The 288,358-nt window shown below is 39.2% G+C and overlaps 5 protein-coding genes and 1 long non-coding RNA gene across 7 annotated transcripts; 5 read left to right on the top strand and 1 right to left on the bottom strand.

Annotated features, from left to right (window-relative positions):
* The first annotated feature begins 1,229 nt into the window (after positions 1-1,229).
* LOC139692120 (uncharacterized) lies at positions 1,230-1,568 on the top strand. Its single transcript, XM_071590156.1, has one exon. The coding sequence runs from the start codon at positions 1,230-1,232 to the stop codon at positions 1,566-1,568; it is 339 nt and encodes a 112-aa protein (XP_071446257.1).
* Positions 1,569-3,617: 2,049 nt separating this feature from the next.
* LOC139692043 (DDB1- and CUL4-associated factor 17-like) lies at positions 3,618-14,704 on the bottom strand. 2 transcript variants are annotated; one of them, XM_071590057.1, is made up of 8 exons: positions 13,015-14,703; positions 12,659-12,778; positions 10,610-10,854; positions 9,155-9,274; positions 7,778-7,987; positions 5,635-5,765; positions 5,319-5,565; positions 3,618-4,085 (listed from the first exon to the last, which is right to left on the bottom strand). In XM_071590057.1, exons 1-8 carry the CDS (start codon positions 13,229-13,231, stop codon positions 3,852-3,854), a joined length of 1,524 nt encoding a protein of 507 aa, XP_071446158.1. In that variant the 5' UTR covers positions 13,232-14,703; the 3' UTR covers positions 3,618-3,851. The 2 variants fall into 2 exon arrangements, with proteins under 2 accessions (XP_071446158.1, XP_071446159.1); XM_071590058.1 differs by lacking the exon at positions 7,778-7,987 and having other exon boundaries at positions 13,015-14,704.
* Positions 14,705-17,546: 2,842 nt separating this feature from the next.
* LOC139692122 (adenylate cyclase type 10-like) lies at positions 17,547-59,182 on the top strand. Its single transcript, XM_071590157.1, has 23 exons — positions 17,547-17,562; positions 17,629-17,766; positions 17,868-18,005; positions 21,182-21,396; positions 22,502-22,571; positions 23,146-23,231; positions 26,059-26,195; positions 28,628-28,824; positions 29,046-29,283; positions 32,313-32,745; positions 32,838-32,930; positions 36,776-37,119; positions 37,621-37,915; positions 38,106-38,211; positions 39,983-40,123; positions 40,338-40,487; positions 40,817-41,028; positions 45,292-45,529; positions 45,814-45,926; positions 53,019-53,095; positions 53,189-53,474; positions 53,748-54,038; positions 59,039-59,182. Exons 1-23 carry the CDS (start codon positions 17,547-17,549, stop codon positions 59,180-59,182), a joined length of 4,158 nt encoding a protein of 1,385 aa, XP_071446258.1.
* Positions 59,183-63,783: 4,601 nt separating this feature from the next.
* LOC139691977 (FGGY carbohydrate kinase domain-containing protein) lies at positions 63,784-100,195 on the top strand. The gene is made up of 10 exons (XM_071589959.1): positions 63,784-64,141; positions 64,233-64,344; positions 65,062-65,302; positions 68,853-68,980; positions 71,849-72,037; positions 79,902-80,112; positions 93,888-94,038; positions 94,149-94,223; positions 95,584-95,864; positions 99,831-100,195. The coding sequence occupies exons 1-10, from the start codon at positions 63,947-63,949 to the stop codon at positions 99,907-99,909; spliced, it is 1,662 nt and encodes a 553-aa protein (XP_071446060.1). The 5' UTR covers positions 63,784-63,946; the 3' UTR covers positions 99,910-100,195.
* Positions 100,196-104,291: 4,096 nt separating this feature from the next.
* LOC139692548 (uncharacterized) lies at positions 104,292-210,464 on the top strand. The gene is made up of 2 exons (XR_011701765.1): positions 104,292-104,462; positions 210,339-210,464. It is a non-coding gene; the product is annotated as an uncharacterized lncRNA (long non-coding RNA).
* Positions 210,465-257,755: 47,291 nt separating this feature from the next.
* On the top strand, positions 257,756-275,521 carry Ypel (Yippee-like). The gene is made up of 4 exons (XM_071590780.1): positions 257,756-258,471; positions 266,279-266,322; positions 270,004-270,112; positions 270,790-275,521. Exons 1-4 carry the CDS (start codon positions 258,370-258,372, stop codon positions 270,877-270,879), a joined length of 345 nt encoding a protein of 114 aa, XP_071446881.1. The 5' UTR covers positions 257,756-258,369; the 3' UTR covers positions 270,880-275,521.
* Positions 275,522-288,358: the final 12,837 nt, after the last annotated feature.

Consider the following 288,358-nt stretch of genomic DNA (forward strand, 5'->3'; position numbering starts at 1 on the left):
TTAAGTGAAGATTGGTATGGGTTTAAAAAGAGGAAGGGGGGCATGATTGCACTGAGGTGATGAGAACATGGATAGAAAGTAATATGGGGAATAATCAGAATGCATTTGTGCTTCATGGATGGATTATGAGAAGGAATAACATAGAATGGGTTTTTGGATAGAGAGGAAGGCAAAAATTGAGGTCCTGAATAGGGTGAGCAATGAGAGTCCCTGGGTGAAAACTGAAAAAGGCAGAGAAAATACTGAAAGTTATAGGATACTGAAGGCTTGGATGAGAAGGGTAATGGGGGTAGAGAAATGAAGAGAGTAAGTAGGCTTTCTAGACAGAATGAAGGCAGGTGGAAGTTACTTAGACATGAAGAAAGATATCATGTAAGAGAGAAAGAGGAAATTCTTATTAAGATGTATAATTAAATATTCATTGTGGACTGTCCAAAATTAACCTTAAATTGACAGCATGCCTTGAATGAATCTCCCTTGGAAAACAGGTGACATGGGGAAAGAAACTGTCCTCCTGCCCAGATGAGGGTAAAAAAGAAACTTTACTCTTCCACCATAAAGGTTCAATATTTCACGACCATGGTTTTGATGCTACATATCATCATCGGGTAACATACATCAACATTCTTCCAACTTATATAGTCTGGCTTCAAGAGTGGGGGTAAGGTAGGGGAAGTAGGGGAGAGGGGTATGTTGAGTGCAGGTGCAGTGACCTATTAGTGGGCTAGGGGAGGGGGAGGGTATGTATTGGAAGGTTACAAGCTCAAATTTGTGAAACTTAATGTTGATTAAATGATCATTAAATGAAGAACACAATGTAACACTCCGTCGTTCTTAGAAACAGCAGTGGAAAAAAACACATTGTGTTCTACATTTAAATAGGGGGGGTGTTTGTTTGCAATGGTTTGACCTTTATTAAGGGAGGGTCGATGATCATCACTGCCTTGGTGGGTGTCCGGTTGGTGCGGAAAGATATTGGAGTCTTTTAAGAATTTTAGGAGGGGGAACGGGAGAGGTGTAGTTCACCTTTGGCAACAATGGAGGTAACATGTGTGACAATGCATTGAATTGTGTCACTATTAACCAACGTGCCTATCCAAGACTCTGTAGAGATTGTCAGTGGACTCACTACATCGGGCATACATGGAGACTTTCCGGAATTGGAACATTTTCTAAGGAATACTTTCTTCCTGTGGAATGGTGATTACTACGAAAAGGCAGGAGCAGCAATGGGATCGCCAGTGGTAGCCAACTTGTACATGGAGCGATTTGAGATGAACGTGCTTAACACTCATGACAAGAAACCAATGCTTTGGCTTAGATACATAGATGACACCTTGGTCATTTGGCAAAGAATTACACAGGTTTCTAGAACACCTAAATGCACAACACAGAAGCATCCAGTTCACAATGGATATGAAAAAGGAGGACTAGTACCATTTCTTGACGTCATCATAAAGAGAAAAAGCAATGGGAAATTGGGACATGCCGTCTACAGGAAGTCCACCCGCACAGACCAGTACCTAAATGCCAACTGGCATCACCATCCATCTCAAAAGGCCACTTAGATGTCCATTCTCATCGGGCGTACACCTTACCCGACACTGACTTCTAAGAGACAGAATTGAAGCACATGACGACTGCACTATGCAGGAATAGATACATGACCGATATGAACCTACAAAGGACCACAAAAGTGGAAAAGAAATTTTATCACCTGACTACCCTTGACAATGGAGAGGAAGCAGCATCACAACCAAGGGCATGGGGGATCGAGTTGGTGCGGGGGCTATCGTACTGGCTTCCCACCGAGGGCCTGGGTTCAAATCCCGGCGGTGTTGAATATATTTCAGAGGTATCTCGATCCCTACTTGAGGTGCTTTGTGGAGGGCACTTTGAGTGAGTATGTCGTCCATCGGATGTGACGTTAAGCTGCGGACCCCTTGGCACCTTTCGTAAAGAGTAGGCTAATGCCGATGCCGGGTTTCTCTCCACCCTTCATCCTTTCCTATCCATCCCCTATGGCACAAATGACCTCAGCTGTCGGTCGCCTCCCCTAAATACTACTACCAAGGGCGTGAGTCACCATTCCATGCCTTGCGGGGACCTCCGAAAGTATACCCAGGATTCTCAACAAACATAACGTGGTGACCAGGTTCAACAACGAGACCAAAATAAACAGCCTCTTGGATGGACCAAAAGACAACATCCCTAAGGAGTTTTCAGAAGGCATATACCCAGTGCCATGCTCCTGCGGCAGATCTGACATCAGAGAAACCTACAGATCACTCATAACAAGGACTAAAGAAAATCGCAGGGCGACGGAAAAGAAACAATTTAACTGATCAGCCATTGCCGAGCATGCTTGGAGTGGGCCGGGACATTGCATCAATTTTGAGGGGGCAAAAGTAATTGCGAAGGACAAACGCCATTTCTCCACAAGGCACTTGAAATCCTATAAAGACCACAAAATATCAACAGGGACAGTGGATATCCATTAAACAGTGCGTTTCAAAGGACTATCCAATCAGAGCACAGTACTTGACTACCAGCCATATATAAGGCATACAAGAAAGCTTCGAAAAATACCTTTGACTTGGAGACACAGGCAGTATGGCCAGCAAAACTGTTGTCACCCAAAGACAACCAACACAGAAACGCCGCAGAAACCTTCCTCCAAATCAGGTATGACAATGTTGCCGATGCATTAAAATTGGTGGTATTATAGTTTTTATGTGTGAAAAAATACTTTTATTCACACATTTATTTATTCAATAGGTTTGAGAAGGTTTTTGAATGTACAATTAAAATGCATTGTTGTTTGATAGGGTAATTTCCCTGGACATTTATTGCTTTCCCTGAATAAATGAGGCACCAATGATAAAAATGAAGCCATTCCACTCAAAGACTTTTTTTTTAGAATTTATTGAAAATGGGAAAATGTTTCTTTGGTAGACATGGTAGGAAACTGACAATGGCGGGAGGTAGACTGTATGACATCGCAGGGCTGAAAACTTCCATATGGTGCTAAGTTTCAGCCTCTAAATTCAGTAAAATATACGACAATATATAGATAGATATGATCTTTACAGAGTGAAATGACACCTTATTTATTTAACACAAGGTGTTGTATTGCTTTGATTTTTCAAGGAAAGCTATTTTGAAAATACAATCATAGTTTATCATACCCAATCCATAATCCAATGTTTAAGTTTTCCTCAGTTTTAATCATATGCTGTTATGCATTTGACATTCTCAGTATTTTTCCACCAACCATTTCACACCATTTTTCTACTGACCATGTTCTCTGTCATGTAATTGACCAACAGAACAATAAAGTATTATTATAATTATTAAGTTAGAGTTAACAAATTATTTAAACCAAACCTTCACTCGGAAAAAACTGGTTTTCTGCAAGAGTTGTGACATTGAATGTTAAATGATGTGCTCGGCAGTGGTAGAATTAATGTTTGCTAGAAGTCCAGATTCAAGGTCTTAATATTATCCTAAATTAAATAAAATTGCAATGTACTTTTTCCTTTTACTTATGCACTTTGCTTTTGATTGTGGAAAAGTTCAATTACACAATTCAGATTTGAATGCACTCGTAGATACTTGATTTTTTGATTGAATGGTGTAGGAGATGTAGTGCAACAGGCCCTACTTTGTGATGGTCTGTATCAACTAAACAGGAATCTTATTGTAGTTAACATCACTCATTATTTTTCTCAAGAAGAACATCTTGAACTGTGATGATATCATGAAAACAGAAGAATCCACAATGGACACATTTTTCAATTGAGTCCACATTCTAAATTCTGGGGACAGCAAATATCATGAATGCACACAATTCAGAAATTCATGATGGCTTTATTTTTTATATTTTCATAAAATGCTTGTTCACTATCTTCCAACAAGAAAACATACATTGTGCTTTTCATATTTTCATACTTTTTTGTGGTCACTATTAGTAATGGTCCATCAATTTCAAATGCATATTGGCAGTCATAAACCATTGGCCACGAACAATCTGGCAAGTCACGTGCTCCAATGATTTCTCCAGATGAGGAATCAGTATAGATGACCTAAAATAAGGTGTTATCAGATAGCAACATAAATATGTACATTCATACATGAATATTCAAGATGGTGTATTCACATAATTTCAAATGAAATAGAAATACCTCATATATGTATCAAGATTTTCAAAAATGTGCTAGTCTGTCATTGACAAAAGAAACTCAAAATTCAGAATAAGTGGTCGTCAAACAGCTAAACAATTATAGCAAGAAGGGTTATATGAAACCAGGCGTGAAATAAAAAGGAAGAATGCTATACTATGAAATATAAAGGAAGAATGTTGCTCTTTTTTGGAGTGGTATGAGGGCAAGACAAATCCACCTGTTCGGCAGTATCAATTCCATCACTTTTTCTGATATTTTTTTTCATTGTAGCCTTTCTTTCTCCAGTGTTCAATCTTGAGTCAGTGATTTCCCAAATGATAGCAGCATATTCAATGTGGGGACATATGAGAAATTTTAATCCCTATATCCCTCACAGAAATGTACAAGTTAGTGGCTATGCTTCTAAAAAGTGCCTTTAAAGGTTTCTTAATGGCAATGCACTCATGAATTTTCCCCAAGTTGGATACCATTGCTTGAGAAGGTTTAGATGTGGCATTTAGCTTATTAATTTATTTCCCAAGACTGAAAATGCATTCATTTAAATTGAATATTTTGCAACCTAAGATATAAATAACTTCCCCAGGTTCCCCTGATGAATTAATCTTTAAAGGGAATATTTCGAAACCTATTTTAAGAAGAGATCAAGTTAATACACACACACAGTAAAATCCCTGAACATGGGTATAAAACTTATTTTTTAAATATGAATTCACAAATAGAAAAGGCTGTACTCATTCTAGCAGTCAGAAGTAGAAGTTTTTGAGATAATGTGGACCATTATACTAGGCATTTAAGTGGCTGGTCTCATGTGTAGAGCTTTCAGTTTCTAGACAGGAGGTCTTGATGATGTCTCTGATTGCAATCATGTACTTTTCTAGGAAAACAGCACAAGAAAAGGAATTGGCTTGCCTACCCTGAATTCATGAATTTCATATACAATAGGGCTAGTACCAGAGAGGACTTGATTGTCACCAATCAAAACAAACTTTGTGTTGAAGATTGTGGAGTTCAGGGAGAGGGAATGAGCTAGAAAAAAATTATGGGTTACTTCCATTTTAAGAAATAGGGAAGGGCACAGAAACATTTAAATGAATCAGTATCATTGACTATTGATGAGTAAGCAACTATTTTTACCTCTAGAGTTGGTCCTTCAAACAGAACAGCCTGCTTCACTCTCAGTATAGCAAAAATGTCAAGTTCATCTTCATAATCAAATAACATTAAAGACATTACATCATTAATATAATTGTTCTGAGACAATTTTCTGCCATATGAACTTCTTTTAGGCCTTGAATTTTCTTCTCTAATTTGCTGCTCAAATGCATTGAGAGAGAAGAAAGTTTCCAGTTTTGGATATGGGCCTCGTGTAATTTTATAGATCCTGAAAGAAAGTATTTTTTTAAAGAGAAGGATTTAATTGATTAATGATCATAGGATGAATATCTCTTACAAGATTTTTGATGAAGAAGCATGTACTATCTTCAGTGATTCATCTGGATGGAACACTATGACATCTGGTTCAACTTCATTTGATTCTTCTAAAACGCCTTCCACTGCTTGCTTATTCTTTAAACTAAATACCTAATAGTTTGAAGAAAAACTTAAAAATTAAATCATACTGAAATCTGTTTAAATAGCCTCTTCCACTAATCAGCCACTGTTTTCCAGGACAAAACATATTTCCCATAAAAATGATGTAAATTTTCCTTCCTTTCAGCAGATATCAACAGCCATTCCATTTTATGTCAGCAGTCACAACTCCCTTCATCAACAAAAACTTTAGTGTTATGGTTTCAAAAATTTATTCACAAGAGAGGCCATTCTCATCACATGGTCAATACCAAGTGTACCTGAAGGGTGTTTTTTTTTAATTTTGCTAGAAAATTACAGGGAAAATGAACTTCAAGTTTCTATGTCAGTCTAAAAAAATCCAATTTTCTTAATGTGAAATGGTAGAGAACCTGAGGTTGTCATCAGCCCGGCAGGAAAGAACCACATGGCCACCCTAGCAGAATACTGAGTGTAGCAACCATCTAGGTACTTCTATTAATTCTTGATACACTGATTTGCAAAAATTGCGCATCTTAAGTTATAGCAGTTGGATCTGGATATACCACAGTGTATCTACTGATTCACAATAATCATATATAATGATATAACAGAAAAGGCATCTGACCCCAGAATCATTATCAAGGAAGAAATAAAACACTATCAAGGAAGGCTACCACAATTGCCTCAGCCTAATAAATCCCATGTTTTTTATGATGGACAGTAGAGAGAAAATAAGTCCAGGCAACTAAGGGACTCAGCCCAATCAGCCATGTTTTGAGCCCAGCAGTGGGAGAGGCAAGGTGTTAGTGGTCGTCATCTCACAACACCCTTGCAAAGCAAAACTGACTGAGGCAGCGCAGAAGGGAAGGACTGAATTAGTTAGAATAAGAACTTTTTCATTCCACATCTAACAGCCGAGCTTCAACAGATTCAAAAAGTATTCAACTTGTTTATTTTACAAAATGAACATAGCTTCGCATTAAATGATGTAACTCCCATCCCACGTCCCATATCTTCAATTCATTTACAGCAGTAATTCCACCCTAATCATATTTCAGTGTGAGATTCAACTCCTAGTTTACATGCCTAGGAGAACAGCTAACATTGAGGATTGCAGGAGCAAGTGGCTCATGAAACTAACCTTCATAACCGTGGGTGAAGACATAAAATACACCTTTTAGTGATACTAACTGCTATGGAAAAAGAATATGAAATACAACTTATGAAAATCTTCCATTTTGAAAAAAGATGCAGACACACTAGGTCAGGAGAAAATAAACCACAAAAGGACTGTAGTAGAAATAAGGGATTTCAGTGATTAACTTGAAAAAAGACCAAAAGCAAAAAGTGGCTTGTTCCAAAGCCTGTGATAATATTCCCACAATTAAATATAGCTTGATGGGACCTAAATTTTCAAATTTACATATGGGATTATATGGCCGTTTTTTAGTAATATATTCAAAGAATAATGATAATAAAACTAAAATTAGGAGGACACTAGCTCTTGAAGAAGTTTCAAAAATGGTGGGTGAAGAAAAACTTTGCAATGACCATTAAGAAATGACCCCTTGAAGCAAATAGTTACAGAGACAATACAGAAAACTATTTTGCACAATACAGAGGATCTCTTTGGATACAAGAATTCAGTATCATTGGATTGCGTGCATTGCTTGACAAAGAGCACATTCATCGGTGGTTGTGGCCTGTATCACAAAATAAAAATTTATCTCCAATGCTGCAAGCTTCATATCTTGTGAAAACATCGATACAAAGAGGTACTCATTCTGTTTTAGATGCTGCAGATTTTGATACAGCTAACGTTGGCTGGAAGTTAAAGAAATGGCGAGCAAAAAAAAAAAAGAAACAGCTTGTAATCAATTCTATCTGCCAAAGAACATGGCTCCACAAATCAGGACGACAATAAAAAAACTAAGGCCATCAATACAAAAAATAAGAGCTACAAATAAATGTAGTCAGCATCCTAAAATTGTCAGTCTTTGGAAAAAAATTTTGCACACCAATTATCTTCATATTTCATTTACCTGGAATTTTCCAGCTGTGGGACAAGTGATGTAATGCCATGGATGACCGCCAATTTGGAGGCTATGGCCAGCACTTTTCATTTCAAGTAAGACTGGTGGAGTGCCAGTTATCAGCACATTTACCGGTAAACCAAGAGGATATTTGCCAACACAGCAAGCCAAATTGTTTTCATTCAATGTCTCTCCCAATTTATAAGAACGTACTAAGAACTAAAAATAAAGAATACATTTATAATTATTACATACATCCTTTTGGAATGGCCATTTAAATATATTTAACCTTAATCTTTGAACAGTTTCCTACACAAACATTTCAATTCCATATTAAACATGATTAAAAGAACAACTTAAAACTCCAGCTTCAAAAGACTTCCAACATTCATAAAGTGGAATCTTCATGGTACACAATGTCCTAATAATAGATACCAGAATTTTCTCATCATTTCTAACTGACACAGTACCAGATCCATCTTACCTGACTGCAGACAACAGGGTCCTTATTCTAACAAAGGGAGAATGGCCTGATGAAAGGCTGTCTACCCAAAAAGAGAATGTTATGAATGGCTAGCATGTCTTTTATACTCTGACTCGTTTTACAATATCAGCCCCATACATTTTCAATTATAGTTACTATGGCTGCTATTTCGATAATTTACGATAGTGAAGTGGTGACCACTATTGCCATACTTGCATGGAATCATTTCAGTTTCTTTCAGAATTGAGTTGCAAATTTAGACCAAAGAAAGGGATAGAGTTAGCTGTAATATTGCTTTGGTTCATAGAGATTGACAATGTTTTTACACAATGATAGGCTTCTTTCTTTGGCAAAATGGCCCAGATGCAGATATATTAGTCATAAGGTCATTGGAACCTAAATTATGCATTAATATTTTTAAATCCATAACATGGGAGTATGATGCCAAATTTTTAAAATGAGACACTTGGTCCTTTTTTGGATTTTCTACATGAGAATTTATGGCCTAAGAACAGTCTTGTATGGTACCACTGAAACAAAGTTCTCGTAGTAAAATTGGATAAGCAGATCTAATATTACAGCACATATGATTCTTCTTTTGCAATTACACAATATCCAATCACCCAAAACCACACATTTTGCACAAAATAACCAACTCTTACATCATACATTTGATGAATGTAATCAGATACCACAGCTTATTTACATTAACCTATTGAACTTTCCTATTTCTGAGAGGAAAGGCATGGCTGGAAAAGATTATGTTTGTGATGGCAAGTGCAGAATGGATAATTGAAGCTAGAATTTAGCAATGAGTAGATATTTCTATTGCTCTAAAATAAGAACACTATAGTAATATAAAAAATATGTCACCTTCTTTCAGATAATGCTCATTTACATACCTTAGAAAGGATATCTTTAAGGCTGTACAACTTAATGGTCTTGTTTGAATGAAGTACCAGTAGTGTCCCTTGAGAGATTTCAGTTTTCAAAGCAGTTTTCCCAAAAACAGATTTTTTTACCTGAAAAATCAAACCACAAATAAAATACTGCACACCTCACTTCATCATATTTGAGTAGATTTTTAGCTCCCTAATATATTAATATGACATACATGAATACATATTTTTTGTAGGTAAAAATAACATATTTAAGAAATCTCATTAAGTGCCATGAAACATCAGATTTAAAAACCTTTCAGGCAGGCTGATAATCCAAGTATAAACTGAAATTTCAGTTTATATTTAATTTATACATGGGTGTTTTCAATGAACTCAAAATTATAACAAACAGTAAGACCTCATAGATACTACCAGGTAATTGCAAGAGCAAAATCTTAGAAAAATAATTATGCCATCACTTATCATATTCTTCTCACTGAATCAAATAAAGCATTCACAAAAATGATAGCCCAGATGACTAAAACATTTGAGTACCAACAAGGACAGAGGAATTTAATTTTTCAATCAGCCATTGCAGAAATCATTATTGGGTCAACTTGAGGAGTAATGTGTTAAATTGTGTGAAAAAGAAATCAATGAAATTCTCAAGGAATAGAAAAGCTAAGTTTTAAGTGAAGAAAATAAAGCAATTAAAAGTAAGAAGGTACAAATAGAGCAGGTGGAAACATTTTTTCTCCCACAAGTTAAGCAGTGACCTTTGTGCTTATCACAATTTTCTCTTTATACATTTTTAGGAATACCAAGAAAAGTATTAGTTTTGAAGGAAAGATGTGCATTATAAATAATGTTCAGCCTGTCTCACTTTCCTATATCTCCCAACACATTTCAATACATGAAAATAAAGGTCGCTCTAACATTTTTTGAGTGCTACCCTATATGTGTATGTAGATAGTTAAAAACTGCCATTTTTCTTTTATCATTTGCCATTTAGAGTGGTGACAATTTTAGTTTTACATGACTCACAGATTTGGTTTATTGGGATTTTTCAAAGCCAATGTTAATAACTAAGATCTGTTTTGTGCAAAGTTCTCAAAAAAAACCACCATTTTTTTTAATTTTGCCCTATCATCTTTTCCATGAATATTTTTGCTAATGTTTCCCATCATGAAACTGCAAAGTTCATTACAGTGAATGAAAAACGCGGACACATTAGGGTATTAATTCATCCCTTCCTCATTCCCCCCCTCATTAATGGAAAAATGCATAACTAAACAGTTATTTTGAACTACACACAAATAAGGGCAGCAAAACACAAAAAAATCAAATCAATCATTTATAAATTGCTCAAGCAACCACTGTTTGGCCACTAGAAATGGACTAAGCTAATACATAAATAATCAACCATTTCCATGCACCTCAAAGGAATTATTCAATTAGTTGTGCAACAGTCCTTACCTCCAAAAATCCAGAAAATTCTAGATGAGGAAAAGAAAATAAGATAATTGCCGACAATACATCTTCATTGGGTTTGGCATAAATTTTAGACTTTAGGTATAAACATCCAACTTCTCTATCTTCTATTATTTCCACAAACTTGTACTTTGGTGACAAGTAAACTTCTTCCAATAGATATCCAGTTCTTAAGTCTCTTCGCAATAAATAACCATTTCTCTGGAGTAAAAATATAGAAGCCCGATGACCTAAGAAGGAAGTTCATTCTTTAAGTCCATGCAATTATTTAAATTGGATACCAAATATCAACAGCTTTTCTATGACAAAATTGATTTATATGTTCCCACCCTTCTGGCTTGAAAAGTAATGATACACCAAAATTATCAAATAGGATTTGATTGATAAAATCTTAAAAACTAGGCAGCTTTACTAAATAGCTTCATTCTATTTCACATCATGCTCTAATTGCATTGGCTACAGCTGTCTGCTCTAAGCCCACCAAAACAAACAGATACATCTCAGAGATGTACTTGAGATATCTCAAATTCTTTTTAAAATGTCCCGGAAACATTTGTACATACACCTCTATGAAATATTAGTGATATTTCAGAGGGGTTGATATGCTTGGAAATGGGGCCTCATTTTGAGACCACTCTCACTCACTTTATTAATTACTCTCTTGAAATCTAGGAAACAGACAAATACATCCTGATTGTATTCAGTGTTTTTTTCTATTCCTGACCTCATGACTGCAATGGCATCATGCGTGCCTCTCCCCTTCCTGAACCCCAACTGATCATCTCCTAGGTAATCATTTGCCCTGCTCTACATCCTCTTATTAATGATCCTCAGGATCGCTTTAGTTGGGGGCAAAATCAAACTTATTGTTTTTTAGTCCTCACATATTGCTGCCTTTCTATTTTTTTTAATTGGAACGAACACGTATCTCATTAAGTCTTCCAGCTAAATCCCTCCCTCATAGATACTATGAATTAGGTCATTAAAACTTTTTCCCACAGTTTCTTAGACGTTTAAATTGTTCCGTGGGAATGTCTACCCCCACAGCCTTCCTTAATTTCAATTCCCGTAATGCCCTTTCTACCTCAGTATCCAGTAAACCTGGATCTAAGTTATCCTCATCTACGTAATAATATTTCTCTATGTCTAACCTTGCAGGCCAAATACCTATCCCATACAGTTCCTCTATAAATTCCTTCCAACTCTCTTGGATCTTCCCTGGTTGAAATAATGTTTTTTTTGAATTGTCTGATTGTTTGAAACAATTTTCCCTTCTCACTTCCTGTCAGGGTTTTAACCTTACTGCATAGAATGCCAATTCCACCCTTACTCTGCAAACTTTCCATATCTTTGCACTACATCTTCCACCACACTTCTTTTGCTCCTTTTGTTTCCCACATTAATTTATTATTTAACCCTTTATACTTCATTCTACCTAACTCCGTACTTGTATTCTTCCATTCCCTTTATTTTAGGTTTTTGTTATGATTAATCTCTGTCTCATGCAGAAACCTATTTCTTCCTCCCAGCGGTCATTCTTTGTTCCTACACAGTAGTCCCCCACCTCTCTACCATCTCTTCCTTCGTCTACTGGTATGTGCCAATCTCCCATCATTATCATATGTTTCCCTCCAGGAACACCCGCAATTATGTCCTCTAACTGATCATATACCCTATCGACTACTTCCTCCCTATAATTATCTGTACTACAGGGAGACAGAAATCCCTTTCTGTCTCCTCGTATCCTTTCATTCCTAATCCCTTAGGCACTCTAACCACCTTTATGTGATAATATTTACCCCTCTTAATCAGCTCTCTTTCCCACACCTTGATTCAAGATTGGTAAATAGACACCAAATATTTTATCCCCAGTCTTCCTCCCACCACTGCAGCTATCAGTACAGCTGGCTAGTCTTTTCTCAGGTACCAGGAAAAAATGTTAAGTCCGTAAATTCACCATCAAAGTTTGTTTCATTTGTATTTTTCTGTGCTCTTAGGTACGCAATATACATTATATATTTTCCAAAATCTTACCTTTGTTCGAATATATTCGGTGAGTGCTCTCTTGCCATACTTCAACATCATAACACTGACTTAATGGAACTGAGTACGCTGTCTTGCCACCTCTCCAATCAAAAGCATGGTGACATTTCACTGAAATAAAATAATATTAATGTTAAATTCAGTTGGGAATATTTATATAATATTGGACAGGCAAGTCTATCCGATGCAGCACTTCTGAATCCAGTATGTCATTCATAATCGCGAACACCTAAGTACATATTGTGAAACGTTGAGACTGATTTCTGCCGAAGTCAAGTTCAAATTAAAGCCATAAACAAAGCAATGTTCATTAATATCTTCAGGATAACAGACCATAAAAAAATTACTTCTCCTATTCCGCGGGGCAGAATTAAAAATTAAGCCAGTTCCAGCTTCATAAGAAACCTTTCCTTCTCTCTTAGAAAACACATGCATTCCTCGGTATTGTCTATTCGGACTTAAAACCAATTTCTTCAGCATGCATTGTTTATGCCTGTAGCTACTCCTCCTCCCAATACCAATTTCTAACTGAAATCTCTCCTGGATAATCGATTTACACTTCATCGTTCATAAGTCAGAGGAATCTTTCACGAAAACTACCAGTGATATTATAATATTGCTTTAACTTGAATTGTGCTGTCTTGAGCATTTACTTCACGAAGAGCTCGGCGATGATAAGGGGGGTGCTGATGCTTTAAATTAACACATCCAAATAATTTAGCCACAGGCAATTTTATGTAATGTCCACTAACACACCACGAATAATCGTTTAAAGGACCAAATGAAAAGTAATAACTGTTGTGAAAGTCGATTTCATACAATATGAATAACATGGCATCCTGTTTTAAGTACACAGCACACAAATGGCACACATAAATATTATTCTATTTTCGCGGGGTTGTTTTTCTAACACTTGCGCATCTGTAGTATCATTTCTTTCACTATTTTGACTTTCAGACTTGTCGTTTGATATACTTACTGTTAGATGTCTCTGTAGTTACTTGGCAAAGAAGATTTGAATGGTAAACACATGTTGAAAATATGTATTACTGTAATTAATTAATTAAAAATTTTCCTGTCATAGTTACCAATTAAACTGCTTTTTGATTGAGAAAGTATAGATGAGAATTTTCTATTTCCGACCGGTGGAAGCATCTCGTTAGCGTTCTATGGAAGCGAAGGCAATGGACGATGATATTCTATTAATTTTGGTACCCTGTAAGCCAATGCTATGGCTGACGGCAGGGGATGAATACACCAAATTAAGTTTGACCCGGAAATGACCCTAACGCGGTCGGACAATCTTATTCTGATCCCTTGTCGTTCGTGGAAAAAATGACATCTTAAATCTATATGTTATACACTTCATCTCCCTGATTTAATGGACATGACTCTCCTACCGTAGTGCGGTGGGGGTAATAATACATTTGCAAGATCACTGCTGAAGAGACGTCCTTCCAATTTATGCTAGAGATTTAATCTCTAATGAGACCTATCCGTGGCCCCAGCATAGCTGCTCTAATATTTTGGATACGCTACTGAGTGTACCACAACAACGTTTCACAAATCTAGTTCCTCTACGCCGTACACGAGACCATTCGGCAATTTATCCAACTTCTTAAGGATCCCATTTACTAGCCGCATATTCTAAATCAGGCCGAACCAGCGAAAGATAACATTTCTCTTTTATCTTTCCATCCCATTTACCCAGTACTCTCCTAATAAATCCTAACTTTTTGTTAGCTTGTCCACAAATTCCCCTAATGTGTTTCACCCAGAAGTGAGTGAAGGTAACGCCTAGGCACTTAATCGAATCTGCACCTTCCATTTCGGTGTCCCCGAAGCAGTAGGCGTTCGGGAGGGAATTGCTCTTTTTCCAAAAATTCATCACTATGTACTTCTTTAAGTTAAATTCTAATGGCCAAGTGTCGCACCAGCGTTAAGGTCATCTGATAAAGCTACCGTGTCCTCGCGATCACGGATATCGCAGGAACTTAAGCCAGACCTCATAGTAAATATAGACAAAAATGTTAGAGAAGGATGCAACATTTTAAAATTAATTCAGAAGTTTAAAGAAATTTGTCTCTTCAAATGGAAGGCCTGTGTGCCTTCAAAGAACTTTGAAAAATTCGACAACAGTCACTTCAGTGACATTTTCATATAATGTGGATGCAATTGCAAGAATTTCATAGTGAAAAATATCTGCTTATACCAGAATTCGAGCCCTATGCTGAAAAGAAAATGGTTTAGCAAGTTAAGCTGCTCAGGCGTCCTCTATCTTTTAACTCTGAAGCACTTAAATGGACCAAAATATACTAAAAAAATTATCGTCCATATAATTTCGCCAAGGATTCATAGTCATGGAGATTGTGATGGTTTGGAGACTAATGCGCTGGCTTCACACCCCTGTGGGAACCCCGTGTTAGAATCCTGCGAGTGGCAGGGTTTGTCGGAGGTTACCCGATCCTCCCTTGTGGTGGTATGTGCAGAGCTCTGAAGGTGGAGTAAGCTGTCCGTTGGATCAGGAATTGAGTTATGGGCCCCATGATTGCTGATGCTGGGTCATAAGGAAATGGTGATTTTATGTAACATCTTTAATTCTTCCATAAATAGCTGTTTGCCTTTCTTCCAATCATCCCTAAACTCTCCACAGCGTTTATACACTGTGCTCAAGGTCATCTCAGAATGCACACCAATTGAATTTCTGTGGGTTTAGGATGAAAATTATGCCAATTTTCGTTGCTTTTAAGGGCTTTAATTGTGTCGATGGAATAGCCCATTCTGGCACAGTGAAATGACGGAACAATAGCGCATTGGAATTGTTAAACTCGCGCATCTTTCGAACAATACACGAGAAATCTTCTCTCTCTTTCATTGGAAGAATATTTTATTGCATCATGTTATGAGAATATTATTTCCAAAAAGGATACAATATATCTATCACGGGCAGTATTTACTGATAGGTAAGAGCTATCCAGTAGCTGGCCGTTCTCACTTAACATAGCTGGTTTAAATTATTTTAAATTACGGAATTTTCTTTGTTCAAGAAAACAACGTCAATGGATTTGAGCTCGCATTCGGAGACTCCAGTCGGGCATCGCGGTAGTCCTGCATTCTCTGAATGCAATAAAACTGCGATATTAGCTACTCTCCTTCCGGATGAAATCCTCTTGAATTCTTGCACGGTTGGAAAGGAAAGAAGGAGGTTTGAATGCGTACTCCTGTTGGGTGACGTTTCAGGTTATTTTAAATGAGTTATTTCAATTGTATTTCGTTTACGTAAATTTTAAAAATGCACACCATAAAAAGTTTCTTGTTTAATTCTCGGCTATGTTGTCTAGAAGTTCAAAGGTTGCTGATTTGTTTGTTGTCTTTCCAATTATTAAGCGATTTTGTTAATGATTCAATACTTTTTGGTGACTTTAAATAGCCACAAACCTGAGAATGAAATTGTTTTCCAATATGTATTTTGGAAAACAGTTATGACTTTGAGTGGTCTTGTGTTATCAGCTGCGTTGTGAAGGCTCTTTTTTGGGGCTGGGATTTTGCATTTGTGTTTTAGTGATAAAGATAAAGTGCCACTGGTGAAAGAGGGATTGACTATCTCAGCCAAAAGTGAAGTAATACAGAGAGAGGATACTTCTATATAGAGAGAGGCTGCTTCTTACTATAAGCATAATGATACCATCAAGCCATGAGCTGAGTTTTTTTGAAAAACTTCGCTTTTGTACGTAATCTGCTGGATATTTTGGAAAAATAAACATCGAGTGGACCCAATGGATATTGATAACATTGGATGGTGCTTTGGTTGGGTTAAATTTTGAAGAAGCGTTGCAGGTTTGGCAATCAAACTTCAGCAAATTCATTTATGAACAAAAAAAATGTGAGTTATACTTGATCATAACAATATTTTATTGAAAAATGGGTAGTGCAATAAAGAATTATTTACATAAATGAATACAATGTTCACCCAATTGATTTCCACGAAGTGCGGGCCAAGTCAATTTCACTGTATTAAGTAGTGAAAATACTGTCTCAATGCTTGTTTTTTGTGCTATTGATGAGGGATAGGTGTCAGTTTTCCAGAAAGTTCTCTGGGGCCCAATGCGTACTGTAAATAACCTTTATCCTATCTATCAGATTGTGAAGAGCAACTTATAGCTCTCCATGGCCCTTTTATTTAAACATATAATGGAATATAGCCCCTCCATAGGTTCAGGTCAATCTAATCAGGCCAAAAATCTTAAAGAAGAAGTTCAAGTCCACTAAGTTAACAAAAGGATAGTGGAAGATGTTTTATGTCTAATAATATTTATTCATACAATACATAGAAATCCTATGTAAATGTGAAGGAAACACAGTTGAAATGGTCGGTGGCTGTGTGACTGATTAGGAGTCTTCATGCTTAAATTAGTACCAATTAGGGAAACTTAGTTTTGCTTGATCAGAAAGCACTGTGTGCAGCTGAGTAAAGTTAGCAAAATAAAGGCAATACATTTATGTATGTCACTTTGCAAGATTGTGTTGCCGTTGCATATAGGCATTCTCTTTTGGGAAAATGTGTGTTTCTATAAAAGAGACAGTAAAATCCATTGTCAGTTAAGTTCATATTATGATGTTTTTCCCATGCATCACAACTATCTATACCTCTTGACCATATAATGAATTAGATTGAGATATATCATTGCCAATTTGGTAATATTAACTTAATTTTAATAGAACACTGCATATCTAATTTTTTCATGTAAAAACATTAATAGAACCTTATTTTTTATGCATTACAAAATTCTGAGTGAATTACTTAGCTGATAGAACGTCTGTTGTAGCTTTAGGTAGGGGATTTTAACTTGTATGTAGTATTTATCAGAAAGAATCAGAGATGGAATTGAGAATAAGTTGGTCAGTCTTTTGAGAATTATTAGATTCGATTGATCTATAAATTTAACCTTTAATTTTGGCAGGTTTCACCGCCCTAACTGAGAAATACACTCTAACTGGAAAGGGAGGAACATATCGTATGACAAAGACCCTTAATGCATACATTGGGAAGATGGTAGAAGAAATTATGAATTATGGGGGTGATATTCTCAAATTTTCTGGTAATAATTATTTGTTGCCATGTTTATATTTTGCCAACTATTTATTTACAAATGATTTAAATTTAAATCAAGTTATGCTTATTTAAACCTATAATTTCCAGGAGATGCTTTCTTGTGCTGTTGGAAGGTTGAGTCTGATGATTTAATGATATTTACTGTAAATCAAGTGGTGAGGTGTGCCCTTTTCATTCAACAAACAATGGGAGAATATGAGACTGATGTGAAAATTTCTCTAAGAGGTAAAAATTTATCTAGTTCTTCGTTTAATAAATGGGTAATTTTGTTCAGGCACAGCCAAGGTTTTTTACAGCACTACTAATAATAGTTAACAGTAAATGAGTGAGCTGTATTATATTTAGAGTTGTATATAATAATATAAAGCTGATTTAAAACTCCTCCACAATTCCTTAAACTCAAATATTGATTATCTTGAACTGCTCTCTCAGGATACCAACTCGATCCAGCCACCCTCTACTCCATCTGCCTATTTCTAGGATATCTCTCACTTAGCGCTCACCTTATTTTGCTTCTCCTCCCTTCTAAATTCACACCCTCTCACTGTCGATCCCTTTTATTTTTTCATGCAACAATTTCACCACCCAAGCTTTATCCCATTTGTTAAAAAATTAAATATTACCCCTGTCCATGTTTGTTTCTCATTGTTTATTGTTATGCTGTTATTATATTTTGTCCTCTTTTATGGTATACTAATCGCTGTAAATTGGCGCTGCTGCTGTTTGTGAATAATGTTTTAAATAAATAAATACAGGGATAGCGGTAGTTCAGGGGTAGAGCATTGGACTACTGACCCGGGTTCGATTCTCGGGCAAGCCTCTGTGGGTACCCACCCTTGCTTTGTGATTTTGCGGGTACCAGATCTTCCTGGGAAACCATAATCAGCATAGGGAGAGGCACCACCCTGATGCGTGAATTTCACATGCCATTGGGCTTAGTACTGGGTGAACTCTACCATCACCTACAAAACCGATCTTGGGGTTTATTACTGTATTTATGGTTCATAATAATATAGTACCTATTTTCTTGAATGTGTGATTTAAAAATATAAAACCCCTCAAAAAGTTTGAACCCTACCATAGACCTTAAATTTAATATTTTAAAGAGGTTACCTGTCATTTAATCAAGCAAAACTTTCATGGCTGCTATTTCCTTTCTGGTGTAACTTAGAAAAAAATTGTCCCGAAAATTTACTGATTTTATTTTTTAAAAGCATCTGACTTAAACTGCTTGGATTTGAAAAAAATTCCATCTGAAATCATCTGGAGTGGTTGATTATTAATTATGATAAATTGGCATTTTAAAATGATATCCACTCATACATAAATTATATGTTACAAATTGAGAGAGTGCGATACATTTAATTAAACTTACTGGGAGAAAGATATTAAATAACAGCATGGAATAAATTTATCTTGAAACTTTTAGTAGCTTTTCTTTCAATTTCACATCAGCAATAATGCCTCATAAATACCTAGATATGAGTAACTATAAAATGCAGAAGTAGTGATAATTTCCATCATCTATAAGAGGTTTTACAAGTATTCGTTCATTAGATGATACAAAATGTTGCAACATGAAATAAAAATATTTTTGCCATGTACATTTGCCATTCATGAAAAACATTTCACAATCTGGGACAAAATATATATTTACATACTTATGAACACTTGGGTTGAAGAAGAAGTGGAGAAAAGGGATAGAGAAACAAAGGGCAAACACAAGGCCAGTGGGCAAGATAGAAGGGTGCACATTTCAAGCATAAAAGTCTCTTAGATTAGGACTATGGACCTTCACCTTGGCGGGTTGATACTCTACCATTAAGGTAGTGAGGAAATGAATTTACCACTTAAATCCAAAGGGATTTATGCCACCAAATACCCCAATTCTTGGGGAGCAGCAATGAGTATGATCTAATCTAGTAGAAAATAGGAGTAGATTTTAGGGATAGGAGACTTACCAGAAACCTGTGCAGGTCTCACACTCCTGAGATGTAAGTGGTGAGTGGAGATTCCATATGGGCGGTGCTAGGAAGAGGGGAAAGACAGGGGTGTCCATTATCACCTCTGCTGTTCTGTGTAAATGTGGAGGATATGGTAAAAGAGACATGGGAAGAACTGGAGGTAAGAATGAAAATCGGTGAGGTATTCATGAAATTAGTTAGGTTTGCTGATGATCAAGCTTTAGTTTGCCAGTTAGCTAAGGGCCTGTAAGTATTGGTGAGGTAATTGGAATTCCAGTGCTATAGATATGGGATGAGAATAAAAGTAAACAAAACAAAGGTTATGCTTATTGAAATGAAGGAAGTAACTTTGTAATTCCATGCACTCTTTATTTAAAAAATGACCTAGATTTCAACATTGGACGTCATCATCAGGCCACCTGATGATCACGTCCAACATTGAAACCTAGGTCATATTTTAAATTAAGTGTATGTGGAATTATCAAGTTACTTCCTTCATTTCAATATGTTGTGTTAATTCCATAAAGTAAAGTTAAAGACCACAATAAAAAAGTAAGGTTAATTTCAAAAAAGAAAAAAGCTTAAGTTTAATGCTAAGATAGGAGCTCATAAATTGTAGCTGTTTACCTATATCATAAGTGTTTTATACCAAAATAGTAAAAGTATTTGGATCATCAGAAGAGGGATTGTTACAGGCAAAAAGGTTGTAACAAGGAGGGGGGAACTGAAGTAAGGATGTTAAAAAAAGACATTAAAACTATAATGTGGAGCATGGTTTTGCTTGACATGGAAACATGGTCATTGAAGCAAGGTGATCGGCATAGAATGGAGGCTTCTCAAATGTGGTTGTGGAGAAAGATGGAAAAGATGAAATGAATGAAAAAGGAAACAAATGAAGTCCCAGGCATGGTGTGCAAGGAAAGGGAATTGTTGGAAGAAAGTCAAAGGAGACAGGAAAGATGAATATGGAGCGTTTCAATTGGGAATGGAATGTTGATGACCAATATTTTGGGAAATAAGATGTAGGATATATGCAGTGATATAGGGTAATTAATATACATATCGCTTTTCTACCAAGTAAGATATTTTGGTGTTAGGTAGAGACAAAATAATGCTTTGGACTTCTAATGCAATACCACCTCCTGTCAATATTCTCGTTTTATAATTTATTTTTTTATTGAACAATTGCAACTCAGAAGAGAAATTGGATAGTGAATATTCCTTTTATAATCTAAAGTTAATCAAAAAGGAGAAAAGATGATAGGTATTAGGCTTGTAATATGTGATCCATTCAGTATTGCTATTCATATCTTATAATACCCCGAAATGTTTATGCTGATAATTTAACATTCCCTTTTCACACAGACTGGTCTGTACATGATTGAATTTTTGATAGCTATAAATTTTTATGTGATTCTCTTTAATTTCTTTTCTTAGTCAAGTTGGCAATATCTGCTGGCACTGGCACTTTTGCTGTGATTGGTACTGAGGAAACTAAGAATTATGTGCTGATTGGTGACCCTATTGCCCAAGTTAAATTGGCAGAACACATCTGTGTTTCAGGAGATATAGTACTGGCACCATCAGCATGGAAATTTTGTGATCCTGAACAATATTTATATACTACCAAAGGAGATCTGGGGCATATTAAGGTTCAGTTTCTTATTTTATAATGATGAGTCCATTGCTTGTGCTTATCTGAATGTGTTCACTCATTAATGAAGATGCTATTTTTTATCGAAATTGATCAAAAACATTGAAATATTATTTTAAAGTCAAAGAATAGATCAAAATGTATTTACTGAAAAGTAGTATTTCTTGGGTAACTGATGTATTCAAAGTAAACTTCTGTATGTGAATACAGATTTTGATAGGCATCTTGGATGGATAAGGGATTTCAAGGCAAAAATCTGGTTGTTTTGCATTGCTTTTCATGGGTGTGTGAAAGCAATAGGAGGATCATGACAGTAAAAACAAAAATAAAGGTACTGGATGAAAAGGATTTAATAAAAGAGGGTCTTGAGATAAGGTCATATATGAACTTAGGGCACTCTGCATAACCAAATAGAAAAATAAAAATTCATGAAGTCTTATTGAAAATTCTTTAACTTTTCCATTTTGGATTTGGAACTTATTGTGTAATAGTGCAGGAATTTACCATCATTCAATCAAGGTTAAGTTGAACAAGAAACAATTAAAAAACTTTTTTGGAAATATCATTACATAGCTTACCCAAATGTATGCAAAGTTCATCATTTTGTAAAAAAAAATATTTTTACAAAGCAATTTGCTTCAGAATATTCACATATTTCAATAATTACTTTTATTATCTGGTGAAAAAATTTTTGGATGGGAAAAAGAATCTTATGGATACTTTTCAGAATTATGTGAAGGTAAAAGGAAGTTTTGGTTGGGAAATGAATATACTCTGATGAAGGATGGAGTACACCAGATTTCCAATACTTCCCCTTTATCTTATTCCCCTTACCATTCGGAAAGGTAGTTATTTGCTTGAAGTTCCTGAAATTGTTTCACCATATATATTGAATAATACTCATGAAAACTAATTGTGTTTTGAAATGTAAATTTTAATGGGGAAAATTAGATTGTTTTTACTCACCAACATTATCTTTTTCTGCCTAGATTATGACCTCCTTAGTGTGTCTTAAATAAACTTACAAACACTACCAAACATAAATGATTCTGTTTTAAGTCTGGCATTTGACATATGGATGTTTCTTAATTAATTATCTGTAGGTTATTTCTCTCTCAAGAAGTTCAAGTAAAAGTTTATCCACCAGTAACTCTCAGAATGCCTCTAGAAGTGGTAAGTGGTCCCAGCTATTATTTCTGTAACATAAAATTTAGTTACTTGGGAATAAGTTGTGTTTCTTATTTGAAACCATTTAGGTACATATTATTTTGGACTTATTTGCTAATTTATTAAACTGCAGTGGCCTCCTCCAATCTGTCCTTTGGTAATTCATAATTAGAAACATTTTGTGTATTATGTATGCAAAAATTTCTTAATGAAGAAGTTCACTGTGATGGCTGTTTTTCCTTGATAATGAAATTGTTTCGACTCGGCTATTTTTAATATTATTGCTCCTACTATTTCTAATATATACACCCTCCATTGGCAGATTTTAAAGGAATCTAAGATGGATTATAAAAGAACAAAATTTCAAGTATGGAGGGCATAGAGGGTTAATTTTTGAGAAAATGTTGAAACACACCGAGGAAATTAAATGCCTCCATTTGAATGTTTTTTAAATGCCTTGAATATAGTTTACAAAAAATGGAAGCCAAGCTTAGTATATATTGATGTTGTATATCCATAATTAATACCAGATTACTTTCATATGGAATAATCTTTTATCTCTTGTAATCTATCCTGTCAGATTGGACTTCCTTTGTTTTTGATGTGGCTGTTAATAAAGATGCATCATTCCTACGGTCTTTCATCATTGCCCCTGTACTAATGCAAGTAAGATTTGACCTTTGTAGTGTTGTCTTATGAAGCATTTGAGAAATCCTCTGTTAAATGAAAGTAATTTGATACAAGTAGAGGATATTAACTTTGTTTTAATGCATATCATAATTTTGAGTGGGGCTACATATCATGGCTTTCTAATATTTCATGGCACACTTATCTTTTAAAATATGAATTTATAATTACATTGTAGAAAATAAGGAAGTAGGCAATAAATAAACTTGGTTAGGTCTACTTGCCACCAAGCAATTATGGGTCAGCAGGACATAATTGTGGGTATTTCTTGGAAGAAATATTTGATAGTGATGGGGAGTTGGAACGTGGTAGGCATAGGCAGTGATGGTAGTGGCATGGATAACTGTCCCTTAAAAACAAGGAATGACCTCAGGAAGAAAATAAAGTTCTGCAAGAGACACAGATCAATCATAATGAACTTTTGGTTTAAACATAGTATTGGGCACAAGCATACCTAAAAATACCCGTTGAATCAGAAAATTATCAGTTAGACTATATTATGGGTAGGGGCAGATTTAGGAACAGCATGACTAATTTTCTCTTGTTCCTGGGAGTGAATGAGGAATCAGACTCCAATTTACTGTTATTGAGGGGTAACATCAGATTTAAATGGATAAAACAGGGAAGACAGTTGAGGAAATGGAATGTAGAAGTATTGACTGGAACGATGAGAAAGGAATACCAGGAGGCAGTAAAGAAAATTATGATTGACAGCAAGAAGATGGGTACATTAGAAAATAAATGAGAATCTATCAGAAAAGGGAAATTGAAAGCTTCAAATCAAATTTTAGGAAGAAGACAAGGAAACCATGATTTATAAAAGAGATGATTAGGAAGATGTACGAGAGAAGGAAATTAAAGAATATGAACACAGAGTTAGGTAGAAGGGCATATGAAGAGTTAAATAATAAATTGAGGTGAGAAACTAACAGGGTAAAAGAAGCATGGTAGAAAAAACAGTGCAAGGGTATGGAAAGTTTACCAAGGGTGTAATTTAATTGGTTCACTGCACAGGAAGGTGAAAGCACCAGTAGGAATTAAAAAGGGAATATTGTTGCAAACAATCAAAAATAAGTTAGGAAAAGTATTGTTTGAACCCTGGAAGGTTCAAGATATATGGAAGGAATATATAGAGCAACAATATGGTAAAGACTTAAGGTCAGCAGGCTTAGACATAGAAAGAGAATGTGACGTAGATAAGGATAGCCTAGGTCCAGGCATACGAAATGGCAAGATCCCTTAAGTATGCCTGGATCTAGGCTATCAGGGCATTAAGGGAATTGAAATCAATGAAGGCCATGGGGGTAAACAAAATTCAAGGAAAAATACTTAAAGTTATAGTAAAAGGTGGGAGAAGGAGATTTTATGAGCTAATTCAAGACTTAATAAGGGAGGAATTAGGCTGGAAGTTTTCAATAGATCATCGCTGGTTACCATCCTAAAATAAGGGAAAAGTAGCCCTTAAACAAGTTGTTTTTATTAAGTTGTACTGTGAATCATCAATTAGGGGATGAAGATGAGAGCAAATAATAACATAGGGAATAATCAAGTTTTGCTCAAGAAGGGCAGAGGCACAAATGATGCCATGGTGGTCATGAGATACTTATAGAGAGGAACATTGAATACAATCAGGACGTACTTGTTTAGTACATTTTGAGAAAGCAATCAATAAAGTAAACTGGGTAGAGTTAGTGAATATATTGCTGAAAATAGGAGGAATGGATGGTGTATCCATAACCTGTACATGTTCCAGGCTGCTGAGGTGTGAGGGGTAAGACAGGACTGCCTATTATCACCCATGCTTTTCAATATATACTTGGGGGAAATGGTAAAAGTGGTAAGGGAAAACTGGAGAATGTATTGAAATTCAGTGAAATCCATTTAATCAGTCTGGTTCTGCAGGTGTTGAAGCCTTAGTTAGCCAGCCTGACAAGTATTTACAATCACTATAGAGCGAATTAGGAAATCAATGTGATAGGAATGGATGAGAAACAGTGTGTAAAAATATAAAGATTATGAAGTTTTTGAGGAACAAGAAGGCTAAATTAAGTATTAAAATGTTAGGTCTAAGTCTAGAGCAGGTAGAACAGTAAACATAATATGGAAGTGTTTTGGACAAAAATGGTTAAAGTAGTCAGTACTTAAGAAGAAGAAAAAATGCATTGGGCAAAGAGTCTTTTACAATGAGGTGGGAATTAATGACAGGGATGTTGAGTAAGGATTTTACAAAAAGACCCATTTAAAGTTTGATATGAAGTGTGGGTCCATATTCAGAAGACACAGAATCATGGCCATTGAAGCAAAATAATAGGCATAGATTAATTTTTTAAATGCATGTGCGAAGAAGGATGGAAAAGGTGCAAGGGGCAGAAAGGAAAACAAATGAGGAAGTGCTAGGCATTTGGAGGGGGGGGAGAGAGAGGATTGTTGGTAAAAATCCAATGGAGACAGGAAAGATGGATGGAGAGCATTTTAATCGATAATGGGTTGTTTTAGACTGTGGTGGAGGGGAGAGTGAGGAAGGGTTAGGAATAGGATAGGTATGTTGGATAGGACAATGGAGGGAAGGAAAATTGAGGATAGAAGTGTTTATTGCAGTGCTGGATGTCAGGTTGTGTTTTGTTGAGGCAAGGGAATGTATTGTTGTATAATTTGTATCCATTCATAACCTACATTAATCAGTTGAACATCAATCATGTTAATATAATTCCTACTCTTTCACTGAGAATGTTGCTGTAGTGTTCTCTGTATGTACCCTTCACAATCTTGTGAAATGTTTGTTTTCATGCATCTTTATTTTCTTTAGGTGGATCATCAGCAACCTTTAGAATACCTAACTGAAATGAGGAATGTTGTTACTATGTTTGTAAACATTCTCTCATCTCCTGTATCTAGTGATCACTTTATCTCCTTGATCGATGATATCTTCTGCATTATCTGCAAGTAAGAATTTTATACCCCTAATTTTAAATTAATATGTCCTAAACTAAAATGATAAAATTCTCAAATATGCACCTCAATTATAATAAGAATGTTTTTGACATGAAATCGTTAAAACTACTTGGGTATTAAAATTTCTAAAATGGGTATGTTAGTCAGGACATTAAATGATGAATTGCTTTTTGAAAGAAGCATTTATAAAGAAGAATGATCTACCGATAGGTGTGTAAATTGAAGACATAAAACAAATGAAAGATGTAAATATGGCATGTAGCACTGTATGGCTTCAGAATGATCACACAAAAAGAGTGGTTGGAAAAGATAACGTGGTAAAGTAAAACAAAGGGTTGTAATAGAAGAGAGAAAGAATGCTAGCTAGATCAGGAAGAAAGAGGGAGAGAATAACCTATTTGAATGTAATGAAAGGATGAAGTAAGTTTGAGGAATTAAAGAAAGAGTTAGAAAATGTAAGAATTTAGACTGGAAGAAAGTACGAGGTCAATCCCAAAAGTACCCGACCCAACAAAGAAAACACAAATATTTTGGAAAAAATGTATTAATTTTTCAACATAATCTTTTTTCAGCTGTATATACTTTCCTCAGCAATGTTCCATAAGTGCAATACCCTTTTTATCATAAGAACTGTCTTGCTCCTCAAAAAAGCCATTAGCTGCCGACATCACTTCTTGACCATTGAGAAATCTTTGACCACCGAGCCATTTTTTCAAGTTTGCGAACAAAAAAAAATCAGAGTGGGCTAAATATGGTGGATAGGGTGCATCAGGTAGCAATTCAAACTTTAAATCATGAATTTTGGACATTGCAATAACAGAATTGTGAGGTGGTGCATTGTCTTGATGAGAAAACACTTTCTGCTTAGCCCAATGCAGCTGCTATTGCTTGATTTCTTCGCTCAAACGTTGCTATAAGTTAGCATAATACTCGCTGTTGATAGTTTTTCCTTTTTCAAGATAGTCAATGAAAATTATTCCATGTGCATCCCAAAAAACTGACGCCAAGACCCTGCCTGCAGATGAAACAGTCTTCGCCTTCTTTGGAGGCAGTTCTCCCTTTTGAATCCGTTGTTTTGATTGTTCTTTTGTCTCAGGTGTGAAGTAATGGACCCATGTTTCATCCATGGTTACGAAACAGCGCTAACATTCTGCTTTGTTGCTGTGTAACTTTGCTAAACACTCAGTTGAAACATCTTCACGACACAGGCTTTACACAAGTTTGAGCAAACGTAGCACCCATCTTGCACACAGCTTTCTCATGTCCAAATTCTCAGTTAATATGCGATGTACCACACTTTTTGAAATTCCTACTATGTCTGCTAGCTCACGCACTTTCTGTTGATGATCATCCAGTGTCAATTTGTGGATTTTCTTCACCGTTTCTGGAGTCGTCACCTCATTTTCTGGAGTCCCTTCTTACCCTCTGGCAAAGAGCTGATGGTCCATGCCCAAGGCTTCTTGGGTTCATTTTCACCCTATGTGTGGTTCTCTTTGAACTGTAAAACCCACAAACAAGCATTCTCCACATCCATAGCACCATCACCGCATTTACACTTGATTGATGGTTGAATTTCAATGTATGGTAAACCATTCAAGTGAATAAAATGAGTCATTATACATTTTTTTTGTGTGCTAAAAATGCCATTTTATCGATTGAAAACCCTGCACACTCTAGTGGCAGCTATACAAACCCTGTGTACTGTACCGGCAGACATCTCTGTTTTGTAGTCATCAAGAGTGCACATATATTTAAAGCTTAACAACATTTTACTCTCTATTCCAGGTCCCTAGAAAATAATGGAAATACCTTAGAACTTGAAGGCACCTCATATACAGTAAAAATATGCATGTTCTGAATGGCTTTATTATGTAGCTTTTGGAATAGGTTTACAGATGTGTCCTGAGATTAAGTACTTATCTCCCATATGCCTCATTCAAAATTTGTTATTCTTATTTAGTCATAGACCATTTACACTGGTGATGAAGGGTGTTGAAGTGTAATAATTGGGAAAATGTCAAGCATCAGAGATAAAAACATATACATTCTATGTAGGTAGTCTAGAAGATTTGATTGAAGCAAATCACCAAGAACACAGTATATTGTAGTATCCAACAGTTTTATCAGGTTTTTAGGAGGTTTTTAGAAATCTTCTGTATCTTTTTATTTTTTATATCTAGATGGATATATTTTGCCAGTCTAAATTACATTTTTATCCTTCAGTGTTCAAAACCCAGCACAAAGAATTTTACTTTGTCACTGCCTCTTACTTTATGAAATATTTTTTTTTTATTTACAAAGCAGTATCATCAAACTGCTGCTTATTGAGACTAGAATTTAACTGTAGTGTATAAGCATTGTTACAATTTTTGTTTCATTGCTAATGCCTAGGGTTTAATGCAACATATTTAATTTCCATGCAGATTTACACGTGAGTCCTCAGGATGTGTGAATAAACTTTCAGTCTTTGACAAAGATCTAATGTTTTTAGTTTTGTTTGGTTTGAGAGGCTTCAAGCATGACATGCAGATAAGAAATGCATTAAGGTGTGCTGCCAATGTTCATAAATCAGTCAGTCAAATTAAAGGAGTGGACACTATTTCAATTGGAGTATCTACTGGTGAGTTAAAATCGGTGTCCTTTAACATCATTGTTTAGAACTTAACATTTAATTTGATTTACAAATTACATCTTTGGAGGCCAGCTATGCCAAGTTAAGTATTTAATGCATTTTATATTTTATTACGATAAATTTTAAATGTAGATTCATATTCATGAATCATTGATTAGTATGGGTTTAATGTTTTACCTCTTTTTACATAAGGTGCACTTTTTTAACAGGAGTGACCTACTGCGGTGTTGTCGGTCATTCTTTGAGGAGAGAGTACACAGTTATTGGTTTGCCAACCAACAAAGCAGCTCGCTTGATGGTGGCTTATCCTGGGAAAGTAACTTGTGAAAGGAATACATTCCTTCAATCCAAATTGCCAGCTGCATTTTTTCATTTACAAGAGGCAAAAACGCTGAAAGGGCTTTCTTCAGCTGGACCCATTTATGAATTCTTAGAAGAGGAGGATAAGTAGGTCTTTCAACCATTTCACCTATAAATATTTAGAGGAAGGACTCCTAATTTGGATCAAAATTTAAAGAGTTGTAGGTTTTAAATTAGATTAGGTTTGATGCTTACTGTTTATTCCAATTTTTAAATATGGAACTTTGACCAATACAAAAGGACAGGCGGAATTAAAGTGTTGGAGACAATATTGTGGCAGAAGATGTAAAAAGAATTGGAAAGAAGTGAGAGTAATATGAAGTGCTGTTTGGTACTCACAATCAATATTTATGAATAAGAGGATCGCAATAAGCTAGACGCTTAAACATGACAGTTTCAGGCTTAACTTTGTGGAATTCCTTCATAACGAGGGTAGAGAAAGAAACTTTGTACTTCCACATAAAGATTTATTACTTCACACAGCCATGGTTTTGATGCTGTGCATCATCATCAGGTGACATGCGAGGGGGGACCCAAAAGTAATGGAAATCGGGCTGCAGTGGGGAGCAAGAGTGGGGGAAGCCTTTGTTTGGCTGGTCGTACATCAGGCTCATGCCTCCTGCGTCAGTATGCGCAGCACTGTCGCTGTGACTGGATCAGTCCATCCATGAGAGCTGTTTCAGTGAAACGACTTTTTTCATTTTGGCAAAAAACGTGATTGCGAATTATCAAGAGCAACACGCTGTAGTGAAATTTTGTTTCCTGTTGGGGAAATCGCCCGTGGAAACTATTGTAATGCTCAAGACTGCTTATGGGGAAGCTGCCCTAAGCAAGACCAGAGTCGACAAGTGGTTTACATGTTTTAAAAATGGTGAAATGTCAATTGAAGACCAATCCCGTTCAGGCCGTCCTTCAACAATCAAGAACTGACAAAAATATGGACAAAATCAATGCCCTCATTCGTGAAGACCATTGCAGAACCATTGATCAACTCTGTGAGATGTCTGGTGTGTCATTGAGTTCAATTCAGAGGATTCTATCTGAAGATTTGCATATGAAAAGGGTTGCAGCCAAATGTATCCCTCGCCATCTCACTCGCTGGCTCATACCACCCTCTCCGTGATGCAGTTTTTGACAAAAAAACGGCATGACATTGATTGTCCACCCTCCCGTACTCACCAGATTCAGCTCCCTGTGACTTTTTTTTGTTCCCCAGACTCAAAAGGGACATGAAAGGAAAGCGTTTTGACACTGTGGAGGAGGTAAAACAACAAACGCTAGAAGGCCTAAAGGACATCCCGATGAATGAATTTCAGAAATGTTTCAAACTATGGAAGCATCATTTGGAAAAGTGCATTGTGGTCAATGGGGAAATACTTTGAAGGGGAACAAAATTTAATGTAAATATTTGAGAACTAATGAATCTATTACAACATTCCTATTATTTTTGGGTCCCCCCTCGTACATGAAATTTTTTCTACTTACAGTATAAAGTATGGTTCTAAGAGGGGAGGAAGGTAGTGGCAGTTATGGAGAGGGGGTAAGTTGAGTACTATTGAAGCAACCTATTGGTGGGCTAAGGGAGAGGGGGGTGTTTTTCTGCAATGGTTTTACACTCATTAAGTGATGGCTGATAGTCATCATTACCTTGGTAAGGGTGGGCTTGCTGGAGAAAGATTTTGGAGTCTTTTGGGATGGGGAACAGGAGAGGTATATTGTTTCACTGACTACCTCAAATCTGTCCGACTGAAGGGATTGCCAAATTTCCAACTCCTCCAAAGCATTCAACCTGCGTCCTTTCTTTTCTCTGTGATAAATATCTGGTATGATTCTTTTCCAAGAGGTGTTTGACAAATTGATATCTGTTGTCTATCTTTGCAAAGCTAGATCAGTATTCTTTTATCCGAATATCAAATATCCTCCCTATCAGTCCAATGTAGACGGTATTGCAGTCCATGCAATTGAGTTTATAAACCCTGCTTTGTTGCATTGCGTCAATTTTATCTTTGGGTGAATCCATTATGTTTTTCAAAGTGTGTATTGTAAAACGCTGTCTTGATTTTGTTCTTGAAGAGTATTTGTTGTATGATTTCACAGGATTATTTAAGTATGAGAATTAATTTAAAATAATTTATTCCATTGCTATAGTTTTCTACTGTGTATATTAAATCATACATGTTGCTAACCTGTGATAAAACTTAACTGTTATGGAAACCCATATCACGTAAAAAATAGTTCAAAGATATTAAATATGCCTAGTAAACAAACCTGTAAGTACTTAATTTTTACTAATGATTGTGAATTTTAATGCTGCCAGATATATTAGAAATTGAGTAGTTACTTTGATATTTGTGCAACATGTGATAAGTCATTAGCTTTTTTCAATGTCCAAGTTCTTCAGTTAAATTTTCACCAGTCATTCTACATGAACCAACAATCCTGCCATTGTCCCCAAATTTACTAATTAATTGAAAATAGCCTATAAAAATATGTCATACAGTAAGATGTCACCGCCTTATGGAAAATAAGGTTACTCTCAGTTTCAAAACAAATATACATTTTGCGGGTTTCTCTCTATCTCCAATCACTGATGTAATTATGGGTATGACTTTTTCACAGTGTGCAAAAGTATACAAAATATCAGTGATTTTGCAAAATCAATGAACTTTCGCATAATAGGTAAAAGAAATATTCTGATGAATTTTAGGGCAAATTTATAATATTAATGTTTTTAGACAATTTCACATGTATTTTAACTTGTATGTCAAAATTTTAATATAATTTCAACTACAAGGGTGCATTCCAACTTGTAACAATGTTCATCATTTAATGAACACTGATTATCTCATCAACACACTTCTAATCAGGTGTGCAATTTGAAGTAAGAATCAGAACACATCAAGTAAATCATTGATATCTCTAAAATATGTAGCTATAGACATTAATGAAATAAACGCATCCACTACCACGGAAATTGGATCATATGTGGTCTTTATAATGCGTTACATTTATGGAGAAATAGACAAACCTTTGAATTCATTTTATAGTACACTTAATTTCAGTTACCAGATATGTTTGGGAAATATTACCTGAATCCCTGTTTATAAAACTTTCAGGAAAAGAGATACATCTGGGGGACCCAAGTTTCCTATTTTGGGAAGAGAAAAAGCTATTCGCGTTTTCCTTTCTAAACTTGCTGCATTAAGGGGAGAGCAGAGAAAAGTGAGTAAATACAGAGAGGAAGGCTTATCTGAACCCTCAAGAATTCATCATTCAGGAATAGCATTCTATGGAGGGCCTAGAGTTGGGAAAACTCGTCTATTGGAGGAATTATGTGATCTATCAAAGAGGCGTGGCCTTCCATTCCATATCATCTCTTTGACTTCAGCTCATCACCACTCTCCTTTTGCTGCTGTAGCATTTCTATTCCAGCAACTTATTGGCATGAATGAGTTCTCTGTCGGTAAAGAAAGAGAAGAAACCCTCCTTTCTCATTTTGGAGACCATTTGGGTTCTGATGAACTGTGTTACCTGAATGAAATTCTCCAGGTTTGCTCTTAAGTGTTATGAACCCTTATTTTCTGCCAGAGGTATTGTTTTATCACATTACATTTTTTCTCATATTACTTTTATCTCTGAAGGTGAACTTTTTGATAACTGATGCCTGTGCTGATGAATCCCCTCATGAAAGATTGGCAACAAGACAAATTGTTGTTCAGAAGGCTTTGAAATCAGTGAGTAAATTCTTTTTTTAGAGTGATTTTTTAATTTGAATATGTTGTTTTAATCTTCAGAGACTATAGTCTCCACATAATGGAAAACTTAAAAATTGGAAAAGATAACAAACCAATAAGTGCTTGATATTGTAGAGAAGATTCTGGAGATGGTTTCAAAAAGGCAGGTAAAATGGGTTCAGGAGATATTGAGAGAAAAGAGGAATGCTGAAGACTGGTACAGAGTAAATGAGGTAGAGGGTGAAAAAAGTTGTTTTTCATGGCATTAAGATGGTAGAAAGAATGTGGAACTGAAGCATGGTTAATTGTGGTTACTATTATTATGAAACATAGTGTTTATTACTTGGCAGGAAGGGATTAGTAGTGTAGCAGTCTTCCTCTTTTGGTACATTGCTCTCCAAGAATAGTGGTGACCTATTACCTATAGTATGATTTTTATCTTTTCAACTGCTGCCCTGGATAGAGCATAGTGCATGCCATTAAAGCAGTCTTTGATCCTTACTTATGTAAAGGAATAGTTGAGTCTCTGGTAGTTAGCAATAAAAAGTTTAGATTATTGACAAGAGCTACTAATGGGAGTAATTTAATGTAAAGAGCAATTGATTACTCTGAATGGTATTGGAGTACTTGTCATAATTGACCAATCATACCTATGTATCCTCTTCTAAAGGCAGAGAAATGTCGTTGCAGCCATTGGTCTCTCTCCATTGCTGTTCTTTTCAGTTCATTGTATGTTATTACTCTCATACTACTTTTTATACCGCCTAAAAATTTCCTTCTTGGCGTTCCTCTTCCTTTTTTTTACCATTATTGTCCCCTCCATTATATTTTCCAAGGAAGATGTTATGTCTGAGAATATGTTCAACCGATTTAATTTTCCTTTTGTCAATCTCTTTTATTAGATTCCTTTCCTCATTGATTTCTCGTGATACTTTTATGTTGGTTATCTTGTCCATCCAGCTTGTTCTTGTTATCCTTCTCCAAATCCACATTTCCATTGCTTCCAACCAAGCCTTTTCTCTCTTTCCCAATGTTCAAGTTTCATATCCATGTAATAATGTGCTCCAAATTAATTTTTTTGCAAAGAATTTTCTAATTTCCAATTTCATGTGTTTATTTCCCGAAAGATTCTTTTTATTTTCATTTACCTTCTTTCCCAAGGCTATCCTTCTTTTCACTGCAGAGGTGCATCTGTTATCTCTTGCAATTACACTCCCAAGGTAGCAGAACTCTTCTACTTGGCTTATCATTGATTCCCCTATCATTAAATTTATAGAGGGTTCTGATCTGTTTCTTGAAACTATCATAGCTTTAGTTTTCTTCACATTTTTTCTGTTTCGATTATGTTAAAGCTGTGGACAGGGTTTTGAACATTCTATTTATATAGTTGGCTGATTCTGCCAGGGTCACAATATCTTTTGTAAACCTAGTGCAGTGTACCCTTCTTCCATTTATCTTTATGCCAATGGTTTTCTCCTTCATTTTCTATTTAGCCTCTTCAATATATAAGTTAAATATATATTGATAAATTGGGCATCCTTGTCGTTATCCTTTTCTAATCTCTGCTTCTTTCTCACATCCCTTTACTTCTATAAAAGTGCTTTGGTTCCGGTAGAGGTGAAATATAAGCGTCCTGTCTTTGTAGTCTATTCTTTTTCTCCTTATGCTTTCAAATATGTTTCCAATCTACAGTATTGAAGGCTTTTTCCTAATCAATGAAGGTAAGGAAAACTTTCCTGTTCATCTCTAGCCTTCTCTCTAGAATCAAGGGCAGTGCCAGGCGCCAGTGTTTCTCGTTGCTTTACCCGCCGGGAAACCAAATTGATCTTCTCCAACATTTTCCTCCACTTTCTTTTTCATTCTGTTCTTTATAGTATGTAAAAGAACCTTGGAATTATGGGCCAGAATAGCAATTGTTCTATAGTTCATGCATTCAATCGCTTTCCCTGCTTTTTCTATCAGAATAGTTTGCTTTTAATAAAGTCTTCTAATATTTTCCCATTTCCATAACATGTGTGCCCTTTTAAAAAGTCTTTTTTCGTTTAATATCCAAGTTTTATTTAATATCTAAGTTGATACATTATCCGCACCCATTGTATTTCCAGCATTTAGCCTTTGGAGGGCATGCTCATTCCCTCGTAGTGATTGGGAACCCACTTTCTGTTCCTGCTTTTTCTCTGCCTTCAATATTATTTTCTCTTAAAGCTATATTTTCACCCTGGTATAGCTCCCCTATTTATTCTTTCCATTGTGCACACACTGCTTCATTATTTACTAACAACCTTCCCTCTTTGTTATTAATCACTGTTTATCTTATACTAGGTTGATAATGTAGAGCTTTGATTTTCCAATAGGTTAGATCTTGTTTCCCTGCTTTGATATGGTCTTCTATTTCCTTCACCCATAGTTTTGTCCACCTCTCATTTTCTTCTCTACTTTTGTCTGTTATCTTATTCTTTACTTTTATGTATTCTTCCGTATCCTTCTTTGCTCTTAGTTTATTTCTCTTCTCAATTAGGTTTAGAATTTCCTCTGTTGTCCAAGGTTTCTGAGCTTCAAGTTTCTTCCTACCCAGGACCTAATCTGCCACTTCTACTATACCCTGTTCAATTTCATTCCACTTTACTCTTTCTTCCCATTTCTCAGCTATTTCATTTCACTTCTCTTCAAACCGTCTCCTTCAGTTTTCCTGTGGCCATTTATTCTTAACTACTCTTCTAATTTTCCAGAGCTTAAGGTTGCACTTTGCCACAACTAATTCATTATCATTGTCAAGATCCAGACCTGGGTAATGGTGGCTGGATTGTATTTTATTCCTGTATAATTTTAATGATGTTATAATCAATCTGATACCTTGTAATTTTTCCTGGTGCTTCCTAAGTTTACCTTCGTCTCAACAGTACTTGAAGCAATTTATTTGTGATGACCATGCTGCGTTGATCACAGAATTCAAGCTGCTATCCTCCTCTATCATTGATGTTATCTAGACCAAAGTTCCCTGTGATTTTCATGTAATTGTGAGATCCCAAAAGAGTATTAAAATCTCCCATTATAATTATGTTATCTTTGTCTTTTGTCATTCTAATCAACTCATCAATATCCTTGTACTTTCTCATAATCTCACCATCGTCTGCATTTGATTGTTGGGAAGTATAGTTGTATAATCACCAAGTCAGTAGGTATGCTTTTGATTTCAATCATAATTTGTCTATCATTTACCATATATAAGCTAAATATTTGTTTTACCCACTTAGAATTTAGATTAGTGCTATCCCATTCTTCCCCCTCCTCTAACCTCTGCTATATATTACTTAAATAGCATCACTACTGGATTCTCCATTTCCTATCCACCTGGTTTCACATATCCCCAGTACATCTATAGCATAGTCTTGAATGACTTTCTTTATTTCTTCTAATTTGCCTGCCTTCAGTTATGTTCTCACATTCCAGGTTCTTATTATCATACGTGTAGGTAGGAAGAGATGAATGCTCAACTAACCTTGAATCTGTGGAATTTAGTTTTTTCCAAAATATTCACTTACGTTAATCTTTGAAAGGTTGTTTAATGAATATTTTTCATTGTATATCTAAAAAAGTTGCATGAAAAGTATACCTAAATCTCCATTGTATTGGATTTTATGTTTAGTTAATTAATTTTGTGTACCTTGATTTTTGAGTGTTCCTCTATTTGATCATAATAGAGCTAATTTGAAATTTAGATATGTTAAGTAATCTATTTACAAATTATTTGCATCACTTTAATTGTTCTGTATCAATAATCAAATAATAAATTTGATAGACATTCCAATTCACCTTACCTTAGTTTTCCAAATGTGTGCTTACAGTACTGCTCATCAATAGCACCCATCTTTTTGATTGGTGTTGATGATATACATTATATGGATCCTCCATCTGCCATACTCTTCTCATCATTCCTGGATTGTGAAGGTGTGATGTTAATTGTAACAGTAACTGGAGACCTAACAACTTTGCAACCTTCAGATCAAAGTAGTACTCACATCAAAGAAGTTGATCTTGTCAAGATTAGTCAAACAGAAGCAGCGCTCAACTACTTTTACCGGCATAGGCGTCTTCTTCATTACCCATTGTCTGGACTTCCATTAGAGTACATCGCTGCCCTTGCCTGTCAAATTCTGGAAGTCCGAGGGATACCACTGGACCTAGAAATGTAATAATAATTAATTATTGCTTTTATTCTCATGGCAGATAAATTGACAATGTTGTTGTTTATTTTAATTTTGTTTTTGCATTCTTATCACTCTGCTACTAAGGACAGCTAATTTTTTTTAAAGTAATATCTTAGTATAATATTATGTTCAATTTTTTGGGATGTACCTACATAAGCATATCAACAAATTACTTGAACTGCATTAATTCCAACTTTTTAAACATTATTAATGTTAATCATCCCACCTGGTGCTTCTACATTTGATTGAATTCCCGGATAAGTTGGTCATGTTGTCATTTTTAAATTTTATTTTAAGATATAATTAAACTTTAAATGTACATTTCACTCTTGTTAGCAAAGAAATTATTTTTTATTTGTGAAAGAAATGGGTAATGAATGCAAATTTTGTCAAAAGATAATTGAGATTTTTGATGATATCATTTTAATATTTCATTTCAATGTAATTTTGAATATTTGAAATAATTAATGCTCTCCTGGAAGTTTTTTGCAGAATGAAAGCCAAGGTAATCCAGGATGGATAGAAAGTTATTTGCTTAGCCTCATGCAAACTGGGGCTTTGTTCATTACTACTTTGAAAAACAAACCTTCATACTTAGAAAGTATGATATTTCCCAAAGAGCATCTTGTTACACGCCAAAAGATGGAAGATTTGTCCGAATTCAGAATAAATGATCTTGAGGTGGATGATCCCCAAAAGTTTCCAGATATGGAATTAAAAATTGTGGGGAAAGGAAAGGACAGTTTATCTTACCAGCGCCAAAGGCATTGGACATTGGTTTGTTGTTAAAATCATGCAAGTTTTATGTAGGTTTTCAATGTTCTTTCATCAGCATCTTTAAAATAAATACATTTGGAAATATATTATTCTGGAGGAGTTTTAGTCGTAAAGTTGTTTTAAAAATATGAATTATAAAATCTTTAAACATTGTTTAAAATTTCCTTTTCTTCATTTATGATTGTTCCAGGATGAGAATGATGCTCAGATGATTGCAAAACTTGCTAACCAGCGTGTGTGTATACTTACTCCTAATTACAAATGTGATGATTCCAGCATCCCTAAGTCTATGTATGGTAACAAATTTTTCTTTCATCTCCGATAGTAATATATCCACTTAAGTATCAGATTAATGAAATTAAATTATTTATGTAAGTGACATTAAAGTATATGCTAATGATTTTGAATTAGGAATTACAAACTCTATACAGATGTCAGTTTTTGGCCCATTGCTGGAATCAACTACTTGTTCAAACTGCATTTTCACAATTAGCAGAATGGCATTTCGATTGTGCTATGTATTATCCATTTTTAGATGAACTGCTTGCGTTTTATAAATTCACGCATGCAAAATTAACAATGATACCAAAAAGTTGGTATGCTTGCATGTACTTTTAAAATTCATACTCGTGACCCAATTCAGAATCAGCTGAGTTCGTAAAATAGAATTAAAACAATGAGAAGAAAAATTTTAAGATACATACAACGTAGGAGAAATTTGGATAAATCCAACCACAACAATAACAAGCCCAAATTGCCAGTCTTTATTTCAAGATTAAAGGTTCCATTAGTTTGTTTATTGCAGCAAAAGAGGGTCTCACCGTGAAGGCAAAAGGGTGCGCAAGATTTTTAGAGTTTAGGGATGTGTAGGTTACAGTTCTGCTGCACAGTCAATGATCCTACCTATTGTAAGGAGAGGAAGGGGTAGGGAGAAATGAAGTTGTGAAATTAACCTAACTTGTGTGTAAATGGATTGTGTATTTTGATGTGGGTTAAGTGAGAACTCACCATTGAGAAACTATCAGATTTGAAAGTTAGCCTAAAATGTTACTTCTTGTTATCTAAAAAACATTGCAGGAATATGTATATTTCATGAGGATTGAAAAATGTTTTCATTAGAATAATATTTCATTTTAACTATTTTGTGTAATATGAAAAAAAAAAAAAAAAGGGGATCGAGATGGTGCGGGGGCTAGCGTACTGGCTTCCCACCCAGAGGGCCCGGGTTCAAATCCCGGCGGTGTTGAATATTTTTCAGAGGTATCTCGATCCCTGCTTGAGGTGCTTTGTGGAGGGCACTTTGAGTGAGTACGCCGTCCGTCGGATGGGACGTTAAGCTGCGGACCCCTTGGCGCCTTTCGTAAAGAGTAGGCTAATGCCGACGCCGGGTTTCTCTCCACCCTTCATCCTTTCCTATCCATCCCCTATGGCGCAAATGACCTCAGCTGTCGGTCGCCTCCCCTCAAAACTACTACTACCCCCCATGAAAAAAAATATCCAATAAAACCTATAGGAAGAGGAATTGTTTTTGCCTGTATTTTGTGGGCACCATATTCTGTTTGGTCCATTTTCATGTTAAGTGGTTTTCACTGCACAGAATATTTAGGTCTGCATTGTTTAACGCATTTTATCAAAATTTTTTTCATGCTAGAACCAGTTTGGAAACAAAATGTATCTGGGATCTGAGAAAACTTGATCAAAAATTTTATAATAAATAATACAAGTGGCTTATGAATGCAGTTAATGACTAATTTAATGAGACTATTTAATATTTAATAAATATAATTATAAATAAGAAATTTATATGAAGCTGTTTAAAAGAAATTTCATGATATTGCACAAATAGGTACTGTTCTCGCATATGAATAAGAACTTAATGTGAAAATTTAATTATTGAGTTATGATTTCATAAGTATTATGCTCCTAATTGTACTCTAATACACACACTTACAGCAATTATGGTCTAAAATTTGAATAGCAGTGGTAATTTTAATGTAATACCTGTAATTAGTTATTTAAATATATGGAATATATTATCAATCCCTCTTATGCTTTCCTCAATCATAGGAGTGATAATGACAGCATTTGATCGTCTTGATCCTTTTGCCCAACTTCTTGTGAAAGTAGCGGCTGTCCTAGGTAATACATGCATGAGAGTGATGCTGGTCACAATCATGGACTATCCTGTCAGCAGGAAGGTGGCTGAAGGTAAAAAATTAATTTTGTTGGCAATATAATTTATAAGATATTAGCTTTGTTCAGGCAGTGTAGGAAGTAACTTTTTTTAACCAAAGTGGGCATTATTTGGGAGCTAGAATATGCATTTGTTGACTACTATTTAATTTATTTTGAACCTAGGCTTTTTGATGTAATTTATTCCAATAGCTGAAGTATGATTTATATCAATTCCTCTATTATTTAGCTGTTAGAGATATTTTTGATGCTCAAATATTTTGCTGTGGAACACCTGATGCAAATTCAAGATTTTCAACCAACATGAACCCTGGTGTACTTAAATCTTCTGGTCTGGTTACTAAGCCTGAGTGCTTCTGTGATGAAGGATACCGATTAAGTGAGTTCATAAGTTTAATTTCAGGCAAAGAGTGGTAATGAATCAAAAAGTCAGTTTAGTGTTTGTCTAAATAGTAGACTTGTATGTAAATATGTATATACCTATTTTTGATTCAAATGTACTTTTCCTAAAGTACTAAAAGTGATGAAGTTATATGTTCTTGAAATATGTATTGTTGTAGTTTTTTCAGTCATAGATTATTCTGTAATATTTCCGATTGCACTCATGTTTTCATGGGCAAAAGATGTTAGTGTGGAGAAGAGTCATTTTTTTCGATCGCCACTGTACATAAATTGTATTTTAAGACTAAATCTCATATTTTTTATCAGATTTAGGCATAACTCTTCCTAAATATGCCTTCTGCAGTTTGCTGAAATTTCAAACATCACAGTATAGAGACACTGCTTATGGCCTCTTGATAGATGATCAAAAGAAAGATTTCCATGGACGAGCAGTCAAATATTTGGAAGGGGAAGCCCACAAATGCAGTAACTGTGGAGGAGGACCTTTTTTCAAAGTTCCACCATTGAGTGCACCTTTGGTTAGTGTTGTGCAAGATTACTTTAATAGATAATCAGTAGAACTTTGTTCTTTCTGGATATTAGAATGAGTCTGAAAAATTCTCAGAATGAGCTGGAAGGTAATTTTCTTACTCTCTTACTTCATCAGTTTAATGCCATATAAGTCATTGACTTGAAGCTTTTGGCCCGCAGTTCACCTTTCAACTAAAGTTTTTTTAAGTTGTGCTTTTTTTCTCTCGCTTAATAGTTTTCCTGGATCCAATCTATTCTCATGTATCACATTCCATTTGTATTTCTTTACATGATCAATTTTGTCAGTGTGTAAAACCTAATTATTAGGTAGTGTTTTTTGTGGTTGATGTATAACAGTCCTGCAACAACCTTGGCAAAAGCACCGTTCAGCATGAAAGTCAATAATACAGTGTGTGTCACATAAAATCTAATATTAGTATACATTTTGGACAGTCATGACATGGTCATGGGAGGAATTTATAAAGTGACTTTTGAGAACTTTAGAGAGGTAGAGGATCAGGTAAAGAGTAGGACAGTGTGTGTGACAGGGCTTGATGACTTTGTGTAGGAATATGGGAGAGGTCAGTGAAAGGAAGGACTGGAGGCTAAGACATTAGATCTTGTTGGCTGGAAAAAATATTCCATTTGGATGATTTCTGATTCCTGGGTGTTCTCATCTAAATCCTATGTACCCTGCTTGAAATGACATTATTAAATTAAAGAGGCATTGCAGTCAGTCAGTAAAAATACATCAAAAGCATATTTGTGAGGGATGATTGGCAGAGTTTGAAAACAATAACTGATGAATTCATATAAAGTGTAAGTAGAAACAGTGGTCAGAAAATTAAGAAGTGATGCCTCATCAAATAAAGAAATAAATACTGCAACTGCATAGAAAAGGTTATATGGGAAGATGATTGCAACCATAGGAGAAGGAGCTCCATTAATACGTATAGTATATGGTGCAACAATTCCAAAACGTAAAAATTATTTGCCTTGACTGGGATCCTGGTTAATTTGAATGATTTTTACACTCAGGATTTGTTGCATTTTAATGGTCATTAGCAGATACATTCACAATGTATCATCTCCTGCAGTTCTTTTAATACTATCAAAAGGTGTCTGAAAAGAGAAAAAAACTTTAATGTAAAATTTGTCAAAATATAAATCTAGGAAAGAATGTGGATGGCAGAAACAGAAAAAATGTAGAATGGCTTTGAGGGAAATAAGCTATTTAGGAATTGAGTACAAATAAAGACCACGACTAGGGGAGAAGGGGAGGGATGAGAAATGAATATGATAAAGATTTATGGTGGCATTATTGTATAAGATCAATTTTGAGTTAGGGACTGTTGGATGGATTGCATGGCTTGTATAAAAAATATCAGTAAAAATTTTGGGAAAGTGAGTTATTTCAGATATTGCTCTAATGCCTTCAAATTCTTCAAAGTACATCCCTTGAGTGTCGACATAATTCTGCCAGCAGCAACTCTAAGACTCCCTGGTCAGTGGATTCCAGGAGGTCCTTAAGGGTATGTGTGCAAGCTTCTTTGACGGCACTTAGGGTCCCATGGTGGTGTTCTTTGAGGGAGGCTTTCACTTTTGGGAATAGGAAACAGTCTGCTGGTGCCAAGTTGGGACTGAAAGGGGGTTGGGGAAACTCCGCGATGCCATTGCAGATGATCTTCATAAGCTGATACTTGACTCTGCTCTTGGTTGTTCATCAAGGCCTTTGGGACAATTTTAGCGCAGATCTTTCACATCGCCAAATTTTCAGTGGTAATGGTGTGCACTGTCATCTTATTAATGCCAATATGATCTGGGATCATGTGCACTCTGAACCAATGGTCTGAATTTAGCACTTCATGCACACTTCAGGAAAAAATTGTTACTATTACTTTTTATGCAAAACTTATATGATGTGAATTTGTATGACAGTGCTGGAGATAAAGTAAGTGAACCAAATCTATGAAATTATATCAGACAATAAATTTTGGGAAGTCGATATAAGTGATAATGAGTTTCTAATAGTGGTTACAATTTTGAAGAATGGAAAAGCTGTGCACATAAAGGGTATATTTTGTAAAATTTTCAAGTATGAGGGCAGACTATTTACTGCACATCTGTGTGGATTGTTTTACTTAAAGTTATGAATTTTAGTGATTCTGAATGATTGGATGAATGCCTTAATGTACCATCTCATAACAGAAAGGAAGTAAAATGAATGTGGAAATTCTAGAGCAATCAGCCATCTGAGTACACAGGTAAATGTTCTTCAATTTTTTTTTATGCTATGGAAAGTTGCATTAGATAAAATATGGGGAGTGCATTGTGGTTTTATGCCTAGTAAGGGATATGCGTGCATTATAAATGCATGCATATTCTGATAAAGCATTTTCAAAAAATAGTAGAAAGTATAGCTATGCTGTTGTGTAACAAAAAAATGTGTTTTCTCTAGGCAGTGAAAAAGGTAGTGTATAATATTGTACCCCTTCTCACCTTTTTATATGGAAACAGAACTATGACATTCTTGGATAACCATACATTTTGATTGGATGTGTTGGGAGGGAGTATTTTAGGAGATTTTGTGATAAAAATAAGCGAGATATGATGAGTGAATGGATTATGAAAGAACGGGGAGGGATGAATGGATAATTAAAAGACAGTACAAAAGGAGAGATCCTCCGATTTGGTCATGTTGGCAGAATAGATAGTATAGTATTTCAAAGGATTTGACTTACAGGTACCAAGAGGAATGAATGTTTTGAGAGGTAGGGGTAGATTAGACTGATATGGTTGAAGAGACTTTCAAGACAAGAATTATTAGAAGCAATTAGGAAACAGGAAACAAAAAGTTTCCCTCTCTGTAATTGAGCAGCTTGAAGGATACTTAAGTGTATACAAGAGTAAACCATTCATGCCCATAAAATATCACATTCCTCTTATTTCTCTCCCAGTCATTTTTATCCTGTATTCATCTACACAATTAGCTAGATAATATCATGTTCAGATTAAATTAATCACTAGGGCTTTAAATAAAACATTATTTGAAGCTAATGCTCGATGATTTTCTAATAATTGTCAGAGTTTATGCAAAGATTCACCTGAAAAAATATGTTTATTATTAAATGTCTATTTTTGTGATTCACTGATTTTATCATAAAAATGTGATTTAAAAATTGAAAGTTGATCATTTGGTTTAGGTAGTTAGCTTATTGAACCGTTCAACATCTGAACTCATGGTGTAGCAGGAATCAGCTGAATTTAAATGTGGAAAAGTCCCAACTACTTTACTTTGCTAATAAAAACAAAAACATGGCCACTTTTGCAATTGAATCAAGTGGAAAACTAATTCCCCAAGCGCCCCATGCAAAATTCCTAGGAATAGTTCTAGACGGGCGGTTGTCCTGGTGGGAGCATATATGTCACCTGGGCAAAAAAATGAATACCATTTGCTTCCTTATTAGAAGCATCAGGTTTACCGTAACAATGGATGTCCTCATGTCAATATATTATGCAAATATCTACTCCTGTATAGTATATAGTATCCTTTTCTGGGGTTCTTCTCCGCTTGCAGACACAATATTTAAAATTCAAAAGCGAGCCGTACGGCTAATTGTCAAAGCAGAGCATAATGCTCCTTGTCGTCCATTATTCCATAAATTGAACATTCTACCTTTGCCATGTATTTATATCTATGTATTACTGGTGTACACCTTTGTAAACCTTTCAATGTATGACACAAATTGTGGTATTCACCACTATGGGACCAGGTCTAAAAATGATCTGCACCGAACTTACGTAAGAACTAGAACCACTGCACTAGGCCCTAAATCTATGGGTCTCCTTATGTTTAATAAGCTAAACGAGGACCTGAAATCCAGCACAAACATTTATCTATTTAAAAGAAAATTGAGAGCTTTTCTTCAAGGGAATTTTTTTATTCTATTAGGAATTTCATGGAACATGAAACTTAGAATAGGCATATGTATTTACATTGTGTATTATTGTATATATTGACGTGTCCTATACTATGTACATTTTTTTTGTATGATGGTCTCTGGACAAATAAAAATTATTATTATTATTATTATTATTTGTGATAAACGGATAAATGAATGAAGGTTAGGCCAAAACTCTTTTCAATCCTTTCTTTAAAGTAGATACCTAAAATGCATGTATGATAAACTTTTTTCCTTTAATTTCATGTAGTGAGTCAAATTTTTTTTCTTATTTATTAACATTATCCCTTTTTTTTTTACTTTTTGCAGTCTGAGTGGTTATCTGCTTATGAAAGTCATAACATAGTACCTGATGATAATTCATTCAATGAAGAAGAGAAGCTGAAATCAACCTTTGTGGAAAGAGTAGTCTTAAGAGATAACTTTGGAACACCTTTGTTTGAGTATAACAAATTAATGGAAATGCCTGAAATAGACTGGAATCAAAGAAAGTCTCTGGAGTTGAGTGAAGACATCTCTATAAAGTCAAAGAATTATTTTGATATTGGTGACACTTTATTCAAGTGTTTTAGATTTAGGAATAAAATTCAGAAAACCTACATCCTCCAAAGATGTGATTCTAATAACTCTATGGGAGTATGTCTCTCAAAAGTTGATCTGCGCAACTGTGAATGTCACCTTACCTTATCAACAACCTTCATTCACTTAATCGAACATGCTAGAGCAGCAGGTAACAACTATTAAAATTCTTGAGCAAAAAGATCTGTGCAAAGTGGAGGATTTTTATTTTACGTGATGATAGGTTCAAATGCCACTTCTTTTATATTACAGGCCTGAAAAATAAATTGGTTTCCCTCTTTATTGAATTTGGAGCTGCAGCAGTCCCTTTGGGAATCAGCACTCAAGCAGCCAAATACCTTAGTGAAGCTGATCAGTTACTTCAAGTAATATTTTTAAATTTTGAATTAGTTCTATGATATTTCATCATTTATTGTGTGCTAATTTCAATTATAACTTGGCTAATTTTTTTTATTGCTGAATTATTTTATTCACAAAAAGTCATAATTGAGATTCCATAACAGTATGCTAATATGGGGCTTCACTTGCATGGTAAATTTTGAAAAATCTCTTGACCCGAAGAGCAAAAAAATGCCAATAATAAGGGTGATTTTCCCAAGAACAAAAGAGCACATGTTTGAAAATCCTACAGCAAATAAGGCATGAACTGACAACTGGCTATTAAACAAAAATTATCAAACTTGGTCATTGGAATACAGATAGGAAGCTATGGAAATGTATGAATGAAAGTGTATTCATGTAGGTAGATATCAATTTTGTCTGACAATCAAAAACTGAAATGATTAGATGAAAATCATCTTATCAGATGAGCAGATCAAGAGTACTTAATGATGTATCATTGGTGGTATATTTCACCTGATGTGTGGGCGAGACAGTGGAATTTAGGGGATAGGCTGAAAATAATAGTTCTCACTCTAGTTAAAATGTTGGAATAAAAAGTGATAAATCTTAAATTTCTTGGGCTATGATGAATTATATCATGTGAAAGTAATGGATTGCATTAAGCCATTGATCTCACATGTCAATATTCATAATCCTACACTTGTTGAAAAATTGCAATGTCATTTTTGTTTACCCATGTTCTCATTTATAAATCAATGGTTTAATCCCTTCTCATGTTCATTTTTCCCTTTAAATGATAATACACCAGCTAACTTGTACAATTAGATGATATTCGGGTACTTCCCATACGTATGAATTTTGGAGATCACCCTTAATTGTGATAAGTTATGCTAATCCAAAAGTGTATCAGTGTTAACCTTCAAAATATTTTTGGAAAAAAGGGAGGACCTCATGGAATGAGCATTAGATCTAAAAACTGTATTACATGATATGATTACTCATTTATGTCATAAGGCACTGTCATATATTGTTCATCAAATATCAAGAGGTGAAATACTCCCCCCATACATTTCTTTCAAGTGCTTTCTGTGCCATTCACTCTAGGGAATGTAGATATTGTTTTAGATATTCTTTTAAAAATAGTACAAATTTACAATACATTAATATGAAATATAGCCATTAGATTAATGATGGAAATTTACATTCCATGTGAACTGAAATTACAAACTATTCCAGAAATCTTATTTTAAATTTTAAAATTTCACTATGACTGAGTATCATCAACTGTACTGCATTGTAATGATTCCATTGCTCATATACCTTCAATGTGATACAAAATGTATGGTTTCACTCTGATACTTTATCAGTCATTGTATCATTTTTCAGGCTGTCTCCATTCAAAACTTATTTTAAATGATAGCCTGCATAGTAATTAAATCAGGCATAATTGACTGTGCATTCCATATCGCAGTAAAACTGGTAATGGATCAATATTACATTTGTAAAAAATTTGAAGTTATTTTCCATTATGGATAGTGCACTTGATACGTATGTAGTTAGTTACATGCACTTTTGGTTGATTTTTCTACTTAATTGAATGGTCCTTTTTTTCAGGAGTTAATGGAAGGAGAGAGAAAAATGGAATGTTATTGGTTTGCTCTGGGAAAAATTAGAGTTTTGCAGGGTCAAGCATTGCGAGACCTCGGTCAGGATCAGCAAGCTCTCAAACTCCTTTTGTCTGCATTAAAATCTTATGGCCACCCACTCCCTAATAGTAGATTCAGGATAAACCTGAGTCACTTCAAAGAATCATTTAATGAGTTGCTGTTTCATCATATTCCATTTGTGTTTTATAAAGGTTCACATGGCTCCAGGGCACTATCTACCGCAATGGCTGAATGTCTCTCTTTGATTTTTCAAATCAGTATGGTTAGTTTATTTTTTTAGTTTTCATTTATCTTTCTTTATTGCTGTACTCACTGGATATTCTCAGGTATTCATTGCTTCAATAATTACATACTGGGTCTGTACAATAAGTATCGGGACTGGTTCCAAAAATCAAAATTTATTGCAGATATCATTGCAATTACTAAATAATCTTCAAAATACATTCCTTCTGCATTGATACACTTAGTTTGACGTGTCTGCCACTCGTCAAAAGCCTGCTGGAAGTCGGTTTCCGGAATACTATTGAGAGCCTTTGTCGTCGCCGCTTGAACAGCCTCGATAGAATCGAACCAATATCCTTTGAGCTCCTTTTGAGCTATCCTTTGATGTAATGACATTGTCGAGAAAATCTTCATCTTCCTGGATGCAGTCCAAAATTTCTTGCAAAATTTCCACCTGAAACAGTTTTTGTTCCTCGCTCAAGACTTTTGGCACCAGCTTTATGTACACTTTTCTCATCGCAAGATCCTCTGCTACAATGGCATGGACAGTTCCGACTGAAAGGTCGGTCTCCTCACTGAGAAGGGTGATGGTTGGGTGGGCCTGTCAGAATCCAAAACTTTATTCACTTTGGCCACCTGAGCATCGGTTCAAGCAGTCGTCGGACGCCCAACGCGATGCTCATTTCTGACGAGCTCCCGGCCTTCCTTAAACACTCAAAGAGCCACTCAAAAACTCTTGTGCATCAAATCATCCAAATAAGCCTGTTTAATGAGTCTCATCATAGTGTTGCTTGGCGGTGCGCTCCATGCTGGCATGACGACACCACAAACAATCACACATCACAAAAATCCACCTCCTGTCTCGATGCATGCCTGGAGGCAACTGAACTAAAGAGTGCCTGAGTGGTGGGGAACCCCTTCACCGAGCCAACCGGTTGGACCCCCATCCACAGCTCCGTTGAGGCTACCGAGAACCAGTCCTGATACCTATTGTACGGACCCTGTATATGGCATGTTCTAATGGATCCAATCATCGAATTATGAGCATTCCAAACTTCAGTTATTAATAATAATAATACTTTATTCATTTTGATAAATGGTATAACCATATAAAATGCCTTCAATAAAAATATGACTTAATGTATAAACATAAATTCTTAAATGTGATGAAGATTGTCACAAAATAATTCATCAATTAAGTAAAGTGGGTCGGTAAGTAACCAGGTATATACCCTATTCTTGAAATTCAGGATACAGTCCGATTTCTACTGAGTAAGCAAACAGTTATACAGTCGAATATTCTTGTTATGAAATGGGTTTTAAATTGAGGACAGTCTACAATAAGTAGTATTTAGATTTGCTTTACCCCTAATGATGTGGTTATTAATGTGAGATCTTAATTGATAAGTTTCTAGATTAATTTTCACATGAATCAGAGCATTGAAGATTTCTAAACTAAATACAGTCATAATTCCAACACTAATAAAAAAAGTCTTGAGGGAGTCATATGTTGGTAAGAGAGCGAATAGCTCTCTTTTGCAGTGGCAAGATTTGTTCAACATGTGGGGAATGACTCCATGACTCAACACCATTATTCAAATGACATTGAAAGAAAGCATGGTAAAATGCTAAATGAGACTCAATTGTAATGAGAAAACTGAGCTTTCTTAACATATAAACATCTTTACTCAGTTTATTACAGATATAATTGATGTGGGTCTCCCAGTTAAGTTTTGTATCAATATAAATTCCTAGTATTTTAGCAGTTTCAATTTCAGTTATTTTTGATTAAAGAGTAAATACAATATGCTGGGTTTTTTCAGTGTCAAAATGTAAATTATTAATATGAAACTATTCCTTGGCAGTGGTAAATTATGCCTTTGCATTTTCTAGGTTTTGACATTTTTGTACCAAAGTGTTGTCATCAGCATATAAACCATTTAGATTTCATATTACAGGGTAAGTCATTGATCATCATGATAAAAAGTCCTGGGCCAAGCACAGAGCCCTATGGGACACTAAAATTTACTTTAAGAGCTGCATATCAACAACCATCAAATTGAACCAATTGGTGGCGATTATCCAAATTTGACTTCATTAGTTCCAGAGCAACTCCCTTAACACCATAATTCAAGCTTTGATTTAATATTGAGGATCAACATAGTTGACAGCCTGGCTAAGGTCGCATAATGTCACAGAGACTGATTCTCTCTCTTCACATGCATTAATGACATAATTAACTGTGTACTCTTAAGCCATTATTGTAGATTTCCCTGATCAAAAGCCATACCGTGATTTGGAAAACATTATTTGACTCAAAAAATCACATATTTGATCTTTCATTATGGCTACAAAAATTTTACCAGAAACAGGGACAATGTAAATGGGGCAGTAGTTAGTTAAATCATCTTTATCACCTTTCTTTTAGATGGGTACTGTTTTGGAATATTTTAGATCTATTGCAGAATCTCCGGTCTCAAAACCTAAGTTGAGTAACACAACTAATGGTTCTGCAATGAACACAATAATGCCCTGGATTAGGAAATTAGAGAAACCATAGTTATCCTTACTGTTGGATTTTTAAAATTTTTTGCATTCAATATAATATCAAATGGGGTAAGAAAATTCAATATAAAATGTAAATTATTTGGAGGATTATTTTGCAACATATTGCCGATTTTGGCAGCATCAACTTTTTTGGAGAACAAATTTTCTTCAACAGCTTTCAAGAAAAAATTGTTCAAAGTATCTGGGGTGAAAGGAGGATTTTCTTTTGCAATACCAATACCAACTTCTTCATTGATTACTCTCCATGCTACCTTTTGTTCAATAATGAAATAACCAGGGTTCATTTGATTGAGCGTACTCCAATAGGTCAAACTATTTTAAAGATATCTTGCGAGTTTTTCTCACAATGAACCTGCAAGAAATATGCCCCTAAATAAAATTTTCAACTTTTTACATCAACATTAACTGAAACTCTGCTGTCAGAAAAGGAAAGAAGCTGAGATTTGTCAACATTCATTTGAAAAAAAGTACTATAAAACCAGTGCTTCTGAGATTTTTGCCATGCATCACTAGGATGTCAATGGTCAGAGATGTTACCATGGCATTTGAAAGAAATTGAAAATGTTCGTAGTTTTTAAGTGAAACTTAGGGAATACCTGCAAAAGGAATGTTTTATTCTTTGAAAGAACACATAAATACTCAGACGTGTGACCTGTTGGAAATTTTTACATATTTCTGTTTTAGTACAATGCCATTTTTATATATTGCTGTGTAGTTTTTTTTACATACTTCAGTAGAGTTTGTGATTTATCTTGTGTTGATGTGCCTCATATCATGGGCAATTGACCTCTTGTTGTGTAGTATTCTGATTGCCTGGTGAGAATAAATAATAATAATTGGAAAAAAATATGGAACAAGTACCCTTAGCAAGCACTAAAGCTCTCATCCCCTTCATAACTTCTTCAGTATTTTTCTGTCCTGTCAAGAAATATTTTTTCATTTTCTCCCATACCATATTTCAAACACTTCTACATCTGGATTGTGTTCTCAGTTGCCAATGGTCCACATTTCTTACAAATGGGAAGCAACTCTTAATACTAAGGTTACCACTAACTTTTTTGAAACCTATAATTTTGGAATTTAGCAAAATTTTTCCTTATTTATAGAATTGAATATTTGAGCAAGACTACTTTTTACGTCTGATGTTCCATTACTACCTTGCTTTACTCACAAGATTGGTGAAAATCATAGTTTACTTTGGTTAGATTCTATCATTTCAAATACATATCTTTTGTTTTAATCTTTGGTGACAATTACATTAACTCACTTCTGACTTCTTTTATAAAATATTTATGAAAATAGTCCCTAGTTTTTATATGCATTTCCTGGGACTCCCGTTAAGCTTTCTTCACACTGCTATTACAGCAATATCATCAATAAAAATTTAATATATTAGCATACTGTAATTCATCTTTGCTCCTTGGGTCTTCTCTATGTTTCTCAGTTGCTTACTCATCATGTATGTAAGAAAAATAGTGATGGTAATCAATTAAAATCCTAACTAATATCCATATGTATTTGGATTGAATTTATATCACTATAATTTAATCATACTGGACAATTTATTGTTTGTTTTTAGAGTGTATAATTCATTTTTGTTCGGCACAAGATATCATTACCTTTCTATTTTATACAGATCTAAGTGTATGAAATTAATCAGTAATGTCAATAATTTTTATAAGTTTTTCCGTATTAAAGCTTATGTTAATGCAACCAAAAAACCTAACTTATCACACAAAGAAAAATTATAGAGATTGGAAACTTCTACTCTTCATAAGTTTGAATCAATACATCATGTATTTTTTATAAATTTACGAGTATATTGTGGCAAAAAAATTCTTCCATAGTGTGTTAATCGCTGTTATGATTAGCAAATTAACTACTCAATAAAAAATGATGCACACCCTCATCTTTCCTTCTTTGTTATTATCTCTTGACATTGCTCAATTTGAGTAATATTCTCCATGTAGTGAGGTCCCTTTTGAATGTGTGAATGAGTTTTTTCCTGAGTGCTCATGTGTGTCAGCTCTGTGGTTGTCCTTGGCACGGAATTTATTCCTGTTAATGGTTACAGATAATGTGCGTACAATGTTTATAAACCCAGGTATCCTTAATGGAATTCCTTTAACCCTGTGAAGGATCCCAATTGGGTTCAAGTGTTTTGGCTGTGGTTGGTCACTGGCAAGGAAGTAACATTCATGTAAACTACGGCAGAAGGGTATTCTGGTTGAGAGGCTGTGGTCGGTTGCTGTTGTGGAATTTCTTTTCTGTAGGACCATCACAACAAAACTTGTTTTCACTGCGGGATGAGTGGTGCTAACTTATTACGGCTGTAGGAGTTTTCCTTTAATTTGTCAATTTACAAGGCTGTAGAGCTCAAGTTTTTCTATATTTTACTTAAAAAAATGAATGTTTCAGTGTATTACAGTTTTTCAAAATTTAATACCTATTTGTTACTTTTCTCTGAGATAGGCACAGAATAATTGGCATCTTGCTAAGTTGGCTGAAGTAAAAGGTTTTAATGAGGCAGTAAAGACGAGACAAAATTTTTTGGCCCTTTGTGAAGCATATTGTAACAGCATGGAGTTGTCATTACAGCTTTGTAATTTAAAGCATTGTTCGCGTATTGAGTCTTTGGCATTTAAACTTTGTCGCCAGTTAAGTAGCAAGGTAACATATGATAGAAACCAGCTTCAAGTTTTGGCTCGATTGTATGTTGCTACCTTTAATGCAAGGTAAAAGTTCTGTAATTGTAATTTAAATTATGGCATCTGTGGGAGTTATGGGTTAATAAATCAACTAAATCATTTGCCCTTTACATTGCTTAGGTTAATACGAGGTGAACTTCAGTCAGCCATTAGAATTGGATTCCGAACTATTAAAATCAGTAATAAGATGCAGCAATCAGCTTCTACAAGGTTACAAGTTTTACCAATGCTAGTACAAGGTCTTATACTGTGTCGACGTCTTTCTGAAACAGTTGATATGCTTCAAGAGCTTGCTCGCACAGCGGAAGAAGAATCAGATACCTCTGGTACTACCTGGTATTATGCCCTCTGTCTTGGTCTGCTTTTGAATACTGGATTAACACTAGAGAAATATATTACATGCAAGGTAAAATCTTTGAGCATTTCTTGTTTTTTATGTAATTTATTCAGTCATTACCATGAAGTTTTCCAATTCATAGTATGCATTAATAAAATGAGTTTAGACCTAATACCACATGAAACCAAATCATTTTATCACTTTATTCATAGTGAATAGGTGATTGAGTGAAAATTAAACCATTACAAATATTAAATTCTTAAAGTAGCAGCTACCTATAACTGTCCTCTCCAAAATAGTGTACTGGAAATATTCATTTCCTTTCCATGCTGGTGTATTTAGGCATATGCAGAGGAGAGAATTGATGCCTTGGGCACTGGAAATGTCAGGGACTCAGATGCTGACAGATATCTCCTCATATGCTTGTGGCTTTGGTATGTACGCTGTGAAAGGTGGGAAGAAGCTCATGCCTTGGAAGATCAAAGAGGTGTCTCAGTTGGAATTAGCTCCATCACGGCAGCCATTAGATCTCTGGGATTGGAAGAATCTGTGCCATCCAGAAATACGCTGTTGTCATCTTTCCCAAACCTTTTAACAGCTTTGAATTATTTGGAAGGTCTGCAGCTTCTTTTGGTAGGAAAGCTGGATATGAAAGGCTTCTCTATGATTCCTGAAATCCATCACCGCATAATTCATGTTACTTCTATCCTTACCAAAATTTCACGTAATGCACCCGTTATCAAACCAAGGTATTTATGCCAATTCTTTTATATATTATGATTTTACATACTAGCACCTATCACATATACATAAGTATCCTATCACACACCAATAGAAATGTACATAGGTACCTATGGAAATATAATATTACTTATTACCATGAGAATAATTAATGGGGATTGGGATGGTGTGGTGACTAATGCACTGGCTTCCCATCCAAAAGGTCGGATAGAACATTCAACCGCAGACCCCGTGGCACTTTTTGTTAAGAGTAGGCTAATGCCAATGCCAGGTTTCTCTCCACCCTTCCTTCTTTTCCAACCATCCCCAATAGTGCAAATGACTGCAGTTGTCGGTCACCTCCCCTAAAAACTACTACTGCTACTATAATTCAGCAATCAAACCACAGAGGCTATACGCTGAGATGTTCAAAAACATAGATTTCATGGTAAAATCATTAGAAATACTAACATCATATTTCACAAAATTGTGTTAAACTTCTCTTTAAATTTGAAATTCATGATTTTCCTGGGCAAGATTCCTAGATTTGCATGATCCTCGAATGTTATCATTAGTAATGTGATTAGTAATGGAAATGCTATCCTGTTCTTCAGATATTACGCAGATTATTCAACAAAATTTTTGGTGTTACCATGAATCATTGGATGTGTTGAAAAAGCCATGATGGCAAACTCTATTCAGTGGAAAATGAGTATTGGATGACTACAACATGTGAACTAGATGCATGACCATCTCCCTTATCACTACTCAGTGGCTTAAAGTTTGTGAATGCATGTGGATTCCACAAGAAATCCATCAGAGAATGTTGTTAATTGTTGGGTTGGGAAGTATTTCTGAATTCTTTAAACAATATTTAGTGAAAATGGAAAATTCTGTGAAAATAGGGAAATTATCTTCTCTTAGAAAGGACCTACTTTATATGTGTATACATTGATTTTTCTGTGAATTGTCTTTCTCAAGAGTTGAAAACAGTTTTTCTCAGAGATATTGACCAAAATCACAAGGGATCCACAGCAAGTTTTTTACCAAATTTTCATCTGGATTTGAATACCTTGTTCTCACTGTTATGAGATTCATAAAATTTATACATTTTTGTTAATTCTATTCAGCTTTGTGTTGGCCCATAAACTTGTTGTCTAATAGACTATTAAAGCTGGTTGAAATTAGATAAATTACATTTTGAGAACCTTTATCAGCATGAAGGAATCATTTATTAAAAGTGGTTTCAGATTTAATTAAGTGGTTCTTGGTCTGATTATGAGTTCCCACATATTTACCATAAGGAAGTATGGAGAAAAATGGGTTGCCCACACTGTCATTCACCTCCAGAGAGAGATACTGAGAAACTATAATGCCAGGAAGTTAGACCACTAAGAAAGTACTTTAATTTTTCCCATGATAGGTAACCTGCATATTCAGGTAGGTAGGTTTTGAATGGTTCCAAATACTATTATGTACCGTGTGGGCCTTTCTCATTTTTCTTACATTATTTATAGTCCTCTTGAATAGGTGCAATGTTTCAAAGAGGATGGATGAGGTGAATGGCAGACTTAAGTGCCATTATGGATAAGACTGCTGGATTAAAAAGGTTTAGGTTTGCTTGCAACATTGTGATGTTAGAGGAGCATGAGGAAGCACCAAGGGGAATACTGGAAGTGATGGAGAATGTACTTTGTGCTTGGTACAGTCTGAAAATAAACTAGGACAATGTGAAGGTATTAGAAGCCAGAAAACATGGTCAAAGGTTGGTCTGGCATAGGGCAGGAACAGAACTACTCAAAAACTTAGATGACTTACAAAGCCAAAGAAACTGGAAGAAATACCACGACAATAAATTTAGCCCAGCCATCTGCTGATGAGCATATTGAGAATGCTGAGAGTCTGATAGCACCAGAGAGTTGTATGTGAGAAGATTGATTGGTTTAAGGGGAAGAGGTAAACCAAGGATGTAATCGGTGAATGTGGTTAAAGAGACTTGTAAAACAAATAATATTAGAAATATCAAGAACTGAAGAGCATACATGAAACAGTATGTGACAATGGTGAAAGAAATTTGCAAGAATAGATGGGTATAGAATAAATTACTGAAAAGAGACATGTGCCCAGAAATAATTAAAAATGAGGCTTTTTAGACCTTGCCTCCCTTGCAGGAAATGACATGGAACCTTTAATATATGTTTGTATGAAACTTACTGGAAGAGTGTGGAGTAAATACAAAATTACATTTTGAGTTCAATTCGGCTGTTTATTGGTGGACACAATCATTTAAGTATCTAAGGATTTATCCATCAGGTGTTTTTGAACCCTTTTTTCATCCCTTGCACTTTGCTTGGATATTGTAAGCATCCCTTACACCAATTATATCAATTACCTAGTTATTAAGTTTCTGATGGTTTTACCAATCAACACTTTTATTTGCTTTTAGGCCAGTGTGAACAGATACTTATATGCCAATTGTTTGAGTGACATTGTGAATATCTGCTGATGAAATGTTAATTTCAATTATCAGGCTCACCCATTTAAGTGCTCACTTTAGCATGATTAGAGCCCAAACGGCAAATGCAATGTGGTTATTAAGTGAAGCTGCCCGTTTCAGTGAAAAGCAAGGGAATTTGTTGGAGGAAGCATGGATAAAGCATAGCAAAAAGGTAGGATTATCAAGATGCATCATTATGGTATATTATTTATTGCCAAAAATGGCATTAATGCAGTAACCAAGTGATACCTTGCAGAATTGGTACTATTGATAGCTGTTTAATTTTGCATACTTGAACTCTCCCTAGTTGTTCTCCTCTCTTCCTAGTTGTTACATATTTAGATGAAAATCTCTATACTTTTGGTTATGCTCCTAAAACTGACTGAATGAGTTGCTACCAATTAGTATATAATCAGCATAATGAGTGTGAAATATTCCCAGGTCTTTTACTTCAATTTCATTGGGGTTTATTCTAGGTTAAGTTGAATTTTCATTTTTAAGTGTTTGTTGGAGGCTGTAGTTGTAATTCATGTTATTGAATGTGAATATCTCAGAGGGGCATTGATTGCACTTCAAACATAGTGGAAATTAATAATTTACAATGGTTGCAAAATTACAACGATGAAGGTAATGTGAAATTTTCCTAATATAATTGAAAGAAGCAAGAATTCAACATTTTTAATTTTTATTAATAAATATGGTATGGAATCTAAGGTTTGACGTTCCAGAGTTGAAATATTCCTAATTTGAAAAATCATTCTAGAGTTGTGAGAATTGGAGGGTCACTACATAGAAACCAATAGAATGGGTTAGGATAAGTGTATTATTATAATAATATAGCCCAAGGTTGGAGACTGGGAGTAGCAGCTATGGGATACTGGGCATACATCCTTAAATAGAAACTGTGGAATTGTATATAAGGCTTGGAAAATATCTACAAATTTATAAATCTGCAGTAATAGTGCTTAATAACTCCCCTTGTTACAGGTATGTAGTATTCACTGTCCTCCCAAATATTGTTTGCTGCTATATCTACCATATGTTGTATCTCCACACCTCTAATGAATGCCCAGTACTTATGAGTTAAGTAGGTAGTTTGTTCTTGCTGGCTCTCCTCCTTTACTTTTTTCACTTTCCTGTAATCAAAGTCAGACTATCATGCTGGTTCCTATTTCTAATGGCCGTTTTGGTATTCTCTTTTGCCTTTCCTGATACTGCTGACTAAGTTGTGTTCAAAGAAGGTTTCCATGTGATGATAAACATGAATGACTGCCCTCCCCCACTGCCAGGCCCAACATACACCTCTAAAGACTGAGTCTCTTAGTTTTCAAAGTTCCCTTTTCCCTTTTTGTCAATCATATTATCGGGGGAAAATAATAGAGTTATTTCTCTTTAGCTTCCTAAAACATGCATTCAGTATGACATCATCACTTTTAGAAACTGCGGGGATTGCCGAAACAGCAAATTTTACTGAGTCATCCATTAATATGCATTTAAATACAGCAATTTCAGAGCGTAAAAATTATTTGCCTTGACCAGGATCCTGAATGATTTTTACACTTTGTCATTGTTGCATTTAAATGGCTGAATCATTTGATTAGTTGTTCCACTTAATAGAGAAGCATTTTGTCTCTGTCTCTATGATATGCCTTTTCCTATCAAAAGTGTGAAATATTACTTAGTATTTATTTCAACTTCATGAGTGTCAATTCCTGGATTTAATAGAATATTTATTAACAATTAGCTGAAATGGGGCTGCAGGCCTAATGATGGTTCTCCTTAGGCTACTCTTAATTTAGCACCTAACCTTGAACTTTTTGGTAGTAAGTACATTCATACTGGTAGAAATAAATGACATCATTACTCCTCCCCACTATAATTAGCCTTAATTATCATAGCCCTATTACAGTATCAATAATGTAGTTGCTATATTTCAAGGGAACTATTATGATATGGGTGGGTCGCAGTAGTCGACTGGGTAGAGCATTGGACGAGTGACCAGAGGGTCTTGGGTTTGATGCCCGGGCAAGTCTCTGGGTACCTGCAGCTCCACCCAAGTTCGGTGATTTTTTGGGTTCCAGATCTTCCTGGGAAACCAGAACTGGTACTGGGAAAGGAACTGGCCCCCCTACCCTGATGTGTGAATTTCACAAACCGTGGGGCTTAGTACTGGGTCAACTCTACCATCACCTACCAAACCAACCTTCAGGTTGATTACTATGTTTATGGTTTTTTTATTATGATATGGATACATATTGCAGACATGGGTTTTATATTATCTACATTGATTTATGTTGTAGAATTAGGGTTTCTCTTTTGTAATGAATTGTGGATGAATTTAAAAGATTGATGTGGATTCATGTAATAGCACCATTTCATTGGAACTTTTCATTTTTCCTTGTTCTCATTTCCACAGGTTTGGTTGGGACTTGTTACTGCCTTTGTGAAAGACTTTTGGATAGATCACTGCCATGAAGAACCACTTGATTGGCATGAGGATGAACTCATACAGTGGTCATCTGTCATGTTTTCATTACGTGTTCCAAGGAATTTCTTGTAATATCAACTGAACAAAGGAAGTAACTAAATATTGATGTCGTTTGGCTTTATCAATTAGACTCATTTAATCAGATCATATTATTTATTATCATTATGGATTAAGTATTCATAATTGAATATTGAAATAAAATTAAAATGAGCAAAGCCTAAAGGATATTTTTCATTTGGTTTTTTATTTGGTAGTTATATTATTAACTTAATAGGAAACTTAAATTAATATGAATGGGGATCTCAAGGCTACAAAAGGTTATTGATTCACTATATTTTTATTTATTCCTACCCATGGGCTTTTAACTTGATGGGTGGCTTTATTTTCTATTGTCTCCTAGAGATAGCAGTACTGGCAGGGAAAATGATAATTGGTCCTAGTAGGGTTACCTATACCAGAGAGGCCAAAGAGTAGGAGCTAGATGAAAGGTAGCTCACCGAGCATCTTTCCCTCAATGAGGTGGCTTCAAAGGAGGTAAGAGAATCATCAGTATGAAGCAAAGGAATAACTATAGGTACTGATCATGTGATAAAAGACAGCAAATCCATTGATTGAGTACAAGAATTCTGGATATCAAGATAGAAAAACCTCTAACAATGAGGGAAATCAAACTAGGAAGAGGAATATATAATATCCCTGCAGAAGTATTGAACATTTTTAGGAAAACATGTGATCCATTGGACTAATGGGTAGTATTGATGAGGAAGAAATTTGGCCAAAATATTTCATTAGACCCATTCCAGAAAAGAATAAAGTCACAGTATGTGAGGACTGTGTAACATTTTTTGATTTTGTACGCAGCTAAGTTGATACTTATGATCATCACCAAGTGGATGGAGATGAGGGCAAATGATTACCTATGGAATAGGTAATCATTTGCCCTCATAATAGAAATCAGTTTTAGCTAAAGAAGGGGAGAGGCACATGTGATGCCATACCAGTAATGAAGGAATGAGGTCACTAATGGAGGAATACAAAGAAAATCAGGATGTATGTTTGTTTTATAGTTTTTGAGAAGGTTTTTGATAGAGTAGGTCAGTCAGTGGATAGAGTAAATTAAGCAGAGTTAGTGAATAATGCAGAAGGTTGGAGGGATAGGTGGCTTATTTGCAACCTGTATGTGTATCAGACTCCTCAGGTGCAAGTGGCAGATGGAGAGTTGGGAAGGGGTAACCCTCTTCCACTATCCATTATTATTTCCATTATCCGTTATTATAGGTGTCCAGTATCACCCATACTTTTCAATACATATGCGGAGGAAATAGTAAAAGAGGCATGGGATGAACTAGAGAAAAGAAAGAAAGTTGGTGGGCAATTCATAAAATCAATTAGACAGGGGATGATGAAGCTTAAGTCATCCAAGTGTTGAAAACCATTGCTGAATACATTAAATATCAGTTTGAATGATATAGGATGAGAACAATGTAAACTAGACAAATATTATTAGATTTTCAAGTAATTGGATGACTCAGTCAATTGTTAAAATAGGAGAGCAAAAAAAGCAGGTGGAACAGTTTGCCTACCTTGGCAGTACTTTGGGTCAAATGGTCAAAATAATACTAACGTAAGAAGAATTGTGTTAACCAAAGAAGCTTTCGTACGGAGGGCTTTGAGTTAGGATGTTAAGAAAAAATACACAAAAACGTATATGAAGCATGATTTTATATATAGCAGAGCTCTATGCGAAACAATCATTGAAGCTAGATGAAAACATAGATTAGTGGCTTTTGAAATGGTGGCGTGCAAAAGCATGGAAAAGGTCACATTGTGGATGAAAAAGAAATGAAAACAAACGAAGATGTTTTATGCATGGTTGGGGAAGGAGGAAGGATTTTTGGGAAAAATCCAAAGGAGGCAGAGCATTTTAATTGGGAATGGAATGTTGAAGACTATGTTGGAGGTAAGAATGCTGGGCGGGTGAGGTAAGGAAGGAAAGGATAGGCATGTTGAATTGATTCTAGGTTGGTATTGAAGTGTTATTGTAGTGTGAGATGTCAAGTTGTCTTGTAAGGCTAACCTAAGAGATGCAGTGATGTTAAGTCTGTGTCCAACCAAAACCTGCTGTAAAAGAGAGACTACCAGTAGTAGTATTTAGGGGAGGCGACCGACAGCTAAGGTCATTTGCTTGATAGGGATGGACAGGAAAGGATGAAGGGTGGAGAGAAACCCGGCGTCGGCATTTGCCTACTCTTTACGAAAGGCGCCAAGGGGTCCGCAGTTTAACGTCCCATCTGACGGACGGCGTACTCACTCAAAGTGCCCGCCACAAGGCACCTCAAGTAGGAATTGAGATACCTCAGAAAAATATTCAACACCGCCGGGATTTGACCCGCGCCCTCAGGGTGGGAAGCCAGTACGTTAGCCCCCGCACCATCTCGATCCCCGATAGACTACCAATGTTAATATATAAACAGAACATATTAAAACAGGCAAAAATAAAAAGGACACACTATATATGTGTGTATATATATATATATATATATATATATATATATATATATATATATATATATATATATATATATATATATATATATATATATATATATATATATATATATATATATTGCTCATGGGTTTGAAATAAATTTCCACCAAATGGAAAGACAGGTTCGAGATATTATATACCAGAAGAAGGTGTTTGAAGATAGCAAGAGACCATCTGCAGTTAATATAAAGGCATAAACGATTACGTGGATTGGAAATGTGTAGTGCTCACCCAAGATAAAGGGCAAAAAGCTTGCCAAATATTTGTGTCGGGAGAACTTCACTGCTATTTGTGTTTGGCTTTGGGTATTTAGGAGGATTATTATTTACGATAAAAGCGAAACAGGAGTGCTGATAGCGACACCGTTAAACCATTTCCGAGACTTTTGTAAGCACTGATGACAGCATAATTTACATTAATCTCAGTGCTATAATACAGATGAAATGGGTGTGTACTGAAGTGTGTGGGAGGAAATGCGCAAGATTTGCGAAGCGGGGCCAAGGTTCCCCGGACGAAAAATAGGTAAAGAAAGGGTGTCCATACTTCGTAGTGTTAATGCTGATCGAAGTCACAAGTTGAAAATTGTTGCCATGAAATAATATCGACCACCTCGAACTCTGAGGAAGGTTATGGGATGTTATGAGAATTTCTGAAAACATGAAAGTATTTAAAAAATAATTATCTGCAACAGTTGAAAATCCTAAATCATTCATTTCCATCGAAATATAACGAAAAATACCAAAAACGCTCTCGTGGCGACATTTGTTGATCGTCGGCTGATCAACTCTCTAAACAATTATTGTTACATAAACGCCTCGCTAAAATCTAATGAAATTCAAGTACCGCTAACCACACCACCGTACATCAGCTGTGCAGGAACAGTACCCAATTCTGAGTGAATTCAACGGCGGATAGTAAAATTTAATTGTACCGGAGAACACCGGCAACCGTACGTTGCGTCATTACATACGTACAACTTAAAATCATAAAACAACTCTAACTAGCTCTGTAGTTAAGTTCTTTTATTTTAATCTTTTAACCTAATCAATTAATTATCTTAATAATTGAAAAAAGTTCAACGAATGAGATAATTAAATTCAGAAATCATTACCGTTGTTTTTTCGAAGGTACTTATGATTTACTACTACTGAGTTAATTTTAAGGGAGTATCAGCGAAAAACTTAATTCAAATATGCTAAGATATTTCATATTCAAATGGGATCTTCTTGCACCGGCGGGCGCTAATGCGTTATACGGAGTCGCTAGAAATCGTCGACAATCAACATTGTTCAAGATTATATGGGGAAGATGTTCCATGGTGTAACGCGCGTCAAAACCCCGAATAGTCCGGTTAAACTGAACCCATATAATTCGGATTAGCGTCCATCTGTTTAACGTACAATGGATGCACGTTTTGGTTTCGAGTACAATGCAAACTTGGTTTTGTGATGTATTATTGTTTTAAAATCATAACATTTCTAATGAGCCTCCTGGTAATGAGCGATATGTTTAATTAATTACGGCTTTAATAAATCTATAAATCAGTAATTAGAGGAAATGTAAAACTAAAAGACGTGTTACTGAGAAAAGCGGACAAAATCATCTTTTGCAGACATTCCGACGTGAAATAGCAACGTCTTTGAGATAACGTTAACTATGCCATAATTAATTTTTAAGGCTGCGAGTGTTCTGTTCAAAGAGGGGTTTAAAGACACCATATTTCGCAGCCTGGAAAAAAGAGTGTTCAAATATTCTGTTTAACTTAAGTTCAGGGACTAAACTTTCCATGGTGGTAGTTGCAAAATCAATCCGGTCCGTGTAGACGATGAAAGCACGAGGCCTTGGATTAATGCGCAATTTGCATTTATGTATACACACACAAGAACATGTGCATTATTTGAGTAAGGCTATAATCATGATAGATTTTTTCTTGTACTTTTCATTTATTTCTTCAATGAATACGAAACTATTTTTTTGCTGTTGACCACTTATCTTTTAAATTTATGTATTCAGCTCTCAAAATTTTAAAGTCGCGGACATTTCGACCTCGAATGTTATCTTCTATCGATAGATAGCGCGACATTAGGCTTACGAATCTCAAATTTTGAATGCAAAACAACTTATGAGTCGCTCGAGTTCAGAGTTGAGAAAGGTTAGCAGGTCAAGGAGGAGATGGAGATAGTGAATTGCCAGATAATAATTGTTAGCGGGAAACTTAATCCGAAATCCACAGTTTTACGTTAATCCTCTGCTCGGAGTGTCTATATTTTCGGTGTCTTTCCTTAATAATGTCGAAAATTTTAGAGCCACGATATTTCGTGGGTGTAGACGTTGGCACTGGAAGTGTTCGTGCTGCTTTAGTTTCCGGCAATGGGAAAGTTGTGTCGACTTCAGTGCAGGATATTAACACATGGACTCCAAAACCTGGATATTTCGAACAGTCTTCGAATGACATCTGGAACGCTTGCTGCCATACAATCAAAGTAAGGTTTTGTTTTGTGAATTTACGATACTTCCCATTTCATTTAAATGTTACAAACCTAGTTTAAACTATTGTACCGTTGTATCTTGCAGTCAGTGACCAAGTCTGTGCCATCGGAATCAATTAAAGGCTTAGGTTTCGATGCTACTTGTTCTCTTGTGGTGCTGGACATAAACGGCCTTCCTGTGACAGTTAGTCCCACTGGTATGTGTAATATCAAGTGAATGTACACTTGATAGCTTTTATTAATAGATGAGCGTGTGAAATTTACGAAATTAATTGAGTACAAGTATGTTTTTATTGCATAAATAGTTCATTTTCATGGGTATGTTGCCAAGTATGTGACAAAGTTGTTTTGGTATATGGTTAGAGTACCCTGTTGATTGGCCTTATATCTATGGAAATTATTAAAAATTACATACCTTGTTTTTATAGTTTTGTCCTTGGTCATCGGGCAAAAGTTCGACATTTGTTAATATAGCGATGAAAAGAAGTTATTCGTTTCACTTTACCGTTATGTATACACACACAACACGTAGTTGACATGAGCTGTGTACAGTGCAATGTTAAAGTCTTATTTTGATTCAATTTTGTTCTGATTTATCCGAATAAATCTGTAGATCCACCTGCAGAAGAATTTATATGGGTAAAACATTTTATTTAAACACATTTTATCATAAGTATACACTAGTGATAGCTATGTTAATTGAGGACACTCCTTTTGAATAAACGTGAAGATGTTTATATTTTTTCAATTGTCCATGTGCAAAATTAAATTTATTAATATCTAAAATTTGTCTTGGGCATTGTTTTATGTTAATGGTTCTTTCATATGTTCTAATTCACAACTAGTCTCTCTGACTTATTCTTATTTTCAATTTGGTAGTTAATTTATTTGAACAATATATTTTGTTACCACAGGTATTAGAGAGCATAATGTGATTCTATGGCTAGATCATCGTGCTGAATCTGAAGCAAAATTCATTAATAATCTAAAACATCCAGTACTACACTTTGTTGGTGGTACTATTTCCCCAGAAATGGAAACCCCAAAATTACTCTGGCTGAAGAAAAATGCTAAGGAGTCATGTTGGAATCAAGCTCAGTATTTTTTTGACTTGCCAGATTTCTTAACTTGGAAAGCAACTGGCGTGCCCACAAGGTTGGTTATTATTCAATATCTCCCAAAATTTCGATTGAATTGAAGTTGACCATAAAAACTTAACTTTGGATATGGAATTTGAATGCTTTGAAGTTTAGACCTAACTTATATAATCATCATTAAAATACCATAAACTCAGTAATCAACCCAAAGGTCGGTTTCATCTACATCTACATAGTACCCTGCAAGCCCCCACAATGGGGAGTATGGTGGGGGGTGTCTGGTCACCATCTGTAATTAAGAATACGACCGCATGCAAAACCTACAAATGCATGCCAATCCTACACCCAAAGAATCGTTTTTATTCACGCAAAAACCTTTATAACTTACCCACTTACAAATGCATTTAATATCAACTGACATACTCATGCACCTACAAATATACCTTATGTCTACACAATGTTTAATCTTCTCCTGATTTGTAAATTAAATGTCTTTAATATTTTTGTTGTGCCTTCGGTTTCTCACCATTTTATTCCAGATTGTCTGGGGAAAGAATGAGTATTTATACCCATCTGTACTGGGCTCTCCCTTAATCTCTCTTATCTTAGTGGTCTGATTTGTGGTTTGGTAGGTGATGGTCGAGTTCACCGAGTACTAAGCCCAATGCAGCTAGAAATTCACACATCAAGCTAGTGGGGCCAATTCCTTTCTCTGTGGCAGTTATGGTTTCCCAGGAAGATCTGGTACCCGAAAAATCACACAGCTTGGGTGGAGCTGAGGGTGCCTAGAGAGGCTTGTCTGGGAATTAAGCCCGGGCCCTCCAGTCAGTAGTGCGATTCTCTACCTCTGGACTACTGCGACCCACATATAATCATCATGCCATGTTATTAAATTTGGTCTGCTAAATCCCTGGAGAGTCATTAATTATATACAGCGATGAAGGTAGGGAATTTCCATGGGACTGATTAGTGAAGTGCGGTTTATTGTATTATTTTTGAGTTTTGTATTCATGTCATTCAGCATGATATTAGTGAAGATATGGAAAGCAGACCACTGTAGCCTACCTGGCTATGATTTTTGCCAGCCAATGCTGGATATTTGCTTACCAGATTTAACTGCCGTAATGAATTTTCTGAGCTCAAATCAGGTAGAGCTACCCTCAGCCTATTGAATTGGATCATAGTATAGTGAGGTGTGGCAATTAAGTAAGAATGTATAAGAAGTGAGCTTGCATAGGATGAATTGAGGAAATGTAATAGATGCAAGGCAGGCAACAGGTATGTAAAATTCAGTGTTAAGGAATATTCAACATCTGGGCATTCAATCTGCCATAAGGTCTAGTGATTCAATGTGCCATCATTAGATGGTGAATAAAATATTGCTGCCCATTATTGAGCAGCACCACTTGGACTGAGTATTAGCACTGATGGAGGCAAAAAGAAACTCTTGAAAGGACTTAATACCATGTGCAAGCTGAAGGCCTTTCCAAAATCTATGTTCAAGGACTGCTTTAAGATGTGGAAGCACCGCTAAGAGTGTGTGGTTCAATCAAATGGAGACTACTTCGAAGGATGCCATGGCCTGGATGACGATGAACAGCACCAATGTGGAGATATGAATGCAGATTGGATAGTATTCAGGCACACCTTGTATGTCCCTAAAAATCTAGATAGTAGAGTGTTGGTTAGCTTAAAGTGTCTCCATGACGGAGTTACTCTGGGAACAGCATGCCAAGTGTACCAGAGCACAGAACCCCCTGGTGTGCCCAAGAACGACCACAAGAGTGCAGGAACAAAGGGGTACAAAGCTATTGCAGGCAAAAAGAGGGCAGTGAAGAAACTCGGATCCAGTTGCTGAATTCTGATTGTCTGAAACTCAAAATAAAGAGTGCATATTAAAGACCTTGCTCATAAAATCACACCAACCAGTCCATGCATGGATGTTTCTATTGAAACATGGAAAATCATTAGCTATCAAAAGAGTTGACATTCACTTTCCTGCATTCTAAATGTCCGAAGTCCAAGAGCACATAATTTCATCTTCACATGGCAGGTTGGTGTCATAAACATATGAGTGTGCTATCCCCTCATTTTTAGCGCAGCTATGATAGATGTGTGGTACAGAATGTACCAAAGCCAGCTGGAGACCTTGGGTCATTTCATGCTTGGTTATGGCTGCTATTTGAAATAAATGTCTCTAGTGGCACAACTTAACAGCATTTCCTATATCTTTTACACCATTTTGGCATTGACAAGGTACCTGTTCCGCCCTATGCCTCTTCAGATATTGAATTCATCATGGATAACGACAAGTATACCATTTGGTGGTAAGTACCATTCCTTCCTCATGAGGCAGTATTTGGCTCCAGAGCCTGAGCTTTCCGAGTTTTCAGCTGTGGCTGAAATGAACAACGTGGATATGAAAGAGATGGAAAAATGTACCTAATAACAAAATATGCTATGTGAACTGAGGCACATGTACCTAGGCTATGATAAAATGCTGATTGCGCTCATTTTAGGAATGTTTATTGGGATGGAAGGCTCTGGTCAATAACATCAAGTTCATCCCAGCATGCAAGACAAAAGGAGGTGCAATCGGCTTGCAGGCAATCTTACTCCTGGATTCCTTTTTCTTCTCCAGGCACATGACCTAACAGTTCAGTTTTTAACTTTTTGGCAGTGGCATTGGCATAAAGCTCCATCTTAATCTCCATACATTATGATGATGAAACCTGATATTTGCTAGGGACTCAGCGAACATCAAGGAATTTGGTTTTGGAAACTATTTTGAAGGAGCCATCAGTAATTTAATAAATGATATAATCACCAATTTGCTGATTATTGATCAGAGAGATTGCATAATAATGTTGAAATAGAAGAGAGTAGTAAACTTCAAGGAGCAAGGTAGATAGATAGGAAGGTTATTGATATGAAATTATATTGGTCACATTTTGGATGAAATGATAAATGGGCATACTCCAGAGAGTGTTAAATATATCTTAGTGATCATTTTTATTAAATTAAGCAGCCACCCAACACAGTAACTAATTTTGTGGAACGTTGTAACTTTTGCTTGTTTGATGTATTTTATGCTCCTATTCAAAGACCATTCCTCAACTTGACTACTGTTTAGCCAAGGATTTTCACCTATTCGATGCCTTAAAATGGGTATAATTGCTTTTTTTCCCAACTTCTACAAATTAATCCATTTCACGAGAAAAATTGTTGAACTGAAATCACATCCAATCTTAATTCTTTATTTTATAAAATAAAGTCCAAATCGGACTTTATTTTATAAAATTGTTATCCATCATGCTAATGAGGTAATTGGGATAAGAATGTGTGTACAATAAGAATTTTAACATTGGCTTATGTGACGAATTTTATAACTTCCTTTAATTTGAGTAATTGAGCTGTTTCAAGTAGTAAGAGTATTTTCAATGTAATAAGCAAATCGAGTATGATGTTAATAGTATTCTTATTATTTCTTTATTCAGTTGTATTTCTGTATCCAAAAGATTCACTTGTCACTCATGACAATATGCATGCTCACATAATCTCATTTTTGCGTAGTTTGTTTTGAAAATATGTAATATCTCCCTTTCTAGGTCCCTATGTTCTGCTGTTTGCAAATGGACTTATCAGGCTGGCCCTGATGGAAATGAAGGATGGAGCAAAGACTACTTTCAGAAAATAGGTTTGGATGATCTGATTGCAGATAATTTTGAAAAAATAGGTGAGATTCATCAGCTGAGAAATGTATTTAAAATGTTTGGTTTTAAGATACTGCTCCATTTCAAGTTTTATGGTTAGACATTCCAACATTTATCTTTTCCGTTTCCTAAGAATTGTTCTGGTGATTGAAGTGGGTACCTACTTCTGTCTGTAGAGTTGGGCAGAAGATCCCTTGGATCATTGTTTGATTCCTGTCATAAAATGGAGCAAATGTGTATCTCATATTTTTTTATAATTTAAAATTGTCTGCCTATGGTACTGAAAAGTTTTTCTTCATTATTGATTGCTATGTATTATGGTAAATGTGGTGTGTCTTATCATCCAAGTACACAATAATTGCACTATGCAAGCAACAGCAATACCAACAGCAAACAATAATATTAGATGTTTTGTACTTTACTTTCAATCAAATAAAAGAAGTCTCCATTATTTCAGAAATATACATAGTGTGTACTCAATTATGATTTCTAAACAGGATTATAACTTTCATATTTACCAGCAAAGGGAAATTCTATCAATATAACAAGGTATAAATGATCTGGTTGTGCTAAATTGTATAAATGGTGCTAATTATCTATGAGACCTCTCTAAACTGAGTCAAGCAATAAACTTTCCTGTGCAAAGTAATGGAGGTAGAGTGGTGCCACTTTCTACATTGGATAAGGATATCTTCATGCCGTCACTATGTGCATCAGTTACTGATTGGTGTGCATTCCATATGGTCCTTTTACTTTGTGTTTGTCAGATTTCTAGTTTGCTTGGGATGACGGCATGTAGAGCAGAGATGCTGCATCAAGTTTTGTTAGAAGCATGGCGATTCTGTACTCAAAAATGTTTGCTAGACTAGGCAAGTCCTTGGAGACAAAGCCGTGAGAGACAGCCAAATAAAGGAGTGGTTCAATTGTTTGAAAGATGGCTACACATCTGTAGAGAGTGACCAACGATCTGGGAGGCCACAAGCTGCCTGAAAATTGGCTTTCATCGAGAATGTGTGAAGTTTGATGCTGGAAGATCAACATTTGACAGTGTAGCAGATTGCTGATGAGTTCAGGATCAGCAAAGAATCTGTGCATATTTAATTTTACGAAAGAATTTGGATTTGCAGAGGATGGTTGTGGAATTTGCACCTAAGCTGCTGAAGCAGGAGTAGGAAGAGAAACAACCCAGTCTTTGATGTTGTACAGGACATTTTGGACCGTGGCAACACCAATTCTCAGTTTCTCTATATTTTGATAACGGAGGATGAATCATTGGTCTGGCCTGGAAACAAAAGCACAGTCATCACGATGGAAGCATTCCTCATCACCTAGGCTCAAAAATGAAGAAGGTGTGAAGCAAAGTTGGACTGATACTGACAGTCATCTTTGACGACTGTGGCATTATGCATACACACCCAGGAGTGCAAACTTTTGCTGAAGATAACTATAAAGTAGTTCTCCGCCATCTCCATAATTCAGTTTGTACTAAAAGACTGCACCCCAGTAGGTTGAAAAACTGGCACATGCACAATGCACATGAAAAAGTGCCTGGAAAGCTCATTCATTACACCTCATCCATTACACCTCATCCAGGCTTTCTTGGCAAAAAATGGAATTCTGGTTGCTGGCCTTGGGTCTTTCTCTGCTAATGTGGCTTCTTCTAATTTTTGTTATTTTTTTAAAGCTAAAGAAGCCACTGCAAGGGTCCTGATTTGAGATTAGAGAGGAGGTAATGTGAAATGCAATGGCAAGAGTTGTACATCATCCCAAAAAGATGCCCTACAGGAGTGTTTCTGGCAGTGGAAGGATTGATGGGCTTATTGTTAGTGTTGTAAGGAGTCCACTTTGAAGGAGATTAGGCCTCAGCTATGCAACATTATTTTCCTAGACAAAGGTCATTCTTCTTGGACAGACCTCTGGAGTTAGTTTATTTACCAAATGATTTTTATAGGTACTAGCCATTTCAGGTAAATTCTATGTTTCCTCATGGAAATACTAAGCCTAGCACAATTTTTCATTTTTCAATACCGAAAGAGGCTTGAGGTTGATAGTTACTGCGATAACCTCTTGGTAGCCTCTTCTTAGGAAGGACCCAGTTAATCATTTTTGTCTTCCCCATTTTGTCATTGTGTAGGATTTCACTTCATGTAAAGTGTATTAATTTAAGTAAAAACTCATATTTTTAAAACTAAATATGTTTAGCTGGAGGTGAGTTAGGCAAATAAAGCATTTTTTTGTCTTCGTTTTCACATGTGCACAACTTTAGTAAAATACCAGATTAATGGAATACTGATAGCACTTTTAATTTTCCTTGCTTTTGGAGGTGTACAAGTGGAGACAGATTTGTGTATATTTTGCAATCATTGCATTTTACAAAAAAAAGATGGAGCAAACTGAACCAAAGATGATTGGCCAACTATGCACAGTAAGACCATTAGTTGACAGTTTCATGGAACAATGGATGTAATAATAAGTTCAACTCTAAAATTGTACAGAGATGAGTAAATAATCCTGAGAAAGGGGCAATTTATGTTTAGAATAAACATAAGGAGAAAGAGGCTCTGTTACTGAATCAAACTTTATGTTCAGGGTGCGGCAGTTATTTCCGTACGGAAAATTTCAATTTGAATTTCCCACCCTATCGTTGTTCAACTGGAGGTCATGATTGGTGTTCTCCAAAGCTACATGCATCTAGTAAACAGTCATAACCTCAAAATGGTCAAGATGTTACGTACAAGTGTGGAGTACATTCGAAGAGTCGCTACTATCGAAAGTGTTTACGCTTGGCATTTGCCAAAGCATCTGCCAAGATAATTAGGGTTCTTCCATGAAAAGAATGCCAGATATGATCATTGCTTATCTCCCTCATTTATTTCTCTTTAATCTTTCAGGTTCGCATGTGGTCCCACCAGGAACACCAATTGGCTCTGGTCTTACTCAGGAAGTTGCAGGTTTATTGAATCTCATGCCAGGAACTCCTGTTGGTGCTTCCATGATAGATGCCCATGCTGGTGCTCTTGCAGCAATGGCCTGCTCTCCTCCACCTTCCATTCCACCAGTAAGAATGGAGGATCGCCTTGGTTATTATGAATTTTTCTTTCTCCAAACTCTAGTTTATTTATTTAAGTTTTTGCTTGGAAATCAACTGCATGATCTTTATTTTCAGGGTCTCATAGGCATTCAGTGTCACTTCCATGATATAGAGTAAGTGTTATTTACATCCGAAACAATGTTGACTCATTGAATTATCGTATTTTCCCATCGATAACATGCACGTTATCTGTATAAAAATGTTCAGATGATCGAAAAAATGACGATGCGCATTTTGTAATGAAAATTGAAAAAATCCAAGCATAGACGTATTTTTACACACTATATTTTATTTTTACGTGTGTGTGTGTATATATATATATATATATATATATATATATATATACATACATATGTACATGTATTTACAGATGCGTGGCCTTTATACATGTTCAAGATAACTATGAAGCCCTGGCCACACGGTATCTATACAAATTCATGATAAGTACAAATTTCTGGGTGCGCGTTATACATAAGGTGTGCATTATCAATGGGAAAATACGGTAATACCTAATTTATTTTTATTCCAGTAAAATTGAGGTGGTGTAAGTAATTCAAAGTTCTTCAAGTTTCTTCATGAAGTAATTCAAAGTTGCAAGCATTCCTCAAAGTCAAATAATTTTGCATAAATTTTTGTGTGGATTATCGGAAATATGTATTGAGTGAAAGTAATAATTTTATCCCATAACCCACAACCTGATTGATTATTTCTAAATCATTCAAATGGGTTCACTGAAAAAACTGCTTCAATATTTTTCATGGATGAAAGTTTTTATTTGCTCATGAAAAAGTAAATGTTTTTGTCATCATTTCTCACAACAGAAGACTATATTGCCTCTGATAACATTTTTTTCCTTATTTGAAAGAGTAATATTATATTGTATCAAAGGAGATAAGAATAGGAGTAGAGGATCATCTTGAATCTACAGATCTATTATGAAGTATTCATGATACTTTTCATGTATATCATGTCCCTGCAAATAGTTAGGCCTTTTACATTCAAAACATTCAACTGATTGACCGACACCTGGTAATTTTTAGAATGTCTTAGATTTTAAAAGCATTTAAAAACCTTGGAAATTACCTGGAAAATAAGAAAAAAATTCCAGAAATTATTTTATGAATGTGACAACATATTTTTGTTCATTTACCAGCAAGTTTTCTGTGATTGCAGTGCTATCACTCCACCCACTAACCTCCCATATGTCCCATTTTGTGTGTCTGTACAATCTGCTGACAGTATTCAAAGCCAGAGCTGTATGCTGCACTGCTCAGGCCTAAATGATACCCGAAGAAGTGGTATTGGCTTTTGCTATGCTCCCTGGCCCTAGTCAAAACCATCTGCTCATTCTCTTTACCTTGCTTCCTCTCCTGCCGGAGCAAAGCATGTAAACAAGTTGCAGCTTCGATGTGTGTTATTCAACAGCGTTTCCAATGTGTTTATGTGTGTTTAAAATCAATTTTGTCTACGCATGAGAATTGGCATCTCGCATAGTTTACTTATTTTACAGAGCATGTCTTCTCTCTTCGGGGTGACAAAATTAAAGCCATAAAACAAATCTTACCCATTTTCACAGATTATCATACACTCGCACAGTCTCCATTTTGTGATGTAATGCTGTTGTTATCTGGACACCTTTCAATCAGGCTATCACTTTGTCTGGCTGAAGAGTTATGATTAAAAAGTCTTAGCTTTGCCTACTCAGTGTATTACAGGTATGTTTAAGGAGAAATTTAAATTTGGTGTGTGGGAAGCCTGTACATCAGCCACCGTACCTTCTTGACCCCCTCATATTTATAAAGGGAAGTATTGTGTCATATGCTGTTTCTGAGGCAGTTGAAGCAAAATGAGATAACTTGTGTGATTTCAGATGCCTATTTAGGAAAGATAAAGATAGTATAGGTGATTTTTTCACCCATTTTCTATAAATCATTACTTTACTTTATCAACTGAATATAGTGAAATAATGGTTATAATATTAATATTATATTTACAATGTAATCAATTAAAAAAATAGTTGGGTATTGACTTTGAGTGAAATATTGAATGACAATTACTAGTGATGCAAGCTCATTCTTTGCATATTATTGAATACATATGTGAATGGATGAAAACAACTTTATTTGCATGTATAGAAGTGGTGGAAGTCCTGATTGCATACCCTTATATACACACACATGCTAATAAAAATCACCTCAGTGAATCTTATGTTTGAAAGCACAGATACTCTGGAAAAATTGCAAACTCCAATTATTGCAAACAAATTAATTGCCATCATAAAAATAGCAGTCAGTCAAAATTATTTCAGTTTCAACCAAAATTGTTGTATCCAAGGAGATGGTATAGCTTTGGGTTCCCCACTTTCTCCCCTCCTAACCGAAATATTCCTTTATTCATTGGAAGAATCTCTGTTCAATGCGGCCGATAAACACACGGAAAAAGTGGTGTGTACTGGTCCTGCTACATAGATGGCATTCTCTGCCTGTGGACAGGGTCAAACCGCCAGTTAGACTCCTTCCACAATTACCTCAATACGATCCACCCTAACATTTCCTTCTCAATGGAAAAAGATTTAAGTGTGGAATTAACTTCTTAGACCTGGCAATAACCATAAAAGAAAAAGACATGAACTCTATTCTCAGAAAACCCATGTATACGGATCATATAATTTCCAATGATTCTGCCCACCATTTTTTGCCCAAATATGCAGCCCTCCAATCAATGATACACCGCTGAACTGCTCACCCCTCTTTCCCCTACAAATTTCAATGAGGAACTAAGAACATTTACAAATATAGCCACCAGCAATGGATATGACCCAAACCTGGTTGGCAAAATAATCCAAAAAAGCAGGAAACAATGGCCATAAGTCGCATTTCCTCCTCTCAGCTCTCCAATTCCAAAGACTTCAAGTGGTGTTCGACCCCTTTCCTAGGAGATATCTCCTGTAAAATCTAAAATTGCCTTCCAACTTTACTCAAAGTGGCCTTTTACACACCCCTTACTCTCTCCAAACTCTTTGCTAATGGCAAAGACCGACAGGATATATTTAATGAATCAGGCATCTACAAACTTAAATGTGATGATAGCAACACTTTTAATGTCTGTTAAATTGGGAGGAATTTCAAAACTCATGCCCAAGAACATGCCAGGTGTCACAAAAAACAAAACTCCAACTCCCTCTATGCAAAACAACTCTTAGATTGAAACCATAACAGCAATTTTGTCCCAAAAACACTACATGTCCTCCCTAAAGGAATGAAAATGGATGCTCTAGAGCTACAGGGTCGCACCCAAAAGTGGTAGGACTGATTTTTTTTACAAGAATTTTATTGACGATATACTTACATTTAATAATCTTCCAAGTATGCTCCTTGAGCTGCTACACACTTAGTATAACGTTGCTCCCATTCCCCGTACGCCCGCTGGAAATTTTCTTTGGGGATGCCGTTGATGACCCTCGTCGAAGCCTCTGGAAACGGTCTTTATCGAGTCAAAACGTCGTCCCTTGAGCTGTCTTTTCATCATGGGGAAAAAGAAGAAGTCCGGTGGTGCCAGATTGGGAGAATAGGGCGGGTGCGGCAACGTGGCAACGCCGTATTTGGCCAGGAGCTGTCTGACGACGAGCGTGCCATGGCACAGCGCGTTGTCATGATGAAGCACGCAGCAGTTTGCGATGGCCGGTCGGACTCTTTTCACGCGTTCTCGGAGGCGGGTGAGCACCTGCAAGTAAAAGTTCGCATTCACAGTCTCCCCTGGTGGGACAAACTCCTTGTGAACCACTCCATGACGGTCGAAAAACACAATCAACATCGTTTTGATTTTTGATTTGCTCATGCGAGCCTTTGTTGGACGTGGGGACGCGGAAGTGTGCCATTCTGCGGATTGTCTTTTCGTTTCGGGGTCATATTGAAAAACCCATGTTTCATCACCAGTTATCACATTGTCCAAACAATTTTCATCTCGGTGCAAATTGACTAACACTTCTTCGGAAATGCGCACACACGTTGCCTGTTGGTCAACACTCAGAATTTTTGGCACCATCTTGGCGCACACCTTGCGCATGGCCAAATCCTGTGAAATAATGCATTGGACGTTGGATGCAGACAGACCCAACTGGTCTGCAATTTCTTCACTGGTTAAGAGTCGGTCTGTGTTCAGCAGTGTCCTCAATCTGTCCACATTCGTGTCGGTTCATGCCATCGACGGCCGTCCGGAGCGATGGTCGTCTTCAACGAGCTCCCTACCCTCTTTAAACAACTTGTGCCACTCAAATCCTGTGGAACGGCTTTAAGCAGTGTCCCCATAAGCCTGCTTGATCATATCGAGGGTCTCAGTTACAGTCTTCCCGAGTTTCGCACAAAACTTCACGGAATAACGTTGCTCTAAATTCAGATTCATTTTGTTTTTTGACACGGACAAAAAACTTGCTTCACTAAAAACGGTGTCCTCACTCAACGGCAGCCCGCAGACGACTGAGGTTGGTGTCGGTCTGTTGCTAAGAGCCCCCTCCACCTTACACTGCCAGGCAAACCCCCCTCCACCGCTCTGTTCGCGCTAGAGAAAATCAGTCCTACCACTTTTAGGTGCGACCCTGTAGTCGAGATTCGAAGGCAATTGGCAGATCCCAATACAAGACTTTGTAATGAGCAATTATACATTCATCTCTCCCCTCTCCTTTCCAAAAAATTGACCTCGATGGTAAAGGAACTCAACGGTTCAATGTACTCACTTGCATCCATGCTATGACCAGACCGTATGAAACGTCATGACCAAAACAACACCATTCTTCTGTTTTATTTTCTCTTTCCTCGACCACCAACTTTCCCTTCCGAAAAATCACCTGACCCTATACAGCCACGCCTCTCTCCAAGGGTAAACATATCCAACGGTTCTAAGTAACCATCCGCTCCTAAAAAGCTAATAATCCTGGACCATACCTAATGCTTAGTCATAACCAAGGCACCACCACATCTTCCTTTAACCCAAACAGCCACGACCACTGACTTTGAAGCCCCAGCAAACCTACCCCCCCACCTTCGATTTCCCCCCCTCTCCTCTTTCCGATGGGTATATATTCAACAGGTGCGTGTGTCACTTGTACCCGATGATGCTACAAGCCAGTGAAACGTATTGTACTGTGAAATAAAGTCTGGAAAATTACAAACTCTTTTAATATGGTCATCAAACAATTCCACGAAGTGAAGCCCAAAAGTGTGAAGTATACTTTGGAAATAGTATAAATTCTATGCTTTCCATAATTACCTAATACTTATATCTTGTGTCACCTTTTCCCTACCTGTAAACACACCTTTTTACCATTGCAATACAAATACAATAATATCTTTAGCCAGAAATGTCATCACCAATTGCCTCATTGTTTGCCCCTGTTGTACCAGATACATCCATCAATGCAGAATCTATTTTTCACTCTGAAATCCTCCATTTTGATGCTTGAGTCTTGCCGGTTTCATCTATATCTTTTAGACCATGTAATTATTGCTATCATTTTATTGAAGCAGTTATTATATTGCATAATATTGTTGAATGAATATAACTGATCCGATGAGAAAAGCAGTTATAATACTAGATATAGGTATGATGTTTTAGCAGATTATACCAATCTTCAAATGGCATGGCTAAGTTGGATTATTGTGTGATCTCTATCTCAGACAAAATGACTGTGTTTATAATATATATATAACGGTGAGTTTAGGAAAAATAGAGTGGCAGTCAGTGTTGGTGTTGTATCCTTAAACAATATGTACCAGCTATTTACTTGTTGATTGGCTACTCTTCTCAGAATTTTATGTTGCCAAACTTGGTCAATTATAGCCTGAATAGAATGTGAATGTGTTTTAATGAAAAAAAGGACTGCTTATCCATTAATTGAGAATAATATTATAATTAATCCAGGATTCAATACATCGGATAAATATCCTGCTTTACAAATCCCTACTTAATAATGTGGCAAAGCTGTGAGTCCACTTAAGTTTCTAAATTGGAATTGTTGTAATTTATACTTCTTTTTTATACTCAATATGAATTTAGCCTATGATATTTTGGTCTAATCCATTTTTAGTTAGAAATCTGTGTTTATGGTTAGTGGGAGCATTGCCAATCTGTACATATTTCATAAGTTCTCATTTAGTTCATAATTTTATTATAATTTCCTGCCTGCAATATTTTCTTTTGATGTGGTTGTTTTCTTATATTTTTCTTAACTATAGTTTTCATTTAAAAAATTTCTTTTGCTTTAAAAGATTTCATACCTCATTAACATGAAAAAGAGAAACAAAAAATGCTTCAAATATGCATTCTAATTGTGTCAGGTATGCTAAATTTGTGTTTTCAAAATTAACCTTAAATTGGATCAATATTAATTTTCAACACTTGTTTCAGAATGTAATTATTTTGAAATCTTTCCTATTCCTGAAAAATATTTTGCTAACCTAGTTATAAAATTATGTGAACCTTGAATAATTATGTTAATGTTTGAGTCCCTGAAAATAATTGACCCGTTTTTGCTCATATTGCTGCATGTTAGTAAAATAATTGGTCAATTGGCATTCCGTGTGCTTGTGAAAAGTTTGCTTCCAATGCTTTTTTTTCTCTGAAAAAAATATCAGCAAAAAGTATTGTTTTTACATGTGTCCAGATTCATTATTCCATTAAGGTCAACTGTACATAATAGAAACCAGTAATTCTCATTAATTTTCCACCCATTTTACTTTGGTACTACCAGTTTCAACAGTTGATAATCATCATCCAGCTGAATGTATATGCATTTAATGTTGATAACAGTCAGATGGAATCATGGTGTCAATATGAGTTGGTTTTCTAAAAATCAACAAATCATGATATTTTCATTAAGCATATTATTAAATCTAAAAAAATAATAACTTCCCTTCCTATTTTGGTTTTGACTGAATTAGTATATGAAGATTATTAAAAATGACACTTAAATTCAGCAGGCATTTGCTGCTTAACCAGTGATGTTGCACAGACCAAATCAGCAATTTCAAAGTGTAAACATCATTTGCATTGACTGGAATTCTTTGAAAATGTACAACCCAGTGCTTTTACAAGGATTCAGCTTTCCATTTGATGTTACATGGCCTTATTGTTGTAACAATGTCAATTTTCATAATGTGCATAGCTGAAAGCAATGGCTAATATAAACACTCGATTTTTTAGTAACTTGACAGGAAGCTTAAATAACAGGGTATTATTTTACCATTTATATGTTACCCTCCAGCACTAATGTCTCTAGCCATTGGTGTAAGCTACCATTCAAGCTACCATTATATAAGTAAGATACCAATCAAGATCAGTTGTGTTGTTTTAAAATCATGAGAAAATTTCTATGAATTGTTTTTTTTCTATATTATAGAGTGATTCCTTGAATTATAATCAATTTTTTGAACTTTTTTACTCATTCTTTTTTTCCTTGAGAGTAAATATTTTCTTTTGAATGATTTTTTAATGTATATAAGAAATGAAACTATATTTCTAAATTTTTTGTCTACTAATATCTATTCTCTTATGACATAGTCAAAGAAAAGTGCTAGTTTTAGAATAGTGCCTTATTCTTTCTCACATTTAATAATTTATCATTTGAACCTTGACACTTCTTTGATCCAAGTCGTAATTGGATTTATTATTTCTGATGAGCAGGTATTCCTCATGTTCCAAATGTTTCATTGGGTCTCTCATATTTATATTGTGGACTCTGGGGCAGCAGTGAACAATTATTTCAGCATGATTGATTTACTCCAATTATTCAGATTACTTCTACATATCTCATGATTCCAAAACAACATTTGTTTTGATTTCTTTTTTACACCTGTCAGGGCTTATTTGTGGCACATCAACATGCCACATGGCTCTTAGTTATGGGGATCCATTGTTTGTGGACGGTGTTTGGGGACCATACTGGAGTGCCTTGTTGCCTGGTGTTTGGCTGAATGAGGGGGGCCAAAGTGCTACAGGGAAGTTGATTGATCATTTGGTGTCATCGCATCCCGCCAGCAGCTCTATAATGGCCAAATTACCAGCAAATAAGTGTGTTGATTACTTTCTTTGAATCCAGAATTTTCATTAGAAAAATAGAAACTCTAACAGATGGTGGAATTGGATATATATAGGTGAAATTTAATTATAACATTTTTTTGATTGGCATTTGAGGTAAATTTTATCCAGTTAGATTTCAGGGTTAAACAATGGAGTATATGTCATGAAACAAGTATATTGTAGACTAGATGTGGGAATTCATTTACCCTACTAACATAATAGTTGTTCTTATCAAGGTATTTCTCAGAGCTTATGTAGTATTTTAATTATAATGCATGCTAAAACTTTGTGAAAGGTCTCGCTAACTTCAGTTACCAACAATATTTTACATTATTCCAAGTTTTGGAAGTTGTTAGAGTATGACAACTAATACATATCCTACAAATTTCTTGCTCCTTTACCTCATGTTTTTGATTTTAGTTTAATTTTTGCAGTTTTTTCCTTATTGTGTGGCATAAAATTTTAATGGTGTCGGTAGGAGATTATATAGAAGCCAGACAGTGAAAAAGAATAGTTCTTATAGTTTTTAGGGATAAAGGGTATGTACGAGGGTCATCCGGAAAGTAGTACCCGTTCGTGCCGCGTGAAGTGCTGACGACGCGAGTAGCCGCTGGACGAGGTCAGATAGCTTCAGTGGCTTGTCTGCCTTCTCTGAGCCAAGTTGCGTGACGCTAGCATTGCCTGTGTTGTTTCTGTGATTGTTTACAATGTTTAAAAAAATTGAGAACGCCGCCAGTTGTGAAGTGAGGGCAGTGATTAAATTCCTCAATGCAAGAAACGTTCGCCCATGTGATATTCATCGCCAATTAAAGGAGGTGTATGGAGACAATGTAATGGACGAGTCGTCTGTTCGGCGGTGGTGTCGCAACTTCAACATGGGGAGGGGGAACACACACGACGATGAGCGTTCGGGGAGACCGTCTGTCATTACAGACCAACTGGTGAGCTCAGTTGACGAATTCGTGAGGAACGATCGGCGCGTCACAATTGATGACATCTGTGAGCATTTTCCCAATGTTTCTCGAACAATTGTTCATGAAATTGTTAAACACCATCTGCATTATGCAAAAATTTGTGCAAGATGGGTCCCTCGCGTATCTCAATGAGCTGGCGGCGAAGGACTATGCAGCAGGAATACAGAAACTTGTCACACGTTATGACAAATGCCTTAATTTGCTTGGAGATTATGTTGAGAAGTAGTTTAAAGTATCCTCTTTCAAATAAAATTTTTTATGTTTGTTAATATTTACTTTTGTGTCTTTATTTCACGAACGGGTACTACTTTCCGGATGACCCTCGTATGTTCAGTAGGAGGACAAATATTATTAATATAAGCTTTCAAGATAGTCTCCACATTTTGGCATCACCCAATCTTGATATAAGTTCAAGAAATAATGACAGAATTGGCTGAAACTTTTGTTCAGTTACTCATCTGTTGCAGAAAATGTGATTTTTGCAAACTCCTTAGAAGAAATGCATCCAAAGGAAGTCTCTTAAAGTTCGTTAAACTCTCATTTTAAACCTCAAGACAGAACAAGATTACTTGCGTGACTCTTTCAATAGAACTTGATTCCTGACAGAAGATGCTGGAGCATTGCCTTTCTAGTATACATGCATTTAGGTAGCACCCATATTTTCTTCATTCATAGGGGAACTTAATGTGAGATTGTCATAGGTGTTATTGAATAAAATTTGCTTTGACCAATTTAGATATACTATACTGCCCAGTGAACTCGGATAAATTCTTGTCATGAATAAATGACACTGATGCCAGAAGTGGTTCTAAGATACACCCTTGCCCTAATATTAATTTAGACTATTGACATTATAGGAGAGCATCTTACCCTGTAGTGTGAATCATCTGGTGTGAACATTAGTGGTAATTGAAAATCCATGTCTAGGTTTATGGGCTTTGGTAATAGCACTGCAGAAATCAGCATGAAAGTTAAATTTATTGCAGACTATTTAAATTTAATTAATGCTTTTATTACAAAAGGATGTTGCATATTTGCCTTTACACTGGCAAAGGCAAAAATTATGTAAAACCTACAAAAAGTAGTTTAATTCACCGACTTGGGTTTCATCGAACTTTACCAGGTTGTCCACCCATCTTGGAATCCAGAAAATTTGTGGGAATTAGGTAGATTACCTAGGAAAAATGTGGCAATATTCCCATTGTGTTTTTCTCATTCTAAACCATTTAGGAGACAGAGTGCAGTTCATTTTGCAACCGTCCCCTGGACCTTATGTGACTTAGTTGAGGCAAACCCATGTGCTAGATTCCTGATCCTTACACCCAGTGATTACATTCATTCCTCATATAAATGCCATAGGCTGAATTTTCCCCTGAAAATGCTGTTGTGTGTGATAGTGTATTAGTTCATCAATTCTACCAAATTAAGAAATACTCAGAATGATAACAACAGTGCCAACATAAACAGTAATGATGAAGTCCATGTTAAATGAGTTTGTAATATTCCAGACTTTATTTCACAGTACAATGCGTTTCACAGACATGCAGCATTATCAGGTACAAGTTACACACACAGTTGTTGAATATATCGGACAGAGGAGAGGAGGAAATTGAAGTTGGGGATGGTGGGGTTTTCTGAGACTTCAAAGTCAGTGGTCGTGGCTTTTTCAGTTCAAGGAAGAAGAGGTGGTGGTGCCTTGGTTATGACTAAGCATTGGGTCTGTTCCGGGTTTATGGGGGGAGACTAGGAGCAGCTATGACAAAATCGTTTTTGTTTTCTTTTGACAAAATTTTCCTCTTCGTGCTATGATTTAGTGTGCATTTTTTGGCTTTCATTTTGTATTGTACAAACTGTATTATGGTAAATACCATCATTTTTATGATTTATGGAATTTTATCATCAAAAATTTACGACACTCCTAAGTCTATCAGTCTTCATGGCATAAAGGCAGCTAAACATATCATGGAAATAATAAAACTAGTTACATCTCGCATTAAGATGGCTTTAATTCCTTTGATCATCTCTCTTGTAAGGAGACAATTTGCACTTCAGCTAAATGAAAGTGTATCTTATCTCAAGAGCTTTGAGACCAGGGCAAGTGTCTCTATGTTCTGCTACTCCATCGTGTTATTACAGTCTGAAGATGGCAGAATGGATGATTGAGTCAGAGGTTAATCATGATGAAGACAGCATAAGCATGTCTGAAATTTTGAACTTGGCCATATGGCAAAATTATCTCTTAAACTTGAATCTCTTGAAGTGCTCCAACCTCAATATGTAGAATGTTGGAGTAATCTGGTAATGAATTTCAATCTTCTATAATCATTCCTACTTTGCTGTGTGAGTTTCATATTTCTCAGATGCAGTTGTAGTTGTAATTTTTAAAATAAATAAGTGCCTCTAATGTGACTTCATATCACAGTCTTCATCCCAATCATGAGGTACTAATTGTAAGCTCTATGCCGTTTGAAATGTACACATTCAAGCTGTTACTTTGAATTCAAGCACATGACCAGTTCCTTTCCCTGAACCATCTACGGTTCCTGTGCAAGTCCTGTCATCCAGAAAACAACATATAGCTCTGGGTTTGTTGGGGATGTTCAAAGGCATCCAAAATCGAACCCAGATCTCCTTGTTAGTAATCTTCCAGGCATTTTAAGATGATGGCAGCAAAGGTTCAGAATGTATGAGATCATGAACAGCTATACCAGTAATGAGTAATTCTTTTATATCTCCTCAAATCTCAGAATTAGATACAATTTAAATGTCATCAACTAATGTGTGGTGTGTTCCACCACCCACCTCTCCTAGGTAAGCTTCATCAGATCCAATTTGTTTCTATCAAGGGGATCAAGATGGTGTGGTGGCTAACATACTCGCTTCCCACCTCAGTGGACCTGGTTCCAATCCCAGCATTGGCAAGTATTTTTCAGTTGTATCCTGATTCCTACTTGAGGTGCTTTGTGGAGGGCACTTTCAGTCTGTCAGATGGGGCGTTAAGCTGCGGACCCCTTAACACCTTTCGTTTAGAGTAGGATAATGCCAATGCCAGGTTTTTTTCCACCCTTCATTCTTTTCTGTCCATTCCTAATGGCAAAATTGACCTCGGCTGTTAGTTGCCTACCCTAAAAAAACCACTACTGCTTCTATCAAATTTCATTCTGTCCTTTGCCAAGTTTCAAATACTATCCTTATGCTCACACTTTTCCTCCTTATTTTTATCCAAGTGAATGACTTTTTCAGCTAGTGCTGCAATGCTGGAAGCAGCTTCTCTTTATAGCATTATCCACCCTTGTAACGAATTTAACATAAAACACTATCCCATATTGTCAGTGGTGTGCCAATGGTGTACAGAGAAGTCAGTGTTGACTGGTATTCTCATTTCATTTCTGGGTTTTCCGTGCCAACCTGCTGTTAAACAAGTGAAGCAATTTGGTTCATGTTATGATTAGTTTTTCTTATGCCAAATTACATCATGATATTTCATTGTTTCCACACCTTTAGTGCACATTTTGTTTGCTAGCATTCAGATCTTTCACAGATGGGGATCTCATCTTTTGTTTTGATGTTGCTGTAAATTTTTTTGGGAGTCAGCTAACAAATGAGGAAACTCATGTAATGGAGAAGAAAGACTTAGTCAAAAAAGATTTAGTAAAAGAGTTTGAAAATATCCACATGTTTGAGTGATAGATAGTGAATTAAACTGACTACAGCAGACACCATGGCTTGTCATCACTGTTCACCATTTTAAACCCAAAAGAATATTAGGTGTGCTTCCATTATGAGCTTCAATGGTTAGAAATAAAGGCGACAATTTCCTCCCCGGTTCAAGGTTTCAGGAATTGAGGAATGTGGGAAAATGATATGTCATGTTCACAGCTTTAGTGCTCCTTTAATGATTACCAAAACATATGTTGAATGACTCAATCACCCATATGTTTTAATGTATATTCTGAATGTTTAACAAATTTTAATCACTCTGCTCTCATGGTTCAAACACTCGCATGCATTCTTTAATTTTGGGGTAAAGGAGGGGAATATCTTCCTTTTTTACAAGTAGAAGCCTGGATTATGTACAATGATTTTCAAGATAAAAAAATTACTGGAAAATAATTTTGTATGTAGTTGATACCTGGGTCAGTAAATTAAATACTTCGGTGTGGATTCTACTTAGTGTTTATTTTTCATTGTGTACTTTTTAAGTTTTGATCCTAACAAGATAAAATCCATGAAAATGTTAGCATGCTATTTGAATCTTATGCTGCATGCCAGTTCATAATGGGGATGCATTTTTTGTGATGCAGGATGAAGTTAATTTTTTCATCAGTTGTTTTCTTATGGCATTTTTTCTAATGACACTTGTACTCAAATTTCTCTGTGCTCATGATTCTGATGATATAGCTTTTTTTATGTTCATTGGTTTCTCTATATTCTGGAAAGGTATGCTGTGCTTTGGTGGTAGTAACTGCAGAAGTAATCCTGAAGAAGAAAAATTATATCCATCCTTATTTTGAGGGATTATTCTTTACTGTAGAGTTATTATTCAATTTTTTTGCACATACATGAATAGGTTTGCATGTTAGGCTAATGACATTGTCATTGACACTAATCCATGTGTTCAAATTTTTTTGTGGAAAAGGTACATTAAACTTACTTTCAGTTTATCTTCGATCCAATTTCTTGTAGAAAATATTTTTCAGAAACTCAGTTTTGAATTATTCAAGTAAAAGGGCAGATGCTGCTTCATTCATTGTTTTCTATGTTGACTACTAATAATCATACTCTCCTAAAAAATGATTCATTAAATTTACCTGCAAATGGTGAAGGAAGACACCTCTGTCTTGATTTTCATTAAGTTCAAATGAGGCAAGTGGGTTGGTACAAAATAATGTGATGTGAAAGTATTCTTTGTACCTTACCAATTGCTAGAAAATATTGCATACTTTAATTTTAAAAAGTTGAAAAATAATGCACACCACATATGATCTTCTAACTTTACCTTTCATCTTATCTGTAGATTTTAATGCCACAGTTAGCCACTGAAATTAAAAACATTGGTACAATTCCAATATATGACGTACCATCCAGTGACCTATTGCCATTTTGTTAGTTGTCTCTCATTTTTTTCAATATTTTTATTGAGTAACATGATACCATGAGTGCTCAATTGCCGACATATTGGTTCATGAACCATGGCTCCATGATATCGCTGATGGCTCACAGTATCATGAGCAAATTGAAACAAATTTAAAGTGGAGTAGTAGTAGTCACTCGTACAAATGGATCATAGATCCTGTTGGATGTTCTTGGTTGATGATTGGTAGATGTACATCTTTGTCACAACAGTCAACATAGAACAGTCAATAGTCAAGACCCTTGTCTTGACCAAAAACCCTCAAGCCATTTATGACTCGACTGTGATTTCTATTTATTTTTATTCCTGGGACACTATCTGTTGAATCTGAGGCCATCCTAGAGAAATCCATCTTGTTTCTATATCTCTTTCCTTACAAATCTTGCTTTGTCAATTTTGTGTTGGTTCTACTGCAAAGGAAGGGTCAAATTTTACTAATTTAAGCAAACAAATTAAACAGCTCAAGAAAACAGTTCTATAGTTATCTGATAGAAAGTTAAGGAGATAAATCATATAATGGAATGAAAAGGGTGTGGTAGAGCACATATTGGAAGAGTACCAAGGATTCTTATGGCACTTGCAATAATTATAGTTTATCAGTTTGAGTGCTCTTAACATGCCAATCACATGCAGCCTAGTATGTACACACATGATTAAGGAAATGGTTTGAGTATGCTCAAGGAATATTGATAAAAAATATTAATGTAATATGTATTTCCATTTTTGACTGTCTTTTATCATAAAATCATTACCTACGTTACTTTGGGATAATTGAAATTCGCAAATGGAACTAAATTTTCACTTTTTTCCATAAATGACTCAAATTTTATAAAATTTCAATCCTACCCCTGCAATTTTAAATATGTGTTATTTTGTGTAGCTTGGGTATAAGTGTTCCATTCTGAATGTATATTTGTGAAAAAAGGAAGTAGTTTTACTAGACTATTAAATCCCACAAATATAAAGTGCACTGAACATAGTAAACTACATGTAAAATTAACATAATGTACATAATGTTTAATTTTATAAAACAAAACTAGATGTTGTTCATGAGTTGTAATTGTGCATGACCAATAATTCTTCCTGTTGTAATCACAATCACAAAACTTTCTTAAACATTCACAGTTATGCAGTTAGGCATATATTAGATCCAAGAAATATCTTGCTGTTCTTGCACTGTCGTGATGCTTTCACAATCTCAAACTTAGCTCCAATTCAATTTTGGGTATATAAAGTAAATTATGATATCGCATGAATATTTAGTGCACTATGCAAAATTATCTATGTTTAACATATATTACTTACATGATCTTTTGACTGATAAAGGGAAGTAATATGCTGTGTATTTCCCAGGAACCGTGCATAAACATGACTATGGTATGATCATAATTGTAACATACATTATTTTGAAAATAGTAATCTACCATTTAAAGTAGGTTTTGGAGGGATGCAGAATAATTACTGCCACATTTTTAAGACAAAACAAAACAGCAAAAGGCAACCTGGCACCTTACGGTGTGATAAACTTCAATCCACATACATTCCATCTCCTTTCATTTCATTCAACACGACTATCCTTTTCCTTACCCTTCCTCTCTTGGCCAACATCCTCCCCTTTTATCAGTCTTCTTTGACAATCCATCACCAATTAAAACACTGTGCATTCACCTTTCCTGCCTTCATTGGATTTCACACAACAAACCCTTCTCCTCCCTCAACATGCCTATTACTTCTTTATTTGCTTTCCTTTATATCCATTCTACTTTTTCAATCCTTCTTCATACCTATGTTTTGAAAGACTTCAAATCTATTATCTTGCCTCAGGAACCATATTTCCATGCTATACAAAACTATGCTTCACATAAAAATTTGCAATAATATTTTCTTAACATCCTTTCTCGACATCCCTTTCATAGATTCTCCAGTCCTTGTGAAAGGCTTTCAGGTAATGATTTTTCTTATGTTTTAATGGCTTTGACCATGGTCCTTAACATTTCCTAGGTGCTCCAGTTTCTAGCCCTCCAATTTTAACGTTTAACTTGGCCTTTCTATTAATTAATTGCCTTTGTTTTGTTTGTCCTACTAGTATTTGTTTGTTTTGTTCTCAACATGTCTCTTTGATTTTCTCTATAATCATTTAATTAGTAAAGAGAAATAATATGCTGTTTATGCATTTTCATAATCATTGTTGTTGCAATTACATCCACAAAACTTTTATAGATATTCTCTGACTAATCTAATTGTGTATGGTTGATTATTAAAAGTATATCCAAGCTGTGTTGTTTTTTCCTTCAATGAAATTTCATGCATTGAAGTATAAATCAGTATTTTCTAGATAACTTATGAAAATTTTAAGAATAATTTACTTTCTCCAAAAGATGTAGTGTTTTATGTGAGATCCACAGTTCACCTGTAATGTGAAGTTGTTTTATTTGTTTCATCTATGTGCATATTATGAGTGATTTGTTATTCACTAAGTAACTAAATCTGACTGCTTGAGAAATTCACACATTAGGGTAAGGGGGCCAGATCCCTTCCCTATGCCAGCTATAGTTTCCCAGGAATATGTGGTATCCAAATAATTTCGCAGCTTGGGTGGGCTTATTGTTCCCAGAGACGTCTTCCTGGTAATCGAACCCGGGCCTCTGGTCAGTAATGTAACATATTCTATTGTTTCAGGCTTCACTTCGTGGAAGTATTTAATATCTATTACTAAAAAAGAAAGAAAGACTCGTACTTTTCCACAGATTTTAACAGTGCAGCAGCAGCACATTTTAGCAGTAATGTAACACTTTACTCCTTGACTACTACACCCCTAAATAATTTTTATTATATAATAATTATTTTAAAATAATGCCTAAATATATTGATAGCTAAAACACTTTATTGATGACTCTGTTTGAGCAATTAATATGAGAGTAATCCCAGAAGTACTCTACCCAACAAAGGACACACAAAACTTTGGAAAAAAATGTATTTATTTTCAACATAATCTCTTTTTGGCTCTATACACTTTTCCCAGCAATGTTCAACAAGTTTGATACCATTTTAATTATAAGAACTGTTTTGCTCCTCAAAATAGCCATTAACTGCCGAAATCACTTTTTCACCATTGGAAAATCTTTGACCACCGAGCCATTTTTTCAAGTTTGCGAACAGAAAATAATCTGAGGGGGCTAAATCTGGCAAATAGGAAGCATGAGGTAGCAATTCAAACTTAAATTCATGAATTTTGACCATTGCAATAATGGATTTGTGAGCTGGTGCATTGCCTTGATGAAACAACTCTTTCTTCTTTGTCAAATGCAGCCACTTTTGCTTGATTTCGTCACTCAAGCTATGCAATAAGTTTGCATAACAATTGCCGTTGATAATTTTCCTATTTCAAGAGTCAATGAAAATTATCCCACGTGCATCCCTAAAAACCGACGCCACACTTTGCCTGCTGATGAAACAGTCTTCGCCTTCTTTGGAGGCAGTTCTCCCTTTTGAATCCGTTGTTTTGATTGTTCTTTTGTCTCAGGTGTGAAGTAATGCACCCATGTTTCATCCATGGTTACGAAACAGCGCTAACATTCTGCTTTGTTGCTGTGTAACTTTGCTAAACACTCAGTTGAAACATCTTCACGACACAGGCTTTACACAAGTTTGAGCAAACATAGCACCCATCTTGCACACAGATTTCTCATGTCCAAATTCTCAGTTAATATGCGATGTACCACACTTTTTGAAATTCCTACTATGTCTGCTAGCTCACGCACTTTCTGTTGATGATCATCCAGAATCAATTTGTGGATTTTCTTCACCGTTTCTGGAGTCGTCACCTCATTTGGTCAACCAATTCGGTGCTCGTCTTGACAGCTCGTATGGCCTTGTTTAAACTCTGCTACCCAATATTTTACTTTTGTAAACAAAGGAGCAGACTCACCCAGAGTAGAATCCAGTTCAGCTTTTATATTGGTTGTGCCGAGGCCTTTCAAATTAAAGTATTGTATCACATAACGAAGACCAATTGTCTCCATTTTCACAAATTCACTGAAAACGTTCGCTATTGATGGCTGCCAAACAAATACTAAACAATGTGGCATCTTCAAACTTGAAACATATGCTTTATAGATTGCATACTTGCTAATACAGTGATATTTATCAAACAAATACCACCACCTCTGGGTCAGGCCAGGTACTTCTGGGATCACCCTTGTAACATTGATGTGCACATAATTAAATGCACTCCATTGTGAAGATTTCTTATACCTGAATATATATTTTGTTCTGTCTTGTCAGCCAACAAAGTTACACCAGCTCAGTTGACCATTGAAAACACTTTCATGTTCACAAATAACTGATGTTCTGCTTATTCCCATTGAAAATAATGTACAGTGAGGCTTCACTTAATGAGCACCTTGGATAGCAAGTAATTCACTCAACGAGTAAAAATGTTTCTCCAAAAGTTACATCCTTGATGAGCAGCTTTGCACGTAACAAATGACTTGGAGAGGAGGATTCCAATAATTATCGCGTACCTGCTGATTCAGTTTGCGTTCAGCACTTGTTTCTTTAACAGCTTGGTGTCTATAGTGATCACAAGTTTTTCCAAGCCTGTGTTGAGATGCTAAAAAGAATGATTTTACGTGTGTGGATGTGGTGGCACTGAAGGACCACAAGACACCATATCTCAGCAATGTTTTGGCCCACTTAGAAGCATTAATGAACCATATTAATTATGACAAGAAATGAAGACTTACAGCTACATAAATAGGTTTTCAGCTTGGTATGTGATTGATGCATTGCATATTGAGAGATTTTCTTTTCAAATTTATTACAAATATTTTGGAAAAAATGAATCATAAATACCTCTGGTGTCATTAGCAGTTTTCATTCTAAAACATATGAATATATTTAGTCATTTTTTACAAAAATTATTCTGCTCTTATGACTACCACCTTATGTTCACTGGTTTAGAAATTCAGTGATTTCTCAGAGAATGCTGGATTCCCCTTTTTTTCAGAATAAAAACAAGAAATCATAAATTTTGGCAAAATAAACTGTATAAGTGCAGGGTATGGTAACATAACTTCCTCTCTTCAAATGCTTTCAAAAAAGGAAGGTTTGTTGCAGCACCCTGTATAATCCTTACTCCCTCTCTGTGCACTTTGCATTCAATTTTAAATTGCCAGGAATCATATGATAGCTCCACATCAAGAATCGAGTTGGAAAGCACAACCATTATATCGAGCAATATATTAAAAATGGTAAAAAAATATTTGAAGATGCTTAAGAATTTCAGTGGTATTGTGCTCTGGCTGGTAAAAGGCTTGCATATTATTGCTTAATTGTAAATTTACTCAGGGATTGCTGTAATTTTCAAGAGTGAATGAATTCATGGTTAAAAGGTCCCTATTTATTTTGAAAGATTACAGCATTTATTCAAAATATTCCAGATTGCTAATATATCTGCAATGATATTCATTAATGAGCTTTGCTCAGTCGCAACACTGTCATGATAATATTTATTTATTATAAACTCATGGCCTCTGATGAAGAATTATCAGATATTTTTATTTGCATAATTTTTGTAAATTTAATATTATGATATATGTATTTCTAGCTTATTGTGTAATGTGTGTGTTGGATATCTTCCATTGCTTTTACACCAGTATTTCGTCAGCAGCAGTTATTGCAAATCGTATATGTTCACTTTGCCAATCCCTGTTTATGATATTCCAAAACTTTTTCCACAAAGGTGTTTCTTTACATTGGGAAGCAGGAAAAATTCACATGGCCAGGCCTAGATTATAGGAAGGATGAGGAACCCACTGCATATCAATTTGCAGAAGATAATCATGATTTTTTGAAAGATTTTGTGGAGCTAATCATGCACAAAGACATCTCATGTGGAATTTTTGTTACCAAGGTGTGAATGGCACCTAAAGAAATTTCCAATATTAGTGATGGTTTTCAGTAGTTCAATATTTAGTAGGCCAATATTTCTGGTAGTCTTGGAATATACTCTTGACTTTATTTGGTAATCTCTCATTCACAATTTCAGTGTTAATATTTACATCCATAGGAGCAGTGGCTGGAGCTCCCGATCCACCTTCATCTGAAATTTTCTCCTTTATTTAAACAATTTTCTAGCTGTACTATAGGGAAAAATTAAGACTCCTCATAAGCCTCTTGTGGCAGACATAGGCCTTGGCTGATGATATGTTCAGATGAAAGGAAAAATTTAAATGGCGTGTAACTTCCATGTTTCAACTCGCAATGACTGTTGCTAATACAATCTGGGAGTCAAACCAATGAAACGTGTACCACATGTACATTACACATCAAGCTAACTACGAGGGTCATCCGGAAAGTAGTACCCGTTCGTGCCGCATGAAGTGCTGACGACGCGAGTAGCCGCTGGACGAGGTCAGATAGCTTCAGTGGCTTGTCTGCCTTCTCTGAGCCAAGTTGCGTGACGCTAGCATTGCCTGTGTTGTTTCTGTGATTGTTTACAATGTTTAAAAAAATTGAGAACGCCGCCAGTTGTGAAGTGAGGGCAGTGATTAAATTCCTCAATGCAAGAAACGTTCGCCCATGTGATATTCATCGCCAATTAAAGGAGGTGTATGGAGACAATGTAATGGACGAGTCGTCTGTTCGGCGGTGGTGTCGCAACTTCAACATGGGGAGGGGGAACACACACGACGATGAGCGTTCGGGTAGACCGTCTGTCATTACAGACCAACTGGTGAGCTCAGTTGACGAATTCGTGAGGAACGATCGGCGCGTCACAATTGATGACATCTGTGAGCATTTTCCCAATGTTTCTCGAACAATTGTTCATGAAATTGTTAAACACCATCTGCATTATGCAAAAATTTGTGCAAGATGGGTCCCTCGCGTATCTCAATGAGCTGGCGGCGAAGGACTATGCAGCAGGAATACAGAAACTTGTCACACGTTATGACAAATGCCTTAATTTGCTTGGAGATTATGTTGAGAAGTAGTTTAAAGTATCCTCTTTCAAATAAAATTTTTTATGTTTGTTAATATTTACTTTTGTCTCTTTATTTCACGAACGGGTACTACTTTCCGGTTGACCCTCGTAGATGAGATCATTAAATTTTTTTCAGTAAATAATGAGAATGATAATTTTATGATCTCACTTATTTGTTGAACTCTTAATTTATTTGATATTTTTATTTGTTAATGTACAATGGCAATTTGTCAGCTTTAGACAAAGCTTTTTTATAAATTCAGAGTAATGGACAATTGACGTGTGAATCACCCATTAATCAAATGCTTCAAAGAATGGCAGTGAATGCTGCCATAATTACTTTACCGAAGTGCTCCTCTGATGTGCACCAAAATGGAGGAATTTCACAACGTAAAAATCATTCACTGGTCTGTGTACATTTAGGTACATGTTGGGGTGCAGGTGCAATACATGTTCACAGCCATTAAAACTTCTGTAAGCTTCCATAAATTCCTAGTTTTGTTTCAAAGGTGACTCAGTGGCCTGTTCTTGCTTTGAATCCACTGGATCCTTTGATTTTATAGACAACTTTTCGGTTGTCTTAGTTCGGGATTTGGGCATTACAATTTAAGTTAAATCAATATGTAGTAGAAAAGAGTAAAGCATTTCAGTTAATGTTTTATTTTTGTTCTAGACATATTCAGGAGTACTTGAATGAACTACTGATTAAAATGGCTGCAGCTAAGGGACTTGCATGTGTTGCTGAGCTCACGTATGACTTTCATGTGTGGCCTGACTTTCATGGAAATCGTTCTCCACTGGCTGACCCTTCACTCCTGGGAATGGTATGAGTTGATACTTCATATGCCCATTGCGTCTCCATTGTGTTACTGGAGAATAATAATGAAGGTACTCGAACCTTATAGAGTTCTAATTATCTTTCTTCATTTTTTAGATATCCGGATTGGGATTGTCAAGTGATGAAGAGAGTTTGGCCTTGTTATATTTGGCTACTGCTCAAGCCTTGGTGGTAAGATAAATTTACAAATGTGAACTCGTGTCAGTTTCTATTCTTTTCGTCTCTCATGCAAAATTATATAAGTAATATTATAAGTAAATGAGAGGGGTGTAGCATAATACATACTTAAAAATGTGGAACGTCTTGCTCAAGGGTTCCTATAAAATTTTAACTCTTTTATTTCAATGAGAAACATGACTCCAAAAAATTTCCCTTCTCTGAGGACACAGTGCAACAATTTCAGAGTGTAAAAATCATTTGCTTTGATCAGTATGATGGTGACCAATGCATTATATAACTTGAGAGTCCCAAATATTACCATACAATCTATGAACCCTCCTTAACACATCATGCTTTATGTTTGATGGACTTCTAAAACTGACAATAAAATGAAGTATTTCATGCTTTCCAAGTATTTGATGTGAGTTAGTACTTTTTTGGGAGTAAAGTGTTTTGCTAATTCACTCCACATAATTGTACAGAATTTCTTGAGAGCATTTATAGTTCACAACACTTGAATAGTCTCAACATTTTGAAACTATTCTGCCAGGTGCCGTTCTATATACCATTAGTTCAATGTTGGCTTGAATTGTGGTCGGCAAACCAGAAAGAGTAAGAGGATCCTTCTTTCATTTAGCTGATGAGAAACCAACAACAGTTATCAACCTGTAGGCTGGTTTGATAGATGAGCTCACCTAGTACTAAGCCCAATGGTGTGTTAAATTTGCCCATCAGGGTAGGGGAGTCAGTTCTTTTCCCGGTGCCGCCTTTGGTTTCCAGGAAAACCTGGTGCCCAAAAAATTACACAGGTTGGGTGAAGCTGAGGGTGACCAGAGGCATGCCCAGGAATTGAGCTTGGGCCCTCGTTTCAGTAGTCCAACTATACCTAATGGACAATCATGCTAATGAAGCTAATGAGCATTGTGTCTCTTTATGAATTTATTTTTTATCACAAAGTAATAAAAACTAATTTAGAATGCTCTATTATCACCATAAATGACTAATTAAATTACTCTACTTGCCATTGTTTTGGGCTTCTGCTGGTATCCTGGTTTAGGTCCTTGAAATCAACCATCTGTACTTATTAAATTCAAAACAATTGTTGCATGTTATGTTTAAACATAGGAAGCATAGATGTTAATCAATGTTTGATAAAAGTGGTCATTCTCTACCAATATTTTTAAGGAACTAACACAGGGCTTATTGGATAAAAATATGAGTGGTTGTTCTATTTTATTTTGAAAATGTGTTTCAATAAGTGCATGTAATTTTGATTGGGGTGCATTGTAGGATTGAGAATGGTTATTTCAATTTTTGACCGAAAGTATTCCAGAGTATAAGTACGTAATTATATTTTGACTATCCTTCTCAGTATGGCACAAGACATATCATAGAAAAGCTGGAAGGAGGAGGGCACTGTGGAATCAAAGCATTGGCAATTTGTGGTGGATTGTCTCAGAACAGCCTGATAGTCAAAACACATGCTGATGCCCTTGGCCTACCAGTTATATGCCCTGTAGAAGCTGAATCAGTTTTAGTTGGAGCGGCCATATTGGGTGCAAATGCTGATGGAGCACATTCTTCATTGGAGAAAACAGCCCAGTCAATGGGTGGAATGGCCACAGCTGTTCTACCTAGAAGTGAACTTAAAAGGTATTTCAATTCCACTTTTCTCAATCATTATAATATAATTTTACCATTTCTTGCATCCTTTTGTATTCGTATAGGCATGATCATCCCAATTAACTTTACTTTATTTAATATTGCTGACTCTTGCCAGGTTATGAAAATGATGAATAGCATACTGTATAGAAAGAAAGAAAACACATCAATTCCACATTTACACTTTAAAGTGTAAATGTAGAATTGCTGTGTTTTCTTTCTTTCTATACGATGGAAAAATTCCACAGAGTAACGGCTAAAACAGTTTCTTATAATAGCATACTGAATAGGGGAGACATAATTAGTTGAATTTACATCCCCAACCCTAAAGAATATAATACTTTAAGATGTGTACTATGAGTACTCTATAAATGTCTCATTTCATGCCAGCAAAAGTATAATGTTATAGAAATTATTAATTTGGTAATGGAATTCAGGAAAAATATCTGGTCCCATTAGGATACGCTTGCTATTGGGATATTAGATGAAGAGTTCAACTACATCAGCATAATGCCCTGTAAGCTGCCACAAGAGAATGTAGCAGGGGGTGATAGGTCACCAGCCATCCATACACAATCATTACATCTCTCCACAGATATCAGTTTGATCATGTACTTGAACAAACTCAGTCACCACGAAAGAAGATGCTTACATGGAAAAACATTCGGTGACTGGAAAATGCTCAAATAATGTGGGAACAAGGCATTAAAAAGGAGCTCTTTAAGATGCATGCCTGATATGGGCAAATAATGTACTTAACCCTCTTTGTGCTTGCAATCAAATCTATTTTCATCTCTAATGATAGGAGTAAAAAACTACATTTTAAATTTATCCAGTCTGTTATCTATCTTCCTATTCTAATTCTTCCAATAGGGTTATGACTCTGCTGCCTTGTTCATCATACCATACATTTTCACCTTGCTCTAGATGGTGTCTAACCAACCAATTAACCACTCTTTCATCCTCTCATTACATTTCCCAAGTATCCTTCCTTTTCCAAGTCCTGACTTTTTACATGCTGTGCCATAAATTTTGCATATGTTTTCTCCAGGAAATGCCTTTAGTCATTGAAACACCCAAATATTTTACTGATTCTATGGGTTTTATATTGTTTCCTGTTGGCAATAGTTGTTTTCAGGTGAAATACTCTTCTTCTAAATATCATTTCTTCAAATTTAATTCTAGCTCCCATGTCTTGCACCACTTTTGAATTGCATTTAGGCCATTAGATAATTATTCCTATCTTCCCGATTGGATATTCCCCTGTATATCACTGTATAGTCAATTAAGAGACAAAGTTTACTGGAAATTAAGGGTCACATATGCCAGTTACTTCAAAGGATAGGAACCAGACAAAAGGTAGTCTATGCAGCATACGTTCCTCAATAAGGTGGCTACAAAGGGATCTGACCCCAGTGCGTTGGTCATTTACTGATTGAAGAAGGCAATGGGGAACCACCTCGATTATCTTTCCCAGGAAATTCCAGTTGGAGTGGCTATAATAGAGTTCCAAAATAAGCCGATCAGAATAGGGACTTGGAATGTTGGGAAATGTTGAGGACAGTGAAATTATAAAATATAAACCAGTAGGGGATCAGGATAGTGTGGTGGCTAACATACTGGTTTCCCACTGAAAGGGCCCAGGTTTGAATCCTGGAGTTGACATATTTTTCAGTGGCATCCCAATCCTTACTTGTGCTTTGTAGAGGGCACTTTGAGTAAGTACGACATCTGTCGGATGGGACATTAAGCTGCAGACCCCCGGGTGTCTTTCGATAAGAATAGGCTAATACTGATGCTGGGTTCCTCTCCACCCTTCCTATCCCATCCATCCTTAATGGCACAAATGACCTTAGCTGTTTGTCGCCTCCCCTAAATACAACTATTGCTATAAACCAGGACATGGGAGAGAGGAAGTATAGATATTTTAGGTCTCTGCAGGGTGAGGTATTTTAGACTGTAGCTGTATTATTCTCTCATCCTATGAAATGCCAATTTAATGATGCAGTAATGAAGTATTTATTGATTATTCATTTGCTGTGATATTGATATTTTAGAACAAGCCATGCTTGAAACAGCAAATTAGAACACTTGTATTTATTCATTGCCATTGGTGATCTATTCAGCAAATTTTTTGAAGTTGGTATTAATCCATTATTTTTAGATGAAGAAAGAGGTAACCTAGTACTAAGTCCAACAGGATGTGAAATAAATACTTCAGGGTAGGGGGGCCAGTTCCTTTCCCTGTACCACGTTGTGTTTTCTCTGGGAAATCTGGTGCCCGAAATACCATAGCTTGGGTGAAGCTGGGTGTACACAGAGACAAACATCACTTGGAATCAAACCTAAGGTACACGACCAGTTTTTGAAATGAAAAAAATATGTAATTCTTGAGCATTAATGGAAATGGTAACTTTTTATGCAAGTAAAATCATTTATTCCAAATATGTGGTAGTGAATGATTTCTCTAGAAATTTCTTCTACCTCAAAAGCCGCCAATAAATAGCAAAATCATTGCCACATTCTGGCAATATAAGTTACTTTCTGTCGAGTTACTTAAGTTACTGACTGTCAAGTCGTAGCTATTTACATTGGTACCTATTGAGTAACCAAATTATTCTCTATCCATTTACATACAGATGACCAGTGTTCAACAATGAAATAACTGGTAGAAATTCCCTGTAAAGCTATTCTGTCACTGGTACTGAGAAGTGCAACCATGTTCCTCCTACAAATCCTTATGCAAGTCTCTGGCAGGAGTACCTTTGCAGGGGCACGTGTGCATTTGGAAGGGTTTCCTATTACTTCAGTATCTTTCATTACTTCAAGTATTTGATGTTTCGTGATAGACCGGAACTACACCTATTCATTTAGGAATTATACTGAACAATGTGCAAGTGAATAGTAATTGAATATTGTGTACTACCCAGCTCTAGCCAGAGCCAGATGTCCATGAGTAGTGGAAATTCACCCTATGATCTTATGATGTGCATTGGGGCCTGGCAGGCAGAGGGAGGGTGGACTCGTAGGACACTGTCCCTGGCTAAATTATGTGGAATTTCCCCATATTGCAAGGGAGGTAAAAAAAACGCTGCGATTCCGCGACTCAAAATTTTTTAACACACAACCGTTGTTTCGCTGCCGTGTAGCATCATCAGGTTAGTTCTAACTTTAAGTAGGCTCATCTGATGATACTGTGTGGTAATGAAATCATGATCATGTGTTAATGTATTGAAATTGTGAATTTGCTGTGTTTTTTACCTTCCTTGCTAGCAATGATTGAACTTAGCCAACCCAGGGGCTTCCAAGAATGACAGAGAGTTCAAGGAAGAGAATTGAGCTCACGTAAGATGCTCACACTCCTCTTCAGTGGCTATAATGAGGGAAAGACGGTTTGTATGGTAATTGTTTTGCATGTCAAGTGGGTTCAGATTGCACAAAGTGCTCTAAATGGGACATTACAAATTTCTCTTTCCAGTTAGTTGCAGAATTACAGCAACAGGAGCAATAAACTTTTTAACTTTCGGTAAACTCAATGAGTCAATTTGGCAGGCAGACTTTTTATTTTACTTAGGACTAATAGAATGTTCCAAATATAGCCGCATATCATCTGACTTGAAGATTACTTGCCTTTGAGATTTATTATGCCTATTTGCTTTTCCCCTCTCTGCAGAGTGCAAGTTTTTAGGGACAAGATATTGTGCTGCCTCTTATGATTTTGAGTCTGTTAAGATTCTGAGATGGTATTTAATTTCTGTGGTATTTCGACATTTTTAGAGTTAAATTTTTGTCACAATTGTTAATCAAAATGTATTTAAACTCACTTCTATTGACTCTTTCGTGCATCTAAAATAGATTTTTCTAATAACTAGCTAAATGTAAAGGTACTTAAAAAATAATACCCGTTATGTATGTTTTATGACTACATATTTACAATGTTCTGACTTATTTTTGCAGGTATCATGACAAGAAGTACAAAGTATTTTTGAGAATGGTTCAAGACCAGAAGGAGTATAGGTCAATAATGGCTACTTGAAACTGAATATGATAATGTGGATATTTCAGCAACATATATCTCTCAAACAATTTTGGATCTGATTTTTATATCACTTTTATTAGATTTTGATAATTTGACCCATTTGCTTCTCTGGGGAGTATTGGTTTATAGTTGAGCAATATATTTACTAGGGAAAAGGTTCTGTGATGAGTAATTGAGCATCTCTTTCTATTGGGGTGTGATTTTTAAATTGTTATGGTTGATGTTTGTTAGATCAATTATTTTTTTATTATTGATAAATAAAGTTATTGGTGCAATGGTTTAACATGTGTTCTACTTATTTGGAGAATATTTGGTTGGTTATGCAGCTAGGAAACATTTTAATTCATCCATATTTTCAGATGTTGGAAGGAAGTTACTGTTTAACAAATTAATGAATTTTGTGGTAATTTTGCTGCATAGTTGTGTTATGAAGACTTTCTTTTCATTGTATATCACATTGAAATTTTCATGTGTAAAAGTTTTGAAGTATTTTCTCATTGTCCCAGCATAAGATCTTAGATATCTATGTATTTTCTCCCAGTCATTCAAAGCCATAATAACTTATGTTTTTCCCTATGCATTGAGTAAGAATTGTAATTTAATTTCCTGGAGAGGATGAGAACTACTTGTGTAATCTTCACATTAAGTATAGCCAAAACCATAGTCATTAACCCAAAGGTCAGTTTGATTGGTGATGGTAGAGTTCACGCTGAACTAAGCCCAATGGTATGTGGAATTCACACATCAGGGTCACCAGTTCCTTTCCCTGTGCAGCCTATGGTTTCCTAGAAAGATATGGTTCCCCAAAAAATCATGCAACTCGGGTGAATCAAAGGGTTCCCAGAGGCATGCCCAAGAATCAAATCCAAGCCCCCTGGTCATTAGTACAATCATCTACCCCCTGGACCATCACTTCCACTAAATATAGATTAAATGGAAATTTTGTTTCTTCCATAACAAAAGTTTTTATTTCATTCCACATCCACTAAATAAACCTAATTGGTTTTATGAATTCCCCACCGACTTCCATTTAACCCCTCAAAATCCACTGAACATACATATGATACATCCTGATTGTACTTTATGTTCCTATTATTATGTTATATTTCAAGCTGATAGATATTGCTAAAATGCCTCAAAATTCTTCTTAGTATATCCTTCGAGTGTCAACACACTTTGGGCAGCAGCTTTTCCATGACTTGAAGGCTCCTGGGTAGGCGAATTCCAGAAGGTCCTTGGGGGTATGCATGCAAGCTTCTTTGACGGCACATAGGGTCAGTCCCATGGTGTTGTACTTTGAGGGAGGATTTCACTTTTGGGAACAGGAAATAGCCTGCTGGTGCCAAGTCGGGACTATAAGGGGGTTGGGCAATTGTTGTGATGCCATTGCAAGAGGTCTTCGCAAATAGACACTTGACTCTGCTCTTGGTCATCCATCAAGACCTTTGGGACGAGTTGAGCACAGATCTTTTGCATTGCCAAATTTTCAGTGATAATGGTATGCACTGTCATCTTTTTAATGCCAATGCAATCTACGATGATGCACACACTTAACCAATGTTCTGAATTAAGCCCTTCACGCACATGTCAGTCAAAATTGTTGCCGATATTTTTTATACAAACCTTTTATTGTTAACTCAAAAATTCATTACCAGTTAAAGAGTATGTACTTAACTGCTGCACATTCTATTAAAATTCTGAGTAGGTTCTGTACCTCATGTGGCATACTATAAAACACAAAATTCCTTTGACATTAATGGCAGCACCTCTGTTACAGTGATTCTTGAAACAAAAATTCAGTAGCAATATATCCTGTCATTCATCAATTGTTCACATAATTAGATTAAGTTTAATTTTTTGGCCTATACTACTGCACCTTCTATTGCTGTTACTTTATTTGGTGGTTGCCGAATGCATTAGACAAATACTTAAGTGTTTGTTTTAGTAGACAGTGAGTTGACTATGGAAATGAACTGGTGCTTCAGTCGTAAGTCATTTGAATCATTCTTTGACAAGAGTATCCTATGGTGGACTGCATATCTTTTCTAGTGAGACCTCAGTATGAGTGATGTTATTCCTGAAATAATGAAAACATTACAGTTAATGTTCAGTACATATCTGTAAAAGTTGTCTCTTTATGGCAGATTGTGCATGCATTTGCACCATTAAGGATTAGTTTCAAATGTGGAGAAGACCAAAAAGGTTATTTTTAAGTGAATCCTATGAAACCAACTGTATTACTCTGCTAACAAGTATGCAACGATTCACAGTTTTTGCCGTGAACTGATTAATGGCACATAAATTTATGTTAGTGTACATGTTCATGGTATTACTTGATGGGATCGAGCCCTTGCTGGAAAGTTGGAAAATAAGATTAATAAATATAAAATAACTTTATATTTACTTAATTTATTTTGTAGTGGCAAACCCAATTTTGTGATAGTTCTCATGTGATGAAGAATAATAAAATATTTTTCAGGAAGAAATAAAAAATTATTTGGTTTTATATCGTATAATTTTCTTGATTTTCCTTGAGTGTAAATTTCTGTTGAACTGTTTTCAACATAGTTTGTTGCGAAAGTAGTTTGACCTTTTTTTCCTGAATAGCATAGTGGCGATTTCTCTGGCATGGTCCAAGGGAAGGGAGTTCCAGGAAAGGGTAGAGGTCGGTGGCAGTTGGTTACCAGGTTCTGCGGAGTGCGGATCGTTCGTTTGCGAAACCTCTATAGCGTGACGCTCCGTCATGCACCGGCTATCGGAACGGCGCTACGTCATCAAATTTTTCGTGTAACTGGGCAAACCGGAAAAGAAACTCGGGACATCCTAAAGGCAGCTTATGGTGATAACGCCATGGGTAGATCGGGTGTTTTTGAGTGGCACAGGTTGTATCGGGAGGGTAAAGAAGATTTTGAAGACGCCGTACGTTCCGGAAGTCCTACAACCTCAAAAAGTGACGAAAATCTCGCAAGAGTTAAAGCTTTGTTGGACAGGGATCGCAGATTAATTGTTCGCATGGTGTCTGATGAACTTGGCATCCCTAAATGTGCATCGACTTGAGGCCGAAAACATGGGCATGAGAAAGGTGCGAAGTAGGTGCCGCGGGTGCTCTCTTAGTAACGGACTACCTGGCCCGACAGCGCGGCAACCGTGTCCCAGCCATCCTACAACCCTGGTGTTGTCCCACCAGACTTCCTCCTCTCCCCTCGCCTCAAATCCGCGATGAAAGGACGTAACCACGGCTCGATGGAAACGTTACAACAGGACGTGACGAGGGAGCTTAGCAGCATTCCTAGCCCTGCCTTCCAGAAGGCGTACGAGGGTGAAATACTCACTTGCAGCGGTGTATAGTCGCTCAAGAGTGCTACTTGTAAGAATTTTGAGTGAATAACTGTGGCAATTAATTTTTTTAATCGACTCAGTCCCACTATTTTTGGGACAAATCATGTATGCAATGTGAAAAGTGACAATAGAGAATATGTGACTTATATCTCTTATTCTCTGTGATGCTTGGAATAATCTGTATAAAATTAATTTAATTCAGCTTCATTTATTAGAGCAAGTATGTAAAGTAATTTTGTGCTACAAAATAGAAATGACGGCGAACGTAAGTAAGCAGGTATCGTTAAAATAAACTGTCAAACTTCGTGGAAAATTTGATTGTACAAACTATTGATTTATTAATTTCTCACAGGCTTAGAAATTAATAGTACAACTCATCAGTTGTGCTGGCAGTGTTAATGACGCGTTGTACCATTCTTTTCTGCCGGTGAAGTTAAAATCATTATAAAATGAAAGAAAATGCCAATAATAATAATTATTACTTTCATGGAATTCTTGCCCCTGTTATAATAGCAAGTTTTTTCAGTTGTTTAGGAAACAAACATGAAAATTGTGCGGAATCATTTTTAATAAAATCCAATTTTTAAAATAATGTAATTGAAAAATTTTTGCTTGATTCCCTTCAGAAATGAATTCAAACAATCTAAATACGGGGCAGATAATGTATGCTTAATGAATATCAATATTTAAGCATGGAACTCTCTTATTGAAATAAAATTATTTTTGCGTTGTCGAGCATTGTTTTAAATCGCAAGGAATAGGCGCTCCAAAAGGGATTTCTGCATCTACGCACTTTATCAACGCACCAAAGTACTTCAGGCAGTTTTGAAACCCCACTGCCATTGCTGCATATAAAAAAAGAGAACATTCGAACACTTATTTGAGAAGTATTTAGATGAGATTTCACTTCAAGTTTTAGAATTTACTAAAATATTTTCTCTATATAACTTCAAGATCTCTAGTTAGTATGTTATTTCTCCGCTCACGGCGCTCAAGTTTATCAGCTAACTGAGTGTGCTGCTCTTGCGCAGTTACTTGGAGGCAGACGATGCAAAATAAATCGAAGCAGACTGCAGTCTGAGAGGGGCCTGTGTTTGGCTTTTATTTTAGTTCCCTACGGGCATATACTAGAAGGATTGTCGGAGATTCTTGCCTCAAATGCTGGCGAAACTTCATACTATCAGCTGCATTGAAGAAACGCCCTTATGGTGGTGAGTACTTCATTATTTCATCGTACAATTTGAGGAAGCTGTGTATGTTTTGACAACGGAGAATCAGCCATCTTGGCTGTGTACATCTTATTTAATTACGGACTTAAATTAATTTATCGTTAATGAATCACAAATTAAACGAAGGTTTTTATGCGTCAGTGATTTTTTAACATATAGTTACTATTGGTATGGATCTACTTTGGTTATTTTTATCATTTTGTTTGCCGTGATCAATGCAATGCATCCGACTCTAAATTTCTTATTTTTCGGTCAAATAGTCAACATGTCTTATGCATTAGTATATTTTGAAGATTCAGAATTGAAGTGCACTTGAGAATCTTGTATAGTATTCGCTGAAAGTCTTATTTTGTGAACTGCGTTTGATAGGCAGTGTTCGCTACTCTTGGAATGGCTTTGTTTTCACTCGTCAGCTGTAGGGCCAGTGCTGCCATGTGTTACTTTGAGTGTCGCACAACAAAGCTCCAAAGGGGTTCAGCGAGATTGCGCAAACAGGGACTGTTGTCAGCATACGATATCCAGCTGATCAAGAACTAAAAATATAATTCGTGTTTGAAATTATAAAAATCTTAAGCTTGATGGGATAATATTTATTTGGTTTCGACTGCCAGCTCACGTACGTGTTGACCTTCATGCCTGGGTGTATTGATCCACCCTGGATTCATGGAATGGTTGCAATTTAGGGTATATCTTAGTTTCGAGTAATTAAAACCTTGTTACTTCTCATTTTGTAAAATGTATGTAGTTTCCAAGTGGTTGGCAGTGTTCTAATTGCAGGTTTTTAGTATTTGCGTCCCCTCGAATTAGTTTTGTCATACCTTGTTTGCCACTCTTACATCTTAATGCTACGATTATGTGACCTTTCGTGAAAATCGTTCACACAGCTGTATTATTTCTTACGAAGACATCTTCAGTCCCGAAAATTGGTCGTATTATTCGAAACATCTGGAGGGGTAATCATTCATCGAGATCAGTCCCCCATGTTTACTTTAAGTTTTGGATGTCGGTTTTTAAATTCGTATTTTTACTTCCTTTTGATGCGGAAATTCCAAATTCTTAAACGTCCCAGAGTGCTTCTCAGCTGTCGTCAACCTGGGTTTTCCTCTGAGAGCTTCCCCCCCTCTCATTCACGTCGTTCGCTGGTGCTTTCGTTTCTTATTTTCCTCCCTGATATTTTCACATCAGTGTTCTCTCTCTTTCTCACACTGCCCCTCGTGTGGTTTCTTTACCTTCCCTCTCATTCCCTCCCTCACCTTCACTCCTTTCAAAGCAAATCCACATGCCCCCACCTCCCCGAGTACCTCTTCCTCCACTTTTTTTTACCTCTCCCTTCTCACAGTCCTCTCCCACCTCATTCTGTCCCTCCCTTCCTCTCCCTCACCGTCTCTACTCGCCTGGGGTAGGAAACCGGATTCGGCCGTCGCTGAAAGACTGCAAGCAGTTGTTGGCTGCTGCCTTCAACCTCTCCTCCCTCCCATATGATACCCGCACGGTGGAACAGAGGAAATGCAACATGGGATACATAAGTCTTCCTACCTTCACTTCACGTTGCTAGGCCTCGTCCTCCTGCACAACCCTCCACCACTTCAAGTTCCCATCACCTCAACTCCTCGAGGAGCTCTGGTTTCTTTGCCCTTTCATTTACCTGTCGCTATGCACCGCAGCGTCTTTCAATCGTATGGCTTGCAATAAGCAATAGTCGAAAACAAACTTTCGTGATAGGTTTTTGGAGGGACCTTTAAGTTAAACCCCTATAACTAATATTATACAGTAAACTGTTGACTTTCAATAGGTCGTCAGTAGATGATGAAATGTTATTCGCGATAAATTGGATTAATCGGTACAACTCTGAAAAGTCAATCGGAAGTTGTGAGGATTCATTGTCATCAGTAATTTTGATGATGAATTGTACCATCTCACTATCAATTAATTGCACAACCATCTTTATTTTTCTATTTTCTCCTCAAAATGGTTTTTCGAACTGTTTTTGTTTCCTAATCAAAGAAAATTTCTCGAATGGACACCGCCGTGTACATACCAAAATAATGGGTGCCATCAATGCCTTGACGACAATAGAGCTTCATTTTTCCAAGTGCCGTCCATTAACCGAGTGAGGATATTTGTGATAGTATGTCTAGTACATTGTTACAACTCGACCAAATCAATCTTGATGGTTGTCACTTCTGTGCACTAAAGACCAGACCGATAAATCCTTGGATGTAATCAATCCTTTTGACGTAAGGTTTGAGATGATGTTTATCCTCCGGCAGGTTAGGAAGGATTCATGAGAAAAACTTGTTCTTTAGATATTGCGATATCGAATACGGTTTGAGATTTTTTCCTCATTTCCCCTAAACAGGTCGTAGCCTGTATGAATTGTCTAAATTATTGTTGGCCCGAAATTAAAATTTCCATGCCCTTCCGAAGGAAATTTCATATAATATATACTCACGCTCCACTTTCGATATTCGTACATTTTATTTCGGAAGTAAATCTACAAATTAACTCCCATACCTTACGGCTATCAGAGCGATAAATCATTTTGTGCAATTCCAATCGGGGTGCTCATTTATTGCATATTTCCTTTCTCCAGAGTGTTCTTCTTTCCATTGCGCGCTTTGGAAACGCACAGAGCTGGGACAGAAGTGCGCGAATTCTTTTGAAGTGCAGTTTGAAAAGATCGTGAGCCAGCCCCACTTATAAGAACCTAGCGGCCGTCTTGCTTATCTCTCCTATTCCTCTCCTTCCCCTCCGGCTCCTCCTTCCACCAACGAACAGCCTTTACCCCTCCACTCCGTCGCTCAGCTGTGAGCTCTCTAGGCGTCCTGCATCATCCGCTCTCCCGATCCATAAGCGATTGTTTACTTTCCGTAAATGTTATCGGATATGGAGCAGACGTCCTCGCATAGCAACAATCGACACCTGGGTTAAAAAAATCAATATATTTTCGCGGCGATGGAACATGTAGTTTTTCCGTCGCGTTGTTTCAGGAAAGGTTTTACGTATTTTCCCCACCGAACGTCTGCAGTTGAGGTATGTTTTCCTCGAGTTTTTAATGCGCAATCCCGGCTGTAGCAAATGTTTTGTCGGCAGCGTTGGTATCCTTTATCTCCCGGTGCATATTACGTCGACTCAATTACGTAAATTGCAAATGCGTAATAAATCATATGGCGGAACTTGACCGTGAGAAATCTACTTTCTCGGCATTTTGTTTTCAAAGTATTTCTAAGCGACTGTACAGATCGTTGTGAAATAGAAAAAAAACCCACCAGAAGATCGTTTACGAAGACATTGGCTTCCAAAATTCACATTTTGGGTCACAGCTGGAAAGGATGGTGTTTGATTAGTTCGCATGTCATTTTGCATCCCTGTTCGAAGCATTTTTTGTATCCATGACCGAAAGCTCAAGACTTAGGAAAAGTAGGGTCAAAGTATTCTGGGTGCGTTTCGCTCAGCCTGCTAAATGTACACAAACGAGAACGTTTTCTCCTATACTCTTCCGCGTCGACGGCTTACGGTATTTCCTCTCGGCACTCATGGTTGTCCCTCAAGTGACACTCATCTCGCCCTGCAGCCGTGGAAAAAAATGTTTCACGCCTGAAGCTGCTCTGCAGTTGATCATTCAAAAATATTGGCAACTGACCCAGGTCAGGGTCACAGCTGCTGCTCCCACTTCCGTTGCCTTGGAAAGCTGCTTGCTTGCTCACAGCGGCTTGCTGCTGCTCCCGCCCCTTCTCGTTGCCACCTTACGCCGCCACCCCCCCTTTCCCCGCCTCCTCCCCCTCAGCTCCGTTAGTCACGCCCCCACCCCCAACCTCACTCTTTTGCCTCCCGTCTACCCTCCTCTTCCTCCCCGCCTTTGCGTGTGGCCCCCAGGGCAGCGTTGTCGTCCAAGCAGTCCTTGTTTTGTTTCTCGCGTTTGCGTGCCGTTTTTAATTGCCCATCTCCGACAGAAAGAGGAGGATACCACGCTCTCTATAATTCCTCGATCGTAATGGGATATCGAAATACCGTAACCCGTCGTTATCTCTAAGAGCGCGCCTTGGGTCAATTAACAAAATATGTGAATGATCTCTCCCATAATGCTCTTAAAAATTTAAGCGTGACATTTGTTAGCTTGATGATTGATTGAGTTGTGGCAGTGCCGCCGTTTTGGAAAACTCCAGGACAGCCTTATTATTTTCCACGAATTCCTTTAAACGTGTCGTTTTAGGGTGTTAAGAATTGTTTTTAAATGAATGAACATGCAGGCGATTCCCTGGAAAACCTTGAGGAACCATGCAGCGGAAAAGTAGCTTAATATTCAACTTTTATATTGTCATCATTTTATGTTTTTTCTTCAAACCTAAGTCTAACTTGTTTCGTTTCCCTAAAGTGTCCTTGTCTTGAAGAAATAGACGATTGGTAGAGAGCATTTGGGTGTATTCAGGCATTAAGGCCTCAGGATTGGCAACTGGATGAAAAAGAATCGGCGTAAGAGCAATACCGCACTAGCCGCCGCCGCAGCCGCGGGGGCGGGTTTGACGATTTGTGGTGAATGGTTATGAATGTATTTATGCGGAGGCCATACATTCACAGCTATCAGTTCAAACGTGCATTAGAGTACATATTAGGTCATGCGAACAAACAACACATGCAAGCAAACGCCTGTGTACATAATGCAATAATTGACTAAGCCATTTAATGTTTGTCTCTAAGTAATTATTCTAAGATCATAGTGAATGTTATTATTATATAAGAATTGTATCTCGTATGTTCTTCTCGCAAGCAAACTCGCGCAAGTCCCCGGGTACTTGTTTCTGGCTTAACTCGGATTTTTTTTTCCATCGTGAGGAAAGGCAGGGGAAAAGCACTGAAATTCCATGTTTAAAATTTATGGACGACCATGATCCTTCACGGTGGCGAAAGTAATTGTAATTGTGGATTTTTCCCCCTCCCTTTCCCCGCAACTCGCTCGTCTTTCTGGTTTGATATTAAGACTATTGTAATTATGAATCACGGTTCTGAATTTGAATCTTTCATTTTCCCGGAAACCTGCCTTCGCACAATATCCTGTGTTGCCGGAGAAGGCCCTGCATATGCCCCTTTAACGCATGCGCCTACGCTTTTTCCTTTTTTTTCGTGTCGTTAAATCGTAAGTAACATATGTAATCATATTGTGCAGTGTAATAGGATGACAATGTTGCCTTTCTGGATGTTTCTGCTGACTTAAAGAGATACCTATCCACTTTCATAATTTCTATGGGAACGTCTTCATTTTTAGCAGAAAATCCTCATTCACATGGTAATTTATTTGTCGAAATATCAGCATACTGTTTTGAACCCCGTGTGACCAATTATTTCCTTGTGCACTACACTCGTGCGTCGCCTTGACGCGTGTGGTGGGTGGTGGCTTTCATCCCTGCTTGTTTTGTCAATTCGTTTGGAAGTCATTGATGAGGATAATCGCCGTTTAGTGATTTATTGACTGCCCTTAATATATGAATAGAAAGCGAACATTTTCCCGTTTCTTTGTGTGTTTATAATCGTATCAATTGATCCTTTCAGTGGTCTCTCATCACAAATATTTCTTTCAATACTCGATGTTGATGTTTTGAATGCTCAAAAATGGCGAAAAGGTGGTTAGGGCGTTCTGAAGCTGATTCGAGTTCCGTTAATTTTCATTATATATGAATCGGGACAATTTTATGCAACTTAGCAATTTTAGCCGTTGGGGGTTATTTATTTCAAAACATCATCATATTAGCCAGCACTCCCATAGAATCTTGCCATGTAGCAAAAAGGTTTTCTGTATTGTGGTGTGCGTTATAATGTCATTTATTTCTCAAACCTTGGTCCTCATAGATGTTTCAAAGGCATGGTAATTCTCTACTCTCCCCCCTCCACCGATAAGGTACCTTATGCTTATTTTTTCGATGTATTAATGCCTGTAAAATTGGTGGAAGGATAATGTTGGTGAATGTGCTGCACGTAAAATTGTTCGAGCGTATTACGACAGGAAGTGAGAACCAACCATCCTTATTTTTCGTCCGTTTCCCCCTGATACTAATCGGCCAGAATTTGTGTGCATGGATCGGCGGCGACCAATTTTTTTAATCTGCAGTGTATTTCCCTTTTCGGTCATGTCCGTGGAATATAAGCATTATTTTATGCAAAATGAAGAAGAACATGCATGCAGGATTGGCGTACAGTTACTTTACATTGATTCTCCTTAATATTCAGTTCGTGTTCCAGGGCCTGATTCAAAGCTTTTTAAACGATCCACGTTGAATTTAATTCGTCGGAGATGGGCGTTCGCCGTGAATTAATGAGTGATCTTTAGGTGACTCAAGGAATACTGGTTTGACAAATACCCGTCTATCTAGCGGGAGAATGCGTGTTTGAGAAGGTGGCAAGGTTTTTATAAAGTGAGAAGAATATTACATCCTCCAGTTCACACGCCCCCTGGACCAGTGTGGTTTCCTCCTCATGTCGTCTTTACACTGTGCTGGTATTTTTTTTGTTTTTAACCGCATCTTGTCCCGAGGAAATTTTCCACAATAGGCTCATTTTTTAAAAGTCATGTTTTTTGCTCAGGTTAACTGGCACCATCGATAGGATGTGTGGCCTGGGGTAGTTCCGCACCTGATATGCGACATCAGAATTAAATACTGCTTCAGTTAGTCTGCGTAAGTTAGTTACTAATAGAAATGTTAAATAATTCAAATAATAAAAAAAATTATCTGCATCACCTTAAGTACATTACAGGAAGGAAAACAGTTAAGTTAGAGCTGGCTTGCATAAAATAAGATATTCAAATCGCTAATAGGCGAAGTAGCTAATAGATACTGCGTGCCTGCTAAGTAGGACAAGAATGTAACGTTTTTAGGGAATGGCAGTGTCCCATTTTTTTATTCTTATTGGGAGCTTTAGTAATGCTTAATTTTTGTTATTTTTTGGCAGGAGCTCGCAGAGAGCCGTAAACATTAGGCCGCGAGGTAAATTGGGAAAGTAATAAAAGTATTGTAAAATTCTAGTCATATGTTTGATAGTTCATTCGTTTACTCGATTTTCCAGGAATATGAATTGGCTTGAGAATTTTGTTAACGATCTTCGACGGATAGAATTTAACTGCTTCACATTAATATATTACTCTTCCAGCCACCTACCTATTTTTACTAATGCTTGAAAGTTGATTCCTGAATTGACTTGCACTCTACAAATGATAACTAAGAAGTGAGGGACTGGTAGAGAAGTTCTGACGAATGAAAACAATGAAGTCCGAACGATGGAAGTATCTGTCGTTATTGATAAATGTTCATGAGTTACAGTGCGTTAGGCACTCTCTCCATGCGAGTGGAATCATTAATAGTGGGTGGCTTTTGCTCGTCAGAAAATGAGTATTATTAAAAATTCTTACAAAATAAGATAACTACTTAATTTGCATGCGCATTCAATGGCTGTCGTTTTGAACTATATTTACAACAACATTTATAAATATGTCATTTTCTTTAACCAAATCTAACAGCACTGATTTACATTCGACCTAATTCTAAAGCCATTAGAATCCTATGTGTAAGACTGCATATTTTGAGTGGGATCCGAACGATATAAAATAACTCTCTTTTAGTCATTTTTATCACCTTAACTCAAGGTTTATATATCCTGTTTTCCTCCGCATATCCCGTATAAATTGGCCCAAAAGAATTCTTAAGGGTGTAATCTCCTCCCTCTTCGGAATTAAACGGAGGTTTTATCCCTCTGGTTCGTAGTGGTATGCATATCTAGTTCCTGTTTGCATTCCCTAAATAGAAAACTAAATTTTGTCACACTCTATGTGCCTATGCCGCGCAATAACGAGACCGAACTGTCAGTGCCACACAATCTATGGGGTTGGGCGAGGTGCCAGGAATGGAACCTTGGTGACGACAGGAGGCTGATGCAGGGCAGAAAAGTTCCTCGTATACTTCTATCCGTTTATTTTTATTTATCATCATCAAGAACGAGTTTTTTTACAGTAACCATATAATGGCATGTGTGTAAGTTCTTTGTCCTTAAGGAGTTTTCATGCAAAAAAAATGAATCTATTTTTATTTTCAACCTATTACTAATGGGATTTTAATATTCTTGGTCATCATACTTTGTTGTAGGTCAGTAATCTGTTTTTATAGAAGTGTTCTTTTCTTCATTCTTTTTGTATTGAAAAAGTATTTCAATTTTTAGTTGGTATTATAAAAGTTTTTGACTTTGCATTATTTACCGAATTTCAACATTAAATAAGTTTCTTGGACATTTTTCAAAATACAGTTCGATTCCTTGCCGCTTTCACACCAGGCGAGCCTTTCGTTTCTCGGAATACCTACAAACAATGTGCCTTAATAAGCCTTGATTTGAGCAGGAACAAGTTTCTTTATCATCAAAATGAATGCCAAGGAATTGGACACTTATTGAAAGTGTCTTATTTTTTGTTTATGAAATACACAGTTGAGAATCTGAGGTCCCTTTTTTATGTAGAATTATAAACGTTTTGCTCTGAATGCTCCCAAGAAATCAGAATGAATGTATTTGGGTTATCCTTGACTTTATCATACCCGTGAGAATTTCTTTAAAATGCATCCACAAGAGGAATTCACTCTACTTGTATTTATTTATATACATTATTTATTCTATTTGCTATAGCAGTTTCTATTGTTATTTATTTTATAATTTGGATCTGTGAGTACACTTTCCGAGTGGATTAACGAAACGCGCTACAGGTTAACTTTGCCGTTTTGTTTTTCTCCCTTGGGGTTGGATTTTACGAGATTTTTGTGTACGGTTCCCGTGGGGGAGGACGAGGGGTGGGAGGGAGGATTTCGAAGGGCATGGGAGATGTTTGAAATTCTCCCCTTTTAGGTCACCTGCGATCTCTTTCCTCCGTCCCTCTCTCTCACAATCAGTCCCAGATGTTTTTGAGAGATTCCGCTTGAGCACGGGGGTCTTGCTCCTGCCTCCCTCAATTGTTTTGCTGGCCGGTGGCAAGTTTTTGATCCGCGCACAACCACAAGGACGCGCACACACCCACACGTTTGTTGATTCATGTGTTCCCTCATGTGTTCTTCCGTCTTTCTCTCTCTTTCCACCAATCCCGATATTGATTTTCCGTCCCCTCGGCGATCGCATCTGTCTCGCTCTACAACGTCGCGTTTTCAGCCCGAGAGGGAGCACCTTGACCCGCCGAAATGTTTCCTTCCCGTAATCTCCCCTACATTTCCCTTCCACCTACTCCCTGCTCTCTCATCCCACTACCCATCTATTTCTAGGTACACCGCCCTCCCCCTCCATCCTACATCTTCTCCCGCACCCCTGCGAATAAAGCCGTCTTACCCCCTTCCCCTCCCGTAGGAGGCAAGGGATGTTGCGCAGCATCGACTCTGATGTTCATCCGATATCGCGTTCGCGGTGCCCCCCCGATCGATGAGGTTAATCTTCACCGTGAGGCATTTCCGATTTTGCGTACATTTTGGAATTTCGATGTTTCGTGGACTCTCGATATTCACGATACGGATGTGGTGATGATGTTGTTCGGGTGGTTAGAGCGATGTCGTAAAGATGATCACCCACAATCTCGGAAGTCGAAATTTTACTTGTGTGTGTGTACGAGAGGGGTGTTAACGTAAATGTTCATTCTTCAAAAGTGGACGGACGGATGTGATGTGTATCCGATACAAAATTCAAAGGTGACCTCGGGATATCAGCGCTGGAGGAAAGGGAGTGATGTCCATTTTTTATGGAAATGCCATCTTGTTTGCAAAATTATCGATATTCGATTTGCATCGTGAATCTGCGACGTACAAATCGGAGGAGCATCATCATCTCATAGGCCTCCCATCGGTCAAGCTGTGTTCGGTCGCTCGCGCGCTCTCCCGCCGAAAACTCGGGAATCCTCCTCCCTCGGCGTCAGATTTCCGCGGCGGGACTTCGATCTACCAACCCAGATAGCTAGCTCTCTCTCTCGTTCTCTCCCTCCGTCCTCATCTCTCCCTTAACTCCCCGCTCCGTCTTTGACCTAGTAAGTGAATGTACCGGCTACGCGAGGGGTCGGGCCGCGGAGGTGGCAGCGGCGGGCGAAAATTTTGCGTGCGACGAGGAAGAGGCAGGCAGGTGAAGGGAGAGGGACGGGTCTCTGCTCCGAATGCTCTATATTTGGAGCACTTCGTGTGATGACCCTTTTTGGTTCGAAAATGGGTCAGCGTCGAGAGGGAGGGCAGGTAACCGTGTCAAGTGAAAAAAAGGACTGCAAATGGCTCACCGTATCAGACAAATTTAAGAAAAAACCTTGCGATTGTTTTGCGTATCGCAGGAGTTACGACGAGAAACCCTTTTTTTAAGTATAAATATATATGTGTGTGTATATATATATATATATATATATATATATATATATATATATATATATATGCTCACACATTTTTATAAATTTTGAATTTTGTATTTTTATCGCGATGGAGGAAAACGATGTCGCAAATGGAACATGTAATTATTTTGCGGGAGGATTAGTGCAGGTGCAGGCAGGACCAACCCTCAAGGTATGCAAACATATTTTTAAGTGGCCAGCATTTTTATTTTCTCTTCTCTCGAATGAAAAAGTGTGTCGTCGCAAATGAAACGGAGGATTGTATTGCGGAAAGATTCGAATAAAAGGAGCCCTTGGAAGTTCTGCATCCCTTCGAAATAGGTCGGGATCACGGAAGCGTGTGCTAAAAAAAATGAGAGGTAGTAAAAAAGTAAAACATGAGCTAAAAGTCAATATTGAAGTACGTGGTGGAAATGGGGACGTGGAGGAAGAGGAGGGGGTGGGAAATGGGATGCGACCTGTTTGGGGGAGGTACTCGCATTTTGATCCTGATGCGCGCGCTCCACTCGTCCTTGGCCTGGGAGTGTCACGGGTTCCTAGACTACACAGTTGCCCTATTTACGGGCGCATGTATTGAATTTCCCAGTTCCCAGCCGTGCACTTCCTCGTGTCCCGTCGGCGACGGACCTCGAGATGATTCTTCCGGCTTCGATTGGGGGCGCAGGTGAGACGTATTTTTGTTTCTTACTTGTCATTGAAACAAATTTCGTGGAGGTGGTTGAATTAGTTCGTCGTCACTCGTTTTTATGACTGTGCGCGTTTTCTGCGAGATAATCTCACTTTTAGCTGAAAAACTTATCCCAAGAGAATTAATCTGTTTGGGTCGTAATGATTTTCTTCTGTTCAATGTAGATTAAGTCCTCGTTTTTAACCCCGGAGTCTGCTGCAGCGAATGACTTCCTCCTTTCCCACATTTGTGTGGTTCTCAGTTAACTAACCGAAGGGTCGGCACTTGATGCCTATATGTTTTTTTAGGCGGGAATATCTCATTGGAGAGGTGAATTTAGGGGACAACTCTTCCGAGCATGCACGCTATGCATCGGAACTCAGCACGGTAGAGTTGACCATCGCTCCATGTCTTCATCTGCATCATACCATGCCAGCCGCCTCTTGTGTGAATGTCGGGTGTTGGCGATAGGGCATCGGCCTTGAATCATATCTCGCGTTGACTTGTTAATTAATGTTATGAAGTGTTAGTGAAAGTCAAGCTTCGTCGTGGTGGTTTAATTAATTGCAACTTTTAAACCTAGGATTTTGTCGTGATCGCGATTTGTGCGGGAAAAATGAGCATTCAATGTATCATTGAGAGGGACTGTATCTGAATATTTCCTGGAGATGTCATCTGCCGATATTGTGGGGCCTAAACAATATACTCGTAATTGTAAGAATTGAGACTTTAGTGCTCTGTACCAGAGTAAAATTCCGAATTTGGGGATAGTAGACCTCAAGGCTGGAAAATGCAAGAAACCCTTTACGGTACCCTTAATTGAAAACTCGATGGCTCCTCTATTTTCTCTGAAAACACGCTAACTCTTTTGAGTAAATCCTGAGTTCCTACTTGCTCATAACGGTTTTCGACAAATCTGTGTTTTTGTCTTCCTCATTTTCTTGCTTAGCACTTCAAGGGCGTTAATCGAGCGTCTTCTTTAGGCTGAAATGTCAGTATTCTCACCACACATACCTGTGATTAAGAGGTGCCGGGCATTCGGTTAATACCACTTATCTTTTTCTTCCCTAACCACCTTCCCACAATCCGTGCTTCTCACGGGCTTCTATTCCTTAATTTCTGTCTTGAAGGATGGCTTTGATGCAATGTTATTTACCCTTTGACCATTGCATTGACGATTTCTCAATGCACCAGACATCGCTCTCTAAGTGTTAATCGGAAACTTTGAAAATGGAGTAAGCCCGAAGCGGTGTCGAAAAGGATATTTAAAAAAAATATCCTTTTTTGGTCTCTGCAGCCAGGCAATCTCTTCGAAAAGGGTATTTTTCAACTATTATTTTAGCCCCCGCCGTCCACTGTGGTTTGTTTTGATAAACCCCTGTACCCATTGGTTGGGGTAATATTGACGCGAAGTTTTTCATCATTGTTATCATAACTTCTGGTTCGCTGAAGTGTTCGTGCATTCGATTTCGAGGGGCGTATTAACATATATTTTACGCGGAGTGTTGATTTGTCATATCCAACCAAATTTGCGGCCACCTTAAAATGATCTAGATGGCTAAGCTAATGGTGGGGAAATTCGTGGGGCATTCCATCAAAATGCTCTGGAAATACCCTCAGTCAACGAGATAACTGACCCGAGGCCCATTTAATCTGTTTTTTTTTTGTTTGGGGTATGTTTGGAGGTTATTTCGGGGCGCGCCTAATAATTTTAAATCGTAACAATTACGGGCAGCCTGACCCGTGTTGGTGGGTAGTAATTTGTCCCATCGGAAATTTATTTCCCGTCCGAGCTAACGATACGGCTAGGGTTAGTCTATAATTCGGTCCTTGGAAGGGTGTGATAAGTCTCCGTGAAATAGAAAATCCGCAGCGAATGAATGTTATTTACATTGCGTAAAATACCGATGAATAGATTTTCTGTTTCTAAGGATAGTACTTCAAATGAAACACACTGCGGGAATTGGATCGGAGATTGTGAATTAGATCCGTGTGTGACCTCTCATGTCAGTAACCTCTGTCCGAATCCTTGCGGTGATGAGTTTAGCATCTGCATTCGGATCCCCCATCTCAGTTGTCGGAAGATCACCAAGAAAAGTAACACTGCGTCTGATAGATAAGAAATTGAAAAAGGAAACCATGCTGCGTTTCATTAAGATTAGACTAATTCCAGCGTGAGGTTTCTTTCCATCCGTCCTTCGCTTCAAAACCATCTCACCTTTTAAGAATCAGACTATCAACGCGTATTCCTTTCGTAGCAGATGCCCGAATCCATCAGCCGTCGTCTTCCGTAGTTAAACGGAATAATCGACTTAATTATTCCCCGGAATACGTGTACGCTTGGACCTTTACGTATTGTATGGGTGGAGGGCGATACATCGGTTTTTCGTCTTTCATAGTATTTTCCGAGGACTTAGTCTCAGAATCACTCCGGACCATAAGGCTACCGTCAACCCGTACTCCTTCGTTTGTAACATGTCACGGGACTCGGAAGGAGCCTCGTGAGTACCACCCGTGACCTCGGGCAGACGGGCGTCCCCCTCTTTCTCAGCTGTTGTTGCCATGCGAGGTGGAGAAAAAAACTAGGGTGGGGGTTAAGTTTTTCTCTGGACCTTCCGGCATTGAATATTTGGTGCTTTCCTGCCAGAGACTTGTCATCTGGCGAGTTTTTGGCCGTGCAACCAACCCGACGCGCTTTTGTGTACATCGTATGGTGTTTTTCTTCGGTGCGTATTCGCGAAGCGATCCTCGGCAGGCGTGCGCATTCGATACTCGCCCGAAGCTGCTTGGTGGGGTACGTGCGCGCGCTCCTGCTGCCGCTCGGAAAATAAAACTCAATCTCTCTCTCTCTCGCTCCCTCCCTCCCAGTCAGCTGCGGCCGGTCAGATGACGTGGGGGGGGGGGGAGAACGCGATGGCGAGAATGGGGGGAGAGGGACGGGAGGGCAAAGTTCTTGCGGGAGAGGGAATGGTGGGGAGGATGGATCCAGATAATTTTCTCCTTCCCCCTCCTTTGCATCCCCGATCTCTTTCTCTTCCTTCGTCCCACCCCCCTCCCCATCACATTACACACCCACATCTTTGTCTAGGTGCGAGGGAGGGGAAAAAACAAACCCAAACGACTGCTCTTGTGTCCGCATGACACAGTTGCTATCAGGGTCCCCTCCCCCGAGCGTTCGGGTCGATAAATCCTGGGGTGAGGGGACGGGGGGGCGTGGTGGAGAGAGAGGAGGGATACTCCCCGAGTTCCCAAGTCCTCTGCTCCCTCTCGCACCCTACCCCCCTCCCTTTCTCCTCCCTCCCGCGGACAATGCATTCGCCGGACTTCGGCCTCAGAAGCGGAGCGGCAGCGGTTTGTTGACGGGCCACGGGTTCGGTGTGTCGAGAGGCAAGGGGGCGGCAGGGAATGGTGGGGGGAAGGAGGGGGATGCGGGTGTAAATCGCAATGGGTGGGCGGGCGGGTGGCATTGTTGCCATAACAAAATTGTTGAACACCAGCGGAGTGTCTCCTCCGCGATGGAGCGAGTCTCTTGGGATGCCGACGAGGGGAGCCGTCGTTGGGAGTTTTAAGGCGGAAGTTTGTGGGAAGTAGGGGAACATCCACGGGGTATTCCTTCTTGCCGTCACCATGGCAACGCGTTTGAATTTGTTGTGCTTCTTCTCTATGTGATGACGGCGGAACAAGATGGAAAAACTCGACCTCATTTAGCTGGAGGGTGGAAGGGGAAATACATTCGCACATTGGAGATCAAACAGGTACCGTTGAGTTTCTGAGTATATTTTTATTATATTTTAAATTAATCTGGTATCTCCCTGTCGACGGGGACCTTTCGAATAAGTGATTGGCAGAAGTAATTATCTGGATATATCATTTCACTTTTTCGTCCTTTTATTTTTTTGTAGGTCTTTAATTTAAATCGCTTATGTCATCTTGTCACAACGCCGTTTTGTCGCGATATATGTATGTATGGCATCTTGTCAAATTATCCTTGAGTATTCAGGGTATTTTTCGAGTAGAACAGACCTTACTATTATAGGGGTAGAGAAAATTTTCCAGGGTGCGATGGTGATATTTGCTCGTTCATTCCGTCGTCATATGAAGTTTGTGCCCAGGTAGAATGAATAAGTGGTGGTGTGAAACAGAACTTGGATCCCATTCGGCCATGACAATGATTGTCTCAGCCAGCTCTCTAAAAATTAATTTAAAACCATATCGTTGTCATTATTTTTTGATGGTTTTTGATGTAAACAGAACCTGGAAAATGTTCGCGTCGTGAGTGATTTAATTGAAATTGCTAATGCCGTTGATAAATGAATTTACGCAATTATGGAATTACTTAACACTCTGTTGTCACACTTCGACAACACAATTGTATTACTATTAAATCTCGCACATGATCGCTGATAAGAGTTGAGATTTTTATCCAATGCCTGCCGATTAACTATGCTAATAGCATGCATTAGATGCAACCATATGCTTGATAAATCGCATGGAAAATTTCCCGCTCATACGAGGGTGACGTTTGACGATGTTTGACGACAAAGAGCGTTCCTGAGGGAAGTTTATGTTATCATCGTGTGCTGTCATCTATCAAACGACGGTGAAACAAATTTCAGACTGATTTAAAGGTTAGTTTGGATTTGGCAGCCATTCGAATAAGGCGTGTTTCGTGATTTTCGCTAAGATGGAAAAAGAGCAGTACCATTCGGTAATTCGCTTTTTGTTTTTGGATGGGAAGAAATGCGAAGAGATGAAATCAGAAGTTGGATGCTGTTTATAGGGACACTTCGCCATCTATGACCACAGTTAGATATTGGTTCAACGAATTTAAACGTGGGCAAACATCTGTTTTTGATGAGGAGCGACCAGGACGCCCGGCAGAGGTGGTTACCGAGGAAATCATTCAAAAAGTTCACGCCATGATTCTTGCTGATCGAGGAACGAAAGTGCGCGAAGTAGCAGAGGCCGTGGGTGTGTCGACCGGAACGGCAATTAATATTTTACATGATAAGCTGGCGATGAAAAAATTGTCGACTCGATGGGTGCCGCGATTGCTTACGGTGGACAACAAGCTGATCCGGAGTTGTCGCCGCCAAACTGCATGAACTACGTTATGAATTGCTGCCGCACCCCCCGTATTCACCCGATCTTGCTCCCTGCGACTTTTTCCTATTCCCTAACATGAAGAAATGGCTCGCAGGAAAAAATTTAGCTCAAACGAGGAAGTTATCGGCGAGACAGGCGTCTTTTGGAGAGTTCGACAAATCCTATTTTTTGGAGGGGTAAAAAAAATGGCCGGAATGTTAGGAGAAGTGTATCTATATGAAAGGGGACTATGTTGAAAAATAAAAAAAATGTTTTTGAAAAATGGTTTTTTCATTTTTGACACGGGTCTTAATTGAACATCCCTCATATTATGCAGGGAATGTGATAAAATGAGTAGTTAATAATTGTGGCTCCCGAGTTGATGTGGTATGAATCTGACCCACCGCAGTTATTCGGATGTTTACAGGTAATATCACGTGTAACGAGTTCTTATTTTTAAAATCGGCTGCTGTAGGGGGCTTGTGCATCGCCCCCGTGCCTGAGCCATTGTGTATGACAAGGTGATTGACGGTATTTGGGACGCTGGCAAAATTTTGAATGCATTTACTGCTAAGGATCACCTTACATTTTTCAGCCTTGAGCTTCTGGTATTCCCAAAATCATAAGCGAATCCTTGATATTTCTATGTGGTTTTAGCGCGAGCTGGCCTATTTACGAATTTACTGCTATGTGGCAATTTCTTTACTTCTTTCTCCCCCTAGTAACTCTCCTGGAATGGTAAGGTTTTATCCGTAATTTTCTTTTGTTGTTGGTTCGTTGCTACCCATAAACCCTCCTGTCCCTCCCATGTTTATTACTACTGCTTGTGAACCCACGATGACTTCCAGGTAGGTTCCCTCCCATCCATTAAAGTCGAGTTTTTTTGGAAACTTTTTATCGCGATCCGTTCACTTCCTTCAAACTCGCCCAATGCGGTGCCAAGTGCTGGTGTCGGTCTTTTCACTGCGGGCATTTCTTTGATCGTCGCAAACCCCGATGGGCTTGCTAGAACGTTATATCGCTAGGTCCCGAAGATGGTCAGCATTATTTTTTTCTTTCGCACAACACACGAGTTTTGGTTGAGTGGACGTAAACCCGCGCATAGCCCCGCCGAAGATATCTAACCGTCCAAATCCTCTTCCACGATTTTCTCTTCCTCCTTCCGCAAAGCCGTTTGGTCTCCTCGTTTGATCAAAATATTTTCATACTCCAGGACGGAGGGATGAGGCACGTCAGCTGTAATGGAATCCTCGTTGGCCAAAGGGGGGGGGCAGCGGGGAAACTGGCCGGTCACGTGGAAAGAGTTGAGAGCCTGGTAAAAACCAAGCGCCACGGTCGTCGCCATGGCAACACTGTCCGGACGGGGGTTGTGTTGTGGGGGGAGAGTGGGAGTGAGGTTTGTTGCTGGAGGGTGTGTGCTGTGGTAGGGGGAGGGGTGTGGATGGGAGAAGAAGGGGAGATGAGGGAAGAGATTGGAGGGATAACAGTGGCTCTCCTCTATATTGTATCTTATTCCCCCCAGGGCACCAGCCCATCGCTCCGTCCCCCCCCCCGCCAGCTCCCTACTCTCTGCCCTCGCTCTCTCTCTCTCTCTCCCGAACTCCTCACCTCCTCGACTCCACCCGCTATTCCCAGAGAGAGATGAGACGAAGGGGCGGGGGGAGAGGAGGGAAGAGAGTGGGTTGGAAGGGAGTGTGGCGGAGGTTGGGGGTGGTGCATGGTAACATGGCAACAAAAGCGGTCGAAGATCATCCACACCCCCTCCCGTAGTCGGCAGCACGGCACAACAGGTGCACTCTCCTCTCCACACTAATATACGTTGACGAGTTTCCCTTGATCCATCATCCTCTTTTATAATAGTATCCACACGTACTACCCCTATCCTCCCCCGGTGGATCTCTTTTTTTCCCCCTTACCAAATTCTCGCCAGCGCTCAGCTTCCTTCTTTCCTCCTAATGAAACCTGCTCCATTTTCTGCATGCGCCGCTGGGGTAAATGAGCGCCTGAGTGGAAATAGGTTATAGGTGCGCGCGCCACCCCCTGTAAACTCCCTCCTCTCGCCGTTTCGACTGTACCCCCCCCCCCACTCTCTTCCCCGAATCCAGTCATCTGCGATTCGTTTACTTCGCCCTTTTTCCTCGGATCGAAATAAAAGGGGGAAGAAGGGAAGACATTTGTCTTCGGACAAAAGGTTCTCTCTCTCTTTTGCCTCGTAAGAAGATAGGTATGTGCATATTTTTCTCTTTTTCGAAATGAAGGAAAATGTATTTTTTTTCCCTCCGCGCTCGTCGTTTTGATTTGGAGGACCGCACCTACCAAGTGATACTTTCCACTTCTCTTTGTCCCTTCTTCACAACCCCCCCCCCACCCTCCTCCCCCCGACGGATACATCCCTTCTCTACACTGCCACTCCATCCGCTATCCCTTCGGAGCGAAGTTATTGATTTTGGATCCGATGGACGGTGAATGAAAACAAAAAACAAGTAGTCGATGTTTGTCAAGTCACTCTTTTTTTCCCTGTTCCACCCAACCCTCTCCACCTACCTCCACTCTCCCCCCCCCCCCACCTCCTCCTCTCTCTATCCAACCCACCCTGGCCGACAAGATTTTTTTTCCGCGAGGATACTAAAGATTTCGCGTGCATTCCCTCCTTTTGTATACCCGGAGAGCGTCAAGGGGAGACAGCGCGGACGGGGGGAGTGATGGATGGGCGGGTGTTAGAGGGGGCGGGGGAGGGAAGCCGCGAACGGAACACGGAAGGCAACCATCCCTCTAGGTCCCGCGCGAGGCTGCGATTTGAAGCGACGCGTACGCGCTATTGGGCCGCAAAATTTGTGCCGAGTGCTCATTATCGATTGCGTAGAGACGTAAATACGCTTAGAAACTAGGTTAAGCTCGGGCGTCTCTCTCTCCCTCGGCTCCAGCGCCGTCCACACCCACTAGCCGCTCCGTGGATGTGTGGTGGGTGATGGGGAGGAAGGGGCTATGCTGATGTGGATACTGTTGGTTTAGACTTAGCGCCGGTTCATATCTCCGCCGCTTCCTGTATCCTTTTTTTCCCTCTTCCCTTTTCGCTTTGGTGTGGGGCTTCTGCTTGTCGATCATAAAAGGGAGCAAATTTAGTTCCCGCTCGTGCTGACTTCCGCATCAGCTGGGCTTCTAAATTCGACTTGCTTATTGCTCTACTTCAGGGGTGGCTTGCTTGAGATTTTCATCGTTTGCACGGTTATCGTCAACGGCGCCTTCTTCCATTTAGGAGCAAATTCCTTTTTTACTGAAATGCAAATTAAACTAAGAGAGAAAACATTTTATTTTGTTCTCTTCGAAATCGTTTTTCTTATCTTTCTCTTCCTCTCTCTCTCTGTTCCTTGGGGTGAAATATGACTGGCAGAGTGGTTGCAGAATTTTCGGAGATTTTGATACCTTGTGCTCTTGTGACCTCTTGACCTCAATACTATTATCGGCATGGAGCTCATTGAACGCAGCAGTACACGTTTGCCTCTGTTATTTTTCATAATATTCCTTTTACGGTCTTGGGGAGAATATGTCATAGGAATCGAGTTTTTACGAGTGTGACCTCATTTTCGTCTTAATTATACTTCCATAGAGCACCCGGTGAATGATAGACGTCGTTTCCCTTGTACTATCATTGCTAAATCTTCACTTTTAAGGCGTCTGGTTTTCTCTCGTTCTCGAGTTTAATTTTATGCTAAGACGGTAAGTGATTTCGTGGAATGGTTATCTTACAAGCACAGCGTTCAGGACCTTGGGCAAGATATTGGTGTCCCAAGTAACGGTGATCTAGTTAATTGTAGGTAAATTATTTCGTGACTTTAACTTGCATCAACACGCTCGCTGCACTGGTTGGGATTTGTAACCGTTGTTCGTGACCACCTCGCTGCATGAGTGTGGTAAACCAACGTTTAGTAAGCACTATTTAATGGGAGAACGTTTTAGGCGCTTGCATGCTGTGTTGTGCAAATATTTCGAGAAAAAGAGTTGGTTCCTATCTTCTTTGGCGTGTCTTTCAGAGATATCCTCTTGAAATTGTAAAGGAGGTGGCAAACAATCATATGGTTTTATCTTGTTTATACTCTCTTACCTATATCTCATTCCTAATCACAAGTTAAGGGCTTGGTTCGAATATCTATCTTTAAGTAAACTGCTTCAAATGGAAGATCAATTGAGAAATCGTTAAAACATTAAAAGAGCGTGGTTTGTCGGACGTATAAGGACGGAGAAAAAGAGTGTGATCTATGGTGGATCGCATGCTAGCTATCTCGGTGAGTTTGTGCTAAGCAAATTGTTTCATGGTTTGCATTGCCTTGGAGGCCAGCGTTCGACCACGGTGCCCTCCCAATGACTCTCACCGTACATTTGTGTTCGGATAAACATTACTAGATACCTCCCCGCGGTCACCCCTTCTCTGTGGCCGAGATCGCGTAGAATTTCGTGTTGATGGTGGGGAGGTTCTCTGTCTGCATTTCTCTCAGGTAGCCAGCCCCGGGATGACAAATGAACGACGTCCGAATATCGATCTCGGTTTAACGAGGGTAGTTGGGTACGTGACCCATGAAGTGACCCAATTTTTCCTACAAGGGTGCGCATGTTTTAATTGTGTTGTCCGCGTTAAACAGCCGCATTCACTCGCTCGCTCTGCATCTGCTTATGGCGTTTGTTTCTCCGAGCATCGCAGAGAGTGAGTGAGTGATCTCTGTAGCGGAGCAATCACAGCATGAAAAACGCTGACCTACTTTCTTCAGCCTCTGCACGTCGTGTGTATGCGCTTTAAAGCTTCGTCGAATTATTTCTCTCGAGAAAATTGAGCGCGTTTTGGTTCCTGGAGATGTGAAGGAGGGTGCGTCCCCTCAGTGAAGAGGTGTCATAATCCTTTCAGGAATATCTGCCCTCCATAGTTAATGTATATTCCTATTCCTCCTATGCCCTAGTCGTCCGTCGTCCCTTGTTTCCTTCCTCCCCCTTCCGTCTTATTTTCCTCGACAGAATGCTTAGAATTCCTTGGCATGATCACTTAATTTTTAGCATAATAGTTTTAGTTAACTGTCCGTTTAGCTCTAAATAAGATATTGTTAACTTTCTTTTGAAGTTGCTTCGCGGCAAGCTTAACGGAAATTTCTGGCATAATGAGGAAATTCTATTAGCTATCACTCCCAACCATATTATTCACTGTAGTTTTTGAATCATTTTCTATTCATGCGGCATTTCTTAAGTAGGCGGTAACGGATATATGCTCCATGTGCATCAGCGAAATGGAGATTTGATCCAACCGTAATATCATTGAATTTTTTAAGGCATTATATATAATTGTGCTCTCCCCATGGACTACAACCTTGACGTAGCAGAAGACAGATACAGATATAAGATACTATTCCTATCATATCATTGTTTTTTTGTGTTGTAATTTGGGTTGAATTAATGAATGCATTGCAGCAAATAGGGGTAGACTGGAGGGATAAGAGACTTATCCGCAACCTGTCTCAGGCAGCTCAAGTACGAGTCCGGAGGTGGAGTCCGGATTGGCAGTGTTAGGAAGACGAGTAAGAAGGGTGTCCATTATTATCTGCACCGTTCAATACCGTATATATGGAGGATATTGTTGAAGAGGCATGGGAAGAACTGGAAATTGGGGTGAAAGTCGATGGGAAATTCACATAATCAGGTTTGCGGATGATGAAGCTTTAGTTTGTCAGTCAGCCAAGGAATTGCAAATTCTACTGAATGCATTGAAAAATCAGTGCGATACGTGATAAAGGTAAATAAAACAAAGGCTATGTAGTTTTCTAGGAAAAGAAAAGCTAAGCTATATGTTAAAAGAAAGAGGGCAAGAACTAGAGCAGGTGAAACAGTTTATCATCTATCATTGAAGTGTTTTGGACCAAAATGGTCGAAGTACTGGGGTCATAAAGAGAAGAATTGCGTTAGATAAAGAAGCAATCACACGGAAGAGGGATTGATGACTGGGAATTGGAGGAGTAATTTTAAGAAAAGACGGGATCGAGATGGTGCGGGGGCTAACGTACTGGCTTCCCACCCTGAGGGCGCGGGTTCAAATCCCGGCGGTGTTGAATATTTTTCAGAGGTATCTCGATCCCTACTTGAGGTGCTTTGTGGAGGGCACTTTGAGTGAGTACGCCGTCCGTCGGATGGGACGTTAAGCCGCGGACCCCTTGGCGCCTTTCGTAAAGAGTAGGCTAATGCCGACGCCGGGTTTCTCTCCACCCTTCATCCTTTCCTGTCCTTCCCCTATGGCGCAAATGACCTTAGCTGTCGGTCGCCTCCCCTCAAAACTACTACTACTAAGAAAAGACTCGTGAAAACCTTGATGGGAGCGTAGTCTTGTGCGGCGCGGAAACGTGCTTTGCTAAGAGAGACAAGAGAATTGTGGCTGTGCCGTTAGGTAGCTTGTGTCCATCAATGAGCCTACCTTAGACGGTAGATTATCGAAGATAATAATGTATTTTTGATTGATAGTAAATATTTATTTCTTATACTTGCCCTGTAACCTTTCCTGACGTGAATTGATGATTCACTTGAATTTCAAGTTTGTCGTTCATAATGCTGTTTACGACTTTTGCCTTTAGATAGAATTTTTAGCGCCACTTTTAGCATTGTCTTTAAATTGCATTGGTTACTCCCATGAAACGGCTGGCATGACACCACCGATATAAATCTCATTATACGTTCTCCGTAGCGAGTAGTTGCAAGTCATACACACGCCAGACCATGGGCGCCATCATATCACGAATGCTTAGTAATACGTATTCGCATGAGTCGTATCGGAAATCCAATAGTGTGTGCAAGTTAGCTTGTCCGTTTCGAAATGTTATGCAAATTCTGACTCATTCCTACCCCTCCGTTCACTTTAACTGGTCGTTTTTGTCAGCCGTTCGGGTAGCACTCTCGCGTGGCATGTTGCCCTCTCCGCGAAAGAACCGCCTATTGCGTCGATTCAGGGATACACACACACACACACGTGGTGCGAGTATATCAGCTTGACCTTTTGAGTCTGTTTACCTGCCGGGAAGCCAGTTTTCCACCACAATCCATCCCTCGGGTCACACACTGGGTGCTTTGCTGCGACTTTATGCGTTCGCCTCCCACGTTCCGCGCACGTTTATGTCGTAGATTCCATGTTTTTTCATCGACCTCGACTACGAAATACATAAATGTTAAATATGTAATGTTCGTGTGGCCGTTTGGTTGGTAGTATTATCTTTTACAGCTGGCTTTCTTCCTCATATGTCAGCTATGCTCGGCGCGGGTACTGGCATGCCAATAAAAGAGTTAAGTTGGTGGAACATTGTTTGTCTAGCGAGTTAAATAATAATGGATGAAAAGGACGTGGACACGATTGGGTTGAAATCTTTAAAATTACTAAACTTCTGGGTTCTTATTTTTTAAATATATACATCCGGGGTGCTCAAGTAAAACTCCCAACATGTGAAAGGAACTTAAATATCCGATGGTAGGTAATGATACCTTCTGTCCCACTCATTTCTAGTCTAAGCCAGTAGGGGTTACTCATCGGACACTCCTTGATCCTCGACAAACAATGAATTAGGATTAATAACTTTTTCCTTGATCAGAAAGACAATAATAACAATATATGAAACATAACGAAGCATTTTCAGTAGAAATAAATTGTTCAAATATTTCGGGGTATCGAGGCTCAGGATGGTCGCTGGGACGTTGGATGCTCAGACGGCATTGCGGGGTTCGATCGTTGGATGCACTTTTCGAAGCGGCCTACGCATGCATGCTTGTAAACACATACCCATTCGACTCCTCTCGGGTCCTTCGATGTGTGCCATGGTTCACCTGGCGCAGTCCCTATAGGAGCGGACCTAGACGTTTTTCGATCGACGTCACTGTGATCTCTTAATTGCGTCGCGGGTTTTTTTTTCAAGTGGTGGCGCCCCGTCTGTAATACGAGGGTCATCCGGAAAGTAGTACCCGTTCGTGAAATAAAGACACAAAAGTAAATATTAACAAACATAAAAAATTTTATTTGAAAGAGGATACTTTAAACTACTTCTCAACATAATCTCCAAGCAAATTAAGGCATTTGTCATAACGTGTGACAAGTTTCTGTATTCCTGCTGCATAGTCCTTCGCCGCCAGCTCATTGAGATACGCGAGGGACCCATCTTGCACAAATTTTTGCATAATGCAGATGGTGTTTAACAATTTCATGAACAATTGTTCGAGAAACATTGGGAAAATGCTCACAGATGTCATCAATTGTGACGCGCCGATCGTTCCTCACGAATTCGTCAACTGAGCTCACCAGTTGGTCTGTAATGACAGACGGTCTACCCGAACGCTCATCGTCGTGTGTGTTCCCCCTCCCCATGTTGAAGTTGCGACACCACCGCCGAACAGACGACTCGTCCATTACATTGTCTCCATACACCTCCTTTAATTGGCGATGAATATCACATGGGCGAACGTTTCTTGCATTGAGGAATTTAATCACTGCCCTCACTTCACAACTGGCGGCGTTCTCAATTTTTTTAAACATTGTAAACAATCACAGAAACAACACAGGCAATGCTAGCGTCACGCAACTTGGCTCAGAGAAGGCAGACAAGCCACTGAAGCTATCTGACCTCGTCCAGCGGCTACTCGCGTCGTCAGCACTTCATGCGGCACGAACGGGTACTACTTTCCGGATGACCCTCGTAGATTGAAGAGCGTCCTAGGTCGCGGAGGGAACGGAATATCGGCGGGTGGGGCAGCTAGTGACGCACGGCGTGGCGCGGCACGCGTTGAGGAGCTCTTTTTGTTGTTTTATTTTTTCATTTTATCCCCGGACAAATATTGCGAGGGTTGATCGCGACTTCGCGTGCATTACCTTTCTGGAATGATTAAACTCCTCACTCATATTCGGTCGGTGTCCTTCCTAGGGGCACCGAGTTGCAATTTTTTTCGCTAATCCACATCCATCCCCCCCCCTGGACGTGCGACGCCCCTTAGCCCAAGTACCGCAACGACCGTCGGAAATGTAATTGGGGGTATTTTGCGGAGCGCCGAGGGATAAATAAATGTGAAAGTTAACATTTTAACATTATATTCCATTATATTCGTGTGTACTAGTCATCCACGCATCAGGTTAATATATTTTGACGAGTGTAATAATAGTTCGTAAGACATGCTATCTAATCATTTGGTCATATTCTAATAGGTTCCGTACACATTCTTAGAAGCCTAACTAATTACGAATATTCCAATGACGTTCTGTAAGGCATGGAGAGTATAAAATGAGATTATTTATTTGATCCACAGGATCCTCATGGTATCCTGCAATGCACTGCTAGGATGTGTGGCAGGGGTAGAGTGAACATCAGACTTGCAATATTAAACATTCTTTCCTCAACTGTTAATGTCTATAATCATCATCAGTATTTCAATCCTAGGATTGGCTTGCTGCTGCCCTCCATTCTTCTCTATTTATTGTTAATTTTCTCACCCTCTGGTAGGTTCCCTGTTTTATGTCCTTATTTTGCTCAATGTACTTGTCTCTTGGCCTTCCTTGCGGGATCCTTCCTTCAATTTTACAATACAATTGCAATATATTCGTGTAAAACAATTCAAGTCATGATAACCGAGGTGCATGCAACGTGGTGTCTAAATGTGAAATACTTCTCAGCGCATAAATGGCGAATTGCCAGTTGTAAGAAGCGTGGTAAACTAAGGTTTCCTTAAGGAATATATATTTGTTCATTTGTTTGATGCATCCCATCCGTAAATATCTAGTATGTAGGTGCTTGTAAAAAGCATCGGTGGACTTGTCGATGTGATGTTTGAGTGTGTGTGTGTGTGTATATATATATATAGGTCGCGGTAGTCCAGGGGGTAGAGCGTTGGACTACTGACTGGAGGGTCCCGGGCTCGATTCCCGGGCAAGCCTCTCTGGGTACCTGCAGCTCCACCCAAGCTAAAGTGATTTTTCGGGTATCAGGTCTTCCTGGGAAACCATGCCCGGCATAGGGAAAGGAACTGGGCCCACTACCCTGAAGTGTGAATTTCACACGCCGTCGGACTTACTGCTGGGTGAACTCTATCATCACCTACTAAACCGACCTTCGGGTTGATCACTGTGTTTATGTTAATATATATATTTTTCTTGCCATGAAGAAAGGTTCTCGACTCGTCCATCGAATGAATCAACCAGTTTGGCGGAGCTGAAGGTTGATTTTGAGGTGCGGAGGCCAGATTTCCTTGGCTCTTATCGAGGTCTTATAAAGCCTCTCTGCCTGGTCATCCAAAACCACGTAGCACACCTAAACCAGACAAAGGCGTGAGTATTAGGCGGGATGTCAAGTTGCTACAGAGTACATTTTAAGGAAATAGCGAACTCGGGGTTTAAGGGAGTTAAATGGAAGTTAGTGAGTGAAAATTCTTTCAGCTACTTTGAATCCCATGGATTAAATTATATTCAATGGGGCAATAGGCAGTACAGAAACGAATAAAGTTTATATTGATTCAACTATAATTATAATCCAATTTTTACGATGGACAGTTAAACGGAAGCACATAGTTCGTTCACAGGTGCTATCAGATGGCAACTCATACGGTCAGATTAATGTCTCTTGGGGCCTACTTGTCGTTTTATTTTCATTGATTAGTAGATATTGAAAAGCGTCACGTGAAAATGGAGATGCTTATCAATGTTAACTGCGGTGAATAACCTGGCCAAACGAGTATACTGTTTGCGGGGGAATGCATGTCAGTGGCTAATTACGAATTAATCGTCCGACCGTTGTAGGTTTCCCTGAATGCAATTACCGAAGTCGACGAAAAGTAAGTTCTACGCCAAATTAAGACAATCAAACATGAGTGATTTTTAAATTCTGGCTGCCGAGTCTTTCCCCAGCCATCACGTTGAGGTATTAAAAGGAAACGGCACATTCTGTGACCAACTGCAAATTCGGTTGTGGCTTCAGAATATTTGTTGAATTGTAATAAAGTTTAACTGGGTCATCAGACATTGATCCATTGTTTAAATATAGACGTGGGTAGCTCGTCCAGCAGTAAGTCGATATGGATTCGGAAATTAAATCCTCACAATTATTATTAGTTCGACGGTAAGATTCTCACTGTGAATCCAAGTGGTTTCTGTCTGTCGTCAACCATGGCTGCGTCTCTTGATTGGCCGTCACGTGACTGATATTCTTTCTGACTGCCCAACAACCCTCTCGTGCTTGTCCGTCGCAGGTCAACGTCAACGGTCATTCATGCTTGTACACGTAGTTTTTCTGTAGTTCAAAACGGGTGACGTGTACGTCGAATCGTTTGGCCTTACTTAAATATATCTCGTCTTCCCTCATCTTCCTAGCCACTGACGTCTTACTATATATCGGGCCGGGATAGATCTACGGCGTAGATACATTCGCGATAATGTTTGCCGCGCAATACTATATGCTGGTTTTACTAATCAACGATTTATGATCCCTGGTGGACACGATGGTGTTTTTGTCGTACGAGTCGTCACTCGTAATTTTTTAAGACTCAGCGAACTAAGATAACGGTTGCATTGTATTTCGCTTTCGTCGAACTTGTTTCTTTTTTACCTTCCAACCGTAAAACAATGTCTCTCTCTCTTCCTTGCGCTCCGTGGATCTCTCTCACCTCGCATCAATGTGTTTTGCAAAGTGTATTTGTTGTAGGTGAGGGTCACGTCAAACGTAGAGCTCTGGTAATGACCATTTGGAAATCCATTTCGGCCTGTTACAAGAAAGGCACCTTAAATTTGCAGTGATACAAGGGGACAGACGAATTTGACGAGCTTTAGGATCTTTAGATATAATGAACGGAAGTGTAATAATTTTCCTTTGGTAAATTATTCACACAAAACCACACTTATTCTCACTCATACAAGCACAATACACACACATAGGTGTATAGAGTCTCACTTGAAAAAGGCCTCTGAGAGGGCCGAAAGCTCGAACAATTTACCGTGTGAGTGTCCTTTTAAATTTTGCTCTTCTATTTGTGTTCTATTGTGCCGTGCCATTATATCATTATATATATATATATTTATTTATTTATATTTATATATGTTTATATATATATATATATATATATGTATATATATATATGTATATGTATATATATGTATATGTATATATATATATATATATATATATATATATATATATATATATATATATATATATATATATATATATATATATATACACACACACACACACACAGGGTGTGGGAGCATAACTTCCTTGTTTGAAAAAAGGAAATTATGTTACCGCACCTTGTGTGTGTATTTTTCGAAAATGATCGCTCTCTATTTGTTTAGCATATAATCCGAGAACTTCCTTTTTTGCCTATACATCGGATTTTCACCTCGTAAATGACATATAAGACATTCACACACCCCAACCCTAGATGGGGAAAAACTCACCTAGGCGGGAATCGAACCCGCCACCTTTAGGGGGACACGAAAGCATAGAGGTGAGAACAAGCGAGAATGGCTCAAATATTGATACTTACAGCTTTAGAACCTATAGGACTAAATATATCCCGCTAAAATCATACAATTGCCGCCATCCCTTCATCTCTTTGTCCCTTTTTCGCATTCTTATCCCTCCCCACCCGCTGTACATATCTTCTCCGATCCTTCCCCGAGAACTGCATTCTGAGGATGACCGTTTAACCGTCGAAACATCAGTCATCTTCGTGTGTGTAATTTCTTTTTGTTAAAGTTTTACACCCGTTATATATTATTAAACACTCTTCCCTCATCCCTTATCCTTTCCACCCGGTCGGTCCTTTCGCCTCCTGCCATTCCGCAGTTCCCGTAATGAAGTGATTCATGAATACAGTTAAATTTAATTACTCGCCTAGTTTTTGGTTATGTGATCCCGATTATTAGTGTCAGAAGGGTATTGTAAAATTGTATTCAGACATCATTCGAGGTAGGAAGATGATGTTTATGAAGACGACCCAGGGTAAGTTGATGACAAATAGTTATTAGGATGCTAGCGTTACCCGCGTAATTTTCATCGCGGGCAGAGGAGGGGGCCATGAGCTATAAACGAACACAATTCCTGTTTATATTCGTATTTTTGGTCCCAAGTGCCGCATGCATCATGGGAGGGAACCTTCACAAGCCGTCGCACATGGTAATTTTCGAATTGCGTCCGAAATGGGTACGATGGTGCTTGGGATGGAAGGAGCGGCTCCAGGTGTAACGGGCGGTGGTTCATTATGACGCTCGCACCTTCGTGACATCGACGGAAGCTGCAGATGGGGGTTGTAAACGACCGCTAGGGTGCGAAATGTGTACTCATTTTACCTCTTTCTCTCCTACTCGTGTTATCGTAGTCCTAATGAAGTATTATGTTCTATAATTAGGCCCACCATTTCTCATCATTGTACAGACCCTTGTGTGGACGATTATACTTTAATAATCATTGAGTTCATTTATCAAGGAGTTTCGGTTCATATATATATATATATATATATATATATATATATATATATATAACTACATGAATTAATTTTCGAGAATCGTAATTAATTTTTCATTCCGAAGATTGGTTAGCCTCAGCCCCCTAGTCGTACACATATTGTGCTACTTTTCTATGCAAGAACTTTATAGTTTTCCGGTTCTCTCTCAAGTCAGGTCAGGCAGCAGAATCGCGAGTCACAAATTTTTTACCCGCAAAATAAAGAAATTTTAAGAAGTTTCCCCGTAATTTGGCACGGCCTTTCTGGCGTCGCATGTGAAAGAAAGGCCGTAGAATGGGTTAGAGAAACCGGGGATCTGGAAAGAGAGAGAAAGAGATACAGCGGCGAGCGCTCCATGTCGCTCGAGTGAGAGGCTGTTGTTGTTGTTGCATTTTCAAGGAAATCGGACTCTCCTCCTCTATCTGCCTCTCTCCTTCCCTCCTCCTACGCGGCAGGAACCCCCTCTCCGCCCATCCCCCAACCGAACGCCTCGGAGCAAAGCACCAGGAAGTTAAGTGAAGCTCTCCTCTCTCTCTCTCTAGCGCGCTCGCGTCTTTAGTCGAGGAAGGGATCTGCGAAGAGCGAACGAAGCGCGTAGGAGGTGAAGCTAGGGGCGGGGAGGGGAAGGGTAAAGGCGAGAGCGAAGGAGGGGATGTAGGGTGGTCCGGGAGGTAGCGGGGAACGATGCTTAGGAGCCTCCGGGAGTGGCGCGGAGAAAGAGCGGGCGGGGGGGAGTTGGCTGGAAAAATGTTTCTCCGCTGTTTCGGACGGCAGGGCGAGATGTCCAAGGACGTTTTGCATCAGTCACCCCCAAGGTTGAAAGGTCTTTTTTGTGTTTTGTGACACGGTTTGATTAGTGACATAGCGATCGAACGACATTTTATCAACCGGGGGCCAAGCGCTCGGATAAATATTGTCGTCGCTAATGCTTGCGTTGAATGTTTCGCAATAATTTACGCGTGTATATCTCATGAGAGCTTCGTTATTTTCAGTTTTATTCCGCGCCCTGTCGGCAAACCTGCCGCTCTTGCAATTATGCGAATTGCTCCCCGGTGGAAAAGATGTTGCTGTGTCGGCGAACGCTTTTATTTCGTCTAAATTAGTGTTCGCTCAGGAATGTGCTTGTTCAGCCGAGCTTTTATGATAATTATTTTTTTAATACAGTATTTCTGATAGTAACACCGCCTTGGTCTGCAGGTCATTCATTCTCTGGTACCATATTTTGTTACGACGTTGCATTATGTTCATTTGTACATATTTAAGGCCAGTGTTGTGTTAAAATCTTTCAAAAATCCCCTTCTTGTGCTTAGTGCAAGAAGGCAGTTCTGTTTCATCCCTGAATTTGATGTTTGCTATTCACTTTGTCCCGTGAAATTGTGAAAGCAATTTTCCACGTTGTGGTTCATATTTTTTTCGCTTTTCCAAATTAAACCGAAATAGTTTGTATTTCCAGGATTCATGTACTCCTCTTGCTTCGAATCCAAAGTGATGTTTTGCTGAGAAATGGTTTTTTGAGTGTCGAATGAAGAATACTAATAGAAAAGATGTATCAATAATTACGTGTAATCCATGAAATCCTGTTGCTAGAAAAAAAATGATAATTCATATACTGCTCCTCCCGGTCAATCACACAATTTTCACTCAGAAATCACTAGCACGTACTTGCTAGAAATGGTTATATTCAACTTAGGGTAAACGCTGAAGTATACATATAACGCCGTTATTAACGATTTTCAACGATGGTCTCCTTTTCCACGTAATGCTCAAATGTGTTAGATGAGTAGTGGACTGGCTTGCCCACCAAGGGGAACTGATGCAAAGTGAGGAGTGGGTAGAGAATTTTTACAGTAATTACTCCGCTTCTTGCTCGCCTGTTCCGAGAACTGTCCAAATGAATAAGACCTTCCGCCGGGAAGGGTTGATGCACTGTCTCGCCTCACTCATGCCGTACCGTCTTCAGTGAACCAAGGACGGTGCATATCTCTTCGTTTCATCACTTCCATTTTCCCCGTCCCTTCAAACACACACGTCCCTATGCCGTCCATTGGCGCTAATGACCTTAACTGTTGACGCACCTAGAAACAATGCATTTCCTCCCGCTCGTGATGTGCGATTTCTTTTTTAAGGATGGAAGCGTAGGAGAAACCATGGCTAAGTAACAGGATTCATTTGTTTTTACGCCAGAGAACTCGCGAGATTGACGGCGTCTTAGAATCTTTTGTGTATTGAGCGCGATGCCTCTTCACTCGAGGCGATGCATGCTCGCTCATAAGGAAGGAAACGGTAAAGTTTCCTCGGAGAATGAATAAGCAAGCTCACGGAAGCGAATGGGGACGAAGACGATGAATCCTCGGTTCCGACCTGTTTGTAAACTTGCGTGCTCGTGATTCTCCCGTTTTTTTCTTTACATTACCTGCCTTGGCGAGAACGAATCCACTTATCACCTCGTTTTTTTTAACCTTTGGAAGTGTTATCATCTCGTTCTAAGAAGCGTATCTTGCTTCTGTTTGTGGGGGGGGGGGGCGGGAATGTGGGAGGGAGGGAGTCTAGACTGCCCGTCTACTAGCTGCTGCGGGCGATCGCGTATATAGAGGGTATTCTTTTTTTTGCATAGAAATTGTCTCATTCCACGTCTTTCGGTCGGAATCGATCCTTAATTCGGTCTTCGGCTGTCCTTGAGGTAATATTCAGCTGTGAATAGACGGGGCTAACGTTTGGTTCTCCGGAAATTCAAGACATGAACTCGGCCAACGACGGCTTAAGCACCTTTGAACTATGCTAGCCTGTCGTTGTGGTAAGAGGGGATGTCCGGGGAGTATTTTTGCGCCTCATAATGCCCGGAATTTAGATTATCGTTTATAAAAATAACATTTACGATATCTGTCTCGCCTTCGACTTTCGCATTTGATACAATCCGTAGTTTCTTGTTGGCTTTTTTGTGTGTCATAGTGAGTAGTCAACATTTTTTTCCAGTGAGATTTACCTTCATGTAACGTAAAAGTATTCTTGCGTGAATTTGACCACCCAGATGATCTCGAACGTCTAACCTGCCTCCGTCAGCTCAATTAAACTTGAACTACTGGATCTCGGTGAAAAGAGGTGAGTTAACCTGAGATTGGTTCCCTGACGGGTGGAGCAATCCTGTTGTATTTGATCGGAGAACTGACGTTTAGTAGACTTTTTCAATTATTTAAGTACTTTGTTATTCCTTGATAATTTTAAAAAATCTGCAGAAGTTTGGATGGAGCCTTGATGCATGGGCGTCGTACTTTAGAATAGTATCGAAAAAATATCGTGAGTAAGGTTGTTAATCAAATACTTGTGGCATATTTAGCCGTGCCAAGTGAATACGAAACGACGGAAGCGAAGGTCGTAATTTTAAAATCTCGGGAGTCCTCAAAGGCGGTGATAAGGTTTTTGAAATTGCGTAGTTATTATGCATGTTTCGTATCGGTCTTTTCGAATATCACGGCTAGGTCTCATGCGTTAGAAAGAAGGAGTAGCTGATTCTCCAGGGTACGTGCTCAACTGCGCACCTTTGAGATTTTCCGAGGCAAGATGGCCTCGACGTCGGTTCTTCGAATTCACGTCGTTTTAACCTTCGAGTTGCACGGAGATGCTTCCGCTAAGGCGCCCGTCGCTCTGCCAGGGTTCGTGAGCTGTCGGGCAGACTTCCATCATCTCAATCCCATCTTGTTTCATTCCCACCTGGAAAATTATTGTATTTACTTTATTCCCACCGAGAAGGCCTCTACCGTTTATCTTTGGCATCGTATTAAGATTATCAAATCTGCTATCTTCACTGACTTAAAAAGTTTCCTGCGCACTTCAGCATCCCGTATTTTACTTAAGTTGGCTAATAATCCTAGGAACATTTGTGTGCGCAATACGGGGGAGGTTGTCTTTCTTGTCGAAACACGTTATTGGTCTTCATTCATCACGCTTAAAAAAAGTGTCTTTTAAATTCATTCCCCGTGAGTAGTTAAAGCCAACTCTATATAGAGGTTGAAAGTTCGTTTCGAATCCCGCCGCGGCATGGATGCCATGTGCTTTATAATAGATTTAATAAGGTTTACCCTAATATATGGCCCTAGCTGACGGAACCAAGTACTGATAAACATGATTATTGTATGTTTTTTACTTTTAAATCGCGAGCTTTGCTGATCGTGTTATTTTATGAGTGGAGCGCTCTCCGAAGCTGTTATCTCAATCGGTGGCGTAGTAAATACTTCCTGTCCCGTATATATTCTCTTCTATACTTCAGCGGCAGGGCACAGTTGGTGCAACTCGAAGGGTAACTGGGTACACATACGATAACGTTTGGACCGGGCGCTTCTCGGGAATACGCCGTTATTGGGCGGTCGATGATAGGAGTCGGAATTGTTAGCGTTTTGTTCTCCGTTTCATCGTTGTGTTTAAGAGGGAAGGGCGCGTCCATGGTCATGGCCTTGTCTTTTCGCCTCCCTTTAGATCTCGTTCGTAGTCCCGAGGCGTCTTTGGACGTCCGTGGACGGGTGGGAGCAGCGTGGGGGCATAGGCACTTACACGCCACCGGGTCGCACCCTCACCCCGATGCGTCGCGGGCCATCAGATCTCACTGCATAGGACGGTTGGATTGACGTCATTTCCTGGTTTATAGAAAGTCTGTTGATATTTTTTTTGCAAGGAGCCGTTTCCAAGATCATTTGCGTCCTCGACGCGAAGTTGCGGTACTCGAGTCGCTTTTGAAAGTGTTTATTCTAGTATACGTAGTCCGAAGGGCAGACGGATGCTTCGAACAGGAAAAAAATATTTTCAATTCACTCCTTCCTTGGATCATGGATGTTTAACATTCATATGTTCATTTTCATCACTGGGCGTAATTCTCTTAGGATGGATTCGAATTAGTGTTGGCGAAGAAATTGATTATGGTGGATTTTCAAGAGAGGACGACACAATAATCGGTGGTTGTTGAACCTTTCTTAGAAACGTAGCTCATTCCTTAATTTCTCAACTCTGGTTTTCAATATTTTCGAAATAATTCTTAGTAATTAATTTATCAATCAATTTGAGGCCGCAGAACGTTTATTATCTGAAGTATAATGCGTTGAATGTGGACTACGAATGGAGTTTTTATTTAGGATGAAAGCAGTGCCGTCGCCGTACAGATTCGTATGAGTACCATGGTGGTGGAACCAGTTGGTACATAATTTTTTTTTCCTGAAAGCTTTTTTTATTTTTGTTCTCCATATCGACTTTTTTACCTTTTAATTAATGTTTGAGAAAAATCCGAACTTAATCTATATTTTCAAGTGCATTTTTGACAGAGGAGCTGGTTCAGAGGCCACTTAGCTGGTCGCTGAAGACCTATTTTCTGAGTTACGGTAGAATGGAGCAGACTCGAGTAAATAATTAATTAAAAAATTAAGTAAAATTAATAGCAAGTCAAGTACTACGTAGAAAAACTCTGGGTTAAGTGTATCGAGCTAAAAATAGATTGTTGAAAAATAACAAAAATTACTCAAACTAATTTCTTTCTATTTTTCTGGAATTATTGAACGACCCACTTATATCCGAAGTTTGGTTTGATAGGAGAGGCTGGAGTTCATCTAATGCTTAGCCTCCGTACGCCGTTTGAAATCTACAGAGCAGAGGGTAGGGGGTGCAAATTCATTTCACCGTGCAGTCTGTGGTTTCCCGGGAAGATCCGGCACCGGAAACATTTGGCAGTTTGGATGAAGTAGTGGCTGCTCAGAGGTGTGTTACCCGGAGTCAAACCCGGATCTTCTGGTAATAATCCTAGCCCGCTATTGAATGAACTACCACATATTTAAGCGTTAATTTATTTATTTTGTTTCACATTATTCCGAAAACATCACTTCGGCCTTTATATAGGACTTTTAACAATAATATGACAATAGGCAGTTACAAACACGCCAAGTCGTAGATGGAGAAAAACCCACTTAGGTGGCAATCGAACCCGCGAGGTTGGGTTGGCAGGCGAGGACGTTACCTCGCCGCCACTGGGGGCGGAATCCGCTCATTGAAAAAGTTCTTTTATCGGGTAACCTTCAACTCGTAAATTTATGTTTCTTTCAACTTTTTAAATTGACGTGTTTATTTTGTTATTAAAAATAGCATTGAAATTCACGCGTGAAAAGTTAATTTGTTAAACGAAAGGTGATATTAATAAGAATAGCTTTAGGTTTGTACTTCTGCGGGGTAAAAGGAAAGCGAACAAGAAGACTAAAATATCGTCGAGGCAGTTCTGTATAATTTACTTAACTGAAATAAATTTTGTTGATATTTAGCATCCAACTTAAATCGGAAAAAATATTTGCATTTAGCTTAGCTGGGTCAACTTTTAGGGTTAACTTTCTCGAATCTAGTGGAGAAATTATAACTTAGGTAACGTCATATACGTACATTATTGTGTGATATTGTCCAAAGTCTGAGAAAGATTGTTTCCACTTTCGTTTTAAAATTAAATTCGTCCGAATAATGAGGCATTTCTTTTGTGTACTCAAGAGAAATGTTGTAACCCGCTTCTCATGTAGCCGAACACCAGTTTTTTCCTCTAGATACATTTTGAATAATTATTTTGAATTAGAATGTCTGCTGACCGACCAACCCCTGCCCTACATCCTTGCAACGGCTCGCGGGGTATTGTGTGGATGTGGATGATGATCATTTTGACAGCGCGAATACAAATTGGTCTAGGGGCACATTGAATTCTAGAATTTGCGCTAAGTATGAAATAGTTGGAAGTAATAAAAATTATTGCGCATAGGTTCTATGCCTTTTTGACGAATGCTTCTACGCAATCATCCCACGGATCACCTAAAAGAGGTGTGGTAGTGGGTGCAATCACCGGGAGGAAAGGATGAGGGAGAGGGAGGGTGTTCAAGGGACGAAGGAAGGGGAAATAAAAACTTCCATGCAAAATCCCTAAAAAGCACGTGCAAGGTGGTTATCAGAGGGAGAGCCCACATCAATGCGCACACGTGCGTATAAACATGCGTGACTTAATACGACGTTGACCGTGCTCAACACCACATAAGCCGCTGTTACAAATTGGCCTACCCCCTGAGGTCTGAAATCGATCTATGGCTTTAGGCAAGGGTTGGTTATGCATCTAAAATCTGTATGTAGAAATGCAGTGGCCAGCGATATCCAAAATAGTCCTGATTACTTAACACTGGGCGTAAATGATTGTTTAGTTTACGTGAAAAATACTACTACAGTTCATATAGTTTAGTTGGTGGTCGTAATGCGTATTACTTTGATGACACATGGACGGGGAAATAGTGGAAAAGCTTGCTAAAATTTAGGAAGTAATAAAAGAGTATTGGGGAAATATGACGAGAAGGTTAAAGAGCTATGTTATCATTCGCTAGTTAGGCCTCATTTAGAATGTGCCTCTAGTATATGGGACCCTCGTGTAGTTCGATTAATCGAGGATCTAGATTTGTAAAACTTTGTTGTAATAAACTGAGGAGCGTACCAATGTTATTGGAAGAACTAGGTTGGGCATCACTCACAGGGGGAGGGTTAAATTACAGGGTAAATCCCCTGCGTTAATTGGAAGCAGGTCTCTTTAGCGTTTATGTTTAAGATGTATTATTAGCCCCATTATACTACGATAGGAGAACTCATGTCAATTAAATTAGAGATATGTAGTGTACGAGAGAACAGATAGATTTAAGATGTCATTTCTCCCACGAGCGATACGGGGTCAGAATAACTGTTTCCAACTGGGTTAGGGGTATTGAAAAGTATTTTTATTTTATTTTTCTTAGTAGCCAATTTTGCTGTTATCTTATATAACCTCAGTTATTGACCTTGTCATATGCGTAGAAAAGTATTTCTAATTCAGATACCGCAGTGCATTTTCAAGACAAGCTTAATTTTTTATGCTTAATACCTAGTGTTGGATGACCCCCTGCCACACGTTCTAGAAATAAAAATTACCTAGGGCGATGAGGTCACCTGAGTTAAGTTCGGTCACTGAGGGAATTGATCAATACCCACGATCGCAGTGGAAGATTAGACCATCCAGCCGAAATGTGAGAAGAAAGCCGCCGAAAAGGGTAGATTTATACTTGTAGTATTCACAATTTTTTGATACGTATGTATATTAAGGTTAACCCGCCATTGTCAGCACTCTCGGCAGTTAAACTTGTTTCCTATTTATTTCCTTGTCTCAAACGATTTTCCTTTGAAATCACTGCATGTGATAAGGTCTTACCCCCTTCGTAGTTACATTCGAGTCCGGTGTACGGATAACACTTCAGTCCACCATAGCGGCTTATGGGAGGGGCAGAATGTGGCCGGGTTAGTGGTCACGGGCGGGAGGGGGGATCCTGGATCACGTCTGTCAGTGGGGCAGTCGATGATTGCTGTTTTCACGCCGAAATGGACATTCGATCCCGAGCCGGCGTCACCGGCACCCTCCGAAGGGCTCATGGGGACATTCCCCTGCCCGCTTCGCTGCCTCATTCTCTCCGTGCACCACGCCTGTGTTTGCGTGTGTGCCGTCCGCATACGGAGGTGGGTGGTCGGGAGGGAAAGGTCTTCGTGTTCATAATATTCTCGCGCTCTTCTCTCTTTCTCTCTCGCTCCCCCAACTCCTTCCTCCTCGTTCAATTCCTGGGCGTTTCGTAACGAGGTGGGGAGGGGTCGTCTTGCTCTACAGTAAGGCCTTGCCGCGACACTGCGATGCGTGATTTTCATGCGACGTCGCTGTGTGACGTGAATGCGACGTTGCGATGCAAATTTGGGATGCGAGACAGTCCGTTTTTAAACGTGGGCGTCCTCTGACGCAAAGCCGATATCGATGCAAATCGAAGTTGTCGATTCGATTCGGTTGAAATTTCGACGGGGACATCGGACCCACACAATTACGGCATGGAGGATGCGTTGTCTTCCTTTTCGTGGGGAGCGGTCTCGGTGTATCGATACTCTTCGATGCGGTCAGTTCACATCGCACGGTTCTAAGAATGGGTTGGTACGGTAGGGATGGATGGAGCGAAAGGGTCCGCGCCCATCACGTATACTCATTTCAGGCGAAAGAAAGGAAAGCCTTCTCGTTGTGCGTGTGTACGGCGGACTTCTCTCCGCTCACGTGTTCGGTTTTGCGACGGGCAGATTAACTCTCGGGGGGGTGGGGGTGTTTGTAGGGGCCGGGGGAGGGTTGTCGGCTCCGGCTTAGTGTGGAAGGGAGGGCAAAGAGGAAGTAATGGGTTTGGCGGAGGTGCGAAATTGGGTGGTGGAGAGAGGAGCTAGAGAGAGAAGGTGGACGGAGAGAGGAGATTGATTGAGTGATTGGTTGGCTGTAGACTTCATTAATGTGAGGCGAGATTGAGGTCTTCCCTCTACCACCCCTCTCCCGGCGAATCTCCTCTGTGGGCTCCTTAGGGGTTCGGAGCGAGGTGTGGGTGGATGGCCGTGGAGGAGATGATGATGTTTAAAGGGTCTATGCTTGAGGATTGGATTGGGGAAGGACGGAGGGTCAGACAACAGATGGAATACGCTCGCCGTTGTGGTGGTCATTGTGTTATCATCGTATTCCTCGACCGGGATGCGACACGATTTTGTACGGGAAGAGTATGGGATTTGGCCGGGAGAGTGACGGGCAAATTGGATTTGACTGAGAGAGTTCGTCGTAGTTGCTTACTACACGGCAAAAGTTGTTTTTTTCAAGGTTAGGTGAGGACGAGGATAGATATGGATTTAAAAGGTCGTCGATTGCATCCAAGCTTTCAATATTGTTGGTAAGTGTCGAAGGTTATTTTAGAAATAAGTATTCGAGAGTGCATTTGTATTGACAAAATGAAAATTGGATGGATATGCCTGGCGCGTGTTGCATGGTGCTTAACGCAAGTTAACTGGGACAAATTTGAGTGGATTGTGGAAGATCTGGTTTGGGGGTAGGGTTTCCTGGGTGGTAGGAAGGTATTTGTGCGATTCTGAGCCGTCGGCGTTCCGGGAACTGTTTGACGCCTCAGCGACATCTTTCAATCCAGGTACCTGCCGTTTGCATTCATTTCCGTCGATTTAATATAGCCCCAATCTCTTGGCAGTGTTCTAGTATTTTAGTACCCTGCAAACCAACCTAAGGATGTGTGTCTGAAGGTGATTACACACCAGACTAATTTTGACCCGATATACTCTTCCCCTCCCCCCCGCCAGCGCTGTCGAGCAACGTTATTTTTAAGTTTTCATTTCACGTACGAGCTAACATTGAAAGATGAAATTGCGGTTACGAATATATCATTAAAGTGTGCCGCGGTAACCAAAGCAATGGACTCATATAAATTGTAAGGGAACCGGATCCTGAATTTTAATGCAGTGAATTCGTAACCTAATGGATTCGAGTGGAAAAGGCGCGATTTAATCACTATTGTGGGTGACAGGAGTCCAGCGTTTCACTTATGTATGTATGTGTATCAATTTTCATGAAAACATCTGTCCTAAGGCTGTTTACATTTTGAAATGCATGCTTCTCCGTAAATAATGTAGAGTTAGCTTATTTGTCACGTGTCTATCGTTGTAACATAAGATATTTTTTAAATTATTTTATGTACGTTACCTATTTTGTTTGTTACTTCTTTCTAAAATTTTCGAGATGGTGTTGACGTGCACTCATATATCGACCAGTCGGGCACCTAATTTTGATGAAACATTTTTCAGCCATTCGTGTGGAAATGTACATGTTACCATTCTGCTCTTCTATTTCGAATCTGACCTCTGGCATTCGAATAGGACTTACGATTCGATTGAAAGTCATCCCATGGGAGATAGGGGAGCTGATTTCGATTGATCCACGACGGAAACGAAGCCCACTACATTCCTCTTTGTACGGCCCGTAAAGATTTCTTTCATTTGAACGTAGAATGAAGATTTTTGTTTTTACAAGCTTTTTCAATGGAAATTTCGTCTCACAGTAGAATCAGAGAAAGGTTATGAGCTATCCACTGATGAGTTGACCTTGGGAAAGAAATTTCTTTTGAAAGAATGGATAGATAACTCAAATGAAATGTAAGAATGACATTTTCTTAAGGACAGCAACTTAAGCAGGGGTGGAGACGAGAGATGAAAGTTTATATGCTAGGTTTCATGAGAGAATCTTGATACGTTTGAAGGTTAGTTTGCTGAAGGTGGCTATCTAATCTCTTTGTATATTTTTAATATCCCTCTAATCATATTTCTCATCTGCGTAAGGTACTGCATTCATTGTCTTCTTTTCCAGACCCTCCTATTTATCGTTTGTTTAATTTCTCTCTTCAAGCGGTAGCTGTTATCACGTCCGTCTATAAGCTATACATATAGCCTCTTGATAGGTTGTGTTTCCGATAGATAATAATTTTCTGGCATATCAAGTCACCCATGTAATCTTTTTATCAATCTGCTGATAATTGATTTTTACATGTAATAAGTCCCGGTTTGCAGAAGTGACTTTCTAGGGTACCATGTAGAGGTAGATAAGACGAACAAAGGAATTGTGAGGAAGATTACAAGAACAATATATATATATATATATATATATATATATATATATATATATATATATATATATATATATATGTGTATGCAATAAGTGAAAACCAAGCCTCCTCTAAAACGATTTTCTCCACATTAATTCCCTGATGAAACGTCCATCGAAAACGTGATCAACTATTGAATTACGTCACCGGGCAACAGCTTTGACATCCTGTCAACTTAATTAGATCTGTAATTAGATTGTTCATGCATTTTTGTCGCATGATGGACCAGGGATTATGAAAGGGCTGTAACTTGTTTATTGGTGATGTGGAATCTCCTCGCGAATATTTTGAACCTTCTACTAAGCAGGGGGACTGCAAAATAAGGTGATATTCGCATCGGTGTTTAGATACAAAGCTGAGCGGACGGTTGTCCAGAGGGATTTTATCCCGTCAGAATTTCCGCTCTTGGCACAGCGGGCGCGGTATTTACAGTCGTGGATTGGGCGCGTCGGGCTTCGCCGCATTACATACATCTGCCCTCTCCCGTCGCGTCGCTGCCGCCGCCGCCTCGGAAATTCTGATCCTTACGCGAACTTGGAAGCCCGGAGATAAGACTGGCATTATTGTCACCATAATAAAATGACGTGTACGTATTGAGCGCTGAGGGAAATAGATGGGTTACGGTGGATCGAGTGTGCGCTACTGCAGTCTTGTGTGTTCGGATGATGGTTGGGGATTGATTGGGTCATGTGCATGGAAAGCCTCGTTCCTCGCGATTCCGACCCCCGCGGGGCTCGACCAAATTGATTTCTTTTCGCCCCGTTATTCTCAACACTTAGATGGAACTACGCGATTGCCTCCATTCCACTTTCTCCAGCAATCCCCGTCGCCCGCCCCACAGCCCCGCTCTTCCTCCACTTCACCACATTTCCCCCGCCCCCTCACCGCTATTGCATTCGCGGCGTTGGTCTCTTTGTGAGTCCCCCACCGCCGCCCCACCCCCGCCATATCCTCCCTGGTTTGGTTGTTTGTTCACGGGTCAAACCAAGTGCGACGTTTTCCATCATTCCTTCAAATAACCGTCGTTTCGTCGCTTGATCGATTTTTTTTATTCACGTACCGCCAATTCCATCGTGGTCTTTTCTTTTTCTCTCTGCAACGGCTGCATCTCAAGAATCCCATTTAGATTACGTTGTCACTTCCCATCCTCGCCTTCTCTACCATTTCCACGGGAAATGCACTACGGAAAATGCAACAGTCTCGCGCAGCATGAATGCCACACTTTGAATAAGCTTCCCTTCCGATGGGACCTTAGTGTATCATCCCGTGACCAGAGATCCCTCTCCGCTTCTCTTCTATACTGACGTTGTGCCATGTGATTATATCAAAGGGAAGCTTTAAATTGGAGTTCCATTCGAGTCAGATGAGCGAGTATAGCTGAATATAATGTAGATAGTGTGGAAGGTACTGTTTCTGTTTTAAGTGGCGCAACATTGAGATTTCATGATTAATGTAACCGAGTTAGTCGTGAGTGGGTGACACCGGTGAAACGTTTGCGTGTAATTATTCAAAATTATCATCTCAGAGAGGCTTTAGTGTGTTTCATGAAATAAGAATGCCGCGTTAAATATTCTGATGTATGTGAATATTATAATTGACGTAAAATGATTTCTTGTTTTGTCGTTGTATTACCCGCCCCTAAGTTGCTCTGGAGCATTCGCAGTTGTATATAATTCCCCCTTCAGTGTTCGTTGATGGCGGTTTCCATCAGCAACACCCAGAGAAAATCGTACGCATAGGAAATTTAAAGTAGGGGAGCCAGACCCATCAAACTAAGGAAACCCGAAAGCCAATGGAAGGCAGCAATTGACAATAATCGGCATGCATTCTGGTTTCGTTTTTGCTTGTCCGTATTCGCGGGGGAAGTAGTTACTCGTTCCGGGCACGCACGCTCTGGGCACACAAGCATTATGGTGTCCGTGTCTGCCCTCCATGGAGTTGTCCGATTTCTTATTACTTAATATGACACAACCCTTGTTAGGCTTCTAATAAGGTATTAGATGTGTCACTCTCCGTCGACGTATTTTTTTCTATGAATTTCTCTGCAAAATCGGAAAATGTCGTGGCTTAATCAAAATGATATTTGCCTCACGAGCGTATTCCTAAAACTGGGAACAGAAGAGGGAAACAAAAAAGATAGTAGTTCGGTTGGTAATGTCGAAGGTTAGATGTTCCCTAAGATGCCACTGGGGGGGGGGGGGGGCGAAAGTGACGTTATCATTACTCATTTCCACATTCCTTGAAAATATTTCAAAATAAATATTTGGTTACATAATTCCAATGTAATTTATATTCATTATTGCGGTTTCACGTGTATGACCGTCGTATGTTCTTCCAGAAAAATCCATTTGTTGTGTTCGCTGCCGCAACGTCTTCAATTATTATGTAACACTCTTCCACCTTGGCAGTGTTCCATAGCGCAACTTTTGAATTTTCATGACCTTTCGTAATTATTCACTTAAACCCTCACTTAAGGTACTGTGTTCTGTTAACAGACTTGTCGAATAGACGAATAATTCCTTGCCGTCACATTTTTAAGTGCACCTTAGAAGCAGAGGGTTTTTCTGGTATTTTACTTTATCAACAACTCCATAGTCAGTCAGGACATTTAAAATATCGTACGCATCCCAAGATTTTTATGTTAAAACAAACAGTACGGTAGCATTCAAAGGACGCGCAAGCAAACCAGGAAGTGCACGAGGCATGGATGTAGTGTTGTATTTGCGGCATTGATCATGCGTTACGTCCATTAAGGGTAGATAAATAATTCCAAGTCTGTCGCGCGAGTGCTTAGGTAATTAAGGCGCATGACTTCCCCCGCACCCGTCGTCTCTCCCTTCGCGTAAAACATGCTGCAATCTCATTTATGACTGCACAGGTATAATGATCCTAATTGTTTTCCAAAATATTCATCCTAGAGAAATTCACACCGCCGTTCGTTCAACCTCTTCCCAAGAGCAGCGCATAGGAAATGGTCAGAGGCATTTTAATATTGATTTTTCCAATCCATGTGGCTAAATTTGGTGTAATGTTGTCTCCCGTTGACCCACAATCGGAATCCTCCGAGCGAACCTAATGTCGCAGGCCGTGTGTAGCTCACCTTTCGTGTCCGTGTGGTTATTTTTTGTGAACATTAAATAAAACAAGATTACGTTCATATATGTTATGACGAAATTCCAAATGAATTCCAACGAACGTTAACTATACTAGACGATGATAAGTTCTGTATATCATATTATACGAGCGGTCACGCGAAAGTCTGGCAATGTGGTTAGGAGCCTATTTCATTATTCAAACTATAGGGTATTATAAAATCGTTCGATGAAGTGTGCGTGAAAAGAATATCCTATGGAAATAAGACGTTATTTAAAAAATGTAAGGCTGTTCAACATTAAGTTTCATTGTGATCTCGAACTACAAGAGGATGAAAGAAATATTTTAAATCTCTCTTGAGCCTAATTGAGTATTATGTGCCAAAGTAGCTAGCTTATCGGCTGCCTTTTACTGCTTTGATTACTTGGCACCATGTCATGACACTTCCATAATCCCGATAAGTAAAAAGCCTAACGCATTTTCATTTAATCAGTCCTTATTCCGAATTCCATTCAATGCATTTGGGTCGTTGTATTTATTAACCTTGCCTATCAAGTTGGTTTTTAAAGTGCGATCTTATTGCAAAATATATGACGAAGTGATATCAGGAACCCCTTCTCTGATGGTATATTTCGATTCGTGTGATATCGATTTCGTCTGTGCCTTAGGGGTTGATTGGCACCAGGATATTAGCGAATCCATTAGCCATTATTATGCTCAAGAGTTCGCATTGAGGGTATTTATGCAAAAGGGTATTTTTTGCACGATTACAACTCGCTCATTCCGTTTGCATTTTGTTTGGCAGTGTTTGGTGTGTTAAATCTCGAAATTTTGCTTTCTCTGACTCCCGAGCAATTCCACGTCACGCTCTAGTTGCTCATAAAGTGCGAGCAGAAATCGACTACCTGCCGCAATTCCCTCCCGTCCTCCCCTCTTCTGTCTTGCAGGAGAATAACACGTGTAGAGGCTTTTGGTTTTTCACGCCATAGCGTCTTAAGGTTCTATCGAATCGCTTGCTCAAAGCTTTAGCTCTTTAGATAATAATTCACTCCTGTTCCGACTTCAATGAGGCGATCCGACCGTGTGTGGTCACGGGTTTACTTTCCATGGTGGTCCGTAGACTGCTCGCCAACCAATCAAATTGGAGGTTGTGGTTTCAGGAGTTCAGCATTGAGCTTTAATGTTGTGTTTTTTTTCATCAAACTTGCCGTTGAATTTTTTTATGCAGGCTTAATCATAACGTAAGAGGCTTGAGTGACTTTTCAATTTTGTATAGCCTCACAGTTCACCTTCACACCTGACTGAGGAGAAGGAAATGCCTCTTCGGGTATTATTTCAAGCGACTAAAGATCAGTTTTATGGCCCCGAAATGTCTCTTTAAGAAACGAGACGGCGACCCAAAACCTTTTGTTTCTTCGGTGCGACGTAACCTGGAGGGCTGGCGACCCGGTAGCTACGATCATCGCAGCAACAACCGAGACAATATGAACGTTCTCGACCCTTCGTTCAATTGCGATCTGCGTAATTAGCCATGGCATTCTAAGTTCGTTCGTCATCCGCACTCGTGGCGTCGATCGCGGACACAAATGTCGCCTCACTCGAAAGCAATGGAGGGAAGTTCCACGAAGGGCTCAATAATTCGCTTTGGATCGTCACTGCAGCTCCCCTCAGCATTGTTGGGGTGCATTGAGGTGGATTCCGTTAAGACTCGCTCGCCTTCGATCACGGCCGTGCTATGTACTCATTGAATTTGGGTGCGGGGGATGATAGCGTGCACGAGCACGGCTAATGAGATGAAGATGTTTATCCTCCCACGCTCCACCCGGTCGGTGTGTGTACTTCTCTTCTTCTTTCTCTACCGATGGGGTGGGTCGTCGGTGTGTTGAAGTGGCGCGTGGATGCGTGCGAGTTTCGGGAGGGGATGGGAAAGTGAGGACTACCGAAGGAAAGGGCGCACTGCAGTTCTTAGGGCCACTCCATCTCTTCTTATATCTACTCTCCCCCTTCTCTCCCTCTCTCTCTTCCGTGGCCCGCCCGCTGGGGTTGGGGTGGTATAGTGTGGGTTGCCCGTTTGGGAGTGGGAGGGCGGCGGAGAAGGGGGGGAGGGAGGAGTGGGTGTCGCTGCGGAGCTCGTGTAAGGCTTCTTCTCTCTCTCTCCACCAGACTTCATGTCGGGCGCGTTTTGTTTTTGCGTTCCCGTGCGCTTGCAGTTACGTATTCCACGGGGAGTCGATTCTTTTTCTTTCTTATATTTTTTCCCTAAATGCCGAGGTAGTTAGTAGTCCGTGGATTTCGTAACATCAATTTCCTCTCTCTTTTGTTTTCCCATTGAAGCACTGTGGCATCAAATTCGCTCTAGTAGTTTTTTCTCCCGCTCCTAAACCCCCTGTTAATATATTTCTACATCCTCAACCATATATCTCTCTATTTCTCCTATGTATGCACCCTGCGTGGAGTTTATTTATTCTTTTCCCTGGGGGGAGGGGTGGGAGGTGCCAGGCGTACCGTCAAGCCTTAGGTAAGTAGTGAGAATTAAAAATGTTGGGAGTGAAAAGGAATTGTGTAAGTGCTGTCCGAGTCTATAGAGTTGAGAATCGATCGCTTTCGGCGGTCGCCCGTGGGTGTGTTCCCTCGCATCGACCGACTCGTAAATAAAATGATCCGTATCTGATATCGAAAACTCCTCTCTCTAGTGGCGGCAAAATGAGGCGTTATCTTCGGGAAGGAGGGGGGGGGGGTGGAGGCGGGATACTTTTCGACCGAAACTTATTATTTTCCTTTTTGTTCTTATAATGCCGTTACTGAAAAGTAACCGACGTTTTGTTTACGGGCACAACGCGTTCTGGGCTGCATGTTTATGTTGAGCGTTTCCGTCGGGAAAAGAAAAAAAACTCGCTCTTTGCTGTGCAATTTTTCCTCTCCCTCTCTTCTCCACTTCGATGAATGCATCGGTCGTATTAAAAACTGGTTTGAATCCGCGGCATTTGATTCGTAAAAAAATCCAATTCCTTTTGTGATGGATCAAATGGACGGGCTGGGGTTGTGAACCATGTTTGCGTGTTTACATCCACGACGTTATCCATAAAAAAGGGTCCGAGACGTCATGCCTCCCTTTGTTTATTCGCGAATTCTAAGTACTAGAATACTAAGCAAATGTCATCTTTAAAGCAAATTTGGTAACGTGAAGAGTTTTGGAAAATAATTTTACCATATTGGCGGGCAAAATTTATCGTCTACCATCATTATCATCAAGTAGTGGCAGTCACTATGCCGCGTCACGTGACTCTTATGAGTACTCTTCATTAATTAAGATCATATTTTCCCACACACACAAACTTGAGGGCATACGGCATCCCGTCATTGGGATGCATAGGAAAGGTTGATCGGCCGATGCCATTACCGTAAGAAAAGGGAGGGAATTGGAACGAAATATTGTCTTCCCGCGAAAACATTTTCGTGTCACAGTAATATTTTATTCTGCAATTTTATTCGGTTCTCCAAGTTCATGATCAATATAGCCGTATGTGATACAAAATAACGTCCAAGTCCACCTCCCTAGGAGTTCCTCACTCGTGCAGGCGTGCATTCTGACTGCTTCAATGGTCGTGGTGTCGTCTAAATTTCGGTATCATGCCATCGGGGGACGTGGAAGAAGGAAATGCACGTCTTTTGAACCAAAATCTTCACGTCCTCTTTGGGTAGGTGCGTCGCAAAATTATCCAAGTATCACACAAAGAACTCTTGCCTATAGCACCCCCAGCCATGTGTTTTGGCTCTCTTTTTAGAGAAGGCTTTTGTTTCGGCGGGGAGAGGGGAGCCATGTTCCCCCGGATTCCCCTCAATTCGTTCCCGGGTTTGGTCAAGTCTGCTCTCTCTGTTCTAAAAAAAGAGAGAGGATATCAATGCCCACTTGGACAACCTACGTATTTCTTACTTTTTTTCACTTGAAAATGTTGGGTAGAATAAGCTGCTGAAAAAGTGGTACGATAATGGATCATAGAGATATGCAGTATGCGTTTCTGCCTGGATTTGCTTGCCATTTACGTGTACTTTTAAAGGCCGGTGAGAGCCTGTTGTGAATGAAGTGTACTGTTTCATGCGGCAGCGAAAATCCATCCCCGCAATTCATGAACCCCGGGGGCTGGTTTGACTGGTGATAACACAGTTCACCTCGTGAGTTCTTTTTAATTTATCAAGCGTGAAAAATTCAGCCGTTGAGCAACTGAATTAAAAAAAGTCGCCCTGTAATTTGTTTTTGTTTTTTTAAAAGGCTTCCGCCGCCCAATATTTCGATGTCCGAATTTTTTTCGTCTCTACCGGGCGGACAAAATTTGTTGAGAATAGGTGATATTAACACCTGTCTACAACGCTATCTATCTCATCGATTGCCTTCGTTAAATATCATCAGTTACTGCGATCGTTGTAACTTAAGAAATCTTGGATGTGTGTGAGTGAGAAAGAAGAGGCAATGGCCTTTCCTCTCTCAATGATTTCGAAATCGGAGAGCGCTTCGTAACTTCGTAACCATACGTAACATGTTATCGAATTTCGATAAGATTTTAAAAACCTATCGTTGCGAAATCTGCGGTCACTTGTGTCTTTGTTATGTTTTCACAGCTGTTTTCCAATTTAGATATTTCAGAAGAAAGGAAAGCCAAACCATGTCCTGTGATCTCATAACGCTATGCACTCTAACAAACCTGACTTTATGATTCCTCCTGCCTCCCCGAGTCCGGTACATCTGTAATCATTTATGGCTTGGATTCGCACAGTAATATATCTACCGTTTTGCCAAATACATGTTTCTGAGGCGGCTTGTTTACTACCAAAAGAACGGCGACTGACGAAGTTAAGTTCCCCTTAGCGAGTGTAAGACACATTTACAGGCTCGTTGTGGTAGAATCGATATTTAAATGAATGGCAAATGTTTCGTGTTAAGGACCGCTTCCCCCGACAGCTACCAAAGCTTGATTGCCCATCATTTCACGATTTGACTGATGGCATCGTTCCAACCGATGTAAATTAGCGGTGATCCTACATCAATTTTTGATGGAACAAGTGAATCGTGGTTCGAGGAACGGTAACTTTAAAGTAATCGTCAATCATCCAAAGTTCGTTGGATTCCAGTCCCAAGCGAATCGCTCGACTATGTCAGAACATTATTTTATTTTAACGGCTCGCGGGAAACTTAAGCAAATTTCACGACGAAGAAGCAATGGAGACGTAGATGTCCCTTGTGTTATTGCCCGATTCTGGAACGATATTCGATGGAGAGAGGTTGAGTGTGCACCATTAAATTCTACGGATGTGTCTATTTTCGTGGCCGACGGGGCGACTTTATTGGAATTCCTCCCGAAATTCCTCCGTCGTGGTGTCAATGCTTCTCAACCATTTTAACTCCACGCTACACCTACACGTTCAAAAATATCGCGGCACGTGGTGGGATTCGTGTGAATTCATGCGACCATAGTTCAACGCGGCGAGCGACGCCGCATACATCTCTTCTCTCTCTCCTTTTCTGAACCGTCGTCATCAGAAGTCGTCTCCGGGTTGCTTTAATGTGTCTCCCTAATCGACTCTCTTGTATGCCGTTCCATTCACGCCGTTCGCTTTCATGCCTTTTGTTACTTGTTTCAAGTGTCGCATGCGGGGTTTTTATCTGGGTAATCCTCCCCGTTAATTTTAGCCGCAGCAGTTGTCTCCGGCAAGCTATATATGCCCCACGAGTTTGTTTAGGCCCCCTTCTTCGCCCAGTATTTTTACAGCATTTATCCCTTGGGACATTCGTGTTCACACGCACACGTAACACCTCATTTCCGTCGCTTCCGATTTTCTTTTCTCTCCCCCTCCCATTTGGCATTTAACACATTCGCAGAGAAGTTTACCGCACTTTTATATTTGGAGTGCTCTCTTATTTTTGAACTGAAGTTCATTCTTCTTGCAAAACCCATTTTGCCGTGTGCTATTCTCCCAAAAATGTCCTTGCTCTGTCTTTTCTGGCGATCCTACAACCCTGATAACAAAACAATTTCAGTATATCCAGGTTTTGGTTTAACGGTTTGAAATGTGTGTTGCTCTCTTTCCCTCTCCCTCCGACTATTATTTGGTCATTTTTTTCAATATTCGGGTTATATTCCATCCGTTTTCCAAATTAGCATAACTCCTGCAACGAGAAGTTCTTCGTTTTCTATTCATTTTTATTTGCCTATAGTGTTATGTTCCTTGAAGTTCATCTTTGGCTCAGCACGTTTCTTCAACCTATCTCTTCGAAAAGATGATTTCCTTCCGCCTGATCTCATTTCTAATATTTTTATAATGTTCTCCACATACTTAATTTCTCGAACATGATGGAACAAGTGAATCGTGGGTCAAGAATTGGTGCCTTTCAAGTAATAGTTGATTATCCAAAGTTTGTTGGATCCTAGTCCCATGCAAATCGCTTGGCTCTATCATAACATTATTTAATTAACGCCTCGCGGGAAACGTTAGAAAATTTCAAGAGGTAATGAAGACTTAGATGCTCCTTTTATTATTGCCCGATTCTGGAGCGATAAATCTTCTTCCTTTTTCAATTAGTATTACGTTCCAGATAATACGTTTGCACCTCATTTTCATGTTCTTTCTGTCTGTAGCTTCCTTCGAAATTGCCAGCATTCCACCAGCACTGACAAGCCTGCTGCAAGTCTCCGGGTAGATTCTGCAATCTCAAACCTGATTTCCGAACTACGTATAATTCAAAATATTTTAGTCGGCAACTGTTCTTGTTTGGTCTTATATTTTGCTTGTACTTTTTAATAACTGACAGTTTTCGAAGAGGATGTTTGTCATTCTTATTTACATTTCAAACTTATCCATTATTACTTCCCTCGTTTCAATTCCCAGTTGCTTTTTTTCCAGACCCTTTCTGACGATTGTATTCCAGTTTTTTGGGATAATCAAGTTTTACTCTCCATGTTAACAGGTAATGTTTCTTCATTGCCTACTCTTTGTAAGTGACTCTTACGAGTACATCTGCCCGTTAAATTTACTCCTTGGATTATTTTGGTGTTATTCCCTATCGTAATCATTCTCTAGCTCTCGAATTTATTAGCTTGGCAACCCTTTCGTCGTACCTGGGAAAGCTTTCCCCTGCCGATGGCATTCTTGCGGACCATCCATCGTCTTTATTCTTGCGCGACCATCTCCAGTTTCTGGTTGCACTATGTTCCCTGTCTTTTGTTACTCCAAAAGTTGCTAACAATATCTTATTCCTTCAATTGCTAAAATATCCTAGCCGAAGGTGCTTATTTTCTTTCAGTTTTTTTTCTGGTATTTCGAAAATCCTAGGCCATCGATTTATCCCTAGTTCCAGTTCTAAATAATTTATCCCTCTAGGCCGATTTACCAGATTCACTGTATCGTATGGAATCTCAACTGCTGTGTAACCTTATGTAAGTCATAAGTTTTGCCTGCTCTCTTCGAGAATCAAAGAGGTTCCAAGTATAATTCCTCCAGCATGCCCTCGATACTTAACCCTCAATCCTTTCGGAAACGTCAGCCCAGATATCTACTACTGCTTTTGAGACTCGGAAATAGTTCTTATGCAGATGTTGCCGGGCATTGCCGAACTGTTCCCGAAATGTCTACAAAAAAATAATTACGCACCGACCTTGTCCTGGAAATACTTACTCCGTTCCTTTCGAAATCGTGGGACGAACACCCTCACCATGTGCGGAAATCGTTTGTTTGAAGTCTCCCTTTGTCAGCACGATTCATTTCCCCTTCGATCCATAGTAAATTGCCTAATACCAGAAAAAATTTATTCTTTGAACCTAGTATGAGTGGGAGAAAAAAAAGATTACCTGAAAATCGAGAAGCCACTGTGACTTCTTTCCCTGGTAGCTTAATCAGTAAATTTAGGGAAATGGAAGTTATCCAGTCTGCTTTTCGAAGTCAAAAACTGCCGAATGGCAAGGGCTAAGTATGGGCGAGCACATCAGATAAAATAAATAAAATAATCAAGCGACTTCCAAATTCTCTGCTTTAATCATTGTCAGTGGGGCAGTGCTGGTAATCATTAAGAAATAAACTCACTTGCTCCGCAGCTGCTACTAATTATTATCAGTCTGATATGGATATTTATTTAGCGTATTGAAGGACTGATTAAGGCGGCCGAGAGCAAGGCCTGTGTATGGGTTGTTGGTAACAGATATATGTACTCTTCCGGGTGTCTTATCGATATTTAGTTACACGTAATGAGCTTGTTGCGAAATTAAAAATCGTGAGCACATGTTTCGACAGCCACAGTCATTTCAATCTTGATTTCATCTTAAGTTCCGGAGTAATGAATGATATTTAAATCGCGTGAATTGAGCATCACTTTGGCATCGTTAAGGCGTCTCGTCTCGTTCAAGCGACATATCGAAGGCATGCATGCAAATACGCCATGCTGAAAGTCTGCGCGTAGAAAGCATTGCTCATAATTTCTTCGTCCATCACGCACTGTTCTTAAAGTTTCACACACATATTTAGTTTTCTCGGACGTATTGCCCCAGAAAATGTTTTCGGAGGTGAGCGGACCATTTATTTCTTCTTGCCCAGGGGGGGGGGTGGTGTTTACGATGCTCTGTCCCCTTGTGTCAGGCGCGCCGTCTTGTCCGTCTCTTCCATTCTCTCCCTAGTTCTCTCTTTTTCTTCCCATCTTTCTTCCCCTCCTCCGAATAGTATCCCCCTCCTCTTTCGAAGCTCTCTTCCCCGCCACCGTTGCTCGTACAGTCGCCTTCATGAAAGGGAAGGAGAGAGTGGGGAGTCTTCGCTTGCACTTGCGGTCCGGGGAGGTGGTATTTAAAACAAGTCTGCGGAGTTGCACACGTGCCTCGGCTCCTGCCCTCCCTCCGCCCCGTAGAAATTTCTCTGCCTCCTCTGCCCGCCTTCCCCCGCGCCTCTCTCAGAGTCATCCCGCCTCCCCACTCTGTGCTGCCGCCGTTGTTGCTGCTGCCTACTGGAAAGACTTCCTTCCTCCTCGCGGCCGGAGGGAGAGAAGGAGGAATTGAATAGGGGAGCGGGTGGGGGGGGGGGGATGACGGGCGTTGAGGTGAGTCGACGCGGGGCGAAGACCTCGTGCCCTCCCTTTAATGTGCCCCCCTCCCTCCGACATCCCTCTGTCCCCCCCTTTCCCCTCCCCCTATTCAGTAAAATCGTTTCCTTTTCGCCTCGCGGTTTCGATGCGTGTACGGTGCTCGTCTGAGTTTATCGGAACGTTCAGTGTTTGTCCACCTCGGACTTGCGACATTAATAATTTCGTAGATTCATCGACTGCCTTTCATCACATCCATACAATGCCCTGGAATCCACCACAAGGGCATGTGGCAGGGTCCGTTAGGCCATCAGCCATTACGATAAATGGTGAATTGTGATTAATGCATTCGGGAAGTTCAGAAGTATACGTGATGTTCTCGAATATTGTGACGGAAGATGGTTTCTATCTTGCGTGGAAGGTTGGCTATAAATTTAATCGGATCTCCTTTGACTTCTCGTCGTGGTCTCGCTTACCAATGTATTGCGGTATTGAAATGATTTCCTCCTGTGCAATTTTTTAAATCTAATGATTCGTATTTATTTAGTGGCGTTCGTCGGTTACGCATTCTTCGTTGAGTGAGTACACCGTCCGTCGGATGGGACGTTAAGCTGCGGACCCCTCGGAGCCTTTTGTTAAGAGTAGGCTAACGCAGACGCCGGGTTTCTCTCCACCCTTCATCCTTTCCTGTCCATCCCTAATGGCGCAAATGACCTCAGCTGTCGGTCGCCTCCCATAAATACTACTACTACTATGCATTATTCGTGCTTCTATTGCCTACCAACCCATGTTAACCAAGGCATAATTATTCACGAAAGGCAGCATTTAAGTGTATCCTGTTTATTTCCGAAGCAGTCCTTCTCAGCAGGGTATTCGATGAGGTGATGTCTAGCCGTCGCGAAATTACACCTTTTCTCAACCTGCCCTTTCGAATATATACCCACGTTGATGGACCCTAGTTCCCTTAACCCATCTCTTCCCTACGTTCCTAGTGTACCTCTCTTACGTTGTTGTATCTGATGAAGTGTAACTCCAAGGTATTTTACTCGGTCCACTTGTTCTTACGTCTACCACCTGCGTAGCCAGTGGAAGTCTTTCCATCGAGATTTGTTTCGAGTGCTGCAGTTATTTCTCTTTGAAACTTCTCTTGAATGGGTCATACTGCCCGAGGCGAGACTCGAATCCCTAGGTTTGACGGTGGGTGCACGACCCCACGGGGGCCAATCCGACCGGCGGCGCCAAGAATAATGACGCCCCAGCTCGGAGGGCGCTCTTTTGTTTTCATCGCCTCTCCCTAGTGACCGATTTGCTAGAGAAGAAAAAAAAACCACACGGATCTAATTTTTTTCCAACTTGACTTTCGCTTTCACGAGTGAAAGGTAGATTGTGTGTGTACTTTGTTGTAATAGACCAAATTTTTTCCTCGGATTGCGCAGTATTTTCCTGGTGTGGTCGAGGTTTACGTATATAAGAGGGGGAGAGCGGGGGTGGGGGGGGGGGGTTGGATTGTCCGACCAAATTGAACAGTTTTTGGGGAAGAAATCTGATGATATATATTTTTCGATGGTCGAATTTCGAGGATTTCGTCATTCGCGGTGAACAGATTTGATCGTTCAATTACGATTATGTCAAAGCTGTGTTTATTGGTGAGTAAACGGAAAATAATCTTCTCGCGACTTTGATTCGAACGAGTTATCAAGTGCAAGACGTTGGCTGCATCGATGGTGATTGTTGTATTAAAATCTCCGTCATACTTTGCCAGCCTCTGAGGATGAGGAAGGCGTGAGACCAGCCTCTCCCTACAGCAGCTCGACCGCAACCGCAATGACTATGCATTGTGAAGATATATGATTTTGGTCTCTTGAGGTGTTGGTACAATTTTGGAGCACGTTTCGGTAGGCTCTTTTCATCGTGATCGTGTTGTTGCACGTCACCTGGGATACACATGACCCGAATTCTCCGAAGGGACAAAAAGTCAAACCGGGGCAAGAGTCCTCCAGTTCACGTATTTTATCACGGTGCCCGAAATCTGCCCGTACTGCGTGGTTAAGTGGTAATTTTCTCCCAAGAGGCGCAGGGATTAAACCAGGAACAGTACGCCTCTCCCTTATTTTGAAAGCCACTTTAAATTTCCTTTTCCTCTCTGTTCTTTACAGCACGGATATCGTTAGTTTTAGTTTCCCTCGTTACTTCGTAGAAGTGGGAGGCGTTATTGAAATAGGGACATGCATGGACTCACTCACTCCTTCCCCCCCTCCCTCCCTCGCTTCGTCTCCCAAGAGCGAATCCAGTTGATGATCGCACCCACTCTTCCCCATGGTTCTCGAATCCCAAGAATTTAGTGTGTGTTTGTCGACCCAAATTGCCCTATGGGGATTTACGGAGAGAGGTCGGTTCCCTGGAGGTGGGGGGGGAGGCCATAAAAACCGGAGACCTAGGGCGAAAGTCTCCCACTTCCCCCTTCCTCCATGAATGTTGACCGCCCTGTTTGTCGCACCCCTGCCATCCGTTTTCTTCGTAATTCATCCGTAATTTTGCACGAGTTCTCTAATTACTTCTCGGTAGTGGTATTTACACCCACGAGGAGCGTGATGAAGGGGTTTTTAGGGAAGAGGGCGACCCCTTTTACATCTTTTTTATTTGTTACCCACCCCCCGCCCCTATCTCTCCTCTCCTTGTTTTTCCCCCTGGTTGGGAGTTCTTCCTAAATTGTTCGATTCCGGAAGACCCCAGGTTTCTCGGACTACCTTAGTCATCCCTCTTCAACTCCTTAATAACTTTGGCTAATTGTTTCCTTTCTCTCCCTCTCCCTCCCTCGTCGACCTTCCCCTCTCACTTCTTTCCTCCGCTCCCCACCCCGTCCCTTGCCGCACTACTTGCAGTCTCCTTTCCACTGCCTGCGCCTCTTTCACACCCCCGCGAACCTTCCGCTCACCGCGTGGGTGTTTTCGCCTTGCCCGGCTGGGTTCTCTTTTTTTCCCCCCCTCTCTCTCCGGGAAGGCCATACCGGGCTCCTCCCAGCAACGGTCTTTTTCCCATAACCCTTATCTCCATCTTACGTTTTATATATATTTTTTTCTTTTTCCTATTCGTCCGTTTTCCCCTTTCGTTTTATTTTGTTTCAGCGCTTTAGCAGACGGTCTTTGACGGGTCGAAAGCCTGCGTCAGTTCCAGTCTGTTCATTTTTGCCGGTGGCACTCCTCTTCCTCCTCGGAGCATTCATGCCTTTTCGGAGTTTCCCTTCTCAATTAATCGAACGCTGCTAGCTCATTAACTCGTAATCGGAATATTGTCACATTGCATGAAGTTCAAAAAGATTCGTGGGCGCGGGTATTATCAACGCCTGTGATGAATGGTGCGAAATAAAATAATTTCGAAAATATAACGAATTTCCGGGACATGGAACAGTGATTGATGTTATAGTGAAAAAAAGAGAAGAAAGTGTAGCTGCCCTTTGAACTTTGCCCTGTGATTACCGTAAGAAAAGCGAACTCGGTGCCATTGTTTAACAATGTAAGCTAATGGGATGTTATTTTATTTTCTGCTGTCTATGTAATGCTTTATCGTCATATAGTTATTTGTGTTTGTACTAACGAACTCTAATTCATGGTGTACTTGGTTGCCTTGTAGTATTTTCAATATCTTATTTATTAATGCAAATTAAGGATAGGAGTATCTTCCCTGCCGCACGATATCCTGCAATCGGGGTAAGGGAAAAAACAAGTAGATGTGATTTTCATGAATTAAAAAAAAAGCCTTTGATAAAGTCCAACTCGCCAAGTTGATAACCAAGTTGCGAGGGCACGAAATACTATATAATAAAATGTAATAAACTGGATTCAGAGCTTCCTTACCGACCGCAAACAAATAGTAGTAATAACTCGATCTCCAATTAAATAACATTTCATCTACATCGACGTAATACCCTGCAAGCTGCCCCAAGGGCGTGTGGCAGGGGGTGTTAGGTCACCAGCCATAATTGCACAATACTAATCATGACACCTCCGCACATATATTAGTTTGATCATGCGCTGGAAAAAGGTTAATCACACGAATGAAGGTACTGACATTCAACTTTATTCTGTTACAGGATACGTATATTCAAATCATGCGGGAGAACTCTTAAAAAGATGGGTCTATCAAATGAGAAAATTACATCCAGCGTCCCCGAGGGTACCGCCATAGGCCCTTTACTCTTTCTTATTTACATTAATCATATTACCTCATAAATAAAAAAGCTACATAACGCTGTTTCTGACGACACGATAATCTACAGGGACATAGCGAACGACACAGGTTGTCAATAATACCTTAAACGACATTTAAAAATTGTGTGAAGAATGGGATTGGGATTTAAATACGAAAAAAATATGGCTATGCACTTCTTAACCCTTACGCAACCTACAACTTACACACTTGTAGGTGTTCAAATGAACGTTACATACCACGTAAAATACCTGGGTGTACTAGGATCTTAAATGGGGAAAACACATCCGCGCTATTTGCGGTCCCCCCCCTTTTCACGTGCCCTTTCGGTGGATCGCGGGGCGCCATGTACATGTGGAAGTAGTGGGGTAGAAGTCGAATGGCTAGTGACTTAACACCACTCCCCACACGTTCCTGCTACGTCTTGCGAGTACTGCATAGAGATGTGGATGTTTTTGCCATTTTGCTGGATAGCATTTTAATTTTGGGTCGCTTGTCGTCTCTACATCTACATAATACCCCGCAATCCGCCGCAAGGGCGTTTGGTGGGGAGTGTCAGGTGTCACCTGTAAAAGGGAACAAAACCACTTGCAAAATTTGCCCAGTGAAATTGGCGTATATGTACATTCATGCAAAAATCCTTTCATTGTTCGTGCATGCCAGTACATATACTATCATCTAACAAACAATTTCGCCTTAGGATCCATTAAGGAGTTTGTCCAATAACGTCCAAGCTAGAAGTATTACCGTTTTTCAGTTAGGCTACCGAAGATGAAGTGTCGGCCGATTCGGTAGTCATTTAAACACTCCGAATTTCTCCATTTATTTGACATACAGGTACATCCTGAATAAAGTAGGGAGCCACCTCGAAAGATCTTGTCGGATTCGTTGGACATCATTGGCCTTGGACACCTGTAAATTCCGTCGGAGAAGGAAAAAATGCGATTTTTTTTTGTTCGAATGTTCTTTTGAAATAAAATGATTTGTTTATATAATTATTATTACTAATATTAATAATGTGCATATCATGCAAGAAAAATTTATAGAGTGGCGTTATGAAAGAAATTCCTGAAGCGATGAGAGTCTAAAATCATAATGTGTCAGGCAAAATGTGACTGCGAAGTGTGTTTTCGAGTTGTCTCTAAAATCTCGTCCTGGTCGACCTCCTTTAAATGACGAATTTTGGATTAGGCTAATGGAAAATGCCTAATTCCTCGGGTCCTCAGCCCCCAAAAGTGCTCGCATGATGTTTGAAAATGCGAGAGAACGAGTGACAAGAAGTTTGGACTTGTTTTAAAATAACTTCCTGATCTTATTCGCTTTAACCCTGGCATGAGGTTCTTTTTGCGCCGATTTTTTGGTGCAAGACTTTCTCGACATTTATTTGGCCGACTTTGCTAATTGTTGTATTTTTTATAACGATTTCGTGCCTTGCTTACTTCGAAAACTTCGGTTTCGTGATTTCTGGCTCACGTGGGATCCTCAGCTCGTCCTCTTCGTGGAGGACTCCTTGCACGGAAAGGGAAACAACCAGCCTCGATTTCGACCGAGAGAAACCGTTCGTCTGCCCTTCCGTCCCACTCCACTCCTCTCCCATCTCATTCCTCTTCCCACCTCACGCCGTCCCGTCCCTCCCTGTGTCTTTCGCCTCTTCCCATTCCAAGACCACACCATCTTCCTCCCTTCGTCTCTCTCTCAGTTCCTCCCACACACCACTACCCTCATCCGCTCCGTCGTTTCGTCCCCGTCCGTCCCATCCTCACACTCACCACGCACACAGACATAGCCTTTCCTTTATTCTTCTACCTCACGGAACATCCCCTCCTCTTCCTCCTCACCTCACTCCACTTCCCCGGTCCTCCTCTCCCCGTGCTACACGATCCTCCTTTTCCCTTTCCCTCGACCCGCCCCACAATCACCTCCACCGGAAAAGCACCCTTGTGAAATGAGGGGATGGGAGCTCTCCCCGTCCGTGGGAGGCTTTCTTCCTGTGAGGACTGGAGTTCGATCGCAACGTTAGTTTTTTTCATTTATTTTTTTTATCTCATCAACTTTGGTTGCTCAAAAGAGCCACAGTTGAAGTTCCGAGCGGAATTTATCCGCGAATAATAAGTGGTGTGTGCCTTTTTGAAGTTCTTCCGTTTGGTGCTCGAGACGGCTTTGCTGCTAGCTAGCATAAGTAAGTGTCCAGATTCTGAAAAGAGATGTCTGAAAACACATCATCACCGACGTTATTCCCGTAATGTCCCCTTAAGTCCCGAAGACGAGCAGATGCAAACTTCCGTTCTCGACTGTTATGCGCACATTCCTATGCATACACTTCAAAAATTTGCTTTCATCATATTTTTCCAATGGCGTATTGGCTACCCTCTCTGTACTCCGTAGCTTTGGTGATCTTACATCAGTTCAATATCGTCACATCAGATATTTAGGTGGTCAACATGACGCGCTTATATATTATATATTGAAGTTGTGACTAGATTATAATTAATTTAGAGGTTAGTAGCAGCTTGCGTAGTACCGATAAACTAGCGAATGATAATTTAGTGAGCATTTGAATTGTATATATTTCTATTTATGCATAGTTTGACTCTTCGTTAAGTATAAATGCAAACATCCGTAAGTGAATATCGAAGATTGCTCTCTTTCGCTATGATCAAATCTTGGTATGCCTTTTCAATGTAGGATATTTTTCTTAAAAACAGTATTTGCATTTGATTTCTGGTGAAGGCATCAGGAAAAGATACGAGATTTATAAATTAATCAAAAAGAACGAGATTTTTTTGGGAAAGAAATCCCGTTTCCCGCGTTAAAGAAATGCCTAAAAATTGTAAAAGCATTGAGGGAATCTGATAAAAAATTACACACAGAAGCATTGCATTTGTCAGTTGACATGTCACTGCCTAGTTAACTTGGAATTGATGGGCATTGAAATCTCCTCGTAGAGGTTTACGTCATTCTACTTCCGGAATTACACTGTTAATGCAAGTTCATTTCCATGTTTTACATCGCTTATTAAATAATATTTATTAGCACTAAAATTCGTTGGGAATGTGATAAGGATTCGAAATTTTGTAATATTCTCTAATTCTTGCCTACTTGTATAAATTACGTGCTCATGCTCTCAAACAAGGAAGCGATTGATTAAAACGTGCATGCAGGTCGACTTTTTTCTGTGTGTGTGAAACGTGAGGTGCAGGAGAGGAAAGAAGATGGGAGATGGAAAAAATGTGATGAGGAAGAGTAATGAAAATCAATTGGATAGACAGAGTAACGGATGAAGAAACAATTAGAAAATTGGGAGAATGAGGACAAAAGAAGAAGAAAAAGGAAACTAATTGGACACATCCTGATACATGATGGTTTACTAGAAGGCCATAATTGGAGGAAAGATAGAGGGGAAGAATTCCTGAGAAAGGCCAAGGATGTGCTGTGGGAATCAGGTAATGGAAAGTAAAGGTGAAAGGAGTTTTGAAGTAATGAAGATATTGTTAGGAAACAGGTTAACTTGAGAGGAGAGCTCCTGCTAACTAATCCTCGGATTGATGAGCCGTGGCGATGATCTTCCACGTTATGCTGCGCTCTAAAATATTCTCACGAAAGCGTTGACTTCGTGTAAAATATTTTTTCCAAATCTCGCCTTCAGTTAATAATCACAGGTGAAAAAAAAATTGTTGTCTCAGGCGTAACTTTGTGGAATTTGCATAACATATTGAAATGTAATGAAATAATTGACTTAATAATCAGGTCTGATGATGACGTTCAACGTCGAAACCTGGGTCGTGTTTTTTAAATAAAGTGTGTGGAATTACAAAGTCAATTATTTCATTACATTTCAATCACAGGGAAGCTAGTTTTGATCTCAAGATTGGACATGCGGATTTAAACCAAGAATAGCAAAACCATTCCGTGTTGTATTTATTTTTTTCCCCGGTGACATATCCCACATTGCTTTATTGTTTACTTACTGTGCATTAAGATGACTTTACATTTATCACAAATACCCCGCCCTCCAACAAAAATGTGGGGGGCGGGGGGGGGGGCAAGCAGCCGGAGGAAAGATTTAGTTTAGTTGTTTTTGAATTCTTTAAGTACCGTGCCAGCCACAAATAGGGTGTGTAGCAGGGGGTGATCAAAAACAACTAATTTTCACCCGAAATACTCCCCCCCCCCGCTCTAAAGTTTAAGGGATGAGAGGGAGGGAGAGTGTTTACGGGCTAAGGGAAATGGAAAAAAAACTCTGGGTTGGCGTCACCCTCGTCTGGTCTGAATGACTAGGTCCTCTATATTTCGTATGACTACAAATCACTCACTTTGGGAAACGAAACGGAAGGGCCAAACGAAAAATGTGGAGGCATGCAGAAGAGCGGGAGAGGAGGAAGCTGAGGAGAGGGATTGAAGCAAGGGCTTGGATGGGTTACGTTGTATTCAGAGGAATAAGATGGCTGTGAAAAAGTTGTGGGAGGGGTCAAAGGACGAATACAAGTATAGTAGTGGTCCTGGGGCTAAGGAAGGCTGGGTCCATCACATCAGCCGACGGTCGCGATGAAATTGAGAGCTAGGCATCCGCGCTTTGAAATGCTGCTATTTTGGATAAACGGAAGATTCTCTAAAGGAGCAAATAACCTTGAATACGACCGGTATATAGGGTGAAGTGAAGATTTTTCCCGGTTCTCAGTCTCTACCAATTGTAAACTATAGTATTTACGCTGCAGATGGAAATTTGCCCCCACCGACTCAACATTTTGTATCATGATGTTTTTCCGTGATAAGTGCGAATCTCCCAGCTCCCGGTGAAATGACCTCTGCTCTCCTTCTCGCCCAGCCTTCTCCCGTTTCTTAACCCCCTTTTCCTTCTCCCACGGGAAAAAAAGAGTTCCTGTGGATGATCACGTGTGTGCCCGCCCCCCGCTTCCCCGCTCCTTCAATCATTCACTGTCCATCCAGCCCCCCCAGCCTTGCTCAGCCCGTCGGCCACCTCTCACTCTCTCTCGTCTCTCCTCTTCTGAAAACGTCTTCCTATCTGCTGCACACACCGAGCAGGGATTTATTTAAAGAGGAAGGTGTTTGTGTGTGGGTTGTCTATTTGGTGGTGCGAATAGTCCCAACTGTCGTGCTATCGTAGAATCTGTTACCCTGTGCGGTGGATAATAAACGGTGGTTGTACTGACAAAGTAATTAATCCTTCTTAAGTGGCATGACGGTCGACTCACTTGTGCAGGATGCCCGGGAGAATTAATTTCCTTAACCACACTTCGCATATGCTATCATCAGCGGTTCTCCTATGGGTTGGGTAACGAAAAGATGTTACTTCCCTGAAACGAAAACAAAAGAAATTTCCGAAATGGAAATATTGTCTAGCCTACATGTATTGGGAGTGAAGTTGTTCGAGCTATTCTAAAGACTCCTTAAAGAACAAGAGATTAGCGGGGCTCCAGTAGTTAAGATTCGTGTAATGATGCAGGACGTGTCTGTCAGTCTATGGCTTGCCAACATCGTGCGTTTTTGCTGCAGTGGCCATTATTTCATTCCAGGATGTTTTCTCGCCAGTATTCCCGTTATGATTAAGAGAAGCATAAACCAGATTCCATCTTCATAATTATTCTGCGCATGATAGTTCATTATGGCAAAACAGCGTGCCATTGTCTTGCCAAAGCATAGACCGTGATCAAGAGTGAACCTTTCTGAAAAAAGTAGCTGCGCTAATTATCTCATTTTGCATGCAGTGCTATCGCGATGAGCTGTTTCATTTCGTTGATCTGCCCTTCTTTTTTTATAAAACCTTGGTTAGCATGAGGGGATAAGATCAGTAAGTCCGCAGGATTGAGACGGCACTTGTCTAGTCTTGGGTAACTCCAGCAACAGAAATCTCATACGTCGCGACATTTGTTTTTTTCACTGTACATGTATTGCAAGATGTCGTATTTTGTGATTCTTAGCACTCCATTAATTTTTCTACTTTAATGTTTCACTGTCTACGTACATTTTTTTGTTATTTAGGCTTCCTCCTCGACTTCTAATCCTAATCCTGCCCCCTTCCTTGGATAATTGCATGGTTAAGAAAACTCTCTCTATTATATCGTAGTAGTAGTAGATTTAGGGGAGGCAACCGACAGCTGAGGTCATTTGCGCCATCAGGGATGGATGGGACCGGTGGAAGGGTGGAGAGAAACCCGGCGTCGGCATTAGCGTACTCTTAACAAAAACCGCACAGGGGTTCGCACTGAAACGTCCCATCCGACGGACGGCGTACTCACTTAGAGCGCTCTCCACAAAGCACCTCAAGTAGGTATCGGGATACTACTGAAAATGATATGCCGCCTCCAGGATTCCAACCCGGGGGGGGGGGGGCAGTACATAAGCCACCACCGCATCATCCCGAATCCCCTCTGTATAATTCCCGGCATAATTCACTGGTTACTTTGGTAATAATTTTTTTCGTTCAAACATTCTCTGATTCGATGAAAGAAGACACTTTGCTTTTCCACGTAGAATATTTTGATTGCGACCTTCCCAGCTGAATATGTTACACTGTAACGAAACCTAATTCGTAATAAAATATTTTATGTGGAAATGCAATGTGTCCTCTTTCATCATGAAGGATTTCCACCATTATACGCCTGAAACTGTGTCATTTATTCTCTGACTTAGTGTAGTTGCACTCGAGAGGAAGTGAGAAAGTGTTGCTTTCATGACGTTTGATTTTGTCGTCACTGTGAAGCTGACATTGAAGAATCTCTTGTAAGAAGCAGAATTGTAACTGTTGCTCTAGATGGTCAGTTCTTTAACTCTAGGAGACCTTCTCGGTTCTCTTTTTTGCACTTGATATTCAGTCAACCTTCGTAATGCAGATTACTCTAAATATAATGGTTTTAATGGCATTAAAAATAACACAGCATTAAAACAGAAGAACATTAATTAATATTATTACCTGGTTTGGAATGATGATCATGTTTTCGGCTTCAAGCGGAGTCAATTACGAATTTTCCATCGTCACCTTTCTTTTGTTCTTTTTTTGGGAAAAGATATATGCTCATATTTATTTATCTTCTCCCGTGCTTACATATTCGCGGTAAACCGGGAGCTTATGACAGTTATGGACTGCCGAATTACCGAGCCCACCCCACTTGACTCCAACGAGCTCTAACAGGCCGCGAGCAAAGAGTCGTAATAGACGGAGTATCTCGGGCACAGCAAGCGTCACATCGGGTGTCCCACAAGGAAGTGTTATCGGTCAGCTATTGTTCCTTTTATACATTAATGATGTCGGGTCTCAAGTTTTCAGTAAACAACGTCTATTTGCTAACGATGCAGTGATAGGGAAATACCCCGTCATGATGATAGGAGTGTCATTAACTAACGACCTAAATGCAAGCCAAAAGATGTGCGAGACATGGGAGGTAGAAATAAATTTGAATAAATGTTTCTATAAACTTTTGAAGGAAGAGTATTTCACCCTAAAACACATAAAATACATAGGAAACGAGCACAACAAACCTTAGAATCGGTAAAATACTTGGGTGTAACGATAACTAAGGATATGCCCTGCGGAAAAAAATCGTGTAATTTGCTGAATAGCAAATGAAAAAGTAGGATTCATGAAAAGAACATTTTTGGAATTGTAATGAGAGGCCCAAGGAACTTTGTTGTTTCACGTTGGTTAGGTTCCACCTGCAGGTACATGGGATCTTCATGTAGTTTTAATGTTGGAACCAGATCGAGAGCAAAGTAGAGTAGCCAGGTTTTCGAAAAGTTATTTTGAGCATGGTAGCAGTGTCACGACGCTATTGGAAGAATTAGAATGGTAGCCACTAGTTCACCGTAGGTTTAAATACAGGTTAAATTTACTGCGTACATTTGAGGCACGTTACTTATGTGAGGATCTCAAAGATATATTACAAGCTCCGACTTACTCTGGTAGATCAGATCTCCAACGTAAATCAGGGAGATAGATAGTGAAACGGATGGATTTAAAATGTCGTGTTTTCCTCGTACCATTAGAGATCAAAGTAGAAATGACAGTAATCGCGTACGAGATAATTAGAATTGCTAGTGTCTGCATTTTGTCGATGTATAGTATGTTCTTTCCTGCTTGTTATTTTTTTATTCAGTAGACCCATATTTTTAAAAGTTTCTCGCCATATTTGAATATGCGTATCTTGTTATCAAATATTGTTGCATGTAAGTACCTTCTTCCGTGTGCTTAACATTTTTCGATTGTTTGATCAAACTAATATTTGTGTTTAGGCGATATGATTGGGATTGTGCATGCTTGAATAATGACTTAACACCCTCCGCCTCACGCCCTTTGCAGGGTATTTTGTAGATGTAGATGAACCGAACGGATCGAACACAGTTTGTGCATTCTTTCCGCGTTAAGATGACTCAGCTCAAGAGGCAGGACGGCACGATTTTGACCTTCCAGACACGGACGACTGGTACGAGTTCAAATGCAACACAAGGAGTCTCCGTCCATCTTTGTTTCTACCACTGCCCTTCACTATCTTCCTGCCAGTAATCCGCCACTCTTAGCTGCTCACCCGTCTCGGGGTGTTCGGTGGGAAGAGTGATAGAGAGAGAGAGCGCGCCTCTGTACCACGTGACGAACACAAAGGACACCTGTGTATGTTTCGGTGAGGGAAGGCAGAGGTTGTTTGGTTGGTCGGGAGGTAGGAGGAAAGGAAGGGTTTTGGTCATGTGGGTTGGCGAGGGCAACCCCTTCCTTTGTGGCTCCCACCACCTCTCTCTCTCCTCTGCCATCCTCTTCCGAGACACGAACTCCCTCCGGGCCTTTTTTTCTCCCCCTCCCTCTTCGGATCGGGTGGTTCTGGTTGGTGAAAGAAGGGGAGGGGGTAGGGGGCAGACCGCTTCCCGTCTCCGGGGGGAAGGGGGAGGGTCGTTGTCCGCGAGAGGACCTTGACGCCTCCCTCACCCTTTCCATCTCTTCTCCTCCCTCCCTCTTTCCTCCTCGTGGTTTCCCCTCTGCCCCGCTCTTTCCCCTTTCTCCACGGGCCGCCTCATCCTTCACCCTCTTTCTCTCTCCCCCCACCCCCCCCCCCGTGTCTCACCCACTCTCTCTGCCTTCCCGCCCGCCCCCTCCCTTTTTCATTTTTCCTCCGCCCCTCCCTCCCGCATTTCCTCGCTCGACTACGTGCAAGCCTGTTGCCTGCTCCAGCACTGCCTGGCGCTCCGATCTCGAAGGTTCCTCCGTGTTCTGTCCGCGTCCTCCCTCCTGCTCTCTCTCCCATTACGCGCGGCCCGGGGGATATCCGAGAGAGTAAGGCGTTGTTGTATTTTGAGTATGTATGTATATGGCTCTGACCACACGCTCTGTGATCTCTCTATTTCTTTCTCCATTTTGGAAAGGGCTTTTACGGAGGCCTTCGAGGTGTCGTGTGCACTTGGCGGAACTAATCGTTGGGGAAAGGGGGTGGCAAATGCATTATCAACCCCCGGTGCGGTGTTTTGCATCTGTCTTACTTGAAGTCCTTGACGGGTTGTTGATGGTTTTCGGGTCGATTGAGAGGGAGGTCGATTTTGTCTCAAAGCCCGGTGCTCGTAGTTGCAATATCAATTTCCCCGTATGCCTTTCCATGGGAGGGGCTCAATTGCGCAGTTCTCTGCCATCGAGCGATTAGGTAACGTTACTCGTATCATGGATTTTCATGGACGCTTAATGTTTCAGGGCTATGAAGGAGAATGAAAGTATTAATCACAGATCTTCATCTACACACTTACCATGCAGTGCACCGTTGGGGTGGGTGGCAGGGGATGATTCCATGACATAGGACAACAGTATTGTCACACCACAGTCCTGATTATATCGCATTGGCTGGCTTCTTCCTTGCATGTGCTGGCATCACGCGACGATCCTCCACGTTGAATTTACAATTCTAGAATATTCTTCCCGGTATTCTTATCCTTTCTTGGGATCCGCTTGACGAAATGTCAGGTACACTTTATTTAGAATAAGATAAATTTGATAATTTGTCGCATGGAGTGTTCTTCGTGTTAAGAGTAGAATGTACCGACTGACAGATTTCAACTATGTGGAAACTTGAAGCATTTATTTTGAATTTCTTTGTATCTGCATTACACAATTCTCCAAAAGCCGTCCTAAGGGTATGTGGTGTTAAGACCACATGCAGAATTATTAGTTCATACTTTCACTTCAATATATGTTAGTTCCTATGCAGAAACAGACGAGTTCGAACATGCCAATATACATAATGCAATAATAGATTTTTGACTAATTCATTAAAATTTAATTACAAGTTATTTTGGGCGCATGGGTTCGATTTTGTGATTTTTCGTACCGTGCGAGCGTAGAACAAGTACTTAAATCTCCATGTAACGGTGTTTCTCTTTTACCCCAAAGAGCAAATGTATCAGTATAATTTGGTGCCATAATAAACCTCTCTGCGGCCTCATAGTTTCTCTGATAATGAATAACTACAGCCTTATGATTCCCCGGTTTTTTATTTAGATTCGACCCGGATTTCGACATTCAACGCCATTATCAGGCGTCAACTGATGATGGCTTTAAACCTCGAAACCAGAGTAGAATCTAAATGAAATGTTTTGAAATCGCAAGGTTTCAGTTTTTCATTGTAAATAGAATTGATTAGATTAGGCAATTATAGCCTCCCCTCGTCCTTAAGTTGTCTTGGTCATGAAAACGTGAATTTAATAACTATTTTAGTTAACTTCTTAAATACTAAAATTTTAAAAATCTATGAGCTATATTTAACATGTGCAATTACATCACAATGCCTCGCGAGCAACCGGAGGGGCGTGTGGCGGGGGTGGTAGGATACCAGTATTAAATTCACAACTATTAGTTCATTAACATTCCATCTATAATATTACTATGTGCTACACTACCATGTGGTAAATAAATTTAGTCAATCTTTTTAGTGAATATACCCGAGAACATTTATAGTGGGTTAAATTTACACTATAAATAAATGAAAGGACTAACTTTGTAGTTCCACACGAAATGTTTTCGTGTGGAACTACAAAGTTAGTCCTTTCATTTATTTATAATGAATCGGTTCCATAAAGTTACGCCAGAAACCATTAATTAAATTTACACGTTTGTGGTCCATATTAAAGGATTTTGTAATTTTCCACAGACTTTATTTAAAGGAACAACGCATTTCACAGACTTGCGGCGTCATCAGGTTACTGACGGGTACCTGGGAGGGTACCTGATGATGCCGCAAGTAGGTGAAACGTTTTGTACCTTGAAATAAAGTCTGTGAAAATTTGCAAACTCATTGAATATTGGCAACACACTATTCTACGAGGTGAAGCCTGAAAGTGTGAAGTATACTTGTTTGGTTGCTTGGAACTAAATTTTCCACTAGCCAGTATTGGGATTTGTGCGCTTTTCGGAGATTTTAAGCGAATGGATTTTTCCCGTTTCATAACCCTCTTAACAATCTTTCCCTCCCTTATCCCTTAACCAACCCACCTGGTGCTTGCGCACCCCGCAACACCTTTTTTGGTGGATTGCGGAGTATTTATCAAGATATAAATCAAGATGATAATGATGATAACACATACGTTAGGATGTAACTCAACTAACGCTCCACTCGTGGCATATTACGTCTCTCCAAAAGAAATCATAAATTTTCTCTGTAACATTATATTTTTACAAATGATCAAACATCATATGAGAAGTACATTTTGCCTCATTTTGAATTGACGCGTCAATTACTAACCGATGCGTAACGCCACTGATTGCGTCATCTCTCATAAAAAAGCTGCGTTTTTGTTCAAGACGCAGACAAGCGACTTTGGAGTCCAATTCGAGTGTGTTGTTTATTAGGGAAGATAGAGAAGAGAGAATTGGATTATATTTAAGTGAATTCTGGGAATCGATGCCCTCTTTGTACGACGGGAGCGATTTATCCGGAAATACGGAACATTTCTCGGAAACTAAACTTGATTTCATGACCCAGCCGTTGGTATAAAATGAGAATTCGACCCTTATGTTTTCGGAGCGATCCACGGTCATAACATCTTTCGGGCGGATTTTCGCGAATCCAGGAATCCACTACGACTGCAGCAGGTCCATTCGCCCTCCTGATGCTTCTTCTCTTGGAAGCATCAGCGAATTCTTGCGAAGCGGACGACGGTCGGTGGCATCCGTTGTCACACGCCGCCACCCCCGTCGTTCCATCCGTTCAGGCAGTCATAAATTTCGTTTTCCGCGAATTTTCATTCTCGGTGCGCCGGGTGTGTTCGTTCCCAGGCCAAGGTCCTTGGCATGGTACCACGGATGACTGAACACACGAACGCCCGCTCTCAAAGACGGTTTTTTTTGCTTCAAAGACGTTTTTGCTTTCGAGGAACCTTGGCGGGGCGCGCGCGGATTTCATGAGTGATAAGTTCCGATCGACGTCTGGAAATGGAAATACGTCTCAAATTAGTAAGGAATTGTTGTTACTTGGATTGTCCGTGTTTGCGTGTGCGCACGCGTCAAAACCGGATTTTGAAATCGGCGACCGGGATGGTGTTGTGATTATTAAGTAATTCGCTGAATGTGCGACGAGGAGGTCTCATGTAGAGTCACATGAGGTTGAGTAATTTACATATTTCAAAAGGAAAGCGCTATTTTTCCATGCCCATTCCTGAGTGACGAGATCTCGGGTGTTGACAATCCCTTTTTGCAAGGTAAAGACTTAACATTGGTTGTGAGTTCATTCTTTCATTCAGTCAGTTTCATTCGTGTGCTTAAAACACGGAGTCGAACGCAGTATAAATTACTATATTTTTATCATTATAATGTATTCCCGATTACTTTTTTTTAAGGTAATCTACCGGTCAAGGTAGGTTTTTGGATGGACGTAATTACTGATTAAATAATTTGTGGCCCCTAGCAAAACACAACATCCTACTCTACATCAGGTCCCTCTTTAGCTCTGAGTACTTTCTTCCTCCCTTCATCCCGTCCAACATCCCTATCCTGTTCCTTCCCTTTATGGACGCATTTTTATCTGTATGAAATAAAGATGTTCGTATTGGATGGCCACTGTTTTCAACCTGAAGTTTGATTTGATAAGTGAGGGTATATCTAACATAGTACTAAGCCCAACGGCGTGTGAAATCCACGCATCAGCTATCGGTACCTGTTCCTTTCTCTGTACCGCCGATAGAATCCCAGGAAGCCGTGATACCCGAAAAAATCACAGTGAAGCTGGGATAGCCATGAGGCGTCCGCGGAAATTGAACCGGGGCCTTCCAGTCAACAGCTAAACACTCGCCGACCGGTCTACCACGTCCACTCACATTAGATAATGATGATTTCATGTTTTCATTTCGGTAATAGAGTGGCTGATGACCTAACACCCTTGCCACTTTTTCTTGCAACGTGTCCATTCTGTAAACCATTTTTGAATGTTGCTTGGATAATTGTTTTATATTTGACGATCAGTGCCGGTCGCTCCTTCGCTGTTGATCAGTGTCATTGGCAAACAACTTTTTGTTGTTTTTTACTTTGCCAGCAACTCTCTAAAAATTGGGCAATAGGGAGGACCCCAGTAATTATTGATTGATTTCTTTAACATCGATATCCTGTAACATCTTAGGACATACCAATGTTTCCAATGTATTGGCCTTTTTCGACAGTAGGAATGCACTCTATCGTTATTAGTCAGGGTTTAGGGAAATCAGGTTATATGGAACACAACTGGATCTTTTTATTTACAATATCCTGAATGCCGTGCTGCTTTCTAATGATTTAGACAAGATGTCGGGGTGGTGTAAAAATTGAGGTTAGAATTAAATGTCCTAAAATATAAACCACTTAAGAATTGACAGAAAAGAAAAGATTAAAAAACCTGTCAAACACATGGGTGATGCACTGATATCAAATATTTTATGTGGCACAAACTTAAGTAGAATATGCGGGTTAGTCTGAAAGCAGCTAAGTTTCGGTGGGCAGTTTTTGGAAAATGTAATGGAAAAGTAAAGGAGTTGCTTGGGTGTTGGGGAGGAATCCAAATGAAGCAGTAAAGATGGACGCAAGAGCTTTTTGGTTGCCGATAGGATGTTTAAGAGGGAGGCAGACGAGGTAGTGGGAGGAAAAGGTAAGGCATTTTGGACGGAATGAGAGGGAGATAGGATGTATACGAAATCGAAGAACAGAAAAGAAAATTAATGTAGTTCAGGGTGTCAGGTTTAGTCTTGTAAGAAATGCAGGGGTTTACAGTTTGTGCCCATACAAAGTCTACCTAAAACGGTTGACTATAAATTAATAATAACCGGATTTTACGACTACTTTTCTTCTGTTTGAAAACAAATGTGGCTAACGTAGAAAAACATATATTACGATATGAACCTCGTTTTGACTTTTAAAAAATTGCGTTTCCATTGAATGTCTTCCGCAGCTCTATCCAATTAAATTCTTTTTGCCCCATTCATTGTTTTATGGCCAGGGTATTTGTTTTGATGAAGAATCTCGCTCCTTGTAACTTCCGAGACTGCGCGCCTTGGCTTCTATCTGCGTTATAATCTTGCTGGAAGTGACATTCCAGGTAGAAGTAATTCCGAGACATCGAGGCAGTTTGGTGTGACGGTCGTCCTCCCCTCTCCCTGCCACTCGTGACATTTATCGCCTGGCGGAAATGGCGCGGCTTAAGGGCGTAGGAGTAGTTTACGGGTGTGATCAAGTGCTCAGGCGCCTCCCAAAAATTTTAGTGGGGAAAAATATTCTCCTTTTTTTCTGAGGCACCTTTAGGGGGGGTCTTGGCTGTTGGAGCCAAGAGTTTTTCCTTTGCTTCCGAAAAGACCCATCTCACTCTGTGTACGGTGATTTTCCCCAGTTTAATTAAATTCTATTCCATGAAATCTCTGGCGTTGGATTCGACGTGTGAATGAATTGAATTCGCCTGTGAATGATTTGAGAGGTATAATTTGTTCTAAAAGGTAAACTTTAAAAGTACTGATCTCTTTGTTCGTTTCGGAAATAGTTGAGAATTGTCCTACTATGAGTGTGTCGACACTTTATTGGGGGCTTCTTTCATTGTTTCCCAATGTGAAGTGCTATCATATCTTTCGCAACTTCACGGGACCAAATCTCCATATTGTTCTAATTGTAGTCTAATGAGACTATTCATCTTTCGGACTAGCTTGCGTTCAAAGTTTGCTAATTTTAGTTCGTTTTTTTCGCAGTACCTGGATTGTTCTTATCAGCGACGTAGCCAAAAGAAAGTTTGCCAAGACTAGGAAAAACCTTTAGGTATATGAAATTTATGAAATCGCCCGGAAATGCTTCTCGAGACAGATTCTGTGAATATTATTTGAAACTTACACGTTTGTGAGCAGGAAGCCTTTGTTATTCAGTACAAAATAGTGTATTTCATTATTTTTTCCAGTAATCGAATTGGAAAGGGATATACTTTGGTTGATATCGTTGTATTGACTGAATCGAAATAACAAGTGGGAAGATCTATTAAATACTTAGGGGATACTCTTACCATTAACCCATTGGATGGATCTTTGCATGTTAACGTATAATTTATGGCTAAATTAAAAAGTACCGGAGAATTTGCGCTGTAAAGGCGATAGAGCATCATATTTTTTTATCGTTAGAATATTTTTGATTCAAGACAGAATGGACCAACAGGTTTTTTTTTCATATTGTGCGATTTAATGGTCGAGTAACATTTTTTTACGCACCATAGTGGAATTACCTCTTTTTGCGTTCGTACGAGAGTGGGGATGCTTGTTCTACGACCATGTTGCTTTCCGCGGCCGCCCCAGTGTGCGGGATTGAGAGAGTCTTGCAAGTAGCACACACTTCCGCTCCTTAAAAGAGTACGGTTACATGGGTTACGTATTCGCTCAGCGGCTCTGCGGTCGTGCGGCCTCGCACTTGCATATCTTGCGACAATCATGCAAGTATAATGGCAGTCATCGGAGGCGTTCAGTTTCCCTCCTTGGATGGTTAAGTTTCACTCGGTTGAAAGCGTTGGAAAGAGTATGTGTGAATATTTTCTACAAATGGGTAACGTACCAGTAACGCAATCGGAGACTTGAGAGTGGTATTTTTATGCCGCGTGAGATACCAGTGAGAGTAATGTATTGTTTTGTCTTTGACAGTACTCGTCGCCCTATTTTGTTTCGCCCCATACCACTCTCACCCTTCTTCGGTCTAACCTGCGGTCGCGAGTCGGTACTCGTATTTATCCGTTCTCATCACATTTCACGAGACCACCGTGATGGATCCAGCCAGTAGTAGGGCTGCCTCATTGTAGTCACTCCTCTCATTTTTATTTCAAATTGCGCTCGAGGGTCGCATATAATAATGCCGAAAGGTATTTTTCATCCTCTATGAAAACGTTTTTTTTTTTTTGGAGTTGGTGCATTGAAGGCGAGAGCGTCACCCTATTCCTTTCGCCAGGTACGTATTTTCATCGTTCTCCATTTCCATTTTCAAATCTCCTATGTGAAATCGCCTCGGAGTGGAAGGCGCTGGCTGGAAGGGGTCAATGCTTCGTAGCGCTTTCAGAGTGTATTCCTTCTATTTTTTTGTGGATTCCTCGGCATTTCAATTTGCTCTCATAAATGATTTCCGCCCGTTTCATTAGAGGGAGACGATTCCCTCACTCAGTCGTGGTTCGTTTTGTAGTCGATGGGCTGCAGATAATCAAAGTTAAAAGTTGGTTTAGCCATTTTCCAACGTGTGATAGTGCATCGAGCAAGTTCTCTTTCCGAGAATCAACCTGGGATTTCTGGTGTCCAGAAGCAAGATCACATCATTGCTTACTCCATCCTTTCTTCTCTTTCACTCTTTTTGTGACAAACATATGGAGCAAGGGGGCAGAATTTCACTATGCAACAGACCTATACGGAAAAGCATTGTACGCCAGGCCTTGCCTGTTTTCTGAATCAGTGTTACCTGTCAATTATTTACGTAGATCTTTATATGTACATCTACATCTATACACCACCCCGTCGCAAGGACTGGTGGCAGGGGGCGTTTGGTCACCAGCCAAACTGTCTAATCCAGGACTTCCACAATCACATGGCACCACGTGATTCACTTAGAGGGCGCGTGAAGGGGCGACCCGACATCATCCATGCGACATCCGTTACGTAAATTACAATTGTTATATTGTTATTAACCACTTTATTGAGTACACCAAGAGCACAGTTGAGGAATCACATTGAAAAGTGCGGGCTCACATGCAACGCAGTCACCAATTACTACAAAATGTATTTTACGGGCGTGTAAAACTTCCATGATTGTAATGTTTCATAATTATTTTGGAGGAGAACCTGAGCGTCTACTGAATAAATTCATTCAAATGATATCAACATTAAGTGATGTAGCTATAGTAATGAAGAGTTACTTCAAAATGAAGCCCCGAGTTGTTAAGAAACCCGCAGGTCATTCAACACTCGGTCAGAAGTAAGTGAATATTTTTCCGAACACCCGGCTGTGCACTCGATCCAAGACTAGGTGGAATTATGAATTCGTTGGCTTTACAATGAAGGAGTACCCTGATATGAACAGCTGTTGCTTTCATACTCCTGGTGGACGCGCATAGTCTCTCGCAAGATTACTCAATAATGCAGCCTATGACTGAGTTCCTCAGCCACCGTCTTCCCCAGCATCCTAGAGGAGTGATCTCCGCTATGACCTCGGGTTCGCCGGGTAAACTTCTCTCTTTCTTCTTTTGACGCGAATAATGTTTTTCAGATACCGCAGTGCTATTCTGCCGTCGGCGGCGTCTTTTTGTGTGAACCGCACCACAAGGCCACCGCCGCGGCATCCCTCTCCATTTGCTGAACTTTAATGAGCGGGGAATTCTCGATGTGAGAGGGTTGTATTCATCGGATCCGATCAGGTGGCTTTCGTGCAGGAAGTTGAAGGTTGAGCGATTTCCATGTCTTATCCGAGTGTGAAGGTTTTCGGGGTGAAGCGGAGTCATTCAACTCCGCTGGTGCAGAATAGCGCTCGGGAGCGTATTTGTGGTATCAGCTACCCATGATACCGCTCCTGTCGAACTCGCTGCTGTAATAGCTGCCGCGAACTCGCTGCCGCGTCTTTTTTTTTAAATTGTAATTTTAATTCTTTTTCAAGTATCTATACTTAGAACAGAGTTTAACACAAATTTATTTTAATGTATTAATTTCGTCCTAAGACAAATTATCTAAACTACAGGGGTAGTTGCGGTAGTCTCGTTAGATGTAGATTTGATACCTGGCAAATGAATGTTGTGCAAATAGTTTTCCAGGCAAACGATTATTTTTTTAACGTCATAAAACATTACATGCTACAATTTTCGCACAATCTTATTTGTCGAAAACCCTGTGCACTGAGATTTTGCCTGTTGTTGTCTTTAGATTTCGCTAAAGCAATTTCGCTGTCATATATTTCTGAAAAGGATCTTCATTTTAGTTTTGGTCATATTAAGAGCGTTGGGGTCGCGAAGTTTCGATTACAAATCAATCCCGTCCGCAATGAATCTCCTGTGGACACTACCGATTTCCCCATTATCTATGAACAGCCCTTTTAGGGAACGCAACACGTGCCTGACATAAATCCGCCCACGACCTTGGCTCTGTATAATCGGGATTTGAAATCCTTCAGATCGATCGAGACGTGCATATCACGTGCGGAATGTGTCGGGGGCTGCCCACGCTACCAGTAGCGGGAGTAATACTCATTTTAACATAAGCCGCCGTCTCCTGAAGGTCGTTTATGGCATGAACAATACTTGAAAGTCGGCGAGCCAGCCAGTGCACGCAACTGAAATTTGTACTCGACCATTTGTGCTGCGCGTGGCGAAACTGAATTTCTTGGGCTGCTCATATATAATCACTCATTCAACTCTCGATTAGGAGACCGTTTGTCTAAGCTGAAGTCAATATTGTACAAGTCCTCATAGTTTTCTCTTTGTGGAGGATCAAATAAATATAAAACAGCGCTTATCGCATCTACTTTGCGGAGAATGCGTGGATTAGAAGACGTTTCATATTGCATTTACGTACAATGGTTTTCAGAGGACTTAAAAATTAATTCGTGGCTTTGAAAAGTGAATCCCAATAGGAGGGAACTGTGCTACGTATAAGGTTGTGGCGTGGGTGTTAGTCAAAGTCTGGCATCACTCGGAAACCTCTCCACTTGTCGTATTGTAAAATTAACAAAGTGAAAATGTGCCACATTCCAGTACCAAGCTATGGCTGCTGCTCTGAATTTGGTGCATTATTTTGAAGCGGCTATGAATAGTTTCATGGATGACCTCGCCTCTATATCACACCGGCCATTATAATGTCTTAACCCATCGGCGTTACCAGATTTACTCTCTAAACGAGAGAACATGATTACGGAATGTACATGCATGTACAAGGTAGTCATGCACTACCAAAAGTTATAGGTAGGTATTTACGTAGATACATGGATTGAGATACCTCTGAAAATGGTTGCAATTCTTATTCCGGGAAGGGCAGAGGAAAGAGGAGAAAGGAGAGGATGAGGCGGGGGGTGGTTTGGGGGGGGGGGGGGGTCGGTCATCTGCCAGCACCCATACACCTGCCGATGGGTAGGGCTTGCCTTAGTGTTCATCTCACGTGAGTGCCGCTCGGCAAGGTGCGCCGCCGCGGTGCTGCGTATATCCTGAACTCCATTCCGCTCCTGCGAAGCCTAGGAAATTGCCCCCTTCGGCACAAGCCGAAGCGTGAATTCATAAGTTTTTTTAAAGCACTCTTAAAAATAACAACAGCTGTAAGGCCTACTCATTTGACGTCTCCAGGACGTTGGCGAAGAATTTTAATCGTAGCGGATTGTGCTCAGTGTAGTAGTGCGAATGTGACAAGTTACAAGCGAAGGCATTCGATTGCGTTATTACCTCAGTGTACCTCAATTACCCGGAATCGGATTTGATCTATTTTGAACGGAGATCTCTCTGGAGTTTTCTTTAATCGGGTCATGTTTAGGAGTGCTGCTTTTACCCGGTACACACTCAAGTTGGCTTGAAAAATTATATAAATGATAAGGCGGATGGCGACTTTTTTGGCAATCCCTGTTATCAATTTCAATGGGTGCATGTAACATATCCATGTAGTACCCCGCAAGCCGCCGCAAGGGCTTGTGGCGAGGGTTGTTAGGTTACCACCGGTAATTAAGAATAAAACCGCTTGCAAAACCCAAATATTCATGCCAATATAAACACAATATCTTATATATTCACGCGAAAACCTTTAAAACTCACACCAATGCGGATACATATACTATCAACTAACACTACCTGCACCTAAGCATACATCTAATTCCTGCGCTACGTTTAATCTTGCCCTGACTTGTAAATTAAATGTCTTTAATATTTTAATAGTGACTTTGGTTTCATATCATCATGATTCCTGATTGTCCGGGGAAAGAATGAGTATTTGTAACTATCTTTGCCGGAATCTATATCCCCTATCTTAACTTAATGGCCAGATCTACCTAATTACTTGTAGTGTGGTGCCATAATAATTCATTTAGTGTAATTGTTAAATTCGTTTGTTCTGAATCTTTCCAAAAGTCTCATTCTGGCTTGTTCTCTTCGCATATCGAGTGGCTCCCAGCCTACTTCCCACTAAAACGCCTGTCACACTCGTCTTCTCATTATAACAATTTTTCACGAATCTGGCGGATTTTACCTTGACTTCATCCTATTGACCTTTTGCCAAATTTTTTCCCAAGGATCCCAAGTACTTGTGGCATATTCCAAATTAGGTCTAAATAAAGCAAAATAATGCCTCTCTTTTACTTTCTCATTACATTTCTCCACCACCCGTTAAATGAAGCCGAGTTTCTTTTAAGCGGATCCGCTTATTGTCCTAAACATTTACGGAATATCAATTGGTAATCTGCCTGTTATAAGTATTTGGGCAGTATTATGTACTTCTCATTTCGGTCAACTTACCTCTAGTTTGCACTGTTTATTTCATCTACGTCTACACATAACCCGGCAAATCGCCGCTTGTGGTGCTTTGTGGAGGGCACTTCGAGTGAGTACGCCGTCCGTCGGATGGGGCGTTAAGCTGCGGACCCCATGGCGCCTTTCGTAAAGAGCTTAATGCCAAAGCCAGGTTTCTCTCCACCCTTCATCCTTTCCTGTCCATCCCCTATGGCGCAAATAATCTTAGCAGTCGGTCGCCTCCCCTGAATACTACTACTACTACGAGATGTAAGTGTATTAAGACTACTCGCATTGACCTTGTATTTAAGACGACTTCGTGAACGTCGTTTTTCACGACAAGGCCGATTTTTTCCAGTCACTGAAATTAAGTGGTCTACAGTGTCTATGGTTAAACCCTAACAAGTATGTAGTCTTGTTCTTCGTGAGGCTTCTCTCATCCTCGAGCTTATCGTTTCCGGTCAAATTAAGAGAAATGGATATCTAAAAGAAACAGTATCCCTTTCAGTACTTCAAACGGTAGTATCTGAAGCGCTCATATGTTATTGGCAGTTGGATTCAAGAATTGGACGTAAAATGTCACACCCATTCCGTTTTCAGTACTGAAAATCTAGTTCTACCCGATCATTGAAAACAATTCCCCCATCTAGCCAAATGATTCTAAGTATCCTGATTTCAATCCTGAAGTAGGCATCGTGTTGCCAGATGATTTTTAGCCTACGTGTATTAAGCTGAAGTCAGATTCTAAGATGGCTCGTTGGCAGGTTTTCCAACAAAAATGCCTTGTTTTTTATAACATGGGATGCTGAAGCCTTCATCCGGCACCGATACACATAAATGCGGGCCATTGTGCAAAATATTAGGTGCCATTACTTTTTATAGATAGTTCACGGTGGCCAGGAAACGCGCAGTTGATAACGCTTGGCAAACATTAGGACCAAATGAAGGATACTAACAGTTGAACTGAGTGAGGGACTGCACCTTGTCCTTCGGATTAATCATTGGCCCAAGCACGTGGCAAAGTGAGGTTTTGCCTGCCGCTGACCTTGGCCGACACCTCACCGAACTTTCCCGGTCCCGGAAGCCCCCCCTCCCCCCGGCACTGCATTACCATCCGAGATTATGATGGCGCCCCCGCATGGGGACGATAGACCCGACGAAGGTCATGGCGAATCTCATTTATGCGTCATAATCCTGACGGTCAGAGAAGGGTGGAGACGAATATTATAGTTCCTCACATTTAATTAATTGCCTCGTCTCATCGCATGCACTTGCTAGTCTCTTCCATGCGTCGGTAGAGTAAAATGACAAATTAGGTACACAGGACAAATTGTTGGATTATGTTCGTGTGGTTGCGGAATTAAATGTTGAGTGCTTTTTCGAAGCTCAATATCTTCATTCAATTTCGATTCAATTTATTCAAATATTTATAATGTGAAAGGCCGTTAGGTAGGGGGTAGGGGGCATTTGAGATGCGAAGAGAATAAGTATACTTGGAATTATAGAAAGGTTCGGAACAAAAGAGTTAAACAATGACACGAAAGGAATTATTCTGGCCCCACGCTATTTAGATCAGACCACAAAGATAAGGGATGTATAGGTTCCAGTGCAAATATATACAGAATACTCGTTCTTTCCTCGGAAAATCAGGAATCATAATGGTATGAAACCAAAGTCACTCCAGAAATATTGAAGACATTCCATGTACCAGACAGAACAATATAAAACTTTAGTATACACAAGGTGTAATAGTTGATGCATGTGTATGTTAGTTGATATTATATATGTATTTTCATGCATGTAAGTTAAAAACGTTTTCGCATGAATATCGCATTCACCTCCGCGGGGGTTGATTTGCATGAATTTGTTGGTTTTTCGTGTGGTTTTATTCTCTTACGGGTGGTGACCTAACACCCCCCGCCATACGCCCTTGCGGTGGCTTGCTGGGTATCGTGTAGATGTAAAAATCCTACGCAAATCGAAACTTGATAACTTGATTGTGAACTTTTGAAATGTAAATAATGTAATATCATACGATTCCGCAAATCGCCTGAAGTGATAGTACTTAGGTGAGCAATTTCAGTTGCTCTTGAAGTATGCATGCTATCGTATTTTTATCACCGGGGAACTTTGGGTATAAATTTGTCCTTAAAAGTCTTTGGGCTTAATAGGGACGCTAAAAGTTGACAAGCTTCAACTTGACTTTCTGCCGGCCCCTCAAGGCCAAGGAAACCCAAATGCATAGGTCCTTGGGGTTATTCAGAAAAGATTCGACATTGTCGAGGTTCTAAAATTACGCTGATTTGACGTCACAGCCTCATCAAATTGTGAAGTTTGCGCATAGTAATTGAAATTTGTCGAGGCTGTCACGTCAAAACCTCACCTCGCTATTGTCGAAGTTCGACGATGTGGAGTCCTTCCCGAATAATTCCTCCCAGTTCGCTCAACTCTAAGCGTTGCCATGCAAGGATCGCCCAACGTACTTCAGAGCACACAGTGAAATAAATTGTGTCGTCTATCCCGGGAGAAAACTCCCATGTGTGCAGGTGGCCCTGATTCATACAGCAATTAAAAGAAACTATATCGTTTAAATCTCGGCATCGGAAAGCCATATGATTTAATTTTCGATAATTAGCATGTCGTGAAATCAGTTACATAAGTCCAATGAAAAATGTTTAATGTAAAGAATGTAAAGATCAGCATCGCGAATGTTATTTTAGCAAATTATGGCATTCTAACTTTAAACTAAGTTGGTATTGGCTTAGCCCGGGCCATTCAAAAACCCTTTGCAACGAGAAATCTGCCAACCCCCGGTTTCTCACCTGATTTTTGCCTGTTGTTTCTGGGAGGACTTCTATTGCAGTAGTGGTGAAGCGAGTGTTAAATGGTTTTGGGCAGCGACATGTTTAACAAGATTGAGGGATCCGGGACGTATGGTGGAGTGGCGGTGATTGTTGATACGGATAGAGTGGTGGTGGTACAGTGGTGCATTCATCAATGTAGAAAAAGGAGCAGAAGTTACGGGAAAGGCGGTATATGGCATTATAAGCGGAAGTGGCCATTGAAGTTTGATCGGAAGGAAAAACTTTGGGGCGAAAGAGAGGACAGCATTTACACCATAGGCGGTTGCAGGGTAAGAATAGTGGGGGATAGAGGGGCGAAGTATCTTGTGGATTTTAGTATTTCGCACGAATTTGCGGTAGGTTTGAAAGAGACGGAAGGGCATGTTGGAAGTCGGGAGGATGTGGAGTAATTAATTTTTAGTACAGTCCTTTCAGAACCCAAAGTAGGTGGTGGGTGATAAGATTGAGACTATCAGGTTCGTTTTGGTCCGAGGAATGTATCTGGCAGTGTGGGGTAATATTTTGCTATTGAGTAATTTGTCCGGGTACCCGCCTTTGCTAAGGGAGTGGCCTGCCGTAGTAAGATACCTGTATATTGCTGTAGGGAGGAGTTATTGCTTGCGCGGTGGTTGCGAACGGAGAGGGAAAATGGTGTGAAGCGTTTAACTTGGGATAGGTGACAGGTACGGAATTTCCGTTAATTGAGGTATTGTTCATGGTTTATTGGCTCTTTGTAGATGGAAGTGGCAATTATATTATTTTGAAGGAGGAATTCGATGCCTAAGTACGTTGCAGAGGATACCAAGATGGGAGATGTGAAAGATTTGGAGGAAAAAACATTGAGATTTGCAATTAAAGTTGATAGCGTTTCATTAAATCAGTAGCGAATATGTGTGTGGAAAATACCTATAGTTCCGGAGACGATTTCAACTGTTGAGAGAGGTTTACTCATAGAATGTCAATAGAAGTTGGTTGACGGTGGCTGCTACAATGGTATTGGCACTACTGATTCATGATAACGCCCACTTCGGATCTGGATCTCTCATTAAAAGTGACTTCTTTAAAAAATTAAATGTATCATTTAAAGGGCGTGTGTTTTCTTTCTCGAGGGAGGGGCTTATTTACGGAAAGACGCACGATGTCACCAGAAGGATAACCTCTTGGCATTTTGATTTCATGCACGATGTCTTTCGCGTGAATAATTTGGAATGAGATGTGTGTTAAATAGAAGGAATGATTTATGTGCCCTCCTTTATAATGGTTAAATAGGCGCGGTATTTATGAGGTGATTCCAGTGGCTTAATCGGTTGAAAGTAACTGAAATACGTGTTGCTCATGCTTATGGGCGGTAAGGAAGGAGGATGCGAGAAGGTTTGATGTTTTCGGAGTGGTTCTGTGGAAGGAAGGAGAAAGCGAAGTGGTTAGAAAGTAAGACGAGTGGAACGTGTTGGAGTTCGTCGTAGGGACGTGAAGAGGTATTCGGTAAGCGATTAACTAAGAAGGAACCCAAGTTCTATTTGGATACTCATGGACGGGTGCTCTAATTATCGAAACTGGAAGAAGAAAGTGAAATATGATAAAGTATGCTTTATTAATATGTATATTGTCTTTCGTAGTTTAATTATGCGAGCAAGAATAGCGCTTTAATCCAGCCAAAGCTTATTGTGGAACGGTCGGGCCCATTGTTATGATTAATCAGCTCGTGCGCAGGGTAAGCCAATAGTTACCAGTATTTTCTTTTAAGGGATAACCGTTGGGGCCAACCCGCGTCTTCCTTCCTGATTTTGCAGGTAATCGTTTAGAGAAACACGCATCCGTTAAGGAGTGACGCGAATACAAATACTATTATCAGTAGCTATCAATCGAAAGATTGGCTTTTTGCAGCTCGCCGCACCATTCTCTTCTCAGTTAGATGCAATATTTTTTTCGTATTGTTTAATATTTTAATGCGTTTATATCTATCTTCCTTTAGACCTGTTCCATTCGTGTCATTCCTCTGTAATTATTCCTAAAAGTCTGCCTTCGGGGTTTTTTTTCAGGCGGATATTACTTGTTGCATCAATACCAATAAGTGTGTCCCATATTTGCAGCGTTTTCAATAAACTTCATTATTTTCTTGTCTTTTGCCGAAATTAATTGACGATTCATGTCATCCGTTAGCTATACTAGTTAGTATACGTTAGCTATCCGTTAGCTATCCGTTAGTATACGAAGTCTTTAATGTAACCGCATTCTCATTGATTCCGATTTTATTTTTTCAGCTGTTGTTAGTTTTCTAGCTTCATTGGCATAGAATTATCCACATACGTGCACATGTATGATGCATGAATGAATTGTTCACAACTTATTGTTGGGAGATGTTAATAGACTGTCATTTCTTCTTGATAAATGACTCACTTGCCTTTGCTTTTCCGTTCGCTGATCTTTGTTCCGTCACAGGTGATCTAGTTCTCTGGCAACGATATTCTCCATGTTCCAGTTTTTGCTCCATTTGGCTGCCAACGTTTTCCTCTCCCAGAAACATTTTTTAGCTTTAATATTTAAATTGTCATTACGTACATCATGTAGTTAAACATCATTGACAAATTTTTCTTTTTTTTTCAAAATTACTGTCATTAGCATAATTCTTGTATGTGAGATAATCGTTTCGCCATATCAACGAATCCTTTTTTTAATATCTTCCGCTCATTGGATTTCCTATAAAGATATCGAAGATGTTATGCATCAATTCACATGCCACTTTAGTATTGTAAAGTTTTTCCTACCAATGAATATGTCCGCCTCATGTTCAATCCTTCTGCAAAGATCCTTGTCAAAATTTTCATCAGTGGTGTTGTGATGTCAGTTGCTTTGAATTTTCCGCAATTTCTTTCAGATAATACTTTATTGCTGGGACTTCTGAAGTGACATTTGCATATTTCCCCTTGCTTAAAAAGTCATAAACCAATTTTTTATAATCTTACCGGCTGTTCAACATGATAAACTCTGCGGTAAACAACGGCGTGGCAGCACCGAAATAAAATGGGCTTCGTTTGAGCGAAGCAACAACACACGTCGAGCACTTCTGTATTGTGGGAGGGGAGGGGAGGGGGGGGGGGAGTGTCTTGGATTGAACTCTCCGTGTGGATATTTTTAATTCTGCTAGTTAGTTACAAGCTACGACGCAAGAGGTTTCTTTCCGCGCGCGTGTAATAGTGTGAAAATTCACTCTAGGAGTTCCCCCACTCTCTCTCTTTAACCTTCGCGGGATCAAGTGGCGCTGGCAGACGGGAGGACTTTTAGGGGACCTTGGGAGGGGTCGCCACCGAACCCCCGAAACCTTGAAAAGATAAAATAGTTTATCCTATTGGCTCCTATACCCTCCTCCCTCCCTACGCATCGACCCCCCCTCCTCCGCCCACAACCCGTCCTCCCTTTTCCGCCACAGCCCCTCCTCCCCACCCCCCACCGCGCGAAACGAGCGCCGTGACTGTCCTCACACGCGCCTCTTGTCTCGCGCACGCTTTTGAAACTTGGCTTTAGTTCTCTTTTCTCGCCGCGTAGGGTAGGTCAGCGCCCTTTCCCGCCATCAGGTTTTTTTTCTCTTCGTTTTTGTTTTCATTAGACACAAAGCTGTCCGCTTGCCCGCCGAGAGCAGCCCTTCGTGTGTGTGTGTGCATGAGTCGCCCTTGGCTCCCGATAGCTCTTTTCAGGGTCGTCGGGGTGTGCCTGAAATTCTGCTGCGCGTCGCTTCGCATGCACGTATTGTTTTTATGGACGATTTCCCCTCCTGGTGCAGCTATCAGGACTTGAATAAATATTGTTTAGGTATCGCGAAAACAAGCGATGCGTCAGTTCGAACCAGGTTTCGGGCGTAGTGAGTATGGTTCGAGGTAGTTGCTGTGAAACCGGTTGGTGCGTATCGAAGCTCCTTTATAATCACTCCCTCTATCCCCCACACCCTCGAACCGTGACCGTGACGATTACAGCAAATTTGGGCCGCGAATGGAGTGAGCAGGTGCGTAACATAAACAAGCGTTCCTCCGTTAAATAAATGAGATCACTCACTTTCCAGTAGTAATTCATTGTGGGAGGCGACCGGTACCCGTGGTAATTTGCACATCTGGGATAGGTGGGATGATTTGGTATTGGTAGAATTATCAGCGATGGATTGGGGGATGGAAAGAAGGAAACCCGGCGTCGCCGTTAACCTACCCTTAACCAAGGCCGCGAAGGGGTCCACAGTTTGTCTCAAGCATCTTGAAGGGCTCTTCACGTGACACCGAGTAGGGCCAGTTATGATAATTTCTGCCACCACTGGGATTCGAACCCGGACCCTATGGGTGGGAAGATATTGTAACAGCCCGATCCCCCGTGGTGGTCGGGAAACGCGTTTCTCAATTGATAAAACATTAATATAGCCAGCAGTGGTAAACGTTTAGTAACTTTTCGATAGGTAGCCCCATTTGTCTAGTATGTTCAAAAAGTAGGATGTGCACATTTTAAACTGCATAATGCCACCAGGCACTGTGCGAGGAACTTAGCATCTTCGCCTTCGACGGAGCCGGCATCGGGTTGGGGAGGTGCGCCGGATGTTCATAATACACCGTAATACACATGCAACACCAATAGTTTTCTTCATCGGTGGGAAAAGCGAGGTAATTACAAGGAATAATGACATCCTTGCCGTTCATGTGTCCGCCCGGATGAAAATTCTGTTAAGAAAGATAATTACAATAAGCCGGTCAAATCTGTAATCTTCTACGTCTACGCAAGTGCATAAATATCCCGCGATCCAGCAAAATGGTGTGTGGAAGTGGGTGAAATCTTCAGTAAGTAAAGGGTGAGGGAGGGTGTATAAGGTGTGAGAGGAAGGGTAAAAAACATCTCCTTAAAATCCCTGAAAAGGACGTGCAAGATGGTTTCACAGAAAGAACCAACTCCGATGTGTACATACATATATCTGCGCATGTTAGCCCCGAAACTTTATTTTAAACAAGTGTCAATTTTTACCCGCTGCAGACATTTTCTAGTTTTAAGTAGGAGGGGATAAAATGAATATCAACTACTTATATATCGTATGAAAGACCACACTCACACAAAGATAAGTCATGGAGAACTGGAAAAAAAGAAAGGGAAAACATTAATTAAGCTTCGTTCGAGCAACTCTCAGTTCCCCCCCCCCTCCCCAAACATTCTGGTCTTAACAACCATTTATATTTTTGTAGTTAGCGCACGTGATTTACTGATGTAATCAAATTTTAAAAAAAGGACGCGTTCTCGAACAGAAGCAAGGGTCTGTCGAAAAATATATCTTCGAAACCAAGTTGCTTATTAGAGAAAGGATATTTTTCTCTGCGTGATGAAATAAAGAGGAATATAGATTGAAAATTTCCCTGATATTTTCATCAATCCAACGAGAGTAGGAAAATAAAACTGATTTGAAATTCACAGTCATAAGCGTGTGCGCGAATGAATGCAAAATCATGGGAAAAAGTTGTAAAACAAATTGGCCCCTACTTCATTCTCTGAGAAAGAGACTTATAGTAAAGCGGATTAGGAAGAACTTGAGGGTAAATCATACCCCTTCCACGCTCCATCGTGGTATTTTCCAGGGTAGGATATAGATGTAGATCTTGTGGGAGAGGTAATGGAGAACCTAAGGTAAACCATACTTTTAAAAATGCAAACTCTACGTTTAAAGATTTGTCTTTCCATTATATATATATATATATATATATATATATATATATATATATATATATATATATATATATATATATATATATATATATATGTAAAATATACGTTATATATACATAATGCATCAAACGAAAGAAAATAATATTTGCAACCATTCCGTCATTACCGCCCTTTGTGCAACGAATCCACCACGGCACTCATGAATCCGAATAAAATGGAACGGCGAAACGAAATCTGTAAAATTAAAAGTTTTGTTCAGTTGTCACCGTGTCGGAGCAGTGTGTTCGGAAGACTGCTTTTTTTAGAATTCTCACGCCGATTTCAGTATTGTGTATTGGCTTTCGGCGTGGCGGAAGTGGGATTCGTGCAGCTTAAATAGAAGTACATGCCATATTTTATAGCCCATGAGAAGCTTAGGAACGTTTGGCGCCTTTTCATTTGGCGCACATGGTCAGGGTCGCTCCGCCGGGCCTGAATAAACACTTGAAACGCCATATCCTCGGTGGAGAAGCGCCATATCCTCAGTGCCATTCAAAACTTTGTGATGTTGCCTCGTATTAGAACGTGGCAATCGGAGTTGCGAAATATTTCCTGTGTGTGTTAAATTTGGACTCGCTGTCTTCCTACCTGTATACTGGAAGCAAAGTGCTAGTCTGTTTAGGACCGTTATTGATAACTCTGCCGGTAACTTTTCGATGGAAAATTTGCACCTGTTTGAATGCTCTAACTACAAGTATGTATACACTACTTGTATGTACATATGCCTTATACCTACGTCTATGTATTGACGTCGATAATAGTGGTAAAGGAAAGCTGGGGAAATACTATTTTAGGAAAATTCACCATGGCCGTTGTTGATACAGTAACGCGACGCCATGGTAACCTAAATATCGGGGGTTCGAATCCCACCCCCAGCATGGGTATTGTCTTCGTTATGGGATTAGTTATTTTTAATAGATGGTGGGTTACAACCTTCCTAGTAGTAAACTTTACCGTTAGAGCTTCTAACACAGATGTACGGAATATTGCAATGAAAGATGTATGATCCTGATAATGATGACGTCCAACGTCAAAACTTACAGAAATTCTTTACCAGTACCGAAATACAGATGATTGTTGTGATGACATTATGATGTACAAATGATCATTTGTTGTTAGCCATTTGTAAGTAGGCATACGGGTATTCAATATCCTACATAGAATATGTATATATTCTGAATTTTTAGGATTCGATCCCCATTTATTATTGCATTTCAACTAATCGCGTATTGCTTATTTTGCGAAGATGAGTTCGATTCCAAGATCATTAGAAACGAGTATAGCTTAGCCGCATACACCAGTGCCAAAGGTTTTCTGACTGCAATACGCGTAAGGTTTTAGATGGGTTGTGAGGCTTATGATCACGGTGAATCCCCTCGAGCTATTTTTTCTAGTTAAAAATTCTCATCCACAGTCCACCTCATTGCTTGAACAATTCATACTATTCAGTTCTCAGTGTATGGCAGGGCGATCATTTAAACTATGAATCCTAAATATTCACTGCTTAAAATTTACCCAGAAGCCAGAACCCCAATCTTCCCATAGAAATCTTCTTTATGAACATATCTCGTAATTAAGAAATAATGCGAAACTGAATTGACTGAATCAATCGGCATATGTATTTATCGCATTTTTCAAAACGGTTCGGCTCAACAAAGTGTTTTTTTCACTTCTGAGAACGCGGATTTTTAACGTGATTTTTGGCGGTAATTCTGTCGAGTTTGCGTGGGGAAAGAGAGCCCTTTATGCTTTTTTCTCTAATTATATGGAATTTTCGAGAGAAAAAGAGCAAAGCTGTGAGTTATTGCGTTGCGTGTCGGGACAAACTCAGTCTGCGTAATAGCCTAAAACTGGCTCATTTCCGCTGATTTATTCACTTTGCTTTGGCATGTTTATCATTCGATCGCCGACTACTAGCGCATTCGTTAAATCAGAAGAGACTTATTGTTTATCCTCATCCGTGCGTCCTTGACGCATCTCACATTTTGATTGGAAGCTCATTGAGAATCCATTCTGAATCGTTGGAATGTGTTGTTGAATCATTTAATTTCGCTCGAATGCCATATTACCGCGAAGAAATTCCAAACTTTTTGACGAAGAAATATTTCTGTCGTGACTGGGTATGGCCCTTTCGGTGTTTCTCGTGAGGTTATCAGGCTGTAAGAATAAAGGTGCCTTGTCCAAAACTTTGCATTATGCGAAAAAAGACTACGATCACCGCGTCCGCTTAAAATTTTTATCTTTACACGTGGTACAAGACCTGAGTATCATTCCATATTCATGAATTTGACCGGCATGACTGATTATAAATTCGGTAAATTAGTGACAAATAATGAACTCTCCTAGAAGACTTCCCAGGCGGACTCTCGGGGGTCTGCCATAGGTAGATGAACGGTTCGGACCGCCGAAAATTGTTAGAACCAAGAGCAAATGAAGTAATGCAGTTATAAGAGTCCAATGTTTTTTGCATAGCGTATCGATTATTTCATCTCAAGGATGATTTCGTCAACGATTTCGGAGTTAGATGAACTGTTTCAGCTCTATCATCACGGGGTAATTTTTTTTGTTTCCAATCATTGATTCATTACAAACCCAGGGAGTAATCTTACCCGAGAATGTTGAAAGTATGGATTAGTTATTAATAATACGTACAACACAAAGCTTTTGTGCTAAACAAAAGAAACAAATTTGAAGTCATGATGTGAGACGCAGAGGATCTCCATATTCGTGAAGAATACTCTCTACGAGTCATAAAGGCTCTGGATATACTATATACTGTATTTGCTGCCCTGATTCCTCAGAGACAAGAAAATTAAGGTTTTAACCATTTCCACGGCTAAGTGGTACATAGTCGGGTACTTAATTCGTTAACAGCTCCGAAAATATCCAAGCCCTGAATTGGTAAAAACATATAAAAGCCATCATTCTATGAACTTAATTTCTAGCCGTCAAAGGTAAATGTTTACTCTGCTGCTAGCAAGCAAAGGTTTACTCTGTTTATTTCACCAAACGAAGTAATTTTTCATTCCCACATGCCATTGATCGTTTCTCAATTCCGCCATTCATTCTCGAAACCTTCAGAATCCTCTCACTCACTTCAAGTACTTCTCCAGAAATATATTAATGTGTTTTCACTCGCCGTTATTTCCATCAGGAGACGTTTCAAATTTATGGCGTTACATAGTTTTGGCCTTGGAAATAACATCGCGGTTATTGGAGAATCGATTGTTAATACGTGCGTGAGGGTTTCGAGTTGTTGCGCAGATGTAGCGATCTTCGTAGCAAATTTGCCCTGGGAATTGGGGTCAAGAGGCAGAGCCGCCGGGGGATATACCCTGAATCTCGTGCAAATAGCACGCCATCAACACACCTCCGTTAATTATGCATGAGGCGGCTACTAAATATGCACGTTATGGGACGTGATTTTTCTACATTTCTACCGGGGTGCGTCGGTAAGATACTTGCTCGCAAAGCGAGTTCTGAATTTTTGTCGGAATATTTGACTAGTCCTGTCTGTAGAACTAAAATTCTGTACCCATAAAATAGATTTACATCTGGTTTTTATGAATCAATGTACATCGTTTACAAATTTTCTAAGCTAGTTTAATTTGCAATCCTCAGGTAATTATGATGCTTAGCCATTAGGGACTTGGAAAATTTCTGGAAAACGGGCCTTCGTAATTTGTTCTGACATTAGTTGAAAGGACTCGTTTAGGGAATTTTAAAACAGGATTGATAATTTTTGTGTTTTCTGAAGGTTCGCTTCATTGTTTGAGGTAAGTAGCTACTATTATTGAAGGTATAAGAGTTAATACATTTGAATTTTAAAACAATTTTATTTCCATAAGCAAATCGTCTCCAAATAAGAAAGCTCTTCGTTTTAATAATTTGATTCTTCCTCCGTGTGCCATTATCCAATCCTTTATTTTAATGTTTTTTCACCGTTTGATTGTCTGGGAAATCTGTAGGAGATGAAAGGAATATATCTTCTAAATTTAATCCACGAATTGTGCAAAAGCGTATGTTCTCGGCACTCATCGTCCATGCCATCGTTCCATTCTCTAGGCACTGCAGTGCAGTTTTAACCAGTTGCGGTGTTCGCGAGCATAAACTATTGGATTAATTTTTATAAAAAATATCAAACTCAACACTCGACCTGATATTTTAATAAGTGGTTTACCTTGGGTAGTGGAAGCTGTGTGCAAGTCTGTATGGTCAATTGTCTGGGTAACTCGGTAGATCGCTTTCTCTCTAAGCTTTGACGTTGCTTTCTATTATCATTCTGCAAAGTGAAAATCTTTATTTAGGAAAATAATAGGCTTGATAATTTACATATAATAAGTAAACCGAAAGGAAGATTCATGGAAAATAGTCAACTTGACAGTTTAATTTGACTAAACTGATATATCGTAAGGTACTGCCAGGAAGAATGACTGCAGGGTTAGACCACTTCTGTCTTACTGACTTCTGATGTTCCCTCTTCCTCGCTTACGACTTGATTACATCTCCCCTAGAAAACATGTCCAATTTTGCAACACTTCCCCCTCCATACATGCATGCATGGGTGTATGTAATTGTCTTCAATGAAATATCCTAGGGTTCGATGGAAGAAGGGACTACTAGTCTCAATCTCGCGCAATTTAAGTCGACAGATAAATAAATAAATAATGCAATGCGGTAAAATTGGTTAAAAATAGGTATTTAAGGTATTTGGAGGCACAGGAAAATACTCCCGTATTTTTTTTTCATTTCAATTAATTTACAGTATTGGACGCCATTCGTTGAATTATAAATGATTCATGCACCGTGTGTACATCCATTTTTCAGTATCGTGGTCGAAACTATGACGGGCATCTTTTTAATTTCCACAGGAAGAAATAATTTCTCAAAATGTAATTGTAACTTTATACAATAGAGATTCAGGCGTGATGTGGTGGAATCTTTCCACAATGACAGAAACGGAGAAAAACACAATTTTTCACTTAATAGATTCTTCAATACCGACTAGTTTCGGTGTACTACGAAGCACACCGAAACTTGTCGGCATTAAAGAATCTATTGAGTGGAAAATTGCAAGTGTTTTTCTCCGTTTCTGTCATCATGGAACTTCATAGTTTTATTTAGAAGTTATATTTAGCTTGTGGATATTGTGGAAGATCTTTGTGTGTGTCCCTTCCCCTCTCTCTCTTCCCATCCCTATCCGTTTTTGTAGTCCTTCCTCTCTCCTATTAATCTACGGAGATACTTTAACATCGACCCCTAACTGACCCTATCCTCGGACCGCCATTAGAAGCCTCTGCTGTTCCTGGCCGACCTGCTTGCCATCTTCCACCGTGCGAGTTTGCCCTTCGCGCAGCATTGAAAGTGTATTTTGGCTGACTATGGCTGGACCACTCCACTCGAAGGGCATACAATTGTCAAAGAAATTGTAAATGCCGCTTAACTGAGTCCCCTGCTTCATCAGCAATTAATTTGGCCATAACTGTTTTAATAGTGCCCCTTAAGTTTAACAGTTTTCATTCGACGACGACGCCATCTCATTTATAGACGTATATGAATTGGCCTACTCCAGAAGGGTTGGTTGATATAATAAATTAGTATGCATCTTGAACAACATCGTCGAATTTTATGAATCCTTCTGGACTCTCGAATGGATAATAACCTTTGAAAAAAATTGTCTATTACCGTACGTTCACTGCATCTGGTCAGAGGCGATGGCTTGTAAAGGTTTAGGACGCGAAAATATGAATGAGGGAGGCGAGCACATTACCAATTCCGATTTGGGAAGTTCGCGAGGCGCCAATTAACCTTCGAAGACACGCTTCAAGCAGAGAAAACCTTGAGCCCCCATAATATGCCTTGCTGCGCAGACGGCCCGAATATTTCTCCGGCCTGTATTTTCGTGTAGACTCGCATATGACCTGTTTATATTCGATGTTTGTTCTTTACATAAAACTAAAAATCGTCATTTTCCTTCGTCACACCAATATTATATACATCCTTCTTTCACACGGCGTATTGGTCTGTAGACATTGCACCATGTGCGCTAATGTTATTTTTCGTTTATTCTGGCGGAGTAAACGAGGGAATTTACGCGTGGAGTAACATAGTTGCTGAATGTGTGATTTTATTGGTGGAATGGACCGCATCACTGCATATGAAGGTTTCCTCTGATCGAGGAAGGTAATCAGGCTTAACCTTTTGGAGCTACTCGAAATCCTTTTGTTTCCTATTTCCTAAAATATGCCAGTCTCCCATGTTCTTTTGGACGCAGGCTTACCTCCGTCTTGGTTCAATACACGGCGCTAAAGTTGTTTTCAGCACGGTCTCTTTACTGCTTTAAGTCGTGCATTAAATATTCACGTGGACGAGATTGCAAAAATATCGTTCAAAAGGTATTTTTCAAATTTATTTCTATTACAATTTGATTCTCAAGTCAATATTGTTTCGAAAGGGCAGAACGTGTGCCTATTCACCCTGTAAATGAGACCTTTCTTCGCACTGGATAGCATATTTGTTTAATTACAGCAGTCTACCTAGTAGATCATTTATTAGTTTTCTGAATTACTTGACCTGGTGTAAGTATTATTTTTATTAATCTTTTATTGAGCTTAATCATATATTCGCGAAAGACCTGATACTTTTGCTATAAAAAGGAAGTATCTACTTCTGCGTCAGAATTTGTTTATTGAGATTGCAGTAAGAAATAAAAGTTTATTACTGTGGCCATAATTTATTTTCCATTATTCTCACATATTAATATTTTTTCGCGGAGTTTGTTTAGGGTGAGAGCGTATAGGCTTAAAACGTCTTTCCCACTCTTGGAATAATCGCACGGTTCGTGGAAAATGTTTCGTTGTCAAGGAGAGGAATACACTAAGGCTATGCTTTGCCGGTAGATAGCGCCACTAGTCAGCGAGAGGTTGCGACCGGCGCACACGATGAGAATGACGAGGAGGAACTGTAAATCCCATGACACCAACGAGGGAGAACCTTCGAAATATTACGAGGGTCATCCGGAAAGTAGTACCCGTTCGTGAAATAAAGACACAAAAGTAAATATTAACAAACATAAAAAATTTTATTTGAAAGAGGATACTTTAAACTACTTCTCAACATAATCTCCAAGCAAATTAAGGCATTTGTCATAACGTGTGACAAGTTTCTGTATTCCTGCTGCATAGTCCTTCGCCGTCAGCTCATTGAGATACGCGAGGGACCCATCTTGCACAAATTTTTGCATAATGCAGATGGTGTTTAACAATTTCATGAACAATTGTTCGAGAAACATTGGGAAAATGCTCACAGATGTCATCAATTGTGACGCGCCGATCGTTCCTCACGAATTCGTCAACTGAGCTCACCAGTTGGTCTGTAATGACAGACGGTCTCTCCGAACGCTCATCGTCGTGTGTGTTCCCCCTCCCCAAGTTGAAGTTGCGACACCACCGCCGAACAGACGACTCGTCCATTACATTGTCTCCATACACCTCCTTTAATTGGCGATGAATATCACATGGGCGAACGTTTCTTGCATTGAGGAATTTAATCACTGCCCTCACTTCACAACTGGCGGCGTTCTCAATTTTTTTAAACATTGTAAACAATCACAGAAACAACACAGGCAATGCTAGCGTCACGCAACTTGGCTCAGAGAAGGCAGACAAGCCACTGAAGCTATCTGACCTCGTCCAGCGGCTACTCGCGTCGTCAGCACTTCATGCGGCACGAACGGGTACTACTTTCCGGATGACCCTCGTACTTGGGAGGCTGTTTCATTTATTATCGAAAGGCCGCGATATTCGCCGGAACGTTTGTTTTTGAGAATCTCGTCAATATACTGTAGTCCGGTGATCATCCACTCCTTTGCTCATCCAAGTCCCCGCATTGGGAATCCTATTCATGTTTTTAGTCCGCGAAGGTTTATATGAGGTGATTTTTGAAAGGGAAGGTCCTTATGAGAGTATCGCCAGGTGATAAATGGATTGGAATATGAACATTTTCAAGGGCAATGAACCGATATCACGAGGTGTATCGAGGAATTAGGGATGGTGACGAGAGGCTTTCCACGCAGGATTGTGTCATCTTAAGGTGGTGTCGAAGGGAAATGTTCTCTCTGATACTTCATTCAGTTTTATTGGCCCTGCAATATTTCATGCATATTCAACGGTGGTATCAAGTGGTTGAGACTCCATTAAATCTTGGAATTAGCTGTTGAATAAATCGAATACTTCAGACGACGTAATGAACCATGTGGGCGACAAGTAATTAATCTCACATTTGGTGTAATTGAATGGCGTGGTGAATACGCTTGCAAAGATTTCAGAAGAAACGTCTATGTATCAGTGCATGTCAAAGATTTGACCGAAGTATTGATTTTCTAAAATTCGCTCTATTTACCATATATTAGGTTTTAATTCAATGTAACATGTATAAATATTATGATTATTAATTTTATATAGATCAAGTGTACTAATTGATACAGTGTTCTAGCTGCGTTGTTCCTTTTACTAAATTTTTAAATTATTTTATTCGACTTTTCCCTACCCAGATAATTTTGATTAGCGTTGTTAACGAAGGCTACTATACGGGGCACAGACTTAGGCAAAATATGTTGCTTTGGAAATTACTGAATTGAAGCATACATCACGCAAAATTAATGAGCAATGGTTGTCCCTCATTGTTTGCTGTATACTCCCGAAATATATTCGTAAAAATGGCGAGTTCAATTAAAAAGCGATGAATGAAATATTACTTGGTTCGCAAAGGAAAAAGGTTAGCAATCAGACCATGGTCGTATCCTTAACTGGCACTAAAATAAACTGAATATGGCGATGAAGACTCCCAAGGTTTATGTCAACTGCATCCGCGTCTGCTAATAGTCGTAAGTAACCAACTTTTGTGCTCTGATGAAGGCCTATAATTGTGATTTAAGTTCCGTAGAACGCTTCCGCTAAAGTGTGAAAACGAGCTAATGAGCGCAAGGTCAAGATTTACTGCCAACGCCCAAATGCGTGGGTTTCATTTGAAATGGCTCAATTTTTTTGCGAAATGTCAACTAACGGTATCATACCCCTAATGCACACTTGTCCCAGCATGGATTTTGCAATTGGTAGTTTTTTTCTAAATTTTCACGCGAAAGCTATTTTATGCCGTGAATATTATTGTATTTTTTTGTGGAAAGTAGAGAAATCAACCCTATGTTTGTTTGATTATGAAACAAGCTATTTAATTTCAGAGAACGCTTCTACGACGGGAATCTTCCATTTTCGCACATGATACATAGATTCGCGCTCTCTCTGTCATCTGGAATGATTGGTATCATGACCATTGTAAACTTCAGTTTAGGGCTGCTCGGCGAATTATATTATGTGTGCACGAATACACACATACACATATGTGTATGTATATATATTTAATATATAAATAAATAAATATATATATATATATATTTAACATATATATAAATAAATATGTGTATATATATGTTGTACATATATTTGTATATGATTTTATGTTATTGCTCGTATGCATGCAACATTCGTGAAAAGTTTGTTGCAGTGTAATTAGATCTGGTTGGCATCGACGTCCATTGCTAGCTCTGTGGCTTGCGAGACCAGAAGTCTACTGACATTCGTCAGGGATGGAAATATCCATATTTTTCGATATTTCGAAACCTAGATCTTGTGAACTCCATGTCTAAGTTTCATCTACGAGTAGGTATCATGTAATACATTTATTAAATGTCAAGAATCGACATGCAGCCTACTGCTTCAGTCCTTGCTAAATTATCGGTTTTTTGTCGTTGTACATATTCTTTATTCCCTGCTCATGTCCTGAACTAATGATTTAAAGGCACTTGTCAACATTTTTACTTTCATATAGTTCTCCAGCTCATAGTTTTCAGTCATTCACTTAAAATTTGATGTGTTCTGTAAATGATTTTATTTTATGATTGTCTTCTAAAAAGAAATATTTTCGGCAAAAGGGAGGCAAAACTTTTACGAAGGCATCCTGAATGTTTGCTTTGCTTTCCAGTCGAAGGAAAGTATTTCGTCATTACCAAATCCTATATTGCATCCTCTATAGTGTGTCCTTTGTGGGTGACGGTATTGGCAATTTTGAAAATTTTTTTTCCGAGGATATTTCCCACGAAGGTCAATTTATCCAGGAAAATTGCAATCTCAGTGCCCTATGTCTCCTCTCGATAAAAAAAATACTGCCGATTTGTACCTTCGTTTCCGGAATCGAGATTGGTGACACGTGCTTCATGGGAAGGGGGAGGGAGGAGGTGATTAGAAGGACGCTCTGAGTTCTCTCTTAATTCCACGAGGAGAAAATGCTTTCAGATTCCCTGGGATATTGGTTGACTGGATCATCGATTTATGGTTCGGGTGGTTGTGACGCTGAACAGCGATGACCCTACATGACTGACTCTCTCTCTCCACTCCTCGACTGGCAAAGGCCAGCCAGATTAAAGGCGACGATGTGTGTGCACTCTCTTCCATCTGTGTTTGTTTGGATTTCGTAGCGCACCATGGGCAGCAGCGGCCGAATGATAGGCTGGCGAGCACGTGCAGGCATTACTCACGTGAAACACGTGGCGGACGTGATTTCCTGCCCCAAAAATAGGAAGTCGAAGGGGGGGCGGGGATGGAGGGGGTTGGGTTAAGTTTGCACTTGAACACGTGATTGAAGATGATTTACTTTATGCGATCCTTACGTCAAATTTTAACTCTTTTGAGTTTTTCTCTATTGTTTCTTTTGTCATCCTATGATGAAACAAATCGTGCGACTACTTTGACGGACGACTCTTCGAACCATTAAAATATTCTGCTGTGACTATTTTTATGATGAAACTATATTTGATCCTGGTAATTAATTGGCTTTGCGTATTTAAATTTGCTCATTTGATTCCCGTGTTTGGCAGGATTTAATGATGCACGGGTTTCCATTCGGATGCTGTGTGGTGATAAACTGTCATGTTTTTGCACTGTCCGTTGGGTAAATGCTAAACGGTAGCTCCCTCTCATCCCTCACACATTGTTATTGCTATTGGTAGTCTATAATTAGAGGAAGGTTTTGGGTGGACCCTGCCAACTATTTCCAAACGTTTTGCCTCGTCGTGATGTTGCTAACTCATCGAAACCCCAAAACTTGATTTGTTCCTCATTTTGATTCATCAAAAGTTTGTAATAATAAATCAGAATTTCGTGCGTCAAAATACAACCTCACAGCGAAAGAAACTTTTGAATCATGCTCTTTGCACTTCTTCAGCTCCTCATTGTTCTGCGCTCAAGTATTTTTCATAATTCCTCCCAACTCAGGTCCCAGGTTCACCCTTTTATTCGCGGTGTTCGATATTCCATTACCTCTTCAAAATCCGCCACCGTACCCAATTTTTTTTTGCCTCCTTCCAACATTCCCCGAAAAACTTCCTCTCTACCGTATCGCACGCTTCTTCGTTTGTCTTCCTCTCAGACCAGTTTATTTCTCCATCCTTCTTCAGAGCGACGTCACAAAAGCCCTCTTATCTTCGCGCATCCTCTTTCCTCAAGTCTCGGAACCATACATCGCTACGCTCCGCATCGACGCCCACACAAATCCTTTCCTCGAGTCCCGACTCAAGGGATCCAATCATCAATTCCCCCTTTTCTTTCAAAAGGAACAATTCTTCTCTTAAAGAAAATCCGTTCCTTATTACACTGATATCATAGAAGAGTTTACGTGATGTCCGCTCTTTTGTGTGTGCCCACTTTCTTTGTTGTTTTAACGTAGCATTTCTATCGCTTGACTTTCGATTTCTCGTTGTTTAATTTCATTCCATACCATTAACACGGATCCCGTAATTTACACAGCCATTACCTTCAGACCCTGTCTCACTGAACGTTTTTCGTCCGCAAATACAAAGAATTTAAGCGGCACCTGCCTGCCCTTATTCCTTCCTAAGCCCCTTAACAAGTCATTGATGGATGAGTTAAAATGTACGATCATAAATGGAAACCCATAAAACAGAAATTTCTCTCTCATTAGCGTAAAACTATCCAAAAATTAAACTCATTCTATACTTGTACATGTACGCATAGTGCCGCCATGGGTGTACTGATATTTTTCTATTTTTTTCTCGTGGTGATGTATATTATTTTCCATTTCATGAGATCAGGAAAGCATGGAGATGTGTGAAATGAATGTCTATGTACTTATTATGATCTTAAATGCCACCTGATTGACTGATCTTGATGGGGTCTCGAGAAGAAAAAGCCATCCATGAGCATGATGTGATAGGGAAAAGTGTGAATTTTCAGTGTGAAAGCCGTGAAAGCCACCGCACCATCTCGATCCCCATTTTCATTCTGGATGCATATCATTATGCATATTTCAAAATACTACTTCGCTAATTTCAAAAAACGCCGAAGAGGTTGATAATTAATTTTTATAATTATTACCGATATGCATCGAATATAATTTGCTTTTATATATAATCGAATATTTTGCTTATTTTATCAAGTCCGCCTCTCACATTTCAATCATAATTTGCAAGAATATCAAACACATTGGATATTCCAAAGTATTTACGATTTTATTATCAGTTCTTTCAAACCAAAAACTTTGGGGTTGGACGAGGTAAATTGATTTAGAATTCTTGGATTGTGAATGAAGTTTGGAGAACCGTTGTTTTTATTCCTTCCCGCTCTTACTATTCTACGCTCTAATTTATGTTTAAATGATAACGGCAGCTTGCGTAAGGAAAGCATGTTAACACCCGAATGCGTAATGATGAGCAATATCGGTTCTCCAGCGAGCAAAGGTACGAAGGCAACGGGTCTAAGGCGGTTAAAACTCCTCCCTGTGCATCAGTCCGTTGCTCCCTGCATTTTTCGTTTTCGAATGACCTGATTTGTGTTTTCCACTTTTCCCATATCAAGCGGTTGCCTAATTCTTTTTTTTATGAAATCACATGTAGTTCCAAGGACGGAAATGTTTTCATTTCTTTATGTGGCTATAAAATAAATGTTTCCTCGGTCATAAGTGCAATCTGCAGTCCTCAGTAATGGATTAAGAAAGTTACGAGTCGATAACGTGAGAGGTTACAACTTTGTTGCTCAACGACACGCCAAATCTTAAAGATTATTTAAATCTGCCTTTTTTAGATATCTCTTATGCCGACGCTTTTTTATTTTTTTATCCAGACAGCGCAGAAGCGATTTAGCAGGGATTCCGTGCTAATAGAGCCCTGGCACGAGTCATGTTCATGCCACAACTCTGGATGAATGCCTAAATCGATATCTAATGGTTGCAAGTCTAATTTTGTGTTGTTCTTGGTTGTTACATTTTTTAGTTATTTTCTCAATGATACCCGCTGGATCAATAGTGATGAAAGAAACAAAAGGGATGTAGTCGACTGAATAGGAATGGCGGAGGTTTTTTTATCGGAAGCAGCAACTCCTACCAACGGCAAATGAGCACAAGGATAGACATAAGAAAGTGATTAGCTAAAAGTTATACTTGGGAGTTTATTGTTCTCCGGATGTGAGACTTGGCCAATAGGAGCAGCAGATAGAAGAAAATTGGAGGCGATGGAAATATGGTGCCACCGACAAATACTGAAAATGAAATGGATAGACCGAATGACAAAGGAAGAAGTACTTCGAAGAGTGGGTGAAGTGAGAAGACCATGGAGAACTTTTACAAAAAGAGGGATATTTGTTGGGTATCCAGAGGCACGATAGTGTACTGATGTTCTTAATGGAAGGAAAGTAGGGAGAAGGGGAAGAATTACTGAGAATATAATACGAGAAGCAGGTGATGTAAAAATATCAGTGCGAGGAGCTATGAGGCAATGGAGAAATTTGTTGGGGAGAGGATAGTGGAAGAGACCTGCGACGGACCGGTCCTCTTGACTGATAACCTGTGATGTTGATTACACTCTTACGCGAATTATTATATTTTAAAATTATTTTTTGCAGTGAGGAATGAATTATTTTAATGATTGATCATATGGCTAGAAAATGACGTTTTGGAAACCAGAATGGTGACAGTTTTATTTTGTATGGAATTTATTTTTAAAATAGGTTTATTAAGCTATTCCGGAATGGAATACTCCCCGGTGACTATTTTGTAAGGGCACTGAATTTCCAATACGTTAAGTCTCATATTATTGTGAATTATAGTTTACCATCACACTATTGTTCAGGTTTGCAAGTTTCTCTAATACGTTTGATGTAGTTAAAAATGTGTTTTCGAATGTGGAACTCAAATCATTTTGTATTTCTGCTTGCTTATGTTCGTGCTTTAAAGCCGTGTAGTATTTGATTTACTGATATAAAGTTATCTTCATATCGTGTTTATATTGTAGGTTATTGTTTCGCAAAGATAGAAGTGAATTTACTCAATCCTCAACCTCCCCCCCCTCTCCAACCCCGATTAATATCTGACCGTTCCGCACCCACGTATTGACAGAAGAATGAAGAAGTGTGGGGCATAGAAGCGTGGAGGAGGGGGCGGGCGGCAGGCAGGAGGGGCCTTCGAGGGACGGAGGGATTACTCTTTTGCCTCCCCGCGAGAAGTGGGGGGGGGGCTGCTGCTGCTTGATAATGGAATCACGTAGTGAGTCTGTGCAGACCGCTGCTCTTTCTAGTGTTGAGTTGCTTAGTTAAGCATTGATTCTAGGAATTGTTCGATTGCGGGGTGGCTATCCCAGCGGTCTCAGTTTTTGTGCATCACCCGGGGGATATATGCGTTCTCAAAATGTCGTGTGTACGCCCGGGGGGGGGGGGGAGAGAATATGAGGGTGCATAGGAAGGAAGAGCTTTTACGCAGTGGGTACATACGACGTCGGAAATGGATTTCATGTCTTACCAGACATTTCCATTTCGCCGTTGTTAAATGAGAACACGAACGCCCAGTGCGTTCGGTGTGCTCCCTTTCTATTTACATGTGCCTCCAAGGCGGAGAAAAAAAATCACTCTATGACTACACAGTTAATTTCAATCATTCTTCCGTGCGTTCACGTAGAAATGTTGGGGATTTGAATACTTTTCGTCTTATTAACCTCCATGCAAATTAAATTTACCTCTGGTGCCTTTTGAAGAGAAAAGAGGTTTTCCAAGTTGCCTCTAATTTTTGATGCTTGATGGAAAGTACCCGATCTGTCAGATGTTTTTGTTTCGTATGCAAGCGTGATGGGAATATCTTGTACGACATTGCTCAAAATAGCAGCCCGAAAGTTTGAGGGTTTGTGCGGTATGACTGGTGTGCTTGCTTCCCACCCCGACAGCTCAGGTTCGAATCCTGGAAGTGGCTGGATTGTTTTATTCAATTGTCTCCCGATCCATAATTGCGGTGTCAAGTGGAGAGAGCACTTAATTTGGGGCTGCACCGTCCGTCGGATGGCACTAATTCCGTTAAATTGTGGGTCACTAGGCGGCTTTTGTTAAAAGTATTCCAATGTTGACGCCAGGTATGTCTTCGCCCTTCCCTCATTCCCTGAAAAAATCCTGCCTCGAACAAGTTATCTACCTATCCCTCATAGCGCACATTACTTCAGATGTCATTTGCGTCCGTTGATTACTTCTACTATTAAGTTTGAGAAATTATCTGTTGGCAAAACTAAACAAGAACATCGATTGTATTGGGTGAAATTCCTGGTTCCGAAAAGACGTCTCTTTGGAAAGAGGACTTGAAATTTATTTGAATGAATGTAATAAAATGAATAATCAGACTGAATAATTTATGAATTTTTTTGTTAGTCTTCATGAGAATGTTTTAGAAAAAACTATGGGATGATTTTTGTCTCCATTCTCTATATCCCATCTCAAATTACAGAAAACATGGTTCGACTCCTTTCATTATGTTGGTCGAGCGAGAATATGTATGGAACCCTACAACTCTTTTACTCTGTGACAAGGTTCCCAACTTCCATCATTCGCGTACCCCTGCCATTAGAAATATCTTCGCACCCCTTGTGATATTATTTTGGTATGAACCCTTTAAATATTTTGTAAGCAAAATGCTTTAAATTTTTAAATGCATTAGTAGAAGAAATAGCTGTGTTTGTCGTTGTATGGGCATGGTGAGCGGAAGAAATGCGCTTTGAGAGTATGGCGATAAGATAAATATTTAGGTATGAGAGGCACATTTTTTACTTTAAGCCACAAGTTCCATACTAGGGACAATGTACGTATGCATGACACTCACTATTGTGCATTTATAATGTAATTTTATATAACTATTAAAATAAGAATGCTTGTGCCATTACCGCTTGAAATTGTAAGGTACAACGCACTTATGGGAACTGCTGTGTGCAACAAAATACTATAATTGACACCATAATAATGTGGATCACGTGATGCATATCATTTTATTTGACCTTAAAATGTTATCTGAAGATATGAGCTTTACTCTCACCACTCTGGCCTCACTTCCCAGTCGTCAGAAAATTGAGAAATGTGCGTTTGCCATGAGGTTTTGTCTAATCTCCTGCTCCTTCTTATTCTGGAAATAGCTGCGCGAGTTAGTGGTCGTCGCGCGGAGTCGTTCGAAGCGTGCAGGTGTACAATTTCTGGACATGACAGCTGCAGGCTAGTGTGAGGTGCGCAGCGTCGACGCTGGAATAGATCGAACTATGATTCAGGAATGAGTCAACCTCAAAAACGCGCGTGTCGATCTAAAATTCCATATCAGATGTCGTCGGATAGGATGCCGTATTCATTCGTCATTTCCATTTCTACCCATTGTCTCTGGTAGTGCTCAAAGTGTCGCATCGGACTGCGAGCAAAAACCATCACAAGAGGCGATAAGGAATGTCAACCATAATGCTTGCATCTCATCGTCCTCGATCAGTTATGGCGCGAATGGTGAGAATTTCCCGCTATTGTGCAAAACCCTTTGGCGAGCGGTCTTCGCCTATTCTCCCCTTCCCCCCACCTCTCTCCGTCATCGCGCAATACGTCTTCCCTCGCGGTGTTTATGATTCCTTTGGGGGTTAATAGCCGACGCCCCGTGATTTGTAGCGTACGCTTTTGGTTCCGGGTTGGAACTAGACTCCCCCACTACCATTAAATGTTCTTCCTCTTCGCTTGGCATCGCCAAGACGTGATCCACTAACTCATTCGTTTACTTCCATCGGAGGAGGAATGTTTCGGGCCATTGCAGTAGTTAAAAGTTGTTCTTATCGGTAATAATGAATTTATCAAGGCGTATTGTTGTATAAAACGTGTTTGTGTGTGTATATTAATATTATTTTGAACGGAGCATCCATGTGGGGATACAAATGGCGACGTAGATTTCCGAGAGAGGGTAAGATAGTTGTTTTCTGCATACGTATATTCCTCCTACTTAAACATGCTCGTATGATGGATTGACAGCGTTGCGCGACATTTTTTGAAATCATTATTTGATAATAACTGCTGCTCTAATGTTTAACTGATATAAACTTTGGAATTTACAGGCTTCCCGTCCTTCGCTCAAAATATTTTGTATCCAAAGTTTTTTGTTGCATTTGGAAATATACTCTTTACAATCATGTGCATAGATAGAATGTAGGATTTGTAGTTGACAAGAATCGAAGGAATCGGGAATCGTCATCTTCTAAGTCGGAAGTGTGTAACATATGCGTATAATTTAGCGGGAAGGATATGGCTTGAAAATGATTCGCGACCCTCTGAGAGGATCCATTTGTTTGATGTATTACGTTTTTCGGTACCACTTCGGTTTAAAGTTCATGCATGGAGCACGTTGTATATTATATATTTTTATAGATACGTCAAGTCAAGTACCTATTCACGTATGTGGAAGTTATTTATTTTATAGAAACCGCTGAAATTTCAAATTGAAAAAATGCAATATACTATTTAAGCGAGATGATGACTCTTACTGTTTACCGCAGGGCCTATTTTTCGGTTTACTTCGTTCATAATTTAGACAGCTCGGTTGCGACCGAATACGAATTAATGTTTATGATCCGAGAAGAGAATCTCTCGTTATGAAATAACCCGTTACCTATATTCGCAAGTTTTCTAATATTTTGTAACTTCCTTTTATTCATTCCGAAGGTTGGTTGTGGGAAGTTGAGTGAAATTGGCGACGTGTGGAGTTATATAACCTATTTACCACACTTGCTGCGTTTGGCCTGCGACGGCGCTACGAAGAACTCTTTTCGGCGTTTTTGAGCAATTTTCCGCCGGGAAAGTGTTTTCCCTTCCAACTCTCATGAGAGGCATATCTCCTCGACGAACGACCTTATTCGGTTGTTTTCCACGTGTTCGCTTCTCGAATGGCCCAAGGCGTTCTTCTGTTTGTATTGAAAAAGTAACCAAATCCACAGTGCCACTTGGGCTGATTATGGGTGTCTAATCTGGGCATTCAATTGTTCACTGCTTGTGGAACAATGGGAATACCGACATTTTGTTTCACTATTGGAGTAGTGATACAAGGCGAACCTTGACCGTCATCTCGTGTTTGCGACATGCTTTTATGCGGGAGGAAATCCAGCTCTCGTTACTTTAAATGGTGCTACAGTAAGACCCGGAGTTCAAAAGTATTTCGAAGTGTTTGAAAATTTGTTCGTAAAGGTGGGAGTCTATTCTCTGTGAGCCTGCCTCAGCAAAAGTTCACAGCTGTTTTTCAAGAGCATACGGAACTTAAGTTTCTTAGGAAAGAAGGTGCTAACCGTAGACTGACGGTTTAGTTCCTGTACAAGTCAACCTCTCCCCTCCCCCCCGTATGTTGATATTTCAATGGCTCCTTTGAAATTACAGATCTTCTTATATCTATTTTATGTGATGTATCATGTAGCTTTTGTTCCTGTTGCATGATTTTTGCTGTATCTGCTTTTGATGTAAAAATATTTAAATTCTCCCTTTCTTCCTCTCGCCTTAGGCCCTGTAGGCGCCTTCTCCTCAGCACAGAGAAACCAGAACTTGACCCAGGGGCGGCGTGACGGTGTCTGCAGAGTATGCTGTGCATTGGGATGATCGTGGAAAAAATTGGCAGCTCATAATGAGGTATTTCTTAATTTCGGTGTGGTTAGAGGTAAAAAAAAATAATAGATAATGTTATAAAAATAATTGTAATATCTCCTAACTATTGCTCCGCAGAATAGCAAGTAAATGAATGTTATTCCTATGATTATCAATTCTTTTGGAAATTTCGTACGTTGTTTCATTTGTAAAGAGCTTGCAAATTATAGTGTGCGACATGCGTAATAATATCCGCACTCGTCAAAATGTTTAACACATTAGGAAGCTTCCCGGAAATATGGAATAAAGAAATCAATTTCAAAAAAAGGTGTTACCCCCGTCGTCGGTGAGTGAATGATGAAAGTGATTTACGTTGAATGTTGGGAACATTGCCCAAACGTTTCGCATAAATTTTCTTGCCTTCCTTCTCTGTGAAAAATGTTACTGGAAAGCTGAAGTTTTTTCCCTCCGAAGTATGAATGTATTTTTTTCTCATGCTCGAGCAAACCGGAGTGCGATTCTAAAAAGAAAAAAAAACGCTGATCTAGATCATAAGTTGTGCAACCCGGGGGGTCTTGGAAAAGGTTCGAAGGGGGATTCGCGGGCGATAGATATCTAAATATAGGGGTCACGCGTGGGAAAAGGTTGCCCACCCCTGATTTAGAGATGCCACTGCAAAAACCTCTTGACTGTTAGAATGGGTCTTATCACCTTCGAGCAGTAGTCCTTAACAGGGACGCGGAGACCTTTTAGGGCTGTCTCAAAGATTAGGTAGGGGCTATAATCAGGGTTGACTTTATAGACGAGCCAGTGATACCACTGGCTCGAGGTGAAAAGGCTCAGGGGCGGTAAAGCAGCGTTTGGCGTGTGGCGATATCTACGAGGGTATTTAGATTGGTTAATAAACTTTGTCCTGGGACCATTACTACTTAGTTCGCCAAATGGGCCGTTGGCAGCAATCGACTTACATGTTACTAATACATGATTAAGTAAAATAGGAGTAATGATGTAATGTAAACTCCTCGGATACTAATGTTTACGACTCAGAAAACTACCAATGCATTGAATGACAAAATTAGCTATTGCTGTGCGCAATTATAGTATAATTACAATGTTCCCAGGAATCATTACCGGGGATCTGGGAACTTAAGAGGTGGTTTTCCAGGATGCTCATTGACATTTTGGTCTGAGACACCATATCCCTGAATGGATCAAGTTAGGGAATTGGGGGGGGGGGTCGATTAATCGAATGGCTTTAGCAAATCCCCGCTCCCCAAAACTGCGAATTAGATTACAGAAGTTTAACTACATGCCGATAAATGGTCCCTGCGTATAATTTGGAATTGAAATGGAATGGTGGATATAATGTCGTAGAACAAATCGTTCTTAGATTTTCAACGCGAGAGTTGCTTATCTCAGTTAAAACAATCGCCTTGGGTGTTTTTGGAATGCAATAAGAATATATTTTTGCTAAAGTAGTTCAAGAATCCTTTAAGGCCTTAACTGCATGTGTATTTTGAGTGCGTTCGAAATTTGCGACTCACGAGTGGGTAAATGCAATTCGGACTAGGAATGCCGGTTTTTTTTAAAAATTTTATTCCTCCAGTACTTTTGGTGGGTCATTGCCGCGGGAATATGAACTTAAAACCTTGAGTGGGTGTATGTTTGAGAATTTCATCTTTTCTGCCCTTATAACTGTCTCGTGCCCGATAAATGTACGGCGATTTTGAATCTTTCAAATATTATTTTGTTCCGCAGCCGTAGTAATTTTCTTAACCTTATTAGTTTTGCGGCAGCATTCTTCAGTCGACGCTGTGAAATATTTGAGATTTGTATTATAATTACCGCAGTCAATTTTTGGAAAAAGGGTAATTTCCTTCCGAAGGCCTAATTCATTCGGAACACCGAAATGGAAAGCGTAGGCTCGATTAAACACTTAGGAGTTACCCTCACTCACGACCTCTCCTAGGTGAAACATGTACGGGGAATATGTGGACAAATAAACCAAAAATGAGGATTTATGTGAAGAGTACTAGGTAAACGTGATGAAATGGTCAAGAGGAAATGCTACCTTTCGCTGGTTTCGCTGGCCTCATTTAGAATATGTAAATGGGATCCTCACGAAGTTGGATTGATTGCAGAATTGGATCGCGTAGAGGAGCTAGATTTGTAAAACATGTTAATGACCAACTGATTAGCGTATCAAAATTATTCGAGGAGCTAGGCGGGTAATCACTCACGGGGCAAAGGTTAAATTACTGATGAAATCTTGCGTAAATCGGGAGTATGTCTTTGTAGCAATGCAGAAAATGTATTATTACCCCCATCGTGCTGCGGTAGGCGGGATCATGTCAGTAAAATAAGAGAGATAAAGTGTAGAACATATAGATATATAAGATTTCATTTTTTTAACGAACGATAAGGGATCAGAAAAACCTTTTGCGACCGCGATAAGATCATATTCGAGTTAAAATTAGTCTGGTGTGTATTCACCCCCTGCCACACACCCTTGCGGTGGCTTGCAGTGTGCTGCAAAACATTAATACTATTATTGATTCTAATGCTTTTCTTGCTCTGAATTTATTTTCCAAGTTGTTTGTGTTTCCGACGGGGTGTTTTTTTCGAGCGTCCTTGGCTAAAGGGTTGCATTAAAAATTCGCCGAGGAGCCAAGGAAATACGAGTATGCTTTTCATTTGAAAGGCTATTTTCCATATTTCAACCGCTTCGAGCTAGTCCTGTAAAATAGCGAGAGAATGAAAGTCTGTAGTTGGCATTAGACATACCATGAAACATTGGGCGTGGCCCTTATTCCCCAACGTAAATCATTCTTGCTAGTTACGGGTGAATGAATGTGATTGCTTGTTCATTTAAATTCACGTTCGTACTACCGTTTTAAGCGTATTTATGTGTCTGGCTTAATTTTTTTGCCTTCGCCACTCCTGAGCATTATTTTTATTGTTTGAATCCAATTTGGCAGTTTCCCATACACATGGTTTAGACCCAGATTTCATCCAAAGTGGATTGGGAGGTAGTTTACGATTAACAAATAAACTATTTCTCACTCTCTGATTTAATTGTAATGTAATTATGGAGATAAATTGATAGCAGAATGTATTCATAGTTCATATCGAGCGTGGATGAATGGCTAAAGGATATAAATCAGTTTCATAATGGACATTGTCGTAGCATGCAATTATCCAGCCATTATAGTTTTATAGTTGTCGCATTTTATCACAATAGTTCTTAGTGCCTTCATATATTTGACTTATTTTGAGGGACGAAGCTGATGGTGAACGAACACAATTCATATGTGTGCATTGCGTTATAACTTGAACGCACTCGTCACTAGAAAATAGTTAGAAGTCTGTAATGTCCATGAATTTTCTGAGGTTTTATAGTGTGAGGTTATTACCGCCTTCGCCTCCCAACCCTCAGAATTCCATTGCAGCTGAAAAAGAGCAAGGGAACCTTGAGGAAGCGTTGCTGGTTTCAGTCCCAAGTTTCTCGGGGATGTGGCCAGGAAATCCCGAGGGTCTCCGGGGAACGGAAAATTGCCTTTGTCGCACTTGTACTTTCGGCGAGGGGTATTTCGTGCTGCGTACCGGGGATGATTAATTAATTAAACACAGTCCCTTCGCACATACCGGAGTGAGCTCTTTGGAGTCAGCGGCCGTCTGTGAGCTCAAAAGGTTGTGCTCTTGCGTGTCGCTCGTCGAGTCACGCGAGAGACGAGAACACCAAAATTGTGACTCATCTTCCGGAGGGTCGTCCACTCACCTTGGTTTGATTATTCTGTTGTTTTTTCCCCCCTCCTCCCGGATAGTGGAGTGGGTGAGCACACCACGGCGCACCCCGGTGACGATGTTTGCCTTGGGGGGGGGGGGGGGGCAGCGCGGGCGGCCTTTTTCCCTCGGATCGCGTTCAATTTGGGTCCCCTCTGTCTCTGCCCCCCCCTCCATCTCCCTCATGGGTCACTACGTCTCCTCCTCTTCCACACCTCTATCCTCCTATCCATCTCCTGGGGGGAAATCATCACTTTTGTCGATGGAGAGCGCAGCCTCCGTCGCGTCGAACAATGAAATGTTATCATTCCATTCGAATTCGTAAGGAAAAAAAATTCCTTTCGGATTGGTGAACCAAGAAGCAATTGTTCCACTTACAACCGCGTGTTTCCTTCGTTATTATCCAGTTTTTAGTTTAAGGAGTGACGGTGAACTTGTGTGAGAAGTCATAATTGTGTCTACATTTAAGTGTGATACGTTTTACCTCAATCAAGCGCTCCTTAGGATTTATATTTGAGTTGAAAATAAGAAGTTTCAACCTCTTCAGTTAAGGGAACACTACTCTACCTCGAGTGTATTATTTCGTATAAATTATTTGAAAAGTAACGATACACTTACCCTTTTACGAATGCTCTTAGTTTTATCTTTAAAAAAAACGGAATTCGTGCATTATGTGCTGGAACCGGCTTCCCCGTATCTGGTGGCCTTTAAGTTGTTTCGATGTATAGTTTTAACGTGACCAACCAGAAGGAAGCAAAATTCAGTCACCTTAAAAATGAGTCGTCGCTGTGGCAGTGTGTGTCGTTAAAAATTTTACATAATCGGTGGTTATATTCCAAATAAAGAGTACGCATATTGGAAATACCTATTAAAAAAAGGAATTTTCAATCATTTAAATGATAATGAACGCCCAATTTTCAATCTAGTGGTGCTCATTCGTTTCCTGATTTAGTAAAAACAGTATATTAGAGCTTCATTTTCCAGATTAGTTATTTTACTGCATAGAGACATCACATGATTGAAGTTGTTTCTAATTTTATTAAGTGAATTTGGCAATACTAGTGGTATTTCTGAAGTGGTTATTAACATTTTCTCATGGTAAAGTTTATTCGCTGGAGCCAATGAATGATTTCATGAGTTAAGCCTATATTTTTTTTTCAACCGAAGAGATGAACTCGCGGAACCTTCGAGGTATTTAATCCTTCCTATCTGTGACGCACCTTTCGAGTGGATACATCGATAGAGAAAAAAAATAATAAAAAACCGTCTGAAATGATCGATTCGCCGCTTGGCCAGGTGGTGGAATGGCCAGATTTCTGACGGGATGCATTTGGAGAAGCTAGCTAAACCTTCGTCATGCAGATTAATGGTGGCGAGCGGTTGGCAAATGCTGAAATTGATGGTGGAAACTGCGCAAGTTATAACACTTGCGCCCCTGCCTGTTTCTCAGTCCACACCTATCTCCCTGTTATTCCTCCTCTCCCTCGACTTAATTATTGCGTTCCCAACTCGTTCGTCTGCACACTCCTTACGCCCCACTTCTTCTCCTCCCTCCGTCAGCCACCCACCCACCTCTCCCCCCCGTTCCCCACCCGACCGCCGTCCCTTCCTCCCTCTCCGTACATCCCACATCACGTAGCTAATCTCGTTCCCTTAAAGGAGAACGGCTGAGCGGGGTGGTTTTTAAGAGCGAAAGGTTTCTACTCGAAGGCGAGGCAGCTATGTGCGAATTTCCACCTGCGAAGCGGAGCACAAGCTGTGCCAATGCTAGGTGTGTATACATATACATGCATATGTGTGTACGTGGTGAGCCTGGCAGTTGTACGGAAGTCGTCGATAAGGATTTCCTCTCTCTCTCTCGAGCCAATTTTATCGGTGGGAGTTATATGTGGAGCGTCGATCGAATTGTGTCACCCTCTCATTCCTATCGCGCGCGCCACCAAAATGATGCCGTCATTCTCAAGTGCTTTCGTCCGTCGAAGCCCGCAAAATTTATTTGCCCAATTGTCAGTTGTTTTCTGGATATGGTATGGAGTAATGCCTGGAAGGTTGCGGACGTGTTAAAAGAGCACGGAACGTGGTAATTTACGATGTAGCATTTTTTTTGTAACCGCAAGCTTGAAAATTGTTGGAAAAATCGTCGTGGAAGTGAAATAAGGAAAGTAGGGAGTTAGGGAAAATCCTGAAAAGCATTTAATGTCCGCTATTCTTGGAATATAAATGGAAAATATTTTATTTGTTCGAAAAAAAAAGAATTTGTTTTAAATTACACAATAGAAGTTGTGCGTGCCGTTAAAAGCTGGCTGTAAACACACATTCAAATCACTCATTTGATTTTTGTAATTACTGTCTTGAAGCAAACGGTCAATTCTTTTACCAGTCTGTTATTATACATTTTTTATTACCCCTTGGTGTTATGTTTTATTCCTGTATTAACTTCCGAATGCGAGTAGTATTCCGATTTGTAATTATGTATGGAGTTTTATTTTCCTCAGTCAAATACCAAACATTGTTGTTATCAACTGTAACTGATTTCAATTGCCACTTAGACCAATTGATACTTGGAGCTCACTTGAATGGCAAATAGACCTGGGTAAGCGAATTTTCGTTGAAAATATGTTCTATTGTTTAATTCAAGTCTCTAAACGCAGACTGTCATTTTCGATTTGGCTGAATTAGTGAAAGCTCATGCTATCTCTAGAAGAGTGACAGCACCATTACAGTTATTCGCTCGATGAAGTTGTTTTCCGAAGTTGTCCGTTTCCGAAGTTGTTTTCCGTATTCCTGACAGGTGTTTAACGAGGCTGGTTCAAAATTTGTGAGTGGTAAGACGGAATGTGGAAATTAGAAAGATCTTAAATATTACTGCATCACAAAGTGTGGTGCCAATATATGTAATAACTGTTAATAATTATCACTATGCCATAAGAATATTATCTTTGTTATATTAGTAACGAATAATCATCGTCAGGGGTCATACATTCTAAGGTTAGTTTGGCAAAGCTCGACTCGTATGTGTTAAAATCTTCTTGCCTTCCTTTTTCCTCGTTTTCTGGCCGGACATGCCTGTTTAACGTATCCCACACCGGCGTTTCTCTCTGTAAATTATCCTATTCCTTCATCCTTCCATTATATTCCCCAGGTCTCATTCCCCAATAGCCCCGATGAATTATTTATCCTTCGTTGTGTTGTCGTTCGTTATTTTCCTTCGCCTGCTCTTCGTAAAACTTTTGATCATTTGATACTCTTTGTTCATAAATTACTAGAAGTTTGAGAAGAACGTTGTTTAAATATTTCAAAAATGTATTCTGAAAATTCCGTTTAAAAACATTTATTCAATAATTCCGGTTTTTATTACTTGTTTGATGGATATGTGATAGGGTGTCCATACTACCTTGATCAAAAAGTTCCCGGAATAACCACCGTGTGGCGCTCCCATCGTTCCGATTTGAGTTCTGTTTTTTTTGTTAAATTGGTACATCTGTTGTTGATATTCCCTTTAAATCTTAGTGTCATAACTTGACATTTGCAAAAGTTACGTAGCCAAGAGTACATCTATCTCTGTGTGTGTTGGCGATTTTTTACAATTTCAGAAATGGATTTAAATTTGCAACAACGAACTTGTATTAAATTTTGCGTAAAAAACGGATTTAGTGGCGCGCGGACGTTGGAAATGTTGGAAAAGTGTTTCGGCAACGATTCTCTAAAAAAAAACGGTCGTTTACCAGTGGCAAGAGCGGTTCAGAAGTGGTCGTGAGTCAATCGAAGATGATGAACGCAGTGGCAGACCATCGACATCGAAAGTCGGTGAAAAAATTGATAAAGTAAAAGAAATGTTGGTCAATAACCGCAAATTAACCATCAGAGAAATAGCGGAGGACTTGAACATTGCCTATGGATCCGCCCAAGACATTGTGGTTAATGATTTGGGTTTCCGTCGTGTAGCAGCAAATTTGGTGCCAAAAGACCTCAATTTCATGCAAAAAAGAGACCGTGTTGACGTCGCAAAAGACATGATTTGCGAGGCTGAATCCGATCCCACATTCATCAAAAGGATCATTACTGGAGACGAGACGTGGGTTTATGAGTACGACACGCAATCCAGACATCAGGCAAGTGAATGGCGTTCACCAAATGAGCCGAGACCAAAAAAACCACGTCGTTTTCAGTCAAAAAAGAAGGCAATGCTGACGGTTTTCATGGATTACAACGGTGTAGTGCATCATGAATTTTTGCCAGAAGGCCAGACAGTAAACAAAGAGTATTATTTGGGCGTTATGAGACGTTTGCGTGAAGCAATTCGCCGAAAGAGACCAGAAATGTGGGCAGAAAACTCGTGGATTTTGCACCATGATAACGCACCGTCGCACAGTGCTATCATTATTCGTAATTTTTTGACGAAAAATGAAACAAATACCATCCAACAGCCACCGAATTCACCTGATTTGGCTCCCTGTGACTTCTTTCTGTTCAATCGAGTTAAAAAACCATTACGGGGAACGCGTTTTAGCAGCCGAGAGGAAGTAATGGAAAAATCGCAGGAAGCACTGATGGACATACCGAAAACCGAATATAAAAAAATGTTTCGAGGATTGGATCAAGCGCTGGCATAAGTGTGTTGCAGTCGATGGGGATTACTTTGAAGGGGACAATATAGATTTAGATGAATAAACTTGTATTTTTAATTTTCTGAATAAATTCCGGGAAATTTTTGATCAAGGTAGTATAACAGTTTCGTTTTCGTATAGTGTCAATGTTTTCAATGAAATGTTGGGGTGTGGGTGTATGTGTATATATATATACCAATTATCTTTTGATGCAAAATAAAATGTAAACATTTACAAATTTGGTCTTTTCTGAAAAGATAAATTCAAGTTACTAATCCATTAGACGCTTTGCAAGAACATAAATTGAATAGAATTTTCTTGTAAAGAATGGTATTTTAATGCATTGTATATGGAAGTACTCGCGTCTTTTGCAAAAACTCGTTTGTCCAAGGAAATTGAGTGATAAAATCAAACGACGCATATTAGATAACGTGACCTGTGTAAATGGTTGCTGCGATTTTAAATTTCAATTATTATTATCGTATTCAATTTTGCCTCACTACGATGCCATAGGCCAATTCGTGCCAATGGACAGGAAAGCAAATCAGTGGAACAAATTGGCCCCTGTGGGGAATTGAAAATTGACTTGTACGAAGGATACGCGTTAAAAATCACGTGTGTCGTTGCTGCTACGTCAAAGGCATCGATCGTTTTAACTTTCGAGGGGTTCTTTAAGAAACTTTCCACGCTTCGTAATGTAAACCATCGATGGTGCCCAGAGTAGCCAACTATGTGGATTATGGTGTTTATAGTAATGGCCTTTTTTACTGCCGCAATTCCGTGCATTGATTGCTGTCACATATGCGAATTGGGCTCGTCTAAATGGATTCTCTCTCTCTCTCTCTGTCGAGTGGGTTTTTCGGGTGCGTGCGGAGAGTTCCCTGGCGCTAAATTGCTCCCTCTTTGGCGCCGTCAATCCAGAAAGGCATTCGCGTACCTCAGAGGAGCGAATTCATGTTTTCTCGCGATTAATCTCAACGACCGTCAGCTCAAGGTGGACGGGTGCTCATGGCGTGGATGTTGTAAGTGCTAACCGTTCAAGACTCTCCTCCCGCTTCATGTTAATGTTTTTTTATAATTAATATTTGGTTGTATTTTATCGTGTCATAAATACTCATCCATTAAGTTGAGATTAGGTTGGTAGATTCGGTAAAGTGAGGGGCAAAATAAAAAAATAATATTATATTGATATAACAATCCATTTATATTTTGGAGAATCAATGTTTTTTTAAATGGAAATCATGTATTTTTTTTAAATTTTCCTTGTATTTTTATTTTTCTTATCTTTTTTGTTTTACAATAAAAATTTTATTTTCTTGTATTGAAAAACACAATATGTTCACGCATGTACTTCTCCTTTGGTTAAAGGAACATTTCGGCATCACAAAAGTAACTATTTTGGAGATTCTATGAATTAAAATTTTATTTTTTGGTAATTCTATAAAAAAATCACTAACTAATAAAAAATAAATTTCCTCTTTCTCGGCATGTTTCTCAATTTATTTGCATTCAATTCTTGTGGAACTGCTCTCCAGCTAAAAATGATTTTCATCAGAGCTCCAATCTAAGCTCTACTTATCTACATATTTTCCCCACGTGTATGAATGGTTTTTAAAGTGATACCCTAATGATTTTTCTGTCACCGTTTTAGTTTTCTCCGGGTGGAATTAGAAAAATATTAGTGAAATAAAATCGTGTCATTGTTTTCAAAGTAAAGTTTTTTCGAGAATTGTTTAAGTCCTCCGAGCACCTTGTGGCACCTTACCAAAAAATCTGTCTGTCTGTATGGCTGGTTTTGTTCGTGTTTTGCAAGTATTTTATTCATTCGTTTTCGCGAGACAACGCAAGGGCTGTGTCAATGCGAATCACACGAAATTCGGTTCGAATATTCTTATTTAATGATCGTGGAAGCGATTAGATTTTAGCTTCCGTTGAGCAACAGCTGTGCTTTGCTCTGGCCGGTTTTAATATTTTCGATTTTGGTGAATTCCCATATTTTCTCTGAATTCGTCATGAATGGTTGGGAAAACCTTTGTGGCTGGAGTGACTGGCGATGGCATTTTAGGCTGGGGAAAGAGGTAATATTATTTCCCGTTGGAGAAAAGAGACAGCCTGCGCACAGCAGTTGGGAAAAATTTTAATTCACTCTGGTAAATATATATTAAGCGATCGTTCCAAGGAATCAATACATTTAATACCGATTTGAAATGAGCTCACCACAGTATGCAATATTTAGAAAAATGACAGCAGGAGGGTATATAGTAAACCTTGGCGCTTACCGTCAAATCCATGATTCCCCTTCAGAATCTGAGAGTGAGATATTCTATTATAGTTGAGTACCCGTCAGTAAAGTTTCAATCGCGTAGAATGAAATCGTATACGCCTGTTGTAAATAAGTACATAAATATTAATTAGTTCTTCGGAACCTGAAAAAAACGCACATATGCCTACGTGGTCATTATTTAGTATTCAAGCCTAAGTTTCCTTCTTCAAGGATTTGGCTTGAGCTCACACATCTGGTTTACCCCGCAGTCTCCCGGATAAGGAGACAAGTGGGCGTCCATTACGGAACTTTATTGGCTGGGTATCCAGTGAAATGAAGTCCACTGGGTGGTCTAGAAGTGCTTACTTCTTTTGAAGACCACGACGTTGTCTTAATAGCTGTTAGGGGCCGTTGAAAACATACCTCCAACCGTTAGACTACCTATAATAATAACTCCTCAGTTCTAACATCCACGCCTCAACTTGTTTAGTAAATATCTCCTCCCGTTTTCCCTCCAAATGTGTGGGTGTGTATGTTTGCGTTCGCGGAGGAAAAATAGGTTTGCCTGGAAGATACATCTGCATAATGCCCTTCCATTAATCAAGATTGAGGCATCTTGCAGTCGGGCAGTGTTCATCAATCTCTCCTAACCCCCGAACCTCCCCCCCCCCGCACCTAACTATTCTCCACCCTCGTCGCCTAATTCCCCTTGTGTTCCTATGTGTCGTTAGGGTGAGATAGGGACTTTCCGCTGAAGCAATTGATTCCGTCATTAATTCCTTTAATCTCGTTCTTAAGAACCGTGCCGACCCATATAATCAGTGGAGTTCCAAGCAGCACCCAGATTCTCATTACCTTGATCCTCTAGCAGTCAATTTATTCGAGAGAGCCGGCGACATTTTTTTCCCCCTGGCCGGTGTTCACCTCGAGCTGTGACTGTCGCACCAATCTCTTCATCTTAACGATCATTCGTGAATCATGGATGTTTAGATCCACGTAAGATTGTAATGACTCAGGTGTAAGAAAATGCTTTCCTTATCACAACTAGCATTTGAGAGTGAGGTTTAGCCGGTGGGGGTTTGTGGAAATTCGTGCTTCAATAGTGAAGGCACGATTAATGCTCTTGATTACTCCCAAGTGCTCTCCCGAGATTATTTGACGGGCAAACTGAAATCAGTATCGCGAGTGTCGCAAAGATTTACATTTAATGGCCCATTTAACTTTGATAGGATACGATGAAAAGGTTTATCCAGTGACTTGGGATTGTGAGAAATTTTATTGTTTAAAAACATTCAGGCTCCGTAACCCGTATATATGAGCGAGACGAAAGCCATTTCAAGTTACATATTCATGCTGAACGTTTCTTCTCAGATTATTCAGTATACTGTAAAGCCAGGAATCCCACAGGAATTTCAACGTGCCTGGGGAATAAACTGGCATTTAACCAATCCGGGATTTAAAAAAAATATCTTTTCATAGGAAAGATTGTTATTCACGCATTACAAGCTCTTGTGTAAATTATACTTCAAATGAATGTGAAATGTTTAACCCTCTTAGTGCGGCGGGCCGATATATCGGCTTTCGTATCCCTGGCGAAAAGCGCGGCGGGCCGATATATCGGCTCTTGCGTAGTCTATTGTTTAAATCGCTGTAACTTATGTTTTTTTCTTTAATAATTTATGGTTGTTAACCTGGCATTATCCTGGTTGTCCACTTGATGAAACGTTTTCTCTCGTTATGACCCTTCTTAAAATTAAAGAGTGGAGTACGTTAATTATGTCTTATCCCAACTGGACTCTGGTACCATTATCAAATACATTTATCATCTGAGTTATTTTCCTTTGTTTCAGTTTGCAACTAAATATAATAAAAATTTATATTTCAACCAGTATGAAATGTATGTATATAGTACTAATATCATGTAGAGAGGTAGTGAGTACTTTGTTAGTTTGATTGTTTATGTTCGATAATATCTATAACTAGTGTACCGATATGACAGAACTCTAATTGAATGATTCTCTGTAATCTCAAGGCTACATATCATCACTATTTCTCATTAGGAGGCCGACCAGTGATATATGTTTGTCAAGTCGGGGAAAAAAAATGGAATTTGTGGATGAAATGCTGACCGTAAACTGGTGCTTTAAATCACATGCCTGATCCGAGAAAGTCTCCAATGGGTATAGATGCTTAACACGCTTTCATTTTGTTATAATTAAATACATATGTATCCATAGAATTTTATCGCAGTATGATAATGTTTCATATAAATCGGATGCCTAAACTTGTATCTTAAATCGCTATGAAAGGATGATAAATATCGATAACCGATGAAGACTTGCAGCAATTTTTAAGTGCAAAAATCATTCTCCTTGACCGGAGTACGAACGCCTTTCCCTTGATGAGCTATTGTAATTATAAGAATTCGCTGCAATAATTCTATTTACTACATGGACTATTTAGCAATAAATGGGTGATGATTTGGAATGTCGTAGAGAAGGGAAAGTGGCTTATTTTCCAGAATTAATTGAAATATGAATTGAAAGAGGTCTTTTCCAACGGTTCTACTCTTTATTCCTCGTCTTACTTCAGCCGGCGGTTGTATTAACTATTATTTAATTCCCGTAAATAAGAACCTGTTCCAGATGAGGCATATTCTATGAGTACAAATTTAAATTATCGAGGTATGTGAAATTAGTCTTTTAAAAACTACCGAAAATTTCGGTTTCTTTGTTTAAGTTATGGCATTAGAGCTGTTTCTCCATTAAGAAAACCTTTTTATGTCCTTTGTTATAATTCCTCCCGGTTATATCCATGGCAGAAACGTCAATTAGTATAGAATTTCTGATAAACAAGATGGCATGTTTCAGGAACGGCATTTTCTCTGCACTAACCTACCAACATTTATCTATTTTTTGCTCTCTGATGAGAAACTGTAATAGTGTGTAGACTAGAGGTTACAGAGAATCAATCAAGGATATTTCTGTTAAATCGGTACCCTGATTATATAGATTATCGAACATAAACAATTAAACTAACAAAGGACTCACCACCTCACTATAATCTTAGTACTGCAGATATACATTTCATGCTCAAACGAGAACAGTTGTTAAAATTTTCGTTTTTGATTTTCTTTTTAATCGTCGACGAATCCGGATTTAAAGCGTTTCCTGCGTTCCGAAAGGTGAACTTCAGCTAAGATGGCTAAGAAGATCTAGTCTTGGGCCGGAGGGAGGGGGGGAGACGAGACCTGGATGACAGAGTAACCGCTAGTAGGAATACAGAAAAACTAAAAAAAAAAAAAACAGAAATCTTGCTTAAAAATCGAGCGATTTTTGGATAATCCTTGATTTCTTCATCTCGGACTTAAAATTGATTTAACGTCTTTGAACAGCATGAAGTCCATAAATGTGAGTTTTAATTTACGGCGTGTTTTTAAAGAAATTCATCTGTGCCGGCAAGAAATCATGGCTTGACTCGCTCTTCATCGTTATAGAAAAACATGAGTGGTTGCTGACTGGAGATGTGCTCTCCAGAGTTTTATGCTCGCGAGTTACGTAAGTAACCAGTAGACGAGCCAATTTACGAGACATTAATCCACCTGCGAACCAGTCAAAGTTTAATTTCCTGAGGTCAACGTCAAATAACAGTCAAAAAAGTTACTTCTCATTTTCCCCCATCTCGTAGATGTCAACGAATGGCTCTCGAGAATAATCACGCGCTTAAATCACCTAATGGTTTCAAATGCGAGTTGGAGCGTTCATATCTTCCGCAAAGTTGTTGATTTTAGAATTTTTTTCTTCTTGATTTTAGTTTTTTCTCCAATGTTTCACGTCCTTTCCTTGGTATACCTTCCGCAAGTATTATGTTATTTTTCATCATCTCCTTTTATATAATTGGCCGTAATTGAATGATCATTGGCGGTTAGTCATTGTTACCTCTCCTTCAAATGAATAATAAATAAACGCAAAGGTATCGGAAAACATTTTATTGTGAATGAATACTGTGAAAATATTAATAAACAAGTAGAAAGATTCAAACAAATTTCGATAATTGAGTCAGATCCATGGCGAAACTGTGGTAACTCCTTCGTCGCATCCTTTGCTTGCACCCGATGAAACGGTAGTAAAAATACTTAACCACCTGGTAATTTCCGTGCTTATTTCTATCTTTGATATTGATAATAAAGTAACTACTAAAGATTGGGCCTTCTCAAAAACTAATATTGTGTTCAACATATTAATAATCCTTTCTTTATAATTTTACCTGTGATAATACTTCCGTAAACGTTAAGACTCCCCCCCGAAATATCCTCGTCTTTGCTTTCCTTTTCTTTCCCATGCACCAAAATGTGGTGGTGCAAGAGAACGGACATTTGGCGCAGATCGGTGCAGTAAAACTTTAAGCATTGGTATCGAAATTCGTCCTCCATCATTACGTGATGTTGTTAACGTAATTCGCAAGGGTGTATCTCTCTATATTCCAGCTCCCATTTATCTCCCTTCCGTACAGTTGCACCACTTGGTATTTTTTTTTCTTTTTAGCGGATTCTTCTTTTTGTTTTGTCTCCCGAAAATTCACATTCTCAGCATGCCACCAGGCTTTCTTAGGGCAGAACAATCACTGTCTGCCAAACGCCGGTGTCCGAGTCGGACAAGCCTGTCGGAATGATTAGGAAATCATTTAGGATAGAAACTCGATCGTCCTCAGTATGTATATTTTATGCTGGTGGCCACTCAATTTTTAAAAGGTTCTTAGTGTGATTGTTACGGCATAAATTAGTTCGAATGCTGAAAATATGTGGTATTTACAACCTCAGGTGAGTGAATTCGTAAAAGAATTACTCGGATTTCGATATATCCCGGTCACAATATTTTCCAAGGAAACTACAATCTTGAATCCATTTCGTGTAAAATTATCGTAGTTTTGCCATCCTCATCGGCATAATTTGTTTTGGTGTTCTTAGGAGGGTCATTTCAAAAGTGCTCTGTGTCTGCATGCTCATGGAGGATTTATGAGTTTTTAATAAACTACATTTGGACTATGGCTCTCATAAAGTATCAAGTGCAGTGATTAAATTTAGTCCATTTCTCCACAGATGACGTTTTAACGTAAAATTCGAAGGTTCAAGCGGAGTGGAGGAGGGACTCGCGCGTACGAGTTACCCCTTGAAATGTCTCGGTATCGATTGGATCCAAAAGAGTTTCCATTTGAGGAGCCTTATCCGAGGCAGCGAGTTAATTAGAGAACGTTGGAAAACCTAAAAAGTGGCGAATATCTAGGTTTGACTTTGATAGACCCCTTGGCAATTACATAAAGTCGACCCGAAAGATCCCCGTAGTGACGTTAAATTTCGATTTTTTTCTCCAGTAGAAGGCCTCGCGGCAAAGTGTCTTAGTTGCATTCGTCTTTCTCATATCCAATTAAAGTGTAGAATGATCAGCTCAAGAAGTAGGGCGGCACTTTTTATAATTTATGTAAAATTATTCATTAGAATTGGCCAAATTCAGTTTTAGTAATTGTTTCCCTCATCGACCTAAAAAATATTTATTTAGTGATTACCTCTCGGTTACGAATTTGTCTTAGCCGTAATTAAAAAAGTTCTAAAGCATGTTGGTTGAAGTATTTGTAATTGTAAAATGGGTAGGCATGCATGAAAAATAATATGAAAAATATTAAATTGTTCCGAATGATGATTGTTCGGTCATTGGCATAACTTTCTGGTAGTTCACATTGCATTATAGTGGGAAAGATCTCAGTTTTGACACCCATTTTGATCCTGGAAATGACAATGTGTGTAGACTACACAGTCTCCGCCGTTAATATATATTATTCTAATATTTTCGCTATTATTTTCGCATCTTCCGCTGTGATGTAAAATAACAAGAATTTATTTTAACTCGAAATTATTTTCATCTTTCATTACTTGTGGTCTCTGAGGAAAATTAGTTAATGCCTTTGCGGGGCATGAAAAGGCGTTGGTGAAATTATGACCGCTGGTATGTTAAATGTGATGCAACGCGAGGACTTATAGGAGCCGAATGTGACTCACCAATTGGAGGTCAATGTTTGTGTTACAAACACTCCATGTCTTCTAGCAAATGCGTAGTAATGGGATCGTATCAATGTTATTGCGCATTGGCTCGAACGGCTGTTTTAAGTACTCGTAGATTACTCGTGAACTTTCATTGCTTAGTGTTCGTATTTAGGGAAAATGTATGCAGCTTTAGACATTTCATGATTATGATTCCCATCGATTCCCGTCATGAAAGAAAGATCAATTGAGAGGGTGACCGTTCTCATATTTTTGATGGAACATTTGAAAGGATTTGTTTCTTTTGAGTGTTTAATTATAATGTGGAGAAGGGTCGAGAGCATTCAACTTCGTCGTCGGAAAATTTTCCATGGCTTTTTTCACGTAAGCGCTGTTATTTTGTAACTTCACCAAGGTGTTGCGCCGAGGGATTTTAAAACTGCCTTCCGTGCGCTGACATATCCCATCGAACTTCGCGTGACAATTTGCACTGTGGCGATAAGTGGAAATTTCTCATAATGACTCATGCGTATCTGGATAACTGCCTGTAAGAATTTGGTTTGAATCCAGAAAAAATATCCATAGAAATTGTTCTTTTCGTCCCGCAATCTGATACAATTCTTTTCTCCTAGAAAATCGCTAATATACCCATGAATTGTGCCTACTTCCTATCGTATTGTGTATTATTTTTTTCCGTTATCGGAGATTTGCCTCATGAGAATATTTTTTGATTGGACTATAAAGAATTTTCTCGTTGTAATAAACGTAAATGACGGAAAATAACCCTGAAGCGGAACGATATTCCGTAACAACGAATTAAAAAACAGTTTCTTCGACCGCATTTAATGAATACGAAATCCTGACGGTTTCCGGCAATGAGTTGCCGAGGTCATTTACGGTTTTGCGTTGCGAAAGAGTATGTGTAATTCACCTTTTCCCGAGCTACTTCAGGTGGCTAGCGTGCATGGTGTTTCTTTTCGATTACTTAACACTACTTTGATATTTTTTGTGATACGCCTAGTTCACGTAGCGTCGTTGGCGTGACGATAAATCGGGTTCCTTCACGGAATTAGTGAATCCAGCAGCTATTCCGGAATCCTTGAACCGTTACCACATGATCATGCAGCGCCTTCTGTATTGATTGAAAGAAGTTCCCCGGACGCCAATGTTACGTATTCTACCATACTCCTATCCTCCTCTCTACATTTTCCCAGGCTCTCAGAAATGTTCTCCACGTCCATTCAAGGCATGGGCTGTTTCTGAATTGTCTCAGGACTGCGGATCTTGGGAGCTATCAGCCACAAAAGGTCCCTCGATTACGTTGATTGGCAATTAAAAATCAATTAGTCATAAGAGGTGTAAGATATGTGAAATAAATAATATATTCACCCTTCGATGCTGTGCGCAATAAAGCCTATATTTTCTGGGCGAACACCGTGAGTTGTGGAGCTTTCTTGTCACCTTGTCGTGTTATCTAGTTATTTTTGGAGGTTAACTAGGCAAGTGAGTATACGATATATACTTGTTCGCAGTGTTGTTTTTTTTATCGGTAAGGTTAGTGATGATTAGCCACAATTGCCTGTTCTAAATTCTTATTGAGACAATCCTCTCGGAATTACCTCAAGATATTCTCCTGGGCAAATATTACGATGAAAAAGGAAACAGCTGGCTGCTTAGGCTTGCAGCTGTTTAAATGAAGGCCATTGCTAAGGGAGAGGCGTTCTCCTCTCTCTCTCTCTTGCGTTCTCTTTATCGGTGAAACCCATTTACGTAAACTTAAAAGGTTGCCATTATGGTAGACACTTGGCAATATTATTCCCTTCGCTCTTTTCTATGGGTTTCAGTGCAAATATTAAAGAATAAATTGAACTAAAGTCGTTAAAATAGGGACGTTTTGTGGGGCAAAATGGATGATTCGGTCTATTTGATAATAGTATTTTGGTGAGGCATTCCAGCAACTGAAATTAATTTCACGAGACTTTGACGTTGGTATATGGTTGTTGGCGAAGGGAAATTTCTCCGATGAAATTTGAACCTAATTATTCAATGTACATTATTAATATCCAAGATCTTCTTTTTGTTGGAACGTTACTTGGAAAATTAATTGGAGCAATGGTTGATAGTGGATATTTGTTTGTAAACTTAAATTAGAAGAGATTTCTCTATCTACTCGGCTTCGGCTTTCTTGCCTTTAATTACTCCTCGGTAACGACCAGTAATTTATATGTCTTTTTCCAATAAGTAATTACCCTGGGGATCTTCATTGATATAAGGCAGCGGTAGCACAGCAGTTCATCATTTCAATAGTATAGACATTATCCCTTTAGGTTTAGCACTTTATTCTGCTCATTTTTACCATATTTCAGTTGATATCCACAGTGTAGGAATGCATAATCCAAATGGTGAACGGAGCAAGGTGTTTACTAGGAATTGAAAACTATGCGATGGAAATGATAGCTTACTGTTGACCATTTTTTTACTGTTTGTGTTGTGAGAACTTTAAATGGTTGGGCAACTTTAATTCCAAAGGCTTCTCGTAAATATACAATTGCTGGCGTGTAGCATGCTTTTTATATGAGGAAATTATTATTTAAGCGGCAAGTAGGACGACTTTAAAATATAGTATATTTAATTTTTTTCGTCTCCGATCTTTAGGTCTTAATAAAAGTTTGTCATTCCGATCGAACAGGATGCCTTGGAAACAGAAGCATATTCGAACGTCCAATATTAGTTGATGCATGTTTTTAATTAAGTGATCAAATCCGTCTTCTCCGAGGCTGTCGAGCGTTTATTGCTTTCCTTCTGGCTGCACTTCGTGACTCTCAATCGGAAAGTCCGCGGTGACTTTTTCCCCAGTCCATGTGATTGGTGTAGTTCAGGTTGACTCAGGGGTTAAATATGATTCGCGAATGGTGAATGGGATTGCTTTGGCGTGATTATGATATCATGTCTTCTCCTTCTTCCTTTTTCCCCACCGCCATCCTTATGTTGAGCAGGAATTGAGTTAATACGACTGCATCTTGGTCGGAGACAGGTTCTCTTTTTGCTTACCTTTCCGTTCGATCAGTTAGTGGTACTCTTTGATTAGTTAATTAGCTTAGATTCATCGAGGTGGACTCGAACACAAGCCTTGGAGACTAGAGAACGTTTAAGTGGTTCTGTTTTACTCGATCCATTAGAACTAGGCACTCGTGGTTATACGAGTAAAATAGAATATACGAGATATTTGAACTCGTATAAAAATAGTTTTGAGACAAAATGTTCTTTTATCTGTTAAGTTTGCGAGGTCGAATCTCCGTTTACTTAACGTTGCCTTGATGATGTCAATCCATAAATTTTGACTTTAACTCAACTTTCAAACATGATGCGATATCTACCATTGACTTTTGTCAGCTCTCACATTACTGTTGATGATTATTATTTATGATAAATTTGCCTTAATTTGCCCTATTACGTCGACCCAGTTTAGTTTTTCTCTAATTAATGAGGGTTCCGATAGGTGCTATCGGTTCTTGATGAAAAAAATTGCGATTTTTTTCAAACAAAACCTTATAGAAATTGTAGCACAAAGGAAACATTTCAAATTCCTGATATTGGATTCAAAAGTAGGAATTAATTCTGCTAGAGGCATGTTTACTTCATCGCGATTGATTTCTTCTCAATCGAGTACGATCATGATAAACCTTTTCCTTAGGCTGTGGTGACTTGACAACTTAGGAAAAGCTTTTTTGCGGAAAGGCAACCGTTTCACATGCGGGTAAGCTGGCCAGTCTGAATAATACAATCGCCAATTAAGCTTTAGAATGTGTGCTTGAGTTGTGCCCAGATCATGAAGCCTGTTAAGCGATTTCACGATTTGGGTTTTCACGTTTTGGGTTTATGGCATAGTGCTGTAGAAAACAGATCACCATTTATATGCTTACACAACTAAGGACACTGCTGATGTTTGTCGAGTTCAGGGATTTTTAAGCACTAACCGATGCAAAAAGTGGAATGTACTCTCTTTTTTACCGTGACTGATGTTTTTTAAATTTCGTTTGGATTAAGAAAGTGATGGACGTGGCATTATAATTATAGTTTAGCTAGCCAAAAGTTTCGAAAAATGGAAATTCTTTCCAAAATTTTAATTCCTTACGTACGGTTCTAATGTGTTTTTCGGATCAGTTATTTTTGTTTCAATCCATTCCATGTTTTTGTTACCTTCCTTCGTTAAATAAATCGTTCCTTTTTACCCTCTCTTCACTCGTTTGTGGAAAATGTATTAGTCTCTTACGTTGCGACATTTTCAAACTTCATAACTCTCACATATGCTTTAATTACTAGCTTTAACGACTTCGTAATATTGGTTGGCTCATTTAAGTATCATTATAAATATAGATCTAATTTACTGTTTCCGTTTTTTTGCTATTTTCATCTATAGTTTTATTTGTTACTATATAATATTTCCATCGGCATTTTTCATAGATATTTCGTAGTTTTTTAGAATTAGGATTTTATTTAAATTTATTTGCGATTGTTATATCTAAAACAAAAGATATTTGTTGTGTCATTTGGTAAGTCCTATATGCAAAGGGTGTTTAATGGAATTGGCAGGCATGCAGAAATTTCCAAGTAAACGTCTCTAATGGAAATATTCTTTCGAATTTCATTGCAACTATTTTTGAACAGTTTTCTCGTTGGACATTAATATCGACGATAGGCGTCCTCGCTTATTGTTCTTATAGTTTATATAATCAATAATACCATTACCAATCATAACTCACTTGCTATAATTTTTTTCGTTCGTTACTAATGGTAACAGCCTCTAGTCTTGAGTGTTAAGATATAAAGCGATGCGCAGTTATAGCGATAAAAGTTTAATAAGAATCTCAGGCGACGTTTCATCAGTTAGATGTGCTGTGAGGAAATTGAAAGAAAGGCGCGCAGTTGTTCGGGGCAATGAACCATGGAGGGGAAAAATAAAAGAGCCCGTTAAACAATGACAATTCATTTTGTCTTTCGTTTACCCCTATTGTGTGTTGTTCTTATGCAATTATCGTCTTTGTTAAGCAATATATCCGAGAAGATGCGAGTCATCCCTTATTATATCCTTATAATACGAGTATCGTTCGTTCATGTCTTAAAAAGTAATGGTATGCCCGTCAGTAATTCTCGACTTTAAAAGGAGGAAATCCGCTATCGGAAATTTACTGAGTGATTTAGAGCATTAAAAGGTTTATCGATGGCATCGTTTTAATTGTCCTTATCTAAAGCGGTGGAGTATTTACAGATAGGCGGGATGGAGTGCCTAATTAGGCGGTAGGAAGTTATAACACTTCGGATAATCTTAGTGGAGGTATATATATACCCACGTCCTTGGGATGGGAAAGTAATAATTTTTTTCAGAATTGAGATTATTTCGTTAATTGCTTCGAATAGTCATTGCTAGACATAGATATAGTCTGTTTTGTAGTTGGTTGAGTGGAAAAGAATATTCTCTCTTTCCCTCGTTTATGCTATCGCTTGAGGATGTGACGATAACGCCTACTTGAAGCTTTCTCAAAAAGAAGTGGCCCCACTTAGGATAAAACCCGGGAAGAAGGCTCCGTCGCCGCGATAGTGGAGTGAAAATATGTATGTACAATGTTTTCCGCGTTAATGAATGTTCGGGAATTCCTGGTGCGCCGCGTTGTTTGGCCGACCTTCCGAGGATTGATTTTCCGAGAATCGCCGCCGCTGCCTCTCCCGAAACCTTTTTTGTGATTCGCCGTCCGGTGGTGCAGGGTGGAGTGTTAGGATGTGGGGAGGTGGGGTTGTGAGGGGAAATTGGGGGGGGGGATGTGTTTGACTACGTGTTCCCAGAGATTTGAATGATGCGAAAAGGGGTCGTTTTCGATTACATTACGAGTCATTGCTGCGCCCCTCTTCCTGTATTGTCGAGATTTATTTTCATCGGTGACTGCAGTGTCCCTCTATAATGCTTTTCGTTTGCGAAAGTTCCTTGGTGGCCACTACTAACGAAGTTTGAAGCGATATGAAAGCTTATTTAAAGTTTTCCTTATCAAGTTGTGCAATGTATTAATTGACGCCTTGAATTGCCGAGTATCCACGCGTCTGCGTTTTGATGTGTATTGCATGGGGAAAATTTATTTTCGCTTTTGTAAAACTCAGGCGAAAACACCGAAGTATATGCACTCACATTGGTGGCCGGAAATATCTTTTAATTAGGAGACGACAACTCGTAATATGGCACGGCGTATGCCGACTGAGCGTTATCTAATTATTGCATTGTAATGATAATATTGTTCCATTGATGTATGAACGGTAAAACAGCATGATTTATTCATTATGTGTAGGCGAGTGCTGGTCCTCGAGGCCAAGTTTTGAGAATCAAGATACTTACAGTTCACGGTGCCAATTATGTCAAGCAACAATTATTTCACGGAGTGTCCTACTGAAGGGAAGCGGTTGCATTCAGGAATATTTTGAACCAGGCTACTATGTTCGAAGAAGCGGCGTCTGGCCGTGTGGTCCATAGTTTGGCCTATTAATAGCAGTCCTATTTCTAACCATTTTCTGTTTTGTTGATGGTTAGAAATATCGTGGGTTATGCAGCGGGAGTGCCATTAAGTCTGTGATTTTTTTGTGCTAGCATTTTTGTGGTATCAAATACGGCTTCGGAGACGCCAACTAGAATCTTAACAGGGTCTTAAGTAGGTGATTTCGAACGAACAGGGTCTTAAGTACTTTTCATAAGTAAATCTTCGAGGGAGAAGGTCATGGCCCCTCTCCCCTAGTTCAGGTTGTATCGATTTTGATTTCCCAAGAGGCGCGGGAATATGTAGGTCATGCAAATGCACTTCCGAGTGTGATGACCGTCATTACTCATCGAGATAAACCGACCGTCATGAAGGGGGACCATGTGTTGCGCGGCGAATGGTGAGTTATGATTCGCCCGACGTCGTGTTTTTCACCCCCGAGGTTATCCACTGAGCAATTACGAAACCTTTTGCATTTTTCGCTTATTTTCTCCATCCTCATCTTCATCTTTCTCTCTCCCTTGGCCTTCTCTCACTCCCTTCCCCACATCCTCTCCCCGAAAAATTATCCAGACCCAGCCGCTCAAGGCTTTTCCGTGAATCTGGACAGCATGGGAATCCCCAATTGTGGTGCGCTAGTTTGATGTCGGGAGTTAAACTGCGGAGATTCGCCAGAAGTAGTTCCAAGCCTTCGGCTTAGCCTCCTCTCGGCTTCTGCGAAGGGATAAACATTTGGGGGGCGTGGGTGGTGTGCGTGTGCAACCCACGGGCGGTCGTCAAAAGCTACCCGAGATGGCGGTCGAGTGCGCGGTTAAATGGGTGGTTCATTGAAAATGCATGCCCCACTGGAAGAAGCAGTGACTGTGGGGGGGGGGGGGGGAGAGGGGGGGGAAGTACCTGGTGTGTCGCGCCGCCCGGTGTGAGCTCCGGGGCTTTCAGAAGCACTTTGAAGGGGGAAACTCCTCTCGATCCGTCGTTCTATTGCCAAGGGATTGGGGAAAAAAACTTGATTCACCTTTCGTGGAAAACGACGGGGAACGGGTTTTTTCACATTTCTTGTGTTGGAATAATGTCGAACTAATGGATGCTTGTTTATTCTTTCAAACTTTTATATGTACTTTTTTTTAAGTATGAGGAAGTAAGTAGTGAGGGAAGTGTGCAATTTTAACGTCCAGTGCACTGAAAAGTCGCTCGCTGGATTTCTTTTGATATTTTTGTAATAATTGGGATGAAAAAATAATTAAAACGCCATTTGGGTGCTACGGTTCATGCGATTTGGCGAGTAGGTTGTCCAGCAAACCACGCAGTTCTATCGACGTTTTATTAAATTAGATGCATATTCTTGCTGTAAAAATTAGGCAGCAAAAATAAGATATGATTCGAGTAATCTGAAATTGAAAGACCGATAGATACATCAAATTCTTGGAACCATGGTTGAATTTCTGTAATTGGTTTATTTGCTCGATGACTGAATAAAATTATTCGCATTCTGGAATTCGAATGCTAAAAACTATTTTGATTGAAACACGGAGTGGGAACGAAAGACAGACGAAGGTATCTCGCTAATCATTACCTTCACTCTCCTCTAGTCTTTCGACTAAGGTAATATCTCGAAGCTCAAACCCTTCAGTGCATATCATTTGCGGGTTTAAAGGGCTAGATTTAACAAACAAATCATAGTGTATCCGAAATTTATGGTTGAACCGAAAATTTCATGGAGGAGTCCCCCATTTGCCCTGCTTCATGCACCCATTTTGAAAGGTGGAAAGTATGAGTAATTTGTAGTCGTGCATTTTATGATACTTTACTTTTTTCCCCTTAAATTATTCACGATCAAAATGACTTCTCGGGGGTGACCCGTGATTGATGGTTGCGCGACAGTAATCTGCTGGCTCGAATTGAGTTTGAACATAAGGCGTAGTACATAAAGAAATTCCTTGATTCTGAAATTCTGAGAAAATAGTGCTGCATGGTGTGTCATTCCTAATTACCACGGATTCACTTTAAAGCATATTGCAAATTTTTTTTTCCGGATAGGTAATTCCAGTCGTCTATTTGCGACTCATTCTGTTTATAAATGCTATAGGCAGTCTTTCTTGAAGTAGAAGTTTCTCAAGACGATCCTTTAGAACTGTTTTACGTCCTGGAAAATCACTGAAACATCCCTATACCTTTTGGAACAATACATTCGTCAACTTTTCATTGCATCTAGCACCCTCTTGTCTCCAATGCCCAAATATTCCATATGTTCCAAAATGCCCACTCACCTCCTCCATGCTGCTTGAAAAGATGGTTCTACAAAAAATAACATGCGGGATATCGACTCTATATTAATTATCTATATACTACCTTGATCAAAAAGTTCCCGGAATAACCACCGTGTGGCGCTCCCATCGTTCCGATTTGAGTTCTGTTTTTTTTGTTAAATTGGTACATCTGTTGTTGATATTCCCTTTAAATCTTAGTGTCATAACTTGACATTTGCAAAAGTTACGTAGCCAAGAGTACATCTATCTCTGTGTGTGTTGGCGATTTTTTACAATTTCAGAAATGGATTTAAATTTGCAACAACGAACTTGTATTAAATTTTGCGTAAAAAACGGATTTAGTGGCGCGCGGACGTTGGAAATGTTGGAAAAGTGTTTCGGCAACGATTCTCTAAAAAAAACGGTCGTTTACCAGTGGCAAGAGCGGTTCAGAAGTGGTCGTGAGTCAATCGAAGATGATGAACGCAGTGGCAGACCATCGACATCGAAAGTCGGTGAAAAAATTGATAAAGTAAAAGAAATGTTGGTCAATAACCGCAAATTAACCATCAGAGAAATAGCGGAGGACTTGAACATTGCCTATGGATCCGCCCAAGACATTGTGGTTAATGATTTGGGTTTCCGTCGTGTAGCAGCAAATTTGGTGCCAAAAGACCTCAATTTCATGCAAAAAAGAGACCGTGTTGACGTCGCAAAAGACATGATTTGCGAGGCTGAATCCGATCCCACATTCATCAAAAGGATCATTACTGGAGACGAGACGTGGGTTTATGAGTACGACACGCAATCCAGACATCAGGCAAGTGAATGGCGTTCACCAAATGAGCCGAGACCAAAAAAACCACGTCGTTTTCAGTCAAAAAAGAAGGCAATGCTGACGGTTTTCATGGATTACAACGGTGTAGTGCATCATGAATTTTTGCCAGAAGGCCAGACAGTAAACAAAGAGTATTATTTGGGCGTTATGAGACGTTTGCGTGAAGCAATTCGCCGAAAGAGACCAGAAATGTGGGCAGAAAACTCGTGGATTTTGCACCATGATAACGCACCGTCGCACAGTGCTATCATTATTCGTAATTTTTTGACGAAAAATGAAACAAATACCATCCAACAGCCACCGAATTCACCTGATTTGGCTCCCTGTGACTTCTTTCTGTTCAATCGAGTTAAAAAACCATTACGGGGAACGCGTTTTAGCAGCCGAGAGGAAGTAATGGAAAAATCGCAGGAAGCACTGATGGACATACCGAAAACCGAATATAAAAAAATGTTTCGAGGATTGGATCAAGCGCTGGCATAAGTGTGTTGCAGTCGATGGGGATTACTTTGAAGGGGACAATATAGATTTAGATGAATAAACTTGTATTTTTAATTTTCTGAATAAATTCCGGGAAATTTTTGATCAAGGTAGTAATTCTAGCTCTCTCCTACTCGATTGCTGTCATATGTATTTTGATCTCTAATGGCACGAGGAAAAACGGCATTTTTAATCTATCCGATCTACATATCTACCATAGTAAGTCAGGGCTTGTAATAGGTCTGCAATCCAACCCTTATATCCTCGGTTATAAGTAGCACTTTATAAACTTCTAAAATACGAGGATTTAAAAGGGAGGGATTGGTGCGATAGACAATTCAGGCCGCGAATTGCAGCGATAGTGGACCTTTCTGTGGTTTTCCTATTAATTGTTTGGTGACATGTGAAGAATCTACATACATGGCACCTTGGAAGTCACCACTAGGGTAGAACTTCTATTGCAGGAGGCCAGAATACAAGGGGAGTAGGTTCTGTGTCCGTTGGACGAGAACACGGATTCTTGGATGGCGTTCTTAAAAAATGTGGTCTAATACCGGATCCCGCTCTATAGTCCTAAGCTCTCTGAATTTCAACATCGTTGAGGTAATTAAATGCGAGTAACGTTACGAATAGCAAACTTGACGATGAGACTATTAGTCGAATATGAGGAAGTTGAACATTTATTTATAGGGCCTTTCATTTGCCTTCACCAGTTTTGGCTGTATTTCGTAATATAATTTGGATGTACTTCATCCCTCATGATAATGACACTACTGGCTGATGTCCTACCGAACGCTCTTGTGGTGGCTTGCAGGATAATCAATAATCAGTATTTAAATCCTAGGATTGGTTTACTGTAGCCCTCCATTCTACTCTATTCAATGTCAATTCCCTCAATCCCTGATATCCTCTCTGTTTTACGTCCTTCGTAATTTGTCCTATCTACATGTCTCTTGTTCTTCCTCGTGGAATCTTCCGTTCTATTTTTCCTTCTATTATATTCCTAATCAATCCATTGTGCATCAATGTGTGCTCAATCCATCTATTTCTGTTTTGCCGTTGAGTTCTCCATATGGTCTTATCGTCTTCTGCTCTTCTAGATACTTCCTCATTCCTTACTTTGTCTGTCAATTTAATCTTCAGAATTCTCCAGCGCTGTTTCAAAGGCTTTTTTTTATTCTTCGCTGGTCCACTTTTCCAATGCTCTCGGAACCTCGGTTTCCAAAGTCTCGGAACCAGAGAGCGCCATGCTCCACAAGGAAGTCTTGACAAATTTTTCCCTTGTTTCCAGCCTTAGGTTCTTTGAATATAGTAATTGCCTCCTCTTAATGAATGCTTTCTTAGCTTGGGCTATTCTTCGCTTGATGTCGGTCGAACTTCTTCCGTCTCATGTTATGCTGCTTCCGAGGCAGATGAAGGATTCCACTTGCTCTAATTTCACCCCTCGAATTGTGATATCTGAATTCAGCTCTTCTCTTCCGCACACTAGGATTTTAGTTTTCTTCTTGTTGATGTTCATATTATATTCCCGCAGTACTTGCTCCATAGCATTGAGAGTTGCTTGCAGGTCCTCTCGCGTTTCCGCCACTAATGCGATGTCATCTGCAAACCGGAGCATGTTGATTTCTACTCCATTTACCTCGACTCCTTTGATACCCAATTCTTGTGTTTATTTTATTGCCTCTTCCAGGTATCCATTGAATATTGCTGGAGAGAGGCTGCATCCTTGTCTTACTCCTTTGTTTATTTGCCGAATCTGCCGATATAATTTGGGACCATAATTAGTCACTCGGAGTTGCAAGTGAAATCGGGTGTATAGTTGTTCCAGTCAGTGGTCGGAACGCATTGAACATAAGTTCGTAAGAACGTAGTTGGTGGAGCGTTTTGGTAGTGGAAATGGCAGATCTCGAGTGACGCCTTTATGTACGAGTACGACTGTTTCTAAACTCAATGATGTGTTTTTCCAGTTGTTATATTAGTGGTTTGTAGGGAATAGCAAGTAAAATGGGGAAAGGAGCTGCTATCTCTCCCATCTTCCCACCCCATTACTGATTATGTGAATTTACCAAATCCAATTTTTTTTAATGGCCCGTACAACTTCGCTTGTATGTTCCAAGTGTTCCTGTCAACGCTCTAATTGAACCAGATCCTCCGATGGACGACGAACTGTCCGTTGAAACCACACTCACGTTAAACGCGAGCGCTTTTTTTTTGGTGGAAAAGTTGAATTTTCGAGCGAACCGAGTCTGGGAGTTTCCCACTTGTTTGTTTGTCGATCGAAAATGTGAAACGTTCTGACGCTGGGGCGAGCCTGGCAAGAGGAGTAGGGCGTAGCGGGAAAGCGATAAGAGGGGGGCGGGGGGGGGGCATGGCACCTTTGATGACCACGTCGAAGCGGTGCGCCCCAAAAAATGGTGCAAGGGTGTCTAAAAGTCATTGTGTGAAATCAAATGAAATGATGACGCTGTTCAAAATTAGTAGTACCACGAGCTGATCAAAAGAAATCGCGAAATTGCCCCGTCCTATCAAGGATCAAACAGTAGTCCGGGATGAGGAGTGGTGCATGAAAAAAACGAGAGGAGGATAAACAGTGTGCATCTAACCGTGTCGTTTTTTTGCACCACTGGAGCGGAGCCTCGAGGGAACTGAGCTGCTGTAAAAGAATTTTTGACGATTTGATATCGAGCAGCATGTACCCCCTCCTCCAAGCCTCCCCCCTCGAAGGGAGCCCGTGGATGTTCGGGATGGCAGTGTAAAACAAATTGGAGGCGTCGGACGCACGTGGTGTAATGCGACTGATGTGGGGTTGGAAGGGGGAGATGTTGGTGAATTGGAAGGGATGGGGTGAAGAACGAGCTCTGCCCCCCAACCCTCCTCCTTCTCAATGGCCCACTTATTGCATTATGTCCTCCCCATATAACCCTCCGATTGATGAACTTTGACCTCCGGCTAACCCCCCCCCCACCCCTCCAGCGCCGCGCAGTTTGTCATTTGTCTTAGTGGGTCGTGGCTGGTTCAAATTTAGGGATATTCTTTGCGACTGTAATTGATAGATAAAAATATCAATCGTTAATGGAAGTAGAGAGAAGAGGGTTTAGGCCTCGGCTATGTCCAACAAGGGAGCATTTTTCTTCTGCCAATCCTCTGGTTTCTTAGATAAATATCTAGAGGGAATATTAATACTGAGAAGTACTGGGTCAACGGATTGAAGTTTCATTTTACATTCTTAACGGAATTTCATACGTGGTAAATATATTTTCCGTTAGAAAACTTGGCTTATCCTACCTGCTTCTTCATTGATGCCGTATTCACTCATTCTCGATATCCATTGAAGTCAATCATAATCAAAGAAATAATTTATTCGTCCATCTTCGCTTGCTTCACACTAACCCGACGATTTAGTAGTTCTTTTTCTTTCACCTTTTCGTATTATTTACTTTATCATCATGTAAGGCTCTCGGTTTCATTTGTCGTCATCGTTTTGGCGTAACGAACATATAACTTGTGCTGTCCGCAAAATCACACGTCGTTTGGCTTCTTGGAGACATTTTCTGCGAGTCTTCTCGGAATGTTTGGTCTGCAAGGCATAGTTTTCCAGGTGTGATGGATATTTGTCCACAAAAGAAATTTCGCATGGATTTCTTCTTAGTTGAGTTTCGTAATCTATTGGCGTTCTCATACGTTGAATCCGCCCCTGCGAACGTTATCTGCGAGGGTTGTTTCCTAAGGTAACGTAAATAATGAACGATTTTCCAAGACTACGCCCACTAATAGAGGCCATAAGGAACATGCCGCCGATAAGATGGCAATAAAAAATAATGACAAGGTTTAATAATGATGAAAATACACGGTCAAATCCATAAAATTCGATTTCTCTCGCTGTGGTAATATCCGTGAAACGAAATTGTCGATTGAAAATAATTTGTTAACCCTGTACCCTGCGTATTGATAATCAAGGTTAAAGCGCACGCTCGTTATCTCTGGCTCGCGAGTAGGCTCATTAAGAAGCGGGGAATGTATGGAGGCTTTCATAGTTGATAATGACTAACCTGTGTGTGTTTTTAGAAGTAATACCGGTCGGTATGGGACAAGTTATCCCTAACGTTGTGCTATTTGGGCGCAATCTACTGCTGTTACAAGTAGGTTGACTAACTTTGGATTGATTAATTTATTTCGTAATTGAAGCTAATGCGAGCTCCGCTATCAATTGACAAATCTGAAGCGACAGAGTTGAATGACGACTTCAATCGAAGGCTCATAACGTGTAAGGAGGACAATTGGTGATAGTCACTGGGTGAACAATAGCCTTTGATATGAAAGTATAAATAGTTTATGGGGACGTAAATAGTTGACGGGTAAAGTTCGAGGTCACAATGGCTCACCGGAGAGCCTTTTTTTATTGGTTGAACATAGTGCATCAGAGTTTAAGCGGTGTCTACTAGATCGTCTTCGGTATCGGGAATAAAAAACAAAGGAGGAACGTGTGAGTATGGGCACGTGTCACATGCGAAGAGCCACTTTTAATGCATCCCATCAGCGGCGCGCGGGGATTGTGGGTTTGTTTACGTATGATTAAGAGAGGCGAGTGAATGAGGATCACTTCGTTAACAGAGGAGAGATTTTGGGCCAGGAAAACGAGCCAAAAAATGAGGCCCCGAGTTGTCGTCGCTTTGAATCGACACTGACGAATATTTTCCTTAGCAGTCCCGTATTATTTGTCCTTGGGAACCCGTGCCAAATCTAAGGCAATCTTCATCAAGCATGTGGACATCGTTAAAAAAAAATGAGTGGAAAAGAGATGAAAACGAAAGGAAATAAAAACAAGATATCGTCCTCCACTTGCGTGCAACCCCGTCGAAAGGAAACTAATAATCCCCCGTGACAAGGCTTCTCTCGTGGGTGGACGCCGAAACGGCGTGGGATGGGCGAGGGAGGGAGAGAGGGAGGGGAGGAAAGGGACCGAGGAGGTCGTGTGGCGCATGTGGAGGAGTAGATTTTCGGAGGAGGTCTAGGAAAGAGACGGCCGGCTGGAGGGGCGTGGGGGGAGAGGAGGGGACCCTTTTAACGGCGCGTGGTCGCAGCACTTAAAAAAAGCTCACGGGTCGACAACCCGGTAGTTCGAGGGTCTGACCCGGAGGGCAATTTTAATCCCCATTCCCCCACTCACCCTCTTCTTTCTTTCTCCCCGCCCCTCTCCACCCTACCGAGACTAGACCATCGCTCCCCCGTGTAGTAATGCACCAAAATTTCTGCTTTTGTAATTTCGAGCCTTCGGAGTTTAGCGCGCGGGAGTCGAGCGCACTTGTCTGCAGCGCGCGCTCTCTTTTTATTACCCGCGGTGGTGTTGTGTGTGGTGGTTGGTGCAAGTGTGTTCGTGTGCCTGGTCGGGTAATGCATTCATTAAGGTGTTAACACCAATCTACGTGTGGAGGGGAGGGGAGGGATGAAACCTTTCAAAATTCCAGCCTTCCGAGGCAATAATTTGTTTTCCCAGCCTTACTTGTGTGCTTAAAATATTCCAGAAATAATGATCCACCAGGCACGACAGTATTTCATTTTTCTTTATTCCCCCAAGTTGTATGTGTATGGCGAATGGCGATTGCATTTAACCATCGGCTAGTGGATACTTGCGTGTTGAAAGAGAAAATCGTTAAACTTGGGCATGCCAGGGTAAGCATATATTCGCCTGACCGTGAAAGGGATAGGGTGCTGAGTTCTTAGGGGAGAGAAGGTGAGGAATGGGTGAATTATGAAGGAATTTGGATTGGATCCACCTGTAACATACAGGCACGGAAGAATTGTGCTACAGTGGTTTCTGATGTTGAGACAGTGGATGAGAATCCAAATTCCACGCTGATATACAGGGTTCGTCCGGAAAATAAGTGTACTGACTCCTGGGCTGGGCGTGCCGCTCCAGGCGCGCCCAGCACCGCTCTGACGGGCTGCGATTGGAGGGGGGTATGTTGGCAAGCGACGCTGAAAAAGGCAGTCGGCTCTGAGCTGTGGTGTAGTCGTGAGGAGCTCTGTTAACGCGAACCTCCACGCTTCGACCCACGTCACGGAACGCGATGCCGAAGTTTTTGGAGCAGCGTTATTCCATCAAATTTGCGGTAAAGCTTGGGAAATCGTCTACCGAAACTGTCGGTATGATTAACCAGGCTTACGGGGAGTCAGCCATGTCCAGAAACATGATCTTTCGGTGGCACAAGATGTTCGTGGAGGGCAGAGAAGAGGTCGACGACGAGTCTTCGAGAGGTTCCCGATGATGCCTTCGCGGGAGCGTTCCAGGAATGGGAACGCCGCTGGAACAAGTGTGTCGACTCACAAGGGTCCTATTTTGAGGAATATTAGCTTAAGATATGTAAAAGTGTAATAAATTTTTTTCCTGAGCTCAGTACACTTATTTTCCGGACGAACCCTGTATGAAATGAACGTCTGACTTGAGAGGAGGAGATCGAGGTACCGGAAAATTCGTCAGTGGTTATGGTCGAAAAATACAGTACGATGAGTGTAGCAAGTCTCGGGAGCGATATGAAAGAATGCATGACTGTGATAGAGGTGAATGAAGTACGCAAAGACCAGCATGTTTTGCTTTTAATGTATTGTACATGCAGTAGTTACTGCTGTCAACTTCATAGTTATATTATAATCGAGTTTGTGATTCTACTTTCTGTGTCAACATTATATGTGAAATATTAGGGGTACGAAGTAATAGTCAGAGTCTTAGGAAGGATGGAGTTTTTGCTTTTCATTTTACTGCTCGCGATTAAGTTGGGAACAATCAATCGTGGTGACTCTTGCAAATGTAGAAAATATTTTGCAAAAAAAACATGTTTATGAACGTACCTATTGCATTTCTTTGATCAGGTAACTACCAATTGATGAAAACGTAATGCGTGATGCTGCATGCATTGTGTGATATCACCCCCTGCCACATATCCTAGCGGTGTCATGCAGGGAATCATTTAGATGTTACTAGAAACAGTTGTAACTGTCAAAAATAAATCTTTCAAAAAATATAAGCCTTAATGATTGTACTAGTCGCACGTAAAAATCTTTTCCCGGTGCGAGCCTATAAAAATTCCCTGAAACAGTCGTTTTCTTTAAGCGGTTGTGCTAAAACTCCGATTGAAAAACTATCATCGTTGAGTCAAAGTTATGTGTTAACCAACCAAACTCGATTTACCATGGCAGCTGTTCAGAGATAGTTTTTATCATTGCCTTGTGTAGTGTTGGCGAATAGTCCGTAGTTCCTTTAACGGTTATACTAATGTTGCGAAGTAATTTTGAAAGAAGGTGAGAGAGTCTATGGCTGCCCGCCATGCATTCGCCACACAACGTATTTAAAAGGTATGGAGTAGGTGGTTTTTTGATAGAATTGCACACTCTTAATCTTCATCGTGAATCCATTCATAAGTTAATTGGTACTAGGCAAATGGCGGAAGCCATTGCTCGTCCATTTTCATCCATTCAGCCGAAATTGTCAACTCGGTAACGTGAGCCCGGTTCAAAGAGTGCAAACGAAACGAAGTGGTTTCGCTGATACCACTTCCGCTCTCGTGAGAAACAAAGGGTCGGGGGATTGACCTCTGTCGCTGTTGAAGTACGGTTGTTTCTCCCTCTCCCAATCATTGTGAGCGCATTCATTTCATCTATAGCTTCCCCCACAAGTCGTCGCGAGGGCGTCTGGCTGCGAGGAATGGGAGGTATTGAGAAGAACAGTATACAAGAATGAATTTTCAGGTATGCCGATGAAAATTAAACCTATGGATAGGTGAAGTTGTGATTCAGATGTTTCAATTCCCTAAGTAGTTGTGCCGACGACAGTTGATTTTTAACGTTTGATGCGTACTAGCCACACGACTAGGGTGATTTGGAGGATGCTTTGGGACACCAGCGCTAATTGTATGTTTATGGAAAGTTCTATTCATTACGTTTGTCTTCGGTGGGCAAATATTTATATATCAAACCTTCGTAGAGATTAGGGGTTGGTCATTGGACGCGGAATTCTTCATTAAAATCGAAGGAAGTATTAGAAATGACTCCCCAAGATTAGTAGGCACGTACTCGGAAAATGTGATGTGTACGTAATCTTAACGCTTGGTTGGTTTTACCCTTATGAGTTTTTAGAATTTTTTCCCTTGTAACGTTCTTTTTGACTACCTTTCTGAAGTTTATTGAATGACCCACCATTTCGACGTCAAGAATTTATAAAAGGATATCTGCATTATAAGGATTCTAAGGTACCTTCTTTGAATTCAATCGGTGGAGTTGAGATAGAAGAGAAAATCAGTGCAAAAGGGACAATTTTGTAACACCCGGTTCCTTGGAATATTTTTATTACTAAGGAGTGTAGATTCATTCGGAGGAAATATCAAGATGTGTTAGTGATGGAATATGGATGTTGCATTAAAATGACTGGCTGAATAAAATATAGCACTTTTTTGTTTTATTATTAGCGTAAAGTAATTATTGAGAGCTTAGTCTTACTTTGACTTAAAAATCTACGTATTGCGGTGTTAAAAAAAAGTATTTTTGCTGTTGCTAGAATACACATAATATCATTCACATGGATTGGAGAATGTTTGAGTCGGGTTCATAGGTTGCATAGAAATTATAAATGTGAAATAGCTTAAAATCTTCGCTTCATCTCCAATAGAAATAGAAAGGAGAGTAATTTTTATTTTGGCACGGTAGAAGATAGACCATGCCTTTATGTTACGTAGTCATTTGAAACAAAAAGAGTACCCTGGAGTACGATTTCACCTCGTTTAAGTTCGGAAACCGTGGCTTTGTGAGAAAATACAGTTAAGTTGATTGATTTTCCACGATTTTGCTGGCACTGTTTCTTCTAATTTTCCTGGAACTTTTCCCAGGCGTTTTTCTTCATAGAAGGGGTTCCTTCGTGGCGGCTATCCCTGCTGCTGCAGATGTTGGCCGAACACGAAAAGATCGAAAAGCACTCGTTTCCCAATAGTCTGTGGTAGGCATGGAGTGGTGTTCCAATTGAGTTTCTGGATGTCTGCTTGTAAGCACAATCTTGTCAACTACTACAGGGTTATGTACTCGTACCTTCGCAAGGAATCTCGGGATCAATTTGAAATTGAGGAAAGAGAGCAGCTGCAAGATAAATAGTCGCCCAATTCTTTTATTTTTTCGCTCTAGTCAAGTCTAAGAATTGAAACTTTTATTTATTTTTAGAACTCGCAGTTAATCGAAGGACATCTAATGTATATTTTCGAGAAGATTAACTTAAAATTGAGTCGTCATGGTTTAGGAGATCCTCTCTGATGTTTAATCGCGTGAGGCCCAGCGTTCCTAAATGTCATTTATTTACGAAAAGGGTTCGTACTCTTAAATGTTGTTCAAGTCTTGAATAAAACCATGCGGCGGTGGATCCCGAACGCTCGAGGTGTTTGTAGCCCTTCGTACGCCTGACCAAGGAGAAGTGACACGTTTCCCTTTCGTTTTTCGTGACAAAATTCCCAACTTCCAGCGTGTCAATGTCCTCATCGGGGGATGGGTGGGGTAGCGGAGGTTGTTCCCACCAAGGTGCTACACCAGCGTTGACACATCGAGTGCTGGTATTATTTGCGAATATTCGTGGCTGAAAGGGAGCCTTCAACCATCACTTGAGTACAGTCCGCCTTACGCTCAAAGGGCATACATTTATGAGGTAACACGCGATATCACTTTTCATGTGGAGGATCTGATTGGAGTTCCTTCGATAAGGACGTTCTCATATATTGGTTTCGTAACTAGCGACAGCCCAAATACGGTTTGGCGAGTGGGTCGATGAATGAGGATTCCCCTTTGAGGCATCTTTAAGTAAGTGTGGTGGCATGTAATGCATCTTGAGGAATTTTCTAAATCTGTATAAGGGATACGAACGATAAGGGAATACCATATTAAATATTTAAAGAACTTGGTACTTTTCCACAGATTTTTATTGTAAGGTACAACGCGTTTCATCGCCTTGCGGAATCATCAGGTACAAATATACTTAACAACAGTGCGAGAATATATACGCTTAGGACGGAGTAGGGGCGGGGAGGGGAAGGAGGGTCTGAGAGGGGAGGGGGCGATCGTGTGCGTTGAGGGGTTGGTCTGGCCAATTCCAGGCTAGTTTCTTAGAAAGGAGTGGGGAGGGGAACGGGAACAATTGCTCGTTACAAAGTGTAAAGTGGGGTTTGATAGGTGCATCCGATTCTCCATTTACCTGTATTTGCTCGAGAGCGTCCATTTTTATTCCTTTTGGGAGAATATATAATATTTCGGTAAGTGATAACATATTCCGACCGCGGTAGGGTCATATTCGGATCAAAATTAGTCTGGTGTGTATTCACTCCCTGTCACACACCCTGGCGGTGGCTTTCAGTATACTAAAATATCTATATATCTAAAATATCTCTATAAAATGGAAGAAGGGACCTTGTGGTCTCAATTTCGTCTGAATGAAGACGTTTATCTATCTGCGTCTAAATCTATTCACTACCTCGAAAGCCGTCGCAAGGACGTGTGGAAGGGGTCGATCGGACGCCATTCATTGAACGTCCCTTATAGGCATCAAGAATATTTTACTATAGGTATAATATTCGTAATGTTCGTAACAGATAACTAACACTAATAAATATAAAACGTAATGGTCACTAATAACGAGGTAGCATACTAATCATACAGATGACAATTCACAAAAACATTAGCTCTGCAATTGTATTTACCTGACACCCAAGGGCGCATGACGAGGGGCGTTAGGACGGCGCCAGCCATGATGTGAGTTGGGGGAGAATGTAACTTATATGTTCCTAACTATTTTCGGTGGTGCTCAGCCATTTCTATACTATTGTTTCCCCTTTGAGTTGTTATCGCGAACTGTAAGCGGGAAAACGAATCCTTTAATCTAACCTTTCAGCAGTCTTTATCTCTTTTATTTTATGGCAGATGTTCGTCGTGGCGATCTAATTGGGAATCGGAATGATATCTTCTGTGTCGGATACGATTCGGCTCGGTTTCGGTTTTTGGTTTCTTTCTCAACGATGGAAAAACTTCGTTCCATGTTTCGTTCACCACTTGTCCCTGATGTGGTGAACTTAATTATGGATTAGGAGCCGAGGTATCGGCGCTCGGGTCCAGTCGAATGTCTAGCCCAGTCTCGTCTCTGCTTCACCCTCCCACTCCCCGGAATCCAGCAGAAGGTTTTCCGTCTTTTAAAACGGCTTGTTGTGTTATTCGGTTGCCTATTTTTTTGCTTCTTTTTAAATCTCCGTGGGGAAAACAGAAGATAATAGGAACCGCATCATATACTTGCCACAAGTTCACACCCACTGCATGTCGTAGTAAGAGGCAAAAGGGACGCTTTGGATGAAAATAATTGGAGGATATTTTAGAATTAATCCAGTTGAATACTAAACTGGATACAGTAAAATCAAAGAATATAAAAGCCCTCCTTAGTGAATATTGTGTTGTCTTTGGGCTTGGAGTCGCCAGGATGCTCCTGTTGATTGGAAGATATTATTTATGAAGACGAGTTAACCACTTCATTGTTGCTCCGGACAGAATAAAATAAGTCAAACGACTGACCGTTTTGAGTGTGAAAGTACATGCCTACAACATCCAATTATTTGCCAATTACTGTATAAAGAGTTTAGTTCTGGAAGAGAACAAGAATTAACTCACCCATACTCCTTCCTTCTGACGCCTTGTGCGTGTTACCATTCGTAAAAGGAATGAAGCGGCACGGGTGCGGGAAGAGGTAATGCGATAACTCAGTAATGTGAAAAAATAATCCAGCTCGGGGCACAATTAGCTAACGAAGATTCCATAAATCCGAGTTTGATGAAATTACTTCTTATTAAAAATTTAACGCAAGGCCCGAGGGAATAAAAATTGAATTTTGCCATCATGGGAAATAAGATATCCAAGGAATAAGGGAACAGAACACTTTCATTTTTTTTAGGGTTGATGCGGTTGGGGTCATTGCTGTTAATGCAATAAGGCGATTTTTAGGCAATTGGGGAGAATAGATATTAATCTTTTCAAATCTTTTGCAAGCCTTTTCATTACCTTCTGCTGCGTGTAGAGAGATACCTGTATGACTACGTTATTTCACGTATGTGCTTCATTTCGTTTTAAATCACGGCTAAGTCATTATTCTTGCTTTCAGTTTCGAAATTGGTTGATCGACAGCATTTTTCAATGCAAGTTTTTTTTAGGAGCTAACCGGCTTGCGTGAAATGCCAAGTCTCAAGACATTTTACACAGAAGTACAGTTAAATGGGCATTGCGTAGTAGTTTTGGTAACTATGAAGTTATTCATTTTCAGGGTCGAATGTTTTCCACGACCTGTCTGAAGTTTCCCCGCATCGATTGATTTTGAAATGATAAGATTCTCGAAGCAAGACTTTGGAAGGCTCTGTGCACTTACCACAATAGGAGGTTGATCAGTAGACAGTGAGGAATGAAAAATCTTTTTATCAATGTGAGAAGAATAAAGAAACGTGTAGCTGAACGTTTGAAAATTTCAGGGTTACAGCTCTGACTCCACCCAAAGGACCATTTTGGATTGCCCGGATTCCAGTACTTCTTGATGCAATAAACCCCAACTTGTTAAAATAAACCTTGAGATCGTTCGTTCTGCTGTGGGCTCGTTTGCGTCTTCTGTTAGTAGGCCAACTTCGGCATCGCAGGCTTCTTTCCCTCATTACCCATGTTCTGCTTCCCTTTAATACCCCATTTCCTAAATGTGTTCAAGAACCTGGACAGTAATGCACTTCCTGCAGCAGTTAAACAAGTAAACGCGCGCACCGAATACTACTCATAACTCCTCTCAAGATATTTGCGCACCATGACGTGCTTGCCGCTAGGACACGCTCGAGTCGAGCGCAGGGATATCTCTCTGGCTGGCCACCTCAAGAATTAGCTAGCTTGCTCCTTGAAGATGCATGCAGTGATTTTCCATGTTACGGAATTCCATTAAAATTTAAATGCATCAGAAAGTTCTTCTTTTCCAATGATGTCATACATTAGTTGTTGATTGGAAATTACTCAACAATAAATACTGAAGGGGTTCCTCCCTCTATATTTTGCTGATAAGGGTATTTTGTTAAAATATATTTTAACTTAAAAATAAAGTCTGCTTATTATTTAGTGAACTACTGGAATAGTCGAGCCGTTGTCAGGCATCGCACCCGCATGATGTAAACAAGCACCTTGAAAAAAATAAAATAGTACAGCGCACCGTTTGCATCTTTGGCAAACAGCGCGTATCAGGAAATCACGAGCCACCTGCCCTCCACCGTCCCCACCCTCTCTTTCCCCTCTGTGCGATTCTTTCCCCCACCCCTATTCCTTCCCCTTCCCAATCCCACCCCTGTCCTCCCCCCTATCGCCACCACCCATTCCTCCCCCGTTCCCGCCTTCGCGCCCAAGTGTCTCTCTCGCCGGGCTCACGTGGTGCGCGGGGGGGGGGGAGATCAGGAAGGGGATGGTGAGGGGAGAAACGGGCGAGGAATGAGGAGACTCCCGATGAGCGAGCGCGCGCTCCCAGCCGCCTCTCCTGCTCCCCGCCGCTTCTATGTACGTAATTGTCGCGAGCGGTGAGCGGGGCGATGCGAGGGGAGTGAATTGGGAGGGGGGGACCCCTCCCGCGGCGACAAGACGGCGGCGCATAGCGGGAAGTTATATGGGAGAGAGAAGAGGAGCCAGGTTTCTGTGGGGAGCGAGAGATGTGGGAGGGTGGGGCAGGGGAAGGCTTCGCCGAAAGGGGAGTCGCGAAGGGACGACGAGTGGAGGTGGAGAGGCGGCACCCGATTTGTTTTCGGGCGAAATTGAAACCGGGGGAGCAGTGTTTACATCGAATGTGATCCATGGCGGCGGTTTCAATATCAAGAAGGTTCAAGGAAGGACACTAGCCACTGGATATCCGTGAGCGGCGCCGAAGTTGCCCAGAAAGGGGTACCTTCAATTTCCTCAGATTTTTTCAATAAGCATGCAATTTTCTATTCAATATGATCACGTTTCCATTGCAGTTTGCATCGAAGAATGTGTCCCCATGTTTTTGCGACTGGAAACGTACCGGTAAAATTGTTATGTCATGTTCTCATATTCCGGTCGTCGATTTCAAATTACCCGTCGGAAAGTGTTCAAGTTGTCGAAACTAAATATAGAGCCAAAGCATGTGTACTCAATTAAATAATTCGAGTGGCTCGAAAGTAGTGACGATTACCACGAAATATTTATCGAGCTCTGTTTCAATATTTCAAGTATTTCGTTGGTAAAGTATTGAGAGAGTAAAGCGTTTGTACCCGTTTACTCGACAGCATTCTTCAAAATGGAGCTGTATGGCGACCACAATGACCAATAATAGGTAATATTTCGCTTCAATCAGTTATCGTTAGTTTCCTAATTTTTTGTTTTGTTCTACAATTGCTGGAAGGGTAACATCTCAAGAGCTGTGTACGGGAAAATCCCATAGAGCTTAGCCGATAAAATAGAGATCGGCTGACGGTTCCCAACTTCGTACAGTTCAGTTTCCTCTTCCCCCCCCGACCAAAACTTGTTTCCAACCGTTCCTATCCATGAAGATTTCTCTAACCGTTAATAAAAAACATCCCGATGTTATCATTTTCAGTTGCAAAAAAGTAAACGCAGGTATGCATGTGCAATTATTTAAATTAACGGTGGTTAGCACATTAACATAAAGGCCTCAATGTTCTCAGCGGAGGCAGTACCGTTCCCGTTGAAATTGCTTTCCCTAGAAGATCTCTCAAGGATAAGCACTCTCCCGAAGATAGGCCCAAAGTCTTTTCGAAAGTTAAGTGCACGCTAATGAGTATTAGGCACGAGTACGTGTGGTAAGGCCGTTTACTGTGAAGTCATGAATTACTGTATATTGTCATTTTTTCCCTTGTTTTACGCGTGAGTCGAAATAAAACGTTGCACGTCAAATATTATGTGCTCGTGTGTGCCTGTAATTCTAATAATACATCTTCATGTCGTTGTAAGCACCTTGACAATTCATCTACATCTAAAGAATACACCGCAAGGCGATACGGCGCCATCCATGCATGCACAATATTACTTCATACGTTCACTTGAATATATGTTAGATCATATTCAAAGACTCTCGTGCACATTAATTCCTCGATGCATCATACTATAATTGTGGTATTTGATGAAATCATTAAATTTTATTATTTAATTTCATTTAATTTTGTGGGTCTCTTGGGTTTGATTTTGTTATGAATGCGAATCTTACGAGGGACAAACGAGCACTATAATCTCTCCGTGACGGTTTCTACATAAATCTTTCATCTCTGTGGTTGAATCTGTTTGGCGAAGAAAACCCAGGTGCCCTGTACTTCTCTGACATATGTAGTCAACAGTAGTTACTACTACATACGTATATAACACGTTTTTAGCTAGACATGCATACCCTCCATGCCGGTCCCTTTCGGAGCGGGTAAAGCCAAGACAATCTCATTTTAAGTCATTTTAGTAACTTCCTCCATTTTTAACAATTTCTTCCTCTTTTGCCGTGGTGTTTTCACTTATGCGTCGTGGAATCGTAGTTGTGGCATGTCATTTGCACCACCTTCCAATGACGAGGGCCGATTTCTTGCAGTCACCAAAGTTTTTACAGAATACTTCCGTGCCCTGGGAAGTACTCCCTCCATTTTAGCAACGAGTTTGTGGGCCATACTCGCTTCCCACTTGGTGTAGATTGATCTCAATGATAACCTATCCTCCCACTCCTCTCACAACCTTAAATCCCATATTCGTCTTTCATGGCACGTCCAATCTTTTTCGGCCTGGAAATTCCTAATTTATCTCCATTGGCGCTATTCGTCTCGAAGTCCGTATCTCCACTGTTTTTTAGTTTCACTTGAAAACTTTTTCGAAATCAACCATGCACCGCTGACGTAAGATGCTTTGCTTCCTATTCAAGGGAGCGAGATCCCCTTTTCGCCGGTGCGCACACACGTTGGAAGAGGTGAGCGAGAAGTTGGGACGTATCCGCCCTAGAGATGGGAGGCGATCGGCGAACCGGAACGTCCCCTTCCCCGCATTACCGGGGCGGAGGTATTCGGCGGAACATGTATTGAATAGATCTGCCTAATTGGTAGGCAGGCACGGGAAGCTTCAGCGCGACGGTAGATTTCAGTCCAGCGGGAGGGTCTTTCGTGCATATTCTCCGCCGATGATATCTCTCTGCCTGCACTCCGTATTGACAACCACCGTCAATTTTAGCCACTCATCTATGGACTATGATGGTGTGATAGAGTTTTCATTTAATCGCGAACCTATGGATGCCGCTTATTTTGACTAAGTCTACGATTTAACGACGGATGCAAGTGTCCGGACGGTGAACGGTCGCGCCCGCCGTCTACAAAAGTGCCGATGCTTCTTATCATGTCAGCCAACATTGGGAAGGGTGACATTTGCTTCCCGTGTAAATATTCGTATAAAAGAATTAAAAATTACACGCCGATACGCTTCTGTCGTTAAGGGAGTTGGTAGTTGAGTTTTGCGACCCCTGAACTCCATCTCCGATACAGCCTCAAGTCACGATCACGAGCACGAAGTCACGATGGTGGTTAAAAACCTGAGGCCCGTTTTTCTACCACTTACGAGTGTATGCGTCTTCATGAAGCTTTCTCATACAAGATTTATAATGAAAATGGCCGTTTCGATTCTTCCTACTTCTTAATTTTACGGTTTAAAATGTTTCCCCATTGCATATTTGGTCATTCTCATTATAAGCATTTTCAGGTCGACTTTTTAAATCCCCCTCTGAATGTACTTCATCTAGCAAATGAAACTACGCATTTTCTGATTTTTTTTCGACAAGTCAAACCTTAGATTCTATTCAGAAGTCATTCAGGAGAGATGAGTGTTAAGCCTGAGAAATTCATATTTTGATGCGAAGAAGGAATTCATAACCGCATAGAAAATTCAAGCGTTTTTATCCAGGCTATCTTCCTCTTTCGTAGCAGTTTGCACAAGCCATCCCATACAAACGGCCTAAATATTAATTTTTTCCATTTAAGGCCTCATTCGCCGAGTAAGACTTCATATTTAAATACCCTTGCCCCCCCCACCCTCGGAAGAATTAAGGTGAGGCGTTCGGACCTTTCTTGAATATGCTTCTTCATTTCTTGCCATCAGCGGGGTTACGAGCGTTGTAAAAGCGGTGGCACGGCCGAGATATTAATCTAGAGGACCAAATAAGGAAAAGGTGCTAAAATATCATTATTTGAAAGGGTCGAAAATCATTTGCACGTGGGCGGGGTGGAGTGTTTTGGTCTTGGGAAGTGAGTCCCTGGGTTGTAGAAGAGAAGGGGAGCACTGTTTCGCGGTGTGCATTTAGAACCCGGGAGAAGGACGGGGAGAGTGTTGTGTGTGTGGATCGTCAGACGGCAGGGAGCGTATGGAAAAAGTTTTGCTTCGAGGGAAGAACGTGGGGAACGAACGAAGTGGAAGTAGAGAGCGAGAGATGAAAGTGGGAAGAGATGGGTCGGGGGGAGGGAGGGTTGTGGAGGAGTGGGGCATGAGGGTAGCCCACCTCCCTAGACGGCCGTTCACCTCTCCCCTCCACCTTCTACCCCCTCCGCTCATCCTGTCCTTGCATCCCCCCCCACACACACTCGAACGCAGGCAAACAGGAGAAAAGGTGGGGGCGGGAGGGAGCGAGCCAGGCACCGACACATCCACGCCGCGCCGTTGGGTAGGAAGCATGCACGAGGGAGTCTGCGTGTACCCATGGTGAGATGCAAGCTTGGGGGGGGGGGGGCGGAGAAAAGGGGACAGGCAGGCACATGTCGGCCCGAAGGGTGCGGGTGGGCGGTCCCGACGGTGGGGAGTGTTGTGGGGTGCGGCACCAATGCGTATGTGTTTGTGTGTGCAGTTGTTGAAGGGACGGGCGTGGGGGGGAGACTTGTGTCTACCGGGGGGGGGAGGGTCGTCATTGTGGGGAGGAAGGTAGTCCCTCTGCCTATGCCGTCGCCGTGACTCATTGCCTCTCCTTCCTACGTGTGGACCTGTTGGTTGGTTGGCTGTTGGGTCGGTCTCATCTCTCCCTCCCTCTCTGCCCGAGTCACCCCCCCCCCCCGCATGACTCTACCCCTTCCCCCTCATAACTTGCCTCTGTCCCTCTCACCTCCCTTGGATCCCGCTCGGCGCGAACTTACAATTCGCCAGTGTTGCCAGAAACTCAGCTACGAAATCCCCCGTAGGTCTGCCGAGAGCGCCTGCTGCTTCCTGTTCTCCTGCTCCAGCCGTCGGGAGTGAAGTCTTGCACTTCATTTTCATAACGGAAACACGGGCACTGTTATCGGGCGATCGATCACTCACATTTACATAAACATAGATACAAGAAGAACGGCCCATGGGTCTTCTTCCCGCTTCGATTTTCTCATGCGAACATATTTTTAAGTTCTCTCCTCCTCCTGCGTAGGGTTGTAACGGAACGTTTTCGCTGTCGACTCTTCTCGAGTTTCTTCGTAGGTTTGGCAATCTTGCCCTGGAATACGCCAAGGTTGTGGACGAGGAAATTGCATATTTACGTCGAGTAAATACAAATGCGCTCTAATGCCTTACGACGCAAATATGGTCTTATGCGAGTTGCCTTCTCCCATTTTCTCCTTGTGGTTTAGACTCGGAAATTTACTGCAGTTCCGATGATTCATATGATATATTTCGCAAAGAAGAATTGTCAACAAGATGCTGGTTTTTTTGTCAGTATCAATAATGTTTATGCGTGCAAATTTATCATGTTTTTTTATTATTTAATTCCTTCTTAGTGACAGCGTGACGTATGGTCTGCGAATACAATATGTGCAATAATTATTCCATCATCCTCGAGCCTTAAAAGATAAACATATCTGAATTATCTGACCATTAAGTTTCCTTCCGCATGGTTGAGTCAGCGGCGGATGTAACAGGACGATACTCCCGCTCGCATCAAGGAGGGGGAAGTCGATAGGGTTTCCTGTTCGTATTTTCCACATCAAGAGCTTTATAGTTTTCGCTCTTTTTTTTCTAACGCGGTGTGAGTTTTTACTTTCATAATTCAAATTTATATGGCCGTTATGTTGTTTTCTTGAAAATCTACGTAAGAAATGATTATAATGTAAATATATAAGTCTCCATGAAAATTCGATTCTGAATAATGTTATCCAGACATAATATATGTATATATGATTTAAAAGCGGAATCCAGATTTTTATGCCTGGAGTAGGATAAACGCGTCGTTAAAAGCATGTATTTTATCCTAATTAAAATTTTGACGCGTATTACTTCGTGCTTTTCATTCCCACCCAGTATTTAAATGTTCCGGCGAGTAGTTTATCGTGAAAAATTTTTCCTTACCATTTATATCATGTGATAAAATTTTGTGCGATGAAACAATCTGTTAAAATTTCAATTGAATTACTTGGGTTGTATGCATGCTTGTGTAATTTGAAAAAAAAAGAAAGTGCTGAACATTTTATTGTCGATTGAAGTAATCTTTTGCCAGCAAAGGGAAAATACACCAGTGGCTCTCCGTCGCCGTTGAGCGCGACGACCTTTACGGGTGGTTGCCTTTTCCAGCCGTCGTCCCCCGTCTTTATTCGTGTGTTCTTCGAAAAAATAAATTCGATTTTTGAATTGGAGTACTTTTAGCGAAAGCGTATTTTCCTGAAATTCCTTATTTTCGTAATGGGCTGCGGAAATGCGGAGTCGGTTGTAGAATCGTATTTATCCATAAAAAAGATTACTGAGAATGTATTGATAATATTGTTATAAATAGTTTATTAGCTTATTTATTGCATTAATTTCATGGGAAGCTTACGTACCATTTGTTCAAGTGGGTGAAGTGTGAACTACAATCCGGTGCAGACGCGAGCACTTGCTGTTGCCGTTGCCTTGACTGTGTCGTTAAGCCAAACATAAACATTCACTCTTTTAGCGTCCCATGTTGATATGTACTAAATAAAATAGACTAGAAAATGTTTCCATATCGTGTTATTTAGGAACATGTTTCAAGAATGAAAATAAAATAACGCTTGGTTTTCTGCCTTCATTTCATTTTCATTTTTAAAATTTCAAGTGTATTCCTCAATCAAATTAGGATTAGGCACTGTATCGGTATTTAGTTAATAATATTTATTTTACGTATGTTGAACCAAAACATTTTTGTTGTTAACTCTTGTTCAGTGAATTACTTAAATAAGTTAAGTATTACAACTTTAGTTTTATCTCTACAGGAAAGAAGAAAATTAAGTCTGCCTGTGACCCCTCTTTCGCCGGATGACTGTGTGGACTCGTAAAAGTGACCCCCAATAGGCCCCTAAATGTATCCTTTGGACCTCCTGCCCATGCCGGAGGTCGTGTACTCCTTTAAACGGCTGAACACGAACATTTTTAACCCTTGACTTGTGACGGTGGTGTTCCAACAACGCACTGAATTTTGTTGGCCTCCGGAGAGTGCAACAAGTAGCCCGCACCATCGGTCGGGGACTAAACGCACGGAGGTGAGGTAGTTTTTTTAGCACACGGCTGTCTCTGGGGAAGAGGAGCCGGGGGTCCCGATTGGGAGTGCCCCAAGTGGTGTCCCCCTAAGTGGGGGGCGGGGAGGGGGGCGGGGCGGGGCAAACCCACCCCCGCCAGCCGCGACCCCGGCGGCGGCTGAGCCGCTGGGCGGACCAGTCGTGGAGGACCCACTGGAAGACTCGGGAAGGTGGGAGGAGGCGGTGCCGGCCCTAGCCGGACTTCCATCCAGGGTTCCGATCCAGGCGTCAAAAGAGGGGGGCCGTACGAAAGCCCGCCCCGGATTGCGCGAGAGGCCTCCGAGCCTCGCCTATTGTTCGCCCCCCCTGGCGACGACCGCTCCCACGAGTTCTCACGTGTCCACGGCGGGGGCCGAGGTGGAGGCAGAGAGGGAGGTGTTCCTCCTCCTGCTCCTCCTCTTCCTCCTCCACCTCCTTCCACCCACGGCTCTCTCGCTGTCGGCAGGGCTCGGGGTCCTCCTGAGGCCCCTGCACCGCTTAAGACTCTGCCTGCGGCGTCGCTTGGGACCCTGCCTGCGTCGCCAAAGGCCGGAGTCCCCAGACGTCGACCATCCACCTGGGCAAAGAGATCCCTTAGATCCTCCAGACACGGCTGATATCGCCACCCCAGCGGCCCCGTCGAGGCCCCACAACATGGTGAAGACCTTCCAGGCATACCTTCCAGCCTGCCACCGCACGTACTCCTGCATACACTGTCGGGCACATTTGGCCAACCATGATGAACTCATCTCCAAGGTATGCTCTTGGGAATCTTTCCTTTGACTGGTGTTTATTTTAAATCAAATTCATCACTTGTGTCCAGCGAATTCTAGAATATGAGAATTTGAAAAAAACTGTTAGGCTGTTAGTGAGCAGTTTCAACCCATGACCTGAAGTTATTGCTTAAGCCCAGTAGTGCCCCAATTGACATTCAACAGTTTGATGATTGTAATTTAATTTTCGCTTCAGTTATCCTATCCACAGTCCTGGTTTTATTTCCTCCTTTTGTTTCACATGTAATATTCTTACGTATGAGATACATTGATTACATAAGAAATGCCCATTCAGAAGATTGAAGTGTTATTAATTTTTCCGAAGTTAAATATTGTTTCGAATTTATACAACGTGTTGTGTAAAAAATAGAATCATAGTACTGGAATTATAATGCGCAGCTCTAATAAACTGCTACAAAATGGGTTTTTACAGTTGTTTGGTTGGCTACGACCTTAATTTATAGTGATAGGCTATTCTTCTCATGAGAGGTGTCTGAGGTCAAAACATAACTATTCTGATTAGTGAATGGTATAGAATTTAATGAAAAGCATTGACTGACATTGAAGGATTACGGCAAAAAGTGGTGACAATGATAAAAATGCGTTAAATTCTTCTGAAATATTATATGTAAGGTCCAAAATCAAGAAGCATGTCATTACTTATTTCCTAGGTATAATTCCCTATTTACTTCGATTTTATTGATCTCTATTTTTTTGCATTTCAACTTTTGATCACATTTCCATGATGAATAGATGTTAAGAATCAATTTTTAAAAGAAATTCGGAATGGAGAAATTGACAAAATGGTGATAAAAAATTACTTGTACATATGAACTCTAACTATAACTGTGGAAAATGGCATTAAATTGAATTATACATTTAAAAAACGCTAGGGACATCAAATGTGTTTCGAATAGTCCAATTCTTTCTGCCTTACATGGTCATGATGCTCCACTCAAACAGTGGGATCAGAATTTGAGAGTTTGAGGTGAAGTGCCTTTGGGTTATTGCTCCTTTGGTTCAGCTGAGGGTTGAAATTCTCACCTTGGAACTTTTAATTAAATGACTGTAATTGTAGGAGGAAATATTTATAGTTGAGGAATGATTAAGCTGTGCAGCAATATGCAACGATATGAATCATAAATTGCAAAACTAGTGCTATCAAGGAAGATGGAATAGTTTGTGATTAATTGATCGGAATGTTATCCCGCGTAGAATATCGTGTCATTGTAAACTCCATGGGTAAGCATGTTATTGTTTTAGTATCGTATCTGATCTTGCATAAATAAAAACGTTGCAGCTGCAATACACAGAAATGAAGCTGCCATAATTCAACTGGCCCTCCTCAACATATCAGTGTAAAGGCATCTGAAAAAGAAGATACATAACACTGCCCCTACTTGACAAGCAAGCTGATCACTTTCAAACTGCTATTTCGGCCTCCTTATCCTACACTCCAATGGCCATTAATCCTGTTAACCAGGGCTGTAAAACCCACATTTTGCACCCAAGAAGAGATGACATCATCGGTTGAATGTTTAGCTGTTTCTTCATTCTGTTGAAATCTCTTATAATGCTTCCTCAGGTTCAATTTTAAGTTTCTTATTGCATTTGAAATTACAATAAAAAATACAATAATCCCTTTGATACCTGTAATGTGGTGGCTTTAATTTTTGTGGAAGGAGATTAAGCATGCCTTGCAGAGGACCAGTAGGTGAAGAGGGATTTCTTCCAGTGAAAGATTTCTTTTACCTCCAATGGCCACTTCAATGCAGTGCTATGGCCAATCACAATCCAGATGATCCTCAGGATTCTAATAATACAGATGAATCTCAACGTGAAAGTAAGCGAGGATGGAAACATTCATTGAATGATTGAAGGGTTGTTACATTCATTTTGTACAGGATATAGGGTCGTTTTAGGGAAATTAAGTTGAACTAGATAAGTGTTGATGGTTAATGTGGATGTTATAATTTTATCGGTTTAAGTTTGCCATGTATGTGCCCTTTTATTTTTCAATATTTGAGGTAAATTCTGATGGTATGAATTACTGTCCTTGTCGCTTCTCTACTCCCCATCTTGAAAGAGTAATCTATGCAAATATAATTTGATCAAAATATTAGTACGCTCATAATGGCCATAACCATTGCTGCATCCTGGTTATAAATACATGGAAATCATTGGCTCTGTTGGCAGCAATGCTTTCATAAAAATTATTGGAAGTAGGGAATGATCTTTTGATTTTTTTATCTAAATGGAAATGATACGCGGGGTGATTTTTTTAGATAAATACAGTTTTGAAAAAAAGAAGTATTCTTATTGATTTTATTTTTACATGAACGTCTGTCCCTTAATCTACATTTCTACATAATTTCCACTAATATTTAGGCACTCATACACTACTGTGTCAAACTACTAAGCTTTAGAAAAATCATTTAGCATACCAACATATGTATATGTTAAGATGTAAGTCAATCCTTAAGCTGGAAATCACTCTAAATTAGCTATTTTTGTTATCGGTTCCACTGCTCCAAAGGCCATTATTCCAGTGTGAACTTAAAAACTTTCCAGTTAAAAAATTAAAGGTAAATTCAAAGAACTATGGGAAATGCTATGACAGTTACTTCACTGATTTGTGCTGAAATTTAAGGATTTCACGGCAAAATTGTGTGAAATATTTTGCATTAAGATTAAGGTAACACAATCAATATAAAGATCAGATATTAAGATAATGATCAGATGCTAAGGATCCCAAGGAACGGAACAAATTGAATTGAACTGTACCATAATAACCCACTGGTCTCAATCACCAAGTCCATGACATGCTAGTCTGACCACCCTAAGGCCAGGGTTGTTAGACTCACTGTTTGCTATTGAGTACCTGACCATGGATGTAGTTTGGGCAAAGGATTAACTATTGAAGTTAGATGGAAGGCTGTATAACCTTGGCATCTGGAATTGATTGGACTGAAATCCTCTTCGATAATCTGTACACTACCAGCATCATATTGTAGATGTGCCCTTACCAAGCTCATTTACTCGTTCTAAAAGTTTTCTAAGTGAGGGTTTGGAGATCAGGACTCCCTCATCCTCCTTTCATCATCCTTTGGTGCCTTTGAAAGATAATGATTCATGGGAGATAAATTGTTTTCCTCAAGGTGTTGTTTTCCACAGTTATTATATATGAGATTTTTTATGAAGCATATTTTAAAAATCAGTCGATTTCATGCATTATTTTATTTAGCAAAAACAGTTGGTAAAAAGTAGGATACATGACTTGCCATTCGTCTTGTTAATCATCAGTGTTCAATTTGTTCATTCTGTGAATAGCCTTTGCATATTTATGGGAAATGCATGTACTCATACTTCCCCTAGTGGGAAGTATGAGCACTGTAAAATTTAATATTTTAGTATGAATAAATGTTATTGTTGAAATACCTTTTTACTTGCCTGACTGATAAAATGCATCTTAATTTTCACTAATTACTGCCTTCTAAAATCCCATTATAAAATTTGGCCAGAGCCAGCAACTTTGATTAGCGTCGTCTATGATGTGATGATCATATTTTAAATTGCATCAGGTTTGCACAGGAATGAAAAATTGTGCACCTAATTACAAAAGTGTGTCCTAATTGTGTATCTAGTATTTAAATTACTGCATTTAATTATTGTTTATGCCTGCAATTTTACTTTTTCATTGCAATACTTGAATTACTCATTTTGGAGTTATCGCTGAGCCCCTGTAATATGCCCTGAATAGATAGATATGCTAATATGAGACATAATTGCATTTTAATTTTAATCATTTTTCAGTAAGTAATGTTAATGTTTGTGGTACTCATAAGGTTGCTTTTGTTATATCTACCTTTTAAGGTATGTAAGGAAAATTGGGGTGACGTGATTTGAGGGCTTATCTTGTTTTCTCCTTAAAAATATCTTGCATTACAAAGCATAGGGATCAGATTTAAATATGTAGGTCCTTCCACTTATCCGAATGATGTAGTTGAAGAATAATATAAAGCTGACCTTTTATGATGGAAACAGCAATTAATGGCCTAATGCACAAGTGCAGGTAATAATACTGTAACCCTGAGAGGGGATTGGGATGGTGTGATGGACACAATTGTAGTGGCCCGGGTTTGAATCCAGGAGAGAGTAGATCTTTTTCAGTGGTATCCCAATTCCTACTTAATGTGCTTCGTGGAAAGCACTTGTGAGTCACAGAGATTGTGAGTATGCCATTCGTCAGATGGGATGTTGAATTGTGTCGCATCTTGTTTCCTTTCAATAAGAGTAGGCTAATTCATAGGTCATAGGTCACCCACGTATAGGCCAAAGGGAAGGAACCAGACAAAAGGTCCACACCGTCTGTACCTCTGCGAGGTAGCTGGAAGGTGCTTGACCCCTGTAGAAGAACCGTTTCAGTGATGTTGTCATTAAACCACTAATGAGGAAGGCAAATCAGAAACCACCTCAATTGTTTATCCCAAGAAAATGTGATATGACCCCTCATTATGACATTTCAGTCATCTTTCAATAATCTGCTGTGGCTCTCTGCCACAGCGATCACTTCAACAGTAATCAATTGCTCTTAAAATTGGCCAAGTTCTCTTAAGACATGAGTTAGACTCTATATGATGATTTAGTTTTTCATACAATGTCTTTAAGTCTTACTTTTACATTTGATACGATATAAATAGTAAACATCCAGCGATTGGGGATAAGAGATTTCATAACTCCCTTCATAGGCATGTGCTCACCAATGAATTCCAACTACATGGGTAAAAAAGGTGGCCAAACTGAATTGATGGCATGGGCCCCAGGTGGCAGAGAGCTTCCACCATTAGTTACCATCATGTTCTTGCACTCTTTTAAATGCACTCTTTTTAGGCTCACGAATTTTGTTCAATACTGCTCTAGTGTGCTGATCCCTGATGAATAATGTGATTTTTCCAGCTTCAAAATAAACATTTGTTTCCACAATCACCTCCTCATTTGAATTAAATCTCCATCTCCCCAGCCATTTCTTTATATTGGAAGGATAATACTAGTTCAAGGGAGCTAAATCTGGTGAGCTACAGGGAGGGGAAACAAGTTGGAATCAATTTTTTAGATACAAACTCAAAGAAGCTGGTGCATTGTCATGATGGAAAATTACTTCCTTATTGGTCAATTGTGGATATTTTTCTTGGAATTTAATGCTCAAAAGATCTAATGACACTGCATATTATGAATGATCAATAGTTTTTCCTTTTTCCAAATAGTCAATGAAGATTATACCTTGTGAGTCCTGAAAGATCTGTGTCCATTACTGTCCCAGCTGAAGGAATGGTCCTTGCCTTCTTTGGTGCAAACCCTCATGCAGGCAACCCCTTGCTTTGACTGTTCCATAGCTTCAAAAGTGTAGTAGTGTATCCATATTTAATCTTCAGTGATAAAATGATGCCCAAGTCATGCCTATTTCAACGAAACAGGTTGCAAGCTAGTCTTAAAACAGGTCACATAATTCCATGTTTGGTCAACTGTGAGCCAAATGCCTCATATCCAAATATTGATGAAAAATATTAAATACCCATTCCTTTATGATGCCTGCAGCATTAGCAGTCTCATGCTTTTACTCTTCTATGATCCATTGCCATATCATGAATTTTATCAATGATTCCTGGGGAGTATCACACAGGGGCTGCAAAGCTCTCTCACTTGTGGTATGATAGCTCTCTCACATATGGTCACTGAAAATTTTGAAACCACTTATAAACCATTCTTATCAGTACTAACTTAACCCAAACAAGTGCTAAACATAGAATAATAGACATCTGGCTGAAAATTGATGGGATCCTTGATATGTTCTTTTGGTACAATCTCTTGACTTTGCATTGATTTTTCAAACTCCCCTTTTACAATATAATATAAAATTAGTGGTATGTTTCACCCAGCAAATAATAATTTGTCATTATATGATGTACCAGGACCTATTATGTGCTTTAATGACACACTTAATGTTAAAATATTAAATATTTGAGCCTATCGATCTTAAGATTTATGCAAAGCAAATTGTTTTTTTTTCTTGGAGAATCATCACTTCTCTCGTTCAGTAAATAAGCCTATATGATTTCAATTTAATTAGGGTTTCTGTAGTTTATATAGGAAAAAATTAATTTATTATACAGGAAAAAATTATTTTATGTCTCATTAGTTGATGAATTGTTCTAGTTTTGATTCATCAATTGGTTGTACCTCCTAGGTAGCACACAAATGTTCCCTGATATGGAGAGGGTGTTATTATTTGTTGTCAAGCAATTCTGTGGGTGTTAGAATTTCCTACAAAACAAATATTCTGGGAACATTCTCAGAATGCTCAGTGAACCTTACAAAACATATGTAGAATGTTTTCTAATTGTTTAAGGAATGAATTATGGCATTAATCACCATGCCACCCCTAACCTGCACTGTGCTAGTATTTGCCATCTGGCTAGAAGATAGGGCATTGAAGTGACGTATTCAGTGATGTGTATCTTGTGGGTTAATCTTTTTCAATGATTTTCTTTATCCTTATCCAGTAACCAAAATGATTCTCATGATGCACATTGTGAAGATTAATAAGATACCTATGGCCTGAATTAGAGTTAAACAGCTGTAAGGAGATTAAAAGTATTGCTAATTCAAACAAAACCTCAGCAAAAGTAGTTTCAACATAAAAAGAATATTTTAAATGATTTTATCTGGTTTATTAATACCCCAATAGAAGGTGTTCCCAAGTTCTATATTCCTGGTATTGTTATTAAAATTATTTCATCTATAATTTACTTTTCACTCCACCAAAAAAAAATAATTGGAAATTCCTTCACTTCTGTCAACTATGATGAATAAAATATTACTGAAAATATGACTGGATGCTGGCATGAATTGTGTAACTCTTTGAATGCCAAAAGTCAAATCATATTTACTATTTATATAAAAGAAACTGAAAAGTTCTTTTAGAAAGAATTTATTGTAAAATGTCAGGCAGTTATGGCAATTTTGACTCAGTTATAGTGATATCAATTGTGCTGATATCTATTGGTGAATATTAGCATTAGAACCATTATTGGGCCAAAATTTTCATAATTCAGCCTTACATTGACCGAAATTTAGGGAAATAATCACTGGCTGTCATTCACCCAATGTTGGAAAGCTAATCAGTCGTCTTTCAATGCTTCTTGGAAAGCCACAGATGGGTTATATTATGTGATAATAATCACCTGAATAATTCACTAATGCAGGAAAATCAGAAGTCTTATACCTTGAAGAAAGGGAATATTTTTGCATATTAACATTACATTTTAGGCCCTGTAAAAGTGCTCTCTTTTTGTAGTAATTATCTGGTGACTGATTTGTGAACACTTAGCACAATTTTAGCCAAACACAGTTAAAGTTTCACAGGAAACTTTAACCTTAGCAAGAGAATCAATTTGTCTGCGGAGTATTCTCTGAATATTGTATTATGTATGATATGGCCATTTCAAGGCTGAAGGAGCATTTGTCTCTTGAGTCCAAACAGTGTGAACACAAAATGAATATTTGCTGAATGTTTGCATACTGCCTGGTTCTATGTCATCCATGTTATGTTAGACATATTTGGTGAGTGGTGACGTATGATACAAAATGTGGTACATACATTTTTTTCATCTGTGGAATTCATTTGAATGAAACCTTGTTTCAGTAGATATCTGAGGTAAAACAATCTTAGTGGTGGTACTCTTGGATTTTTATTGATTTATTATTTTTCATTTGAAATATTTCTTTTTCAGTCATTCCAGGGGAGTCAAGGCAGGGCATATCTCTTTAACTCTGTGTAAGTATATTCAGCATATAAAATTATATGTTAGTAACCTATTGTTAAATGCTACATAGAAGAAAAATGTTTATTACCTATATTTTTATGCTCTTAATGCTATTAGTCATCGAAAACTCTGTCGCAACAGTGTAAATTTTCAGATATTCAAGTATGAGGTGGTTCAAATATAAGTTTGAGTACACATTTCGCTGAAAACAACTAATATTCTCAAACTCAATTAGTCAAAGGCAGTAAAATGATTGAAAGGTCATTTTGAAATTTAGTTTAAAAAATGAATCAACAAAAGCGCATAATAAAATAATTAATTAATTGAAAAAATAAAAATATTTATAAAGCAATCTGATGAGATTGTAAGACTTTGTTACTAGAGTTATTACTTGCACTGTACATTGCTTGTATAAAGCAGAACAATTGAGATTTTACGCGTAATTATTGGCCCAGAAAATATCACCTTATTTTAAATGAGCCACCTATGTCTAGTTTGAAGTTTGACCTGCCTTAAAAAAAGATGTATCTTTATGGGTACTTGAGTGTGCAGGGAAAAGTAAATTTTATCAATAAATTGCAAGTCACACTTCATTATATAGTTTTTCAAAACAAATTTGCTTTTACCGTTGTTGTAGCGAGATTAAGAAATATGTCTTTTTTCAGTCTGGGTACATCCAAAGCCCGTCTACCTTAAATGGTGTAATACCAATAATAATAATGATGGCAAAATTCTTTGATGCATTTTGGAAAACATTGTGAATACTGTAAAAATATGTAATTATTATGAAGTATGCCAAAACCATTATTCAGCTTCACCTGGGACGCACTGATCAAAAGTATTTTTTTTTCATTTAGTATGCATTAAATATATAGCTACCTTTGCACTGCTTTATCCCTGTTCTTTAACAGTAGTATTAGGCCTCTTAAGGCCTGGAAATGTTCAAATGTGATTCTCAAATTGACTGCAGGCAACCCACTTAAAAATTTTTATTTTTCCCATTTAGGTTTCTCTAGCTAAAATTTTCATTTTTAGTTATTTCAATGAATAATGATTAATTAATTGAAATGCAGTTGAAGATAACAGAGGTAGTATGTTGAAGTCCATATTTTTAAAATCTCTAATTTAACCTTGAATTGAAAAAAAATCACCAAGGTACTGATTCTGTCCAATGCACCACTGTTATGATTATGACATATCAAAAAGATGAATACTCTCATAAGCTTATTACGCTTTTGAATCATTATGCTAAGAGGCGTGTCATTGTAATGTTTTGTTTTCTTCGGGACTTGAGTACAGGAAAGATATTTATTAACCTTTCAAATGCTATTATAATTTTTAAAATGGGAAACTTATTAGCAATTGGTAGATAAATTTTTTGTTTTTAAATACAGAGTAGTGTCTGCATATTGATAAAGATCTTTCACTGCTGCCATATCTAATTTCAAAAATGTTATAAACTTCTGGATATCTATTAATTTTTCACTTAAACCCTTACGAAATCGCTAACCTCTGGGACATTGTTTTATTTTTATTGGAAATGGCTTTCTGTTGGTTTATAAAAGGTCATCGTTAAATTTTTATCTGATAATTTAAATGCAAAATATGACAATTTAATCTGTTGAGATTGACATAGAAAATTACTGAATGCAATTTTTAATAAATTTGTGTACATTGTCAGATATATTTTGCCAGTAGTATTGAAGGTTCTTTAAAATAAAAATGGAAAAAAGGTTTTCTGAATGGAAAAGAAGCAGAATATATCCGTGGGTAAAAACAAAATAGCTGTGGATTCATAGTCGATATGATTTAAAAATTGATAAGCATATTCTTACATGTAGGCAGCATGCAACTTTTTCATAAATATGGAAGAAATTCATTTTGTAGTCAATGATTAGAGCATATGTGGAATGGATTTTCTGCGCATTAAGTTCTTACTGAGTAAAACTTTAGGGAATATTTTTCAATCACTTGGCAAGCATTGCCAAAGCACTCAGCTATGCCTATCAGAATGTATGGGGAAGAATTTTGAGCAGTATTGTATCACCTTACACAGCCTGTGTGAGGTCTTGCAATTTGACTGGAGGAGGGTTTGATTGGTGTCCAAAAGCTGTGCCTGTTCTAATTCATTCTTGATGATTGCCATATCTTAATTGTGGTGTAAGTAAGAACATTTAGATTTTCACACTGTTAATATAGAATGATTTTTGTGGGCCAAGTAAGATCCATGTTGATAATCATCTCCTAGCTTCTGGGGTATTCTTTTCGAGCTCCCCATTCCCAAAATTGCATAGAAATTTTTTTATGCAAGACACTTAGAAGCACACTCAAGAGCTAGGAGATTACTATGTATGTAGATCTGTTTCAAGAAACAACCATTTACATGGTGGAATTGAAAAGAGCAATTTATAATTGATAGAACTTGGGCAATGGCGCCTTACATGTGGGAGTTACCATTAGTAAAGTATATCGTTGCTAAAACAGTGTCAATCATAATTCATTTAGGGCTAAAATTGAATTTGAATACAATTTTTATACAAAGTGCATGCATATTCAGAAATAGAACTTGCAAGGAACAACTTTTGATGTAGTTGATTGTTTATGCATGTTAAAATGCACAACATCATGCAATAGCATAAAAAGGAAGATATTATGAAATAAGCCCTGATGAATTGTGATGGTATTGACACCCATTAGTAGAAGCAGTGATAAAATATGGTCAGTCAACGGAAACGGTCATAAAAGTGAAAATAAAATATGGATGCAAACTGAAAGGTTTCTGTAGCTGAAACTCTGAAGTCTGCTATTGCATTGTGAGGACCTCACAGTGGAATCACAGTTAACCTTAAAAAAATATTTAAGGGCATCAATGAAAACTATTTGGAGTAAAATTACTGAATAATAAAATCAAGAGTTCTGCAAAAGGAAGAATTGAGTGTAATATGCTTACAACTTGATGGAAGGCCAGCCAAAGGTTTTTCAGGAATTATGCTAGATAGTGCTTTTGGTTATTTGATAATATGCTTTTCAACTATACCTTTGCCCTTTACGATGTACAAGTGCAGAAACCTTAGCAAAGGCTTCTGTGAAGACTTAAGGAATTTTTCATATCATAAGATGGTTTTTGAACCATTTAGTTTTGGACCATAACTGCTGTGAGATGATCACCTATTAATGATCAATACCTGCCTGGGTATGTAATACATATACCCACATTTTATTTTTAGGTGGTTCAATGAAAGACAGAGTAGGTGTCTAATGAAAATATGGGATGCTTATGTGGCTATTCTTTCAGTTCACCATGTAGTCGTGAATATAATTAAAGAATAAATCCTTAGAATCATACCTATATGTTTCTTTGAGACCCTTAATGATTCCTTTGTGCTGGTAGAATAGTCACTGTCTGCTGAGGAATAGAAATATTCAGTCCATATTTTGAGATCTATCATGGACTAACTAGTGATTGTTAATAATGTAAAATATAATTAACAGAATTTTAAAATTTTCAAGAGAAAAATTTATTAATACTGTGCACCTAATGAATCTGTACTTCTGCTCTTTTAATAAATCTGGGATAGTCTCAACAATTGTTATTATATATTTTTGACAAGTTGAAAAGATTAAGTACATAATTGTGTATATTCATTAACTTGTTCTCATATATTTGTCTTTGATTTTTTGCTTGAAAACAGAGTGAATGTTGGGTGTGGACCTGCAGAAGAGCGAGTCCTTTTGACTGGTCTCCATGCTGTGGCTGACATATACTGTGAATGCTGCAAAACCACCTTAGGCTGGAAATATGTAAGTTCTATTTATTTATTATTGCTAATGACATAATCAAGAAAGACTGGGCAAAATTTAGTCAAATGGTCAATGATTACCATTGGAAAGATTAGTTATGTTTTTAATAATGAATACATTTAAATTTGGAAATGTCTCATGTGAATTACTAAATTATTGAATTATGATGACAAATATTGAGGGAAATTGTCAGAGGACTGTCTCTGGCATTGCAAATGTCAACATACCTGACATGAAAATTTCATGTACAGAATACATGGCGACAGCCCCTGTGGAATAGCTCTGATTTTGAATGTATAATATTGATTGCATTATCCTTTAATGCCTTAAACATATGTAAAATAAACCTACAGTTGTTGTCCCATGTCTTTCATATGCAGGGATAATATTTCTTGTAAATTGGCCCACTGAATAAAGAAAAGTGCTGTAAAGTTGAGATATACCAGTTCATCTTAGACATATGATGCAGGGAAAGAAACTGCTGCCCCCTACCCCTCCTAATTTCCCTGATAATGTGTTAATTTGACACACTGTGTAGGACTTAGTGTTAGGTGATCTCTGATTCACCTGCCAAAGTAACCCTTGAGGGATTACTATGGAGGGGAGGGGATGCTTTATTGTCGAAAATAGTGGAATTTCTTCGCCATTACTAACTTGTGGTTAATGATATCTTTCAGGAGCATGCTTTTGAGTCCAGTCAGAAGTACAAGGAAGGGAAGTACATCATTGAGCTGGCCCACATGATCAAGGAGAATGGCTGGGACTGATGGGAGTGGGGGTGGCGGTGGCGAGCGCCCCGCCCCCCCGACCTCCCTCACACCTGATGTGCCACCACCGCCACCCCATGCTGCCTCCTCTCTCTCACTCGTGCAGATATTCAATCTCTTTCCTGCCTGCACTCCTTGTCTCATGACACTGCCACTGACCATCGTCACCAGTCTCCAGGAATTGAACATCTTGTGCTGGACTGGACTTGAAATGGTCATGAAAGTGATGGAAACTTAACACCAGGATTTTCTGACACAAACATTGCATTCGACTTTTGGCTGGGAGGGAGGTGGAGAGCAGGGAAGAAGGAATTACCGCAATTCGTGGCCTGCTCTGCTTGTTTTTTGAAAAGAAATCTTGACCCCCTTGATCCTCATTGCTGCATGTCCAGTTCTATGATCCCTGTTGTAATCCCGGGTGTGTCACTGATTCTGTGCCTCAAAGTAAAAAAAATATGCTGTTGAAAAGTGCTGAACAGCTACCGATGGATGGTGTTAGTAAATTTTTGAAGATCCTTAGTCTGCGAATTTTTATTACAAGTGCCATCGTTGGGCTAGCCATAGATCGGTTCATATGCTGGCTTTCATTGGCCTGTGGCAAGAGGCAGGGATTCATTGAAAATGGGCAGACATTCCGAGGCCAAATGGTTCCCCTGATGGGGTCATCTCTTGTCCCGATTTCTCATCTTATCTCTGCCAAATGGAAAGTTGTAGTGCTCACTGGCTGTTGTGCCACAGGCCTGTATTACTTAAAGATACATCACTATAATTATTTTTGTGCTCGGTACCCTGATTCCTCTTTGAAGATTTGGTGGTCTAAAGGAGGGTTGCAGTGCCGTTAACTGTTAGCTGTATCTTTTTGCAGAGGAAGGACTTGTCTCCACTGCCACTACTACTAAAATGAAGAGCCTTAAAAAGAAGAAAAGTTTTTTTCTCCAGCGAACTCAAAGAGAAAGAAAAAAAGGAGTGTGTTAAGTGGGCCGTGGATGCCATATACATACTGAGGCTGGATGCCATCTTGGTGTGTGAGGCCTGCTTTGTTTTGCTCTGGGTGTGCTTTAGTGAACTGATTGCTAATGAAGTGAGAGACATTGTTGTGAAATGGTTGAATTAGGAGAGAAAGATGGTGTTTTTTGAGAGGTACCCGCCTCTTGCTTTATTTGTTGCAATGGTTTGAGGGGCCAACCCAGTGTGGAATATGGCCCTTCATCCAGTCGTTTGCCAGAGGTTTGCATATGCAGGCAGAAAGCACTCACAAGAAGTAGAATAAATCCCCTGCGTCGGCGCTTTTTGACCTCTCCTAGTGTTTATTTATTTGAGTAAGCTTTTCATTGGGGTTTTAAATTCTTTGCTTGGCCTCCAGGCTAATGTATGGCATTTACTATAGTTTTCTAATGTCCTTGGGGGTAGAACAGATGTGGGTAGGAAATGTGATGAAAGAGGAGCCAGTTGGGAAAGGAGTGTTCCTTGCGGCTAAAACTTGTTTTCGTGAGGAGGCATACGTGATGAAACGGTGTGTCCTTGCCAGTATGCTGGGGACATTATATATTGAAACCCGTTCTAGTCTTTCAATCTGTGGATCATTTTTTTTTACACTCAAAACTGTCTCAGAGTTTTAAATGCTTTTGTCTTTTTTTTTGTTTTTATGAAAGAACAATTAACTCTCTTGTTTTGAAACATTTTAAACTAGAGTGTTCTTTTATGACACTCGAAAAATAGTCTATAGAAATTTTATTTCAAAAACAATGGGTCATGTCTACCTCTGTGACAATCTTATGTTTTCCTGCATGCAATCTTTGTGTTTCTTGTGTTTTTTCTTAAAGAAATTTGGACTGAGTTTTCATGCTGTTACCACTTCGGTTTCCATCTTTGATAATGCTATGTTTTGTAGTTGGAATCAATTAGGAGGTTTTCTTTTTTTTAAATGAATTTATATGACAAATAAAATGGTAGATGACTTTAGCATAAATGTTTACTTGTGATTGGACTGCTTAGAGAGCCTGCTTAAAAAACACTAGGGTACTGAGGACAAAAAAGCAATGTGTGTGTGGGAAAAATGGTATTAGATGTTCAATTCCTCGCCATGAATTCACTGCCTTGAGACAATGAAAGGCCTAGAGAACTGATGATTCAGTACAGATCTGGCCTCCCAAAAGCCATAAGCTGTTAGTTCTCCCAGCAAAGCTCTGGTCTTGGAGAATAGGTAAGCCTGCAGCCTATTGATTGGTGTATCTTGGCACATCATGCTACACGAATTCATTTTTAAGAGAACACATACACAATCACATATAACTCATACACATGACCACAGACTATCCACCAACATAGCTACATTTAATCTATTTTACACCAGAACAAGCAAGCTATACACACAGGACACAAATATACACAAAAATGTGAGGAGGGAGGCAATGGTCAAAAATGCAGTAGAGTAATTGGCACCAAGGGAGGTGTAAATCAGTGCATTCCTCATGTGGTTTTTTACTGCCTTGCCTTCCATACCTAATAATCTGCCTTATCACTTCTGTTCACCAATGCACCATTTCATAATTATCATTGTACCATCATCAACCACAAATATGTGATACTAAAAAAAATTAAAACTTTAGAGCATTGAGGTTAATAAACCTCTCCCAGGTGGATGCTTAGCTAGGTCCTCATGTTGCAACTTAAACTGCCCAAAGTCATCAACCGTTGAAGTTGCTGCTATATGAATCCATATCAAGTAAATTCTGCTGGAAAAGTAGATTGATTTCCCTATTCCTTGTAAGTTTTTGATACTTTTGTTGCCTGGTGACAATTTTTAGGAAATCATGTAGTCTGTGTTTTACCAATGAGCTTGTCTACATGATCTACGTTATTTTAGTAAGGAGGCAATGCTATGGTTTGAAAAGAACAAATGTAGAACCCTTTGTGTGACCCCCAAATCCAAGCGAGCATATTTGTATTACATTGTAACCTGGCTGCCTGCAGATTAAAGTTTTATTTTTAAAATTAGAAAGCTGTTGCTCAAGTAAATGTATTAGAAAGATAAAAAACATAAAATTTTATATTTCTGAAATAGACTACACACAACCTTTAAATACAATCTCTCTCTTGTGATGATTTATATTGGATGTTTATTCCTCTATAATGCTAGATTGTCATCATTTTGTCAATTCAATGTAAATACTAAAACATTGTAAAAGTTCACAACAAAAATAGTTTTTTAGATTATGAGTGTCTTTGGTATGTGTGAGGGTGTAAATGGTAGTGTGGTTGAGTGTGTATGTTTGTGTATTTGTTTGTGTATATATAAGAATACACATCTATATAAAATGTTTGTGTATGCACTAGATGCATGCATGATAACAAAAATTATTTATTCTAATACATAAAAATATTTGAAATTAAAGCATTGAAAAATGGTTCAGACCATGCCACAGTATAAGTGTAATATTGTTTCAATTGAGTTATCCAAGATTGGTGTTACTGTCTATCTTGCTGTGTCTTTACTTTAACTTGGTTTGATCACCTTGTAGCCAAGAAAAATGGATATAGACATTGTAAGCCCTTGTTAATATCTCATATTTTTAAATCTGTGGACTTCAAAGTTAGCCTGTGATAAATTATATGCTGTATTGTGGTAGCTTATAAACATTTGCAAGTAGACAAATTTCAGTTATCCTACCAGTTATTAGTGAAGATGTATCTAGGTTAAGCTTCAATCCATTGGAGTAAATGCCACTGACACCATAAGATGGTTATGAATTCATTTGTAATTACTTATTTGATTTCCATTTTAATGACAGTTTTAACCATCCTGAAAAATGGCAGAACTTATAAATAAAAGATGTGAGTTTTTACTTGGTTGATGTGATTAAAATGAGTATATTTATTTAATGCACATCATTAACAAGGGTTTACATAAATTCATGTAATATTATGGGAATTAATTCACTTTGAACGTATCTACGTTCTAATTATGAAAAATTTTCATTTTCCAAATGAATATTTTTATGTTTGAAAAGTGATATTAAAAATTACTACTGTGAAAAATTGTAATCATTGCCTAAGAACTATTCAATATTGGCTGCAGCATTAAATGGAGAAACCTTAAGATGCTTTAGTGCTGTTAATTGGGTTATTGTAAAGGTAACTTCCAAAGGTAATTTCATGAACATCAAATTTGAGAAGACTGAGAAAACTTATCTGAAATAGACATGGCTAGATTTAACAGTTTTTCATTATGACAAGAGGTATCATAATGTTTTCTCATTGGATTCATCAACCAATCATGTTTGTTGCTTATAATTTGTAGGTAAACTTGCTTACATTGAATCACATATTGGACCAATCTCTGCAGGTAAAGTCATTATATATGTGTTGGTATCTATAGATCTCTTAAATTATTAATGTATGTGTATATGTACTGAAATATGTGTATACATACATGTGCAGAAATGCATAGATCTTTGGGGATGAGAAGATATAAACATCTTGTATCCCTCACCTTAATTTAACTGAAGTGAGCCTTCGTCCAAAAGTTTGTGCTTCATAAAATGGATAAGTATGTACAGAAATTGTTAATGAAAATGATATTCAAGGAGTATGAGAAAGGAATGTAGTATTTCTGTTTATATTAAATATATATGATTAATCATTACTTGGTTCTGTTTGAGGATTTTGTTGCAGAATAGAAGTAAACATTTTCACTTAATTATAATTAATTATCAAGCTGCCCTACTTTAGAAAGGGCTGAGTTTTTAACTTGCCTTACCTGACAGGATGGTAATCTAATTAATTTGGAAGCCACAAATCCTCCAGGTGGATGCTGTTGAGGATACAGTTTCTATTGTGTACATGAAATGTTTTTCTGCTGCAGTGAAAGTACACCTTTGGCAAGTTGCTCTTTTCATTTATTGTTTCTACAGTTTTATTGAATAGATCATTACCAAAGGAAGAGCACAATATTTTATTTACCTCTTATACATGGAGAAAGAGAATCTCCTTAAATTAAAGTCGTTATATTTTTTCAATTTTTTTTTAGTCTGGTGTAAGTGCACCTCAGAACTCAACAGTAGCTGTTCCAATCATGCCAATAAAACCATTTCACCCATAATTCATTTTTTTTTTCAAATACATATTAATGTAATGGTTCATAAAGTATAATAAATAATGGCTTTCAGTGGCATTTTACTGTAGATTAATCGCAGCAGGAGAAATTTATTCGAAGAGAAAACAAATGCAGCCACCTCTCCATATTATAGGAGTTTGTAATTATCCAGAATAATGCAGAAAGTCTGTGGAAAATTAAAAACTTCTTTAGTATGGACATCACACAATTCCATGAAGTGAAGTCTGAAAGCATTTAATATAGTAATCACCTGTTTTCAGGATTTTGTATTTTCCATCTTTTTACTAATCAATATTTTATACATAAGGTGCCAAGTTCTTGTTTCCTCCACATTATATTTAGTTCGGGTACATATGGTGTGTGTCTTCGTAGAGGATTAATACTTCTAAATGCATTAATATAAGCCACTCAGAGAAGTACTGTCATCATTTAAATTTTGTGAGAGAATTCTTAAGAGACATTTATTGCTGAATACAAATTTGAATGCTTAGCTATTTTGCAGTGACTGAATAAAAATACTGGAAAATTTTAGTAAATTTCAATCTAATGCAAATTATTATTTAGTTATTTTAAGTGTTGCAGTTAGTAAAAAATAGGATGACACACTTTCTTTGAGTCTGTTTTTGTGCATATCATCCTTAGTTTCGCTCATTATCAGAAAACTGAACAAGGTTATGTTCTGGGGAGGACCCAGCAACTAGTGGGGGGGGGGGGCTTAGGGGATTGACTTTAAATTACTCGTACATGTATGAAAAATCACTTATTTCAGCTCTTGTGGAAGTAAAATATTTGTGGTGAATGAAGAGTTACTCTTATCGATTTGCTAATTCTACTAGAATGTATAGACCTGGCAACTGAAAGAAAAGCTTTTTCTTAGATAAAGCATTCTTCCATGAGAATTCCAGGGAGAAGAAAGAATTCCACAACTCTCCTCATGTATAAATAAGTAAGGGTAAGTCTATTTCTGTAAGTGGAGCTTTAATTTCTGGGCCGTGCATAGACCTACTGTTTTACAATTATTTTGCCATTATTCTGAAAGTCGGAACAATATTCCAGAACCCGCTGTTTTGGCCTGTGAATCTTAGGAACCTAAAGTAAATGGTATTCAATAGAACTTCAAGGGGAGGTGGGAGGGTAATGCATTTCATTGCTTATTTTTGTACTGGGTCCATTTTATCCCCTGTGAATGTTATTATTTATTGCATCTATTTATGTAATGAGCTACATGATGAGTGTTCTATGCATAAGACACAGATTTTTTACTGAAGTGGACAACATGTAGTGATACATAGGAAAGAAAAACAGTGTGCTACTCTATGCAAATATAGATTTATTTTCACTGGTTTCAATACATCTTCAGGCAATTTTAATAGTTTTCGTATGGTTGTACGGCACTGGTTGATGTATAACCCAATGAAACTTAGGCTGGGGCAGTGGCACATCCATATGAATCCCATGGCACCCCGATATTTTGATCTTCCCGAGGTACATAATTCCTTTGAGACCTTAGGTACCAGTACGTGTAGTTTCAATCATCTGTTGGGTGTATTCATGTGAAACTAAGTTAAATTATTATTCACAGTGTATGTTCACACTGCACAGTATTGAAGGCAGCTCTTGAAGATGTTCTGGGAAAAAGATGGTTGCAGTACAAATGCAAATGGCAATGGGGATAACTATGAATTTGAATGATTGTGCATTTGTATTTTTGTTGAACTTGTTCGAACAATACTTGCATACACAAGCATTTGTTTCAACATGTTTCTAAGTATTGAGCAAATCCTGTTTTTCACATACTGCAAGGATGTGGAACTGAGCCAGAAATAAAGATATCTTGCCAGATACCTCTTCTGACCATTGCTTCTTTGAGAGTGGATGCTTTGCAGAGGGATTTCTTGTTAGCTCTTTACATAGAGATGACAGGAAAATTTTCCCACTTTGAAATTAGGTACAGCACAGGTAAGGAAATATGTTGTTGCCACCATTTCATGTGAAAATTTTGCAAAGATTGAGAGGCAGGGAAAAAAGTCTTCACCTATGGCAGCTGAAAGAAAATAATGAACTCCTGCTGACAGAGCATCGACAGATATTGAGATAGTATGGAAGTGCCATAACTCTGATTTGGCTCCATGAATTAGGATATAGGTTTTCCGTAGTTTCATTAAAAAGTTGGGGATTAAATATACCTACTTTGCAGTAATAGATATTATCAATTTCAATAAAAATATTGCAATAACTTTCGTCATTTTCAGAAATGAAGCAAATCTTGCAGGCTTATCAGCTCTCATAGAGTCGATACAAAAGTGGAATATCAATTTAATTATTGGTGGAGAATTTGCTGCGACTGGGTGGTAAGGTGAGGAGCGAGACTCTCACATGATTTGATTTTTATATTTCTGGACCCTTTCTCAAATATTCTTATAAATATGCAGCTCCATTGCTATGATTTAAACTATATCAATAAATAATGTGAGTTATTTCTAATAATGTTTCATTAAAATACCTGCCACTAAATTATTTACTAAGCAAGCACATTATCCTAGTTTAGGCCACCCCATGTAATTGGCCTTAGTTCGCCTAATAACCTAATAGATTCTATAGAGCATAAAGTAAGTTGATAGAGGCAGTGTCCACCTCACGAGGATTACAGCAACTGTTAAACTTGATCAATCAAGATACGAGGCATGTCCAATAAATACTAGAACTGAGGCCATAAAAACTTTATTTTGCAAAATTTAGCCTACATTGATTTTGTCCCCTTCATAGTACTCTCCATTCGTTGCTACACACTTATTCCATCTTCTTTTCCTCTGTTTAAAGCACCCTTGGAAGTCCTCAGCAGTTAGGCTTTTTAGTTTTCTCGCCGTTTTTTGCTTTATTGTGTCCACATCTTCCCATTGAGGTACCCTCATCACATTTTTGCATTTTGGGAATAGGAAAAAGTCGCAGGGGACGAGATCTGGTGAATAAGGAGGATGATGAAGGATGGTGATTGAATTTTTTGTCAGAAACTGGTGAACAATCAATGCTGAATGTGCAGGTGCATTGTCATGGTGAATGATCCATACGTCATGTTTGGTTAAAATAGTGCTCACTGTTGATTTCCCTAAATTCAGTTCATCAGCTATCATTCAGACTGTTTTCGACGATCAGTAAGGACAGGGGACTGCTCAGGATCAATGTTGTCGTCAACACAGGTGGTTGAAGGTTGTCCCGGCCTTGCATCATCCATGGCATCTTGTCGGCCATCTTTAAAATGCTTAATCCACTTGAAAACAGAAGGTTTCTTCAGAGCATTATCTCCGTAAACAGCTGTCAACATTTCAGTATTTATTTATGACTTTTACCGCACTTCACCAAAAACTTAATGTTGATTCGCTGCTCTGTGATTTCGTCAATTTCCATGTTCGACAAATAGTAAAAACAAGGACAACAGAAACTAACATAACTGGCATCGTATGCACAGCTCAACGATCTGCCTAGTACAGACAGCTCATTGGGTCTCAGGCAACTAGCGCCACTAGTGGGCGGGGCTATAGTCCATGTCATGGCTGCCAGATTGCACCAGTTTGTGCATTTATTGCACGGACCACGTATATTCTTCTGGAATATTGTTAAGAGATCTCTTAGAAAAGTTATAGTAATTTATATTGTGATATTAACTTTATTTGGGGTTTGCTCATTAATAAAAAGAGGTTTAACATGTTTTTAGATTTAATAAAATAATATATTCTTCTATGACCTTAAAACTTAAATTGTCAACATGTTGCACAATTGTGGATTTATCAAAATAAGCTACATTGTCATAATGTCCAGTTTATTTCATTATTTTTAAATACATCCTGCATGGTTAGAATAGTTCATACTATGTCCAACAAAATCATAGATGACATCGACTAATTACAAAATATGTATTAATAGATTGACTGGTAAATTAAGGTTAAGTGTTTGTGGTAAAGGATATGTTAACATGGGCACTTAATCTTTGTTGTGAGGTATATGCTTGTGACATCATTAGTTTCTCTTCCAAAGGGCCCCAGACAATTCATTATCTAATTAAATCCTAACAGCCAATCATTTTAGTTATTTTCTTTTTTTGCTCTTCACTCTTCTGTTTTTTATATTTCAATCCAGTCAACACAAATAATGTAATCATAGGTCTGAGAAGGTAAAGTGTGATTGCTATAAAAATTTTTCTTCAGGAATTCAGCTGCAGAAAAGTATTTTGATACAGTGGTAATTTTAATAATCTCTCCTGCCTATAGGAGCTCCATCACCACCTTTAAGTAGAGGTCCTATTTTTGTAAGAAAAAAGTAATATTAGTATTAAAAAAGGTACTCAATAAAGCTTGAGTGTGCTATTAAGTGATCCTGACTTTTTAAACTGAGAACCATAGTGTTTTCTTATAATAAAATATATTTCATTAATTGCTTTAAATATGAATATATCTGCCATATTTTATGGCTCCATGATTTATAGGCACAAATAATCTTGCTTTTATCTTAACTTTCTCCCTATAATGATGTTATAAGAAACAAATTACATGATAATGGTCTGATGGAAATATTATTTAAGAAATAAGGTTCCTAGATGACATTTCAAAGGCAAACAACAATTGTAAGAATCACTGTATTGAAACAGTTACTATTGCTAAAGCATCTAAGCTTGATTATCAAAATAAATGCCTGCACTCACCTTTCTTTCTAATGTTATTCCTCTTTATTTTCTCATCACCTTCTATGATGAAGTTATGATTTTTTGCTTCCAGGAGGTACTGCTTCATTAGTTGATACAGCATAGCCATTTTCAATTCTTGTTCTTCCTGAAAAAATAACTTGCATTAAGTGATTTGCTGATTCTAGGTAACATTTTTGGCTTATGTTTTGGCTACTTATTAATGCATTCCAAAAATATTGGTTCTGGACTGTTTTTTTAGGTTGGTTAGATGTCTTTCAATAGAGGCTTGTCAGGCCAGTCATCATCGTGCATAATCAACCTATCAAATGTAGGTCCTGAATGGTCTTGAGCAACTGTTATAATTTTGAGGGTCTCCTAATGTTTGCCCTGTATTGATTCCTTCAGATATTCATTCTTTCTGGATGCCTTCATGCTGTCTAAAAGGCTATCTTACTTCCTCTCCCCCACATGCCCAACATTCCCTTCTCTCATGTATTTCAGAATCCCACTGCTTCTCATTATCTCCTCCCCACCTATTCTTCCTTTTTGAATTCCTTCTAGTAGTTTCCACTCTTCTCCCACCATATTTAAAACTTCATCAATAGTCTTCCTTTCTGTCCAACTAATTTTCTCAGTTCTTTCCATGCCCACTTATCAAAATCCTCCAATTAATGCCAATTCTCTTGCCTGGAAGACAAGGTTTTGATTTATTTTCTTAACTGAGTTACTAAGCATGTCTGTTGTCAATTCAATTTACTTCCTGCAGATGCTTGTCAATGCAATTCTTTCCCTTACATCCCTTTTATGAAACTCATTTCCCGCCAAAATAATGCCCAATATCTGTTTAATAGGTTGAACCCTTCTTATTATTACATGATGTCTACTACTATATAAAATCTCAAAAACATGGAATTAGTCTGGAATTTTGTTTTTGGCTGGAAAATCCTGGACATAACATGAAATTTGAAAATCTGGACTTAAAAAAATCTTGATGTTAGTTTTTTGTTGATATTGTCCCAATGATGAAAAACTAATAGTTGGTTAACTGAGAGACATTTTCCAAGTCAATTTCTTTGTAAGGTAAGCTACATATTAATGCCTAATTGCTGCAATAGCTCATTTAACTAGTATCTTTATTGGAGGTATATATAGAAGCCAATAAATTAGTCATCAATTTGTAATTTTAGTGTGCTGTTGTTCTTAAAATTTAATTTAAAAAAATCGAACTCTCAAATTTAAAATATGTTTAAAAAAGTCTATTGCTTCAAGAGTAATGTATAAATGAATTGGTACTTCAACTCATTTTCAGCATCAGTTGTCAAACTTTCAAAGCACTTTCAACAATTAATTTGAGTTATTACTTACTCCATTTTAATATGGGGTAAGGCTTCAATGCATATCAATATTATATATAGATGGTTTGTGTATTAAGTTGATAATGTTGTCATGTATAGACATTCCTTTGCAGTCTTAGTGCACATTGCTTTGAAAAAAATGTCTTCCTTTCTGATCTTCCTTAATTCTAGAACCTGAACTTCCCCACCTCTTTCTCCTTCCTTAAAAGGCCTCTCCTACTGAGGGCTAAGTCTTTTTCCCAGGATTTATATTTTAATCGCAGAAGAACTTTCCTGGATAATGGAGTTCTGGTCATTCACGGAAAGAATTCCCTCCTATTGAATGCACTTATGATGAATAGAAGTATCAATGATATTAGGCAACATTGGTTGATATTATATTACATAAAAATATATAACATTTAGTTCTTTTCATTGCTTCAAGAGTACCTGCACATTTTTCAAATGGACCTTCCTGCTAAGTAATATATGAGTTATGTGCCACAGAGCCTAGAAAAATGATTTTAGACCTGAAAAAATCTGGAATGAAAGCCATAAGCCCAGCAGGCACTGTATTACATCTGGAGAGCCATAGTTAACATGAGTGCACAAGAGGAGATACTGTTTTTAATCCTTAAACTTAATTAAGTTCGTTCGCAGGTTTCCGCGGCGATGAGTAGGTGATTTCCACATTTTTCGGGCTGCGTCCGCGTGTGTCGTTTAAATGCACAACAGTTTCGCCAGCTATCCTGCTGGTGTCCTCAGGTCAAGGATGAAAAGAAGCTTGTTGCCCCATCTTATATAGGGAAAATCCGGCGCCAATACCGGGAAATTTCTTGGCCAATCAGGGAACGTCCTCATATTTGCGCGGACTAATTCTTTTCCACTCACTGTGGAGTGGATATCCATCCTCTCTGTTAAAATTTTCTGGCCTTTTAACGATTTCAATGGCCTCTCTGATTATCCTCGGGTAGTATTTTTCTTCTTTCGCTATTATTTTAGCGTCGTCGAACAGAATAGAGTGTCCGGGTTCACTCCAGGCGTGCTCAGCGATGGCCGATGCTCTAAACTGTTTGGCCTTGGTTGCTCTCTGATGTTCACTCATGCGTGTTTTCAGCGCTCTGCATGTTTCACCGATGTACCATTTGCCACAGGAGCATGGCACTTGGTACACGCCTTCTGATAGTAACGGTGAAATTTCATCCTTGGGTCCCGGTAGGGTGTCAGCTATCTTGGTGACACAGTTGAATCTGGTCACCACATCATACTTCCTTAAAGCCCTCGCGATTCTTTCTGAAGTCCCTGCGATGAAGGGGATGGTGACCTAAGCCTTCGGTTATGGTCTGGAGTCTTCCTCCCTGTCAGGAACAGCGGTGGTTTGTCTCTTCTTTTCTTCCTTCTCGGCCCTTTTTTGGATCATATGAGCGCTGTATCCATTCCTTTCTCTTTGTCTTTGGCTACTAAACTAGACTTAGGGAAGAGAATTAAGATTTAATGGCAGTTGACAGATGAAGGAAAATGAGTCTGGAATGGATTTCCATTGGAAATTGGAAAAGAGAATAGAAAAAGGTGATTACACAGGATTGATTGAAAGAATATGTCAAGAGATGGACTGAAATTTTAGAAGCGGTGAAGCAAAATACAGAACAGTCCATATTAATACAAACATTACGATAAACAGTGGCTAGCAAGGTTGTTACCAATTATTATTTTAATGTATCTACTGTTTGCTAGATGAAAAAATAAGTATCAACCATGGTAGTATGACAATTTCATAGCTTTTAAACCTCTTCCTGAGAGATTTAGGCTTATGACAATCAACTCATGCTATGCAGTTTGTGAGATAGAAGGTCATGGGAAGTATTACAATGGCACTCCTTATTTTATTCACAAATTAATCATTTAATAGATCATAAAATTATGCTATTATAAATATTAAACACTCCTTCAAATATGCCAAAAGTGCTATGAGGCAGTTTGTTTGGTGAGCTAAAGTATTGTGTGGGGAAAGTTTCATGAATATAGTATAGACACAAATTCTCCTGAGCCTTTGAAAAAGTGTTCACAGAGGTGGTGGACTATGGTACTGGTCATCCTTCTCATATGAACACTTAAATGATGTTAGAAAGTTATTCTGTGGAAAATCTCTGTTCCACAACAAGATATCACAGTTTGAACTGTAAAGCCAAGTTTTATCAGTTGAGTCTGCACAAATATTTCTGAATTTTTAATTTCGTAAGCCATTCAGAGTTAGAACTGGTGTTGGCACTGGTTTTTACCGCTCAGGTAGTCAGTTTAGTCTCCTATTTGATCAGACATGGCTGGACTTATTATTTATTCACTATTCTACTCCTTATCCACTCTTAGAATAGTAGCTAGAATAATGACACCAGCACTGAAAACACCCAGTGTTTCCTGTGACTGCACCATTTCATAACCACTGAGAGTCTTGATGCCTATAGCCTTAGATCTTGAAGGCTATGCTATGTGGTGACTATAACCATATATCACCACCAATCATGATGTCATTTTACAGATGCAACCATAGCAAACACACAAACATATAAATGATTTAGCATTATCCTTTTTAAATATTCCTAGGGCTAAAGTAGTATTCTATGATGATAACAGCAATTTTAACTTTCTAATCCTAAATAAAGTAACATCTTAAAAACCATATTTCAGCAAATGAAAATATTAATAGTGAAGTTGTGAGATTGAACTGAATTTAAGTATGCAAATGTCACGCAGTATTCAATTTGGTTGCAACAGTAATTTTATTGAAAGCATACTAATTAAAAATTGATAAAAAGTCCATTGAGAATGGTCATTTAATAAAATTTCAAGGTATTTACATATACTTGAATATCTACTCGATAGAAATGAATCTTTGCTATCAAACTAAGCTCCATGTGATATTTCTTACACCATCTCAGAAACTCAGTTGACATAAATATCCTACTAACTGTATATGTACTTTTATTTGACAAAATGTCAATTTGTTTGTTGTAAAATCTGTTCTTTATAGATATCATACAATAAAAATGAAAAGTCTTCATTATAATTCTATAAGGAATAACAGAGTGCTCTGAGACATGAATAAAAAAGTATTCTGAGACCAATTTCTAATGGGCCCAGTCCTCCTCAGAATATATAGCAAACTTCCTCAAAATTGAAAACCAATTGAACCAAATGAGTCCTTAAAAAAAGGTGCAGTTTTTCTGCATGAAAATTATTAGTTTTCAGTGAATGAATATCTATTTGACACAACAATTCAAATATTTTTGCTAATCTACTATACAAACATTAAGCATGTATTGCTAACTTTGTATTTTGTTGTGTGTCTTTTATCTTGTTTGTAGTATTCAGAGAATGAATATCTGCTTCAAATGATAATTTTAATATTTTTGCAGGAATATCATTCTTATCGCAGATGTATTGTAGAAAATATGCATTCATGTTATCTCTTTCTTGAATTTAATATTGCAGCATTAATATTTTATTTTTGTTGACATATGATGCAAATATTCATTGAACTATTGTATTTAATGGCATGTATATATCTTTTATGCAAAGTCATTAGTCAAATAAGTCGTTATTATTATTATTATTAACATATGGAGAAATAGTTTCCGTGGTCTTTTGCACTTGTTTAATTATGCTATAGATGCCTTTTTGGGAGTGTGAAATGCAATAAAAGGTGTCAAAAATCTAGTCACTGCTTTTCCCGAAGGTTTGAACTTGTTCTATACACTATTTAAGTAGTGATTAATAGATTATTTTACTTGAAATTTGGATAACTGACTGAATATCAAAGAAAACAATGTGGTATTTTTGAATTTGCAAATTAAAAAAAGGCCACATCATTGGAATATTTGCCATGGATACACAATTCTTATGCATACAATGATGATGCAAAAAGTACCTGCAGGAGTGTAAATGATACTGCAGAATTAGAAGAGTATTACAGAACCCTACTTGATGGAAAAAGAATATAAAAGCAGACTGACTATAATGTGGTATTTAATGTTAGCCTCTTGGAGAAAAATGTTGTGAAATATTGAATGGAAAGTCATTTCCACCTATTGTTTAGCTCATGGAGGTTTATAATCACATTTTATATTCTAATTATCCAGAATTTATTTATTCCTAAATTTTGAGTCACAAGAAATATGTATTTCAGAACATGATATCAAGTATCCTTGCTGCCCCACTTCCTATCTCTAATGCTTACTTAAATTTTAATCCATTTGTTTATGATCCTTATTGGAATTTTTAAAAGTATTATCATGCCATGCTCAAACTTTAAAATCGCCCTTATACTGGAATATATCAGCACGTGCAGGAGGTGTCAGAGTTACATAGAACACAGAAAATGTGGGATCAAAGAAGATGAGGAACAATGGACACTAGAAGAAGATTAACAGTAGTGCTGATGGAAGAGATGCAAATAAAAATTGGAGTTATTTAAATGGAATTTTCTGTCATTATTACCACTACTACCCTCCCTGTGAACCACCATCTTATCGTAGTGAGGAGGTTTTTGTGTTGTTGTGACCCTGAGAATTATATTAGTGAGAGCTCTTGGTGGGCCCACCTAAGCTAGGCAGACAAATTCCAAAGAAACTGCGGGAGATGCCGCAACAGTAACTTTTAACGGAGTCATCCGCTAATGTGCATTTCAATGCAACGATTTCAGAGTGTAAAAATCATTCGCCTTGACTGGGATTCGAACCCAGATCCCTCAATATCCGGTCGAGTGCTTTAGCCACTTAAGCTACCGAGGCGTCCTCTTAAACTCTGAAATTTTGGGGCTTTTAAAGGAACAAGATGTTGTGACGAAAATTTGTTGGAAATGCACATTAGCGGATGACTCCGTTAAAAGTTACTGTTGCGGCATCTCCCGCAGTTTCTTTGGAATTTGTCAAAGTGAAAACACCATAAGTGTTTAAAGTTGGCTTTAACCTCGTGGACTGTGGCGCCTCGCGCACGACTACGAATGCCTGTGACATTGTATGTACGGTATTTCGTCACAACATCTTGTTCCTTTAAAAGCCCCAAAATTTCAGAGTTTAAGAGGACGCCTCGGTAGCTTAAGTGGCTAAAGCACTCGACCGGATATTGAGGGATCTGGGTTCGAATCCCAGTCAAGGCGAATGATTTTTACACTCTGAAATCGTTGCATTGATAAGCTAGGCAGGTCAAAAGTGTAGGAATCAGACAAGGAGTAGCCTCTGGTCCTCCAGTTTGGGGTTAGGCACGAGGTTAATCGATCTACATCGTAAAACAGAGCCCGTGATGAAACCCCACGAATCGGGAAATAATGAATGACTTTTATTGAATTGGTCTGGTAAATGTCTACTGGCCTCAGATTGTTATTATCATAACAATAATGCAGGTTTTTGTCTTGCAATGTTTTATCTCTTTAGTGACTTGGGGCAGTGGAAGTGCTCCTAGAACAACTTCTTACATATAAGACTGACTTGCAAGGAAGATTCGTATCTTCAGACTTTATGCACCAACAAGATTACAGATTCAAAGACTATGGTATCTTTAGTGTCAATGCACCAACAGAGGAAGCCCCTGATGAAGAAAATGATGCATTTTATGGTGCAATGAAAAAAGCAGTACGGAAATCTTTAAGAAATAACATTTGGGAAATCATGGGAGACATAGATGCACAAATAGGCAAAGAATGAGGCTTTGACTCATTTATAGGATGCCACAGCCTTCATAAAGAAATAAAAAAAAATATACTTAGGTTAATCTCCTTCACAATATCCAATGAGCTAATGATATATAGCACATTATTTGAGTCTAAAATAATGAATAATGCTGCATGGATATTGCCTGATAATAAAAAATCGATTCAGGTTGATAATGCCATGATCAGTGCAAGACATAGATATAACTTGATTAATGTAAGGACAAACAGAGTAGCCAATGTGAGTTCTGACCATTTCTTATTAATAGCCACTCAACATTCCAGCACATCACAGATCTGTAAGGGACAGAAAAAAGGAACATAGTATACACAATAGAATTGTATTAAACTCCAAAAACTCCAATGAGCCAAGAACCTACCAGAAGAAGTCATCACAAGAATAAAAGGAAGAAAAAATCATCTTGAAAGTAAAATCCATGAAATGTGGTTAGTTACTAAATAAAATATCAAGGATCCCTCAGAAGTGGTACTGGGCATTGAGGAAATACCAGCAAGAGCCTCTTGGGTTAATGATGAATGTAAGAAGGTAGCTCTATTGAAATATGAAGCAAATAATGAAATCATTAGCAGAGAAGGTACTGAAGTAGCAACTGGGGAATATGAAGAGACAAGAGAATGCTATGAAG

The sequence above is a fragment of the Hetaerina americana genome, unplaced genomic scaffold (assembly GCF_022747635.1).
Source record: "Hetaerina americana unplaced genomic scaffold, ioHetAmer1.1.p SCAF_4, whole genome shotgun sequence".
NCBI classification, from domain to species: domain Eukaryota; kingdom Metazoa; phylum Arthropoda; class Insecta; order Odonata; family Calopterygidae; genus Hetaerina; species Hetaerina americana.

Excerpts from the sequence above, each read along its gene's own strand:
- LOC139692120 (XM_071590156.1), top strand. The coding sequence starts at position 1,230 with ATGGGATCGCCAGTGGTAGCCAACTTGTACATGGAGCGATTTGAGATG.
- LOC139692043 (XM_071590057.1), bottom strand. The coding sequence starts at position 13,231 with ATGAAGTGTAAATCGATTATCCAGGAGAGATTTCAGTTAGAAATTGGT. Across the intron at positions 10,855-12,658 it reads CCGAATATATTCGAACAAAG|GTCATCGGGCTTCTATATTT; the intron begins GTAAGATTTTGG and ends CTTCCTTCTTAG. Across the intron at positions 5,766-7,777 it reads CCACAGCTGGAAAATTCCAG|GTATTTAGTTTAAAGAATAA; the intron begins GTAAATGAAATA and ends TCAAACTATTAG.
- LOC139692122 (XM_071590157.1), top strand. Across the intron at positions 32,931-36,775 it reads TTCAGAAGGCTTTGAAATCA|TACTGCTCATCAATAGCACC; the intron begins GTGAGTAAATTC and ends GTGTGCTTACAG. Across the intron at positions 38,212-39,982 it reads CATCCCTAAGTCTATGTATG|GAGTGATAATGACAGCATTT; the intron begins GTAACAAATTTT and ends CCTCAATCATAG.
- LOC139691977 (XM_071589959.1), top strand. The coding sequence starts at position 63,947 with ATGTCGAAAATTTTAGAGCCACGATATTTCGTGGGTGTAGACGTTGGC. Across the intron at positions 65,303-68,852 it reads GCAACTGGCGTGCCCACAAG|GTCCCTATGTTCTGCTGTTT; the intron begins GTTGGTTATTAT and ends CTCCCTTTCTAG. Across the intron at positions 95,865-99,830 it reads CCTAGAAGTGAACTTAAAAG|GTATCATGACAAGAAGTACA; the intron begins GTATTTCAATTC and ends TTATTTTTGCAG.
- Ypel (XM_071590780.1), top strand. The coding sequence starts at position 258,370 with ATGGTGAAGACCTTCCAGGCATACCTTCCAGCCTGCCACCGCACGTAC. Across the intron at positions 258,472-266,278 it reads ATGATGAACTCATCTCCAAG|TCATTCCAGGGGAGTCAAGG; the intron begins GTATGCTCTTGG and ends TTTCTTTTTCAG. Across the intron at positions 266,323-270,003 it reads GCATATCTCTTTAACTCTGT|AGTGAATGTTGGGTGTGGAC; the intron begins GTAAGTATATTC and ends GCTTGAAAACAG.